This window comes from Ovis canadensis, chromosome 25, assembly GCF_042477335.2.
Source record: "Ovis canadensis isolate MfBH-ARS-UI-01 breed Bighorn chromosome 25, ARS-UI_OviCan_v2, whole genome shotgun sequence".
Taxonomy (NCBI): domain Eukaryota; kingdom Metazoa; phylum Chordata; class Mammalia; order Artiodactyla; family Bovidae; genus Ovis; species Ovis canadensis.
Genome location: NC_091269.1, coordinates 9,135,545 through 9,416,060, shown reverse-complemented (window position 1 = coordinate 9,416,060; position 280,516 = coordinate 9,135,545).

Genomic DNA, 280,516 nt, shown 5'->3' with positions numbered 1-280,516 from the left:
TTTCCCACGAGGCTTTCCCACAGGGCTGTCCCACGTGCACACGTGGTGGGAGTCGATCCTCGGCTTGAACGTCAAAGAAGTGGAGGGAAAAAAGTTTCCTCTGGAATGGACTGACACATCTGGGGGACTCTTGGAATGGTGGCACGACCCTGGAGTTCCTCTCGCCTTTCCTGTGGAGAGCGCCTCCTCTTGAGATGCGACGGGAACGCCGGGAATTCTTTCCCTACGAAACAGGGAAAGGATCCCTCATCTCGAGCTTGGAGGCGGAAACGGGGCTCCCCTGGATGTGTGCGGGACCCCACGTGCTTCCTCTCGAGTGGAGACGGGTATGTCGGGGAACTTCTTGAGTTGCAGCAATGGTGTGAAGGACCCTTTGGAAGTTCCAGTGGTTAGATGTGATTGGCCTCGAGAAGCCTTAGCGGAAATGGGCCTCATCTCGCCTGGAGGGCAAAACCTCCTGGATTTTCTCGAGTTGCGGCAGGTGCTCTCCACTTACGACGGGGACCTCAGGGACCCGCTCTGGTGGCCTCAGGAAAGGCCAGTCCCCATGCGAGTTCCTCGGGGCGTGTCGGGATCCCTCTCCCGTCGATGCCGGGGCCTAAGACCTTGTGTGGAGTCGGGGCCGGAACCTGAGGATTCCTCTCCAGTGCTGACATGGACCTTGGGGTACTTCTGGAGTCTCCCCAGGGGAGTCAGTCCTCGTCTCGAATGCGGGCATGCACTTGCGCTTTCCTCCAGAGCGGTAGCAGCAGTGTCACGCAGTCCGCCGCGTGGATCAAAGGATCTATGGTTTTCCCTCGAGTCTTTCCCACGAGGCTTTCCCACAAGGCTTTCCCACAGGGCTGTCCCACGTGCACACGTGGTGGGAGTCGATCCTCGGCTTGAACGTCAAGGCAGTGCAGGGAAAACAGGTTCCTCTGGAATGGACTGACACATCTGGGGGACTCTTGGAATGGTGGCACAACCCAGGAGTTCCTTTCGCCTTTCCTGTGGAGAGGGCCTCCTTTGAGATGCGACGGGAACGCCGGGAATTCTTTCCCTACGAAACAGGGAAAGGATCCCTCATCTCGAGCTAGGAGGCGGAAACGGGGCTCCCCTGGATATTAGCGTGACCCACGTGCTTCCTCTCGAGTGGAGACGGGTATGTCGGGGAACTTCTTGAGTTGCAGCAAGGGTGTGAAGGACCCTTTGGAAGTTCCAGTGGTTAGACGTGATTAGCCTCGAGAAGCCTCAGCGGAAATGGGCCTCATCTCGCCTGGAGGGCAAAACCTCCTGGATTTCCTCGAGTTGCGGCAGGTGCTCTCGACTTACGACGGGGACCTCAGGGACCCGCTCTGGTGGCCTCAGGAAAGGCCAGTCCCCATGGGAGTTCCTCGGGGGCCTCTCGGGATTCCTCTACCGTCGATGCCGGGGCCTAAGACCTTGTGTGGAGTCGGGGCCGGAACCTGAGGATTCCTCTCCAGTGCTGACATGGATCTTGGGGTACTTCTGGAGTCTCCCCAGGGGAGTCAGTCCTCGTCTCGAATGCGGGCATGCACTTGCGCTTTCCTCCAGAGCGGTAGCAGCAGTGTCACGCAGTCCGCCGCGTGGATCAAAGGATCTATGGTTTTCCCTCGAGTCTTTCCCACGAGGCTATCCCACGAGGCTTTCCCACAGGGCTGTCCCACGTGCACACGTGGTGGGAGTCGATCCTCGGCTTCAACGTCAAGGCAGTGCAGGGAAAACAGGTTCCTCTGGAATGGACTGACACATCTGGGGGACTCTTAGAATGGTGTCTCGACCCAGGAGTTCCTCTCGCCTTTCCTGGAGAGAGGGCCTCCTCTTGAGATGCGACGGGAACGCCGGGAATTCTTTCCCTACGAAACAGGGAAAGGATCCCTCATCTCGAGCTAGGAGGCGGAAACGGGGCTCCCCTGGATGTGTGCGGGACACCACGTGCTTCCTCTCAAGTGGAGACGGGTATGTCGGGGAACTTCTTGAGTTGCAGCAAGGGTGTGAAGGACTCTTTGGAAGTTCCAGTGGTTAGATGTGATTGGCCTCGAGAAGCCTCAGCGGAAATGGGCCTCATCTCGCCTGGAGGGCAAAACCTCCTGGATTTTCTCGAGTTGCGGCAGGTGCTCTCGACTTACGACGGGGACCTCAGGGACCCGCTCTGGTGGCCTCAGGAAAGGCCAGTCCCGATGCGAGTTCCTCGGTGGCCTCTCGGGATTCCTCTCCCGTCGATGCCGCGGCCTAAGACCTTGTGTGGAGTTGGGGCCGGAACCTGAGGATTCCTCTCCAGTGCTGACATGGATCTTGGGGTACTTCTGGAGTCTCCCCAGGGGAGTCAGTCCTCGTCTCGAATGCGGGCATGCACTTGCGCTTTCCTCCAGAGCGGTAGCAGCAGTGTCACACAGTCCGCCGCGTGGACCAAAGGATCTATGGTTTTCCCTCGAGTCTTTCCCACGAGGCTTTCCCACGAGGCTTTCCCACAGGGCTGTCCCACGTGCACACGTGGTGGGAGTCGATCCTCGGCTTGAACGTCAAGGCAGTGCAGGGAAAACAGGTTCCTCTGGAATGGACTGACACATCTGGGGGACTCTTGGAATGGTGTCACGACCCTGGAGTTCCTCTCGCCTTTCCTGTGGAGAGCGCCTCCTCTTGAGATGCGACGGGAACGCCGGGAATTCTTTCCCTACGAAACAGGGAAAGGATCCCTCATCTCGAGCTAGGAGGCGGAAACGGGGCTCCCCTGGATGTGTGCGGGACACCACGTGCTTCCTCTCAAGTGGAGACGGGTATGTCGGGAACGTCTTGAGTTGCAGCAAGGGTGTGAAGGACCCTTTGGAAGTTCCAGTGGTTAGATGTGATTGGCCTCGAGAAGCCTCAGCGGAAATGGGCCTCATCTCGCCTGGAGGGCAAAACCTCCTGGATTTTCTTGAGTTGCGGCAGGTGCTCTCGACGTACGACGGGGACCTCAGGGAACCGCTCTGGTGGCCTCAGGAAAGGCCAGTCCCCATGCGAGTTCCTCGGGGGCCTCTCGGGATTCCTCTCCCGTCGATGCCGGCGCCGAAGACCTTGTGTGGAGTCGGGGCCGGAACCTGAGGATTCCTCTCCAGTGCTGACATAGATCTTGGGGTACTTCTGGAGTCTCCCCAGGGGAGTCAGTCCTCGTCTCGAATGCGGGCATGCACTTGCGCTTTCCTCCAGAGCGGTAGCAGCAGTGTCACGCAGTCCGCCGCGTGGATCAAAGGATCTATGGTTTTCCCTCGAGTCTTTCCCACGAGGCTTTCCCACGAGGCTTTCCCACAGGGCTGTCCCACGTGCACACGTGGTGGGAGTCGATCCTCGGCTTGAACGTCAAGGCAGTGCAGGGAAAACAGGTTCCTCTGGAATGGACTGACACATCTGGGGGACTCTTGGAATGGTGGCACGACCCAGGAGTTCCTCTCGCCTTTCCTGTGGAGAGCGCCTCCTCTTGAGATGCGACGGGAACGCCGGGAATTCTTTCCCTACGAAACAGGGAAAGGATCCCTCATCTCGAGCTAGGAGGCGGAAACGGGGCTCCCCTGGATGTGTGCGGGACCCACGTGCTTCCTCTCGAGTGGAGACGGGTATGTCGGGGAACTTCTTGAGTTGCAGCAAGGGTGTGAAGGACCCTTTGGAAGTTCCAGTGGTTAGATGTGATTGGCCTCGAGAAGCCTCAGCGGAAATGGGCCTCATCTCGCCTGGAGGGCAAAACCTCCTGGATTTTCTCGAGTTGCGGCAGGTGCTCTCGACTTACGACGGGGACCTCAGGGACCCGCTCTGGTGGCCTCAGGAAAGGCCAGTCCCGATGCGAGTTCCTCGGTGGCCTCTCGGGATTCCTCTCCCGTCGATGCCGCGGCCTAAGACCTTGTGTGGAGTTGGGGCCGGAACCTGAGGATTCCTCTCCAGTGCTGACATGGATCTTGGGGTACTTCTGGAGTCTCCCCAGGGGAGTCAGTCCTCGTCTCGAATGCGGGCATGCACTTGCGCTTTCCTCCAGAGCGGTAGCAGCAGTGTCATGCAGTCCGCCGCGTGGATCAAAGGATCTATGGTTTTCCCTCGAGTCTTTCCCACGAGGCTTTCCCACGAGGCTTTCCCACAGGGCTGTCCCACGTGCACACGTGGTGGGAGTCGATCCTCGGCTTGAACGTCAAGGCAGTGAAGGGAAAACAGGTTCCTCTGGAATGGACTGACACATCTGGGGGACTCTTGGAATGGTGTCACGACCCTGGAGTTCCTCTCGCCTTTCCTGTGGAGAGCGCCTCCTCTTGAGATGCGACGGGAACGCCGGGAATTCTTTCCCTACGAAACAGGGAAAGGATCCCTCATCTCGAGCTAGGAGGCGGAAACGGGGCTCCCCTGGATGTGTGCGGGACCCACGTGCTTCCTCTTGAGTGGAGACGGGTATGTCGGGGATCTTCTTGAGTTGCAGCAAGGGTGTGAAGGACCCTTTGGAAGTTCCAGTGGTTAGACGTGATTAGCCTCGAGAAGCCTCAGCGGAAATGGGCCTCATCTCGCCTGGAGGGCAAAACCTCCTGGATTTTCTCGAGTTGCGGCAGGTGCTCTCGACTTACGACGGGGACCTCAGGGACCCGCTCTGGTGGCCTCAGGAAAGGCCTGTCCCCATGCGAGTTCCTCGGGGGCCTCTCGGGATTCCTCTCCCGTCGATGCCGGGGCCTAAGACCTTGTGTGGAGTCGGGGCCGGAACCTGAGGATTCCTCTCCAGTGCTGACATGGATCTTGGGGTACTTCTGGAGTCTCCCCAGGGGAGTCAGTCCTCGTCTCGAATGCGGGCAGGCACTTGCGCTTTCCTCCAGAGCGGTAGCAGCAGTGTCACGCAGTCCGCCGCGTGGATCAAAGGTTCTATGGTTTTCCCTCGAGTCTTTCCCACGAGGCTTTCCCACGAGGCTTTCCCACAGGGCTGTCCCACGTGCACACGTGGTGGGAGTCGATCCTCGGCTTGAACGTCAAGGCAGTGCAGGGAAAACAGGTTCCTCTGGAATGGACTGACACATCTGGGGGACTCTTGGAATGGTGGCACGACCCAGGAGTTCCTCTCGCCTTTCCTGTTGTGAGCGTTTCCTCTTGAGATGCGACGGGAACACCGGGAATTCTTTCCCTACGAAACAGGGAAAGGATCCCTCATCTCGAGCTTGGAGGCGGAAACGGGGCTCCCCTGGATGTGTGCGGGACCCACGTGCTTCCTCTCGAGTGGAGACGGGTATGTCGGGGAACTTCTTGAGTTGCAGCAAGGGTGTGAAGGACCCTTTGGAAGTTCCAGTGTTTAGACGTGATTAGCCTCGAGAAGCCTCAGCGGAAATGGGCCTCATCTCGCCTGGAGGGCAAAACTCCTGGATTTTATCGAGTTGCGGCAGGTGCTCTCGACTTACGACGGGGACCTCAGGGACCCGCTCTGGTGGCCTCAGGAAAGGCCAGTCCCCATGCGAGTTCCTCGGGGGCCTCTCGGGATTCCTCTCCCGTCGATGCCGGGACCTAAGACCTTGTGTGGAGTCGGGGCCGGAACCTGAGGATTCCTCTCCACTGCTGACATGGATCTTGGGGTACTTCTGGAGTCTAACCAGGGGAGTCAGTCCTCGTCTCGAATGCGGGCATGCACTTGCGCTTTTCTCCAGAACGGTAGCAGCAGTGTCACGCAGTCCGCCGCGTGGATCAAAGGATCTATGGTTTTCCCTCGAGTCTTTCCCACGAGGCTTTCCCACGAGGCTTTCCCACAGGGCTGTCCCAAGTGCACACGTGGTGGGAGTCGATCCTCGGCTTGAACGTCAAGGCAGTGCAGGGAAAACAGGTTCCTCTGGAATGGACTGACACATCTGGGGGACTCTTGGAATGGTGGCACGACCCTGGAGTTCCTCTCGCCTGTCCTGTGGAGAGAGCCTCCTCTTGAGATGCAACGGGAACGCCGGGAATTCTTTCCCTACGAAACAGGGAAAGGATCCCTCATCTCGAGCTAGGAGGCGGAAACGGGGCTCCCCTGGATATGTGCGGGACACCACGTGCTTCCTCTCGAGTGGAGACGGGTATGTCGGGGAACTTCTTGAGTTGCAGCAAGGGTGTGAAGGACCCTTTGGAAGTTCCAGTGGTTAGATGTGATTGGCCTCGAGAAGCCTCAGCGGAAATGGGCCTCATCTCGCCTGGAGGGCAAAACCTCCTGGATTTTCTCGAGTTGCGGCAGGTGCTCTCCACTTACGACGGGGACCTCAGGGACCCGCTCTGGTGGCCTCAGGAAAGGCCAGTCCCCATGCGAGTTCCTCGGGGCGTGTCGGGATACCTCTCCCGTCGATGCCGGGGCCTAAGACCTTGTGTGGAGTCGGGGCCGGAACCTGAGGATTCCTCTCCAGTGCTGACATGGATCTTGGGGTACTTCTGGAGTGTCCCCAGGGGAGTCAGTCCTCGTCTCGAATGCGGGCATGCACTTGCGCTTTCCTCCAGAGCGGTAGCAGCAGTGTCACGCAGTCCGCCGCGTGGATCAAAGGATCTATGGTTTTCCCTCGAGTCTTTCCCACGAGGCTTTCCCACAAGGCTTTCCCACAGGGCTGTCCCACGTGCACACGTGGTGGGAGTCGATCCTCGGCTTGAACGTCAAGGCAGTGCAGGGAAAACAGGTTCCTCTGGAATGGACTGACACATCTGGGGGACTCTTGGAATGGTGTCACGACCCTGGAGTTCCTCTCGCCTTTCCTGTGGAGAGCGCCTCCTCTTGAGATGCGACGGGAACGCCGGGAATTCTTTCCCTACGAAACAGGGAAAGGATCCCTCATCTCGAGCTAGGAGGCGGAAACGGGGCTCCCCTGGATGTGTGCGGGACCCACGTGCTTCCTCTCGAGTGGAGACGGGTATGTCGGGGATCTTCTTGAGTTGCAGCAAGGGTGTGAAGGACCCTTTGGAAGTTCCAGTGGTTAGACGTGATTAGCCTCGAGAAGCCTCAGCGGAAATGGGCCTCATCTCGCCTGGAGGGCAAAACCTCCTGGATTTTCTCGAGTTGCGGCAGGTGCTCTCGACTTACAACGGGGACCTCAGGGACCCGCTCTGGTGGCCTCAGGAAAGGCCAGTCCCCATGCGAGTTCCTCGGGGGCCTCTCGGGATTCCTCTCCCGTCGATGCCGGGGCCTAAGACCTTGTGTGGAGTCGGGGCCGGAACCTGAGGATTCCTCTCCAGTGCTGACATGGATCTTGGGGTACTTCTGGAGTCTCCCCAGGGGAGTCAGTCCTCGTCTCGAATGCGGGCAGGCACTTGCGCTTTCCTCCAGAGCGGTAGCAGCAGTGTCACGCAGTCCGCCGCGTGGATCAAAGGATCTATGGTTTTCCCTCGAGTCTTTCCCACGAGGCTTTCCCACGAGGCTTTCCCACAGGGCTGTCCCACGTGCACACGTGGTGGGAGTCGATCCTCGGCTTGAACGTCAAGGAAGTGCAGGGAAAACAGGTTCCTCTGGAATGGACTGACACATCTGGGGGACTCTTGGAATGGTGGCACGACCCTGGAGTTCCTCTCGCCTTTCCTGTGGAGAGCGCCTCCTCTTGAGATGCGACGGGAACGCCGGGAATTCTTTCCCTACGAAACAGGGAAAGGATCCCTTATCTTGAGCTAGGAGGCGGAAACGGGGCTCCCCTGGATGTGTGCGGGACCCCACGTGCTTCCTCTCGAGTGGAGACGGGTATGTCGGGGAACTTCTTGAGTTACAGCAAGGGTGTGAAGGAACCTTTGGAAGTTCCAGTGGTTAGACGTGATTGGCCTCGAGAAGCCTCAGCGGAAATGGGCCTCATCTCGCCTGGAGGGCAAAACCTCCTGGATATTCTCGAGTTGCGGCAGGTGCTCTCGACTTACGACGGGTACCTCAGGGACCCGCTCTGGTGGCCTCAGGAAAGGCCAGTCCCGATGCGAGTTCCTCGGTGGCCTCTCGGGATTCCTCTCCCGTCGATGCCGCGGCCTAAGACCTTGTGTGGAGTAGGGGCCGGAACCTGAGGATTCCTCTCCAGTGCTGACATGGATCTTGGGGTACTTCTGGAGTCTCCCCAGGGGAGTCAGTCCTCGTCTCGAATGCGGGCATGCACTTGCACTTTCCTCCAGAGCGGTAGCAGCAGTGTCACACAGTCCGCCGCGTGGATCAAAGGATCTATGGTTTTCCCTCGAGTCTTTCCCACGAGGCTTTCCCACGAGGCTTTCCCACAGGGCTGTCCCACGTGCACACGTGGTGGGAGTCGATCCTCGGCTTGAACGTCAAGGCAGTGCAGGGAAAACAGGTTCCTCTGGAATGGACTGACACATCTGGGGGACTCTTGGAATGGTGTCACGACCCTGGAGTTCCTCTCGCCTTTCCTGTGGAGAGCGCCTCCTCTTGAGATGCGACGGGAACGCCGGGAATTCTTTCCCTACGAAACAGGGAAAGGATCCCTCATCTCGAGCTAGGAGGCGGAAACGGGGCTACCCTGGATGTGTGCGGGACCCACGTGCTTCCTCTCGAATGGAGACGGGTATGTCGGGGATCTTCTTGAGTTGCAGCAAGGGTGTGAAGGACCCTTTGGAAGTTCCAGTGGTTAGACGTGATTAGCCTCGAGAAGCCTCAGCGGAAATGGGCCTCATCTCGCCTGGAGGGCAAAACCTCCTGGATTTTCTCGAGTTGCGGCAGGTGCTCTCGATTTACGAGGGGGACCTCAGGGACTCGCTCTGGTGGCCTCAGGAAAGGCCAGTCCCCATGCGAGTTCCTCGGGGGCCTCTCGGGATTCCTCTCCCGTCGATGCCGGGGCCTAAGACCTTGTGTGGAATCGGGGCCGGAACCTGAGGATTCCTCTCCAGTGCTGACATGGATCTTGGGGTACTTCTGGAGTCTCCCCAGGGGAGTCAGTCCTCGTCTCGAATGCGGGCAGGCACTTGCGCTTTCCTCCAGAGCGGTAGCAGCAGTGTCACGCAGTCCGCCGCGTGGATCAAAGGATCTATGGTTTTCCCTCGAGTCTTTCCCACGAGGCTTTCCCACGAGGCTTTCCCACAGGGCTGTCCCACGTGCACACGTGGTGGGAGTCGATCCTCGGCTTGAACGTCAAGGAAGTGCAGGGAAAACAGGTTCCTCTGGAATGGACTGACACATCTGGGGGACTCTTGGAATGGTGGCACGACCCTGGAGTTCCTCTCGCCTTTCCTGTGGAGAGCGCCTCCTCTTGAGATGCGACGGGAACGCCGGGAATTCTTTCCCTACGAAACAGGGAAAGGATCCCTTATCTCGAGCTAGGAGGCGGAAACGGGGCTCCCCTGGATGTGTGCGGGACCCCACGTGCTTCCTCTCGAGTGGAGACGGGTATGTCGGGGAACTTCTTGAGTTGCAGCAAGGGTGTGAAGGAACCTTTGGAAGTTCCAGTGGTTAGATGTGATTAGCCTCGAGAAGCCTCAGCGGAAATGGGCCTCATCTCGCCTGGAGGGCAAAACCTCCTGGATATTCTCGAGTTGCGGCAGGTGCTCTCGACTTACGACGGGGACCTCAGGGACCCGCTCTGGTGGCCTCAGGAAAGGCCAGTCCCATGCGAGTTCCTCGGTGGCCTCTCGGGATTCCTCTCCCGTCGATGCCGCGGCCTAAGACCTTGTGTGGAGTAGGGGCCGGAACCTGAGGATTCCTCTCCAGTGCTGACATGGATCTTGGGGTACTTCTGGAGTCTCCCCAGGGGAGTCAGTCCTCGTCTCGAATGCGGGCATGCACTTGCACTTTCCTCCAGAGCGGTAGCAGCAGTGTCACACAGTCCGCCGCGTGGATCAAAGGATCTATGGTTTTCCCTCGAGTCTTTCCCACGAGGCTTTCCCACGAGGCTTTCCCACAGGGCTGTCCCACGTGCACACGTGGTGGGAGTCGATCCTCGGCTTGAACGTCAAGGCAGTGCAGGGAAAACAGGTTCCTCTGGAATGGACTGACACATCTGGGGGACTCTTGGAATGGTGTCACGACCCTGGAGTTCCTCTCGCCTTTCCTGTGGAGAGCGCCTCCTCTTGAGATGCGACGGGAACGCCGGGAATTCTTTCCCTACGAAACAGGGAAAGGATCCCTCATCTCGAGCTAGGAGGCGGAAACGGGGCTACCCTGGATGTGTGCGGGACCCACGTGATTCCTCTCGAATGGAGACGGGTATGTCGGGGATCTTCTTGAGTTGCAGCAAGGGTGTGAAGGACCCTTTGGAAGTTCCAGTGGTTAGACGTGATTAGCCTCGAGAAGCCTCAGCGGAAATGGGCCTCATCTCGCCTGGAGGGCAAAACCTCCTGGATTTTCTCGAGTTGCGGCAGGTGCTCTCGATTTACGAGGGGGACCTCAGGGACTCGCTCTGGTGGCCTCAGGAAAGGCCAGTCCCCATGCGAGTTCCTCGGGGGCCTCTCGGGATTCCTCTCCCGTCGATGCCGGGGCCTAAGACCTTGTGTGGAATCGGGGCCGGAACCTGAGGATTCCTCTCCAGTGCTGACATGGATCTTGGGGTACTTCTGGAGTCTCCCCAGGGGAGTCAGTCCTCGTCTCGAATGCGGGCATGCACTTGCGTTTTCCTCCAGAGCGGTAGCAGCAGTGTCACGCAGTCCGCCGCGTGGATCAAAGGATCTATGGTTTTCCCTCGAGTCTTTCCCACGAGGCTTTCCCACGAGGCTTTCCCACAGGGCTGTCCCACGTGCACACGTGGTGGGAGTCGATCCTCGGCTTGAACGTCAAGGCGGTGCAGGGAAAACAGGTTCCTCTGGAATGGACTGACACATCTGGGGGACTCTTGGAATGGTGTCTCGACCCTGGAGTTCCTCTCGCCTTTCCTGTGGAGAGCGCCTCCTCTTGAGATGCGACGGGAACGCCGGGAATTCTTTCCCTACGAAACAGGGAAAGGATCCCTCATTTCGAGCTAGGAGGCGGAAACGGGGCTCCCCTGGATGTGTGCGGAACCCCACCTGCTTCCTCTCGAGTGGAGACGGGTATGTCGGGGAACTTCTTGAGTTGCAGCAATGGTGTGAAGGATCCTTTGGAAGTTCCAGTGGTTAGATGTGATTGGCCTCGAGAAGCCTCAGCGGAAATGGGCCTCATCTCGCCTGGAGGGCAAAACTTCCTGGATTTTCTCGAGTTGCGGCAGGTGCTCTCGACTTACGACGGGGACCTCAGGGAACGGCTCTGGTGGCCTCAGGAAAGGCCAGTCCCCATGCGAGTTCCTCGGGGGCGTCTCGGGATTCCTCTCCCGTCGATGCCGGGGCCTAAGACCTTGTGTGGAGTCGGGGCCGGAACCTGAGGATTCCTCTCCAGTGCTGACATGGATCTTGGAGTATTTCTGGAGTCTCCCCAGGGGAGTCAGTCCTCGTCTCGAATGCGGGCATGCACTTCCGCTTTCCTCCAGAGCGGTAGCAGCAGTGTCACGCAGTCCGCCGCGTGGATCAAAGGATCTATGGTTTTCCCTCGAGTCTTTCCCACGAGGCTTTCCCACGAGGTTTTCCCACAGGGCTGTCCCACGTGCATACCTGGTGGGAGTCGATCCTCGGCTTGAACGTCAAGGCAGTGCAGGGAAAACAGGTTCCTCTGGAATGGACTGACACATCTGGGGGACTCTTGAAATGGTGGCACGACCCTGGAGTTCCTCTCGCCTTTCCTGTGGAGAGCGCATTCTCTTGAGATGCGACGGGAACGCCGGGAATTCTTTCCCTACGAAACAGGGAAAGGATCCCTCATCTCGAGCTAGGGGGCGGAAACGGAGTTCCCCTGGATGTGTGCGGGACCTCACGTGCTTCGTCTCGAGTGGAGACGGGTATGTCGGCAAACTTCTTGAGTTGCAGCAATGGTGTGAAGGACCCTTTGGAAGTTCCAGTGGTTAGATGTGATTGGCCTCGAGAAGCCTCAGCGGAAATGGGCCTCATCTCGCCTGGAGGGCAAAACCTCCTGGATTTTCTCGAGTTGCGGCAGGTGCTCTCGACTTACGACGGGGACCTCAGGGAACCGCTCTGGTGGCCTCAGGAAAGCCCAGTCCCCATGCGAGTTCCACGGGGGCCTCTCGGGATTCCTCTCCCGTCGATGCCGGGGCCTAAGACCTTGTGTGGAGTCGGGGCCGGAACCTGAGGATTCCTCTCCAGTGCTGATATGGATCTTGGGGTACTTCTGGAGTCTCCCCAGGGGAGTCAGTCCTCGTCTCGAATGCGGGCATGCACTTGCGCTTTCCTCCAGAGCGGTAGCAGCAGTGTCACGCAGTCCGCCGCGTGGATCAAAGGATCTATGGTTTTCCCTCGAGTCTTTCCCACGAGGCTTTCCCACGAGGCTTTCCCACAGGGCTGTCCCACGTGCACACGTGGTGGGAGTCGATCCTCGGCTTGAACGTCAAGGCAGTGCAGGGAATACAGGTTCCTCTGGAATGGACTGACAAATCTGGGGGACTCTTGGAATGGTGTCACGACCCTGGAGTTCCTCTCGGCTTTCCTGTGGAGAGCGCCTCCTCTTGAGATGCGACGGTAACGCCGGGAATTCTTTCCCTACGAAACAGGGAAAGGATCCCTCATCTCGAGCTAGGAGACGGAAACGGTGCTCCCCTGGATGTGTGCGGGACTCACGTGCTTCCTCTCGAGTGGAGACGGGTATGTCGGGGAACTTCTTGATTTGCAGCAAGGGTGTGAAGGACCCTTTGGAAGTTCCAGTGGTTAGACGTGATTATCCACGAGAAGCCTCAGCGGAAATGGGCCTCATCTCGCCTGGAGGGCAAAACCTCCTGGATTTTCTCGAGTTGCGGCAGGTGCTCTCGACTTACGACGGACACCTCAGGGACCCGCTCTGGTGGCCTCAGGAATGGCCAGTCCCCATACGAGTTCCTCGGGGGCCTCTCGGGATTCCTCTCCCGTCGATGCCGGGCCTAAGACCTTGTGTGGAGTCGGGGCCGGAACATGAGGATTCCTCTTCAGTGCTGACATGGATCTTGTGGTACTTCTGGAGTCTCCCCAGGGGAGTCAGTCCTCGTCTCGAATGTGGGCATGCACTTGCGCTTTCCTCCAGAGCGGTAGCAGCAGTGTCACGCAGTCCGCCGCATGGATCAAAGGATCTATGGTTTTCCCTCGAGTCTTTCCCACGAGGCTTTCCCACGAGGCTTTCCCACAGGGCTGTCCCACGTGCACTCGTGGTGGGAGTCGATCCTAGGCTTGAACGTCAAGGCCGTTCAGGGAAAAAAGGTTCCTCTGGAATGGACTGACACATCTGGGGGACTCTTGAAATGGTGTCTCGACCCTGGAGTTCCTCTCGCCTTTCCTGTGGAGAGCGCCTCCTCTTGAGATGCGACGGGAACGCCGGGAATTCTTTCCCTACGAAACAGGGAAAGGATCCCTCATCTCGAGCTAGGAGGCGGAAACGGGGCTCCCCTGGATGTGTGCGGAACCCCACGTGCTTCCTCTCGAGTGGAGACGGGTATGTCGGGGAACTTCTTGAGTTGCAGCAATGGTGTGAAGGATCCTTTGGAAGTTCCAGTGGTTAGATGTGATTGGCCTCGAGAAGCCTCAGCGGAAATGGGCCTCATCTCGCCTGGAGGGCAAAACCTCCTGGATTTTCTCGAGTTGCGGCAGGTGCTCTCGACTTACGACGGGGACCTCAGGGAACGGCTCTGGTGGCCTCAGGAAAGGCCAGTCCCCATGCGAGTTCCTCGGGGGCGTCTCGGGATTCCTCTCCCGTCGATGCCGGGGCCTAAGACCTTGTGTGGAGTCGGGGCCGGAACCTGAGGATTCCTCTCCAGTGCTGACATGGATCTTGGGGTACTTCTGGAGTCTCCCCAGGGGAGTCAGTCCTCGTCTCGAATGCGGGCATGCACTTGCGCTTTCCTCCAGAGCGGTAGCAGCAGTGTCACGCAGTCCGCCGCGTGGATCAAAGGATCTATGGTTTTCCCTCGAGTCTTTCCCACGAGGCTTTCCCACGAGGCTTTCCCACAGGGCTGTCCCACGTGCACACCTTGTGGGAGTCGATCCTCGGCTTGAACGTCAAGGCAGTGCAGGGAAAACAGGTTCCTCTGGAATGGACTGACACATGTGGGGGACTCTTGGAATGGTGGCACGACCCAGGAGTTCCTCTCGCCTTTCCTGTGGAGAGCGCCTCCTCTTGAGATGCGACGGGAACGCCGGGAATTCTTTCCCTACGAAGCAGGGAAAGGATCCCTCATCTCGAGCTAGGAGGCGGAAACGGGGCTCCCCTGGATGTGTGCGGGACCCCACGTGCTTCCTTTCGAGTGGAGTCGGGTATGTCGGGGAACTTCTTGAGTTGCAGCAAGGGTGTGAAGGACCCTTTGGAAGTTCCAGTGGTTAGATGTGATTGGCCTCGAGAAGCCTCAGCGGAAATGGGCCTCATCTCGCCTGGAGGGCAAAACCTCCTGGATTTTCTCGAGTTGCGGCAGGTGCTCTCGACTTACGACGGGGACCTCAGGGACCCGCTCTGGTGGCCTCAGGAAAGGCCAGTCCCCATGCGAGTTCCTCGGGGGCCTCTCGGGATTCCTCTCCCGTCGATGCCGGTGCCTAAGACCTTGTGTGGAGTCGGGGCCGGAACCTGAGGATTCCTCTCCATTGCTGACATGGATCTTGGGGTACTTCTGGAGTCTCCCCAGGGGAGTCAGTCCTCGTATCGAATGCGAGCATGCACTTGCGCTTTCCTCCAGAGCGGTAGCAGCAGTGTCACGCAGTCCGCCGCGTGGATCAAAGGATCTGTGGTTTTCCCTCGAGTCTTTCCCACGAGGCTTTCCCACGAGGCTTTCCCACAGGGCTGTCCCACGTGCACACGTGGTGGGAGTCGATCCTCGGCTTGAACGTCAAGGCAGTGAAGGGAAAACAGGTTCCTCTGGAATGGACTGACACATCTGGGGGACTCTTGGAATGGTGTCACGACCCTGGAGTTCCTCTCGCCTTTCCTGTGGAGAGCGCCTCCTCTTGAGATGCGACGGGAACGCCGGAAATTCTTTCCCTACGAAACAGGAAAAGGATCCCTCATCTCGAGCTAGGAGGCGAAAACGGTTCTCCCCTGGATGTGTGCGGGACCCCACGTCCTTCCTCTCGAGTGGAGACGGGTATGTCGGGGACCTTCTTGAGTTGCAGCAAGGGTGAGAAGGACCCTTTGGAAGTTCCAGTGGTTAGATGTGATTGGCCTCCAGAAGCCTCAGCGGAAATGGGCCTCATCTCGCCTGGAGGGCAAAACCTCCTGGATTTTCTCGAGTTGCGGCAGGTGCTCTCGACTTACGACGAGGACCTCAGGGACCCGCTATGGTGGCCTCAGGAAAGGCCAGTCCCCATGCGAGTTCCTCTGGGGATTCCTCTCCCGTCGATGCCAGGGCCAAAGACCTTGTGTGGAGTCGGGGCCGGAACCTGAGGATTCCTCTCCAGTGCTGACATGGATCTTGGGGTACTTCTGGAGTCTCCCCAGGGGAGTCAGTCCTCGTCTCGAATGCGGGAATGCACTTGCGCTTTCCTCCAGAGCGGTAGCAGCAGTGTCACGCAGTCCGCCGCATGGATCAAAGGATCTATGGTTTTCCCTCGAGTCTTTCCCACGAGGCTTTCCCACGAGGCTTTCCCACAGGGCTGTCCCACGTGCACACGTGGTGGGAGTCGATCCTCGGCTTGAACGTCAAGGAGGTGCAGGGAAAACAGGTTCCTCAGGAATGGACTGACACATGTGGGGGACTCTTGGAATGGTGGCACGACCCAGGAGTTCCTCTCGCCTTTCCTGTGGAGAGCGCCTCCTCTTGAGATGCGACGGGAACGCCGGGAATTCTTTCCCTACGAAGCAGGGAAAGGATCACTCATCTCGAGCTAGGAGGCGGAAACGGGGCTCCCCTGGATGTGTGCGGGACCCCACGTGCTTCCTTTCGAGTGGAGTCGGGTATGTCGGGGAACTTCTTGAGTTGCAGCAAGGGTGTGAAGGACCCTTTGGAAGTTCCAGTGGTTAGATGTGATTGGCCTCGAGAAGCCTCAGCGGAAATGGGACTCATCTCGCCTGGAGGGCAAAACCTCCTGGATTTTCTCGAGTTGTGGCAGGTGCTCTCGACTTACGACGGGGACCTCAGGGACCCGCTCTGGTGGCCTCAGGAAAGGCCAGTCCCCATGCGAGTTCCTCGGGGGCCTCTCGGGATTCCTCTCCCGTCGATGCCGGTGCCTAAGACCTTGTGTGGAGTCGGGGCCGGAACCTGAGGATTCCTCTCCATTGCTGACATGGATCTTGGGGTACTTCTGGAGTCTCCCCAGGGGAGTCAGTCCTCGTATCGAATGCGAGCATGCACTTGCGCTTTCCTCCAGAGCGGTAGCAGCAGTGTCACGCAGTCCGCCGCGTGGATCAAAGGATCTGTGGTTTTCCCTCGAGTCTTTCCCACGAGGCTTTCCCACGAGGCTTTCCCACAGGGCTGTCCCACGTGCACACGTGGTGGGAGTCGATCCTCGGCTTGAACGTCAAGGCAGTGAAGGGAAAACAGGTTCCTCTGGAATGGACTGACACATCTGGGGGACTCTTGGAATGGTGTCACGACCCTGGAGTTCCTCTCGCCTTTCCTGTGGAGAGCGCCTCCTCTTGAGATGCGACGGGAACGCCGGAAATTCTTTCCCTACGAAACAGGAAAAGGATCCCTCATCTCGAGCTAGGAGGCGAAAACGGTTCTCCCCTGGATGTGTGCGGGACCCCACGTCCTTCCTCTCGAGTGGAGACGGGTATGTCGGGGACCTTCTTGAGTTGCAGCAAGGGTGAGAAGGACCCTTTGGAAGTTCCAGTGGTTAGATGTGATTGGCCTCCAGAAGCCTCAGCGGAAATGGGCCTCATCTCGCCTGGAGGGCAAAACCTCCTGGATTTTCTCGAGTTGCGGCAGGTGCTCTCGACTTACGACGAGGACCTCAGGGACCCGCTATGGTGGCCTCAGGAAAGGCCAGTCCCCATGCGAGTTCCTCTGGGGATTCCTCTCCCGTCGATGCCAGGGCCAAAGACCTTGTGTGGAGTCGGGGCCGGAACCTGAGGATTCCTCTCCAGTGCTGACATGGATCTTGGGGTACTTCTGGAGTCTCCCCAGGGGAGTCAGTCCTTGTCTCGAATGCGGGAATGCACTTGCGCTTTCCTCCAGAGCGGTAGCAGCAGTGTCACGCAGTCCGCCGCATGGATCAAAGGATCTATGGTTTTCCCTCGAGTCTTTCCCACGAGGCTTTCCCACGAGGCTTTCCCACAGGGCTGTCCCACGTGCACACGTGGTGGGAGTCGATCCTCGGCTTGAACGTCAAGGAGGTGCAGGGAAAACAGGTTCCTCAGGAATGGACTGACACATGTGGGGGACTCTTGGAATGGTGGCACGACCCAGGAGTTCCTCTCGCCTTTCCTGTGGAGAGCGCCTCCTCTTGAGATGCGACGGGAACGCCGGGAATTCTTTCCCTACGAAGCAGGGAAAGGATCACTCATCTCGAGCTAGGAGGCGGAAACGGGGCTCCCCTGGATGTGTGCGGGACCCCACGTGCTTCCTTTCGAGTGGAGTCGGGTATGTCGGGGAACTTCTTGAGTTGCAGCAAGGGTGTGAAGGACCCTTTGGAAGTTCCAGTGGTTAGATGTGATTGGCCTCGAGAAGCCTCAGCGGAAATGGGACTCATCTCGCCTGGAGGGCAAAACCTCCTGGATTTTCTCGAGTTGTGGCAGGTGCTCTCGACTTACGACGGGGACCTCAGGGACCCGCTCTGGTGGCCTCAGGAAAGGCCAGTCCCCATGCGAGTTCCTCGGGGGCCTCTCGGGATTCCTCTCCCGTCGATGCCGGGCCTAAGACCTTGTGTGGAGTCGGGGCCGGAACATGAGGATTCCTCTTCAGTGCTGACATGGATCTTGTGGTACTTCTGGAGTCTCCCCAGGGGAGTCAGTCCTCGTCTCGAATGTGGGCATGCACTTGCGCTTTCCTCCAGAGCGGTAGCAGCAGTGTCACGCAGTCCGCCGCATGGATCAAAGGATCTATGGTTTTCCCTCGAGTCTTTCCCACGAGGCTTTCCCACGAGGCTTTCCCACAGGGCTGTCCCACGTGCACACGTGGTGGGAGTCGATCCTAGGCTTGAACGTCAAGGCCGTTCAGGGAAAAAAGGTTCCTCTGGAATGGACTGACACATCTGGGGGACTCTTGGAATGGTGTCTCGACCCTGGAGTTCCTCTCGCCTTTCCTGTGGAGAGCGCCTCCTCTTGAGATGCGACGGGAACGCCGGGAATTCTTTCCCTACGAAACAGGGAAAGGATCCCTCATCTCGAGCTAGGAGGCGGAAACGGGGCTCCCCTGGATGTGTGCGGAACCCCACGTGCTTCCTCTCGAGTGGAGACGGGTATGTCGGGGAACTTCTTGAGTTGCAACAAGGGTGTGAAGGACCCTTTGGAAGTTCCAGTGGTTAGATGTGATTGGCCTCGAGAAGCCTCAGCGGAAATGGGCCTCATCTCGCCTGGAGGGCAAAACCTCCTGGATTTTCTCGAGTTGCGGCAGGTGCTCTCGACTTACGACGGACACCTCAGGGACCCGCTCTGGTGGCCTCAGGAAAGGCCAGTCCCCATGCGAGTTCCTCGGGGGCCTCTCGGGATTCCTCTCCCGTCGATGCCGGTGCCTAAGACCTTGTGTGGAGTCGGGGCCGGAACCTGAGGATTCCTCTCCAGTGCTGACATGGATCTTGGGGTACTTCTGGAGTCTCCCCAGGGGAGTCAGTCCTCGTATCGAATGCGAGCATGCACTTGCGCTTTCCTCCAGAGCGGTAGCAGCAGTGTCACGCAGTCCGCCGCGTGGATCAAAGGATCTGTGGTTTTCCCTCGAGTCTTTCCCACGAGGCTTTCCCACGAGGCTTTCCCACAGGGTTCTCCCACGTGCACACGTGGTGGGAGTCGATCCTCGGCTTGAACGTCAAGGCAGTGAAGGGAAAACAGGTTCCTCTGGAATGGACTGACATATCTGGGGGACTCTTGGAATGGTGTCACGACCCTGGAGTTCCTCTCGGCTTTCCTGTGGAGAGCGCCTCCTCTTGAGATGCGACGGTAACGCCGGGAATTCTTTCCCTACGAAACAGGGAAAGGATCCCTCATCTCGAGCTAGGAGACGGAAACGGTGCTCCCCTGGATGTGTGCGGGACTCACGTGCTTCCTCTCGAGTGGAGACGGGTATGTCGGGGAACTTCTTGATTTGCAGCAAGGGTGTGAAGGACCCTTTGGAAGTTCCAGTGGTTAGACGTGATTATCCACGAGAAGCCTCAGCGGAAATGGGCCTCATCTCGCCTGGAGGGCAAAACCTCCTGGATTTTCTCGAGTTGCGGCAGGTGCTCTCGACTTACGACGGACACCTCAGGGACCCGCTCTGGTGGCCTCAGGAATGGCCAGTCCCCATACGAGTTCCTCGGGGGCCTCTCGGGATTCCTCTCCCGTCGATGCCGGGCCTAAGACCTTGTGTGGAGTCGGGGCCGGAACATGAGGATTCCTCTTCAGTGCTGACATGGATCTTGTGGTACTTCTGGAGTCTCCCCAGGGGAGTCAGTCCTCGTCTCGAATGTGGGCATGCACTTGCGCTTTCCTCCAGAGCGGTAGCAGCAGTGTCACGCAGTCCGCCGCATGGATCAAAGGATCTATGGTTTTCCCTCGAGTCTTTCCCACGAGGCTTTCCCACGAGGCTTTCCCACAGGGCTGTCCCACGTGCACTCGTGGTGGGAGTCGATCCTAGGCTTGAACGTCAAGGCCGTTCAGGGAAAAAAGGTTCCTCTGGAATGGACTGACACATCTGGGGGACTCTTGAAATGGTGTCTCGACCCTGGAGTTCCTCTCGCCTTTCCTGTGGAGAGCGCCTCCTCTTGAGATGCGACGGGAACGCCGGGAATTCTTTCCCTACGAAACAGGGAAAGGATCCCTCATCTCGAGCTAGGAGGCGGAAACGGGGCTCCCCTGGATGTGTGCGGAACCCCACGTGCTTCCTCTCGAGTGGAGACGGGTATGTCGGGGAACTTCTTGAGTTGCAGCAATGGTGTGAAGGATCCTTTGGAAGTTCCAGTGGTTAGATGTGATTGGCCTCGAGAAGCCTCAGCGGAAATGGGCCTCATCTCGCCTGGAGGGCAAAACCTCCTGGATTTTCTCGAGTTGCGGCAGGTGCTCTCGACTTACGACGGGGACCTCAGGGAACGGCTCTGGTGGCCTCAGGAAAAGCCAGTCCCCATGCGAGTTCCTCGGGGGCGTCTCGGGATTCCTCTCCCGTCGATGCCGGGGCCTAAGACCTTGTGTGGAGTCGGGGCCGGAACCTGAGGATTCCTCTCCAGTGCTGACATGGATCTTGGGGTACTTCTGGAGTCTCCCCAGGGGAGTCAGTCCTCGTCTCGAATGCGGGCATGCACTTGCGCTTTCCTCCAGAGCGGTAGCAGCAGTGTCACGCAGTCCGCCGCGTGGATCAAAGGATCTATGGTTTTCCCTCGAGTCTTTCCCACGAGGCTTTCCCACGAGGCTTTCCCACAGGGCTGTCCCACGTGCACACCTGGTGGGAGTCGATCCTCGGCTTGAACGTCAAGGCAGTGCAGGGAAAACAGGTTCCTCTGGAATGGACTGACACATGTGGGGGACTCTTGGAATGGTGGCACGACCCAGGAGTTCCTCTCGCCTTTCCTGTGGAGAGCGCCTCCTCTTGAGATGCGACGGGAACGCCGGGAATTCTTTCCCTACGAAGCAGGGAAAGGATCCCTCATCTCGAGCTAGGAGGCGGAAACGGGGCTCCCCTGGATGTGTGCGGGACCCCACGTGCTTCCTTTCGAGTGGAGTCGGGTATGTCGGGGAACTTCTTGAGTTGCAGCAAGGGTGTGAAGGACCCTTTGGAAGTTCCAGTGGTTAGATGTGATTGGCCTCGAGAAGCCTCAGCGGAAATGGGCCTCATCTCGCCTGGAGGGCAAAACCTCCTGGATTTTCTCGAGTTGCGGCAGGTGCTCTCGACTTACGACGGGGACCTCAGGGACCCGCTCTGGTGGCCTCAGGAAAGGCCAGTCCCCATGCGAGTTCCTCGGGGGCCTCTCGGGATTCCTCTCCCGTCGATGCCGGTGCCTAAGACCTTGTGTGGAGTCGGGGCCGGAACCTGAGGATTCCTCTCCATTGCTGACATGGATCTTGGGGTACTTCTGGAGTCTCCCCAGGGGAGTCAGTCCTCGTATCGAATGCGAGCATGCACTTGCGCTTTCCTCCAGAGCGGTAGCAGCAGTGTCACGCAGTCCGCCGCGTGGATCAAAGGATCTGTGGTTTTCCCTCGAGTCTTTCCCACGAGGCTTTCCCACGAGGCTTTCCCACAGGGCTGTCCCACGTGCACACGTGGTGGGAGTCGATCCTCGGCTTGAACGTCAAGGCAGTGAAGGGAAAACAGGTTCCTCTGGAATGGACTGACACATCTGGGGGACTCTTGGAATGGTGTCACGACCCTGGAGTTCCTCTCGCCTTTCCTGTGGAGAGCGCCTCCTCTTGAGATGCGACGGGAACGCCGGAAATTCTTTCCCTACGAAACAGGAAAAGGATCCCTCATCTCGAGCTAGGAGGCGAAAACGGTTCTCCCCTGGATGTGTGCGGGACCCCACGTCCTTCCTCTCAAGTGGAGACGGGTATGTCGGGGACCTTCTTGAGTTGCAGCAAGGGTGAGAAGGACCCTTTGGAAGTTCCAGTGGTTAGATGTGATTGGCCTCCAGAAGCCTCAGCGGAAATGGGCCTCATCTCGCCTGGAGGGCAAAACCTCCTGGATTTTCTCGAGTTGCGGCAGGTGCTCTCGACTTACGACGAGGACCTCAGGGACCCGCTATGGTGGCCTCAGGAAAGGCCAGTCCCCATGCGAGTTCCTCTGGGGATTCCTCTCCCGTCGATGCCAGGGCCAAAGACCTTGTGTGGAGTCGGGGCCGGAACCTGAGGATTCCTCTCCAGTGCTGACATGGATCTTGGGGTACTTCTGGAGTCTCCCCAGGGGAGTCAGTCCTCGTCTCGAATGCGGGAATGCACTTGCGCTTTCCTCCAGAGCGGTAGCAGCAGTGTCACGCAGTCCGCCGCATGGATCAAAGGATCTATGGTTTTCCCTCGAGTCTTTCCCACGAGGCTTTCCCACGAGGCTTTCCCACAGGGCTGTCCCACGTGCACACGTGGTGGGAGTCGATCCTCGGCTTGAACGTCAAGGAGGTGCAGGGAAAACAGGTTCCTCAGGAATGGACTGACACATGTGGGGGACTCTTGGAATGGTGGCACGACCCAGGAGTTCCTCTCGCCTTTCCTGTGGAGAGCGCCTCCTCTTGAGATGCGACGGGAACGCCGGGAATTCTTTCCCTACGAAGCAGGGAAAGGATCACTCATCTCGAGCTAGGAGGCGGAAACGGGGCTCCCCTGGATGTGTGCGGGACCCCACGTGCTTCCTTTCGAGTGGAGTCGGGTATGTCGGGGAACTTCTTGAGTTGCAGCAAGGGTGTGAAGGACCCTTTGGAAGTTCCAGTGGTTAGATGTGATTGGCCTCGAGAAGCCTCAGCGGAAATGGGACTCATCTCGCCTGGAGGGCAAAACCTCCTGGATTTTCTCGAGTTGCGGCAGGTGCTCTCGACTTACGACGGGGACCTCAGGGACCCGCTCTGGTGGCCTCAGGAAAGGCCAGTCCCCATGCGAGTTCCTCGGGGGCCTCTCGGGATTCCTCTCCCTTCGATGCCGGGCCTAAGACCTTGTGTGGAGTCGGGGCCGGAACATGAGGATTCCTCTTCAGTGCTGACATGGATCTTGTGGTACTTCTGGAGTCTCCCCAGGGGAGTCAGTCCTCGTCTCGAATGTGGGCATGCACTTGCGCTTTCCTCCAGAGCGGTAGCAGCAGTGTCACGCAGTCCGCCGCATGGATCAAAGGATCTATGGTTTTCCCTCGAGTCTTTCCCACGAGGCTTTCCCACGAGGCTTTCCCACAGGGCTGTCCCACGTGCACACGTGGTGGGAGTCGATCCTAGGCTTGAACGTCAAGGCCGTTCAGGGAAAAAAGGTTCCTCTGGAATGGACTGACACATCTGGGGGACTCTTGGAATGGTGTCTCGACCCTGGAGTTCCTCTCGCCTTTCCTGTGGAGAGCGCCTCCTCTTGAGATGCGACGGGAACGCCAGGAATTCTTTCCTTACGAAACAGGGAAAGGATCCCTCATCTCGAGCTAGGAGGCGGAAACGGGGCTCCCCTGGATGTGTGCGGAACCCCACGTGCTTCCTCTCGAGTGGAGACGGGTATGTCGGGGAACTTCTTGAGTTGCAACAAGGGTGTGAAGGACCCTTTGGAAGTTCCAGTGGTTAGATGTGATTGGCCTCGAGAAGCCTCAGCGGAAATGGGCCTCATCTCGCCTGGAGGGCAAAACCTCCTGGATTTTCTCGAGTTGCGGCAGGTGCTCTCGACTTACGACGGACACCTCAGGGACCCGCTCTGGTGGCCTCAGGAAAGGCCAGTCCCCATGCGAGTTCCTCGGGGGCCTCTCGGGATTCCTCTCCCGTCGATGCCGGTGCCTAAGACCTTGTGTGGAGTCGGGGCCGGAACCTGAGGATTCCTCTCCAGTGCTGACATGGATCTTGGGGTACTTCTGGAGTCTCCCCAGGGGAGTCAGTCCTCGTATCGAATGCGAGCATGCACTTGCGCTTTCCTCCAGAGCGGTAGCAGCAGTGTCACGCAGTCCGCCGCGTGGATCAAAGGATCTGTGGTTTTCCCTCGAGTCTTTCCCACGAGGCTTTCCCACGAGGCTTTCCCACAGGGTTCTCCCACGTGCACACGTGGTGGGAGTCGATCCTCGGCTTGAACGTCAAGGCAGTGAAGGGAAAACAGGTTCCTCTGGAATGGACTGACATATCTGGGGGACACTTGGAATGGTGTCACGACCCTGGAGTTCCTCTCGCCTTTCCTGTGGAGAGCGCCTCCTCTTGAGATGCGACGGGAACGCCGGAAATTCTTTCCCTACGAAACAGGAAAAGGATCCCTCATCTCGAGGTAGGAGGCGAAAACGGGGCTCCCCTGGATGTGTGCGGGACCCCACGTCCTTCCTCTCGAGTGGAGACGGGTATGTCGGGGACCTTCTTGAGTTGCAGCAAGGGTGAGAAGGACCCTTTGGAAGTTCCAGTGGTTAGATGTGATTGGCCTCGAGAAGCCTCAGCGGAAATGGGCCTCATCTCGCCTGGAGGGCAAAACCTCCTGGATTTTCTCGAGTTGCGGCAGGTGCTCTCGGCTTACGACGAGGATCTCAGGGACCCGCTATGGTGGCCTCAGGAAAGGCCAGTCCCCATGCGAGTTCCTCTGGTGATTCCTCTCCCGTCGATGCCAGGGCCAAAGACCTTGTGTGGAGTCGGGGCCGGAACCTGAGGATTCCTCTCCAGTGCTGACATGGATTTGGGGTACTTCTGGAGTCTCCCCAGGGGAGTCAGTCCTCGTCTCGAATGCGGGCATGCACTTGCGCTTTCCTCCAGAGCGGTAGCAGCAGTGTCACGCAGTCCGCCGCATGGATCAAAGGATCTATGGTTTTCCCTCGAGTCTTTCCCACGAGGCTTTCCCACGAGGCTTTCCCACAGGGCTGTCCCACGTGCACACGTGGTGGGAGTCGATCCTCGGCTTGAACGTCAAGGAGGTGCAGGGAAAACAGGTTCCTCAGGAATGGACTGACACATCTGGGGGACTCTTGGAATGGTGGCACGACCCTGGAGTTCCTCTCGCCTTTCCTGTGGAGAGCGCCTCCTCTTGAGATGCGACGGGAACGCCAGGAATTCTTTCCCTACGAAGCAGGGAAAGGATCCCTCATCTCGAGCTAGGAAGCGGAAACGGGGCTCCCCTGGATGTGTGCGGGATCCACGTGCTTCCTCTCGAGTGGAGACGGGTATGTCGGGGAACTTCTTGGGTTGCAGCAAGGGTGTGAAGGACCCTTTTGAAGTTCCAGTGGTTAGACGTGATTAGCCTCGAGAAGCCTCAGCGGAAATGGGCCTCATCTCGCCTGGAGGGCAAAACCTCCTGGATTTCCTCGAGTTGCGGCAGGTGCTCTCGACTTACGACGGGGACCTCAGGGACCCGCTCTGGTGGCCTCAGGAAAGGCCAGTCCCCATGCGAGTTCCTCGGGGGCCTCTCGGGATTCCTCTCCCGTCGATGCCGGGGCCTCAGACCTTGTGTGGAGTCGGGGTCGGAACCTGAGGATTCCTCTCCACTGCTGACATGGATCTTGGGGTACTTCTGGAGTCTCCCCAGGGGAGTCGGTCCTCGTCTCGAATGCGGGCATGCACTTGCGCTTTACTCCAGAGCGGTAGCAGCAGTGTCACGCAGTCCGCCGCGTGGATCAAAGGATCTATGGTTTTCCCTCGAGTCTTTCCCATGAGGCTTTCCCACGAGGCTTTCCCACAGGGCTGTCCCACGTGCACACGTGGTGGGAGTTGATCCTCGGCTTGAACGTCAAGGCAGTGCAGGGAAAACAGGTTCCTCTGGAATGGACTGACACATCTGGGGGACTCTTGGAATGGTGGCACGACCCTGGAGTTCCTCTCGCCTTTCCTGTGGAGAGCGCCTCCTCTTGAGATGCGACGGGAACGCCGGGAATTCTTTCCCTACGAAACAGGGAAAGGATCCCTCATCTCGAGCAAGGAGGCGGAAACGGGGCTCCCCTGGATGTGTGCGGGACACCACGTGCTTCCTCTCGAGTGGAGACGGGTATGTCGGGGAACTTCTTGAGTTGCAGCAAGGGTGTGAAGGACCCTTTGTAAGTTCCAGTGGTTAGATGTGATTGGCCTCGAGAAGCCACAGTGGAAATGGGCCTCATCTCGCCTGGAGGGCAAAACCTCCTGGATTTTCTCGAGTTGCGGCAGGTGCTCTCGACTTACGACGGGGACCTCAGGGACCCGCTCTGGTGGCCTCAGGAAAGGCCAGTCCCCATGCGAGTTCCTCGGGGGCCTCTAGGGATTCCTCTCCCGTCGATGCCGGGGCCTAAGACCTTGTGTGGAGTCGGGGCCGGAACCTGAGGATTCCTCTCCAGTGCTGACATGGATCTTGGGGTACTTCTGGAGTCTCCCCAGGGGAGTCAGTCCTCGTCTCGAATGCGGGCATGCACTTGCGCTTTCCTCCAGAGCGGTAGCAGCAGTGTCACGCAGTCCGCCGCGTGGATCAAAGGATCTATGGTTTTCCCTCGAGTCTTTCCCACGAGGCTTTCCCACGAGGCTTTCCCACAGGGCTGTCCCACGTGCACACGTGGTGGGAGTCGATCCTCGGCTTGAACGTCAAGGCAGTGCAGGGAAAACAGGTTCCTCTGGAATGGACTGACACATCTGGGGGACTCTTGGAATGGTGTCACGACCCTGGAGTTCCTCTCGCCTTTCCTGTGGAGAGCGCCTCCTCTTGAGATGCGACGGGAACGCCGGGAATTCTTTCCCTACGAAACAGGGAAAGGATCCCTCATCTCGAGCTAGGAGGCGGAAACGGGGCTCCCCTGGATGTGTGCGGGACACCACGTGCTTCCTCTCGAGTGGAGACGGGTATGTCGGGGAACTTCTTGAGTTGCAGCAAGGGTGTGAAGGACCCTTTGGAAGTTCCAGTGGTTAGATGTGATTGGCCTCGAGAAGCCTCAGCGGAAAGGGGCCTCATCTCGCCTGGAGGGCAAAACCTCCTGGATTTTCTCGAGTTGCAGCAGGTGCTCTCGACTTACGACGGGGACCCCAGGGACACGCTCTGGTGGCCTCAGGAAAGGCCAGTCCCCATGCGAGTTCTTCGGGGGCCTCTCGGGATTCCTCTCCCGTCGATGCCGGGCCTAAGACCTTGTGTGGAGTCGGGGCCGGAACATGAGGATTCCTCTTCAGTGCTGACATGGATCTTGTGGTACTTCTGGAGTCTCCCCAGGGGAGTCAGTCCTCGTCTCGAATGTGGGCATGCACTTGCGCTTTCCTCCAGAGCGGTAGCAGCAGTGTCACGCAGTCCGCCGCATGGATCAAAGGATCTATGGTTTTCCCTCGAGTCTTTCCCACGAGGCTTTCCCACGAGGCTTTCCCACAGGGCTGTCCCACGTGCACACGTGGTGGGAGTCGATCCTAGGCTTGAACGTCAAGGCCGTTCAGGGAAAAAAGGTTCCTCTGGAATGGACTGATACATCTGGGGGACTCTTGAAATGGTGTCTCGACCCTGGAGTTCCTCTCGCCTTTCCTGTGGAGAGCGCCTCCTCTTGAGATGCGACGGGAACGCCGGGAATTCTTTCCCTACGAAACAGGGAAAGGATCCCTCATCTCGAGCTAGGAGGCGGAAACGGGGCTCCCCTGGATGTGTGCGGAACCCCACGTGCTTCCTCTCGAGTGGAGACGGGTATGTCGGGGAACTTCTTGAGTTGCAGCAATGGTGTGAAGGATCCTTTGGAAGTTCCAGTGGTTAGATGTGATTGGCCTCGAGAAGCCTCAGCGGAAATGGGCCTCATCTCGCCTGGAGGGCAAAACCTCCTGGATTTTCTCGAGTTGCGGCAGGTGCTCTCGACTTACGACGGGGACCTCAGGGAACGGCTCTGGTGGCCTCAGGAAAGGCCAGTCCCCATGCGAGTTCCTCGGGGGCGTCTCGGGATTCCTCTCCCGTCGATGCCGGGGCCTAAGACCTTGTGTGGAGTCGGGGCCGGAACCTGAGGATTCCTCTCCAGTGCTGACATGGATCTTGTGGTACTTCTGGAGTCTCCCCAGGGGAGTCAGTCCTCGTATCGAATGCGAGCATGCACTTGCGCTTTCCTCCAGAGCGGTAGCAGCAGTGTCACGCAGTCCGCCGCGTGGATCAAAGGATCTGTGGTTTTCCCTCGAGTCTTTCCCACGAGGCTTTCCCACGAGGCTTTCCCACAGGGCTGTCCCACGTGCACACGTGGTGGGAGTCGATCCTCGGCTTGAACGTCAAGGCAGTGAAGGGAAAACAGGTTCCTCTGGAATGGACTGACACATCTGGGGGACTCTTGGAATGGTGTCACGACCCTGGAGTTCCTCTCGCCTTTCCTGTGGAGAGCGCCTCCTCTTGAGATGCGACGGGAACGCCGGAAATTCTTTCCCTACGAAACAGGAAAAGGATCCCTCATCTCGAGCTAGGAGGCGAAAACGGGGCTCCCCTGGATGTGTGCGGGACCCCACGTCCTTCCTCTCGAGTGGAGACGGGTATGTCGGGGACCTTCTTGAGTTGCAGCAAGGGTGAGAAGGACCCTTTGGAAGTTCCAGTGGTTAGATGTGATTGGCCTCGAGAAGCCTCAGCGGAAATGGGCCTCATCTCGCCTGGAGGGCAAAACCTCCTGGATTTTCTCGAGTTGCGGGAGGTGCTCTCGACTTACGACGAGGACCTCAGGGACCCGCTCTGGTGGCCTCAGGAAAGGCCAGTCCCCATGCGAGTTCCTCTGGGGATTCCTCTCCCGTCGATGCCAGGGCCAAAGACCTTGTGTGGAGTCGGGGCCGGAACCTGAGGATTCCTCTCCAGTGCTGACATGGATCTTGGGGTACTTCTGGAGTCTCCCCAGGGGAGTCAGTCCTCGTCTCGAATGCGGGCATGCACTTGCGCTTTCCTCCAGAGCGGTAGCAGCAGTGTCACGCAGTCCGCCGCATGGATCAAAGGATCTATGGTTTTCCCTCGAGTCTTTCCCACGAGGCTTTCCCACGAGGCTTTCCCACAGGGCTGTCCCACGTGCACACGTGGTGGGAGTCGATCCTCGGCTTGAACGTCAAGGAGGTGCAGGGAAAACAGGTTCCTCAGGAATGGACTGACACATCTGGGGGACTCTTGGAATGGTGGCACGACCCTGGAGTTCCTCTCGCCTTTCCTGTGGAGAGCGCCTCCTCTTGAGATGCGACGGGAACGCCAGGAATTCTTTCCCTACGAAGCAGGGAAAGGATCCCTCATCTCGAGCTAGGAAGCGGAAACGGGGCTCCCCTGGATGTGTGCGGGACCCACGTGCTTCCTCTCGAGTGGAGACGGGTATGTCGGGGAACTTCTTGGGTTGCAGCAAGGGTGTGAAGGACCCTTTGGAAGTTCCAGTGGTTAGACGTGATTAGCCTCGAGAAGCCTCAGCGGAAATGGGCCTCATCTCGCCTGGAGGGCAAAACCTCCTGGATTTCCTCGAGTTGCGGCAGGTGCTCTCGACTTACGACGGGGACCTCAGGGACCCGCTCTGGTGGCCTCAGGAAAGGCCAGTTCCCATGCGAGTTCCTCGGGGGCCTCTCGGGATTCCTCTCCCGTCGATGCCGGGGCCTCAGACCTTGTGTGGAGTCGGGGTCGGAACCTGAGGATTCCTCTCCACTGCTGACATGGATCTTGGGGTACTTCTGGAGTCTCCCCAGGGGAGTCAGTCCTCGTCTCGAATGCGGGCATGCACTTGCGCTTTCCTCCAGAGCGGTAGCAGCAGTGTCACGCAGTCCGCCGCGTGGATCAAAGGATCTATGGTTTTCCCTCGAGTCTTTCCCATGAGGCTTTCCCACGAGGCTTTCCCACAGGGCTGTCCCACGTGCACACGTGGTGGGAGTTGATCCTCGGCTTGAACGTCAAGGCAGTGCAGGGAAAACAGGTTCCTCTGGAATGGACTGACACATCTGGGGGACTCTTGGAATGGTGGCACGACCCTGGAGTTCCTCTCGCCTTTCCTGTGGAGAGCGCCTCCTCTTGAGATGCGACGGGAACGCCGGGAATTCTTTCCCTACGAAACAGGGAAAGGATCCCTCATCTCGAGCAAGGAGGCGGAAACGGGGCTCCCCTGGATGTGTGCGGGACACCACGTGCTTCCTCTCGAGTGGAGACGGTTATGTCGGGGAACTTCTTGAGTTGCAGCAAGGGTGTGAAGGACCCTTTGGAAGTTCCAGTGGTTAGATGTGATTGGCCTCGAGAAGCCTCAGTGGAAATGGGCCTCATCTCGCCTGGAGGGCAAAACCTCCTGGATTTTCTCGAGTTGCGGCAGGTGCTCTCGACTTACGACGGGGACCTCAGGGACCCGCTCTGGTGGCCTCAGGAAAGGCCAGTCCCCATGCGAGTTCCTCGGGGGCCTCTCGGGATTCCTCTCCCGTCGATGCCGGGCCTAAGACCTTGTGTGGAGTCGGGGCCGGAACATGAGGATTCCTCTTCAGTGCTGACATGGATCTTGTGGTACTTCTGGAGTCTCCCCAGGGGAGTCAGTCCTCGTCTCGAATGTGGGCATGCACTTGCGCTTTCCTCCAGAGCGGTAGCAGCAGTGTCACGCAGTCCGCCGCATGGATCAAAGGATCTATGGTTTTCCCTCGAGTCTTTCCCACGAGGCTTTCCCACGAGGCTTTCCCACAGGGCTGTCCCACGTGCACACGTGGTGGGAGTCGATCCTAGGCTTGAACGTCAAGGCCGTTCAGGGAAAAAAGGTTCCTCTGGAATGGACTGACACATCTGGGGGACTATTGGAATGGTGTCTCGACCCTGGAGTTCCTCTCGCCTTTCCTGTGGAGAGCGCCTCCTCTTGAGATGCGACGGGAACGCCGGGAATTCTTTCCCTACGAAACAGGGAAAGGATCCCTCATCTCGAGCTAGGAGGCGGAAACGGGGCTCCCCTGGATGTGTGCGGAACCCCACGTGCTTCCTCTCGAGTGGAGACGGGTATGTCGGGGAACTTCTTGAGTTGCAACAAGGGTGTGAAGGACCCTTTGGAAGTTCCAGTGGTTAGATGTGATTGGCCTCGAGAAGCCTCAGCGGAAATGGGCCTCATCTCGCCTGGAGGGCAAAACCTCCTGGATTTTCTCGAGTTGCGGCAGGTGCTCTCGACTTACGACGGACACCTCAGGGACCCGCTCTGGTGGCCTCAGGAAAGGCCAGTCCCCATGCGAGTTCCTCGGGGGCCTCTCGGGATTCCTCTCCCGTCGATGCCGGTGCCTAAGACCTTGTGTGGAGTCGGGGCCGGAACCTGAGGATTCCTCTCCAGTGCTGACATGGATCTTGGGGTACTTCTGGAGTCTCCCCAGGGGAGTCAGTCCTCGTATCGAATGCGAGCATGCACTTGCGCTTTCCTCCAGAGCGGTAGCAGCAGTGTCACGCAGTCCGCCGCGTGGATCAAAGGATCTGTGGTTTTCCCTCGAGTCTTTCCCACGAGGCTTTCCCACGAGGCTTTCCCACAGGGTTCTCCCACGTGCACACGTGGTGGGAGTCGATCCTCGGCTTGAACGTCAAGGCAGTGAAGGGAAAACAGGTTCCTCTGGAATGGACTGACATATCTGGGGGACTCTTGGAATGGTGTCACGACCCTGGAGTTCCTCTCGCCTTTCCTGTGGAGAGCGCCTCCTCTTGAGATGCGACGGGAACGCCGGAAATTCTTTCCCTACGAAACAGGAAAAGGATCCCTCATCTCGAGGTAGGAGGCGAAAACGGGGCTCCCCTGGATGTGTGCGGGACCCCACGTCCTTCCTCTCGAGTGGAGACGGGTATGTCGGGGACCTTCTTGAGTTGCAGCAAGGGTGAGAAGGACCCTTTGGAAGTTCCAGTGGTTAGATGTGATTGGCCTCGAGAAGCCTCAGCGGAAATGGGCCTCATCTCGCCTGGAGGGCAAAACCTCCTGGATTTTCTCGAGTTGCGGCAGGTGCTCTCGACTTACGACGAGGACCTCAGGGACCCGCTATGGTGGCCTCAGGAAAGGCCAGTCCCCATGCGAGTTCCTCTGGTGATTCCTCTCCCGTCGATGCCAGGGCCAAAGACCTTGTGTGGAGTCGGGGCCGGAACCTGAGGATTCCTCTCCAGTGCTGACATGGATTTGGGGTACTTCTGGAGTCTCCCCAGGGGAGTCAGTCCTCGTCTCGAATGCGGGCATGCACTTGCGCTTTCCTCCAGAGCGGTAGCAGCAGTGTCACGCAGTCCGCCGCATGGATCAAAGGATCTATGGTTTTCCCTCGAGTCTTTCCCACGAGGCTTTCCCACGAGGCTTTCCCACAGGGCTGTCCCACGTGCACACGTGGTGGGAGTCGATCCTCGGCTTGAACGTCAAGGAGGTGCAGGGAAAACAGGTTCCTCAGGAATGGACTGACACATCTGGGGGACTCTTGGAATGGTGGCACGACCCTGGAGTTCCTCTCGCCTTTCCTGTGGAGAGCGCCTCCTCTTGAGATGCGACGGGAACGCCAGGAATTCTTTCCCTACGAAGCAGGGAAAGGATCCCTCATCTCGAGCTAGGAAGCGGAAACGGGGCTCCCCTGGATGTGTGCGGGATCCACGTGCTTCCTCTCGAGTGGAGACGGGTATGTCGGGGAACTTCTTGGGTTGCAGCAAGGGTGTGAAGGACCCTTTTGAAGTTCCAGTGGTTAGACGTGATTAGCCTCGAGAAGCCTCAGCGGAAATGGACCTCATCTCGCCTGGAGGGCAAAACCTCCTGGATTTCCTCGAGTTGCGGCAGGTGCTCTCGACTTACGACGGGGACCTCAGGGACCCGCTCTGGTGGCCTCAGGAAAGGCCAGTCCCCATGCGAGTTCCTCGGGGGCCTCTCGGGATTCCTCTCCCGTCGATGCCGGGGCCTCAGACCTTGTGTGGAGTCGGGGTCGGAACCTGAGGATTCCTCTCCACTGCTGACATGGATCTTGGGGTACTTCTGGAGTCTCCCCAGGGGAGTCGGTCCTCGTCTCGAATGCGGGCATGCACTTGCGCTTTCCTCCAGAGCGGTAGCAGCAGTGTCACGCAGTCCGCCGCGTGGATCAAAGGATCTATGGTTTTCCCTCGAGTCTTTCCCATGAGGCTTTCCCACGAAGCTTTCCCACAGGGCTGTCCCACGTGCACACGTGGTGGGAGTTGATCCTCGGCTTGAACGTCAAGGCAGTGCAGGGAAAACAGGTTCCTCTGGAATGGACTGACACATCTGGGGGACTCTTGGAATGGTGGCACGACCCTGGAGTTCCTCTCGCCTTTCCTGTGGAGAGCGCCTCCTCTTGAGATGCGACGGGAACGCCGGGAATTCTTTCCCTACGAAACAGGGAAAGGATCCCTCATCTCGAGCAAGGAGGCGGAAACGGGGCTCCCCTGGATGTGTGCGGGACACCACGTGCTTCCTCTCGAGTGGAGACGGGTATGTCGGGGAACTTCTTGAGTTGCAGCAAGGGTGTGAAGGACCCTTTGTAAGTTCCAGTGGTTAGATGTGATTGGCCTCGAGAAGCCACAGTGGAAATGGGCCTCATCTCGCCTGGAGGGCAAAACCTCCTGGATTTTCTCGAGTTGCGGCAGGTGCTCTCGACTTACGACGGGGACCTCAGGGACCCGCTCTGGTGGCCTCAGGAAAGGCCAGTCCCCATGCGACTTCCTCGGGGGCCTCTCGGGATTCCTCTCCCGTCGATGCCGGGGCCTAAGACCTTGTGTGGAGTCGGAGCCGGAACCTGAGGATTCCTCTCCAGTGCTGACATGGATCTTGGGGTACTTCTGGAGTCTCCCCAGGGGAGTCAGTCCTCGTCTCGAATGCGGGCATGCACTTGCGCTTTCCTCCAGAGTGGTTGCAGCAGTGTCACGCAGTCCGCCGCGTGGATCAAAGGATCTATGTTTTTCCCTCGAGTCTTTCCCACGAGGCTTTCCCACGAGGCTTTCCCACAGGGCTGTCCCACGTGCACACGTGGTGGGAGTCAATCCTCGGCTTGAACGTCAAGGCAGTGCAGGGAAAACAGGTTCCTCTGGAATGGACTGACACATCTGGGGGACTCTTGGAATGGTGGCACGACCCAGGAGTTCCTCTCGCCTTTCCTGCGGAGAGCGCCTCCTCTTGAGATGCGACGGGAACGCCGGGAATTCTTTCCCTACGAAAGAGGGAAAGGATCCCTCATCTCGAGCTAGGGGGCGGAAACGGGGCTCCCCTGGATGTGTGCGGGACCCACGTGCTTCCTCTCGAGTGGAGACGGGTATGTCGGGGAACTTCTTGAGTTGCAGCAAGGGTGTGAAGGACCCTTTGGAAGTTCCAGTGGTTAGATGTGATTGACCTCGAGAAGCCTCAGCGGAAATGGGCCTCATCTCGCCTGGAGGGCAAAACCTCCTGGATTTTCTCGAGTTGCGGCAGGTGCTCTCGACTTACGACGGGGACCTCAGGGACCCGCTCTGGTGGCCTCAGGAAAGGCCAGTCCCCATGCGAGTTCCTCGGGGGCCTCTAGGGATTCCTCTCCCGTCGATGCCGGGGCCTAAGACCTTGTGTGGAGTCGGGGCCGAAACCTGAGGATTCCTCTCCAGTGCTGACATGGATCTTGGGGTACTTCTGGAGTCTTCCCAGGTGAGTCAGTCCTCGTCTCGAATGCGGGCATGCACTTGCGCTTTCCTCCAGAGCGGTAGCAGCAGTGTCACGCAGTCCGCCGCGTGGATCAAAGGATCTATGGTTTTCCCTCGAGTCTTTCCCACGAGGCTTTCCCACGAGGCTTTCCCACAGGGCTGTCCCACGTGCACACGTGGTGGGAGTCGATCCTCGGCTTGAACGTCAAGGCAGTGCAGGGAAAACAGGTTCCTCTGGAATGGACTGACACATCTGGGGGACTCTTGCAATGGTGGCACGACCCAGGAGTTCCTCTCGCCTTTCCTGTGGAGAGCGCCTCCTCTTGAGATGCGACGGGAACGCCGGGAATTCTTTCCCTACGAAACAGGGAAAGGATCCCTCATCTCTAGCTAGGAGGCGGAAACGGGGCTCCCCTGGATGTGTGCGGGACCCACGTGCTTCCTCTCGAGTGGAGACGGGTATGTCGGGGAACTTCTTGAGTTGCAGCAAGGGTGTGAAGGACCCTTTGGAAGTTCCAGTGGTTAGACGTGATTAGCCTCGAGAAGCCTCAGCGGAAATGGGCCTCATCTCGCCTGGAGGGCAAAACCTCCTGGATTTCCTCGAGTTGCGGCAGGTGCTCTCGACTTACGACGGGGACCTCAGGGACCCGCTCTGGTGGCCTCAGGAAAGGCCAGTCCCCATGCGAGTTCCTCGGGGGCCTCTCGGGATTCCTCTCCCGTCGATGCCGGGGCCTAAGACCTTGTGTGGAGTCGGGGCCGGAACCTGAGGATTCCTCTCCAGTGCTGACATGGATCTTGGGGTACTTCTGGAGTCTCCCCAGGGGAGTCAGTCCTCGTCTCGAATGCGGGCATGCACTTGCGCTTTCCTCCAGAGCGGTAGCAGCAGTGTCACGCAGTCCGCCGCGTGGATCAAAGGATCTATGGTTTTCCCTCGAGTCTTTCCCACGAGGCTTTCCCACGAGGCTTTCCCACAGGGCTGTCCCACGTGCACACGTGGTGGGAGTCGTTCCTCGGCTTGAACGTCAAGGCAGTGCAGGGAAAACAGGTTCCTCTGGAATGGACTGACACATCTGGGGGACTCTTGGAATGGTGTCACGACCCTGGAGTTCCTCTCGCCTTTCCTGTGGAGAGCGCCTCCTCTTGAGATGCGACGGGAACGCCGGGAATTCTTTCCCTACGAAACAGGGAAAGGATCCCTCATCTCGAGCTAGGAGGCGGAAACGGGGCTCCCCTGGATGTGTGCGGGACACCACGTGCTTCCTCTCGAGTGGAGACGGGTATGTCGGGGAACTTCTTGAGTTTCAGCAAGGGTGTGAAGGACCCTTTGGAAGTTCCAGTGGTTAGATGTGATTGGCCTCGAGAAGCCTCAGCGGAAAGGGGCCTCATCTCGCCTGGAGGGCAAAACCTCCTGGATTTTCTCGAGTTGCAGCAGGTGCTCTCGACTTACGACGGGGACCCCAGGGACCCGCTCTGGTGGCCTCAGGAAAGGCCAGTCCCCATGCGAGTTCTTCGGGGGCCTCTCGGGATTCCTCTCCCGTCGATGCCGGGCCTAAGACCTTGTGTGGAGTCGGGGCCGGAACATGAGGATTCCTCTTCAGTGCTGACATGGATCTTGTGGTACTTCTGGAGTCTCCCCAGGGGAGTCAGTCCTCGTCTCGAATGTGGGCATGCACTTGCGCTTTCCTCCCGAGCGGTAGCAGGAGTGTCACGCAGTCCGCCGCATGGATCAAAGGATCTATGGTTTTCCCTCGAGTCTTTCCCACGAGGCTTTCCCACGAGGCTTTCCCACAGGGCTGTCCCACGTGCACACGTGGTGGGAGTCGTTCCTAGGCTTGAACGTCAAGGCCGTTCAGGGAAAAAAGGTTCCTCTGGAATGGACTGATACATCTGGGGGACTCTTGAAATGGTGTCTCGACCCTGGAGTTCCTCTCGCCTTTCCTGTGGAGAGCGCCTCCTCTTGAGATGCGACGGGAACGCCGGGAATTCTTTCCCTACGAAACAGGGAAAGGATCCCTCATCTCGAGCTAGGAGGCGGAAACGGGGCTCCCCTGGATGTGTGCGGAACCCCACGTGCTTCCTCTCGAGTGGAGACGGGTATGTCGGGGAACTTCTTGAGTTGCAGCAATGGTGTGAAGGATCCTTTGGAAGTTCCAGTGGTTAGATGTGATTGGCCTCGAGAAGCCTCAGCGGAAATGGGCCTCATCTCGCCTGGAGGGCAAAACCTCCTGGATTTTCTCGAGTTGCGGCAGGTGCTCTCGACTTACGACGGGGACCTCAGGGACCCGCTCTGGTGGCCTCAGGAAAGGCCAGTCCCCATGCGAGTTCCTCGGGGGCCTCTCGGGATTCCTCTCCCGTCGATGCCGGGGCCTAAGACCTTGTGTGGAGTCGGGGCCGGAACCTGAGGATTCCTCTCCAGTGCTGACATGGATCTTGGGGTACTTCTGGAGTCTCCCCAGGGGAGTCAGTCCTCGTATCGAATGCGAGCATGCACTTGCGCTTTCCTCCAGAGCGGTAGCAGCAGTGTCACGCAGTCCGCCGCGTGGATCAAAGGATCTGTGGTTTTCCCTCGAGTCTTTCCCACGAGGCTTTCCCACGAGGCTTTCCCACAGGGCTGTCCCACGTGCACACGTGGTGGGAGTCGATCCTCGGCTTGAACGTCAAGGCAGTGAAGGGAAAACAGGTTCCTCTGGAATGGACTGACACATCTGGGGGACTCTTGGAATGGTGTCACGACCCTGGAGTTCCTCTCGCCTTTCCTGTGGAGAGCGCCTCCTCTTGAGATGCGACGGGAACGCCGGAAATTCTTTCCCTACGAAACAGGAAAAGGATCCCTCATCTCGAGCTAGGAGGCGAAAACGGGGCTCCCCTGGATGTGTGCGGGACCCCACGTCCTTCCTCTCGAGTGGAGACGGGTATGTCGGGGACCTTCTTGAGTTGCAGCAAGGGTGAGAAGGACCCTTTGGAAGTTCCAGTGGTTAGATGTGATTGGCCTCGAGAAGCCTCAGCGGAAATGGGCCTCATCTCGCCTGGAGGGCAAAACCTCCTGGATTTTCTCGAGTTGCGGGAGGTGCTCTCGACTTACGACGAGGACCTCAGGGACCCGCTATGGTGGCCTCAGGAAAGGCCAGTCCCCATGCGAGTTCCTCTGGGGATTCCTCTCCCTTCGATGCCAGGGCCAAAGACCTTGTGTGGAGTCGGGGCCGGAACCTGAGGATTCCTCTCCAGTGCTGACATGGATCTTGGGGTACTTCTGGAGTCTCCCCAGGGGAGTCAGTCCTCGTCTCGAATGCGGGCATGCACTTGCGCTTTCCTCCAGAGCGGTAGCAGCAGTGTCACGCAGTCCGCCGCATGATCAAAGGATCTATGGTTTTCCCTCGAGTCTTTCCCACGAGGCTTTCCCACGAGGCTTTCCCACAGGGCTGTCCCACGTGCACACGTGGTGGGAGTCGATCCTCGGCTTGAACGTCAAGGAGGTGCAGGGAAAACAGGTTCCTCAGGAATGGACTGACACATCTGGGGGACTCTTGGAATGGTGGCACGACCCTGGAGTTCCTCTCGCCTTTCCTGTGGAGAGCGCCTCCTCTTGAGATGCGACGGGAACGCCAGGAATTCTTTCCCTACGAAGCAGGGAAAGGATCCCTCATCTCGAGCTAGGAAGCGGAAACGGGGCTCCCCTGGATGTGTGCGGGACCCACGTGCTTCCTCTCGAGTGGAGATGGGTATGTCGGGGAACTTCTTGGGTTGCAGCAAGGGTGTGAAGGACCCTTTGGAAGTTCCAGTGGTTAGACGTGATTAGCCTCGAGAAGCCTCAGCGGAAATGGGCCTCATCTCGCCTGGAGGGCAAAACCTCCTGGATTTCCTCGAGTTGCGGCAGGTGCTCTCGACTTACGACGGGGACCTCAGGGACCCGCTCTGGTGGCCTCAGGAAAGGCCAGTTCCCATGCGAGTTCCTCGGGGGCCTCTCGGGATTCCTCTCCCGTCGATGCCGGGGCCTCAGACCTTGTGTGGAGTCGGGGTCGGAACCTGAGGATTCCTCTCCACTGCTGACATGGATCTTGGGGTACTTCTGGAGTCTCCCCAGGGGAGTCAGTCCTCGTCTCGAATGCGGGCATGCACTTGCGCTTTCCTCCAGAGCGGTAGCAGCAGCGTCACGCAGTCCGCCGCGTGGATCAAAGGATCTATGGTTTTCCCTCGAGTCTTTCCCATGAGGCTTTCCCACGAGGCTTTCCCACAGGGCTGTCCCACGTGCACACGTGGTGGGAGTTGATCCTCGGCTTGAACGTCAAGGCAGTGCAGGGAAAACAGGTTCCTCTGGAATGGACTGACACATCTGGGGGACTCTTGGAATGGTGGCACGACCCTGGAGTTCCTCTCGCCTTTCCTGTGGAGAGCGCCTCCTCTTGAGATGCGACGGGAACGCCGGGAATTCTTTCCCTACGAAACAGGGAAAGGATCCCTCATCTCGAGCAAGGAGGCGGAAACGGGGCTCCCCTGGATGTGTGCGGGACACCACGTGCTTCCTCTCGAGTGGAGACGGTTATGTCGGGGAACTTCTTGAGTTGCAGCAAGGGTGTGAAGGACCCTTTGGAAGTTCCAGTGGTTAGATGTGATTGGCCTCGAGAAGCCTCAGTGGAAATGGGCCTCATCTCGCCTGGAGGGCAAAACCTCCTGGATTTTCTCGAGTTGCGGCAGGTGCTCTCGACTTACGACGGGGACCTCAGGGACCCGCTCTGGTGGCCTCAGGAAAGGCCAGTCCCCATGCGACTTCCTCGGGGGCCTCTCGGGATTCCTCTCCCGTCGATGCCGGGGCCTAAGACCTTGTGTGGAGTCGGGGCCGGAACCTGAGGATTCCTCTCCAGTGCTGACATGGATCTTGGGGTACTTCTGGAGTCTTCCCAGGTGAGTCAGTCCTCGTCTCGAATGCGGGCATGCACTTGCGCTTTCCTCCAGAGCGGTAGCAGCAGTGTCACGCAGTCCGGCGCGTGGATCAAAGGATCTATGGTTTTCCCTCGAGTCTTTCCCACGAGGCTTTCCCACGAGGCTTTCCCACAGGGCTGTCCCACGTGCACACGTGGTGGGAGTCGATCCTCGGCTTGAACGTCAAGGCAGTGCAGGGAAAACAAGTTCCTCTGGAATGGACTGACACTTCTGGGGGACTCTTGGAATGGTGGCACGACCCTGGAGTTCCTCTCGCCTTTCCTGTGGAGAGTGCCTCCTCTTGAGATGCGACGGGAACGCCGGGAATTCTTTCCCTACGAAACAGGGAAAGGATCCCTCATCTCGAGCGAGGAGGCGGAAACGGGGCTCCCCTGGATGTGTGCGGGACCCACGTGCTTCCTCTCGAGTGGAGACGGGTATGTCGGGGAACTTCTTGAGTTGCAGCAAGGGTGTGAAGGACCCTTTGGAAGTTCCAGTGGTTAGATGTGATTGGCCTCGAGAAGCCTCAGCGGAAATGGGCCTCATCTCGCCTGGAGGGCAAAACCTCCTGGATTTTCTCGAGTTGCGGCAGGTGCTCTCGACTTACGACGGGGACCTCAGGGAACCGCTTTGGTGGCCTCAGGAAAGGCCAGTCCCCATGCGAGTTCCTCGGGGGCCTCTCGGGATTCCTCTCCCGTCGATGCCGAGGCCAAAGACCTTGTGTGGAGTCGGGGCCGGAACCTGAGGATTCCTCTCCAGTGCTGACATGGATCTTGGGGTACTTCTGGAGTCTCCCCAGGGGAGTCAGTCCTCGTCTCGAATGCGGGCATGCACTTGCGCTTTCCTCCAGAGTGGTTGCAGCAGTGTCACGCAGTCCGCCGCGTGGATCAAAGGATCTATGTTTTTCCCTCGAGTCTTTCCCACGAGGCTTTCCCACGAGGCTTTCCCACAGGGCTGTCCCACGTGCACACGTGGTGGGAGTCGATCCTCGGCTTGAACGTCAAGGCAGTGCAGGGAAAACAGGTTCCTCTGGAATGGACTGACACATCTGGGGGACTCTTGGAATGGTGGCACGACCCAGGAGTTCCTCTCGCCTTTCCTGTGGAGAGCGCCTCCTCTTGAGATGCGACGGGAACGCCGGGAATTCTTTCCCTACGAAACAGGGAAAGGATCCCTCGTCTCGAGCTAGGAGGCGGAAACGGGGCTCCCCTGGATGTGTGCGGGACCCACGTGCTTCCTCTCGAGTGGAGACGGGTATGTCGGGGAACTTCTTGAGTTGCAGCAAGGGTGTGAAGGACCCTTTGGAAGTTCCAGTGGTTAGATGTGATTGACCTCGAGAAGCCTCAGCGGAAATGGGCCTCATCTCGCCTGGAGGGCAAAACCTCCTGGATTTTCTCGAGTTGCGGCAGGTGCTCTCGACTTACGACGGGGACCTCAGGGACCCGCTCTGGTGGCCTCAGGAAAGGCCAGTCCCCATGCGAGTTCCTCGGGGGCCTCTAGGGATTCCTCTCCCGTCGATGCCGGGGCCTAAGACCTTGTGTGGAGTCGGGGCCGGAACCTGAGGATTCCTCTCCAGTGCTGACATGGATCTTGGGGTACTTCTGGAGTCTCCCCAGGGGAGTCAGTCCTCGTATCGAATGCGAGCATGCACTTGCGCTTTCCTCCAGAGCGGTAGCAGCAGTGTCACGCAGTCTGCCGCGTGGATCAAAGGATCTGTGGTTTTCCCTCGAGTCTTTCCCACGAGGCTTTCCCACGAGGCTTTCCCACAGGGCTGTCCCACGTGCACACGTGGTGGGAGTCGATCCTCGGCTTGAACGTCAAGGCAGTGAAGGGAAAACAGGTTCCTCTGGAATGGACTGACACATCTGGGGGACTCTTGGAATGGTGTCACGACCCTGGAGTTCCTCTCGCCTTTCCTGTGGAGAGCGCCTCCTCTTGAGATGCGACGGGAACGCCAGGAATTCTTTCCCTACGAAGCAGGGAAAGGATCCCTCATCTCGAGCTAGGAAGCGGAAACGGGGCTCCCCTGGATGTGTGCGGGACCCCACGTGCTTCCTCTCGAGTGGAGACGGGTATGTCGGGGAACTTCTTGGGTTGCAGCAAGGGTGTGAAGGACCCTTTGGAAGTTCCAGTGGTTAGACGTGATTAGCCTCGAGAAGCCTCAGCGGAAATGGGCCTCATCTCGCCTGGAGGGCAAAACCTCCTGGATTTCCTCGAGTTGCGGCAGGTGCTCTCGACTTACGACGGGGACCTCAGGGACCCGCTCTGGTGGCCTCAGGAAAGGCCAGTTCCCATGCGAGTTCCTCGGGGGCCTCTCGGGATTCCTCTCCCGTCGATGCCGGGGCCTCAGACCTTGTGTGGAGTCGGGGTCGGAACCTGAGGATTCCTCTCCACTGCTGACATGGATCTTGGGGTACTTCTGGAGTCTCCCCAGGGGAGTCAGTCCTCGTCTCGAATGCGGGCATGCACTTGCGCTTTCCTCCAGAACGGTAGCAGCAGTGTCACGCAGTCCGCCGTGTGGATCAAAGGATCTATGGTTTTCCCTCGAGTCTTTCCCATGAGGCTTTCCCACGAGGCTTTCCCACAGGGCTGTCCCACGTGCACACGTGGTGGGAGTTGATCCTCGGCTTGAACGTCAAGGCAGTGCAGGGAAAACAGGTTCCTCTGGAATGGACTGACACATCTGGGGGACTCTTGGAATGGTGGCACGACCCTGGAGTTCCTCTCGCCTTTCCTGTGGAGAGCGCCTCCTCGTGAGATGCGACGGGAACGCCGGGAATTCTTTCCCTACGAAACAGGGAAAGGATCCCTCATCTCGAGCAAGGAGGCGGAAACGGGGCTCCCCTGGATGTGTGCGGGACACCACGTGCTTCCTCTCGAGTGGAGACGGGTATGTCGGGGAACTTCTTGAGTTGCAGCAAGGGTGTGAAGGACCCTTTGGAAGTTCCAGTGGTTAGATGTGATTGGCCTCGAGAAGCCTCAGTGGAAATGGGCCTCATCTCGCCTGGAGGGCAAAACCTCCTGGATTTTCTCGAGTTGCGGCAGGTGCTCTCGACTTACGACGGGGACCTCAGGGACCCGCTCTGGTGGCCTCAGGAAAGGCCAGTCCCCATGCGACTTCCTCGGGGGCCTCTCGGGATTCCTCTCCCGTCGATGCCGGGGCCTAAGACCTTGTGTGGAGTCGGGGCCGGAACCTGAGGATTCCTCTCCAGTGCTGACATGGATCTTGGGGTACTTCTGGAGTCTTCCCAGGTGAGTCAGTCCTCGTCTCGAATGCGGGCATGCACTTGCGCTTTCCTCCAGAGCGGTAGCAGCAGTGTCACGCAGTCCGCCGCGTGGATCAAAGGATCTATGGTTTTCCCTCGAGTCTTTCCCACGAGGCTTTCCCACGAGGCTTTCCCACAGGGCTGTCCCACGTGCACACGTGGTGGGAGTCGATCCTCGGCTTGAACGTCAAGGCAGTGCAGGGAAAACAGGTTCCTCTGGAATGGACTGACACATCTGTGGGACTCTTGGAATGGTGGCACGACCCAGGAGTTCCTCTCGCCTTTCCTGTGGAGAGCGCCTCCTCTTGAGATGCGACGGGAACGCCGGGAATTCTTTCCCTACGAAACAGGGAAAGGATCCCTCATCTCGAGCGAGGAGGCGGAAACGGGGCTCCCCTGGATGTGTGCGGGACCCACGTGCTTCCTCTCGCGTGGAGACGGGTATGTCGGGGAACTTCTTGAGTTGCAGCAAGGGTGTGAAGGACCCTTTGGAAGTTCCAGTGGTTAGATGTGATTGGCCTCGAGAAGCCTCAGCGGAAATGGGCCTCATCTCGCCTGGAGGGCAAAACCTCCTGGATTTTCTCGAGTTGCGGCAGGTGCTCTCGACTTACGACGGGAACCTCAGGGAACCGCTTTGGTGGCCTCAGGAAAGGCCAGTCCCCTTGCGAGTTCCTCGGGGGCCTCTCGGGATTCCTCTCCCGTCGATGCCGGGGCCAAAGACCTTGTGTGGAGTCGGGGCCGGAACCTGAGGATTCCTCTCCAGTGCTGACATGGATCTTGGGGTACTTCTGGAGTCTCCCCAGGGGAGTCAGTCCTCGTCTCGAATGCGGGCATGCACTTGCGCTTTCCTCCAGAGTGGTTGCAGCAGTGTCACGCAGTCCGCCGCGTGGATCAAAGGATCTATGTTTTTCCCTCGAGTCTTTCCCACGAGGCTTTCCCACGAGGCTTTCCCACAGGGATGTCCCACGTGCACACGTGGTGGGAGTCGATCCTCGGCTTGAACGTCAAGGTAGTGCAGGGAAAACAGGTTCCTCTGGAATGGACTGACACATCTGGGGGACTCTTGGAATGGTGGCACGACCCAGGAGTTCCTCTCGCCTTTCCTGTGGAGAGCGCCTCCTCTTGAGATGCGACGGGAACGCCGGGTTTTCTTTCCCTATGAAACAGGGAAAGGATCCCTCATCTCGAGCTAGGAGGCGGAAACGGGGCTCCCCTGGATGTGTGCGGGACCCACGTGCTTCCTCTCGAGTGGAGACGGGTATGTCGGGGAACTTCTTGAGTTGCAGCAAGGGTGTGAAGGACCCTTTGGAAGTTCCAGTGGTTAGATGTGATTGACCTCGAGAAGCCTCAGCGGAAATGGGCCTCATCTCGCCTGGAGGGCAAAACCTCCTGGATTTTCTCGAGTTGCGGCAGGTGCTCTCGACTTACGACGGGGACCTCAGGGACCCGCTCTGGTGGCCTCAGGAAAGGCCAGTCCCCATGCGAGTTCCTCGGTGGCCTCTAGGGATTCCTCTCCCGTCGATGCCGGGGCCGAAGACGTTGTGTGGAGTCGTGGCCGGGACCTGAGGATTCCTCTCCAGTGCTGACATGGATCTTGGGGTACTTCTGGAGTCTAACCAGGGGAGTCAGTCCTCGTCTCGAATGCGGGCATTCACTTGCGCTTTCCTCCAGAGCGGTAAGAGCAGTGTCACGCAGTCCGTCGCGTGGATCAAAGGATCTATGGTTTTCCCTCGAGTCTTTCCCACGAGGCTTTCCCACGAGGCTTTCCCACAGGGCTGTCCCATGTGCACACGTGATGGGAGTCGATCCTCGGCTTGAACGTCAAGACAGTGCAGGGAAAACAGGTTCTTCTGGAATGGACTGACATATCTGGGGGACTCTTGGAATGGTGGCATGACCCTGGAGTTCCTCTCGCCTTTCCTGTGGAGAGCGCCTCCTCTTGAGATGCGACGGGAACGCCGGGAATTCTTTCCCTACAAAACAGGGAAAGGATCCCTCATCTCGAGCTAGGAGGCGGAAACGGGGCTCCCCTGGATGTGTGCGGGACCCCACGTGCTTCCTTTCGAGTGGAGACGGGTATGTCGGGGAACTTCTTGAGTTGCAGCAAAGGTGTGAAGGACCCTTTGGAAGTTCCAGTGGTTAGATGTGATTGGCCTCGAGAAGCCTCAGCGGAAATGGGCCTCATCTCGCCTGGAGGGCAAAACCTCCTGGATTTTCTCGAGTTGCGGCAGGTGCTCTCGACTTACGATGGGGACCTCAGGGACCCGCTCTGGTGGCCTCAGGAAAGGCCAGTCCCCATGGGAGTTCCTCGGGGGCCTCTCGGCATTCCTCTCCCGTCGATGCCGGGGCCTAAGACCTTGTGTGGAGTCGGGGCCGGAACCTGAGGATTCCTCTCCAGTGCTGACATGGATCTTGGGGTACTTCTGTAGTCTCCCCAGGGGAGTCAGTCCTCGTCTCGAATGCGGGCATGCACTTGCGCTTTCCTCCAGAGCGGTAGCAGCAGTGTCACGCAGTCCGCCCCGTGGATCAAAGGATCTATGGTTTTCCCTCGAGTCTTTCCCATGAGGCTTTCCCACGAGGCTTTCCCACAGGGCTGTCCCACGTGCACACGTGGTGGGAGTTGATCCTCGGCTTGAACGTCAAGGCAGTGCAGGGAAAACAGTTTCCTCTGGAATGGACTGACACATCTGGGGGACTCTTGGAATGGTGGCACGACCCTGGAGTTCCTCTCGCCTTTCCTGTGGAGAGCGCCTCCTCTTGAGATGCGACGGGAACGCCGGGCATTCTTTCCCTACGAAACAGGGAAAGGATCCCTCATCTCGAGCTTGGAGGCGGAAACGGGGCTCCCCTGGATGTGTGCGGGACCCCACGTGCTTCCTCTCTAGTGGAGACGTGTATGTCGGGGAACTTCTTGAGTTGCAGCAATGGTGTGAAGGACCCTTTGGAAGTTCCAGTGGTTAGATGTGATTGGCCTCGAGAAGCCTTAGCGGAAATGGGCCTCATCTCGCCTGGAGGGCAAAACCTCCTGGATTTTCTCGAGTTGCGGCAGGTGCTCTCGACTTACGACGGGAACCTCAGGGACCCGCTCTGGTGGCCTCAGGAAAGGCCAGTCCCCATGCGAGTTCCTCGGGGCGTCTCGGGATTCCTCTCCCGTCGATGCCGGGGCCTAAGACCTTGTGTGGAGTCGGGGCCGGAACCTGAGGATTCCTCTCCAGTGCTGACATGGATCTTGGGGTACTTCTGGAGTCTCCCCAGGGGAGTCAGTCCTCGTCTCGAATGCGGGCATGCACTTGCGCTTTCCTCCAGAGCGGTAGCAGCAGTGTCACGCAGTCCGCCGCGTGGATCAAAGGATCTATGGTTTTCCCTCGAGTCTTTCCCACGAGGCTTTCCCAAGAGGCTTTCCCACAGGGCTGTCCCACGTGCACACGTGGTGGGAGTCGATCCTCGGCTTGAACGTCAAGGCAGTGCAGGGAAAACAGGTTCCTCTGGAATGGACTGACACATCTGGGGGACTCTTGGAATGGTGGCACGACCCAGGAGTTCCTTTCGCCTTTCCTGTGGAGAGGGCCTCCTTTGAGATGCGACGGGAACGCCGGGAATTCTTTCCCTACGAAAGAGGGAAAGGATCCCTCATCTCGAGCTAGGAGGCGGAAACAGGGCTCCCCTGGATGTTAGCGTGACCCACGTGCTTCCTCACGAGTGGAGACGGGTATGTCGGGGAACTTCTTGAGTTGCAGCAAGGGTGTGAAGGACCCTTTGGAAGTTCCAGTGGTTAGACGTGATTAGCCTCGAGAAGCCTCAGCGGAAATGGGCCTCATCTCGCCTGGAGGGCAAAACCTCCTGGATTTCCTCGAGTTGCGGCAGGTGCTCTCGACTTACGACGGGGACCTCAGGGACCCGCTCTGGTGGCCTCAGGAAAGGCCAGTCCCCATGCGAGTTCCTCGGGGGCCTCTCGGGATTCCTCTCCCGTCGATGCCGGGGCCTAAGACCTTGTGTGGAGTCGGGGCCGGAACCTGAGGATTCCTCTCCAGTGCTGACATGGATCTTGGGGTACTTCTGGAGTCTCCCCAGGGGAGTCAGTCCTCGTCTCGAATGCGGGCAGGCACTTGCGATTTCCTCCAGAGCGGTTGCATCAGTGTCACGCAGTCCGCCGCGTGGATCAAAGGATCTATGGTTTTCCCTCGAGTCTTTCCCACGAGGCTTTCCCACGAGGCTTTCCCACAGGGCTGTCCCACGTGCACACGTGGTGGGAGTCGATCCTCGGCTTGAACGTCAAGGCAGTGCAGGGAAAACAGGTTCCTCTGGAATGGACTGACACATCTGGGGGACTCTTGGAATGGTGGCACGACCCAGGAGTTCCTCTCGCCTTTCCTGTGGAGAGCGCCTCCTCTTGAGATGCGACGGGAACGCCGGGAATTCTTTCCCTACGAAACAGGGAAAGGATCCCTCATCTCTAGCTAGGAGGCGGAAACGGGGCTCCCCTGGATGTGTGCGGGACCCACGTGCTTATTCTCGAGTGGAGACGGGTATGTCGGGGAACTTCTTGAGTTGCAGCAAGGGTGTGAAGGACCCTTTGGAAGTTCCAGTGGTTAGACGTGATTAGCCTCGAGAAGCCTCAGCGGAAATGGGCCTCATCTCGCCTGGTGGGCAAAACCTCCTGGATTTCCTCGAGTTGCGGCAGGTGCTCTCGACTTACGACGGGGACCTCAGGGACCCGCTCTGGTGGCCTCAGGAAAGGCCAGTCCCCATGCGAGTTCCTCGGGGGCCTCTCGGGATTCCTCTCCCGTCGATGCCGGGGCCTAAGACCTTGTGTGGAGTCGTGGCCGGAACCTGAGGATTCCTCTCCAGTGCTGACATGGATCTTGGGGTACTTCTGGAGTCTCCCCAGAGGAGTCAGTCCTCGTCTCGAATGCGGGCATGCACTTGCACTTTCCTCCAGAGCGGTAGCAACAGTGTCACGCAGTCCGCCGCGTGGATCAAAGGATATATGGTTTTCCCTCGAGTCTTTCCCACGAGGCTTTCCCACGAGGCTTTCCCACATGGCTGTCCCACGTGCACACGTGGTGGGAGTGGATCCTCGGCTTGAACGTCAAGGCAGTGCAGGGAAAACAGGTTCCTCTGGAATGGACTGAAACATCTGGGGGACTCTTGGAATGGTGTCACGACCCTGGAGTTCCTCTCGCCTTTCCTGTGGAGAGCGCCTCCTCTTGAGATGCGACGGGAACGCCGGGAATTCTTTCCCTACGAAACAGGGAAAGGATCCCTCATCTCGAGCTAGGAGGCCGAAACGGGGCTCCCCTGGATGTGTGCGGGACACCACGTGCTTCCTCTCGAGTGGAGACGGGTATGTCGGGGAACTTCTTGAGTTGCAGCAAGCGTGTGAAGGACCCTTTGGAAGTTCCAGTGGTTAGATGTGATTGGCCTCGAGAAGCCTCAGCGGAAATGGGCCTCATCTCGCCTGGAGGGCAAAACCTCCTGGATATTCTCGAGTTGCGGCAGGTGCTCTCGACTTACGACGGGGACCTCAGGGAACCGCTCTGGTGGCCTCAGGAAAGGCCAGTCCCCATACGAGTTCCTCGGGGGCCTCTCGGGATTCCTCTCCCGTCGATGCCGGGGCCTAAGACCTTGTGTGGGGTCGGGGCCGGAACCTGAGGATTCCTCTCCAGTGCTGACATGGATCTTGGGGTACTTCTGGAGTCTCCCCAGGGGAGTCAGTCCTCGTCTCGAATGCGGGCATGCACTTGCGCTTTCCTCCAGAGCGGTAGCAGCAGTGTCACGCAGTCCGCCGCGTGGATCAAAGGATCTATGGTTTTCCCTCGAGTCTTTCCCACGAGGCTTTCCCACGAGGCTTTCCCACAGGGCTGTCCCACGTGCACACGTGGTGGGAGTCGATCCTCGGCTTGAACGTCAAGGCAGTGCAGGGAAAACAGGTTCCTCTGGAATGGACTGACACATCTGGGGGACTCTTGGAATGGTGGCACGACCCAGGAGTTCCTCTCGCCTTTCCTGTGGAGAGCGTTTCCTCTTGAGATGCGACGGGAACACCGGGAATTCTTTTCCTACGAAACAGGGAAAGGATCCCTCATCTCGAGCTAGGAGGCGGAAACGGGGCTCCCCTGGATGTGTGCGGGACCCACGTGCTTCCTCTCGAGTGGAGATGGGTATGTCGGGGAACTTCTTGAGTTGCAGCAAGGGTGTGAAGGACCCTTTGGAAGTTTCAGTGTTTAGACGTGATTAGCCTCGAGAAGCCTCAGCGGAAATGGGCCTCATCTCGCCTGGAGGGCAAAACTCCTGGATTTCCTCGAGTTGCGGCAGGTGCTCTCGACTTACGACGGGGACCTCAGGGACCCGCTCTGGTGGCCTCAGGAAAGGCCAGTCCCCATGCAAGTTCCTCGGGGGCCTCTCGGGATTCCTCTCCCGTCGATGCCGGGACCTAAGACCTTGTGTGGATTCCGGGCCAGAACCTGAGGATTCCTCTCCACTGCTGACATGGATCTTGGGGTACTTCTGGAGTCTCCCCAGGGGAGTCAGTCCTCGTCTCGAATGTGGGCATGCACTTGCGTTTTCTCCAGAACGGTAGCAGCAGTGTCACGCAGTCCGCCGCGTGGATCAAAGGATCTATGGTTTTCCCTCGAGTCTTTCCCACGAGGCTTTCCCACGAGGCTTTCCCACAGGGCTGTCCCAAGTGCACACGTGGTGGGAGTCGATCCTCGGCTTGAACGTCAAGGCAGTGCAGGGAAAACAGGTTCCTCTGGAATGGACTGACACATCTGGGGGACTCTTGGAATGGTGGCACGACCCTGGAGTTCCTCTCGCCTTTCCTGTGCAGAGCGCCTCCTCTTGAGATGCAACGGGAACGCCGGGAATTCTTTCCCTACGAAACAGGGAAAGGATCCCTCATCTCGAGCTAGGAGGCGGAAACGGGGCTCCCCTGGATATGTGCGGGACACCACGTGCTTCCTCTCGAGTGGAGACGGGTATGTCGGGGAACTTCTTGAGTTGCAGCAAGGGTGTGAAGGACCCTTTGGAAGTTCCAGTGGTTAAATGTGATTGGCCTCGAGAAGCCTCAGCGGAAATGGGCCTCATCTCGCCTGGAGGGCAAAACCTCCTGGATTTTCTCGAGTTGCGGCAGGTGCTCTCGACTTACGACGGGGACCTCAGGGACCCGCTCTGGTGGCCTCAGGAAAGGCCAGTCCCCATGCGACTTCCTCGGGGCGTCTCGGGATTCCTCTCCCGTCGATGCCGGGGCCTAAGACCTTGTGTGGAGTCGGGGCCGGAACCTGAGGATTCCTCTCCAGTGCTGACATGGATCTTGGGGTACTTCTGGAGTCTCCCCAGAGGAGTCAGTCCTCGTCTCGAATGCGGGCATGCACTTGCGCTTTCCTCCAGAGCGGTAGCAACAGTGTCACGCAGTCCGCCGCGTGGATCAAAGGATCTATGGTTTTCCCTCGAGTCTTTCCCACGAGGCTTTCCCACGAGGCTTTCCCACAGGGCTGTCCCACGTGCACACGTGGTGGGAGTGGATCCTCGGCTTGAACGTCAAGGCAGTGCAGGGAAAACAGGTTCCTCTGGAATGGACTGACACATCTAGGGGACTCTTGGAATGGTGGCACGACCCAGGAGTTCCTCTCGCCTTTCCTGTGGAGAGCGCCTCCTCTTGAGATGCGACGGGAACACCGGGAATTCTTTCCCTACGAAACAGGGAAAGGATCCCTCATCTCGAGCTAGGAGGCGGAAACGGGGCTCCCCTGGATGTGTGCGGGACCCACGTGCTTCCTCTCGAGTGGAGACGGGTATGTCGGGGAACTTCTTGAGTTGCAGCAAGGGTGTGAAGGACCCTTTGGAAGTTCCAGTGTTTAGACGTGATTAGCCTCGAGAAGCCTCAGCGGAAATGGGCCTCATCTCGCCTGGAGGGCAAAACTCCTGGATTTCCTCGAGTTGCGGCAGGTGCTCTCGACTTACGACGGGGACCTCAGGGACCCGCTCTGGTGGCCTCAGGAAAGGCCAGTCCCCATGCAAGTTCCTCGGGGGCCTCTCGGGATTCCTCTCCCGTCGATGCCGGGACCTAAGACCTTGTGTGGAGTCGGGGCCAGAACCTGAGGATTCCTCTCCACTGCTGACATGGATCTTGGGGTACTTCTGGAGTCTCCCCAGGGGAGTCAGTCCTCGTCTCGAATGTGGGCATGCACTTGCGCTTTTCTCCAGAACGGTAGCAGCAGTGTCACGCAGTCCGCCGCGTGGATCAAAGGATCTATGGTTTTCCCTCGAGTCTTTCCCACGAGGCTTTCCCACGAGGCTTTCCCACAGGGCTGTCCCAAGTGCACACGTGGTGGGAGTCGATCCTCGGCTTGAACGTCAAGGCAGTGCAGGGAAAACAGGTTCCTCTGGAATGGACTGACACATCTGGGGGACTCTTGGAATGGTGGCACGACCCTGGAGTTCCTCTCGCCTTTCCTGTGGAGAGCGCCTCCTCTTGAGATGCAACGGGAACGCCGGGAATTCTTTCCCTACGAAACAGGGAAAGGATCCCTCATCTCGAGCTAGGAGGCGGAAACGGGGCTCCCCTGGATATGTGCGGGAAACCACGTGCTTCCTCTCGAGTGGAGACGGGTATGTCGGGGAACTTCTTGAGTTGCAGCAAGGGTGTGAAGGACCCTTTGGAAGTTCCAGTGGTTAGATGTGATTGGCCTCGAGAAGCCTCAGCGGAAATGGGCCTCATCTCGCCTGGAGGGCAAAACCTCCTGGATTTTCTCGAGTTGCGGCAGGTGCTCTCGACTTACGACGGGGACCTCAGGGACCCGCTCTGGTGGCCTCAGGAAAGGCCAGTCCCCATGCGAGTTCCTCGGGGCGTCTCGGGATTCCTCTCCCGTCGATGCCGGGGCCTAAGACCTTGTGTGGAGTCGGGGCCGGAACCTGAGGATTCCTCTCCAGTGCTGACATGGATCTTGGGGTACTTCTGTAGTCTCCCCAGGGGAGTCAGTCCTCGTCTCGAATGCGGGCATGCACTTGCGCTTTCCTCCAGAGCGGTAGCAGCAGTGTCACGCAGTCCGCCGCGTGGATCAAAGGATCTATGGTTTTCCCTCGAGTCTTTCCCACGAGGCTTTCCCACGACGCTTTCCCACAGGGCTGTCCCACGTGCACACGTGGTGGGAGTCGATCCTCGGCTTGAACGTCAAGGCAGTGCAGGGAAAACAGGTTCCTCTGGAATGGACTGACACATCTGGGGGCCTCTTGGAATGGTGGCACGACCCAGGAGTTCCTCTCGCCTTTCCTGTGGAGAGCGCCTCCTCTTGAGATGCGACGGGAACGCCGGGAATTCTTTCCCTACGAAACAGGGAAAGGATCCCTCATCTCGAGCTAGGAGGCGGAAACGGGGCTCCCCTGGATGTGTGCGGGACCCACGTGCTTCCTCTCGAGTGGAGACGGGTATGTCGGGGAACTTCTTGAGTTGCAGCAAGGGTGTGAAGGACCCTTTGGAAGTTCCAGTGGTTAGACGTGATTAGCCTCGAGAAGCCTCAGCGGAAATGGCCCTCATCTCGACTGGAGGGCAAAACCTCCTGGATTTCCTCGAGTTGCGGCAGGTGCTCTCGACTTACGACGGGGACCTCAGGGACCCGCTCTGGTGGCCTCAGGAAAGGCCAGTCCCCATGCGAGTTCCTCGGGGGCCTCTCGGGATTCCTCTCCCGTCGATGCCGGGGCCTAAGACCTTGTGTGGAGTCGGGGCCGGAACCTGAGGATTCCTCTCCATTGCTGACATGGATCTTGGGGTACTTCTGGAGTCTCCCCAGGGGAGTCAGTCCTCGTCTCGAATGCGGGCATGCACTTGCGCTTTCCTCCAGAGCGGTAGCAGCAGTGTCACGCAGTCCGCCGCGAGGATCAAAGGATCTATGGTTTTCCCTCGAGTCTTTCCCACGAGGCTTTCCCACGAGGCTTTCCCACAGGGCTGTCCCACGTGCACACGTGGTGGGAGTCGATCCTCGGCTTGAACGTCAAGGCAGTGCAGGGAAAACAGGTTCCTCTGGAATGGACTGGCACATCTGGGGGACTCTTGGAATGGTGGCACGACCCTGGAGTTCCTCTCGCCTTTCCTGTGGAGAGCGCCTCCTCTTGAGATGCGACGGGAACGCCGGGAATTCTTTCCCTACGAAACAGGGAAAGGATCCCTCATCTCGAGGTAGGAGGCGGAAACGGGGCTCCCCTGGATGTGTGCGGGACACCACGTGCTTCCTCTCGAGTGGAGACGGGTATGTCGGGGAACTTCTTGAGTTGCAGCAAGGGTGTGAAGGACCCTTTGGAAGTTCCAGTGGTTAGATGTGATTGGCCTCGAGAAGCCTCAGCGGAAATGGGCCTCATCTCGCCTGGAGGGCAAAACCTCCTGGATTTCCTCGAGTTGCGGCAGGTGCTCTCGACTTACGACGGGGACCTCAGGGACCCGCTCTGGTGGCCTCAGGAAAGGCCAGTCCCCATGCGGGTTCCTCGGGGGCCTCTCGGGATTCCTCTCCCGTCGATGCCGGGGCCTAAGACCTTGTGTGGAGTCGGGGCCGGAACCTGAGGATTCCTCTCCAGTGCTGACATGGATCTTGGGGTACTTCTGGAGTCTCCCCAGGGGAGTCAGTCCTCGTCTCGAATGCGGGCAGGCACTTGCGATTTCCTCCAGAGCGGTTGCATCAGTGTCACGCAGTCCGGCGCGTGGATCAAAGGATCTATGGTTTTCCCTCGAGTCTTTCCCACGAGGCTTTCCCACGAGGCTTTCCCACAGGGCTGTCCCACGTGCACACGTGGTGGGAGTCGATCCTCGGCTTGAACGTCAAGGCAGTGCAGGGAAAACAGGTTCCTCTGGAATGGACTGACACATCTGGGGGACTCTTGGAATGGTGTCACGACCCAGGAGTTCCTCTCGCCTTTCCTGTGGAGAGCGCCTCCTCTTGAGATGCGACGGGAACGCCGGGAATTCTTTCCCTACGAAACAGGGAAAGGATCCCTCATCTCTAGCTAGGAGGCGGAAACGGGGCTCCCCTGGATGTGTGCGGGACCCTCGTGCTTCCTCTCGAGTGGAGACGGGTATGTCGGGGAACTTCTTGAGTTGCAGCAAGGGTGTGAAGGACCCTTTGGAAGTTCCAGTGGTTAGACGTGATTAGCCTCGAGAAGCCTCAGCGGAAATGGGCCTCATCTCGCCTGGAGGGCAAAACCTCCTGGATTTCCTCGAGTTGCGGCAGGTGCTCTCGACTTACGACGGGGACCTCAGGGACCCGCTCTGGTGGCCTCAGGAAAGGCCAGTCCCCATGCGAGTTCCTCGGGGGCCTCTCGGGATTCCTCTCCCGTCGATGACGGGGCCTAAGACCTTGTGTGGAGTCGTGGCCGGAACCTGAGGATTCCTCTCCAGTGCTGACATGGATCTTGGGGTATTTCTGGAGTCTCCCCAGAGGAGTCAGTCCTCGTCTCGAATGCGGGCATGCACTTGCGCTTTCCTCCAGAGCGGTAGCAGCAGTGTCACGCAGTCCGCCGCGTGGATCAAAGGATCTATGGTTTTCCCTCGAGTCTTTCCCACGAGGCTTTCCCACGAGGCTTTCCCACAGGGCTGTCCCACGTGCACACGTGGTGGGAATGGATCCTCGGCTTGAACGTCAAGGCAGTGCAGGGAAAACAGGTTCCTCTGGAATGGACTGACACATCTGGGGGACTCTTGGAATGGTGTCACGACCCTGGAGTTCCTCTCGCCTTTCCTGTGGAGAGCGCCTCCTCTTGAGATGCGACGGGAACGCCGGGAATTCTTTCCCTACGAAACAGGGAAAGGATCCCTCATCTCGAGCTAGGAGGCGGAAACGGGCCTCCCCTGGATGTGTGCGGGACCCACGTGCTTCCTCTCGAGTGGAGACGGGTATGTCGGGGAACTTCTTGAGTTGCAGCAAGGGTGTGAAGGACCCTTTGGAAGTTCCAGTGGTTAGACGTGATTAGCCTCGAGAAGCCTCAGCGGAAATGGGCCTCATCTCGCCTGGAGGGCAAAACCTCCTGGATTTCCTCGAGTTGCGGCAGGTGCTCTCGACTTACGACGGGGACCTCAGGGACCCGCTCTGGTGGCGTCAGGAAAGGCCAGTCCCCATGCGAGTTCCTCAGGGGCCTCTCGGGATTCCTCTCCCGTCGATGCCGGTGCCTAAGACCTTGTGTGGAGTCGGGGCCGGAACCTGAGGATTCCTCTCCAGTGCTGACATGGATCTTGGGGTACTTCTGGAGTCTCCCCAGGGGAGTCAGTCCTCGTCTCGAATGCGGGCATGCACTTGCGCTTTCCTCCAGAGCGGTAGCAGCAGTGTCACGCAGTCCGCCGCGTGGATCAAAGGATCTATGGTTTTCCCTCGAGTCTTTCCCACGAGGCTTTCCCACGAGGCTTTCCCACAGGGCTGTCCCACGTGCACACGTGGTGGGAGTGGATCCTCGGCTTGAACGTCAAGGCAGTGCAGGGAAAACAGGTTCCTCTGGAATGGACTGACACATCTGGGGGACTCTTGGAAGGGTGGCATGACCCTGGAGTTCCTCTCGCCTTTCCTGTGGAGAGCGCCTCCTCTTGAGATGCGACGGGAACGCCGGGAATTCTTTCCCTACGAAACAGGGAAAGGATCCCTCATCTCAAGCTAGGAGTCGGAAACGGGGCTCCCCTGGATGTGTGCGGGACCCACGTGCTTCCTCTCGAGTGGAGACGGGTATGTCGGGGAACTTCTTCAGTTGCAGCAAGGGTGTGAAGGACCGTTTGGAAGTTCCAGTGGTTAGATGTGATTGACCTCGAGAAGCCTCAGCGGAAATGGGCCTCATCTCGCCTGGAGTTCAAAACCTCCTGGATTTTCTCGAGTTGCGGCAGGTGCTCTCGACTTACGACGGACACCTCAGGGACCCGCTCTGGTGGCCTCAGGAAAGGCCAGTCCCCATGCGAGTTCCTCGGGGGCCTCTCGGCATTCCTCTCCCGTCGATGCCGGGGCCTAAGACCTTGTGTGGAGTCGGGGCCGGGACCTGAGGATTCCTCTCCAGTGCTGACATGGATCTTGGGGTACTTCTGGAGTCTCCCCAGGGGAGTCAGTCCTCGTCTGGAATGCGGGCATGCACTTGCGCTATCCTCCAGAGCGGTAGCAGCAGTGTCAAGCAGTCCGCCGCGTGCATTAAAGGATCTATGGTTTTCCCTCGAGTCTTTCCCACGAGGCTTTCCCACGAGGCTTTCCCACAGGGCTGTCCCACGTGCACACGTGATGGGAGTGGATCCTCGGCTTGAACGTCAAGGCAGTGCAGGGAAAACAGGTTCCTCTGGAATGGACTGACACATCTGGGGGTCTCTTGGAATCGTGGCACGACCTTGGAGTTCCTCTCGAATTTCCTGTGGAGAGCGCCTCCTCTTGAGATGCCACGGGAACGCCGGAATTCTTTTGCTACGAAACAGGGAAAGGATCCCTCATTTCGAGCTTGGAGGCAGAAACGGGGCTCCTCTGGATGTGTGCGGGACCCCACGTGCTTCCTCACGAGTGGAGACGGGTATGTCGGGGAACTTCTGGAGTTGCAGCAAGGGTGTGAAGGACCCTTTGGAAGTTCCAGTGGTTAGACGTGATTAGCCTCGAGAAGCCTCAGCGGAAATGGGCCTCATCTCGCCTGGAGGGCAAAACCTCCTGGATTTCCTCGAGTTGCGGCAGGTGCTCTCGACTTACGACGGGGACCTCAGGGACCCGCTCTGGTGGCCTCAGGAAAGGCCAGTCCCCATGCGAGTTCCTCGGGGGCCTCTCGGGATTCCTCTCCCGTCGATGCCGGGGCCTAAGACCTTGTGTGGAGTCGGGGCCGGAACCTGAGGATTCCTCTCCAGTGCTGACATGGATCTTGGGGTACTTCTGGAGTCTCCCCAGGGGAGTCAGTCCTCGTCTCGAATGCGGGCAGGCACTTGCGATTTCCTCCAGAGCGGTTGCATCAGTGTCACGCAGTCCGCCGCGTGGATCAAAGGATCTATGGTTTTCCCTCGAGTCTTTCCCACGAGGCTTTCCCACGAGGCTTTCCCACAGGGCTGTCCCACGTGCACACGTGGTGGGAGTCGATCCTCGGCTTGAACGTCAAGGCAGTGCAGGGAAAACAGGTTCCTCTGGAATGGACTGACACATCTGGGGGACTCTTGGAATGGTGGCACGACCCAGGAGTTCCTCTCGCCTTTCCTTTGGAGAGCGCCTCCTCTTGAGATGCGACGGGAACGCCGGGAATTCTTTCCCTACGAAACAGGGAAAGGATCCCTCATCTCTAGCTAGGAGGCGGAAACGGGGCTCCCCTGGATGTGTGCGGGACCCACGTGCTTATTCTCGAGTGGAGACGGGTATGTCGGGGAACTTCTTGAGTTGCAGCAAGGGTGTGAAGGACCCTTTGGAAGTTCCAGTGGTTAGACGTGATTAGCCTCGAGAAGCCTCAGCGGAAATGGGCCTCATCTCGCCTGGTGGGCAAAACCTCCTGGATTTCCTCGAGTTGCGGCAGGTGCTCTCGACTTACGACGGGGACCTCAGGGAACCGCTCTGGTGGCCTCAGGAAAGGCCAGTCCCCATACGAGTTCCTCGGGGGCCTCTCGGGATTCCTCTCCCGTCGATGCCGGGGCCTAAGACCTTGTGTGGGGTCGGGGCAGGAACCTGAGGATTCCTCTCCAGTGCTGACATGGATCTTGGGGTACTTCTGGAGTCTCCCCAGGGGAGTCAGTCGTCGTCTCGAATGCGGGCATGCACTTGCGCTTTCCTCCAGAGCGGTAGCAGCAGTGTCACGCAGTCCGCCGCGTGGATCAAAGGATCTATGGTTTTCCCTCGAGTCTTTCCCACGAGGCTTTCCCACGAGGCTTTCCCACAGGGCTGTCCCACGTGCACACGTGGTGGGAGTCGATCCTCGGCTTGAACGTCAAGGCAGTGCAGGGAAAACAGGTTCCTCTGGAATGGACTGACACATCTGGGGGACTCTTGGAATGGTGGCACGACCCAGGAGTTCCTCTCGCCTTTCCTGTGGAGAGCGTTTCCTCTTGAGATGCGACGGGAACACCGGGAATTCTTTTCCTACGAAACAGGGAAAGGATCCCTCATCTCGAGCTAGGAGGCGGAAACGGGGCTCCCCTGGATGTGTGCGGGACCCACGTGCTTCCTCTCGAGTGGAGATGGGTATGTCGGGGAACTTCTTGAGTTGCAGCAAGGGTGTGAAGGACCCTTTGGAAGTTTCAGTGTTTAGACGTGATTAGCCTCGAGAAGCCTCAGCGGAAATGGGCCTCATCTCGCCTGGAGGGCAAAACTCCTGGATTTCCTCGAGTTGCGGCAGGTGCTCTCGACTTACGACGGGGACCTCTGGGACCCGCTCTGGTGGCCTCATGAAAGGCCAGTCCCCATGCAAGTTCCTCGGGGGCCTCTCGGGATTCCTCTCCCGTCGATGCCGGGACCTAAGACCTTGTGTGGATTCCGGGCCAGAACCTGAGGATTCCTCTCCACTGCTGACATGGATCTTGGGGTACTTCTGGAGTCTCCCCAGGGGAATCAGTCCTCGTCTCGAATGCGGGCATGCACTTGCGTTTTCTCCAGAACGGTAGCAGCAGTGTCACGCAGTCCGCCGCGTGGATCAAAGGATCTATGGTTTTCCCTCGAGTCTTTCCCACGAGGCTTTCCCACGAGGCTTTCCCACAGGGCTGTCCCAAGTGCACACGTGGTGGGAGTCGATCCTCGGCTTGAACGTCAAGGCAGTGCAGGGAAAACAGGTTCCTCTGGAATGGACTGACACATCTGGGGGACTCTTGGAATGGTGGCACGACCCTGGAGTTCCTCTCGCCTTTCCTGTGCAGAGCGCCTCCTCTTGAGATGCAACGGGAACGCCGGGAATTCTTTCCCTACGAAACAGGGAAAGGATCCCTCATCTCGAGCTAGGAGGCGGAAACGGGGCTCCCCTGGATATGTGCGGGACACCACGTGCTTCCTCTCGAGTGGAGACGGGTATGTCGGGGAACTTCTTGAGTTGCAGCAAGGGTGTGAAGGACCCTTTGGAAGTTCCAGTGGTTAAATGTGATTGGCCTCGAGAAGCCTCAGCGGAAATGGGCCTCATCTCGCCTGGAGGGCAAAACCTCCTGGATTTTCTCGAGTTGCGGCAGGTGCTCTCGACTTACGACGGGGACCTCAGGGACCCGCTCTGGTGGCCTCAGGAAAGGCCAGTCCCCATGCGACTTCCTCGGGGCGTCTCGGGATTCCTCTCCCGTCGATGCCGGGGCCTAAGACCTTGTGTGGAGTCGGGGCCGGAACCTGAGGATTCCTCTCCAGTGCTGACATGGATCTTGGGGTACTTCTGGAGTCTCCCCAGAGGAGTCAGTCCTCGTCTCGAATGCGGGCATGCACTTGCGCTTTCCTCCAGAGCGGTAGCAACAGTGTCACGCAGTCCGCCGCGTGGATCAAAGGATCTATGGTTTTCCCTCGAGTCTTTCCCACGAGGCTTTCCCACGAGGCTTTCCCACATGGCTGTCCCACGTGCACACGTGGTGGGAGTGGATCCTCGGCTTGAACGTCAAGGCAGTGCAGGGAAAACAGGTTCCTCTGGAATGGACTGACACATCTAGGGGACTCTTGGAATGGTGGCACGACCCAGGAGTTCCTCTCGCCTTTCCTGTGGAGAGCGCCTCCTCTTGAGATGCGACGGGAACACCGGGAATTCTTTCCCTACGAAACAGGGAAAGGATCCCTCATCTCGAGCTAGGAGGCGGAAACGGGGCTCCCCTGGATGTGTGCGGGACCCACGTGCTTCCTCTCGAGTGGAGACGGGTATGTCGGGGAACTTCTTGAGTTGCAGCAAGGGTGTGAAGGACCCTTTGGAAGTTCCAGTGTTTAGACGTGATTAGCCTCGAGAAGCCTCAGCGGAAATGGGCCTCATCTCGCCTGGAGGGCAAAACTCCTGGATTTCCTCGAGTTGCGGCAGGTGCTCTCGACTTACGACGGCGACCTCAGGGACCCGCTCTGGTGGCCTCAGGAAAGGCCAGTCCCCATGCAAGTTCCTCGGGGGCCTCTCGGGATTCCTCTCCCGTCGATGCCGGGACCTAAGACCTTGTGTGGAGTCGGGGCCAGAACCTGAGGATTCCTCTCCACTGCTGACATGGATCTTGGGGTACTTCTGGAGTCTCCCCAGGGGAGTCAGTCCTCGTCTCGAATGTGGGCATGCACTTGCGCTTTTCTCCAGAACGGTAGCAGCAGTGTCACGCAGTCCGCCGCGTGGATCAAAGGATCTATGGTTTTCCCTCGAGTCTTTCCCACGAGGCTTTCCCACGAGGCTTTCCCACAGGGCTGTCCCAAGTGCACACGTGGTGGGAGTCGATCCTCGGCTTGAACGTCAAGGCAGTGCAGGGAAAACAGGTTCCTCTGGAATGGACTGACACATCTGGGGGACTCTTGGAATGGTGGCACGACCCTGGAGTTCCTCTCGCCTTTCCTGTGGAGAGCGCCTCCTCTTGAGATGCAACGGGAACGCCGGGAATTCTTTCCCTACGAAACAGGGAAAGGATCCCTCATCTCGAGCTAGGAGGCGGAAACGGGGCTCCCCTGGATATGTGCGGGAAACCACGTGCTTCCTCTCGAGTGGAGACGGGTATGTCGGGGAACTTCTTGAGTTGCAGCAAGGGTGTGAAGGACCCTTTGGAAGTTCCAGTGGTTAGATGTGATTGGCCTCGAGAAGCCTCAGCGGAAATGGGCCTCATCTCGCCTGGAGGGCAAAACCTCCTGGATTTTCTCGAGTTGCGGCAGGTGCTCTCGACTTACGACGGGGACCTCAGGGACCCGCTCTGGTGGCCTCAGGAAAGGCCAGTCCCCATGCGAGTTCCTCGGGGCGTCTCGGGATTCCTCTCCCGTCGATGCCGGGGCCTAAGACCTTGTGTGGAGTCGGGGCCGGAACCTGAGGATTCCTCTCCAGTGCTGACATGGATCTTGGGGTACTTCTGTAGTCTCCCCAGGGGAGTCAGTCCTCGTCTCGAATGCGGGCATGCACTTGCGCTTTCCTCCAGAGCGGTAGCAGCAGTGTCACGCAGTCCGCCGCGTGGATCAAAGGATCTATGGTTTTCCCTCGAGTCTTTCCCACGAGGCTTTCCCACGACGCTTTCCCACAGGGCTGTCCCACGTGCACACGTGGTGGGAGTCGATCCTCGGCTTGAACGTCAAGGCAGTGCAGGGAAAACAGGTTCCTCTGGAATGGACTGACACATCTGGGGGACTCTTGGAATGGTGGCACGACCCAGGAGTTCCTCTCGCCTTTCCTGTGGAGAGCGCCTCCTCTTGAGATGCGACGGGAACGCCGGGAATTCTTTCCCTACGAAACAGGGAAAGGATCCCTCATCTCGAGCTAGGAGGCGGAAACGGGGCTCCCCTGGATGTGTGCGGGACCCACGTGCTTCCTCTCGAGTGGAGACGGGTATGTCGGGGAACTTCTTGAGTTGCAGCAAGGGTGTGAAGGACCCTTTGGAAGTTCCAGTGGTTAGACGTGATTAGCCTCGAGAAGCCTCAGCGGAAATGGCCCTCATCTCTACTGGAGGGCAAAACCTCCTGGATTTCCTCGAGTTGCGGCAGGTGCTCTCGACTTACGACGGGGACCTCAGGGACCCGCTCTGGTGGCCTCAGGAAAGGCCAGTCCCCATGCGAGTTCCTCGGGGGCATCTCGGGATTCCTCTCCCGTCGATGCCGGGGCCTAAGACCTTGTGTGGAGTCGGGGCCGGAACCTGAGGATTCCTCTCCATTGCTGACATGGATCTTGGGGTACTTCTGGAGTCTCCCCAGGGGAGTCAGTCCTCGTCTCGAATGCGGGCATGCACTTGCGCTTTCCTCCAGAGCGGTAGCAGCAGTGTCACGCAGTCCGCCGCGTGGATCAAAGGATCTATGGTTTTCCCTCGAGTCTTTCCCACGAGGCTTTCCCACGAGGCTTTCCCACAGGGCTGTCCCACGTGCACACGTGGTGGGAGTCGATCCTCGGCTTGAACGTCAAGGCAGTGCAGGGAAAACAGGTTCCTCTGGAATGGACTGACACATCTGGGGGACTCTTGGAATGGTGGCACGACCCAGGAGTTCCTCTCGCCTTTCCTGTGGAGAGCGTTTCCTCTTGAGATGCGACGGGAACACCGGGAATTCTTTTCCTACGAAACAGGGAAAGGATCCCTCATCTCGAGCTAGGAGGCGGAAACGGGGCTCCCCTGGATGTGTGCGGGACCCACGTGCTTCCTCTCGAGTGGAGATGGGTATGTCGGGGAACTTCTTGAGTTGCAGCAAGGGTGTGAAGGACCCTTTGGAAGTTCCAGTGTTTAGACGTGATTAGCCTCGAGACGCCTCAGCGGAAATGGGCCTCATCTCGCCTGGAGGGCAAAACCTCCTGGATTTTCTCGAGTTGCGGCAGGTGCTCTCGACTTACGACGGGGACCTCAGGGACCCGCTCTGGTGGCCTCAGGAAAGGCCAGTCCCCATGCAAGTTCCTCGGGGGCCTCTCGGGATTCCTCTCCCGTCGATGCCGGGACCTAAGACCTTGTGTGGATTCCGGGCCAGAACCTGAGGATTCCTCTCCACTGCTGACATGGATCTTGGGGTACTTCTGGAGTCTCCCCATGGGAGTCAGTCCTCGTCTCGAATGCGGGCATGCACTTGCGTTTTCTCCAGAACGGTAGCAGCAGTGTCACGCAGTCCGCCGCGTGGATCAAAGGATCTATGGTTTTCCCTCGAGTCTTTCCCACGAGGCTTTCCCACGAGGCTTTCCCACAGGGCTGTCCCAAGTGCACACGTGGTGGGAGTCGATCCTCGGCTTGAACGTCAAGGCAGTGCAGGGAAAACAGGTTCCTCTGGAATGGACTGACACATCTGGGGGACTCTTGGAATGGTGGCACGACCCTGGAGTTCCTCTCGCCTTTCCTGTGCAGAGCGCCTCCTCTTGAGATGCGACGGGAACGCCGGGAATTCTTTCCCTACGAAACAGGGAAAGGATCCCTCATCTCGAGCTAGGAGGCGGAAACGGGGCTCCCCTGGATATGTGCGGGACACCACGTGCTTCCTCTCGAGTGGAGACGGGTATGTCGGGGAACTTCTTGAGTTGCAGCAAGGGTGTGAAGGACCCTTTGGAAGTTCCAGTGGTTAAATGTGATTGGCCTCGAGAAGCCTCAGCGGAAATGGGCCTCATCTCGCCTGGAGGGCAAAACCTCCTGGATTTTCTCGAGTTGCGGCAGGTGCTCTCGACTTACGACGGGGACCTCAGGGACCCGCTCTGGTGGCCTCAGGAAAGGCCAGTCCCCATGCGACTTCCTCGGGGCGTCTCGGGATTCCTCTCCCGTCGATGCCGGGGCCTAAGACCTTGTGTGGAGTCGGGGCCGGAACCTGAGGATTCCTCTCCAGTGCTGACATGGATCTTGGGGTACTTCTGGAGTCTCCCCAGAGGAGTCAGTCCTCGTCTCGAATGCGGGCATGCACTTGCGCTTTCCTCCAGAGCGGTAGCAACAGTGTCACGCAGTCCGCCGCGTGGATCAAAGGATCTATGGTTTTCCCTCGAGTCTTTCCCACGAGGCTTTCCCACGAGGCTTTCCCACATGGCTGTCCCACGTGCACACGTGGTGGGAGTCGATCCTCGGCTTGAACGTCAAGGCAGTGCAGGGAAAACAGGTTCCTCTGGAATGGACTGACACATCTAGGGGACTCTTGGAATGGTGTCACGACCCAGGAGTTCCTCTCGCCTTTCCTGTGGAGAGCGCCTCCTCTTGAGATGCGACGGGAACACCGGGAATTCTTTCCCTACGAAACAGGGAAAGGATCCCTCATCTCGAGCTAGGAGGCGGAAACGGGGCTCCCCTGGATGTGTGCGGGACCCACGTGCTTCCTCTCGAGTGGAGACGGGTATGTCGGGGAACTTCTTGAGTTGCAGCAAGGGTGTGAAGGACCCTTTGGAAGTTCCAGTGTTTAGACGTGATTAGCCTCGAGAAGCCTCAGCGGAAATGGGCCTCATCTCGCCTGGAGGGCAAAACTCCTGGATTTCCTCGAGTTGCGGCAGGTGCTCTCGACTTACGACGGGGACCTCAGGGACCCGCTCTGGTGGCCTCAGGAAAGGCCAGTCCCCATGCAAGTTCCTCGGGGGCCTCTCGGGATTCCTCTCCCGTCGATGCCGGGACCTAAGACCTTGTGTGGAGTCGGGGCCAGAACCTGAGGATTCCTCTCCACTGCTGACATGGATCTTGGGGTACTTCTGGAGTCTCCCCAGGGGAGTCAGTCCTCGTCTCGAATGTGGGCATGCACTTGCGCTTTTCTCCAGAACGGTAGCAGCAGTGTCACGCAGTCCGCCGCGTGGATCAAAGGATCTATGGTTTTCCCTCGAGTCTTTCCCACGAGGCTTTCCCACGAGGCTTTCCCACAGGGCTGTCCCAAGTGCACACGTGGTGGGAGTCGATCCTCGGCTTGAACGTCAAGGCAGTGCAGGGAAAACAGGTTCCTCTGGAATGGACTGACACATCTGGGGGACTCTTGGAATGGTGGCACGACCCTGGAGTTCCTCTCGCCTTTCCTGTGGAGAGCGCCTCCTCTTGAGATGCAACGGGAACGCCGGGAATTCTTTCCCTACGAAACAGGGAAAGGATCCCTCATCTCGAGCTAGGAGGCGGAAACGGGGCTCCCCTGGATATGTGCGGGAAACCACGTGCTTCCTCTCGAGTGGAGACGGGTATGTCGGGGAACTTCTTGAGTTGCAGCAAGGGTGTGAAGGACCCTTTGGAAGTTCCAGTGGTTAGATGTGATTGGCCTCGAGAAGCCTCAGCGGAAATGGGCCTCATCTCGCCTGGAGGGCAAAACCTCCTGGATTTTCTCGAGTTGCGGCAGGTGCTCTCGACTTACGACGGGGACCTCAGGGACCCGCTCTGGTGGCCTCATGAAAGGCCAGTTCCCATGCGAGTTCCTCGGGGCGTCTCGGGATTCCTCTCCCGTCGATGCCGGGGCCTAAGACCTTGTGTGGAGTCGGGGCCGGAACCTGAGGATTCCTCTCCAGTGCTGACATGGATCTTGGGGTACTTCTGTAGTCTCCCCAGGGGAGTCAGTCCTCGTCTCGAATGCGGGCATGCACTTGCGCTTTCCTCCAGAGCGGTAGCAGCAGTGTCACGCAGTCCGCCGCGTGGATCAAAGGATCTATGGTTTTCCCTCGAGTCTTTCCCACGAGGCTTTCCCACGACGCTTTCCCACAGGGCTGTCCCACGTGCACACGTGGTGGGAGTCGATCCTCGGCTTGAACGTCAAGGCAGTGCAGGGAAAACAGGTTCCTCTGGAATGGACTGACACATCTGGGGGACTCTTGGAATGGTGGCACGACCCAGGAGTTCCTCTCGCCTTTCCTGTGGAGAGCGCCTCCTCTTGAGATGCGACGGGAACGCCGGGAATTCTTTCCCTACGAAACAGGGAAAGGATCCCTCATCTCGAGCTAGGAGGCGGAAACGGGGCTCCCCTGGATGTGTGCGGGACCCACGTGCTTCCTCTCGAGTGGAGACGGGTATGTCGGGGAACTTCTTGAGTTGCAGCAAGGGTGTGAAGGACCCTTTGGAAGTTCCAGTGGTTAGACGTGATTAGCCTCGAGAAGCCTCAGCGGAAATGGCCCTCATCTCTACTGGAGGGCAAAACCTCCTGGATTTCCTCGAGTTGCGGCAGGTGCTCTCGACTTACGACGGGGACCTCAGGGACCCGCTCTGGTGGCCTCAGGAAAGGCCAGTCCCCATGCGAGTTCCTCGGGGGCATCTCGGGATTCCTCTCCCGTCGATGCCGGGGCCTAAGACCTTGTGTGGAGTCGGGGCCGGAACCTGAGGATTCCTCTCCATTGCTGACATGGATCTTGGGGTACTTCTGGAGTCTCCCCAGGGGAGTCAGTCCTCGTCTCGAATGCGGGCATGCACTTGCGCTTTCCTCCAGAGCGGTAGCAGCAGTGTCACGCAGTCCGCCGCGTGGATCAAAGGATCTATGGTTTTCCCTCGAGTCTTTCCCACGAGGCTTTCCCACGACGCTTTCCCACAGGGCTGTCCCACGTGCACACGTGGTGGGAGTCGATCCTCGGCTTGAACGTCAAGGCAGTGCAGGGAAAACAGGTTCCTCTGGAATGGACTGACACATCTGGGGGACTCTTGGAATGGTGGCACGACCCAGGAGTTCCTCTCGCCTTTCCTGTGGAGAGCGCCTCCTCTTGAGATGCGACGGGAACGCCGGGAATTCTTTCCCTACGAAACAGGGAAAGGATCCCTCATCTCGAGCTAGGAGGCGGAAACGGGGCTCCCCTGGATGTGTGCGGGACCCACGTGCTTCCTCTCGAGTGGAGACGGGTATGTCGGGGAACTTCTTGAGTTGCAGCAAGGGTGTGAAGGACCCTTTGGAAGTTCCAGTGGTTAGACGTGATTAGCCTCGAGAAGCCTCAGCGGAAATGGCCCTCATCTCTACTGGAGGGCAAAACCTCCTGGATTTCCTCGAGTTGCGGCAGGTGCTCTCGACTTACGACGGGGACCTCAGGGACCCGCTCTGGTGGCCTCAGGAAAGGCCAGTCCCCATGCGAGTTCCTCGGGGGCATCTCGGGATTCCTCTCCCGTCGATGCCGGGGCCTAAGACCTTGTGTGGAGTCGGGGCCGGAACCTGAGGATTCCTCTCCATTGCTGACATGGATCTTGGGGTACTTCTGGAGTCTCCCCAGGGGAGTCAGTCCTCGTCTCGAATGCGGGCATGCACTTGCGCTTTCCTCCAGAGCGGTAGCAGCAGTGTCACGCAGTCCGCCGCGAGGATCAAAGGATCTATGGTTTTCCCTCGAGTCTTTCCCACGAGGCTTTCCCACGAGGCTTTCCCACAGGGCTGTCCCACGTGCACACGTGGTGGGAGTCGATCCTCGGCTTGAACGTCAAGGCAGTGCAGGGAAAACAGGTTCCTCTGGAATGGACTGGCACATCTGGGGGACTCTTGGAATGGTGGCACGACCCTGGAGTTCCTCTCGCCTTTCCTGTGGAGAGCGCCTCCTCTTGAGATGCGACGGGAACGCCGGGAATTCTTTCCCTACGAAACAGGGAAAGGATCCCTCATCTCGAGGTAGGAGGCGGAAACGGGGCTCCCCTGGATGTGTGCGGGACACCACGTGCTTCCTCTCGAGTGGAGACGGGTATGTCGGGGAACTTCTTGAGTTGCAGCAAGGGTGTGAAGGACCCTTTGGAAGTTCCAGTGGTTAGATGTGATTGGCCTCGAGAAGCCTCAGCGGAAATGGGCCTCATCTCGCCTGGAGGGCAAAACCTCCTGGATTTCCTCGAGTTGCGGCAGGTGCTCTCGACTTACGACGGGGACCTCAGGGACCCGCTCTGGTGGCCTCAGGAAAGGCCAGTCCCCATGCGAGTTCCTCGGGGGCCTCTCGGGATTCCTCTCCCGTCGATGCCGGGGCCTAAGACCTTGTGTGGAGTCGGGGCCGGAACCTGAGGATTCCTCTCCAGTGCTGACATGGATCTTGGGGTACTTCTGGAGTCTCCCCAGGGGAGTCAGTCCTCGTCTCGAATGCGGGCAGGCACTTGCGATTTCCTCCAGAGCGGTTGCATCAGTGTCACGCAGTCCGGCGCGTGGATCAAAGGATCTATGGTTTTCCCTCGAGTCTTTCCCACGAGGCTTTCCCACGAGGCTTTCCCACAGGGCTGTCCCACGTGCACACGTGGTGGGAGTCGATCCTCGGCTTGAACGTCAAGGCAGTGCAGGGAAAACAGGTTCCTCTGGAATGGACTGACACATCTGGGGGACTCTTGGAATGGTGTCACGACCCAGGAGTTCCTCTCGCCTTTCCTGTGGAGAGCGCCTCCTCTTGAGATGCGACGGGAACGCCGGGAATTCTTTCCCTACGAAACAGGGAAAGGATCCCTCATCTCTAGCTAGGAGGCGGAAACGGGGCTCCCCTGGATGTGTGCGGGACCCTCGTGCTTCCTCTCGAGTGGAGACGGGTATGTCGGGGAACTTCTTGAGTTGCAGCAAGGGTGTGAAGGACCCTTTGGAAGTTCCAGTGGTTAGACGTGATTAGCCTCGAGAAGCCTCAGCGGAAATGGGCCTCATCTCGCCTGGAGGGCAAAACCTCCTGGATTTCCTCGAGTTGCGGCAGGTGCTCTCGACTTACGACGGGGACCTCAGGGACCCGCTCTGGTGGCCTCAGGAAAGGCCAGTCCCCATGCGAGTTCCTCGGGGGCCTCTCGGGATTCCTCTCCCGTCGATGACGGGGCCTAAGACCTTGTGTGGAGTCGTGGCCGGAACCTGAGGATTCCTCTCCAGTGCTGACATGGATCTTGGGGTATTTCTGGAGTCTCCCCAGAGGAGTCAGTCCTCGTCTCGAATGCGGGCATGCACTTGCGCTTTCCTCCAGAGCGGTAGCAGCAGTGTCACGCAGTCCGCCGCGTGGATCAAAGGATCTATGGTTTTCCCTCGAGTCTTTCCCACGAGGCTTTCCCACGAGGCTTTCCCACAGGGCTGTCCCACGTGCACACGTGGTGGGAGTGGATCCTCGGCTTGAACGTCAAGGCAGTGCAGGGAAAACAGGTTCCTCTGGAATGGACTGACACATCTGGGGGACTCTTGGAATGGTGTCACGACCCTGGAGTTCCTCTCGCCTTTCCTGTGGAGAGCGCCTCCTCTTGAGATGCGACGGGAACGCCGGGAATTCTTTCCCTACGAAACAGGGAAAGGATCCCTCATCTCGAGCTAGGAGGCGGAAACGGGCCTCCCCTGGATGTGTGCGGGACACCACGTGCTTCCTCTCGAGTGGAGACGGGTATGTCGGGGAACTTCTTGAGTTGCAGCAAGCGTGTGAAGGACCCTTTGGAAGTTCCAGTGGTTAGATGTGATTGGCCTCGAGAAGCCTCAGGGGAAATGGGCCTCATCTCGCCTGGATGGCAAAACCTCCTGGATATTCTCGAGTTGCGGCAGGTGCTCTCGACTTACGACGGGGACCTCAGGGACCCGCTCTGGTGGCCTCAGGAAAGGCCAGTCCCCATGCGAGTTCCTCGGGGGCCTCTCGGGATTCCTCTCCCGTCGATGCCGGGGCCTAAGACCTTGTGTGGAGTCGGGGCCGGAACCTGAGGATTCCTCTCCAGTGCTGACATGGATCTTGGGATACTTCTGGAGTCTCCCCAGGGGAGTCAGTCCTCGTCTCGAATGCGGGCATGCACTTGCGCTTTCCTCCAGAGCGGTAGCAGCAGTGTCACGCAGTCCGCCGCGTGGATCAAAGGATCTATGGTTTTCCCTCAAAGTCTTTCCCACGAGGCTTTCCCACGAGGCTTTCCCACTGGGCTGTCCCACGTGCACACGTGGTGGGAGTGGATCCTCGGCTTGAACGTCAAGGCAGTGCAGGGAAAACAGGTTCCTCTGGAATGGACTGACACATCTGGGGGACTCTTGGAAGGGTGGCATGACCCTGGAGTTCCTCTCGCCTTTCCTGTGGAGAGCGCCTCCTCTTGAGATGCGACGGGAACGCCGGGAATTCTTTCCCTACGAAACAGGGAAAGGATCCCTCATCTCAAGCTAGGAGTCGGAAACGGGGCTCCCCTGGATGTGTGCGGGACACCACGTGCTTCCTCTCGAGTGGAGACGGGTATGTCGGGGAACTTCTTGAGTTGCAGCAAGGGTGTGAAGGACCGTTTGGAAGTTCCAGTGGTTAGATGTGATTGACCTCGAGAAGCCTCAGCGGAAATGGGCCTCATCTCGCCTGGAGGGCAAAACCTCCTGGATTTTCTCGAGTTGCGGCAGCTGCTCTCGACTTACGACGGGGACCTAAGGGACCCGCTCTGGTGGCCTCAGGAAAGGCCAGTCCCCATGCGAGTTCCTCGGGGGCCTCTCGGGATTCCTCTCCCGTCGATGCCGGGGCCTAAGACCTTGTGTGGAGTCGGGGCCGGGACCTGAGGATTCCTCTCCAGTGCTGACATGGATCTTGGGGTACTTCTGGAGTCTCCCCAGGAGAGTCAGTCCTCGTCTCGAATGCGGGCATTCACTTGCGCTTTCCTCCAGAGCGGTAAGAGCAGTGTCACGCAGTCCGCCGCGTGGATCAAAGGATCTATGGTTTTCCCTCGAGTCTTTCCCACGAGGCTTTCCCACGAGGCTTTCCCACAGGGCTGTCTCACGTGCACACGTGGTGGGAGTCGATCCTCGGCTTGAACGTCAAGGCAGTGCAGGGAAAACAGGTTCCTCTGGAATGGACTGACACATCTGGGGGACTCTTGGAATGGTGGCACGACCCAGGAGTTCCTCTCGCCTTTCCTGTGGAGAGCTCCTCCTCTTGAGATGCGACGGGAACGCCGGGAATTCTTTCCCTACGAAACAGGGAAAGGATCCCTCATCTCTAGCTCGGAGGCGGAAACGGGGCTCCCCTGGATGTGTGCGGGACCCACGTGCTTCCTCTCGAGTGGAGACGGGTATGTCGGGGAACTTCTTGAGTTGCAGCAAGGGTGTGAAGGACCCTTTGGAAGTTCCAGTGGTTAGACGTGATTAGCCTCGAGAAGCCTCAGCGGAAATGGGCCTCATCTCGCCTGGAGGGCAAAACCTCCTGGATTTCCTCGAGTTGCGGCAGGTGCTCTCGACTTACGACGGGGACCTCAGGGACCCGCTCTGGTGGCGTCAGGAAAGGCCAGTCCCCATGCGAGTTCCTCAGGGGCCTCTCGGGATTCCTCTCCCGTCGATGCCGGTGCCTAAGACCTTGTGTGGAGTCGGGGCCGGAACCTGAGGATTCCTCTCCAGTGCTGACATGGATCTTGGGGTACTTCTGGAGTCTCCCCAGGGGAGTCAGTCCTCGTCTCGAATGCGGGCATGCACTTGCGCTTTCCTCCAGAGCGGTAGCAGCAGTGTCACGCAGTCCGCCGCGTGGATCAAAGGATCTATGGTTTTCCCTCGAGTCTTTCCCACGAGGCTTTCCCACGAGGCTTTCCCACAGGGCTGTCCCACGTGCACACGTGGTGGGAGTGGATCCTCGGCTTGAACGTCAAGGCAGTGCAGGGAAAACAGGTTCCTCTGGAATGGACTGACACATCTGGGGGACTCTTGGAAGGGTGGCATGACCCTGGAGTTCCTCTCGCCTTTCCTGTGGAGAGCGCCTCCTCTTGAGATGCGACGGGAACGCCGGGAATTCTTTCCCTACGAAACAGGGAAAGGATCCCTCATCTCAAGCTAGGAGTCGGAAACGGGGCTCCCCTGGATGTGTGCGGGACCCACGTGCTTCCTCTCGAGTGGAGACGGGTATGTCGGGGAACTTCTTCAGTTGCAGCAAGGGTGTGAAGGACCGTTTGGAAGTTCCAGTGGTTAGATGTGATTGACCTCGAGAAGCCTCAGCGGAAATGGGCCTCATCTCGCCTGGAGTTCAAAACCTCCTGGATTTTCTCGAGTTGCGGCAGGTGCTCTCGACTTACGACGGACACCTCAGGGACCCGCTCTGGTGGCCTCAGGAAAGGCCAGTCCCCATGCGAGTTCCTCGGGGGCCTCTCGGCATTCCTCTCCCGTCGATGCCGCGGCCTAAGACCTTGTGTGGAGTCGGGGCCGGGACCTGAGGATTCCTCTCCAGTGCTGACATGGATCTTGGGGTACTTCTGGAGTCTCCCCAGGGGAGTCAGTCCTCGTCTGGAATGCGGGCATGCACTTGCGCTATCCTCCAGAGCGGTAGCAGCAGTGTCAAGCAGTCCGCCGCGTGCATTAAAGGATCTATGGTTTTCCCTCGAGTCTTTCCCACGAGGCTTTCCCACGAGGCTTTCCCACAGGGCTGTCCCACGTGCACACGTGATGGGAGTGGATCCTCGGCTTGAACGTCAAGGCAGTGCAGGGAAAACAGGTTCCTCTGGAATGGACTGACACATCTGGGGGTCTCTTGGAATCGTGGCACGACCTTGGAGTTCCTCTCGAATTTCCTGTGGAGAGCGCCTCCTCTTGAGATGCCACGGGAACGCCGGAATTCTTTTGCTACGAAACAGGGAAAGGATCCCTCATTTCGAGCTTGGAGGCAGAAACGGGGCTCCCCTGGATGTGTGCGGGACCCCACGTGCTTCCTCTCGAGTGGAGACAGGTTTGTCGGGGAACTTCTTGAGTTGCAGCAAGGGTGTGAAGGACCCTTTGTAATTTCCAGTGGTTAGATGTGATTAGCCTCGAGAAGCCTCAGCGGAAATGGGCCTCATCTCGCCTGGAGGGCAAAACCTCCTGGATTTTCTCGAGTTGCGGCAGGTGCTCTCGACTTACGACGGGGACCTCAGGGACCCGCTCTGGTGGCCTCAGGAAAGGCCAGTCCCCATGCGAGTTCCTCGGGGGCCTCTCGGGATTCCTCTCCCGTCGATGCCGGGGCCTAAGACCTTGTGTGGAGTCGGGGCCGGAACCTGAGGATTCCTCTCCAGTGCTGACATGGATCTTGGGGTACTTCTGGAGTCTCCCCAGGGGAGTCAGTCCTCGTCTCGAATGCGGGCATGCACTTGCGCTTTCCTCCAGAGCGGTAGCAGCAGTGTCACGCAGTCCGCCGCGTGGATAAAAGGATCTATGGTTTTCCCTCGAGTCTTTCCCACGAGGCTTTCCCACGAGGCTTTCCCACAGGGCTGTCCCACGAGCACACGTGGTGGGAGTCGATCCTCGGCTTGAACGTCAAGGCAGTGCAGGGAAAACAGGTTCCTCTGGAATGGACTGACACATCTGGGGGACTCTTGGAATGGTGGCATGACCCTGGAGTTCCTCTCGCCTTTCCTGTGGAGAGCGCCTCCTCTTGAGATGCGACGGGAACGCCGGGAATTCTTTCCCTACGAAACAGGGAAAGGATCCCTCATCTCAAGCTAGGAGTCGGAAACGGGGCTCCCCTGGATGTGTGCGGGACACCACGTGCTTCCTCTCGAGTGGAGACGGTATGTCGGGTAACTTCTTGAGTTGCAGCAAGGGTGTGAAGGACCCTTTGGTAGTTCCAGTGGTTAGATGTGATTGGCCTCGAGAAGCCTCAGCGGAAATGGGCCTCATCTCGCCTGGAGGGCAAAACCTCCTGGATTTTCTCGAGTTGCGGCAGGTGCTCTCGACTTACGATGGGGACCTCAGGGACCCGCTCTGGTGGCCTCAGGAAAGGCCAGTCCCCATGCGAGTTCCTCGGGGGCCTCTCGGGATTCCTCTCCCGTCGATGCCGGGGCCTAAGACCTTGTGTGGAGTCGTGGACGGGACCTGAGGATTCCTCTCCAGTGCTGACATGGATCTTGGGGTACTTCTGGAGTCTCCCCAGGGGAGTCAGGCCTCGTCTCGAATGCGGGCATGCACTTGCGCTTTCCTCCAGAGCGGTAAGAGCAGTGTCACGCAGTCCGCCGCGTGGATCAAAGTATCTATGGTTTTCCCTCGAGTCTTTCCCACGAGGCTTTCCCACGAGGCTTTCCCACAGGGCTGTCCCATGTGCACACGTGATGGGAGTCGATCCTCGGCTTGAACGTCAAGGCAGTGCAGGGAAAACAGGTTCCTCTGGAATGGACTGACATATCTGGGGGACTCTTGGAATGGTGGCATGACCCTGGAGTTCCTCTCGCCTTTCCTGTGGAGAGCGCCTCCTCTTGAGATGCGACGGGAACGCCGGGAATTCTTTCCCTACAAAACAGGGAAAGGATCCCTCATCTCGAGCTAGGAGGCGGAAACGGGGCTCCCCTGGATGTGTGCGGGACACCACGTGCTTCCTCTCGAGTGGAGACGGGTATGTCGGGGAACTTCTTGAGTTGCAGCAAAGGTGTGAAGGACCCTTTGGAAGTTCCAGTGGTTAGATGTGTTTCGCCTCGAGAAACCTCAGCGGAAATGGGCCTCATCTCGCCTGGAGGACAAAACCTCCTGGATTTTCTCGAGTTGCGGCAGGTGCTCTCGACTTACGACGGGGACCTCAGGGACCCGCTCTGGTGGCCTCAGGAAAGGCCAGTCCCCATGCGAGTTCCTCGGGTGCCTCTCGGCATTCCTCTCCCGTCGATGCCGGGGCCTAAGACCTTGTGTGGAGTCGGGGCCGGAACCTGAGGATTCCTCTCCAGTGCTGACATGGATCTTGGGGTACTTCTGGAGTCTCCCCAGGGGAGTCAGTCCTCGTCTCGAATGCGGGCATGCACTTGCGCTTTCCTCCAGAGCGGTAGCAGCAGTGTCACGCAGTCCGCCGCTTGGATCAAAGGATCTATGGTTTTCCCTCGAGTCTTTCCCACGAGGCTTTCCCACGAGGCTTTCCCACAGGGCAGTCCCACGTGCACACGTGGTGGGAGTCGATCCTCGGCTTGAACGTCAGGGCAGTGCAGGGAAAACAGGTTCCTCTGGAATGGACTGACACATCTGGGGTCTCTTGGAATGGTGCCACGACCCTGGAGTTCCTCTCGCCTTTCCTGCGGAGAGCGCCTCCTCTTGAGATGAGACGGGAACGCCGGGAATTCTTTCCCTACGAAACAGGGAAAGGATCCCTCATCTCGAGTTAGGTGGCGGAAAGGGGCTCCCCTGGATGTGTGCGGGACACCACGTGCTTCCTCTCGAGTGGAGATGGGTATGTCGGGGAACTTCTTGAGTTGCAGCAAGGGTGTGAAGGACCCTTTGGAAGTTCCAGTTGTTAGACGTGATTTGCCTCGAGAAGCCTCAGCGGAAATGGGCCTCATCTCGCCTGGAGGGCAAAACCTCCTGGATTTTCTCGAGTTGCGGCAGGTGCTCTCGACTTACGACGGGGACCTCAGGGACCCGCTCTGGTGGCCTCAGGAAAGGCCAGTCCCCATGCGAGTTCCTCGGGGGCCTCTCGGGATTCCTCTCCCGTCGATGCCGGGGCCGAAGACGTTGTGTGGAGTCGTGGCCGGGACCTGAGGATTCCTCTCCAGTGCTGACATGGATCTTGGGGTATTCTGGAGTCTCCCCAGGGGAGTCAGTCCTCGTCTCGAATGCGGGCATGCACTTGCGCTTTCCTCCAGAGCGGTAGCAGCAGTGTCACGCAGTCCGCCGCGTGGATCAAAGGATCTATGGTTTTCCCTCGAGTCTTTCCCACGGGGCTTTCCCACAAGGCTTTCCACAGGACTGTCCCACGTGCACACGTGGTGGGAGTCGATCCTCGGCTTGAACGTCAAGGCAGTGCAGGGAAAACAGGTTCCTCTGGAATGGACTGACACATCTGGGGGACTCTTGGAATGGTGGCACGACCCTGGAGTTCCTCTCGCCTTTCCTGTGGAGAGCGCCTCCTCTTGAGATGCGTCGGGAAAGCCGGGAATTCTTTCCCTACGAAACAGGGAAAGGATCCCTCATCTCGAGCTAGAAGGCGGAAACGGGTCTCCCCTGGATGTGTGCGGGACCCCACGTGCTACCTCTCGAGTGCAGACAGGTATGTCGGGGAACTTCTTGAGTCGAAGCAAGTGTGTGAAGGACCCTTTGGAAGTTCCAGTGGTTAGATGTGATTAGCCTCCAGAAGACTCAGCGGAAATGGGCCTCATCTCGCCTGGAGGGCAAAACCTCCTGGATTTTCTCGAGTTGCGGCAGGTGCTCTCGACTTACGATGGGAACCTCAGGGACCCGCTCGGGTGGCCTCAGGAAAGGCCAGTCCCCATGCGAGTTCCTCGGGGGCCTCTGGGGATTCCTCTCCCATCGATGCCGGTGCCGAAGACCTTGTGTGGAGTCATGGCCGGAACCTGAGGATTCCTCTCCAGTGCTGACATGGATCTTGGGGTACTTCTGGAGTCTCCCCAGGGGAGTCAGTCCTCGTCTCGAATCCGGGCATGCACTTGCGCTTTCCTCCAGAGCGGTAGCAGCAGTGTCACGCAGTCCGCCGCGTGGATCAAAGGATCTATGGTTTTCCCTCGAGTCTTTCCCACGAGGCTTTCCCACGAGGCTTTCCCTCAGGGCTTTCCCACGTGCACACGTGATGGGAGTCGATCCTCGGCTTGAATGTCAAGGCAGTGCAGGGAAAACAGGTTTCTCTGGAATGGACTGACACATCTGGGGGACTCTTGGAATGGTGGCACGACCCTGGAGTTCCTCTCGCCTTTCCTGTGGAGAGCGCCTCCTCTTGAGATGCGACGGGAACGCCGGGAATTCTTTCCCTACGAAACAGGGAAAGGATCCCTCATCTCGAGCTAGGAGGCGGAAACAGGGATCCCCTGGATGTGTGCGGGATCCTACGTGCTTCCTCTCGAGTGGAGACGGGTATGTTGGGCAACTTCTTGAGTCGCAGCAAGGGTGTGAAGGACCCGTTGGAAGTTCCAGTATTAAGACGTGATTAGCCTCGAGAAGCCTCAGCGGAAATGGGCCTCATCTCGCCTGGAGGGCAAAACCTCCTGGATTTTCTCGAGTTGCGGCAGGTGCTCTCGACTTACGACGAGGACCTCAGGGACCCGCTCTGGTGGCCTCAGGAAAGGCCAGTCCCCATGCGAGTTCCTCGGGGGCATCTCGGGATTCCTCTCCCGTCGATGCCGGGGCCTAAGACCTTGTGTGGAGTCGGGGCCAGAACCTGAGGATTCCTCTCCAGTGCTGACATGGATCTTGGGGTACTTCTGGAGTCTCCCCAGGGGAGTCAGTCCTCGTCTCGAATGCGGGCATGCACTTGCGCTTTCCTCCAGAGCGGTAGCAGCAGTGTCACGCAGTCCGCCGCGTGGATCAAAGGATCTTTGGTTTTCCCTCGAGTCTTTCCCACGAGGCTTTCCCACGAGGCTTTCCCTCAGGGCTGTCCCACGTGCACACGTGATGGGAGTCGATCCTCGGCTTGAACGTCAAGGCAGTTCCGGGGAAACAGGTTCCTCTGGAATGGACTGACAAATCTGGGGAACTCTTGGAATGGTGGCACGACCCTGGAGTTCCTCTAGCCTTTCCTGTGGAGAGCGCCTCCTCTTGAGATGCGACTGGAACGCCGGGAATTCTTTCCCTACGAAACAGGGAAAGGATCCCTCATCTCGAGCTAGGAGGCGGAAACAGGGCTCCCCTGGATGTGTGCGGGACCCCACGTGCTTCCTCTCGAGTGGAGACGGGTATGTCGGGGAACTTCTTGAGTCGCAGCAAGGGTGTGAAGGACCCGTTGGAAGTTCCAGTATTTAGACGTGATTAGCCTCGAGAAGCCTCAGCGGAAATGGGCCTCATCTCGCCTGGAGGGCAAAACCTCCTGGATTTTCTCGAGTTGCGGCAAGTGCTCTCGACTTACGACGAGGACCTCAGGGACCCGCTCTGGTGGCCTCAGGAAAGGCCAGTCCCCATGCGAGTTCCTCGGGGGCGTCTCGGGATTCCTCTCCCGTCGATGCCGGGGCCTAAGACCTTGTGTGGAGTCGGGGCCGGAACCTGAGGATTCCTCTCCAGTGCTGTCATGGATCTTGGGGTACTTCTGGAGTCTCCCCAGGGGAGTCAGTCCTCGTCTCGAATGCGGGCATGCACTTGCGCTCTCCCCCAGAGCGGTAGCAGCAGTGTCACGCAGTCCGCCGCGTGTATCAAAGGATTATGGTTTTCCCTCGAGTCTTTCCCACGAGGCTTTCCCACGAGGCTTTCCCTAAGGGCTGTCCCACGTGCACACGTGATGGGAGTCGATCCTCGGCTTGAACGTGAAGGCAGTGCAGGGAAAACAGGTTCCTCTGGAATGGACTGACACATCTGGGGGACTCTTGGAATGGTGGCACGACCCTGGAGTTCCTCTCGCCTTTCCTGTGCAGAGCGCCTCCTCTTGAGATGCGACGGGAACGCCGGGAATTCTTTCCCTACGAAACAGGGAAAGGATCCCTCATCTCGAGCTAGGAGGCGGAAACGGGGCTCCCCTGGATGTGGGCGGGACCCACGTGCTTCCTCTCGAGTGGAGACTGGTATGTCGGGGAACTTCTTGAGTTGCAGCAAGGGTGTGAAGGACCCTTTGGAAGTTCCAGTGGTTAGACGTGATTAGCCTCGAGAAGCCTCAGCGGAAATGGGCCTCATCTCGCCTGGAGGGCAAAACCTCCTGGATTTTCTCGAGTTGCGGCAGGTGCTCTCGACTTACGACGGGGACCTCAGGGACCCGCTCTGGTGGCCTCAGGAAAGGCCAGTCCCCATGCGAGTTCCTCGGGGGCCTCTCGGGAGTCCTCTCCCGTCGATGCCGGGGCCTAAGACCTTGTGTGGAGTCGGGGCCGGAACCTGAGGATTCCTCTCCAGTGCTGACATGGATCTTGGGGTACTTCTGGAGTCTCCCCAGGGGAGTCAGGCCTCGTCTCGAATGCGGGCATGCACTTGCGCTTTCCTCCAGAGCGGTAGCAGCAGTGTCACGCAGTCCGCCGCGTGGATCAAAGGATCTATGGTTTTCCCTCGAGTCTTTCCCACGGGGCTTTCCCACAAGGCTTTCCACAGGGCTGTCCCACGTGCACACGTGGTGGGAGTCGATCCTCGGCTTGAACGTCAAGGCAGTGCAGGGAAAACAGGTTCCTCTGGAATGGACTGACACATCTGGGGGACTCTTGGAATGGTGGCACGACCCTGGAGTTCCTCTCGCCTTTCCTGTGGAGAGCGCCTCCTCTTGAGATGCGTCAGGAAAGCCGGGAATTCTTTCCCTACGAAACAGGGAAAGGATCCCTCATCTCGAGCTAGGAGGCGGAAACGGGTCTCCCCTGGATGTGTGCGGGACCCCACGTGCTACCTCTCGAGTGCAGACGGGTATGTCGGGGAACTTCTTGAGTCGAAGCAAGTGTGTGAAGGACCCTTTGGAAGTTCCAGTGGTTAGATGTGATTAGCCTCCAGAAGACTCAGCGGAAATGGGCCTCATCTCGCCTGGAGGGCAAAACCTCCTGGATTTTCTCGAGTTGCGGCAGGTGCTCTCGACTTACGATGGGAACCTCAGGGACACGCTCGGGTGGCCTCAGGAAAGGCCAGTCCCCATGCGAGTTCCTCGGGGGCCTCTGGGGATTCCTCTCCCATCGATGCCGGTGCCGAAGACCTTGTGTGGAGTCATGGCCGGAACCTGAGGATTCCACTCCAGTGCTGACATGGATCTTGGGGTACTTCTGGAGTCTCCCCAGGGGAGTCAGTCCTCGTCTCGAATCCGGGCATGCACTTGCGCTTTCCTCCAGAGCGGTAGCAGCAGTGTCACGCAGTCCGCCGCGTGGATCAAAGGATCTATGGTTTTCCCTCGAGTCTTTCCCACGAGGCTTTCCCACGAGGCTTTCCCTCAGGGCTTTCCCACGTGCACACGTGATGGGAGTCGATCCTCGGCTTGAATGTCAAGGCAGTGCAGGGAAAACAGGTTCCTCTGGAATGGACTGACACATCTGGGGGACTCTTGGAATGGTGGCACGACCCTGGAGTTCCTCTCGCCTTTCCTGTGGAGAGCGCCTCCTCTTGAGATGCGACGGGAACGCCGGGAATTCTTTCCCTACGAAACAGGGAAAGGATCCCTCATCTCGAGCTAGGAGGCGGAAACAGGGATCCCCTGGATGTGTGCGGGACCCCACGTGCTTTCTCTCGAGTGGAGACGGGTATGTTGGGCAACTTCTTGAGTCGCAGCAAGAGTGTGAAGGACGCGTTGGAAGTTCCAGTATTAAGACGTGATTAGCCTCGAGAAGCCTCAGCGGAAATGGGCCTCATCTCGCCTGGAGGGCAAAACCTCCTGGATTTTCTCGAGTTGCGGCAGGTGTTCTCGACTTACGACGGGGACCTCAGGGACCCGCTCGGGTGTCCTCAGGAAAGGCCAGTCCCCATGCGAGTTCCTTGGGGTCCTCTGGGGATTCATCTCCCGTCGATGCCGGGGCCTAAGACCTTGTGTGGAGTCGGGGCCGGAACCTGAGGATTCCTCTCCAGTGCTGTCATGGATCTTGTGGTACTTCTGGAGTCTCCCCAGGGGAGTCAGTCCTCGTCTCGAATGCGGGCATGCACTTGCGCTTTCCTCCAGAGCGGTAGCAGCAGTGTCACGCAGTCCGCCGCGTGGATCAAAGGATTATGGTTTTCCCTCGAGTCTTTCCCATGAGGCTTTCCCACGAGGCTTTCCCTCAGGGCTGTCCCACGTGCACACGTGGTGGGAGTCGATCCTCGGCTTGAACGTCAAGGCAGTGCAGGGAAAACAGGTTCCTCTGGAATGGACTGACACATCTGGGGGACTCTTGGAATGGTGGCACGACCCTGGAGTTCCTCTCGCCTTTCCTGTGCAGAGCGCCACCTCTTGAGATGCGACGGGAACGCCGGGAATTCTTTCCCTACAAAACAGGGAAAGGATCCCTCATCTCGAGCTAGGAGGCGGAAACGGGGCTCCCCTGGATGTGTGCGGGACCCCACGTGCTTCCTCTCGAGTGGAGACTGGTATGTCGGGTAACTTCTTGAGTTGCAGCAAGGGTGTGAAGGACCCTTTGGAAGTTCCAGTGGTTAGACGTGATTAGCCTCGAGAAGCCTCAGCGGAAATGGGCCTCATCTCGCCTGGAGGGCAAAACCTCCTGGATCTTGTCGAGTTGCGGCAGGTGCTCTCGACTTACGACGGGGACCTCAGGGACCCGCTCTGGTGGCCTCAGGAAAGGCCAGTCCCCATGCGAGTTCCTCGGGGGCCTCTCGGGAGTCCTCTCCCGTCGATGCCGGGGCCTAAGACCTTGTGTGGAGTCGGGGCCGGAACCTGAGGATTCCTCTCCAGTGCTGACATGGATCTTGGGGTACTTCTGGAGTCTCCCCAGGGGAGTCAGTCCTCGTCTCGAATGCGGGCATGCACTTGCGCTTTCCTCCAGAGCGGTAGCAGCAGTGTCACGCAGTCCGCCGCGTGGATCAAAGGATCTATGGTTTTCCCTCGAGTCTTTCCCACGAGGCTTTCCCACGAGGCTTTCCCACAGGGCTGTCCCACGTGCACACGTGGTGGGAGTCGATCCTCGGCTTGAACGTCAAGGCAGTGCAGGGAAAACAGGTTCCTCTGGAATGGACTGACAAATCTGGGGAACTCTTGGAATGGTGGCACGACCCTGGAGTTCCTCTAGCCTTTCCTGTGGAGAGCGCCTCCTCTTGAGATGCGACTGGAACGCCGGGAATTCTTTCCCTACGAAACAGGGAAAGGATCCCTCATCTCGAGCTAGGAGGCGGAAACAGGGCTCCCCTGTATGTGTGCGGGACCCCACGTGCTTCCTCTGGAGTGGAGACGGGTATGTCGGGGAACTTCTTGAGTCGCAGCAAGGGTGTGAAGGACCCGTTGGAAGTTCCAGTATTTAGACGTGATTAGCCTCGAGAAGCCTCAGCGGAAATGGGCCTCATCTCGCCTGGAGGGCAAAACCTCCTGGATTTTCTCGAGTTGTGGCAAGTGCTCTCGACTTACGACGAGGACCTCAGGGACCCGCTCTGGTGGCCTCAGGAAAGGCCAGTCCCCATGCGAGTTCCTCGGGGGCGTCTCGGGATTCCTCTCCCGTCGATGCCGGGGCCTAAGACCTTGTGTGGAGTCGGGGCCGGAACCTGAGGATTCCTCTCCAGTGCTGTCATGGATCTTGGGGTACTTCTGGAGTCTCCCCAGGGGAGTCAGTCCTCGTCTCGAATGCGGGCATGCACTTGCGCTCTCCCCCAGAGCGGTAGCAGCAGTGTCACGCAGTCCGCCGCGTGTATCAAAGGATTATGGTTTTCCCTCGAGTCTTTCCCACGAGGCTTTCCCACGAGGCTTTCCCTAAGGGCTGTCCCACGTGCACACGTGATGGGAGTCGATCCTCGGCTTGAACGTGAAGGCAGTGCAGGGAAAACAGGTTCCTCTGGAATGGACTGACACATCTGGGGGACTCTTGGAATGGTGGCACGACCCTGGAGTTCCTCTCGCCTTTCCTGTGCAGAGCGCCTCCTCTTGAGATGCGACGGGAACGCCGGGAATTCTTTCCCTACGAAACAGGGAAAGGATCCCTCATCTCGAGCTAGGAGGCGGAAACGGGGCTCCCCTGGATGTGGGCGGGACCCACGTGCTTCCTCTCGAGTGGAGACTGGTATGTCGGGGAACTTCTTGAGTTGCAGCAAGGGTGTGAAGGACCCTTTGGAAGTTCCAGTGGTTAGACGTGATTAGCCTCGAGAAGCCTCAGCGGAAATGGGCCTCATCTCGCCTGGAGGGCAAAACCTCCTGGATTTTCTCGAGTTGCGGCAGGTGCTCTCGACTTACGACGGGGACCTCAGGGACCCGCTCTGGTGGCCTCAGGAAAGGCCAGTCCCCATGCGAGTTCCTCGGGGGCCTCTCGGGAGTCCTCTCCCGTCGATGCCGGGGCCTAAGACCTTGTGTGGAGTCGGGGCCGGAACCTGAGGATTCCTCTCCAGTGCTGACATGGATCTTGGGGTACTTCTGGAGTCTCCCCAGGGGAGTCAGGCCTCGTCTCGAATGCGGGCATGCACTTGCGCTTTCCTCCAGAGCGGTAGCAGCAGTGTCACGCAGTCCGCCGCGTGGATCAAAGGATCTATGGTTTTCCCTCGAGTCTTTCCCACGGGGCTTTCCCACAAGGCTTTCCACAGGGCTGTCCCACGTGCACACGTGGTGGGAGTCGATCCTCGGCTTGAACGTCAAGGCAGTGCAGGGAAAACAGGTTCCTCTGGAATGGACTGACACATCTGGGGGACTCTTGGAATGGTGGCACGACCCTGGAGTTCCTCTCGCCTTTCCTGTGGAGAGCGCCTCCTCTTGAGATGCGTCAGGAAAGCCGGGAATTCTTTCCCTACGAAACAGGGAAAGGATCCCTCATCTCGAGCTAGGAGGCGGAAACGGGTCTCCCCTGGATGTGTGCGGGACCCCACGTGCTACCTCTCGAGTGCAGACGGGTATGTCGGGGAACTTCTTGAGTCGAAGCAAGTGTGTGAAGGACCCTTTGGAAGTTCCAGTGGTTAGATGTGATTAGCCTCCAGAAGACTCAGCGGAAATGGGCCTCATCTCGCCTGGAGGGCAAAACCTCCTGGATTTTCTCGAGTTGCGGCAGGTGCTCTCGACTTACGATGGGAACCTCAGGGACACGCTCGGGTGGCCTCAGGAAAGGCCAGTCCCCATGCGAGTTCCTCGGGGGCCTCTGGGGATTCCTCTCCCATCGATGCCGGTGCCGAAGACCTTGTGTGGAGTCATGGCCGGAACCTGAGGATTCCACTCCAGTGCTGACATGGATCTTGGGGTACTTCTGGAGTCTCCCCAGGGGAGTCAGTCCTCGTCTCGAATCCGGGCATGCACTTGCGCTTTCCTCCAGAGCGGTAGCAGCAGTGTCACGCAGTCCGCCGCGTGGATCAAAGGATCTATGGTTTTCCCTCGAGTCTTTCCCACGAGGCTTTCCCACGAGGCTTTCCCTCAGGGCTTTCCCACGTGCACACGTGATGGGAGTCGATCCTCGGCTTGAATGTCAAGGCAGTGCAGGGAAAACAGGTTCCTCTGGAATGGACTGACACATCTGGGGGACTCTTGGAATGGTGGCACGACCCTGGAGTTCCTCTCGCCTTTCCTGTGGAGAGCGCCTCCTCTTGAGATGCGACGGGAACGCCGGGAATTCTTTCCCTACGAAACAGGGAAAGGATCCCTCATCTCGAGCTAGGAGGCGGAAACAGGGATCCCCTGGATGTGTGCGGGACCCCACGTGCTTTCTCTCGAGTGGAGACGGGTATGTTGGGCAACTTCTTGAGTCGCAGCAAGAGTGTGAAGGACGCGTTGGAAGTTCCAGTATTAAGACGTGATTAGCCTCGAGAAGCCTCAGCGGAAATGGGCCTCATCTCGCCTGGAGGGCAAAACCTCCTGGATTTTCTCGAGTTGCGGCAGGTGTTCTCGACTTACGACGGGGACCTCAGGGACCCGCTCGGGTGTCCTCAGGAAAGGCCAGTCCCCATGCGAGTTCCTTGGGGTCCTCTGGGGATTCATCTCCCGTCGATGCCGGGGCCTAAGACCTTGTGTGGAGTCGGGGCCGGAACCTGAGGATTCCTCTCCAGTGCTGTCATGGATCTTGTGGTACTTCTGGAGTCTCCCCAGGGGAGTCAGTCCTCGTCTCGAATGCGGGCATGCACTTGCGCTTTCCTCCAGAGCGGTAGCAGCAGTGTCACGCAGTCCGCCGCGTGGATCAAAGGATTATGGTTTTCCCTCGAGTCTTTCCCATGAGGCTTTCCCACGAGGCTTTCCCTCAGGGCTGTCCCACGTGCACACGTGGTGGGAGTCGATCCTCGGCTTGAACGTCAAGGCAGTGCAGGGAAAACAGGTTCCTCTGGAATGGACTGACACATCTGGGGGACTCTTGGAATGGTGGCACGACCCTGGAGTTCCTCTCGCCTTTCCTGTGCAGAGCGCCACCTCTTGAGATGCGACGGGAACGCCGGGAATTCTTTCCCTACAAAACAGGGAAAGGATCCCTCATCTCGAGCTAGGAGGCGGAAACGGGGCTCCCCTGGATGTGTGCGGGACCCCACGTGCTTCCTCTCGAGTGGAGACTGGTATGTCGGGTAACTTCTTGAGTTGCAGCAAGGGTGTGAAGGACCCTTTGGAAGTTCCAGTGGTTAGACGTGATTAGCCTCGAGAAGCCTCAGCGGAAATGGGCCTCATCTCGCCTGGAGGGCAAAACCTCCTGGATCTTGTCGAGTTGCGGCAGGTGCTCTCGACTTACGACGGGGACCTCAGGGACCCGCTCTGGTGGCCTCAGGAAAGGCCAGTCCCCATGCGAGTTCCTCGGGGGCCTCTCGGGAGTCCTCTCCCGTCGATGCCGGGGCCTAAGACCTTGTGTGGAGTCGGGGCCGGAACCTGAGGATTCCTCTCCAGTGCTGACATGGATCTTGGGGTACTTCTGGAGTCTCCCCAGGGGAGTCAGTCCTCGTCTCGAATGCGGGCATGCACTTGCGCTTTCCTCCAGAGCGGTAGCAGCAGTGTCACGCAGTCCGCCGCGTGGATCAAAGGATCTATGGTTTTCCCTCGAGTCTTTCCCACGAGGCTTTCCCACGAGGCTTTCCCACAGGGCTGTCCCACGTGCACACGTGGTGGGAGTCGATCCTCGGCTTGAACGTCAAGGCAGTGCAGGGAAAACAGGTTCCTCTGGAATGGACTGACACATCTGGGGGACTCTTGGAATGGTGGCACGACCCTGGAGTTCCTCTCGCCTTTCCTCTGGAGAGCGCCTCCTCTTGAGATTCGACGGGAAGGCCGGGAATTCTTTCCCTACGAAACAGGGAAAGGATCCCTCATCTCGAGCTAGGAGGCGGAAACGGGGCTCCCCTGGATGTGTGCGGGACCCCACGTGCTTCCTCTCGAGTGGAGACGGGTATGTCGGGGAACTTCTTGAGTCGCAGCAAGGGTGTGAAGGACCCTTTGGAAGTTCCAGTGGTTAGACGTGATTGGCCTCGAGAAGCCTCAGCGGAAATGGGCCTCATCTCGCCTGGAGGGCAAAACCTCCTGGATTTTCTCGAGTTGCGGCAGGTGCCCTCGACTTACGTCGGGGACCTCAGGGACCCGCTCTGGTGGCCTCAGGAAAGGCCAGTCCCCATGCGAGTTCCTCGGAGGCCTCTCGGGATTCCTCTCCCGTCGATGCCGGGGCCTAAGACCTTGTGTGGAGTCGGGGCCGGAACCTGAGGATTCCTCTCCAGTGCTGACATGGATCTTGGGGTACTTCTGGAGTCTCCCCAGGGGAGTCAGGCCTCGTCTCGAATGCGGGCATGCACTTGCGCTTTCCTCCAGAGCGGTAGCAGCAGTGTCACGCAGTCCGCCGCGTGGATCAAAGGATCTATGGTTTTCCCTCGAGTCTTTCCCACGAGGCTTTCCCACGAGGCTTTCCCACAGGGCTGTCCCACGTGCACACGTGGTGGGAGTCGATCCTCGGCTTGAACGTCAAGGCAGTGCAGGGAAAACAGGTTCCTCTGGAATGGACTGACACATCTGGGGGACTCTTGGAATGGTGGCTCGACCCCGGAGTTCCTCTCGACTTTCCTGTGGAGAGCGCCTCCTCTTGAGATGCGACGGGAACGCCGGGAATTCTTTCCCTACGACACAGGGAAAGGATCCCTCATCTCGAGCTAGGAGGCGGAAACGGGGCTCCCCTGGATGTGTGCGGGACCCCACGTGCTTCCTCTCGAGTGGAGACGGGTATGTCGGGGAACTTCTTGAGTTGCAGCAAGGGTGTGAAGGACCCTTTGGAAGTTCCAGTGGTTAGACGTGATTGGCCTCGAGAAGCCTCAGCGGAAATGGGCCTCATCTCGCCTGGAGGGCAAAACCTCCTGGATTTTCTCGAGTTGCGGCAGGTGCTCTCGACTTACGACGGGGACCTCAGGGACCCGCTCTGGTGGCCTCAGGAAAGGCCAGTCCCCATGCGAGTTCCTCGGGGGCCTCTCGGGATTCCTCTCCCGTCGATGCCGGGGCCTAAGACCTTGTGTGGAGTCGGGGCCAGAACCTGAGGATTCCTCTCCAGTGCTGACATGGATCTTGGGGTACTTCTGGAGTCTCCCCAGGGGAGTCAGGCCTCGTCTCGAATGCGGGCATGCACTTGCGCTTTCCTCCAGAGCGGTAGCAGCAGTGTCACGCAGTCCGCCGCGTGGATCAAAGGATCTATGGTTTTCCCTCGAGTCTTTCCCACGAGGCTTTCCCACGAGGCTTTCCCACAGGGCTGTCCCACGTGCACACGTGGTGGGAGTCGATCCTCGGCTTGAACGTCAAGGCAGTGCAGGGAAAACAGGTTCCGCTGGAATGGACTGACACATCTGGGGGACTCTTGGAATGGTGGCACGACCCTGGAGTTCCTCTCGCCTTTCCTGTGGAGAGCGCCTCCTCTTGAGATGCGACGGGAACGCCGGGAATTCTTTCCCTACGAAACAGGGAAAGGATCCCTCATCTCGAGCTAGGAGGCGGAAACGGGGCTCCCCTGGATGTGTGCGGGACCCCACGTGCTTCCTCTCGACTGGAGACGGGTATGTCGGGGAACTTCTTGAGTTGCAGCAAGGGTGTGAAGGACCCTTTGGAAGTTCCAGTGGTTAGACGTGATTGGCCTCGAGAAGCCTCAGCGGAAATGGGCCTCATCTCGCCTGGAGGGCAAAACCTCCTGGATTTTCTCGAGTTGCGGCAGGTGCTCTCGACTTACGACGGGGACCCAGGGACCCGCTCTGGTGGCCTCAGGAAAGGCCAGTCCCCATGCGAGTTCCTCGGGGGCCTCTCGGGATTCCTCTCCCGTCGATGCCGGGGCCTAAGACCTTGTGTGGAGTCGGGGCCGGAACCTGAGGATTCCTCTCCAGTGCTGACATGGATCTTGGGGTACTTCTGGAGTCTCCCCAGGGGAGTCAGTCCTCGTCTCGAATGCGGGCATGCACTTGCGCTTTCCTCCAGAGCGGTAGCAGCAGTGTCACGCAGTCCGCCGCGTGGATCAAAGGATCTATGGTTTTCCCTCGAGTCTTTCCCACGAGGCTTTCCCACGAGGCTTTCCCACAGGGCTGTCCCACGTGCACACGTGGTGGGAGTCGATCCTCGGCTTGAACGTCAAGGCAGTGCAGGGAAAACAGGTTCCTCTGGAATGGACTGACACATCTGGGGGACTCTTGGAATGGTGGCACGACCCTGGAGTTCCTCTCGCCTTTCCTGTGGAGAGCGCCTCCTCTTGAGATGCGACGGGAACGCCGGGAATTCTTTCCCTACGAAACAGGGAAAGGATCCCTCATCTCGAGCTAGGAGGCGGAAACGGGGCTCCCCTGGATGTGTGCGGGACCCCACGTGCTTCCTCTCGAGTGGAGACGGGTATGTCGGGGAACTTCTTGAGTTGCAGCAAGGGTGTGAAGGACCCTTTGGAAGTTCCAGTGGTTAGACGTGATTAGCCTTGAGAAGCCTCAGCGGAAATGGGCCTCATCTCGCCTGGAGGGCAAAACCTCCTGGATTTTCTCGAGTTGCGGCTGGTGCTCTCAACTTAGGACGGGGACCTCAGGGACCCGCTCTGGTGGCCTCAGGAAAGGCCAGTCCCCATGCGAGTTCCTCGGGGGCCTCTCGGGATTCCTCTCCCGTCGATGCCGGGGCCTAAGACCTTGTGTGGAGTCGGGGCCGGAACCTGAGGATTCCTCTCCAGTGCTGACATGGATCTTGGGGTACTTCTGGAGTCTCCCCAGGGGAGTCAGTCCTCGTCTCGAATGCGGGCATGCACTTGCGCTTTCCTCCAGAGCGGTAGCAGCAGTGTCACGCAGTCCGCCGCGTGGATCAAAGGATCTATGGTTTTCCCTCGAGTCTTTCCCACGAGGCTTTCCCACGAGGCTTTCCCACAGGGCTGTCCCACGTGCACACGTGGTGGGAGTCGATCCTCGGCTTGAACGTCAAGGCAGTGCAGGGAAAACAGGTTCCTCTGGAATGGACTGACACATCTGGGGGACTCTTGGAATGGTGGCACGACCCTGGAGTTCCTCTCGCCTTTCCTGTGCAGAGCGCCTCCACTTGAGATGCGACGGGAACGCCGGGAATTCTTTCCCTCCGAAACAGGGAAAGGATCCCTCATCTCGAGCTAGGAGGCGGAAACGGGGCTCCCCTGGATGTGTGCGGGACCCCACGTGCTTCCTCTCGAGTGGAGACGGGTATGTCGCGGAACTGCTTGAGATGCAGCAAGGGTGTGAAGGACCCTTTGGAAGTTCCAGTGGTTAGATGTGATTAGCCTCGAGAAGCCTCAGCGGAAATGGGCCTCATTTCGCCTGGAGCGCAAAACCTCCTGGATTTTCTCGAGTTGCGGCAGGTGCTCTCGACTTACGATGGGGACCTCAGGGACCCGCTCTGGTGGCCTCAGGAAAGGCCAGTCCCCATGCGAGTTCCTCGGGGGCCTCTCGGCATTCCTCTCCCATCGATGCCGGGGCCTAAGACCTTGTGTGGAGTCGGGGCCGGAACCTGAGGATTCCTCTCCAGTGCTGACATGGATCTTGGGGTACTTCTGGAGTCTCCCCAGGGGAGTCAGTCCTCGTCTCGAATGCGGGCATGCACTTGCGCTTTCCTCCAGAGCGGTAGCAGCAGTGTCACGCAGTCCGCCGCGTGGATCAAAGGATCTATGGTTTTCCCTCGAGTCTTTCCCACGAGGCTTTCCCACGAGGCTTTCCCACAGGGCTGTCCCACGTGCACACGTGATGGGAGTCGATCCTCGGCTTGAATGTCAAGGCAGTGCAGGGAAAACAGGTTCCTCTGGAATGGACTGACACATCTGGGGGACTCTTGGAATGGTGGCACAACCCTGGAGTTCCTCTCGCCTTTCCTGTGGAGATCGCCTCCTCTTGAGATGCGACGGGAACGCCGGGAATTCTTTCCCTACGAAACAGGGAAATGATCCCTCATCTCGAGCTAGGAGGCGGAAACGGGGCTCCCCTGGATGTGTGCGGGACCCCACGTGCGTCCTCTCGAGTGGAGACGGGTATGTCGGATAACTTCTTGAGTTGCAGCAAGGGTGTGAAGGACCCTTTGGAAGTTCCAGTGGTTAGACGTGATTAGCCTCGAGAAGCCTCAGCGGAAATGGGCCTCATCTCGCCTGGAGGGCAAAACCTCCTGGATTTTCTCGAGTTGCGGCAGGTGCTCTCGACTTACGACGGGGACCTCAGGGACCCGCTCTGGTGGCCTCAGGAAAGGCCAGTCCCCATGCGAGTTCCTCGGGGGCCTCTCGGCATTCCTCTCCCATCGATGCCGGGGCCTAAGACCTTGTGTGGAGTCGGGGCTGGAACCTGAGGATTCCTCTCCAGTGCTGACATGGATCTTAGGGTACTTCTGGAGTCTCCCCAGGGGAGTCAGTCCTCGTCTCGAATGCGGGCATGCACTTGCGCTTTCCTCCAGAGCGGTAGCAGCAGTGTCACGCAGTCCGCCGCGTGGATCAAAGGATCTATGGTTTTCCCTCGAGTCTTTCCCACGAGGCTTTCCCTCGAGGCTTTCCCACAGGGCTGTCCCACGTGCACACGTGGTGGGAGTGGATCCTCGGCTTGAACGTCAAGGCAGTGCAGGGAAAACAGGTTCCTCTGGAATGGACTGACACATCTGGGGGACTCTTGGAATGGTGGCACGACCCTGGAGTTCCTCTCGCCTTTCCTGTGGAGAGCGCCTCCTCTTGAGGTGCGACGGGAACGCCGGGAATTCTTTCCCTACGAAACAGGGAAAGGATCCCTCATCTCGAGCTGGGAGGCGGAAACGGGGCTCCCCTGGATGTGTGCGGGACCCCACGTGCTTCCTCTCGAGTGGAGACGGGTATGTCGGGGAACTTCTTGAGTTGCAGCAAGGGTGTGAAGGACCCTTTGGAAGTTCCAGTGGTTAGACGTGTTTAGCCTCGAGAAGCCTCAGCGGAAATGGGCCTCATCTCGCCTATAGGGCAAAACCTCCTGGATTTTCTCGAGTTGCGGCAGGTGCTCTCAACTTACGACGGGGACCTCAGGGACCCGCTCTGGTGGCCTCAGGAAAGGCCAGTCCCCATGCGAGTTCCTCGGGGGCCTCTCGGGATTCCTCTCCCGTCGATGCCGGGGCCTAAGACCTTGTGTGGAGTCGGGGCCGGAACCTGAGGATTCCTCTCCAGTGCTGACATGGATCTTGGGGTATTTCTGGAGTCTCCCCAGGGGAGTCAGTCCTCGTCTCGAATGCGGGCATGCACCTGCGCTTTCCTCCAGAGCGGTAGCAGCAGTGTCACGCAGTCCGCCGCGTGGATCAAAGGATCTATGGTTTTCCCTCGAGTCTTTCCCACGAGGCTTTCCCACGAGGTTTTCCCACAGGGCTGTCCCACGTGCACACGTGGTGGGAGTCGATCCTCGGCTTGATCGTCAAGGCAGTGCAGGGAAAACAGGTTCCTCTGGAATGGACTGACACATCTGGGGGACTCTTGGAATGGTGGCACGACCCTGGAGTTCCTCTCGCCTTTCCTGTGGAGAGCGCCTCCTCTTGAGATGCGACGGGAACGCCGGGAATTCTTTCCCTACGAAACAGGGAAAGGATCCCTCATCTCGAGCTAGGAGGCGGAAACGGGGCTCCCCTGGATGTGTGCGGGACCCCACGTGCTTCCTCTCGAGTGGAGACGGGTATGCCGGGGAACTTCTTGAGTTGCAGCAAGGGTGTGAAGGACCCTTTGGAAGTTCCAGTGGTTAGAAGTGATTGGCCTCGAGAAGCCTCAGCGGAAATGGGCCTCATCTCGCCTGGAGGGCAAAACCTCCTGGATTTTCTCGAGTTGAGGCAGGTGCTCTCGACTTACGACGGGGACCTCAGGGACCCGCTCTGTTGGCCTCAGGAAAGGCCAGTCCCCATGCGAGTTCCTCGGGGGCCTCTCGGGATACTTCTCCCGTCGATGCTGGGGCCTAAGACCTTGTGTGGAGTCGGGGCCGGAACCTGAGGATTCCTCTCCAGTGCTGACATGGATCTTGGGGTACTTCTGGAGTCTCCCCAGGGGAGTCAGTCCTCGTCTCGAATGCGGGCATGCACCTGCGCTTTCCTCCAGAGCGGTAGCAGCAGTGTCACGCAGTCCGCCGCGTGGATCAAAGGATCTATGGTTTTCCCTCGAGTCTTTCCCACGAGGCTTTCCCACGAGGCTTTCCCACAGGGCTGTCCCACGTGCACACGTGGTGGGAGTCGATCCTCGGCTTGATCGTCAAGGCAGTGCAGGGAAAACAGGTTCCTCTGGAATGGACTGACACATCTGGGGGACTCTTGAAATGGTGGTACGACCCTGGAGTTCCTCTCGCCTTTCCTGTGGAGAGCGCCTCCTCTTGAGATGCGACGGGAACGCCGGGAATTCTTTCCCTACGAAACAGGGAAAGGATCCCTCATCTCGAGCTTGGAGGCGGAAACGGGGCTCCCCTGGATGTGTGCGGGACCCCACGTGCTTCCTCTCGAGTGGAGACGGGAATGTCGGGGAACTTCTTGAGTTGCAGCAAGGGTGTGAAGGACCCTTTGGAAGTTCCAGTGGTTAGACGTGATTGGCCTCGAGAAGCCTCAGCGGAAATGGGCCTCATCTCGCCTGGAGGGCAAAACCTCCTGGATTTTCTCGAGTTGCGGCAGGTGCTCTCGACTTACGACGGGGACCTCAGGGACCCGCTCTGGTGGCCTCAGGAAAGGCCAGTACCCATGCGAGTTCCTCGGGGGCCTCTCGGGATTCCTCTCCCGTCGATGCCGGGACCTAAGACCTTGTGTGGAGTCGGGGCCGGAACCTGAGGATTCCTCTCCAGTGCTGACATGGATCTTGGGGTACTTCTGGAGTCTCCCCAGGGGAGTCAGTCCTCGTCTCGAATGCGGGCATGCACTTGCGCTTTCCTCCAGAGCGGTAGCAGCAGTGTCACGCAGTCCGCCGCGTGGATCAAAGGATCTATGGTTTTCCCTCGAGTCTTTCCCACGAGGCTTTCCCACGAGGCTTTCCCACAGGGCTGTCCCACGTGCACACGTGGTGGGAGTCGATCCTTGGCTTGAACGTCAAGGCAGTGCAGGGAAAACAGGTTCCTCTGGAATGGACTGACACATCTGGGGGACTCTTGGAATGGTGGCACGACCCTGGAGTTCCTCTCGCCTTTCCTGTGCAGAGCGCCTCCTCTTGAGATGCGACGGGAACGCCGGGAATTCTTTCCCTACGAAACAGGGAAAGGATCCCTCATCTCGAGCTAGGAGGCGGAAACGGGGCTCCCCTGGATGTGTGCGGGACCCCACGTGCTTCCTCTCGAGTGGAGACGGGTATGTCGGGGAACTTCTTGAGTTGCAGCAAGGGTGTGAAGGACCCTTTTGAAGTTCCAGTGGTTAGACGTGATTAGGCTCGAGAAGCCTAAGCGGAAATGGGCCTCATCTCGCCTGGAGGGCAAAACCTCCTGGATTTTCTCGAGTTGGGGCAGGTGCTCTCGACTTACAACGGGGACCTCAGGGACCCGCTCTGGTGGCCTCAGGAAAGGCCAGTCCCCATGCGAGTTCCTCTGGGGCCTCTCGGGATTCCTCTCCCGTCGATGCCGGGGCCTAAGACCTTGTGTGGAGTCGGGGCCGGAACCTGAGGATTCCTCTCCAGTGCTGACATGGATCTTGGGGTACTTCTGGAGTCTCCCCAGGGGAGTCAGTCCTCGTCTCGAATGCGGGCATGCACTTGCGCTTTCCTCCAGAGCGGTAGCAGCAATGTCACGCAGTCCACCGCGTGGATCAAAGGATCTATGGTTTTCCCTCGAGTCTTTCCCACGAGGCTTTCCCACGAGGCTTTCGCACAAGGCTGTCCCACGTGCACACGTGGTGGGAGTGGATCCTCGGCTTGAACGTCAAGGCAGTGCAGGGAAAACAGGTTCCTCTGGAATGGACTGACACATCTGGGGGACTCTTGGAATGGTGGCACGACCCTGGCGTTCCTCTCGCCTTTCCTGTGCAGAGCTCCTCCTCTTGAGATGCGACGGGAACGCCGGGAATTCTTTCCCTACGAAACAGGGAAAGGATCCCTCATCTCGAGCTAGGAGGCGGAAACGGGGCTCCCCTGGATGTGTGCGGGACCCCACGTGCTTCCTCTCGAGTGGAGACGGGTATGTCGGGGAACTTCTTGAGTTGCAGCAAGGGTGTGAAGGACCCTTTGGAAGTTCCAGTGGTTAGACGTGATTAGCCTCGAGAAGCCTCAGCGGAAATGGGCCTCATCTCGCCTGGAGGGCAAAACCTCCTGGATTTTCTCGAGTTGCGGCAGGTGCTCTCGACTTACGACGGGGACCTCAGGGACCCGCTCTGGTGGCCTCAGGAAAGGCCAGTCCCCATGCGAGTTCCTCGGGGGCCTCTCGGGATTCCTCTCCCGTCGATGCCGGGGCCGAAGACCTTGTGTGGAGTCGGGGCCGGAACCTGAGGATTCCTCTCCAGTGCTGACATGGATCTTGGGGTACTTCTGGAGTCTCCCCAGGGGAGTCAGTCCTCGTCTCGAATGCGGGCATGCACTTGCGCTTTCCTCCAGAGCGGTAGCAGCAGTGTCACGCAGTCCACCGCGTGGATCAAAGGATCTATGGTTTTCCCTCGAGTCTTTCCCACGAGGCTTTCCCACGAGGCTTTCCCACAGGGCTGTCCCACGTGCACACGTGGTGGGAGTCGATCCTCGGCTTGAACGTCAAGGCAGTGCAGGGAAAACAGGTTCCTCTGGAATGGACTGACACATCTGGGGGACTCTTGGAATGGTGGCACGACCCTGGAGTTCCTCTCGCCTTTCCTGTGGAGAGCGCCTCCTCTTGAGATTCGACGGGAAGGCCGGGAATTCTTTCCCTACGAAACAGGGAAAGGATCCCTCATCTCGAGCTAGGAGGCGGAAACGGGGCTCCCCTGGATGTGTGCGGGACCCCACGTGCTTCCTCTCGAGTGGAGACGGGTATGTCGGGGAACTTCTTGAGTTGCAGCAAGGGTGTGAAGGACCCTTTGGAAGTTCCAGTGGTTAGACGTGATTGGCCTCGAGAAGCCTCAGCGGAAATGGGCCTCATCTCGCCTGGAGGGCAAAACCTCCTGGATTTTCTCGAGTTGCGGCAGGTGCCCTCGACTTACGACGGGGACCTCAGGGACCCGCTCTGGTGGCCTCAGGAAAGGCCAGTCCCCATGCGAGTTCCTCGGAGGCCTCTCGGGATTCCTCTCCCGTCGATGCCGGGGCCTAAGACCTTGTGTGGAGTCGGGGCCGGAACCTGAGGATTCCTCTCCAGTGCTGACATGGATCTTGGGGTACTTCTGGAGTCTCCCCAGGGGAGTCAGGCCTCGTCTCGAATGCGGGCATGCACTTGCGCTTTCCTCCAGAGCGGTAGCAGCAGTGTCACGCAGTCCGCCGCGTGGATCAAAGGATCTATGGTTTTCCCTCGAGTCTTTCCCACGAGGCTTTCCCACGAGGCTTTCCCACAGGGCTGTCCCACGTGCACACGTGGTGGGAGTCGATCCTCGGCTTGAACATCAAGGCAGTGCAGGGAAAACAGTTTCCTCTGGAATGGACTGACACATCTGGGGGACTCTTGGAATGGTGGCTCGACCCCGGAGTTCCTCTCGACTTTCCTGTGGAGAGCGCCTCCTCTTGAGATGCGACGGGAACGCCGGGAATTCTTTCCCTACGAAACAGGGAAAGGATCCCTCATCTCGAGCTAGGAGGCGGAAACGGGGCTCTCCTGGATGTGTGCGGGACCCCACGTGCTTCCTCTCGACTGGAGACGGGTATGTCGGGGAACTTCTTGAGTTGCAGCAAGGGTGTGAAGGACCCTTTGGAAGTTCCAGTGGTTAGACGTGATTGGCCTCGAGAAGCCTCAGCGGAAATGGGCCTCATCTCGCCTGGAGGGCAAAACCTCCTGGATTTTCTCGAGTTGCGGCAGGTGCTCTCGACTTACGACGGGGACCCAGGGACCCGCTCTGGTGGCCTCAGGAAAGGCCAGTCCCCATGCGAGTTCCTCGGGGGCCTCTCGGGATTCCTCTCCCGTCGATGCCGGGGCCTAAGACCTTGTGTGGAGTCGGGGCCGGAACATGAGGATTCCTCTCCAGTGCTGACATGGATCTTGGGGTACTTCTGGAGTCTCCCCAGGGGAGTCAGTCCTCGTCTCGAATGCGGGCAGGCACTTGCGCTTTCCTCCAGAGCGGTAGCAGCAGTGTCACGCAGTCCGCCGCGTGGATCAAAGGATCTATGGTTTTCCCTCGAGTCTTTCCCACGAGGCTTTCCCACGAGGCTTTCCCACAGGGCTGTCCCACGTGCACACGTAGTGGGAGTCGATCCTCGGCTTGAACGTCAAGGCAGTGCAGGGAAAACAGGTTCCTCTGGAATGGACTGACACATCTGGGGGACTCTTGGAATGGTGGCACGACCCTGGAGTTCCTCTCGCCTTTCCTGTGGAGAGCGCCTCCTCTTGAGATTCGACGGGAAGGCCGGGAATTCTTTCCCTACGAAACAGGGAAAGGATCCCTCATCTCGAGCTAGGAGGCGGAAACGGGGCTCCCCTGGATGTGTGCGGGACCCCACGTGCTTCCTCTCGACTGGAGACGGGTATGTCGGGGAACTTCTTGAGTTGCAGCAAGGGTGTGAAGGACCCTTTGGAAGTTCCAGTGGTTAGACGTGATTGGCCTCGAGAAGCCTCAGCGGAAATGGGCCTCATCTCGCCTGGAGGGCAAAACCTCCTGGATTTTCTCGAGTTGCGGCAGGTGCCCTCGACTTACGACGGGGACCTCAGGGACCCGCTCTGGTGGCCTCAGGAAAGGCCAGTCCCCATGCGAGTTCCTCGGAGGCCTCTCGGGATTCCTCTCCCGTCGATGCCGGGGCCTAAGACCTTGTGTGGAGTCGGGGCCGGAACCTGAGGATTCCTCTCCAGTGCTGACATGGATCTTGGGGTACTTCTGGAGTCTCCCCAGGGGAGTCAGGCCTCGTCTCGAATGCGGGCATGCACTTGCGCTTTCCTCCAGAGCGGTAGCAGCAGTGTCACGCAGTCTGCCGCGTGGATCAAAGGATCTATGGTTTTCCCTCGAGTCTTTCCCACGAGGCTTTCCCACGAGGCTTTCCCACAGGGCTGTCCCACGTGCACACGTGGTGGGAGTCGATCCTCGGCTTGAACGTCAAGGCAGTGCAGGGAAAACAGGTTCCTCTGGAATGGACTGACACATCTGGGGGACTCTTGGAATGGTGGCTCGACCCCGGAGTTCCTCTCGACTTTCCTGTGGAGAGCGCCTCCTCTTGAGATGCGACGGGAACGCCGGGAATTCTTTCCCTACGAAACAGGGAAAGGATCCCTCATCTCGAGCTAGGAGGCGGAAACGGGGCTCCCCTGGATGTGTGCGGGACCCCACGTGCTTCCTCTCGAGTGGAGACGGGTATGTCGGGGAACTTCTTGAGTTGCAGCAAGGGTGTGAAGGACCCTTTGGAAGTTCCAGTGGTTAGACGTAATTGGCCTCGAGAAGCCTCAGCGGAAATGGGCCTCATCTCGCCTGGAGGGCAAAACCTCCTGGATTTTCTCGAGTTGCGGCAGGTGCTCTCGACTTACGACGGGGACCTCAGGGACCCGCTCTGGTGGCCTCAGGAAAGGCCAGTCCCCATGCGAGTTCCTCGGGGGCCTCTCGGGATTCCTCTCCCGTCGATGCCGGGGCCTAAGACCTTGTGTGGAGTCGGGGCCGGAACCTGAGGATTCCTCTCCAGTGCTGACATGGATCTTGGGGTACTTCTGGAGTCTCCCCAGGGGAGTCAGTCCTCGTCTCGAATGCGGGCATGCACTTGCACTTTCCTCCAGAGCGGTAGCAGCAGTGTCACGCAGTCCGCCGCGTGGATCAAAGGATCTATGGTTTTCCCTCGAGTCTTTCCCACGAGGCTTTCCCACGAGGCTTTCCCACAGGGCTGTCCCAGGTGCACACGTGGTGGGAGTCGATCCTCGGCTTGAACGTCAAGGCAGTGCAGGGAAAACAGGTTCTGCTGGAATGGACTGACACATCTGGGGGACTCTTGGAATGGTGGCACGACCCTGGAGTTCCTCTCGCCTTTCCTGTGGAGAGCGCCTCCTCTTGAGATGCGACGGGAACGCCGGGAATTCTTTCCCTACGAAACAGGGAAAGGATCCCTCATCTCGAGCTAGGAGGCGGAAACGGGGCTCCCCTGGATGTGTGCGGGACCCCACGTGCTTCCTCTCGACTGGAGACGGGTATGTCGGGGAACTTCTTGAGTTGCAGCAAGGGTGTGAAGGACCCTTTGGAAGTTCCAGTGGTTAGACGTGATTGGCCTCGAGAAGCCTCAGCGGAAATGGGCCTCATCTCGCCTGGAGGGCAAAACCTCCTGGATTTTCTCGAGTTGCGGCAGGTGCTCTCGACTTACGACGGGGACCCAGGGACCCGCTCTGGTGGCCTCAGGAAAGGCCAGTCCCCATGCGAGTTCCTCGGGGGCCTCTCGGGATTCCTCTCCCGTCGATGCCGGGGCCTAAGACCTTGTGTGGAGTCGGGGCCGGAACCTGAGGATTCCTCTCCAGTGCTGACATGGATCTTGGGGTACTTCTGGAGTCTCCCCAGGGGAGTCAGTCCTCGTCTCGAATGCGGGCATGCACTTGCGCTTTCCTCCAGAGCGGTAGCAGCAGTGTCACGCAGTCCGCCGCGTGGATCAAAGGATCTATGGTTTTCCCTCGAGTCTTTCCCACGAGGCTTTCCCACGAGGCTTTCCCACAGGGCTGTCCCACGTGCACACGTAGTGGGAGTCGATCCTCGGCTTGAACGTCAAGGCAGTGCAGGGAAAACAGGTTCCTCTGGAATGGACTGACACATCTGGGGGACTCTTGGAATGGTGGCACGACCCTGGAGTTCCTCTCGCCTTTCCTGTGGAGAGCGCCTCCTCTTGAGATGCGACGGGAACGCCGGGAATTCTTTCCCTACGAAACAGGGAAAGGATCCCTCATCTCGAGCTAGGAGGCGGAAACGGGGCTCCCCTGGATGTGTGCGGGACCCCACGTGCTTCCTCTCGAGTGGAGACGGGTATGTCGCGGAACTGCTTGAGATGCAGCAAGGGTGTGAAGGACCCTTTGGAAGTTCCAGTGGTTAGATGTGATTAGCCTCGAGAAGCCTCAGCGGAAATGGGCCTCATTTCGCCTGGAGCGCAAAACCTCCTGGATTTTCTCGAGTTGCGGCAGGTGCTCTCGACTTACGATGGGGACCTCAGGGACCCGCTCTGGTGGCCTCAGGAAAGGCCAGTCCCCATGCGAGTTCCTCGGGGGCCTCTCGGCATTCCTCTCCCATCGATGCCGGGGCCTAACACCTTGTGTGGAGTCAGGGCCGGAACCTGAGGATTCCTCTCCAGTGCTGACATGGATCTTGGGGTACTTCTGGAGTCTCCCCAGGGGAGTCAGTCCTCGTCTCGAATGCGGGCATGCACTTGCGCTTTCCTCCAGAGCGGTAGCAGCAGTGTCACGCAGTCCGCCGCGTGGATCAAAGGATCTATGGTTTTCCCTCGAGTCTTTCCCACGAGGCTTTCCCACGAGGCTTTCCCACAGGGCTGTCCCACGTGCACACGTGATGGGAGTCGATCCTCGGCTTGAATGTCAAGGCAGTGCAGGGAAAACAGGTTCCTCTGGAATGGACTGACACATCTGGGGGACTCTTGGAATGGTGGCACGACCCTGGAGTTCCTCTCGCCTTTCCTGTGGAGAGCGCCTCCTCTTGAGGTGCGACGGGAACGCCGGGAATTCTTTCCCTACGAAACAGGGAAAGGATCCCTCATCTCGAGCTAGGAGGCGGAAACGGGGCTCCCCTGGATGTGTGCGGGACCCCACGTGCTTCCTCTCGAGTGGAGACGGGTATGTCGGGGAACTTCTTGAGTTGCAGCAAGGGTGTGAAGGACCCTTTGGAAGTTCCAGTGGTTAGACGTGTTTAGCCTCGAGAAGCCTCAGCGGAAATGGGCCTCATCTCGCCTGGAGGGCAAAACCTCCTGGATTTTCTCGAGTTGCGGCAGGTGCTCTCGACTTACGACGGGGACCTCAGGGACCCGCTCTGGTGGCCTCAGGAAAGGCCAGTCCCCATGCGAGTTCCTCGGGGGCCTCTCGGGATTCCTCTCCCGTCGATGCCGGGGCCTAAGACCTTGTGTGGAGTCGGGGCCGGAACCTGAGGATTCCTCTCCAGTGCTGACATGGATCTTGGGGTACTTCTGGAGTCTCCCCAGGGGAGTCAGTCCTCGTCTCGAATGCGGGCATGCACCTGCGCTTTCCTCCAGAGCGGTAGCAGCAGTGTCACGCAGTCCGCCGCGTGGATCAAAGGATCTATGGTTTTCCCTCGAGTCTTTCCCACGAGGCTTTCCCACGAGGCTTTCCCACAGGGCTGTCCCACGTGCACACGTAGTGGGAGTCGATCCTCGGCTTGAACGTCAAGGCAGTGCAGGGAAAACAGGTTCCTCTGGAATGGACTGACACATCTGGGGGACTCTTGGAATGGTGGCACGACCCTGGAGTTCCTCTCGCCTTTCCTGTGGAGAGCGCCTCCTCTTGAGATGCGACGGGAACGCCGGGAATTCTTTCCCTACGAAACAGGGAAAGGATCCCTCATCTCGAGCTAGGAGGCGGAAACGGGGCTCCCCTGGATGTGTGCGGGACCCCACGTGCTTCCTCTCGAGTGGAGACGGGTATGTCGCGGAACTGCTTGAGATGCAGCAAGGGTGTGAAGGACCCTTTGGAAGTTCCAGTGGTTAGATGTGATTAGCCTCGAGAAGCCTCAGCGGAAATGGGCCTCATTTCGCCTGGAGCGCAAAACCTCCTGGATTTTCTCGAGTTGCGGCAGGTGCTCTCGACTTACGATGGGGACCTCAGGGACCCGCTCTGGTGGCCTCAGGAAAGGCCAGTCCCCATGCGAGTTCCTCGGGGGCCTCTCGGCTTTCCTCTCCCATCGATGCCGGGGCCTAACACCTTGTGTGGAGTCAGGGCCGGAACCTGAGGATTCCTCTCCAGTGCTGACATGGATCTTGGGGTACTTCTGGAGTCTCCCCAGGGGAGTCAGTCCTCGTCTCGAATGCGGGCATGCACTTGCGCTTTCCTCCAGAGCGGTAGCAGCAGTGTCACGCAGTCCGCCGCGTGGATCAAAGGATCTATGGTTTTCCCTCGAGTCTTTCCCACGAGGCTTTCCCACGAGGCTTTCCCACAGGGCTGTCCCACGTGCACACGTGATGGGAGTCGATCCTCGGCTTGAATGTCAAGGCAGTGCAGGGAAAACAGGTTCCTCTGGAATGGACTGACACATCTGGGGGACTCTTGGAATGGTGGCACGACCCTGGAGTTCCTCTCGCCTTTCCTGTGGAGAGCGCCTCCTCTTGAGGTGCGACGGGAACGCCGGGAATTCTTTCCCTACGAAACAGGGAAAGGATCCCTCATCTCGAGCTAGGAGGCGGAAACGGGGCTCCCCTGGATGTGTGCGGGACCCCACGTGCTTCCTCTCGAGTGGAGACGGGTATGTCGGGGAACTTCTTGAGTTGCAGCAAGGGTGTGAAGGACCCTTTGGAAGTTCCAGTGGTTAGACGTGTTTAGCCTCGAGAAGCCTCAGCGGAAATGGGCCTCATCTCGCCTGGAGGGCAAAACCTCCTGGATTTTCTCGAGTTGCGGCAGGTGCTCTCGACTTACGACGGGGACCTCAGGGACCCGCTCTGGTGGCCTCAGGAAAGGCCAGTCCCCATGCGAGTTCCTCGGGGGCCTCTCGGGATTCCTCTCCCGTCGATGCCGGGGCCTAAGACCTTGTGTGGAGTCGGGGCCGGAACCTGAGGATTCCTCTCCAGTGCTGACATGGATCTTGGGGTACTTCTGGAGTCTCCCCAGGGGAGTCAGTCCTCGTCTCGAATGCGGGCATGCACCTGCGCTTTCCTCCAGAGCGGTAGCAGCAGTGTCACGCAGTCCGCCGCGTGGATCAAAGGATCTATGGTTTTCCCTCGAGTCTTTCCCACGAGGCTTTCCCACAGGGCTGTCCCACGTGCAGACGTGGTGGGAGTCGATCCTTGGCTTGAACGTCAAGGCAGTGCAGGGAAAATAGGTTCCTCTAGAATGGACTGACACATCTGGGGGACTCTTGGAATGGTGGCACGACCGTGGAGTTCCTCTCGCCTTTCCTGTGGAGAGCGCCTCCTCTTGAGATGCGACGGGAACGCCGGGAATTCTTTCCCTACGACACAGGGAAAGGATCCCTCATCTCGAGCTAGGAGGGGGAAACGGGGCTCCCCTGGATGTGTGCGGGACCCCACGTGCTTCCTCTCGAGTGGAGACGGGTATGTCGGGGAACTTCTTGAGTTGCAGCAAGGGTGTGAAGGACCCTTTGGAAGTTCCAGTGGTTAGACGTGATTAGGCTCGAGAAGCCTCAGCGGAAATGGGCCTCATCTCGCCTGGAGGGCAAAACCTCCTGGATTTTCTCGAGTTGCGGCAGGTGCTCTCGACTTACGACGGGGACCTCAGGGACCCGCTCTGGTGGCCTCAGGAAAGGCCAGTCCCCATGCGAGTTCCTCGGGGGCCTCTCGGGATTCCTCTCCCGTCGATGCCGGGGCCTAAGACCTTGTGTGGAGTCGGGGCCGGAACCTGAGGATTCCTCTCCAGTGCTGACATGGATCTTGGGGTACTTCTGGAGTCTCCCCAGGGGAGTCAGTCCTCGTCTCGAATGTGGGCATGCACTTGCGCTTTCCTCCAGAGCGGTAGCAGCAGTGTCACGCAGTCCGCCGCGTGGATCAAAGGATCTATGGTTTTCCCTCGAGTCTTTCCCACGAGGCTTTCCCACGAGGCTTTCCCACAGGGCTGTCCCAGGTGCACACGTGGTGGGAGTCGATCCTCGGCTTGAACGTCAAGGCAGTGCAGGGAAAACAGGTTCCTCTGGAATGGACTGACACATCTGGGGGACTCTTGGAATGGTGGCACGACCCTGGAGTTCCTCTCGCCTTTCCTGTGGAGAGCGCCTCCTCTTGAGATGCGACGGGAACGCCGGGAATTCTTTCCCTACGAAACAGGGAAAGGATCCCTCATCTCGAGCTAGGAGGCGGAAACGGGGCTCCCCTGGATGTGTGCGGGACCCCACGTGCTTCCTCTCGAGTGGAGACGGGTATGTCGGGGAACTTCTTGAGTTGCAGCAAGGGTGTGAAGGACCCATTGGAAGTTCCACTGGTTAGACGTGATTAGGCTCGAGAAGCCTCAGCGGAAATGGGCCTCATCTCGCCTGGAGGGCAAAACCTCCTGGATTTTCTCGAGTTGCGGCAGGTGCTCTCGACTTACGACGGGGACCTCAGGGACCCGCTCTGGTGGCCTCAGGAAAGGCCAGTCCCCATGCGAGTTCCTCGGGGGCCTCTCGGGATTCCTCTCCCGTCGATGCCGGGGCCTAAGACCTTGTGTGGAGTCGGGGCCGGAACCTGAGGATTCCTCTCCAGTGCTGACATGGATCTTGGGGTACTTCTGGAGTCTCCCCAGGGGAGTCAGTCCTCGTCTCGAATGCGGGCATGCACTTGCGCTTTCCTCCAGAGCGGTAGCAGCAGTGTCACGCAGTCCGCCGCGTGGATCAAAGGATCTATGGTTTTCCCTCGAGTCTTTCCCACGAGGCTTTCCCACGAGGCTTTCCCACAGGGCTGTCCCACGTGCACACGTGGTGGGAGTCGATCCTCGGCTTGAACGTCAAGGCAGTGCAGGGAAAACAGGTTCCTCTGGAATGGACTGACACATCTGGGGGACTCTTGGAATGGTGGCACGACCCTGGAGTTCCTCTCGACTTTCCTGTGGAGAGCGCCACCCCTTCGGGAACGCCGGGAATTCTTTCCCTACGAAACAGGGAAAGAATCTCTCATCTCGAGATAGGAGGCGGAAACGGGGCTCCCCTGGATGTGTGCGGGACCCCACTTGCTTCCACTCGAGTGGAGACGGGTATGTCGCGGAACTGCTTGAGATAGAGCAAGGGTGTGAAGGACCCTTTGGAAGTTCCAGTGGTTAAATGTGATTAGCCTCGAGAAGCCTCAGCAGAAATGGGCCTCATCTCGCCTGGAGGGAAAAACCTCCTGGATTTTCCCGAGTTGCGGCAGGTGCTCTCGACTTAGGACGGGGACCTCAGGGACCCGCTCTGGTGACCTCAGGAAAGGCCAGTCCCCATGCGAGTTCCTCGGGGGCCTCTCGGGATTCCTCACCCGTCGATGCCGGGGCCGAAGACCTTGTGTTGAGTCGGGGCCCGAACCTGAGGATTCCTCTCCAGTGCGGACATGGATCTTGGGCTACTTCTGTAGTCTCCCCAGGGGAGTCAGTCCTCGTCTCGAATACGGGCATGCACTTGCGCTTTCCTCCAGAGCGGTAGCAGCAGTGTCACGCAGTCGGCCGCGTGGATCAAAGGATCTATGGTTTTCCCTCGAGTCTTTCCCACGAGGCTTTCCCACGAGGCTTTCCCACAGGGCTGTCCCACGTGCACACGTGATGGGAGTGGATCCTCGGCTTGAACGTCAAGGCAGTTCAGGGAAAACAGGTTCCTCTGGAATGGACTGACACATCTGGGGGACTCTTGGAATGGTGGCACGACCCTGGAGTTCCTCTCGCCTTTCCTGTGGAGAGCGCCTCCTCTGGAGATGCGACGGGAACGCCGGGAATTCTTTCCCTACGAAACAGGGAAAGGATCCCTCATCTCGAGCTAGGAGGCGGAAACGGGGCTCCCCTGGATGTGTGCGGGACCCCACGTGCTTCCTCTCGAGTGGAGACGGGTATGTCGGGGAACTTCTTGAGTTGCAGCAAGGGTGTGAAGGACCCTTTGGAAGTTCCAGTGGTTAGACGTGATTAGCCTCGAAAAGCCTCAGCGGAAATGGGCCTCATCTCGCCTGGAGGGCAAAACCTCCTGGATTTTCTCGAGTTGCGGCAGGTGCTCTCGACTTACGACGAGGACCTCAGGGACCCGCTCTGGTGGCCTCAGGAAAGGCCAGTCCCCATGCGAGTTCCTCGGGGGCCTCTCGGGATTCCTCTCCCGTCGATGCCGGGGCCGAAGACCTTGTGTGGAGTCGGGGCCGGAACCTGAGGATTCCTCTCCAGTGCTGACATGGATCTTGGGGTACTTCGGGAGTCTCCCCAGGGGAGTCAGTCCTCGTCTCGAATGCGGGCATGCACTTGCGCTTTCCTCCAGAGCGGTAGCAGCAGTGTCACGCAGTCCGCCGCGTGGATCAAAGGATCTATGGTTTTCTCTCGAGACTTTCCCACGAGGCTTTCCCACGAGGCTTTCCCACAGGGCTGTCCCACGTGCACACGTTGTGGGAGTCGATCCTCAGCTTGAACGACAAGGCAGTGCAGGGAAAACAGGTTCCTCTGGAATGGACTGACACATCTGGGGGACTCTTGGAATGTTGGCACGACCCTGGAGTTCCTCTCGCCTTTCCTGTGGAGAGCGCCTCCTCTTGAGATGCGACGGGAACGCCGGGAATTCTTTCCCTACGAAACAGGGAAAGGATCCCTCATCTCGAGCTAGGAGGCGGAAAAGGGACTTCCCTGGATGTGTGCGGACCCTCGTGCTTCCTCTCGAGTGGAGACGGGTATGTCGGGGAACTTCTTGAGTTGCAGCAAGGGTGTGAAGGACCCTTTGGAAGTTCCAGTGGTTAGATGTGATTAGCCTCGAGAAGCCTCAGCGGAAATGGGCCTCATCTCGCCTGGAGGGCAAAACCTCCTGGATTTTCTCGAGTTGCGGCAGGTGCTCTCGACTTACGACGGGGACCTCAGGGACCCGCTCTGGTGGCCTCAGGAAAGGCCAGTTCCCATGCGAGTTCCTAGGGGGCCCTTAGGGATTCCTCTCCCGTCGATGCCGGGGACTAAGACCTTGTGTGGATTCGGGTTCCGAAAGTGAGGATTCCTCTCCAGTGCTGACATGGATCTTGGGGTACTTCTAGAGTCTCCCCAGGGGAGTCAGTCCTCGTCTCGAATGCGGGCATGCACTTGCGCTTTCCTCCAGAGCTGTAGCAGCAGTGTCACGCAGTCCGCCGCGTGGATCAAAGGATCTATGGTTTTCCCTCGAGTCTTTCCCACGAGGCTTTCCCACGAGGCCTTCCCACAGGGCTGTCCCACGTGCACACGTGGTGGGATTCGATCCTCGGCTTGAACGTCAAGGCAGTGCAGGGAAAACAGGTTCCTCTGGAATGGACTGACATATCTGGGGGACACTTTGGATGGTGGCACGACTCTGGAGTCCTCTCGCCTTTCCTGTGGAGAGCGCCTCCTCTTGAGATGCGACGGGAACGCCGGGAATTCTTTCCCTACGAAACAGGGAAAGGATCCCTCATCTCGAGCTAGGAGGCGGAAACGGGGCTCCCCTGGATTTTTGCGGGACCCCACGTGCTTCCTCTCGAGTGGAGACGGGTATGTCGGGGAATTTCTTGAGTTGCAGCAAGGATGTGAAGGACCCTTTGGAAGTTCCAGTGGTTAGATGTGATTGGCCTCGAGAAGCCTCAGCGGAAATGGGCCTCATCTCGCCTGGAGGGCAAAACCTCCTGGATTTTCTCGAGTTGCGGCAGGTGCTCTCGACTTACGACGGGGACCTCAGGGACCCGCTCTGGTGGCCTCAGGAAAGGCCAGTCCCCATGCGACTTCCTCGGAGGCCTCTCGGGATTCCTCTACCGTCGAGCCGGGGCCGAAGACCTTGTGTGGAGTCGGGGCCGGAACCAGAGGATTCCTCTCCAGTGCTGACATGGATCTTGGGGTACTTCTGGAGTCTCCCCAGGGGAGTCAGTCCTCGTCTCGAATGCGGGCATGCACTTGCGCTTTCCTCCAGAGCGGTAGCAGCAGTGTCACGCAGACCGCCCTGTGGATCAAAGGATCTATGGTTTTCCCTCGAGTCTTTCTCACGAGGCTTTCCCACGAGGCTTTCCCACAGGGCTGTCCCACGAGCACACGTGGTGGGAGTGGATCCTCGGCTTCAACGTCAAGGCAGTGCAGGGAAAACAGTTTCCTCTGTAATGGACTGACACATATGGGGTCTCTTGGAATGGTGGCACGAACCTGGAGTTCCTCTCGCTTTTCCTGTGGGAGCGCCTCTTCTTGAGATGCGACGGGAACGCCGGGAATTCTTTCCCTACGAAACAGGGAAAGGATCCCACATCTCGAGCTAGGAGGTGGAAACGGGGCTCCCCTGGATGTGTGCGGGACCCTCGTGCTTCCTCTCGAGTGGAGACGGGTATGTCGGGGAACTTCTTGAGTTGCAGCAAGGGTGTGAAGGACCCTTTGGAAGTTCCAGTGGTTAGACGTGATTGGCCTCGAGAAGCCTCAGCGGAAATGGGCCTCATCTCGCCTGGAGGGCAAAACCTCCTGGATTTTCTCGAGTTGCGGCAGGTGCTCTCGACTTACGACGGGGACCTCAGGGACCCGCTCTGGTGGCCTCAGGAAAGGCCAGTCCCCATGCGAATTCCTCGGGGGCCTCTCGGGATTACTCTCCCGTCGATTCCGGGGCCTAAGACCTTGTTTGGAGTCGGAGCCGGAACCTGAGGATTCCTCTCCAGTGCTGACATGGATCTTGGGGTACTTCTGGAGTCTCCCCAGGGGAGTCAGTCCTCGTCTCGAATGCGGGCATGCACTTGCGCTTTCCTATAGAGCGGTAGCAGCAGTGTCACGCAGTCCGCCGCGTGCATCAATGGATCTATGGTTTTCCCTCGAGTCTTTTCCACGAGGCTTTCCCACGAGGCTTTCCCACAGGGCTGTCCCACGTGCACACGTGGTGGGAGTCGATCCTCGGCTTGAACGTCAAGGCAGTGCAGGGAAAACAGGTTCCTCTGGAATGGACTGACACATCTGGGCGTCTCTTGGAATGGTGGCACGACCCTGGAGTTCCTCTCGCCTCTCCTGTGGAGAGCGCCTCCTCTTGAGATGCGACGGGAACGCCGGGAATTCTTTCCCTACGAAACAGGGAAAGGATCCCTCATCTCGAGCTAGGAGGCGGAAACGGGGCTCCCCTGGATGTGTGCGGGACCCCACGTGCTTCCTCTCGAGTGGAGACGGGTATGTCGGGGAACTTCTTGAGTTGCAGCAAGGGTGTGAAGGACCCTTTGGAAGTTCCAGTGGTTAGATGTGATTAGCCTCGAGAAGCCTCAGCGGAAATGGGCCTCATCTCGCCTGGAGGGCAAAACCTCCTGGATTTTCTCGAGTTGCGGCATGTGCTCTCGACTTACGACGGGGACGTCAGGGACCCGCTCTGGTGGCCTCAGGAAAGGCGAGTCCCCATGCGAGTTCCTCGGGGGCCTCTCGGGATTCCTCTCCCGTCGATGCCGGGGCATAAGACCTTGTGTGGAGTCGGGGCCAGAACCTGAGGATTCCTCTCCAGTGCTGACATGGATCTTGGGGTACTTCTGGAGTCTCCCCAGGGGAGTCAGTCCTCGTCTCGAATGCGGGCATGCACTTGCGCTTTCCTCCAGAGCGGTAGCAGCAGTGTCACGCAGTCCGCCGCGTGGATCAAAGGATCTATGGTTTTCCCTCGAGTCTTTCCCACGAGGCTTTCCCACGAGGCTTTCCCACAGGGCTTTCCCACGTGCACAAGTGGTGGGAGTCGATCCTCAGCTTGAACGTCAAGGCAGTGCAGGGAAAACAGGTTCCTCTGGAATGGACTGACACATCTGTGGGACTCTTGGAATGGTGGCACGACCCTGGATTTCCTCTCGCCTTTCCTGTGTAGAGCGCCTCCTCTTGAGATGGGACGGGAACGCCGGGAATTCTTTCCCTACGAAACAGGGAAAGGATCCCTCATCTCGAGCTAGGAGGCTGAAACGGGGCTCCCCTGGATGTGTGCGGGACCCACGTGCTTCCTCTCGAGTGGAGACGGCTATGTCGGGGAACTTCTTGAGTTGCAGCAAGGGTGTGAAGGACCCTTTGGAAGTTCCAGTGGTTAGATGTGATTGGCCTCGAGAAGCCTCAGCGGAAATGGGCCTCATCTCGCCTGGAGGGCAAAACCTCCTGGATTTTCTCGAGTTTCGGCAGGTGCTCTCGACTTACGACGGGGACGTCAGGGACCCGCTCTGGTGGCCTCAGGAAAGGCCAGTCCCCATGCGAGTTCCTCGGGGGCCTCTCGGGATTCCGCTCCCGTCGATGCTGGGGCCTAAGACCTTCTGTGGAGTCGGGGCCGGAACCTGAGGATTCCTCTCCAGTGCTGACATGGATCTTGGGGTACTTCTGGAGTCTCCCCAGGGGAGTCAGTCCTCGTCTCGAATGCGAGCATGCACTTGCGCTTTCCTCCAGAGCGGTAGCAGCAGTGTCACGCAGTCCGCCGCGTGGATCAAAGGATCTATGGTTTTCCCTCGAGTCTTTCCCACGAGGCTTTCCCACGAGGCTTTCCCACAGGGCTGTCCCACGTGCACACGTGGTGGGAGTCGATCCTCAGCTTGAACGTCAAGGCTGTGCAGGGAAAACAGGTTCCTCTGGAATGGACTGACACATCTGGGGGACTCTTGGAATGTTGGCACGACCCTGGAGTTCCTCTCGCCTTTCCTGTGGAGAGCGCCTCCTCTTGAGATGCGACGGGAACGCCGGGAATTCTTTCCCTACGAAACAGGGAAAGGATCCCTCATCTCGAGCTAGGAGGCGGAAAAGGGACTTCCCTGGATGTGTGCGGACCCTCGTGCTTCCTCTCGAGTGGAGACGGGTATGTCGGGGAACTTCTTGAGTTGCAGCAAGGGTGTGAAGGACCCTTTGGAAGTTCCAGTGGTTAGATGTGATTCGCCTCGAGAAGCCTCAGCGGAAATGGGCCTCATCTCGCCTGGAGGGCAAAACCTCCTGGATTTTCTCGAGTTGCGGCAGGTGCTCTCGACTTACGACGGGGACCTCAGGGACCCGCTCTGGTGGCCTCAGGAAAGGCCAGTCCCCATGCGAGTTCCTAGGGGGCCCTTAGGGATTCCTCTCCCGTCGATGCCGGGGACTAAGACCTTGTGTGGATTCGGGTTCCGAAAGTGAGGATTCCTCTCCAGTGCTGACATGGATCTTGGGGTACTTCTAGAGTCTCCCCAGGGGAGTCAGTCCTCGTCTCGAATGCGGGCATGCACTTGCGCTTTCCTCCAGAGCTGTAGCAGCAGTGTCACGCAGTCCGCCGCGTGCATCAAAGGATCTATGGTTTTCCCTCGAGTCTTTCCCACGAGGCTTTCCCACGAGGCTTTCCCACAGGGCTGTCCCACGTGCACACGTGGTGGGAGTCGATCCTCGGCTTGAACGTCAAGGCAGTGCAGGGAAAACAGGTTCCTCTGGAATGGACTGACACATCTGGTGGACTCTTGGAATGGTGGCACGACCCTGGAGTTCCTCTCGCCTGTCCTGTGGAGAGCGCCTCCTCTTGAGATGCGACGGGAACACCGGGAATTCTTTCCATACGAAACATGGAAAGGATCCCTCATCTCGAGGTGGGAGGAGGAAACGGGGCTTCCCTGGATGTGTGCGGGACCCTTGTGCTTCCTCTCGAGGGGAGACGGGTATGTCGGGGAACTTCTTGAGTTGCAGCAAGGGTGTGAAGGACCCTTTGGAAGTTCCAGTGGTTAGATGTGATTAGCCTCGAGAAGCTTCAGCGGAAATGGGCCTCATCTCGCCTGGAGGGCAAAACCTCCTGGATTTTCTCGAGTTGCGGCAGGTGCTCTCGACTTACGACGGGGACCTCAGGGACCCGCTCTGGTGGCCTCAGGAAAGGCCAGTCCGCATGCGAGTTCCTCGGAGGCCTCTCGGGATTCCTCTCCCTTTGATGCCGGGGCCTAAGACCTTGTGTGGAGTCGGGGCCGGAACCTGAGGATTCCTCTCCAGTGCTGACATGGATCCTGGGGTACTTCTGGAGTCTCCCCAGGGGAGTCAGTCCTCGTCTCGAATATGGACATGCACTTGCCCTTTCCTCCAGAGCGGTAGCAGCAGTGTCCCGCAGTACGCCGCGTGGATCAAAGGATCTATGGTTTTCCCTCGAGTCTTTACCACGAGGCTTTCCCACGATTCTTTCCCACAGGGCTGTCCCCCGTGCACACGTGGTGGGAGTCGATCCTCGGCTTGAACGTCAAGGCAGTGCAGGGAAAACAGTTTCCTCTGGCATGGACTGACACATCTGGGGGACTCTTGGAATGGTGGCACGACCCTGGAGTTCCTCTCTCCTTTCCTGTGGATAGCGCCTTCTCTTGAGAGGCGACGGGAACGCCGGGAATTCTTTCCCTACGAAACAGGGAAAGGATCCCTCATCTCGAGCTAGGAGGCGGAAACGGGGCTCCCCTGGATGTGTGCGGGACCCTCGTGCTTCCTCTCGGGTGGAGACGGGTATGTCGGGGAACTTCTTGAGTTGCAGCAAGGGTGTGAAGGACCCTTTGGAAGTTCCAGTGGTTAGATGTGATTAGCCTCGAGAAGCCTCAGCGGAAATGGGCCTCATCACGCCTGGAGGGCAAAACCTCCTGGATTTTCTCGAGTTGGAGCAGGTGCTCTCGACTTACGACGGGGACCTCGGGGACCCGCTCTGGTGGCCTCAGGAAAGTCCAGTCCCCATGCGACTTCCTCGGGGGCCTCTCGGGATTCCTCTCCCGTCGATGCCGGGGCCGAAGACCTTGTGTGGAGTCGGGGCCGGAACCTGACGATTCCTCTCCAGTGCTGACATGGATCTTGGGGTACTTCTGGAGTCTCCCCAGGGGACTCAGTCCTCGTCTGGAATGCGGGCATGCACTTGCGCTATCCTCCAGAGCGGTAGCAGCAGTGTCAAGCAGTCCGCCGCGTGGATCAAAGGATCTATGGTTTTCCCTCGAGTCTTTCCCACGAGGCTTTCCCACGAGGCTTTCCCACAGGGCTGTCCCACGTGCACACGTGGTGGGAGTGGATCCTCGGCTTGAACGTCAAGGCAGTGCAGGGAAAACAGGTTCCTCTGGAATGGACTGACACATCTGGGGGACTCTTGGAATGGTGGCACGACCCTGGAGTACCTCTCGCCTTTCCTGTGGAGAGCGCCTCCTCTTGAGATGCGACGGGAACGCCGGGAATTCTTTCCCTACGAAAAAGGGAAAGGATCCCTCATCTCGAGCTAGGAGGTGGAAACGGGGCTCCCCTGGATGTGTGCGGGACACCACGTGCTTCCTCTCGAGTGGAGACGGGTATGTCGGGGAACTTCTTGAGTTGCAGCAAGGGTGTGAAGGACCCTTTGGAAGTTCCAGTGGTTAGACGTGATTAGCCTCGAGAAACCTCAGCGGAAATGGGCCTCATCTCGCCTGGAGGGCAAAACCTCCTGGATTTTCTCGAGTTGCGGCAGGTGCTCTCGACTTACGACGGGCACCTCAGGGACCCGCTCTCGTGGCCTCAGGAAAGGCCAGTCCCCATGCGACTTCCTCGGGGGCCTCTCGGGATGCCTCTCCAGTCGATGCCGGGGCCGAAGGCCTTGTGTGGAGTCGGGGCCGGAACCTGAGGATTCCTCTCCATTGCTGACATGGATCTTGGGGTATTCTGGAGTCTCCCCAGGGGAGTCAGTCCTCGTCTGGATTGCGGGCATGCATTTGCGCTATCCTCCAGAGCGGTAGCAGCAGTGTCACACAGTCCGCCGCGTGCATCAATGGATCTATGGTTTTCCCTCGAGTTTTTCCCACGAGGCTTTCCCACGAGGCCTTCCCACAGGGCTGTCCCACGTGCACACGTGGTGGGATTCGATCCTCGGCTTGAACGTCAAGGCAGTGCAGGGAAAACAGGTTCCTCTGGAATGGACTGACATATCTGGGGGACACTTTGGATGGTGGCACGACGCTGGAGTCCTCTCGCCTTTCCTGTGGAGAGCGCCTCCTCTTGAGATGCGACGGGAACGCCGGGAATTCTTTCCCTACGAAACAGGGAAAGGATCCCTCATCTCGAGCTAGGAGGCGGAAACGGGGCTCCCCTGGATGAGTGCGGGACCCCACGTGCTTCCTCTCGAGTGGAGACGGGTATGTCGGGGAACTTCTTGAGTTGCAGCAAGGATGTGAAGGACCCTTTGGAAGTTCCAGTGGTTAGATGTGATTGGCCTCGAGAAGCCTCAGCGGAAATGGGCCTCATCTCGCCTGGAGGGCAAAACCTCCTGGATTTTCTCGAGTTGCGGCAGGTGCTCTCGACTTACGACGGGGACCTCAGGGACCCGCTCTGGTGGCCTCAGGAAAGGCCAGTCCCCATGCGACTTCCTCGGAGGCCTCTCGGGATTCCTCTACCGTCGAGCCGGGGCCGAAGACCTTGTGTGGAGTCGGGGCCGGAACCAGAGGATTCCTCTCCAGTGCTGACATGGATCTTGGGGTACTTCTGGAGTCTCCCCAGGGGAGTCAGTCCTCCTCTCGAATGCGGGCATGCACTTGCGCTTTCCTCCAGAGCGGTAGCAGCAGTGTCAAGCAGACCGCCCTGTGGATCAAAGGATCTATGGTTTTCCCTCGAGTCTTTCTCACGAGGCTTTCCCACGAGGCTTTCCCACAGGGCTGTCCCACGAGCACACGTGGTGGGAGTGGATCCTCGGCTTGAACGTCAAGGCAGTGCAGGGAAAACAGTTTCCTCTGTAATGGACTGACACATATGGGGTCTCTTGGAATGGTGGCACGAACCTGGAGTTCCTCTCGCTTTTCCTGTGGGAGCGCCTCTTCTTGAGATGCGACGGGAATGCCGGGAATTCTTTCCCTACGAAACAGGGAAAGGATCCCACATCTCGAGCTAGGAGGTGGAAACGGGGCTCCCCTGGATGTGTGCGGGACCCTCGTGCTTCCTCTCGAGTGGAGACGGGTATGTCGGGGAACTTCTTGAGTTGCAGCAAGGGTGTGAAGGACCCTTTGGAAGTTCCAGTGGTTAGACGTGATTGGCCTCTAGAAGCCTCAGCGGAAATGGGCCTCATCTCGCCTGGAGGGCAAAACCTCCTGGATTTTCTCGAGTTGCGGCAGGTGCTCTCGACTTACGACGGGGACCTCAGGGACCCGCTCTGGTGGCCTCAGGAAAGGCCAGTCCCCATGCGAGTTCCTAGGGTGCCCTTAGGGATTCCTCTCCCGTCGATGCCGGGGACTAAGACCTTGTGTGGATTCGGGTTCCGAAAGTGAGGATTCCTCTCCAGTGCTGACATGGATCTTGGGGTACTTCTAGAGTCTCCCCAGGGGAGTCAGTCCTCGTCTCGAATGCGGGCATGCACTTGCGCTTTCCTCCAGAGCGGTAGCAGCAGTGTCACGCAGTCCGCCGCGTGCATCAAAGGATCTATGGTTTTCCCTCGAGTCTTTCCCACGAGGCTTTCCCACGAGGCTTTCCCACAGGGCTGTCTAACGTGCAAACGTGGTGGGAGTCGATCCTCGGCTTCAACGTCAAGGCAGTGCAGGGCAAACAGGTTCCTCTGGAATGGACTGACACATCTGGGGGACTCTTGGAATGGTGGCACGAGCCTGGAGTTCCTCTCGCCTTTCCTGTGGAGAGCGCCTCCTCTTGAGATGCGACGGGAACACCGGGGATTCTTTCCATACGAAACAGGGAAAGGATCCCTCATCTCGAGCTGGGAGGCGGAAACGGGGCTTCCCTGGATGTGTGCGGGACCCTTGTGCTTCCTCTCGAGGGGAGACGGGTATGTCGGGGAACTTCTTGAGTTGCAGCAAGGGTGTGAAGGACCCTTTGGAAGTTCCAGTGGTTAGATGTGATTAGCCTCGAGAAGCTTCAGCGGAAATGGGCCTCATCTCGCCTGGAGGGCAAAACCTCCTGGATTTTCTCGAGTTGCGGCAGGTGCTCTCGACTTACGACGGGGACCTCAGGGACCCGCTCTGGTGGCCTCAGGAAAGGCCAGTCCCCATGCGAGTTCCTCGGGTGCCTCTCGGGATTCCTCTCCCTTTGATGCCGGGGTCTAAGACCTTGTGTGGAGTCGGGGCCGGAACCTGAGGATTCCTCTCCAGTGCTGACATGGATCCTGGGGTACTTCTGGAGTCTCCCCAGGGGAGTCAGTCCTCGTCTCGAATATGGACATGCACTTGCGCTTTCCTCCAGAGCGGTAGCAGCAGTGTCCCGCAGTACGCCGCGTGGATCAAAGGATCTATGGTTTTAACTCGAGTCTTTCCCACGAGGCTTTCCCACGAGGCTTTCCCACAGGGCTGTCCCACGTGCACACGTGGTGGGAATCGATCCTCGGCTTGAACGTCAAGGCAGTGCTGGGAAAACAGGTTCCTCTGGAATGGACTGACACATCTGGGGGACTGTTGGAATGGTGGCACGACCCTGGAGTTCCTCTCGCCTTTCCTGTGGATAGCGCCTTCTCTTGAGAGGCGACGGGAACGCCGGGAATTCTTTCCCTACGAAACAGGGAAAGGATCCCTCATCTCGAGCTAGGAGGCGGAAACGGGGCTCCCCTGGATGTGTGCGGGACCCTCGTGCTTCCTCTCGGGTGGAGACGGGTATGTCGGGGAACTTCTTGAGTTGCAACAAGGGTGTGAAGGACCCTTTGGAAGTTCCAGTGGTTAGATGTGATTAGCCTCGAGAAGCCTCAGCGGAAATGGGCCTCATCACGCCTGGAGGGCAAAACCTCCTGGATTTTCTCGAGTTGGAGCAGGTGCTCTCGACTTACGACGGGGACCTCGGGGACCCGCTCTGGTGGCCTCAGGAAAGGCCAGTCCCCATGCGACTTCCTCGGGGGCCTCTCGGGATTCCTCTCCCGTCGATGCCGGGGCCGAAGACCTTGTGTGGAGTCGGGGCCGGAACCTGAGGATTCCTCTCCAGTGCTGACATGGATCTTGGGGTACTTCTGGAGTCTCCCCAGGGGACTCAGTCCTCGTCTGGAATGCGGGCATGCACTTGCGCTATCCTCCAGAGCGGTAGCAGCAGTGTCAAGCATTCCGCCGCGTGGATCAAAGGATCTATGGTTTTCCCTCGAGTCTTTCCCACGAGGCTTTCCCACGAGGCTTTCCCACAGGGATGTCCCACGTGCACACGTGGTGGGAGTGGATCCTCGGCTTGAACGTCAAGGCAGTGCAGGGAAAACAGGTTCCTCTGGAATGGACTGACACATCTGGGGGACTCTTGGAATGGTGGCACGACCCTGGAGTTCCTCTCGCCTTTCCTGTGGAGAGCGTCTCCTCTTGAGATGCGACGGGAACGCCGGGAATTCTTTCCCTACGAAACAGGGAAAGGATCCCTCATCTCGAGCTAGGAGGCGGAAACGGGGCTCCCCTGGATGTGTGCGGGACCCCACGTGCTTCCTCTCGAGTGGAGACGGGTATGTCGGGGAACTTCTTGAGTTGCAGCAAGGGTGTGAAGGACCCTTTGGAAGTTCCAGTGGTTAGACGTGATTAGCCTCGAGAAGCCTCAGCGGAAATGGGCCTCATCTCGCCTGGAGGGCAAAACCTCCTGGATTTTCTCGAGTTGCGGCAGGTGCTCTCGACTTACGACGGGGACGTCAGGGACCCGCTCTGGTGGCCTCAGGAAAGGGCAGTCCCCATGCGAGTTCCTCGGGGGCCTCTCGGGATTCCTCTCCCGTCGATGCCGGGGCCTAAGACCTTGTGTGGAGTCGGGGCCGGAACCTGAGGATTCCTCTCCAGTGCTGACATGGATTTTGGGGTACTTCTGGAGTCTCCCCAGGGGAGTCAGTCCTCGTCTCGAATGCGGGCATGCACTTGCGCTTTCCTCCAGAGCGGTAGCAGCAGTGTCACGCAGTCCGCCACGTGGATCAAAGGATCTATGGTTTTCCCTCGAGTCTTTCCCACGAGGCTTTCCCACGAGGCTTTCCCACAGGGCTGTCCCACGTGCACACGTGGTGGGAGTCGATCCTCAGCTTGAACGTCAAGGCTGTGCAGGGAAAACAGGTTCCTCTGGAATGGACTGACACATCTGGGGGACTCTTGGAATGTTGGCACGACCCTGGAGTTCCTCTCGCCTTTCCTGTGGAGAGCGCCTCCTCTTGAGATGCGACGGGAACGCCGGGAATTCTTTCCCTACGAAACAGGGAAAGGATCCCTCATCTCGAGCTAGGAGGCGGAAAAGGGACTTCCCTGGATGTGTGCGGACCCTCGTGCTTCCTCTCGAGTGGAGACGGGTATGTCGGGGAACTTCTTGAGTTGCAGCAAGGGTGTGAAGGACCCTTTGGAAGTTCCAGTGGTTAGATGTGATTGGCCTCGAGAAGCCTCAGCGGAAATGGGCCTCATCTCGCCTGGAGGGCAAAACCTCCTGGATTTTCTCGAGTTGCGGCAGGTGCTCTCGACTTACGACGGGGACCTCAGGGACCCGCTCTGGTGGCCTCAGGAAAGGCCAGTCCCCATGCGAGTTCCTAGGGGGCCCTTAGGGATTCCTCTCCCGTCGATGCCGGGGACTAAGACCTTGTGTGGATTCGGGTTCCGAAAGTGAGGATTCCTCTCCAGTGCTGACATGGATCTTTGGGTACTTCTAGAGTCTCCCCAGGGGAGTCAGTCCTCGTCTCGAATGCGGGCATGCACTTGCGCTTTCCTCCAGAGCTGTAGCAGCAGTGTCAAACAGTCCGCCGCGTGCATCAAAGGATCTATGGTTTTCCCTCGAGTCTTTCCCACGAGGCTTTCCCACGAGGCTTTCCCACAGGGCTGTCTAACGTGCAAACGTGGTGGGAGTCGATCCTCGGCTTGAACGTCAAGGCAGTGCAGGGCAAACAGGTTCCTCTGGAATGGACTGACACATCTGGGGGACTCTTGGAATGGTGGCACGACCCTGGAGTTCCTCTCGCCTTTCCTGTGGAGAGCGCCTCCTCTTGAGATGCGACGGGAACACCGGGAATTCTTTCCATACGAAACAGGGAATGGATCCCTCATCTCGAGGTGGGAGGCGGAAACGGGGCTTCCCTGGATGTGTGCGGGACCCTTGTGCTTCCTCTCGAGGGGAGACGGGTATGTCGGGGAACTTCTTGAGTTGCAGCAAGGGTGTGAAGGACCCTTTGGAAGTTCCAGTGGTTAGATGTGATTAGCCTCGAGAAGCTTCAGCGGAAATGGGCCTCATCTCGCCTGGAGGGCAAAACCTCCTGGATTTTCTCGAGTTGCGGCAGGTGCTCTCGACTTACGACGGGGACCTCAGGGACCCGCTCTGGTGGCCTCAGGAAAGGCCAGTCCCCATGCGAGTTCCTCGGAGGCCTCTCGGGATTCCTCTCCCTTTGATGCCGGGGCCTAAGACCTTGTGTGGAGTCGGGGCCGGAACCTGAGGATTCCTCTCCAGTGCTGACATGGATCCTGGGGTATTTCTGGAGTCTCCCCAGGGGAGTCAGTCCTCGTCTCGAATATGGACATGCACTTGCCCTTTCCTCCAGAGCGGTAGCAGCAGTGTCCCGCAGTCCGCCGCGTGGATCAAAGGATCTATGGTTTTCCCTCGAGTCTTTACCACGAGGCTTTCCCACGATTCTTTCCCACAGGGCTGTCCCCCGTGCACACGTGGTGGGAGTCGATCCTCGGCTTGAACGTCAAGGCAGTGCAGGGAAAACAGGTTCCTCTGGCATGGACTGACACATCTGGGGGACTCTTGGAATGGTGGCACGACCCTGGAGTTCCTCTCTCCTTTCCTGTGGATAGCGCCTTCTCTTGAGAGGCGACGGGAACGCCGGGAATTCTTTCCCTACGAAACAGGGAAAGGATCCCTCATCTCGAGCTAGGAGGCGGAAACGGGGCTCCCCTGGATGTGTGCGGGACCCTCGTGCGTCCTCTCGGGTGGAGACGGGTATGTCGGGGAACTTCTTGAGTTGCAGCAAGGGTGTGAAGGACCCTTTGGAAGTTCCAGTGGTTAGATGTGATTAGCCTCGAGAAGCCTCAGCGGAAATGGGCCTCATCACGCCTGGAGGGCAAAACCTCCTGGATTTTCTCGAGTTGGAGCAGGTGCTCTCGACTTACGACGGGGACCTCGGGGACCCGCTCTGGTGGCCTCAGGAAAGGCCAGTCCCCATGCGACTTCCTCGGGGGCCTCTCGGGATTCCTCTCCCGTCGATGCCGGGGCCGAAGACCTTGTGTGGAGTCGGGGCCGGAACCTGAGGATTCCTCTCCAGTGCTGACATGGATCTTGGGGTACTTCTGGAGTCTCCCCAGGGGACTCAGTCCTCGTCTGGAATGCGGGCATGCACTTGCGCTATCCTCCAGAGCGGTAGCAGCAGTGTCAAGCAGTCCGCCGCGTGGATCAAAGGATCTATGGTTTTCCCTCGAGTCTTTCCCACGAGGCTTTCCCACGAGGCTTTCCCACAGGGCTGTCCCACGTGCACACGTGGTGGGAGTGGATCCTCGGCTTGAACGTCAAGGCAGTGCAGGGAAAACAGGTTCCTCTGGAATGGACTGACACATCTGGGGGACTCTTGGAATGGTGGCACGACCCTGGAGTACCTCTCGCCTTTCCTGTGGAGAGCGCCTCCTCTTGAGATGCGACGGGAACGCCGGGAATTCTTTCCCTACGAAACAGGGAAAGGATCCCTCATCTCGAGCTAGGAGGCGGAAACGGGGCTCCCCTGGATGTGTGCGGGACCCCACGTGCTTCCTCTCGAGTGGAGACGGGTATGTCGGGGAACTTCTTGAGTTGCAGCAAGGGTGTGAAGGACCCTTTGAAAGTTCCAGTGGTTAGACGTGATTAGCCTCGAGAAGCCTCAGCGGAAATGGGCCTCATCTCGCCTGGACGGCAAAACCTCCTGGATTTTCTCGAGTTGCGGCAGGTGCTCTCGACTTACGACGGGCACCTCAGGGACCCGCTCTGGTGGCCTCAGGAAAGGGCAGTCCCCATGCGAGTTCCTCGGGGGCCTCTCGGGATTCCTCTCCCGTCGATGCCGGGGCCTAAGACCTTGTGTGGAGTCGGGGCCGGAACCTGAGGATTCCTCTCCAGTGCTGACATGGATTTTGGGGTACTTCTGGAGTCTCCCCAGGGGAGTCAGTCCTCGTCTCGAATGCGGGCATGCACTTGCGCTTTCCTCCAGAGCGGTAGCAGCAGTGTCACGCAGTCCGCCGCGTGGATCAAAGGATCTATTGTTTTCCGTCGTGTCTTTCCCACGAAGGTTTCCCACGAGGCTTTCCCACAGGGCTGTCCCACGTGCACACGTGGTGGGAGTCGATCCTCGGCTTGAACGTCAAGGCAGTGCAGGGAAAACATGTTCCTCTGGAATGGACTGACACATCTGGGGGACTCTTGGAATGGTGGCACGACCCTGGAGTTCCTCTCGCCTTTCCTGTGGAGAGCGCCTCCTCTTGAGATGCGACGGGAACGCCGGGAATTCTTTCCCTACGAAACAGGGAAAGGATCCCTCATCTCGAGCTAGGAGGCGGAAACGGGGCTCCCCTGGATGTGTGCGGAACCCCACGTGCTTCCTCTCGAGTGGAGACGGGTATGTCGGGGAACTTCTTGAGTTGCAGCAAGGGTGTGAAGGACCCTTTGGAAGTTTCAGTGGTTAGACGTGATTGGCCTCGAGAAGCCTCAGCGGAAATGGGCCTCATCTCTCCTGGAGGGTAAAACCTCCTGGATTTTCTCGAGTTGCGGCAGGTGCTCTCGACTTACGACGGGCACCTCAGGGACCCGCTCTGGTGGCCTCAGGAAAGGCCAGTCCCCATGCGACTTCCTCGGGGGCCTCTCGGGATGCCTCTCCCGTCGAGGCCGGGGCCGAAGGCCTTGTGTGGAGTCGGGGCCGGAACCTGAGGATTCCTCTCCATTGCTGACATGGATCTTGGGGTATTCTGGAGTCTCCCCAGGGGAGTCAGTCCTCGTCTGGATTGCGGGCATGCATTTGCGCTATCCTCCAGAGCGGTAGCAGCAGTGTCACACAGTCCGCCGCGTGCATCAATGGATCTATGGTTTTCCCTCGTGTCTTTCCCACGAGGCTTTCCCACGAGGCCTTCCCACAGGGCTGTCCCACGTGCACACGTGGTGGGATTCGATCCTCGGCTTGAACGTCAAGGCAGTGCAGGGAAAACAGGTTCCTCTGGAATGGACTGACATATCTGGGGGACACTTTGGATGGTGGAACGACTCTGGAGTCCTCTCGCCTTTCCTGTGGAGAGCGCCTCCTCTTGAGATGCGACGGGAACGCCGGGAATTCTTTCCCTACGAAACAGGGAAAGGATCCCTCATCTCGAGCTAGGAGGCGGAAACGGGGCTCCCTTGGATTTTTGCGGGACCCCACGTGCTTCCTCTCGAGTGGAGACGGGTATGTCGGGGAACTTCTTGAGTTGCAGCAAGGATGTGAAGGACCCTTTGGAAGTTCCAGTGGTTAGATGTGATTGGCCTCGAGAAGCCTCAGCGGAAATGGGCCTCATCTCGCCTGGAGGGCAAAACCTCCTGGATTTTCTCGAGTTGCGGCAGGTGCTCTCGACTTACGACGGGGACCTCAGGGACCCGCTCTGGTGGCCTCAGGAAAGGCCAGTCCCCATGCGAGTTCCTCGGGGGCCTCTCGGGATTCCGCTCCCGTCGATGCTGGGGCCTAAGACCTTGTGTGGAGTCGGGGCCGGAACCTGAGGATTCCTCTCCAGTGCTGACATGGATCTTGGGGTACTTCTAGAGTCTCCCCAGGGGAGTCAGTCCTCGTCTCGAATGCGGGCATGCACTTGCGCTTTCCTCCAGAGCTGTAGCAGCAGTGTCACGCAGTCCGCCGCGTGCATCAAAGGATCTATGGTTTTCCCTCGAGTCTTTCCCACGAGGCTTTCCCACGAGGCTTTCCCACAGGGCTGTCCCACGTGCACACGTGGTGGGAGTCGATCCTCGGCTTGAACGTCAAGGCAGTGCAGGGCAAACAGGTTCCTCTGGAATGGACTGACACATCTGGGGGACTCTTGGAATGGTGGCACGACCCTGGAGTTCCTCTCGCCTTTCCTGTGGAGAGCGCCTCCTCTTGAGATGCGACGGGAACACCGGGAATTCTTTCCATACGAAACATGGAAAGGATCCCTCATCTCGAGGTGGGAGGAGGAAACGGGGCTTCCCTGGATGTGTGCGGGACCCTTGTGCTTCCTCTCGAGGGGAGACGGGTATGTCGGGGAACTTCTTGAGTTGCAGCAAGGGTGTGAAGGACCCTTTGGAAGTTCCAGTGGTTAGATGTGATTAGCCTCGAGAAGCTTCAGCGGAAATGGGCCTCATCTCGCCTGGAGGGCAAAACCTCCTGGATTTTCTCGAGTTGCGGCAGGTGCTCTCGACTTACGACGGGGACCTCAGGGACCCGCTCTGGTGGCCTCAGGAAAGGCCAGTCCCCATGCGAGTTCCTCGGAGGCCTCTCGGGATTCCTCTCCCTTTGATGCCGGGGCCTAAGACCTTGTGTGGAGTCGGGGCCGGAACCTGAGGATTCCTCTCCAGTGCTGACATGGATCCTGGGGTACTTCTGGAGTCTCCCCAGGGGAGTCAGTCCTCGTCTCGAATATGGACATGCACTTGCCCTTTCCTCCAGAGCGGTAGCAGCAGTGTCCCGCAGTACGCCGCGTGGATCAAAGGATCTATGGTTTTCCCTCGAGTCTTTACCACGAGGCTTTCCCACGATTCTTTCCCACAGGGCTGTCCCCCGTGCACACGTGGTGGGAGTCGATCCTCGGCTTGAACGTCAAGGCAGTGCAGGGAAAACAGGTTCCTCTGGCATGGACTGACACATCTGGGGGACTCTTGGAATGGTGGCACGACCCTGGAGTTCCTCTCTCCTTTCCTGTGGATAGCGCCTTCTCTTGAGAGGCGACGGGAACGCCGGGAATTCTTTCCCTACGAAACAGGGAAAGGATCCCTCATCTCGAGCTAGGAGGCGGAAACGGGGCTCCCCTGGATGTGTGCGGGACCCTCGTGCTTCCTCTCGGGTGGAGACGGGTATGTCGGGGAACTTCTTGAGTTGCAGCAAGGGTGTGAAGGACCCTTTGGAAGTTCCAGTGGTTAGATGTGATTAGCCTCGAGAAGCCTCAGCGGAAATGGGCCTCATCACGCCTGGAGGGCAAAACCTCCTGGATTTTCTCGAGTTGGAGCAGGTGCTCTCGACTTACGACGGGGACCTCGGGGACCCGCTCTGGTGGCCTCAGGAAAGGCCAGTCCCCATGCGACTTCCTCGGGGGCCTCTCGGGATTCCTCTCCCGTCGATGCCGGGGCCGAAGACCTTGTGTGGAGTCGGGGCCGGAACCTGAGGATTCCTCTCCAGTGCTGACATGGATCTTGGGGTACTTCTGGAGTCTCCCCAGGGGACTCAGTCCTCGTCTGGAATGCGGGCATGCACTTGCGCTATCCTCCAGAGCGGTAGCAGCAGTGTCAAGCAGTCCGCCGCGTGGATCAAAGGATCTATGGTTTTCCCTCGAGTCTTTCCCACGAGGCTTTCCCACGAGGCTTTCCCACAGGGCTGTCCCACGAGCACACGTGGTGGTAGTGGATCCTCGGGTTGAACGTCAAGGCAGTGCAGGGAAAACAGGTTCCTCTGTAATGGACTGACACATATGGGGTCTCTTGGAATGGTGGCACGAACCTGGAGTTCCTCTCGCCTTTCCTGTGGGAGCGCCTCTTCTTGAGATGCGACGGGAACGCCGGGAATTCTTTCCCTACGAAACAGGGAAAGGATCCCACATCTCGAGCTAGGAGGTGGAAACGGGGCTCCCCTGGATGTGTGCGGGACCCTCGTGCTTCCTCTCGAGTGGAGACGGGTATGTCGGGGAACTTCTTGAGTTGCAGCAAGGGTGTGAAGGACCCTTTGGAAGTTCCAGTGGTTAGACGTGATTCGCCTCGAGAAGCCTCAGCGGAAATGGGCCTCATCTCGCCTGGAGGGCAAAACCTCCTGGATTTTCTCGAGTTGCGGCAGGTGCTCTCGACTTACGACGGGGACTTCAGGGACCCGCTCTGGTGGCCTCAGGAAAGGCCAGTCCCCATGCGAATTCCTCGGGGGCCTCTCGGGATTACTCTCCCGTCGATGCCGGCGCCTAAGACCTTGTGTGGAGTCGGAGCCGGAACCTGAGGATTCCTCTCCAGTGCTGACATGGATCTTGGGGTACTTCTGGAGTCTCCCCAGGGGAGTCAGTCCTCGTCTCGAATGCGGGCATGCACTTGCGCTTTCCTATAGAGCGGTAGCAGCAGTGTCACGCAGTCCGCCGCGTGCATCAATGGATCTATGGTTTTCCCTCGAGTCTTTTCCACGAGGCTTTCCCACGAGGCTTTCCCACAGGGCTGTCCCACGTGCACACGTGGTGGGAGTCGATCCTCGGCTTGAACGTCAAGGCAGTGCAGGGAAAACACGTTCCTCTGTAATGGACTGACACATCTGGGCGTCTCTTGGAATGGTGGCACGACCCTGGAGTTCCTCTCGCCTCTCCTGTGGAGAGCGCCTCCTCTTGAGATGCGACGGGAACGCCGGGAATTCTTTCCCTACGAAACAGGGAAAGGATCCCTCATCTCGAGCTAGGAGGTGGAAACGGGGCTCCCCTGGATGTGTGCGGGACCCCACGTGCTTCCTCTCGAGTGGAGACGGGTATGTCGGGGAACTTCTTGAGTTGCAGCAAGGGTGTGAAGGACCCTTTGGAAGTTCCAGTGGTTAGATGTGATTGGCCTCGAGAAGCCTCAGCGGAAATGGGCCTCATCTCGCCTGGAGGGCAAAACCTCCTGGATTTTCTCGAGTTGCGGCATGTGCTCTCGACTTACGACGGGGACATCAGGGACCCGCTCTGGTGGCCTCAGGAAAGGCCAGTCCCCATGCGAGTTCCTCGGGGGCCTCTCGGGATTCCTCTCCCGTCGATGCCGGGGCATAAGACCTTGTGTGGAGTCGGGGCCAGAACCTGAGGATTCCTCTCCAGTGCTGACATGGATCTTGGGGTACTTCTGGAGTCTCCCCAGGGGAGTCAGTCCTCGTCTCGAATGCGGGCATGCACTTGCGCTTTCCTCCAGAGCGGTAGCAGCAGTGTCACGCAGTCCGCCGCGTGGATCAAAGGATCTATGGTTTTCCCTCGAGTCTTTCCCACGAGGCTTTCCCACGAGGCTTTCCCACAGGGCTGTCCCACGTGCACACGTAGTGGGAGTGGATCCTCGGCTTGAACGTCAAGGCAGTGCAGGGAAAACAGGTTCCTCTGGAATGGACTGACACATCTGGGGGACTCTTGGAATGGTGGCACGACCCTGGAGTTCCTCTCGCCTTTCCTGTGGAGAGCGCCTCCTCTTGAGATGCGACGGGAACGCCGGAAATTCTTTCCCTACGAAACAGGGAAAGGATCCCTCATCTCGAGCTAGGAGGCGGAAACGGGGCTCCCCTGGATGTGTGCGGGACCCACGTGCTTCCTCTCGATTGGAGACGGGTATGTCGGGGAACTTCTTGAGTTGCAGCAAGGGTGTGAAGGACCCTTTGGAAGTTCCAGTGGTTAGACGTGATTAGCCTCGAGAATCCTCATAGGAAATGGGCCTCATCTCTCCTGGAGGGCAAAACCTCCTGGATTTTCTCGAGTTGCGGCAGGTGCTCTCGACTTACGACGGGCACCTCAGGGACCCGCTCTGGTGGCCTCAGGAAAGGCCAGTCCCCATGCGACTTCCTCGGGGGCCTCTCGGGATGCCTCTCCCGTCGATGCCGGGGCCGAAGGCCTTGTGTGGAGTCGGGGCCGGAACCTGAGGATTCCTCTCCATTGCTGACATGGATCTTGGGGTATTCTGGAGTCTCCCCAGGGGAGTCAGTCCTCGTCTGGATTGCGGGCATGCATTTGCGCTATCCTCCAGAGCGGTAGCAGCAGTGTCACACAGTCCGCCGCGTGCATCAATGGATCTATGGTTTTCCCTCGAGTCTTTCCCACGAGGCTTTCCCACGAGGCCTTCCCACAGGGCTGTCCCACGTGCACACGTGGTGGGATTCGATCCTCGGCTTGAACGTCAAGGCAGTGCAGGGAAAACAGGTTCCTCTGGAATGGACTGACATATCTGGGGGACACTTTGGATGGTGGCACGACTCTGGAGTCCTCTCGCCTTTCCTGTGGAGAGCGCCTCCTCTTGAGATGCGACGGGAACGCCGGGAATTCTTTCCCTACGAAACAGGGAAAGGATCCCTCATCTCGAGCTAGGAGGCGGAAACGGGGCTCCCCTGGATTTTTGCGGGACCCCACGTGCTTCCTCTCGAGTGGAGACGGGTATGTCGGGGAACTTCTTGAGTTGCAGCAAGGATGTGAAGGACCCTTTGGAAGTTCCAGTGGTTAGATGTGATTGGCCTCGAGAAGCCTCAGCGGAAATGGGCCTCATCTCGCCTGGAGGGCAAAACCTCCTGGATTTTCTCGAGTTGCGGCAGGTGCTCTCGACTTACGACGGGGACCTCAGGGACCCGCTCTGGTGGCCTCAGGAAAGGCCAGTCCCCATGCGACTTCCTCGGAGGCCTCTCGGGATTCCTCTACCGTCGAGCCGGGGCCGAAGACCTTGTGTGGAGTCGGGGCCGGAACCAGAGGATTCCTCTCCAGTGCTGACATGGATCTTGGGGTACTTCTGGAGTCTCCCCAGGGGAGTCAGTCCTCCTCTCGAATGCGGGCATGCACTTGCGCTTTCCTCCAGAGCGGTAGCAGCAGTGTCACGCAGACCGCCCTGTGGATCAAAGGATCTATGGTTTTCCCTCGAGTCTTTCTCACGAGGCTTTCCCACGAGGCTTTCCCACAGGGCTGTCCCACGAGCACACGTGGTGGGAGTGGATCCTCGGCTTGAACGTCAAGGCAGTGCAGGGAAAACAGTTTCCTCTGTAATGGACTGACACATATGGGGTCTCTTGGAATGGTGGCACGAACCTGGAGTTCCTCTCGCTTTTCCTGTGGGAGCGCCTCTTCTTGAGATGCGACGGGAACGCCGGGAATTCTTTCCCTACGAAACAGGGAAAGGATCCCACATCTCGAGCTAGGAGGTGGAAACGGGGCTCCCCTGGATGTGTGCGGGACCCTCGTGCTTCCTCTCGAGTGGAGACGGGTATGTCGGGGAACTTCTTGAGTTGCAGCAAGGGTGTGAAGGACCCTTTGGAAGTTCCAGTGGTTAGATGTGATTAGCCTCGAGAAGCCTCAGCGGAAATGGGCCTCATCTCGCCTGGAGGGCAAAACCTCCTGGATTTTCTCGAGTTGCGGCATGTGCTCTCGACTTACGACGGGGACGTCAGGGACCCGCTCTGGTGGCCTCAGGAAAGGCCAGTCCCCATGCGAGTTCCTCGGGGGCCTCTCGGGATTCCTCTCCCGTCGATGCCGGGGCATAAGACCTTGTGTGGAGTCGGGGCCAGAACCTGAGGATTCCTCTCCAGTGCTGACATGGATCTTGGGGTACTTCTGGAGTCTCCCCAGGGGAGTCAGTCCTCGTCTCGAATGCGGGCATGCACTTGCGCTTTCCTCCAGAGCGGTAGCAGCAGTGTCACACAGTCCGCCGCGTGGATCAAAGGATCTATGGTTTTCCCTCGAGTCTTTCCCACGAGGCTTTCCCACGAGGCTTTCCCACAGGGCTGTCCCACGTGCACACGTAGTGGGAGTGGATCCTCGGCTTGAACGTCAAGGCAGTGCAGGGAAAACAGGTTCCTCTGGAATGGACTGACACATCTGGGGGACTCTTGGAATGGTGGCACGACCCTGGAGTTCCTCTCGCCTTTCCTGTGGAGAGCGCCTCCTCTTGAGATGCGACGGGAACGCCGGAAATTCTTTCCCTACGAAACAGGGAAAGGATCCCTCATCTCGAGCTAGGAGGCGGAAACGGGGCTCCCCTGGATGTGTGCGGGACCCACGTGCTTCCTCTCGATTGGAGACGGGTATGTCGGGGAACTTCTTGAGTTGCAGCAAGGGTGTGAAGGACCCTTTGGAAGTTCCAGTGGTTAGACGTGATTAGCCTCGAGAATCCTCATAGGAAATGGGCCTCATCTCTCCTGGAGGGCAAAACCTCCTGGATTTTCTCGAGTTGCGGCAGGTGCTCTCGACTTACGACGGGCACCTCAGGGACCCGCTCTGGTGGCCTCAGGAAAGGCCAGTCCCCATGCGACTTCCTCGGGGGCCTCTCGGGATGCCTCTCCCGTCGATGCCGGGGCCGAAGGCCTTGTGTGGAGTCGGGGCCGGAACCTGAGGATTCCTCTCCATTGCTGACATGGATCTTGGGGTATTCTGGAGTCTCCCCAGGGGAGTCAGTCCTCGTCTGGATTGCGGGCATGCATTTGCGCTATCCTCCAGAGCGGTAGCAGCAGTGTCACACAGTCCGCCGCGTGCATCAATGGATCTATGGTTTTCCCTCGAGTCTTTCCCACGAGGCTTTCCCACGAGGCCTTCCCACAGGGCTGTCCCACGTGCACACGTGGTGGGATTCGATCCTCGGCTTGAACGTCAAGGCAGTGCAGGGAAAACAGGTTCCTCTGGAATGGACTGACATATCTGGGGGACACTTTGGATGGTGGCACGACTCTGGAGTCCTCTCGCCTTTCCTGTGGAGAGCGCCTCCTCTTGAGATGCGACGGGAACGCCGGGAATTCTTTCCCTACGAAACAGGGAAAGGATCCCTCATCTCGAGCTAGGAGGCGGAAACGGGGCTCCCCTGGATTTTTGCGGGACCCCACGTGCTTCCTCTCGAGTGGAGACGGGTATGTCGGGGAACTTCTTGAGTTGCAGCAAGGATGTGAAGGACCCTTTGGAAGTTCCAGTGGTTAGATGTGATTGGCCTCGAGAAGCCTCAGCGGAAATGGGCCTCATCTCGCCTGGAGGGCAAAACCTCCTGGATTTTCTCGAGTTGCGGCAGGTGCTCTCGACTTACGACGGGGACCTCAGGGACCCGCTCTGGTGGCCTCAGGAAAGGCCAGTCCCCATGCGACTTCCTCGGAGGCCTCTCGGGATTCCTCTACCGTCGAGCCGGGGCCGAAGACCTTGTGTGGAGTCGGGGCCGGAACCAGAGGATTCCTCTCCAGTGCTGACATGGATCTTGGGGTACTTCTGGAGTCTCCCCAGGGGAGTCAGTCCTCCTCTCGAATGCGGGCATGCACTTGCGCTTTCCTCCAGAGCGGTAGCAGCAGTGTCACGCAGACCGCCCTGTGGATCAAAGGATCTATGGTTTTCCCTCGAGTCTTTCTCACGAGGCTTTCCCACGAGGCTTTCCCACAGGGCTGTCCCACGAGCACACGTGGTGGGAGTGGATCCTCGGCTTGAACGTCAAGGCAGTGCAGGGAAAACAGTTTCCTCTGTAATGGACTGACACATATGGGGTCTCTTGGAATGGTGGCACGAACCTGGAGTTCCTCTCGCTTTTCCTGTGGGAGCGCCTCTTCTTGAGATGCGACGGGAACGCCGGGAATTCTTTCCCTACGAAACAGGGAAAGGATCCCACATCTCGAGCTAGGAGGTGGAAACGGGGCTCCCCTGGATGTGTGCGGGACCCTCGTGCTTCCTCTCGAGTGGAGACGGGTATGTCGGGGAACTTCTTGAGTTGCAGCAAGGGTGTGAAGGACCCTTTGGAAGTTCCAGTGGTTAGATGTGATTAGCCTCGAGAAGCCTCAGCGGAAATGGGCCTCATCTCGCCTGGAGGGCAAAACCTCCTGGATTTTCTCGAGTTGCGGCATGTGCTCTCGACTTACGACGGGGACGTCAGGGACCCGCTCTGGTGGCCTCAGGAAAGGCCAGTCCCCATGCGAGTTCCTCGGGGGCCTCTCGGGATTCCTCTCCCGTCGATGCCGGGGCATAAGACCTTGTGTGGAGTCGGGGCCAGAACCTGAGGATTCCTCTCCAGTGCTGACATGGATCTTGGGGTACTTCTGGAGTCTCCCCAGGGGAGTCAGTCCTCGTCTCGAATGCGGGCATGCACTTGCGCTTTCCTCCAGAGCGGTAGCAGCAGTGTCACGCAGTCCGCCGCGTGGATCAAAGGATCTATGGTTTTCCCTCGAGTCTTTCCCACGAGGCTTTCCCACGAGGCTTTCCCACAGGGCTGTCCCACGTGCACACGTAGTGGGAGTGGATCCTCGGCTTGAACGTCAAGGCAGTGCAGGGAAAACAGGTTCCTCTGGAATGGACTGACACATCTGGGGGACTCTTGGAATGGTGGCACGACCCTGGAGTTCCTCTCGCCTTTCCTGTGGAGAGCGCCTCCTCTTGAGATGCGACGGGAACGCCGGAAATTCTTTCCCTACGAAACAGGGAAAGGATCCCTCATCTCGAGCTAGGAGGCGGAAACGGGGCTCCCCTGGATGTGTGCGGGACCCACGTGCTTCCTCTCGATTGGAGACGGGTATGTCGGGGAACTTCTTGAGTTGCAGCAAGGGTGTGAAGGACCCTTTGGAAGTTCCAGTGGTTAGACGTGATTAGCCTCGAGAATCCTCATAGGAAATGGGCCTCATCTCTCCTGGAGGGCAAAACCTCCTGGATTTTCTCGAGTTGCGGCAGGTGCTCTCGACTTACGACGGGCACCTCAGGGACCCGCTCTGGTGGCCTCAGGAAAGGCCAGTCCCCATGCGACTTCCTCGGGGGCCTCTCGGGATGCCTCTCCCGTCGATGCCGGGGCCGAAGGCCTTGTGTGGAGTCGGGGCCGGAACCTGAGGATTCCTCTCCATTGCTGACATGGATCTTGGGGTATTCTGGAGTCTCCCCAGGGGAGTCAGTCCTCGTCTGGATTGCGGGCATGCATTTGCGCTATCCTCCAGAGCGGTAGCAGCAGTGTCACACAGTCCGCCGCGTGCATCAATGGATCTATGGTTTTCCCTCGAGTCTTTCCCACGAGGCTTTCCCACGAGGCCTTCCCACAGGGCTGTCCCACGTGCACACGTGGTGGGATTCGATCCTCGGCTTGAACGTCAAGGCAGTGCAGGGAAAACAGGTTCCTCTGGAATGGACTGACATATCTGGGGGACACTTTGGATGGTGGCACGACTCTGGAGTCCTCTCGCCTTTCCTGTGGAGAGCGCCTCCTCTTGAGATGCGACGGGAACGCCGGGAATTCTTTCCCTACGAAACAGGGAAAGGATCCCTCATCTCGAGCTAGGAGGCGGAAACGGGGCTCCCCTGGATTTTTGCGGGACCCCACGTGCTTCCTCTCGAGTGGAGACGGGTATGTCGGGGAACTTCTTGAGTTGCAGCAAGGATGTGAAGGACCCTTTGGAAGTTCCAGTGGTTAGATGTGATTGGCCTCGAGAAGCCTCAGCGGAAATGGGCCTCATCTCGCCTGGAGGGCAAAACCTCCTGGATTTTCTCGAGTTGCGGCAGGTGCTCTCGACTTACGACGGGGACCTCAGGGACCCGCTCTGGTGGCCTCAGGAAAGGCCAGTCCCCATGCGACTTCCTCGGAGGCCTCTCGGGATTCCTCTACCGTCGAGCCGGGGCCGAAGACCTTGTGTGGAGTCGGGGCCGGAACCAGAGGATTCCTCTCCAGTGCTGACATGGATCTTGGGGTACTTCTGGAGTCTCCCCAGGGGAGTCAGTCCTCCTCTCGAATGCGGGCATGCACTTGCGCTTTCCTCCAGAGCGGTAGCAGCAGTGTCACGCAGACCGCCCTGTGGATCAAAGGATCTATGGTTTTCCCTCGAGTCTTTCTCACGAGGCTTTCCCACGAGGCTTTCCCACAGGGCTGTCCCACGAGCACACGTGGTGGGAGTGGATCCTCGGCTTGAACGTCAAGGCAGTGCAGGGAAAACAGTTTCCTCTGTAATGGACTGACACATATGGGGTCTCTTGGAATGGTGGCACGAACCTGGAGTTCCTCTCGCTTTTCCTGTGGGAGCGCCTCTTCTTGAGATGCGACGGGAACCCCGGGAATTCTTTCCCTACGAAACAGGGAAAGGATCCCACATCTCGAGCTAGGAGGTGGAAACGGGGCTCCCCTGGATGTGTGCGGGACCCTCGTGCTTCCTCTCGAGTGGAGACGGGTATGTCGGGGAACTTCTTGAGTTGCAGCAAGGGTGTGAAGGACCCTTTGGAAGTTCCAGTGGTTAGATGTGATTAGCCTCGAGAAGCCTCAGCGGAAATGGGCCTCATCTCGCCTGGAGGGCAAAACCTCCTGGATTTTCTCGAGTTGCGGCATGTGCTCTCGACTTACGACGGGGACGTCAGGGACCCGCTCTGGTGGCCTCAGGAAAGGCCAGTCCCCATGCGAGTTCCTCGGGGGCCTCTCGGGATTCCTCTCCCGTCGATGCCGGGGCATAAGACCTTGTGTGGAGTCGGGGCCAGAACCTGAGGATTCCTCTCCAGTGCTGACATGGATCTTGGGGTACTTCTGGAGTCTCCCCAGGGGAGTCAGTCCTCGTCTCGAATGCGGGCATGCACTTGCGCTTTCCTCCAGAGCGGTAGCAGCAGTGTCACGCAGTCCGCCGCGTGGATCAAAGGATCTATGGTTTTCCCTCGAGTCTTTCCCACGAGGCTTTCCCACGAGGCTTTCCCACAGGGCTTTCCCACGTGCACAAGTGGTGGGAGTCGATCCTCAGCTTGAACGTCAAGGCAGTGCAGGGAAAACAGGTTCCTCTGGAATGGACTGACACATCTGTGGGACTCTTGGAATGGTGGCACGACCCTGGATTTCCTCTCGCCTTTCCTGTGTAGAGCGCCTCCTCTTGAGATGGGACGGGAACGCCGGGAATTCTTTCCATACGAAACATGGAAAGGATCCCTCATCTCGAGGTGGGAGGAGGAAACGGGGCTTCCCTGGATGTGTGCGGGACCCTTGTGCTTCCTCTCGAGGGGAGACGGGTATGTCGGGGAACTTCTTGAGTTGCAGCAAGGGTGTGAAGGACCCTTTGGAAGTTCCAGTGGTTAGATGTGATTAGCCTCGAGAAGCTTCAGCGGAAATGGGCCTCATCTCGCCTGGAGGGCAAAACCTCCTGGATTTTCTCGAGTTGCGGCAGGTGCTCTCGACTTACGACGGGGAACTCAGGGACCCGCTCTGGTGGCCTCAGGAAAGGCCAGTCCCCATGCGAGTTCCTCGGAGGCCTCTCGGGATTCCTCTCCCTTTGATGCCGGGGCCTAAGACCTTGTGTGGAGTCGGGGCCGGAACCTGAGGATTCCTCTCCAGTGCTGACATGGATCCTGGGGTACTTCTGGAGTCTCCCCAGGGGAGTCAGTCCTCGTCTCGAATATGGACATGCACTTGCCCTTTCCTCCAGAGCGGTAGCAGCAGTGTCCCGCAGTACGCCGCGTGGATCAAAGGATCTATGGTTTTCCCTCGAGTCTTTACCACGAGGCTTTCCCACGATTCTTTCCCACAGGGCTGTCCCCCGTGCACACGTGGTGGGAGTCGATCCTCGGCTTGAACGTCAAGGCAGTGCAGGGAAAACAGGTTCCTCTGGCATGGACTGACACATCTGGGGGACTCTTGGAATGGTGGCACGACCCTGGAGTTCCTCTCTCCTTTCCTGTGGATAGCGCCTTCTCTTGAGAGGCGACGGGAACGCCGGGAATTCTTTCCCTACGAAACAGGGAAAGGATCCCTCATCTCGAGCTAGGAGGCGGAAACGGGGCTCCCCTGGATGTGTGCGGGACCCTCGTGCTTCCTCTCGGGTGGAGACGGGTATGTCGGGGAACTTCTTGAGTTGCAGCAAGGGTGTGAAGGACCCTTTGGAAGTTCCAGTGGTTAGATGTGATTAGCCTCGAGAAGCCTCAGCGGAAATGGGCCTCATCACGCCTGGAGGGCAAAACCTCCTGGATTTTCTCGAGTTGGAGCAGGTGCTCTCGACTTACGACGGGGACCTCGGGGACCCGCTCTGGTGGCCTCAGGAAAGGCCAGTCCCCATGCGACTTCCTCGGGGGCCTCTCGGGATTCCTCTCCCGTCGATGCCGGGGCCGAAGACCTTGTGTGGAGTCGGGGCCGGAACCTGAGGATTCCTCTCCAGTGCTGACATGGATCTTGGGGTACTTCTGGAGTCTCCCCAGGGGACTCAGTCCTCGTCTGGAATGCGGGCATGCACTTGCGCTATCCTCCAGAGCGGTAGCAGCGGTGTCAAGCAGTCCGCCGCGTGGATCAAAGGATCTATGGTTTTCCCTCGAGTCTTTCCCACGAGGCTTTCCCACGAGGCTTTCCCACAGGGCTGTCCCACGAGCACACGTGGTGGTAGTGGATCCTCGGGTTGAACGTCAAGGCAGTGCAGGGAAAACAGGTTCCTCTGTAATGGACTGACACATATGGGGTCTCTTGGAATGGTGGCACGAACCTGGAGTTCCTCTCGCCTTTCCTGTGGGAGCTCCTCTTCTTGAGATGCGACGGGAACGCCGGGAATTCTTTCCCTACGAAACAGGGAAAGGATCCCACATCTCGAGCTAGGAGGTGGAAACGGGGCTCCCCTGGATGTGTGCGGGACCCTCGTGCTTCCTCTCGAGTGGAGACGGGTATGTCGGGGAACTTCTTGAGTTGCAGCAAGGGTGTGAAGGACCCTTTGGAAGTTCCAGTGGTTAGACGTGATTCGCCTCGAGAAGCCTCAGCGGAAATGGGCCTCATCTCGCCTGGAGGGCAAAACCTCCTGGATTTTCTCGAGTTGCGGCAGGTGCTCTCGACTTACGACGGGGACTTCAGGGACCCGCTCTGGTGGCCTCAGGAAAGGCCAGTCCCCATGCGAATTCCTCGGGGGCCTCTCGGGATTACTCTCCCGTCGATGCCGGCGCCGAAGACCTTGTGTGGAGTCGGAGCCGGAACCTGAGGATTCCTCTCCAGTGCTGACATGGATCTTGGGGTACTTCTGGAGTCTCCCCAGGGGAGTCAGTCCTCGTCTCGAATGCGGGCATGCACTTGCGCTTTCCTATAGAGCGGTAGCAGCAGTGTCACGCAGTCCGCCGCGTGCATCAATGGATCTATGGTTTTCCCTCGAGTCTTTTCCACGAGGCTTTCCCACGAGGCTTTCCCACAGGGCTGTCCCACGTGCACACGTGGTGGGAGTCGATCCTCGGCTTGAACGTCAAGGCAGTGCAGGGAAAACACGTTCCTCTGTAATGGACTGACACATCTGGGCGTCTCTTGGAATGGTGGCACGACCCTGGAGTTCCTCTCGCCTCTCCTGTGGAGAGCGCCTCCTCTTGAGATGCGACGGGAACGCCGGGAATTCTTTCCCTACGAAACAGGGAAAGGATCCCTCATCTCGAGCTAGGAGGCGGAAACGGGGCTCCCCTGGATGTGTGCGGGACCCCACGTGCTTCCTCTCGAGTGGAGACGGGTATGTCGGGGAACTTCTTGAGTTGCAGCAAGGGTGTGAAGGACCCTTTGGAAGTTCCAGTGGTTAGATGTGATTGGCCTCGAGAAGCCTCAGCGGAAATGGGCCTCATCTCGCCTGGAGGGCAAAACCTCCTGGATTTTCTCGAGTTGCGGCATGTGCTCTCGACTTACGACGGGGACGTCAGGGACCCGCTCTGGTGGCCTCAGGAATGGCCAGTCCCCATGCGAGTTCCTCGGGGGCCTCTCGGGATTCCTCTCCCGTCGATGCCGGGGCATAAGACCTTGTGTGGAGTCGGGGCCAGAACCTGAGGATTCCTCTCCAGTGCTGACATGGATCTTGGGGTACTTCTGGAGTCTCCCCAGGGGAGTCAGTCCTCGTCTCGAATGCGGGCATGCACTTGCGCTTTCCTCCAGAGCGGTAGCAGCAGTGTCACGCAGTCCGCCGCGTGGATCAAAGGATCTATGGTTTTCCCTCGAGTCTTTCCCACGAGGCTTTCCCACGAGGCTTTCCCACAGGGCTGTCCCACGTGCACACGTGGTGGGAGTCGATCCTCGGCTTGAACGTCAAGGCAGTGCAGGGAAAACAGGTTCCTCTGGAATGGACTGACACATCTGGGGGACTCTTGGAATGGTGGCACGACCTTTCAGTTCCTCTCGCCTTTACTGTGGAGAGCGCCTCCTCTTGAGATGCGACGGGAACTCCGGGAATTCTTTCCCTACGAAACAGGGAAAGGATCCCTCATCTCGAGCTAGAAGGCGGAAACGGGGCTCCCCTGGATGTGTGCGGGACCCACGTGCTTCCTCTCGAGTGGAGACGAGTATGTCGGGGAACTTCTTGAGTTGCAGCAAGGGTTTGAAGGACCCTTTGGAAGTTCCAGTGGTTAGACGGGATTAGCCTCGAGAAGCCTCAGCGGAAATGGGCCTCATCTCGCCTGGAGGGCAAAACAGCCTGGATTTTCTTGAGTTGCGGCAGGTGCTCTCGACTTACGACGGGGACCTCAGGGACCCGCTCTGGTGGCCTCAGGAAAGGCCAGTCCCCATGCGAGTTCCTCGGGGGCCTCTCGGGATTCCTCTCCCGTCGATGCCGGGGCCTAAGACCTTGTGTGGAGTCGGGGCCGGAACCTGAGGATTCCTCTCCAGTGCTGACATGGATCTTGGGGTACTTCTGGAGTCTCCCCAGGGGAGTCAGTCCTCGTCTCGAATGCGGGCATGCACTTGCGCTTTCCTCCAGAGCGGTAGCAGCAGTGTCACGCAGTCCGCCGCGTGGATCAAAATATCTATGGTTTTCCCTCGAGTCTTTCCCACGAGTCTTTCCCACGAGGCTTTCCCACAGGGCTGTCCCACGTGCACATGTGGTGGGAGTCGATCCTCGGCTTGAACGTCAAGGCAGTGCAGGGAAAACAGGTTCCTCTGGAATGGACTGACACATCTGGGCGACTCTTGGAATGGTGTCACGACCCTGGAGTTCCTCTCGCCTTTCCTGTGGAGAGCGCCTCCTGAGATGCGACTGGAACGCCGGGAATTCTTTCCCTACGAAAAAGGGAAGGATCCCTCATCTCGAGCTAGGAGGCGGAAACGGGGCTCCCCTGGATGTGTGCGGGACCCCACGTGCTTCCTCTCGAGTGGAGACGGGTATGTCGGGGAACTTCTTGAGTTGCAGCAATGGTGTGATGGACCCTTTGGAAGTTCCAGTGGTTAGATGTGATTGGCCTCGAGAAGCCTCAGCGGAAATGGGCCTCATCTCGCCTTTAGGGCAAAACCTCCTGGATTTTCTCGAGTTGCGGCAGGTGCTCTTGACTTACGACGGGGACCTCAGGGACCCGCTCTGGTGGCCTCAGGAAAGGCCAGTCCCCATGCGAGTTCCTCGGGGGCATCTCGGGATTCCTCTCCCGTCGATGCCGGGGCCTAAGACCTTGTGTGGAGTCGGGGCCGGAACCTGAGGATTCCTCTCCAGTGCTGACATGGATCTTTGGGTACTTCTGGAGTCTCCCCAGGGGAGTCAGTCCTCGTCTCGAATGCGGGCATGCACTTGCGCTTTCCTCCGGAGCGGTAGCAGCAGTGTCACGCAGTCCGCCGCGTGGATCAAAGGATCTATGGTTTTCCCTCGAGTCTTTCCCACGAGGCTTTCCCACGAGGCTTTCCCACAGGGCTGTCCCACGTGCACACGTGGTGGGAGTCGATCCTCGGCTTGAACGTCAAGGCAGTGCAGGGAAAACAGGTTCCTCTGGAATGGACTGACACATCTGGGGGACTCTTGGAATGGTGGCTCGACCTTTCAGTTCCTCTCGCCTTTCCTGTGGAGAGCGCCTCCTCTTGAGATGCGACGGGAACGCCGGGAATTCTTTCCCTACGAAACAGGGAAAGGATCCCTCATCTCGAGCTAGAAGACGGAAACGGGGCTCCCCTGGATGTGTGCGGGACCCACGTGCTTCCTCTCGAGTGGAGACGAGTATGTCGGGGAACTTCTTGAGTTGCAGCAAGGGTGTGAAGGACCCTTTGGAAGTTCCAGTGGTTAGACGGGATTAGCCTCGAGAAGCCTCAGCGGAAATGGGCCTCATCTCGCCTGGAGGGCAAAACCTCCTGGATTTTCTCGAGTTGCGGCAGGTGCTCTCGACTTACGACGGGGACCTCAGGGACCCGCTCTGGTGGCCTCAGGAAAGGCCAGTCCCCATGCGAGTTCCTCGGGGGCCTCTCGGGATTCCTCTCCCGTCGATGCCGGGGCCTAAGACCTTGTGTGGAGTCGGGGCCGGAACCTGAGGATTCCTCTCCAGTGCTGACATGGATCTTGGGGTACTTCTGGAGTCTCCCCAGGGGAGTCAGTCCTCGTCTCGAATGCGGGCATGCACTTGCGCTTTCCTCCAGAGCGGTAGCAGCAGTGTCACGCAGTCCGCCGCGTGGATCAAAGGATCTATGGTTTTCCCTCGAGTCTTTCCCACGAGGCTTTCCCACGAGGCTTTCCCACAGGGCTGTCCCACGTGCACACGTGGTGGGAGTCGATCCTCGGCTTGAACGTCAAGGCAGTGCAGGGAAAACAGGTTCCTCTGGAATGGACTGACACATCTGGGGGACTCTTGGAATGGTGGCATGACCCTGGAGTTCCTCTCGCCTTTCCTGTGGAGAGCGCCTCCTCTTGAGATGCGACGGGAACGCCGGGAATTCTTTCCCTACCAAACAGGGAAAGGATCCCTCCTCTCGAGCTAGGAGGCGGAAATGGGGCTCCCCTGGATGTGTGCGGGACCCCACGTGCTTCCTCTCGAGTGGAGACGGGTATGTCGGGGACCTTCTTGAGTTGCAGCAAGGGTGTGAAGGACCCTTTGGAAGCTCCAGTGGTTAGATGTGATTAGCCTCGAGAAGCCTCAGCGGAAATGGGCCTCATCTCGCCTGGAGGGCAAAACCTCCTGGATTTTCTCGAGTTGCGGCAGGTGCTCTCGACTTATGACGGGAAAGGCCAGTCCCCTGCGAGTTCCTCGGGGGCCTCTGGGGATTCCTCTCCCGTCGATGCCGGGGCCTAAGTCCTTGTGTGGAGTCGGGGCCGGAACCTGAGGATTCCTCTCCAGTGCTGACATGGATCTTGGGGTACTTCTGGAGTCTCCCCAGGGGAGTCAGTCTTCGTCTCGAATGCGGGCATGCACTTGCCCTTTCCTCCAGAGCGGTAGCAGCAGTGTCACGCAGTCCGCCGCGTGGATCAAAGGATCTATGGTTTTCCCTCGAGTCTTTCCCACGAGGCTTTCCCACGAGGCTTTCCCACAGGGCTGTCCCTCGTGCACACGTGGTGGGAGTCGATCCTCGGCTTGAACGTCAATTCAGTGCAGGGAAAACAGGTTCCTCTGGAATGGACTGACACATCTGGGGGACTGTTGGAATGGTGGCACGACCCTGGAGTTCCTCTCGCCTTTCCTGTGGAGAGCGCCTCCTCTTGAGATGCGACGGGAACGCCGGGAATTCTTTCCCTACGAAACAGGGAAAGGATCCCTCATCTCGAGCTAGGAGGCGGAAACGGGGCTCCCCTGGATGTGTGCGGGACCCCACGTGCTTCCTCTCGAGTGGAGACGGGTATGTCGGGACCTTCTTGAGTTGCAGCAAGGGTGTGAAGGACCCTTTGGAAGTTCCAGTGGTTAGATGTGATTGGCCTCGAGAAGCCTCATCGGAAATGGGCCTCATCTCGCCTGGAGGGCAAAACCTCCTGGATTTTCTCGAGTTGTGGCAGGTGCTCTCGACTTACGACGGGGACCTCAGGGACCCGCTCTGGTGGCCTTAGGAAAGGCCAGTCCCCATGCGAGTTCCTCGGGGGCCTCTCGGGATTCCTCTCCCGTCGATGCCTGGGCCTAAGACCTTGTGTGGAGTCGGGGCCGGAACCTGAGGATTCCTCTCCAGTGCTGACATGGATCTTGGGGTACTTCTGGAGTCTCCCCAGGGGAGTCAGTCCTCGTCTCGAATGCGGGCATGCACTTGCGCTTTCCTCCGGAGCGGTAGCAGCAGTGTCACCCAGTCCGCCGCGTGGATCAAAGGATCTATGGTTTTCCCTCGAGTCTTTCCCACGAGTCTTTCCCACGAGGCTTTCCCACAGGGCTGTCCCACGTGCACACGTGGTGGGAGTCGATCCTCGGCTTGAACGTCAAGGCAGTGCAGCGAAAACAGGTTCCTCTGGAATGGACTGACACATCTGGGGGACTCTTGGAATGGTGGCATGACCCTGGAGTTCCTCTCGCCTTTCCTGTGGAGAGCGCCTCGTCTTGAGATGCGACGGGAACGCCGGGAATTCTTTCCCTACGAAACAGGGAAAGGATCCCTCATCTCGAGCTAGGAGGCGGATACGGGGCTCCCCTGGATGTGTGCGGGACACCACGTGCTTCCTCTCGAGTGCAGACGGGTATGTCGGGGAAGTTCTTAAGTTGCAGCAAGGGTGTGAAGGACCCTTTGGAAGTTCCAGTGGTTAGATGTGATTGGCCTCGAGAAGCCTCAGCGGAAATGGGCCTCATCTCGCCTGGAGGGCAAAACCTCCTGGATTTTCTCGAGTTGCGGCAGGTGCTCTCGACTTACGACGGGGACCTCAGGGACCCGCTCTGGTGGCCTCAGGAAAGGCCAGTCCCCATGCGAGTTCCTCGGGGGCCTCTCGGGATTCCTCTCCCGTCGATGCCGGGGCCTAAGACCTTGTGTGGAGTCGGGGCCGGAACCTGAGGATTCCTCTCCAGTGCTGACATGGATCTTGGGGTACTTCTGGAGTCTCCCCAGGGGAGTCAGTCCTCGTCTCGAATGCGGGCATGCACTTGCGCTTTCCTCCAGAGCGGTAGCAGCAGTGTCACGCAGTCCGCCGCGTGGATCAAAGGATCTATGGTTTTCCCTCGAGTCTTTCCCACGAGTCTTTCCCACGAGGCTTTCCCACAGGGCTGTCCCACGTGCACACGTGGTGGGAGTCGATCCTCGGCTTGAACGTCAAGGCAGTGCAGGGAAAACAGGTTCCTCTGGAATGGACTGACACATCTGGGCGACTCTTGGAATGGTGGCACGACCCTGGAGTTCCTCTCGCCTTTCCTGTGGAGAGCGCCTCCTGAGATGCGACTGGAACGCCGGGAATTCTTTCCCTACGAAAAAGGGAAGGATCCCTCATCTCGAGCTAGGAGGCGGAAACGGGGCTCCCCTGGATGTGTGAGGGACCCCACGTGCTTCCTCTCGAGTGGAGACGGGTATGTCGGGGAACTTCTTGAGTTGCAGCAATGGTGTGAAGGACCCTTTGGAAGTTCCAGTGGTTAGATGTGATTGGCCTCGAGAAGCCTCAGCGGAAATGGGCCTCATCTCGCCTTTAGGGCAAAACCTCCTGGATTTTCTCGAGTTGCGGCAGGTGCTCTTGACTTACGACGGGGACCTCAGGGACCCGCTCTGGTGGCCTCAGGAAAGGCCAGTCCCCATGCGAGTTCCTCGGGGGCATCTCGGGATTCCTCTCCCGTCGATGCCGGGGCCTAAGACCTTGTGTGGAGTCGGGGCCGGAACCTGAGGATTCCTCTCCAGTGCTGACATGGATCTTTGGGTACTTCTGGAGTCTCCCGAGGGGAGTCAGTCCTCGTCTCGAATGCGGGCATGCACTTGCGCTTTCCTCCGGAGCGGTAGCAGCAGTGTCACGCAGTCCGCCGCGTGGATCAAAGGATCTATGGTTTTCCCTCGAGTCTTTCCCACGAGGCTTTCCCACGAGGCTTTCCCACAGGGCTGTCCCACGTGCACACGTGGTGGGAGTCGATCCTCGGCTTGAACGTCAAGGCAGTGCAGGGAAAACAGGTTCCTCTGGAATGGACTGACACATCTGGGGGACTCTTGGAATGGTGGCACGACCCTGGAGTTCCTCTCTCCTTTCCTGTGGAGAGCGCCTCCTCTTGAGATGCGACAGGAACGCCGGGAATTCTTTCCCTACGAAACAGGGAAAGGATCCCTCATCTCGAGCTAGGAGGCGGAAACGGGGCTCCCCTGGATGTGTGCGGGACCCACGTGCTTCCTCTCGAGTGGAGACGGGTATGTCGGGGAACTTCTTGAGTTGCAGCAAGGGTGTGAAGGACCCTTTGGAAGTTCCAGTGGTTAGACGTGATTAGCCTCGAGAAGCCTCAGCGGAAATGGGCCTCATCTCGCCTGGAGGGCAAAAATCGCCTGGATTTTCTCGACTTGCGGCAGGTGCTCTCGACTTACGACGGGGACCTCACGGAACCGCTCTGATGGCCTCAGGAAAGGCCAGTCCCCAAGCGAGTTCCTCGGGGGCCTCTCGGGATTCCTCTCCCGTCGATGCCGGGGCCTAAGACCTTGTGTGGAGTCGGGGCCGGAACCTGAGGATTCCTCTCCAGTGCTGACATGGATCTTGGGGTACTTCTGGAGTCTCCCCTGGGGAGTCAGTCCTCGTCTCGAATGCGGGCATGCACTTGCGCTTTCCTCCAGAGCGGTAGCAGCAGTGTCACGCAGTCCGCCGCGTGGATCAAAGGATCTATGGTTTTCCCTCGAGTCTTTCCCACGAGGCTTTCCCACGAGGCTTTCCCACAGGGCTGTCCCACGTGCACACGTAGTGGGAGTCGATCCTCGGCTTGAACGTCAAGGCAGTGCAGGGAAAACAGGTTCCTCTGGAATGGACTGACACATCTGGGGGACTCTTGGAATGGTGGCACGACCCTGGAGTTCCTCTCGCCTTTCCTGTGGAGAGCGCCACCTCTTGAGATGCGACGGGAACCCCGGCAATTCTTTCCCTACGAAACAGAGAAAGGATCCCTCATCTCGAGCTAGGAGGCGGAAACGGGGCTCCCCTGGATGTGTGCGGGACCCCACGTGCTTCCTCTCGAGTGGAGACGGGTATGTCGGGGAACTTCTTGAGTTGCAGCAAGGGTGTGAAGGACCCTTTGGAAGTTCCAGTGGTTAGATGTGATTGGCCTCGAGAAGCCTCAGCAGAAATGGGCCTCATCTCGCCTGGAGGGCAAAACCTCCTGGATTTTCTCGAGTTGCGGCAGGTGCTCTCGACTTACGACGGGGACCTCAGGGACCCGCTCTGGTGGCCTCAGGAAAGGCCAGTCCCCATGCGAGTTCCTCGGGGGCCTCTCGGGATTCCTCTCCCGTCGATGCCGGGGCCTAAGACCTTGTGTGGAGTCGGGGCCGGAACCTGAGGATTCCTCTCCAGTGCTGACATGGATCTTGGGGTACTTCTGGAGTCTCCCCAGGGGAGTCAGTCCTCGTCTCGAATGCGGGCATGCACTTGCGCTTTCCTCCAGAGCGGTAGCAGCAGTGTCACGCAGTCCACCGCGTGGATCAAAGGATCTATGGTATTCCCTCGAGTCTTTCCCAGGATGCTTTCCCACGAGGCTTTCCCACAGGGCTGTCCCACGTGCACACGTGGTGGGAGTCGAACCTCGGCTTGAACGTCAAGGCAGTGCAGGGAAAACAGGTTCCTCTGGAATGGACTGACACATCTGGGGGACTCTTGGAATGGTGGCACGACCCTGGAGTTCCTCTCGCCTTTCCTGTGGAGAGCGCCTCCTCTTGAGATGCGACGGGAACGCCGGGAATTCTTTCCCTACGAAACAGGGAAAGGATCCCTCATCTCGAGCTAGGAGGCGGAAACGGGGCTCCCCTGGATGTGTGCGGGACCCCACGTGCTTCCTCTCGAGTGGAGACGGGTATGTCGGGGAACTTCTTGAGTTGCAGCAAGGGTGTGAAGGACCCTTTGGAAGTTCCAGTGGTTAGATGTGATTGGCCTCGAGAAGCCTCAGCGGAAATGGGCCTCATCTTGCCTGGAGGGCAAAACCTCCTGGATTTTCTCGAGTTGCGGCAGGTGCTCTCGACTTACGACGGGAAAGGCCAGTCCCCATGCGAGTTCCTCGGGGGCCTCTGGGGATTCCTCTCCCGTCGATGCCGGGGCCTAAGTCCTTGTGTGGAGTCGGGGCCGGAACCTGAGGATTCCTCTCCAGTGCTGACATGGATCTTGGGGTACTTCTGGAGTCTGCCCAGGGGAGTCAGTCTTCGTCTCGAATGCGGGCATGCACTTGCGCTTTCCTCCAGAGCGGTAGCAGCAGTGTCACGCAGTCCGCCTCGTGGATCAAAGGTTCTATGGTTTTCCCTCGAGTCTTTCCCACGAGGCTTTCCCACGAGGCTTTGCCACAGGGCTGTCCCACGTGCACACGTGGTGGGAGTCGATCCTCGGCTTGAACGTCAAGGCAGTGCAGGGAAAACAAGTTCCTCTGGAATGGACTGACACGTCTGGGGGACTCTTGGAATGGTGGCAAGACCCTGGAGTTCCTCTCGCCTTTCCTGTGGAGAGCGCCTCCTCTTGAGATGCGACGGGAACGCCGGGAATTCTTTCCCTACGAAAAAGGTAAGGATCCCTCATCTCAAGCTAGGAGGCGGAAACGGGGCTCCACTGGATGTGTGCGGGACCCACGTGCTTCCTCTCAAGTGGAGACGAGTATGTCGGGGAACTTCTTGAGTTGCAGCAAGGGTGTGAAGGACCCTTTGGAAGTTCCAGTGGTTAGACGGGATTAGCCTCGAGAAGCCTCAGCGGAAATGGGCCTCATCTCGCCTGGAGGGCAAAACCGCCTGGATTTTCTCGAGTTGCGGCAGGTGCTCTCGACTTACGACGGGGACCTCAGGGACCCGCTCTGGTGGCCTCAGGAAAGGCCAGTCCCCATGCGAGTTCCTCAGGGGCGTCTCGGGATTCCTCTCCCGTCGATGCCGGGGCCTAAGACCTTGTGTGGAGTCGGGGCCGGAACCTGAGGATTCCTCTCCAGTGCTGACATGGATCTTGGGGTACTTCTGGTGTCTCCCCAGGGGAGTCAGTCCTCGTCTCGAATGCGGGCATGCACTTGCGCTTTCCGCCAGAGCGGTAGCAGCAGTGTCACGCAGTCCGCTGCGTGGATCAAAGGATCTATGGTTTTCCCTCGAGTCTTTCCCACGAGGCTTTCCCACGAGGCTTTACCACAGGGCTGTCCCACGTGCACACGTGGTGGGAGTCGATCCTCGGCTTGAACGTCAAGGCAGTGCAGGGAAAACAGGTTCCTCTGGAATGGACTGACACATCTGGGGGACTCTTGGAATGGTGGCACGACCCTTCAGTTCCTCTCGCCTTTACTGTGGAGAGCGCCTCCTCTTGAGATGCGACGGGAACGCCGGGAATTCTTTCCCGACGAAACAGGGAAAGGATCCCTCATCTCGAGCTAGGAGGCGGAAACGGGGCTCCACTGGATGTGTGCGGGACCCACGTGCTTCCTCTCGTGTGGAGACGAGTATGTCGGGGAACTTCTTGAGTTGCAGTAAGGGTGTGAAGGACCCTTTGGAAGTTCCAGTGGTTAGACGGGATTAGCCTCGAGAAGCCTCAGCGGAAATGGGCCTCATCTCGCCTGGAGGGCAAAACCGCCTGGATTTTCTCGAGTTGCGGCAGGTGCTCTCGACTTACGACGGGGACCTCAGGGACCCGCTCTGGTGGCCTCAGGAAAGGCCAGTCCCCATGCGAGTTCCTCGGGGGCCTCTCGGGATTCCTCTCCCGTCGATGCCGGGGCCTAAGACCTTGTGTGAAGTCGGGGCCGGAACCTGAGGATTCCTCTCCAGTGCTGACATGGATCTTGGGGTACTTCTGGAGTCTCCCCAGGGGAGTCAGTCCTCGTCTCGAATGCGGGCATGCACTTGCGCTTTCTTCCAGAGTGGTAGCAGCAGTGTCACGCAGTCCGCCCAATGGATCAAAGGATCTATGGTTTTCCCTCGAGTCTTTCCCACGAGGCTTTCCCACGAGGATTTCCCTCAGGGCTGTCCCACGTGCACACGTGGTGGGACTCGATCCTCGGCTTGAACGTCAAGGCAGTGCAGGGAAAACAGGTTCCTCTGGAATGGACTGACACATCTGGGGGTCTCTTGGAATGGTGGCACGACCCTGGAGTTCCTCTCCCCTTTACTGTGGAGAGCGCCTCCTCTTGAGATGCGACGGGAACGCCGGGAATTCTTTCCCTACGAAACAGGGAAAGGATCCCTCATCTCGAGCTAGGAGGCGGAAACGGGGCTCCCCTGGATGTGTGCGGGACCCCACGTGCTTCCTCTCGAGTGGAGACGGGTATGTCGGGGAAGTTCTTGAGTTGCAGCAAGGGTGTGAAGGACCCTTTGGAAGTTCCAGTGGTTAGACGTGATTAGCCTCGAGAAGCCTCAGCGGAAATGGGCCTCATCTCGCCTGGAGGGAAAAACCTCCTGGATTTTCTCGAGTTGCGGCAGGTGCTCTCGACTTACGACGGGGACCTCAGGGACCCGCTCTGGTGGCCTCAGGAAAGGCCAGTCCCCATGCGAGTTCCTCGAGGGCCTCTGGGGATTCCTCTCCCGTCGATGCCGGGGCCTAAGTCCTTGTGTGGAGTCGGGGCCGGAACCTGAGGTTTCCTCTCCAGTGCTGACATGGATCTTGGGGTACTTCTGGAGTCTCCCCAGGGGAGTCAGTCCTCGTCTCGAATGCGGGCATGCACTTGCGCTTTCCGCCAGAGCGGTAGCAGCAGTGTCACGCAGTCCGCCGCGTGGATCAAAGGATCTATGGTTTTCCCTCGAGTCTTTCCCACGAGGCTTTCCCACGAGGCTTTCACACAGGGCTGTCCCACGTGCACACGTGGTGGGAGTCGATCCTCGGCTTGAACGTCAAGGCAGTGCAGGGAAAACAGGTTCCACTGGAATGGACTGACACATCTGGGGGACTCTTGGAATGGTGGCACGACCCTTCAGTTCCTCTCGCCTTTACTGTGGAAAGCGCCTCCTCTTGAGATGCGACGGGAACGCCGGGAATTCTTTCCCTACGAAACAGGGAAAGGATCCCTCATCTCGAGCTAGGAGGCGGAAACGGGGCTCCACTGGATGTGTGCGGGACCCACGTGCTTCCTCTCGAGTGGAGACGAGTATGTCGGGGAACTTCTTGAGTTGCAGCAAGGGTGTGAAGGACCCTTTGGAAGTTCCAGTGGATAGACAGGATTAGCCTCGAGAAGCCTCAGCGGAAATGGGCCTCATCTCGCCTGGAGGGCAAAACCGCCTGGATTTTCTCGAGTTGCGGCAGGTGCTCTCAACTTACGACGGGGACCTCAGGGACCCGCTCTGGTGGCCTCAGGAAAGGCCAGTCCCCATGCGAGTTCCTCGGGGGCCTCTCGGGATTCCTCTCCCGTCGATGCCGGGGCCTAAGACCTTGTGTGGAGTCGGGGCCGGAACCTGAGGATTCCTCTCCAGTGCTGACATGGATCTTGGGGTACGTCTGGAGTCTCCCCAGGGGAGTCAGTCCTCGTCTCGAATGCGGGCATGCACTTGCGCTTTCCTCCAGAGCGGTAGCAGCAGTGTCACGCAGTCCGCCTCGTGGATCAAAGGATCTATGGTTTTCCCTCGAGTCTTTCCCACGAGGCTTTCCCACAGGGCTGTCCCACGTGCACACGTGGTGGGAGTCGATCCTCGGCTTGAACGTCAAGGCAGTGCAGGGAAAACAGGTTCCTCTGGAATGGACTGACACATCTGGGGGACTGTTGGAATGGTGACACGACCCTGGAGTTCCTCTCGCCTTTCCTGTGGAGAGCGCCTCCTCTTGAGATGCGACGGGAACGCCGGGAATTCTTTCCCTACGAAACAGGGAAAGGATCCCTCATCTCGAGCTAGGAGGCGGAAACGGGGCTCCCCTGGATGTGTGCGGGACCCCACGTGCTTCCTCTCGAGTGGAGACGGGTATGTCGGGGCAGTTCTTGAGTTGCAGCAAGGGTGTGAAGGACCCTTTGGAAGTTCCAGTGGTTAGACGTGATTAACCTCGAGAAGCCTCAGCGGAAATGGGCCTCATCTCGCCTGGAGGGCAAAACCTCCTGGATTTTCTCGAGTTGCGGCAGGTGCTCTCGACTTACGACGGGGACCTCAGGGACCCGCTCTGGTGGCCTCAGGAAAGGCCAGTCCCCATGCGAGTTCCTCGGGGGCCTCTCGGGATTCCTCTCCCGTCGATGCCGGGGCCTAAGACCTTGTGTGAAGTCGGGGCCGGAACCTGAGGATTCCTCTCCAGTGCTGACATGGATCTTGGGGTACTTCTGGAGTCTCCCCAGGGGAGTCAGTCCTCGTCTCGAATGCGGGCATGCACTTGCGCTTTCCTCCAGAGCGGTAGCAGCAGTGTCACGCAGTCCGCACAATGGATCAAAGGATCTATGTTTTTCCCTCGAGTCTTTCCCACGAGGCTTTCCCACGAGGCTTTCCCACGAGGCTTTCCCACAGGGCTGTCCCACGTGCACACGTGGTGGGAGTCGATCCTCGGCTTGAACGTCAAGGCAGTGCAGGGAAAACAGGTTCCTCTGGAATGGACTGACACATCTGGGGGACTCTTGGAATGGTGGCACGACCCTTCAGTTCCTCTCGCCTTTACTGTGGAGAGCGCCTCCTCTTGAGATGCGACGGGAACGCCGGGAATTCTTTCCCTACGAAACAGGGAAAGGATCCCTCATCTCGAGCTAGGAGGCGGAAACGGGGCTCCACTGGATGTGTGCGGGACCCACGTGCTTCCTCTCGAGTGGAGACGAGTATGTCGGGGAACTTCTTGAGTTGCAGCAAGGGTGTGAAGGACCCTTTGGAAGTTCCAGTGGTTAGACGGGATTAGCCTCGAGAAGCCTCAGCGGAAATGGGCCTCATCTCGCCTGGAGGGCAAAACCGCCTGGATTTTCTCGAGTTGCGGCAGGTGCTCTCGACTTACGACGGGGACCTCAGGGACCCGCTCTGGTGGCCTCAGGAAAGGCCAGTCCCCATGCGAGTTCCTCGGGGGCCTCTCGGGATTCCTCTCCCGTCGATGCCGGGGCCTAAGACCTTGTGTGAAGTCGGGGCCGGAACCTGAGGATTCCTCTCCAGTGCTGACATGGATCTTGGGGTACTTCTGGAGTCTCCCCAGGGGAGTCAGTCCTCGTCTCGAATGCGGGCATGCACTTGCGCTTTCCTTCAGAGTGGTAGCAGCAGTGTCACGCAGTCCGCCCAATGGATCAAAGGATCTATGGTTTTCCCTCGAGTCTTTCCCACGAGGCTTTCCCACGAGGATTTCCCTCAGGGCTGTCCCACGTGCACACGTGTTGGGACTCGATCCTCGGCTTGAACGTCAAGGCAGTGCAGGGAAAACAGGTTCCTCTGGAATGGACTGACACATCTGGGGGTCTCTTGGAATGGTGGCACGACCCTGGAGTTCCTCTCCCCTTTACTGTGGAGAGCGCCTCCTCTTGAGATGCGACGGGAACGCCGGGAATTCTTTCCCTACGAAACAGGGAAAGGATCCCTCATCTCGAGCTAGGAGGCGGAAACGGGGCTCCCCTGGATGTGTGCGGGACCCCACGTGCTTCCTCTCGAGTGGAGACGGGTATGTCGGGGAAGTTCTTGAGTTGCAGCAAGGGTGTGAAGGACCCTTTGGAAGTTCCAGTGGTTAGACGTGATTAGCCTCGAGAAGCCTCAGCGGAAATGGGCCTCATCTCGCCTGGAGGGAAAAACCTCCTGGATTTTCTCGAGTTGCGGCAGGTGCTCTCGACTTACGACGGGGACCTCAGGGACCCGCTCTGGTGGCCTCAGGAAAGGCCAGTCCCCATGCGAGTTCCTCGAGGGCCTCTGGGGATTCCTCTCCGGTCGATGCCGGGGCCTAAGTCCTTGTGTGGAGTCGGGGCCGGAACCTGAGGATTCCTCTCCAGTGCTGACATGGATCTTGGGGTACTTCTGGAGTCTCCCCAGGGGAGTCAGTCCTCGTCTCGAATGCGGGCATGCACTTGCGCTTTCCGCCAGAGCGGTAGCAGCAGTGTCACGCAGTCCGCCGCGTGGATCAAAGGATCTATGGTTTTCCCTCGAGTCTTTCCCACGAGGCTTTCCCACGAGGCTTTCCCACAGGGCTGTCCCACGTGCACACGTGGTGGGAGTCGATCCTCGGCTTGAACGTCAAGGCAGTGCAGGGAAAACAGGTTCCTCTGGAATGGACTGACACATCTGGGGGACTCTTGGAATGGTGGCACGACCCTGGAGTTCCTCTCGCCTTTCCTGTGGATAGCGCCTCCTCTTGAGATGCGACGGGAACGCCGGGAATTCTTTCCCTACGAAACCGGGAAAGGATACCTCATCTCGAGCTAGGAGGCGGAAACGGGGCTCCCCTGGATGTGTGCGGGACACCACATGCTTCCTCTCGAGTGGAGACGGGTATGTCGGGGAACTTCTTGAGTTGCAGCAAGGGTGTGAAGGACCCTTTGGAAGTTCCAGTGGTTAGACGTGATTGGCCTCAAGAAGCCTCAGGGGAAATGGGCCTCATCTCGCCTGGAGGGCAAAATCTCCTGGATTTTCTCGAGTTTCGGCAGGTGCTCTCGACTTACGACGGGGACCTCAGGGACCCTCTCTGGTGGCCTCAGGAAAGGCCAGTCCCCATGCGAGTTCCTCGGGGGCCTCTCGGGATTCCTCTCCCGTCTATGCCGGGGCTTAAGACCTTGTGTGGAGTCGGGGCCGGAACCTGAGGATTCCTCTCCAGTGCTGACATGGATCTTGGGGTACTTCTGGAGTCTCCCCAGGGGAGTCAGTCCTCGTCTCGAATGCGGGCATGCACTTGCGCTTTCCTCCAGAGCGGTAGCAGCAGTGTCACGCAGTCCGCCGCGTGGATCAAAGGATCTATGGTTTTCCCTCGAGTCTTTCCCACGAGGCTTTCCCACGAGGCTTTCCCACAGGGCTGTCCCACGTGCACACGTGGTGGGAGTCGATCCTCGGCTTGAACGTCAAGGCAGTGCAGGGAAAACAGGTTCCTCTGGAATGGACGGACACATCTGGGGGACTCTTGGAATGGTGGCACGACCCTGGAGTTCCTTTCGCCTTTCCTGTGGAGAGCGCCTCCTCTTGAGATGCGACGGGAACGCCGGGAATTCTTTCCCTACGAAACAGTGAAAGGATCCCTCATCTCGAGCTAGGAGGCGGAAACGGGGCTCCCCTGGATGTGTGCGGGACCCACGTTCTTCCTCTCGAGTGGAGACGGGTATGTCGGGGACCTTCTTGAGTTGCTGCAAGGGTGTGAAGGACCCTTTGGAAGTTCCAGTGGTTAGATGTGATCGGCCTCGAGAAGCCTCAGCGGAAATGGGCCTCATCTCGCCTGGAGGGCAAAACCTCCTGGATTTTCTCGAGTTGCGGCAGGTGCTCTCGACTTACGACGGGGACCTCAGGGACCCGCTCTGGTGGCCTCAGGAAAGGCCAGTCCCCATGCGAGTTCCTCGGGGGCGTCTCGGGATTCCTCTCCCGTCGATGCCGGGGCCTAAGGCCTTGTGTGGAGTCGGGGCCGGAACCTGAGGATTCCTCTCCAGTGCTGACATGGATCTTGGGGTACTTCTGGAGTCTCCCCAGGGGAGTCAGTCCTCGTCTCGAATGCGGGCATGGACTTGCGCATTCCTCCAGAGCGGTAGCAGCAGTGTCTCGCAGTTCGCCGCGTGGATCAAAGGATCTATGGTTTTCCCTCGAGTCTTTCCCACGAGGCTTTCCCACGAGGCTTTCCCACAGGGCTGTCCCACGTGCACACGTGGTGGGAGTCGATCCTCGGCTTGAACGTCAAGGCAGTGCAGGGAAAACAGGTTCCTCTGGAATGGACTGACACATCTGGGGGACTCTTGGAATGGTGGCACGACCCTGAGTTCCTCTCGCCTTTCCTGTGGAGAGCGCCTCCTCTTGAGATGCGACGGGAACGCCGGGAATTCTTTCCCTACGAAACAGGGAAAGGATCCCTCATCTCAAGCTAGGAGGCGGAAACGGGGCTCCCCTGGATGTGTGCGGGACACCACGTGCTTCCTCTCGAGTGGAGACGGGTATGTCGGGGAACTTCTTGCGTTGCAGCAAGGGTGTGAAGGACCCTTTGGAAGTTCCAGTGGTTAGATGTGATTGGCCTCAAGAAGCCTCAGCGGAAATGGGCCTCATCTCGCCTCGAGGGCAAAACCTCCTGGATTTTCTCGAGTTGCGGCAGGTGCTCTCGACTTACGACGGGGACCTCAGGGACCCGCTCTGGTGGCCTCAGGAAAGGCCAGTCCCCATGCGAGTTCCTCGGGGGCGTCTCGGGATTCCTCTCCCGTCGATGCCGGGGCCTAAGACCTTGTGTGGAGTCGGGGCCGGAACCTGAGGATTCCTCTCCACTGCTGACATGGATCTTGGGGTACTTCTGGAGTCTCCCCAGGGGAGTCAGTCCTCGTCTCGAATGCGGGCATGCACTTGCGCTTTCCTCCAGAGCGGTAGCAGCAGTGTCACGCAGTCCGCCGCGTGGATCAAAGGATCTATGGTTTTCCCTCGAGTCTTTCCCACGAGGCTTTCCCACAGGGCTGTCCCACGTGCACACCTGGTGGGAGTCGATCCTCGGCTTGAACGTCAAGGCAGTGCAGGGAAAACAGGTTCCTCTGGAATGGACTGACACATCTGGGGGACTCTTGGAATGGTGGCACGACCCTGGAGTTCCTCTCGCCTTTCCTGTGGAGAGCGCCTCCTCTTGAGATGCAACGGGAACGCCGGGAATTCTTTACCTACGAAACAGGGAAAGGATCCCTCATCTCGAGCTAGGAGGCGGAAACGGGGCTCCCCTGGATGTGTGCGGGACACCACGTGCTTCCTCTCGAGTGCAGACGGGTATATCGGGGAACTTCTTGAGTTGCAGCAAGGGTGTGAAGGACCCTTTGGAAGTTCCAGTGGTTAGATGTGATTGGCCTCAAGAAGCCTCAGCGGAAATGGGCCTCATCTCGCCTGGAGGGCAAAACCTCCTGGATTTTCTCGAGTTGCGGCAGGTGCTCTCGACTTACGACGGGGACCTCAGGGACCCGCTCTGGTGGCCTCAGGAAAGGCCAGTCCCCATGCGAGTTCCTCGGGGGCGTCTCGGGATTCCTCTCCCGTCTATGCCGGGGCCTAAGACCTTGTGTGGAGTCGGGGCCGGAACCTGAGGATTCCTCTCCAGTGCTGACATGGATCTTGGGGTACTTCTGGAGTCTCCCCAGGGGAGTCAGTCCTCGTCTCGAATGCGGGCATGCACTTGCGCTTTCCTCCAGAGCGGTAGCAGCAGTGTCACGCAGTCCGCCGCGTGGATCAAAGGATCTATGGTTTTCCCTCGAGTCTTTCCCACGAGGCTTTCCCACGAGGCTTTCCCACAGGGCTGTCCCACGTGCACACGTGGTGGGAGTCGATCCTCGGCTTGAACGTCAAGGCAGTGCAGGGAAAACAGGTTCCTCTGGAATGGACTGACACATCTGGGGGACTCTTGGAATGGTGGCACGACCCTGGAGTTCCTCTCGCCTTTCCTGTGGAGAGCGCTCCTCTTGAGATGAGACGGGAACGTCGGGAATTCTTTCCCTACGAAACAGGGAAAGGATCCCTCATCTCGAGCTGGGAGGCGGAAACGGGGCTCCCCTGGATGTGTGCGGGACCCACGTGCTTCCTCTCGAGTGGAGACGGGTATGTCGGGGAACTTGTTGAGTTGCAGCAATGGTGTGAAGGACCCTTTGGAAGTTCCAGTGGTTAGATGTGATTGGCCTCGAGAAGCCTCAGCGGAAATGGGCCTCATCTCGCCTGGAGGGCAAAACCTCCTGGATTTTCTCGAGTTGTGGCAGGTGCTCTCGACTTACGACGGGGACCTCAGGGACCCGCTCTGGTGGCCTCAGGAAAGGCCAGTCCCCATGCGAGTTCCTCGGGGGCGTCTCGGGATTCCTCTCCCGTCGATGCCGGGGCCTAAGACCTTGTGTGGAGTCGGGGCCGGAACCTGAGGATTCCTCTCCACTGCTGACATGGATCTTGGGGTACTTCTGGATCTCACCAGGGGAGTCAGTCCTCGTCTCGAATGCGGGCATGCACTTGCGCTTTCCTCCAGAGCGGTAGCAGCAGTGTCACGCAGTCCGCCGCGTGGATCAAAGGATCTATGGTTTTCCTCGAGTCTTTCCCACGAGGCTTTCCCACGAGGCTTTCCCACAGGGCTGTCCCACGTGCACACGTGGTGGGAGTCGATCCTCGGCTTGAACGTCAAGGCAGTGCAGGGAAAACAGGTTCCTCTGGAATGGACTGACACATCTGGGGGACTCTTGGAATGGTGGCACGACCCTGGAGTTCCTCTCGCCTTTCCTGTGGAGAGCGCCTCCTCTTGAGATGCGACGGGAACGCCGGGAATTCTTTCCCTACGAAACAGGGAAAGGATCCCTCATCTCGAGCTAGGAGGCGGAAACGGGGCTCCCCTGGATGTGTGCGGGACACCACGTGCTTCCTCTCGAGTGCAGACGGGTATATCGGGGAACTTCTTGAGTTGCAGCAAGGGTGTGAAGGACCCTTTGGAAGTTCCAGTGGTTAGATGTGATTGGCCTCGAGAAGCCTCAGCGGAAATGGGCCTCATCTCGCCTGGAGGGCAAAACCTCCTGGATTTTCTCGAGTTGCGGCAGGTGCTCTCGACTTACGACGGGGACCTCAGGGACCCGCTCTGGTGGCCTCAGGAAAGGCCAGTCCCCATGCGAGTTCCTCGGGGGCGTCTCGGGATTCCTCTCCCGTCGATGCCGGGGCCTAAGACCTTGTGTGGAGTCGGGGCCGGAACCTGAGGATTCCTCTCCAGTGCTGACATTGATCTTGGGGTAATTCTGGAGTCTCCCCAGGGGAGTCAGTCCTCATCTCGAATGCGGGCATGCACTTGCGCTTTCCTCCAGAGCGGTAGCAGCAGTGTCACGCAGTCCGCCGCGTGGATCAAAGGATCTATGGTTTTCCCTCGAGTCTTTCCCTCGAGGCTTTCCCACTGGGCTGTCCCACGTGCACACGTGGTGGGAGTCGATCCTCGGCTTGAACGTCCAGGCAGTGCAGGGAAAACAGGTTCCTCTGGAATGGACTGACACATCTGGGGGACTCTTGGAATGGTGTCACGACCCTGGAGTTTCCCTCGCCTTTCCTGTGGAGAGCGCTCCTCTTGAGATGCGACGGGAACGTCGGGAATTCTTTCCCTACGAAACAGGAAAGGATCCCTCATCTCGAGCTGGGAGGCGGAAACGGGGCTCCCCTGGATGTGTGCGGGACCCCACGTGCTTCCTCTCGAGTGGAGACGGGTATGTCGGGGAACTTCTTGAGTTGCAGCAATGGTGTGAAGGACCCTTTGGAAGTTCCAGTGGTTAGATGTGATTGGCCTCGAGAAGCCTCAGCGGAAATGGGCCTCATCTCGCCTGGAGGGCAAAACCTCCTGGATTTTCTCGAGTTGCGGCAGGTGCTCTCGACTTACGACGGGGACCTCAGGGACCCGCTCTGGTGGCCTCAGGAAAGGCCAGTCCCCATGCGAGTTCCTCGGGGGCCTCTCGGGATTCCTCTCCCGTCTATGCCGGGGCCTAAGACCTTGTGTGGAGTCGGGGCCGGAACCTGAGGATTCCTCTCCAGTGCTGACATGGATCTTGGGGTACTTCAGGAGTCTCCCCAGGGGAGTCAGTCCTCGTCTCGAATGCGGGCATGCACTTGCGCTTTCCTCCAGAGCGGTAGCAGCAGTGTCACGCAGTCCGCCGCGTGGATCAAAGGATCTATGGTTTTCCCTCGAGTCTTTCCCACGAGGCTTTCCCACGAGGCTTTCCCACAGGGCTGTCCCACGTGCACACGTGGTGGGAGTCGATCCTCGGCTTGAACGTCAAGGCAGTGCAGGGAAAACAGGTTCCTCTGGAATGGACTGACACATCTGGGGGACTCTTGGAATGGTGGCACGACCCTGGAGTTCCTCTCGCCTTTCCTGTGGAGAGCGCCTCCTCTTGAGATGCGACGGGAACGCCGGGAATTCTTTCCCTACGAAACAGGGAAAGGATCCCTCATCTCGAGCTAGGAGGCGGAAACGGGGCTCCCCTGGATGTGTGCGGGACACCACGTGCTTCCTCTCGAGTGCAGACGGGTATATCGGGGAACTTCTTGAGTTGCAGCAAGGGTGTGAAGGACCCTTTGGAAGTTCCAGTGGTTAGATGTGATTGGCCTCGAGAAGCCTCAGCGGAAATGGGCCTCATCTCGCCTGGAGGGCAAAACCTCCTGGATTTTCTCGAGTTGCGGCAGGTGCTCTCGACTTACGACGGGGACCTCAGGGACCCGCTCTGGTGGCCTCAGGAAAGGCCAGTCCCCATGCGAGTTCCTCGGGGGCGTCTCGGGATTCCTCTCCCGTCGATGCCGGGGCCTAAGACCTTGTGTGGAGTCGGGGCCGGAACCTGAGGATTCCTCTCCAGTGCTGACATTGATCTTGGGGTAATTCTGGAGTCTCCCCAGGGGAGTCAGTCCTCATCTCGAATGCGGGCATGCACTTGCGCTTTCCTCCAGAGCGGTAGCAGCAGTGTCACGCAGTCCGCCGCGTGGATCAAAGGATCTATGGTTTTCCCTCGAGTCTTTCCCTCGAGGCTTTCCCACTGGGCTGTCCCACGTGCACACGTGGTGGGAGTCGATCCTCGGCTTGAACGTCCAGGCAGTGCAGGGAAAACAGGTTCCTCTGGAATGGACTGACACATCTGGGGGACTCTTGGAATGGTGTCACGACCCTGGAGTTTCCCTCGCCTTTCCTGTGGAGAGCGCTCCTCTTGAGATGCGACGGGAACGTCGGGAATTCTTTCCCTACGAAACAGGAAAGGATCCCTCATCTCGAGCTGGGAGGCGGAAACGGGGCTCCCCTGGATGTGTGCGGGACCCCACGTGCTTCCTCTCGAGTGGAGACGGGTATGTCGGGGAACTTCTTGAGTTGCAGCAATGGTGTGAAGGACCCTTTGGAAGTTCCAGTGGTTAGATGTGATTGGCCTCGAGAAGCCTCAGCGGAAATGGGCCTCATCTCGCCTGGAGGGCAAAACCTCCTGGATTTTCTCGAGTTGTGGCAGGTGCTCTCGACTTACGACGGGGACCTCAGGGACCCGCTCTGGTGGCCTCAGGAAAGGCCAGTCCCCATGCGAGTTCCTCGGGGGCGTCTCGGGATTCCTCTCCCGTCGATGCCGGGGCCTAAGACCTTGTGTGGAGTCGGGGCCGGAACCTGAGGATTCCTCTCCAGTGCTGACATGGATCTTGGGGTACTTCTGGATCTCACCAGGGGAGTCAGTCCTCGTCTCGAATGCGGGCATGCACTTGCTCTTTCCTCCAGAGCGGTAGCAGCAGTGTCACGCAGTCCGCCGCGTGGATCAAAGGATCTATGGTTTTCCTCGAGTCTTTCCCACGAGGCTTTCCCACGAGGCTTTCCCACAGGGCTGTCCCACGTGCACACGTGGTGGGAGTCGATCCTCGGCTTGAACGTCAAGGCAGTGCAGGGAAAACAGGTTCCTCTGGAATGGACTGACACATCTGGGGGACTCTTGGAATGGTGGCACGACCCTGGAGTTCCTCTCGCCTTTCCTGTGGCGAGCGCCTCCTCTTGAGATGCGACGGGAACGCCGGGAATTCTTTACCTACGAAACAGGGAAAGGATCCCTCATCTCGAGCTAGGAGGCGGAAACGGGGCTCCCCTGGATGTGTGCGGGACACCACGTGCTTCCTCTCGAGTGCAGACGGGTATATCGGGGAACTTCTTGAGTTGCAGCAAGGGTGTGAAGGACCCTTTGGAAGTTCCAGTGGTTAGATGTGATTGGCCTCAAGAAGCCTCAGCGGAAATGGGCCTCATCTCGCCTGGAGGGCAAAACCTCCTGGATTTTCTCGAGTTGCAGCAGGTGCTCTCGACTTACGACGGGGACCTCAGGGACCCGCTCTGGTGGCCTCAGGAAAGGCCAGTCCCCATGCGAGTTCCTCGGGGGCGTCTCGGGATTCCTCTCCCGTCGATGCCGGGGCCTAAGACCTTGTGTGGAGTCGGGGCCGGAACCTGAGGATTCCTCTCCAGTGCTGACATGGATCTTGGGGTACTTCTGGAGTCTCCCCAGGGGAGTCAGTCCTCGTCTCGAATGCGGGCATGCACTTGCGCTTTCCTCCAGAGCGGTAGCAGCAGTGTCACGCAGTCCGCCGCGTGGATCAAAGGATCTATGGTTTTCCCTCGAGTCTTTCCCACGAGGCTTTCCCACGAGGCTTTCCCACAGGGCTGTCCCACGTGCACACGTGGTGGGAGTCGATCCTCGGCTTGAACGTCAAGGCAGTGCAGGGAAAACAGGTTCCTCTGGAATGGACTGACACATCTGGGGGACTCTTGGAATGGTGGCACGACCCTGGAGTTCCTCTCGCCTTTCCTGTGGAGAGCGCCTCCTCTTGAAATGCGACGGGAACGCCGGGAATTCTTTCCCTACGAAACAGGGAAAGGATCCCTCATCTCGAGCTAGGAGGCGGAAACGGGGCTCCCCTGGATGTGTGCGGGACCCCACGTGCTTCGTCTCGAGTGGAGAGGGGTATGTCGGGGAACTTCTTGAGTTGCAGCAAGGGTGTGAAGGACCCTTTGGAAGTTCCAGTGGTTAGATATGATTGGCCTCGAGAAGCCTCAGCGGAAATGGGCCTCATCTCGCCTGGAGGGCAAAACCTCCTGGATTTTCTCTAGTTGCGGCAGGTGCTCTCGACTTACGACGGGGACCTCAGGGACCCGCTCTGGTGGCCTAAGGAAAGGCCAGTCCCCAGGCGAGTTCCTCGGGGGCGTCTCGGGATTCCTCTCCCGTCGATGCCGGGGCCTAAGACCTTGTGTGGAGTCGGGGCCGGAACCTGAGGATTCCTCTCCAGTGCTGACATGGATCTTGGGATACTTCTGGAGTCTCCCCAGGGGAGTCAGTCCTCATCTCGAATGCGGGCATGCACTTGCGCTTTCCTCCAGAGCGGTAGCAGCAGTGTCACGCAGTCCGCCGCATGGATCAAAGGATCTATGGTTTTCCCTCGAGTCTTTCCCACGAGGCTTTCCCACGAGGCTTTCCCACAGGGCTGTCCCACGTGCACACGTGGTGGGAGTCGATCCTCGGCTTGAACGTCAAGGCAGTGCAGGGAAAACAGGTTCCTCTGGAATGGACTGACACATCTGGGGGACTCTTGGAATGGTGTCACGACCCTGGAGTTCCTCTCGCCTTTCCTGTGGAGAGCGCCTCCTCTTGAGATGCGACGGGAACGCCGGGAATTCTTTCCCTACGAAACAGGGAAAGGATCCCTCATCTCGAGCTAGGAGGCGGAAACGGGGCTCCCCAGGATGTGTGCGGGACACCACGTGCTTCCTCTCGAGTGCAGACGGGTATGTCGGGGAACTTCTTGAGTTGCAGCAAGGGTGTGAAGGACCCTTTGGAAGTTCCAGTGGTTAGATGTGATTGGCCTCGAGAAGCCTCAGCGGAAATGGGCCTCATCTCGCCTGGAGGGCAAAACCTCCTGGATTTTCTCGAGTTGCGGCAGGTGCTCTCGACTTACGACGGGGACCTCAGGGACCCGCTCTGGTGGCCTCAGGAAAGGCCAGTCCCCATGCGAGTTCCTCGGGAGCGTCTCGGGATTCCTCTCCGGTCGATGCCGGGGCCTAAGACCTTGTGTGGAGTCGGGGCCGGAACCTGAGGATTCCTCTCCACTGCTGACATGGATCTTGGCGTACTTCTGGAGTCTCCCCAGGGGAGTCAGTCCTCGTCTCGAATGCGGGCATGCTCTTGCGCTTTCCTCCAGAGCGGTAGCAGCAGTGTCACGCAGTCCGCCGCGTGGATCAAAGGATCTATGGTTTTCCCTCGAGTCTTTCCCACGAGGCTTTCCCACGAGGCTTTCCCACAGGGCTGTCCCACGTGCACACGTGGTGGGAGTCGATCCTCGGCTTGAACGTCCAGGCAGTGCAGGGAAAACAGGTTCCTCTGGAATGGACTGACACATCTGGGGGACTCTTGGAATGGTGGCACGACCCTGGAGTTCCTCTCGCCTTTCCTGTGGAGAGCGCTCCTCTTGAGATGAGACGGGAACGTCGGGAATTCTTTCCCTACGAAACAGGGAAAGGATCCCTCATCTCGAGCTGGGAGGCGGAAACGGGGCTCCCCTGGATGTGTGCGGGACCCACGTGCTTCCTCTCGAGTGGAGACGGGTATGTCGGGGAACTTGTTGAGTTGCAGCAATGGTGTGAAGGACCCTTTGGAAGTTCCAGTGGTTAGATGTGATTGGCCTCGAGAAGCCTCAGCGGAAATGGGCCTCATCTCGCCTGGAGGGCAAAACCTCCTGGATTTTCTCGAGTTGTGGCAGGTGCTCTCGACTTACGACGGGGACCTCAGGGACCCGCTCTGGTGGCCTCAGGAAAGGCCAGTCCCCATGCGAGTTCCTCGGGGGCGTCTCGGGATTCCTCTCCGGTCGATGCCGGGGCCTAAGACCTTGTGTGGAGTCGGGGCCGGAACCTGAGGATTCCTCTCCAGTGCTGACATGGATCTTGGGGTACTTCTGGATCTCACCAGGGGAGTCAGTCCTCGTCTCGAATGCGGGCATGCACTTGCTCTTTCCTCCAGAGCGGTAGCAGCAGTGTCACGCAGTCCGCCGCGTGGATCAAAGGATCTATGGTTTTCCTCGAGTCTTTCCCACGAGGCTTTCCCACGAGGCTTTCCCACAGGGCTGTCCCACGTGCACACGTGGTGGGAGTCGATCCTCGGCTTGAACGTCAAGGCAGTGCAGGGAAAACAGGTTCCTCTGGAATGGACTGACACATCTGGGGGACTCTTGGAAGGGTGGCACGACCCTGGAGTTCCTCTCGCCTTTCCTGTGGCGAGCGCCTCCTCTTGAGATGCGACGGGAACGCCGGGAATTCTTTACCTACGAAACAGGGAAAGGATCCCTCATCTCGAGCTAGGAGGCGGACACGGGGCTCCCCTGGATGTGTGCGGGACACCACGTGCTTCCTCTCGAGTGCAGACGGGTATATCGGGGAACTTCTTGAGTTGCAGCAAGGGTGTGAAGGACCCTTTGGAAGTTCCAGTGGTTAGATGTGATTGGCCTCAAGAAGCCTCAGCGGAAATGGGCCTCATCTCGCCTGGAGGGCAAAACCTCCTGGATTTTCTCGAGTTGCAGCAGGTGCTCTCGACTTACGACGGGGACCTCAGGGACCCGCTCTGGTGGCCTCAGGAAAGGCCAGTCCCCATGCGAGTTCCTCGGGGGCCTCTCGGGATTCCTCTCCCGTCGATGCCGGGGCCTAAGACCTTGTGTGGAGTCGGGGCCGGAACCTGAGGATTCCTCTCCAGTGCTGACATGGATCTTGGGGTACTTCTGGAGTCTCCCCAGGGGAGTCAGTCCTCGTCTCGAATGCGGGCATGCACTTGCGCTTTCCTCCAGAGCGGTAGCAGCAGTGTCACGCAGTCCGCCGCGTGGATCAAAGGATCTATGGTTTTCCCTCGAGTCTTTCCCACGAGGCTTTCCCACGAGGCTTTCCCACAGGGCTGTCCCACGTGCACACGTGGTGGGAGTCGATCCTCGGCTTGAACGTCAAGGCAGTGCAGGGAAAACAGGTTCCTCTGGAATGGACTGACACATCTGGGGGACTCTTGGAATGGTGGCACGACCCTGGAGTTCCTCTCGCCTTTCCTGTGGAGAGCGCCTCCTCTTGAGATGCGACGGGAACGCCGGGAATTCTTTCCCTACGAAACAGGGAAAGGATCCCTCATCTCGAGCTAGGAGGCGGAAACGGGGCTCCCCTGGATGTGTGCGGGACCCCACGTGCTTCGTCTCGAGTGGAGAGGGGTATGTCGGGGAACTTCTTGAGTTGCAGCAAGGGTGTGAAGGACCCTTTGGAAGTTCCAGTGGTTAGATATGATTGGCCTCGAGAAGCCTCAGCGGAAATGGGCCTCATCTCGCCTGGAGGGCAAAACCTCCTGGATTTTCTCTAGTTGCGGCAGGTGCTCTCGACTTACGACGGGGACCTCAGGGACCCGCTCTGGTGGCCTAAGGAAAGGCCAGTCCCCAGGCGAGTTCCTCGGGGGCGTCTCGGGATTCCTCTCCCGTCGATGCCGGGGCCTAAGACCTTGTGTGGAGTCGGGGCTGGAACCTGAGGATTCCTCTCCAGTGCTGACATGGATCTTGGGATACTTCTGGAGTCTCCCCAGGGGAGTCAGTCCTCATCTCGAATGCGGGCATGCACTTGCGCTTTCCTCCAGAGCGGTAGCAGCAGTGTCACGCAGTCCGCCGCATGGATCAAAGGATCTATGGTTTTCCCTCGAGTCTTTCCCACGAGGCTTTCCCACGAGGCTTTCCCACAGGGCTGTCCCACGTGCACACGTGGTGGGAGTCGATCCTCGGCTTGAACGTCAAGGCAGTGCAGGGAAAACAGGTTCCTCTGGAATGGACTGACACATCTGGGGGACTCTTGGAATGGTGTCACGACCCTGGAGTTCCTCTCGCCTTTCCTGTGGAGAGCGCCTCCTCTTGAGATGCGACGGGAACGCCGGGAATTCTTTCCCTACGAAACAGGGAAAGGATCCCTCATCTCGAGCTAGGAGGCGGAAACGGGGCTCCCCTGGATGTGTGCGGGACCCCACGTGCTTCCTCTCGAGTGGAGACGGGTATGTCGGGGAACTTCTTGAGTTGCAGCAAGGGTGTGAAGGACCCTTTGGAAGTTCCAGTGGTTAGATGTGATTGGCCTCGAGAAGCCTCAGCGGAAATGGGCCTCATCTCGCCTGGAGGGCAAAACCTCCTGTATTTTCTCGAGTTGTGGCAGGTGCTCTCGACTTACGACGGGGATCTCAGGGTACCGCGCTGGTGGCCTCAGGAAAGGCCAGTCCCCATGCGAGTTCCTCGGGGGCGTCTCGGGATTCCTTTCCCGTCGATGCCGGGGCCTAAGACCTTGTGTGGAGTCGGGGCCGGAACATGAGGATTCCTCTCCAGTGCTGACCTGGATCTTGGGGTACTTCTGGAGTCTCCCCAGGGGAGTCAGTCCTTGTCTCGAATGCGGGCATGCACTTGCGCTTTCCTCCAGAGCGGTAGCAGCAGTGTCACGCAGTCCGCCGCGTGGATCAAAGGATCTATGGTTTTCCCTCGAGTCTTTCCCACGAGGCTTTCCCACGAGGCTTTCCCACAGGGCTGTCCCACGTGCACACGTGGTGGGAGTCGATCCTCGGCTTGAACGTCAAGGCAGTGCAGGGAAAACAGGTTCCTCTGGAATGGACTAACACATCTGGGGGACTCTTGGAATGGTGGCACGACCCTGGAGTTCCTCTCGCCTTTCCTGTGGATAGCGCCTCCTCTTGAGATGCGACGGGAACGCCGGGAATTCTTTCCCTACGAAACAGGGAAAGGATCCCTCATCTCGAGCTAGGAGGCGGAAACGGGGCTCCCCTGGATATGTGCGGGACCCCACGTGCTTCCTCTCGAGTGGAGACGGGTATGTCGGGGAACTTCTTGAGTTCCAGCAATGGTGTGAAGGACCCTTTGGAAGTTCGAGTGGTTAGATGTGATTGGCCTCGAGAAGCCTCAGAGGAAATGGGCCTCATCTCGCCTGGAGGGCAAAACCTCCTGGATTTTCTCGAGTTGCGGCAGGTGCTCTCGACTTACGACGGGGACCTCAGGGACCCGCTCTGGTGGCCTCAGTAAAGGCCAGTCCCCATGCGAGTTCCTCGGGGGCCTCTCGGGATTCCTCTCCCGTCTATGCCGGGGCTTAAGACCTTGTGTGGAGTCGGGGCCGGAACCTGAGGATTCCTCTCCAGTGCTGACATGGATCTTGGGGTACTTCTGGAGTCTCCCCAGGGGAGTCAGTCCTCGTCTCGAATGCGGGCATGCACTTGCACTTTCCTCCATAGCGGTAGCAGCAGTGTCACGCAGTCCGCCGCGTGGATCAAAGGATCTATGGTTTTCCCTCGAGTCTTTCCCACGAGGCTTTCCCAAGAGGCTTTCCCACAGGGCTGTCCCACGTGCACACGTGGTGGGAGTCCATCCTCGGCTTGAACGTCAAGGCAGTGCAGGGAAAACAGGTTCCTCTGGAATGGACTGACACATCTGGGGGACTCTTGGAATGGTGGCACGACCCTGGAGTTGCTCTCGCCTTTCCTGTGGAGAGCGTCTCCTCTTGAGATGCGACGGGAACGCCGGGAATTCTTTCCCTACGAAACAGGGAAAGGATCCCTCATCTCGAGCTAGGAGGCGGAAACGGGACTCCCCTTAATGTGTTCGGGACACCACGTGCTTCCTCTCGAGTGGAGACGGGTATGTCGGGGAACTTCTTGAGTTGCAGCAAGGGAGTGAAGGACCCTTTGGAAGTTCCAGTGGTTAGATGTGATTGGCCTCGAGAAGCCTCAGCGGAAATGGGCCTCATCTCGCCTTGAGGGCAAAACCTCCTGGATTTTCTCGAGTTGCGGCAGGTGCTCTCGACTTACGACGGGGACCTCAGGGACCCGCTCTGGTGGCCTCAGGAAAGACCAGTCCCCATGCGAGTTCCTCGGGGGCGTCTCGGGATTCCTCTCCCGTCGATGCCGGGGCCTAAGACCTTGTGTGGAGTCGGGGCCGGAACCTGAGGATTCCTCTCCAGTGCTGACATGGATCTTGGGGTACTTCTGGAGTCTCCCCAGGGGAGTCAGTCCTCGTCTGGAATGCGGGCATGCACTTGCGCTTTCCTCCAGAGCGGTAGCAGCAGTGTCACGCAGTCCGCCGCGTGGATCAAAGGATCTATGGTTTTCCCTCGAGTCTTTCCCACGAGGCTTTCCCACGAGGCTTTCCCACAGGGCTGTCCCACGTGCACACGTGGTGGGAGTCGATCCTCGGCTTGAACGTCAAGGCAGTGCAGGGAAAACAGGTTCCTCTGGAATGGACTGACACATCTGGGGGACTTTTGGAATTGTGGCATGACCCTGGAGTTCCTCTCGCCTTTCCTGTGGAGAGCGCCTCCTTTTGAGATGCGACGGGAACGCCGGGAATTCTTTCCCTACGAAACAGGGAAAGGATCCCTCATCTCGAGCTAGGAGGCGGAATCGGGGCTCCCCTGGATATGTGCGGGACCCCACGTGCTTCCTCTCGAGTGGAGACGGGTATGTCGGGGAACTTCTTGAGTTGCAGCAATGGTGTGAAGGACCCTTTGGAAGTTCGAGTGGTTAGATGTGATTGGCCTCGAGAAGCCTCAGAGGAAATGGGCCTCATCTCGCCTGGAGGGCAAAACCTCCTGGATTTTCTCGAGTTGCGGCAGGTGCTCTCGACTTACGACGGGGACCTCAGGGACCCGCTCTGGTGGCCTCAGGAAAGGCCAGTCCCCATGAGAGTTCCTCGGGGGCGTCTCGGGATTCCTCTCCCGTCGATGCCGGGGCCTAAGACCTTGTGTGGAGTCGGGGCCGGAACCTGAGGATTCCTCTCCAGTGCTGACATGGATCTTGGGGTACTTCTGGAGTCTCCCCAGGGGAGTCAGTCCTCGTCTCGAATGCGGGCATGCACTTGCGCTTTCCTCCAGAGCGGTAGCAGCAGTGTCACGCAGTCCGCCGCGTGGATCAAAGGATCTATGGTTTTCCTCGAGTCTTTCCCACGAGGCTTTCCCACGAGGCTTTCCCACAGGGCTGTCCCACGTGCACACGTGGTGGGAGTCGATCCTCGGCTTGAACGTCAAGGCAGTGCAGGGAAAACAGGTTCCTCTGGAATGGACTGACACATCTGGGGGACTCTTGGAATGGTGGCACGACCCTGGAGTTCCTCTCGCCTTTCCTGTGGCGAGCGCCTCCTCTTGAGATGCGACGGGAACGCCGGGAATTCTTTACCTACGAAACAGGGAAAGGATCCCTCATCTCGAGCTAGGAGGCGGAAACGGGGCTCCCCTGGATGTGTGCGGGACACCACGTGCTTCCTCTCGAGTGCAGACGGGTATATCGGGGAACTTCTTGAGTTGCAGCAAGGGTGTGAAGGACCCTTTGGAAGTTCCAGTGGTTAGATGTGATTGGCCTCAAGAAGCCTCAGCGGAAATGGGCCTCATCTCGCCTGGAGGGCAAAACCTCCTGGATTTTCTCGAGTTGCAGCAGGTGCTCTCGACTTACGACGGGGACCTCAGGGACCCGCTCTGGTGGCCTCAGGAAAGGCCAGTCCCCATGCGAGTTCCTCGGGGGCCTCTCGGGATTCCTCTCCCGTCGATGCCGGGGCCTAAGACCTTGTGTGGAGTCGGGGCCGGAACCTGAGGATTCCTCTCCAGTGCTGACATGGATCTTGGGGTACTTCTGGAGTCTCCCCAGGGGAGTCAGTCCTCGTCTCGAATGCGGGCATGCACTTGCGCTTTCCTCCAGAGCGGTAGCAGCAGTGTCACGCAGTCCGCCGCGTGGATCAAAGGATCTATGGTTTTCCCTCGAGTCTTTCCCACGAGGCTTTCCCACGAGGCTTTCCCACAGGGCTGTCCCACGTGCACACGTGGTGGGAGTCGATCCTCGGCTTGAACGTCAAGGCAGTGCAGGGAAAACAGGTTCCTCTGGAATGGACTGACACATCTGGGGGACTCTTGGAATGGTGGCACGACCCTGGAGTTCCTCTCGCCTTTCCTGTGGAGAGCGCCTCCTCTTGAGATGCGACGGGAACGCCGGGAATTCTTTCCCTACGAAACAGGGAAAGGATCCCTCATCTCGAGCTAGGAGGCGGAAACGGGGCTCCCCTGGATGTGTGCGGGACCCCACGTGCTTCGTCTCGAGTGGAGAGGGGTATGTCGGGGAACTTCTTGAGTTGCAGCAAGGGTGTGAAGGACCCTTTGGAAGTTCCAGTGGTTAGATATGATTGGCCTCGAGAAGCCTCAGCGGAAATGGGCCTCATCTCGCCTGGAGGGCAAAACCTCCTGGATTTTCTCTAGTTGCGGCAGGTGCTCTCGACTTACGACGGGGACCTCAGGGACCCGCTCTGGTGGCCTAAGGAAAGGCCAGTCCCCAGGCGAGTTCCTCGGGGGCGTCTCGGGATTCCTCTCCCGTCGATGCCGGGGCCTAAGACCTTGTGTGGAGTCGGGGCTGGAACCTGAGGATTCCTCTCCAGTGCTGACATGGATCTTGGGATACTTCTGGAGTCTCCCCAGGGGAGTCAGTCCTCATCTCGAATGCGGGCATGCACTTGCGCTTTCCTCCAGAGCGGTAGCAGCAGTGTCACGCAGTCCGCCGCATGGATCAAAGGATCTATGGTTTTCCCTCGAGTCTTTCCCACGAGGCTTTCCCACGAGGCTTTCCCACAGGGCTGTCCCACGTGCACACGTGGTGGGAGTCGATCCTCGGCTTGAACGTCAAGGCAGTGCAGGGAAAACAGGTTCCTCTGGAATGGACTGACACATCTGGGGGACTCTTGGAATGGTGTCACGACCCTGGAGTTCCTCTCGCCTTTCCTGTGGAGAGCGCCTCCTCTTGAGATGCGACGGGAACGCCGGGAATTCTTTCCCTACGAAACAGGGAAAGGATCCCTCATCTCGAGCTAGGAGGCGGAAACGGGGCTCCCCTGGATGTGTGCGGGACCCCACGTGCTTCCTCTCGAGTGGAGACGGGTATGTCGGGGAACTTCTTGAGTTGCAGCAAGGGTGTGAAGGACCCTTTGGAAGTTCCAGTGGTTAGATGTGATTGGCCTCGAGAAGCCTCAGCGGAAATGGGCCTCATCTCGCCTGGAGGGCAAAACCTCCTGTATTTTCTCGAGTTGTGGCAGGTGCTCTCGACTTACGACGGGGATCTCAGGGTACCGCGCTGGTGGCCTCAGGAAAGGCCAGTCCCCATGCGAGTTCCTCGGGGGCGTCTCGGGATTCCTTTCCCGTCGATGCCGGGGCCTAAGACCTTGTGTGGAGTCGGGGCCGGAACCTGAGGATTCCTCTCCAGTGCTGACCTGGATCTTGGGGTACTTCTGGAGTCTCCCCAGGGGAGTCAGTCCTTGTCTCGAATGCGGGCATGCACTTGCGCTTTCCTCCAGAGCGGTAGCAGCAGTGTCACGCAGTCCGCCGCGTGGATCAAAGGATCTATGGTTTTCCCTCGAGTCTTTCCCACGAGGCTTTCCCACGAGGCTTTCCCACAGGGCTGTCCCACGTGCACACGTGGTGGGAGTCGATCCTCGGCTTGAACGTCAAGGCAGTGCAGGGAAAACAGGTTCCTCTGGAATGGACTAACACATCTGGGGGACTCTTGGAATGGTGGCACGACCCTGGAGTTCCTCTCGCCTTTCCTGTGGATAGCGCCTCCTCTTGAGATGCGACGGGAACGCCGGGAATTCTTTCCCTACGAAACAGGGAAAGGATCCCTCATCTCGAGCTAGGAGGCGGAAACGGGGCTCCCCTGGATATGTGCGGGACCCCACGTGCTTCCTCTCGAGTGGAGACGGGTATGTCGGGGAACTTCTTGAGTTCCAGCAATGGTGTGAAGGACCCTTTGGAAGTTCGAGTGGTTAGATGTGATTGGCCTCGAGAAGCCTCAGAGGAAATGGGCCTCATCTCGCCTGGAGGGCAAAACCTCCTGGATTTTCTCGAGTTGCGGCAGGTGCTCTCGACTTACGACGGGGACCTCAGGGACCCGCTCTGGTGGCCTCAGTAAAGGCCAGTCCCCATGCGAGTTCCTCGGGGGCCTCTCGGGATTCCTCTCCCGTCTATGCCGGGGCTTAAGACCTTGTGTGGAGTCGGGGCCGGAACCTGAGGATTCCTCTCCAGTGCTGACATGGAGCTTGGGGTACTTCTGGAGTCTCCCCAGGGGAGTCAGTCCTCGTCTCGAATGCGGGCATGCACTTGCGCTTTCCTCCATAGCGGTAGCAGCAGTGTCACGCAGTCCGCCGCGTGGATCAAAGGATCTATGGTTTTCCCTCGAGTCTTTCCCACGAGGCTTTCCCAAGAGGCTTTCCCACAGGGCTGTCCCACGTGCACACGTGGTGGGAGTCCATCCTCGGCTTGAACGTCAAGGCAGTGCAGGGAAAACAGGTTCCTCTGGAATGGACTGACACATCTGGGGGACTCTTGGAATGGTGGCACGACCCTGGAGTTGCTCTCGCCTTTCCTGTGGAGAGCGTCTCCTCTTGAGATGCGACGGGAACGCCGGGAATTCTTTCCCTACGAAACAGGGAAAGGATCCCTCATCTCGAGGTAGGAGGCGGAAACGGGACTCCCCTTAATGTGTTCGGGACACCACGTGCTTCCTCTCGAGTGGAGACGGGTATGTCGGGGAACTTCTTGAGTTGCAGCAAGGGAGTGAAGGACCCTTTGGAAGTTCCAGTGGTTAGATGTGATTGGCCTCGAGAAGCCTCAGCGGAAATGGGCCTCATCTCGCCTTGAGGGCAAAACCTCCTGGATTTTCTCGAGTTGCGGCAGGTGCTCTCGACTTACGACGGGGACCTCAGGGACCCGCTCTGGTGGCCTCAGGAAAGACCAGTCCCCATGCGAGTTCCTCGGGGGCGTCTCGGGATTCCTCTCCCGTCGATGCCGGGGCCTAAGACCTTGTGTGGAGTCGGGGCCGGAACCTGAGGATTCCTCTCCAGTGCTGACATGGATCTTGGGGTACTTCTGGAGTCTCCCCAGGGGAGTCAGTCCTCGTCTGGAATGCGGGCATGCACTTGCGCTTTCCTCCAGAGCGGTAGCAGCAGTGTCACGCAGTCCGCCGCGTGGATCAAAGGATCTATGGTTTTCCCTCGAGTCTTTCCCACGAGGCTTTCCCACGAGGCTTTCCCACAGGGCTGTCCCACGTGCACACGTGGTGGGAGTCGATCCTCGGCTTGAACGTCAAGGCAGTGCAGGGAAAACAGGTTCCTCTGGAATGGACTGACACATCTGGGGGACTTTTGGAATTGTGGCATGACCCTGGAGTTCCTCTCGCCTTTCCTGTGGAGAGCGCCTCCTTTTGAGATGCGACGGGAACGCCGGGAATTCTTTCCCTACGAAACAGGGAAAGGATCCCTCATCTCGAGCTAGGAGGCGGAAACGGGGCTCCCCTGGATATGTGCGGGACCCCACGTGCTTCCTCTCGAGTGGAGACGGGTATGTCGGGGAACTTCTTGAGTTGCAGCAATGGTGTGAAGGACCCTTTGGAAGTTCGAGTGGTTAGATGTGATTGGCCTCGAGAAGCCTCAGAGGAAATGGGCCTCATCTCGCCTGGAGGGCAAAACCTCCTGGATTTTCTCGAGTTGCGGCAGGTGCTCTCGACTTACGACGGGGACCTCAGGGACCCGCTCTGGTGGCCTCAGGAAAGGCCAGTCCCCATGAGAGTTCCTCGGGGGCGTCTCGGGATTCCTCTCCCGTCGATGCCGGGGCCTAAGACCTTGTGTGGAGTCGGGGCCGGAACCTGAGGATTCCTCTCCAGTGCTGACATGGATCTTGGGGTACTTCTGGAGTCTCCCCAGGGGAGTCAGTCCTCGTCTCGAATGCGGGCATGCACTTGCGCTTTCCTCCAGAGCGGTAGCAGCAGTGTCACGCAGTCCGCCGCGTGGATCAAAGGATCTATGGTTTTCCCTCGAGTCTTTCCCACGAGGCTTTCCCACGAGGCTTTCCCACAGGGCTGTCCCACGTGCACACGTGGTGGGAGTCGATCCTCGGCTTGAACGTCAAGGCAGTGCAGGGAAAACAGGTTCCTCTGGAATGGACTGACACATCTGGGGGACTCTTGGAATGGTGGCACGACCCTGGAGTTCCTCTCGCCTTTCCTGTGGAGAGCGCCTCCTCTTGAGATGCGACGGGAACGCCGGGAATTCTTTCCCTACGAAACAGGGAAAGGATCCCTCATCTCGAGCTAGGAGGCGTAAACGGGGCTCCCCTGGATGTGTGCGGGACACCACGTGCTTCCTCTCGAGTGCAGACGGGTATGTCGGGGAACTTCTTGAGTTGCAGCAAGGGTGTGAAGGACCCTTTGGAAGTTCCAGTGGTTAGATGTGATTGGCCTCGAGAAGCCTCAGCGGAAATGGGCCTCATCTCTCCTGGAGGGCAAAACCTCCTGGATTTTCTCGAGTTGCGGCAGGTGCTCTCGACTTACGACGGGGACCTCAGGGACCCGCTCTGGTGGCCTCAGGAAAGGCCAGTCTCCATGCGAGTTCCTCGGGGGCGTCTCGGGATTCCTCTTCCGTCGATGCCGGGGCCTAAGACCTTGTGTGGAGTCGGGGCCGGAACCTGAGGATTCCTCTCCAGTGCTGACCTGGTTCTTGGGGTACTTCTGGAGTCTCCCCAGGGGAGTCAGTCCTCGTCTCGAATGTGGGCATGCACTTGCGCTATCCTCCAGAGCGGTAGCAGCAGTGTCACGCAGTCCGCCTCGTGGATCAAAGGATCTATGGTTTTCCCTCGAGTCTTTCCCACGAGGCTTTCCCACGAGGCTTTCCCACAGGGCTGTCCCACGTGCACACGTGGTGGGAGTCGATCCTCGGCTTGAACGTCAAGGCAGTGCAAGGAAAACAGGTTCCTCTGGAATGGACTAACACATCTGGCGGACTCTTGGAATGTTGGCACGACCCTGGAGTTCCTCTCGCCTTTCCTGTGGAGAGCGCCTCCTCTTGAGATGCGACGGGAACGCCGGGAATTCTTTCCCTACGAAACAGGGAAAGGATCCCTCATCTCGAGCTAGGAGGCGGAAACGGGGCTCCCCTGGATATGTGCGGGACACCACGTGCTTCCTCTCGAGTGGAGACGGGTATGTCGGGGAACTTCTTGAGTTGCAGCAAGGGTGTGAAGGACCCTTTGGAAGGTCCAGTGGTTAGATGTGATTGGCCTCGAGAAGCCTCAGCGGAAATGGGCCTCATCTCGCCTGGAGGGCAAAACCTCCTGGATTTTCTCGAGATGCGGCAGGTGTTCTCGACTTACGACGGGGACCTCAGGGACCCGCTCTGGGGACCTCAGAGACCCGCTCTGGTGGCCTCAGGAAAGGCCAGTCCCCATGAGAGTTCCTCGGGGGCATCTCGGGATTCCTCTCCCGTCGATGCCGGGGCCTAAGACCTTGTGTGGAGTCAGGGCCGGAACCTGAGGATTCCTCTCCAGTGCTGACATGGATCTTGGGGTACTTCTGGAGTCTCCCCAGGGGAGTCAGTCCTCGTCTCGAATGCGGGCATGCACTTGCGCTTTCCTCCAGAGCGGTAGCAGCAGTGTCACGCAGTCCGCCGCGTGGATCAAAGGATCTATGGTTTTCCCTCGAGTCTTTCCCACGAGGCTTTCCCACGAGGCTTTCCCACAGGGCTGTCCCACGTGCACACGTGGTGGGAGTCGATCCTCGGCTTGAACGTCAAGGCAGTGCAGGGAAAACAGGTTCCTCTGGAATGGACTGACACATCTGGGGGACTCTTGGAATGGTGTCACGACCCTGGAGTTGCTCTCGCCTTTCCTGTGGAGAGCGCCTCCTTTTGAGATGCGACGGGAACGCCGGGAATTCTTTCCCTACGAAACAGGGAAAGGATCCCTCTTCTCGAGCTGGGAGGCGGAAACGGGGCTCCCCTGGATGTGTGCGGGACCCCACGTGCTTCCTCTCGAGTGGAGACGGGTATGTCGGGGAACTTCTTGAGTTGTAGCAATGGTGTGAAGGACCCTTTGGAAGTTCCAGTGGTTAGATGTGATTGGCCTCGAGAAGCCTCAGCGGAAATGGGCCTCATCTCGCCTGGAGGGCAAAACCTCCTGGATTTTCTCGAGTTGCGGCAGGTGCTCTCGACTTACGACGGGGACCTCAGGGACCCGCTCTGGTGGCCTCAGGAAAGGCCAGTCCCCATGAGAGTTCCTCGGGGGCATCTCGGGATTCCTCTCCCGTCGATGCCGGGGCCTAAGACCTTGTGTGGAGTCGGGGTCGGAACCTGAGGATTCCTCTCCAGTGCTGACATGGATCTTGGGGTACTTCTGGAGTCTCCCCAGGGGAGTCAGTCCTCGTCTCGAATGCGGGCATGCACTTGCGCTTTCCTCCAGAGCGGTAGCAGCAGGGTCACGCAGTCCGACGCGTGGATCAAAGGATCTATGGTTTTCCCTCGAGTCTTTCCCACGAGGCTTTCCCACGAGGCTTTCCCACAGGGCTGTCCCACGTGCACACGTGGTGGGAGTCGATCCTCGGCTTGAACGTCAAGGCAGTGCAGGGAAAACAGGTTCCTCTGGAATGGACTGACACATCTGGGGGACTCTTGGAATGGTGGCATGACCCTGGAGTTCCTCTCGCCTTTCCTGTGGAGAGCGCCTCCTCTTGAGATGCGACGGGAACGCCGGGAATTCTTTCCCTACGAAACAGGGAAAGGATCCCTCATCTCGAGCTAGGAGGCGGAAGCGGGGCTCCCCTGGATGTGTGCGGGACCCCACGTGCTTCCTCTCGAGTGTAGACGGGTATGTCGGGGAACTTCTTGAGTTGCAGCAATGGTGTGAAGGACCCTTTGGAAGTTCCAGTGGTTAGATGTGATTGGCCTCGAGAAGCCTCAGCGGGAATGGGCCTCATTTCGCCTGGAGGGCAAAACCTCCTGGATTTTCTCGAGTTGCGGCAGGTGCTCTCGACTTACGACGGGGACCTCAGGGACCCGCTCTGGTGGCCTCAGGAAAGGCCAGTCCCCATGCGAGTTCCTCGGGGGCGTCTCGGGATTCCTCTTCCGTCGATGCCGGGGCCTAAGACCTTGTGTGGAGTCGGGGCCGGAACCTGAGGATTCCTCTCCAGTGCTGACATGGATCTTGGGGTACTTCTGGAGTCTCCCCAGGGGAGTCAGTCCTCGTCTCGAATGTGGGCATGCACTTGCGCTATCCTCCAGAGCGGTAGCAGCAGTGTCACGCAGTCCGCCTCGTGGATCAAAGGATCTATGGTTTTCCCTCGAGTCTTTCCCACGAGGCTTTCCCACGAGGCTTTCCCACAGGGCTGTCCCACGTGCACACGTGGTGGGAGTCGATCCTCGGCTTGAACGTCAAGGCAGTGCAGGGAAAACAGGTTCCTCTGGAATGGACTAACACATCTGGCGGACTCTTGGAATGTTGGCATGACCCTGGAGTTCCTCTCGCCTTTCCTGTGGAGAGCGCCTCCTCTTGAGATGCGACGGGAATGCCGGGAATTCTTTCCCTACGAAACAGGGAAAGGATCCCTCATCTCGAGCTAGGAGGCGGAAACGGGGCTCCCCTGGATATGTGCGGGACACCACGTGCTTCCTCTCGAGTGGAGACGGGTATGTCGGGGAACTTCTTGAGTTGCAGCAAGGGTGTGAAGGACCCTTTGGAAGGTCCAGTGGTTAGATGTGATTGGCCTCGAGAAGCCTCAGCGGAAATGGGCCTCATCTCGCCTGGAGGGCAAAACCTCCTGGATTTTCTCGAGTTGCGGCAGGTGTTCTCGACTTACGACGGGGACCTCAGGGACCCGCTCTGGGGACCTCAGGGACCCGCTCTGGTGGCCTCAGGAAAGGCCAGTCCCCATGAGAGTTCCTCGGGGGCATCTCGGGATTCCTCTCCCGTCGATGCCGGGGCCTAAGACCGTGTGTGGAGTCAGGGCCGGAACCTGAGGATTCCTCTCCAGTGCTGACATGGATCTTGGGGTACTTCTGGAGTCTCCCCAGGGGAGTCAGTCCTCGTCTCGAATGCGGGCATGCACTTGCGCTTTCCTCCAGAGCGGTAGCAGCAGTGTCACGCAGTCCGCCGCGTGGATCAAAGGATCTATGGTTTTCCCTCGAGTCTTTCCCACGAGGCTTTCCCACGAGGCTTTCCCACAGGGCTGTCCCACGTGCACACGTGGTGGGAGTCGATCCTCGGCTTGAACGTCAAGGCAGTGCAGGGAAAACAGGTTCCTCTGGAATGGACTGACACATCTGGGGGACTCTTGGAATGGTGTCACGACCCTGGAGTTGCTCTCGCCTTTCCTGTGGAGAGCGCCTCCTTTTGAGATGCGACGGGAACGCCGGGAATTCTTTCCCTTACGAAACAGGGAAAGGATCCCTCATCTCGAGCTGGGAGGCGGAAACGGGGCTCCCCTGGATGTGTGCGGGACCCCACGTGCTTCCTCTCGAGTGGAGACGGGTATGTCGGGGAACTTCTTGAGTTGTAGCAATGGTGTGAAGGACCCTTTGGAAGTTCCAGTGGTTAGATGTGATTGGCCTCGAGAAGCCTCAGCGGAAATGGGCCTCATCTCGCCTGGAGGGCAAAACCTCCTGGATTTTCTCGAGTTGCGGCAGGTGCTCTCGACTTACGACGGGGACCTCAGGGACCCGCTCTGGGGACTTCAGGGACCCGCTCTGGTGGCCTCAGGAAAGGCCAGTCCCCATGAGAGTTCCTCGGGGGCATCTCGGGATTCCTCTCCCGTCGATGCCGGGGCCTAAGACCTTGTGTGGAGTCAGGGCCGGAACCTGAGTATTCCTCTCCAGTGCTGACATGGATCTTGGGGTACTTCTGGAGTCTCCCCAGGGGAGTCAGTCCTCGTCTCGAATGCGGGCATGCACTTGCGCTTTCCTCCAGAGCGGTAGCAGCAGTGTCACGCAGTCCGCCGCGTGGATCAAAGGATCTATGGTTTTCCCTCGAGTCTTTCCCACGAGGCTTTCCCACGAGGCTTTCCCACAGGGCTGTCCCACGTGCACACGTGGTGGGAGTCGATCCTCGGCTTGAACGTCAAGGCAGTGCAGGGAAAACAGGTTCCTCTGGAATGGACTGACACATCTGGGGGACTCTTGGAATGGTGTCACGACCCTGGAGTTGCTCTCGCCTTTCCTGTGGAGAGCGCCTCCTTTTGAGATGCGACGGGAACGCCGGGAATTCTTTCCCTACGAAACAGGGAAAGGATCCCTCTTCTCGAGCTGGGAGGCAGAAACGGTGCTCCCCTGGATGTGTGCGGGACCCCACGTGCTTCCTCTCGAGTGGAGACGGGTATGTCGGGGAACTTCTTGAGTTGTAGCAATGGTGTGAAGGACCCTTTGGAAGTTCCAGTGGTTAGATGTGATTGGCCTCGAGAAGCCTCAGCGGAAATGGGCCTCATCTCGCCTGGAGGGCAAAACCTCCTGGATTTTCTCGAGTTGCGGCAGGTGCTCTCGACTTACGACGGGGACCTCAGGGACCCGCTCTGGGGACCTCAGGGACCCGCTCTGGTGGCCTCAGGAAAGGCCAGTCCCCATGAGAGTTCCTCGGGGGCATCTCGGGATTCCTCTCCCGTCGATGCCGGGGCCTAAGACCTTGTGTGGAGTCAGGGCCGGAACCTGAGTATTCCTCTCCAGTGCTGACATGGATCTTGGGGTACTTCTGGAGTCTCCCCAGGGGAGTCAGTCCTCGTCTCGAATGCGGGCATGCACTTGCGCTTTCCTCCAGAGCGGTAGCAGCAGTGTCACGCAGTCCGCCGCGTGGATCAAAGGATCTATGGTTTTCCCTCGAGTCTTTCCCACGAGGCTTTCCCACGAGGCTTTCCCACAGGGCTGTCCCACGTGCACACGTGGTGGGAGTCGATCCTCGGCTTGAACGTCAAGGCAGTGCAGGGAAAACAGGTTCCTCTGGAATGGACTGACACATCTGGGGGACTCTTGGAATGGTGTCACGACCCTGGAGTTGCTCTCGCCTTTCCTGTGGAGAGCGCCTCCTTTTGAGATGCGACGGGAACGCCGGGAATTCTTTCCCTACGAAACAGGGAAAGGATCCCTCTTCTCGAGCTGGGAGGCGGAAACGGTGCTCCCCTGGATGTGTGCGGGACCCCACGTGCTTCCTCTCGAGTGGAGACGGGTAAGTCGGGGAACTTCTTGAGTTGTAGCAATGGTGTGAAGGACCCTTTGGAAGTTCCAGTGGTTAGATGTGATTGGCCTCGAGAAGCCTCAGCGGAAATGGGCCTCATCTCGCCTGGAGGGCAAAACCTCCTGGATTTTCTCGAGTTGCGGCAGGTGCTCTCGACTTACGACGGGGACCTCAGGGACCCGCTCTGGTGGCCTCAGGAAAGGCCAGTCCCCATGAGAGTTCCTCGGGGGCATCTCGGGATTCCTCTCCCGTCGATGCCGGGGCCTAAGACCTTGTGTGGAGTCGGGGCCGGAACCTGAGGATTCCTCTCCAGTGCTGACATGGATCTTGGGGTACTTCTGGAGTCTCCCCAGGGGAGTCAGTCCTCGTCTCGAATGCGGGCATGCACTTGCGCTTTCCTCCAGAGCGGTAGCAGCAGGGTCACGCAGTCCGCCGCGTGGATCAAAGGATCTATGGTTTTCCCTCGAGTCTTTCCCACGAGGCTTTCCCACGAGGCTTTCCCACAGGGCTGTCCCACGTGCACACGTGGTGGGAGTCGATCCTCGGCTTGAACGTCAAGGCAGTGCAGGGAAAACAGGTTCCTCTGGAATGGACTGACACATCTGGGGGACTCTTGGAATGGTGGCATGACCCTGGAGTTCCTCTTGCCTTTCCTGTGGAGAGCGCCTCCTCTTGAGATGCGACGGGAACGCCGGGAATTCTTTCCCTACGAAACAGGGAAAGGATCCCTCATCTCGAGCTAGGAGGCGGAAGCGGGGCTCCCCTGGATGTGTGCGGGACCCCACGTGCTTCCTCTCGAGTGTAGACGGGTATGTCGGGGAACTTCTTGAGTTGCAGCAATGGTGTGAAGGACCCTTTGGAAGTTCCAGTGGTTAGATGTGATTGGCCTCGAGAAGCCTCAGCGGGAATGGGCCTCATTTCGCCTGGAGGGCAAAACCTCCTGGATTTTCTCGAGTTGCGGCAGGTGCTCTCGACTTACGACGGGGACCTCAGGGACCCGCTCTGGTGGCCTCAGGAAAGGCCAGTCCCCATGCGAGTTCCTCGGGGGCGTCTCGGGATTCCTCTCCCGTCGATGCCGGGGCCTAAGACCTTGTGTGGAGTCGGGGCCGGAACCTGAGGATTCCTCTCCAGTGCTGACATGGATCTTGGGGTACTTCTGGAGTCTCCCCAGGGGAGTCAGTCCTCGTCTCGAATGCGGGCATGCACTTGCGCTTTCCTCCAGAGCGGTAGCAGCAGTGTCACGCAGTCCGCCGCGTGGATCAAAGGATCTATGGTTTTCCCTCGATTCTTTCCCACGAGGCTTTCCCACGAGGCTTCCCCACAGGGCTGTCCCACGTGCACACGTGGTGGGAGTCGATCCTCGGCTTGAACGTCAAGGCAGTGCAGGGAAAACAGGTTCCTCTGGAATGGACTGACACATCTGGGGGACTCTTGGAATGGTGGCACGACCCTGGAGTTCCTCTCGCCTTTCCTGTGGAGAGTGCCTCCTCTTGAGATGCGACGGGAACGCCGGGAATTCTTTCCCTACGAAACAGGGAAAGGATCCCTCATCTCGAGCTAGGAGGCGGAAACGGGTCTCCCCTGGATGTGTGCAGGACCCCACGTGCTTCGTCTCGAGTGGAGAGGGGTATGTCGGGGAACTTCTTGAGTTGCAGCAAGGGTGTGAAGGACCCTTTGGAAGTTCCAGTGGTTAGATATGATTGGCCTCGAGAATCCTCAGCGGAAATGGGCCTCATCTCGCCTGGAGGGCAAAACCTCCTGGATTTTCTCGAGTTGCGGCAGGTGCTCTCGACTTACGACGGGGACCTCAGGGACCCGCTCTGGTGGCCTCAGGAAAGGCCAGTCCCCATGAGAGTTCCTCGGGGGCGTCTCGGGATTCCTCTCCCGTCGATGCCGGGGCCTAAGACCTTGTGTGGAGTCGGGGCCGGAACCTGAGGATTCCTCTCCAGTGCTGACATGGATCTTGGGGTACTTCTGGAGTCTCCCCAGGGGAGTCAGTCCTCGTCTCGAATGCGGGCATGCACTTGCGCTTTCCTCCAGAGCGGTAGCAGCAGTGTCACGCAGTCCGCCGCGTGGATCAAAGGATCTATGGTTTTCCCTCGAGTCTTTCCCACGAGGCTTTCCCACGAGGCTTTCCCACAGGGCTGTCCCACGTGCACACGTGGTGGGAGTCGATCCTCGGCTTGAACGTCAAGGCAGTGCAGGGAAAACAGGTTCCTCTGGAATGGACTGACACATCTGGGGGACTCTTGGAATGGTGGCACGACCCTGGAGTTCCTCTCGCCTTTCCTGTGGAGAGCGCCTCCTCTTGAGATGCGACGGGAACGCCGGGAATTCTTTCCCTACGAAACAGGGAAAGGATCCCTCATCTCGAGCTAGGAGGCGGAAACGGGGCTCCCCTGGATGTGTGCGGGACACCACGTGCTTCCTCTCGAGTGCAGACGGGTATGTCGGGGAACTTCTTGAGTTGCAGCAAGGGTGTGAAGGACCCTTTGGAAGTTCCAGTGGTTAGATGTGATTGGCCTCGAGAAGCCTCAGGGGAAATGGGCCTCATCTCTCCTGGAGGGCAAAACCTCCTGGATTTTCTCGAGTTGCGGCAGGTGCTCTCGACTTACGACGGGGACCTCAGGGACCCGCTCTGGTGGCCTCAGGAAAGGCCAGTCTCCATGCGAGTTCCTCGGGGGCGTCTCGGGATTCCTCTTCCGTCGATGCCGGGGCCTAAGACCTTGTGTGGAGTCGGGGCCGGAACCTGAGGATTCCTCTCCAGTGCTGACCTGGTTCTTGGGGTACTTCTGGAGTCTCCCCAGGGGAGTCAGTCCTCGTCTCGAATGTGGGCATGCACTTGCGCTTTCCTCCAGAGCGGTAGCAGCAGTGTCACGCAGTCCGCCTCGTGGATCAAAGGATCTATGGTTTTCCCTCGAGTCTTTCCCACGAGGCTTTCCCACGAGGCTTTCCCACAGGGCTGTCCCACGTGCACACGTGGTGGGAGTCGATCCTCGGCTTGAACGTCAAGGCAGTGCAGGGAAAACAGGTTCCTCTGGAATGGACTAACACATCTGGGGGACTCTTGGAATGTTGGCACGACCCTGGAGTTCCTCTCGCCTTTCCTGTGGAGAGCGCCTCCTCTTGAGATGCGACGGGAACGCCGGGAATTCTTTCCCTACGAAACAGGGAAAGGATCCCTCATCTCGAGCTAGGAGGCGGAAACGGGGCTCCCCTGGATATGTGCGGGACACCACGTGCTTCCTCTCGAGTGGAGACGGGTATGTCGGGGAACTTCTTGAGTTGCAGCAAGGGTGTGAAGGACCCTTTGGAAGGTCCAGTGGTTAGATGTGATTGGCCTCGAGAAGCCTCAGCGGAAATGGGCCTCATCTCGCCTGGAGGGCAAAACCTCCTGGATTTTCTCGAGTTGCGGCAGGTGTTCTCGACTTACGACGGGGACCTCAGGGACCCGCTCTGGGGACCTCAGGGACCCGCTCTGGTGGCCTCAGGAAAGGCCAGTCCCCATGAGAGTTCCTCGGGGGCATCTCGGGATTCCTCTCCCGTCGATGCCGGGGCCTAAGACCTTGTGTGGAGTCAGGGCCGGAACCTGAGGATTCCTCTCCAGTGCTGACATGGATCTTGGGGTACTTCTGGAGTCTCCCCAGGGGAGTCAGTCCTCGTCTCGAATGCGGGCATGCACTTGCGCTTTCCTCCAGAGCGGTAGCAGCAGTGTCACGCAGTCCGCCGCGTGGATCAAAGGATCTATGGTTTTCCCTCGAGTCTTTCCCACGAGGCTTTCCCACGAGGCTTTCCCACAGGGCTGTCCCACGTGCACACGTGGTGGGAGTCGATCCTCGGCTTGAACGTCAAGGCAGTGCAGGGAAAACAGGTTCCTCTGGAATGGACTGACACATCTGGGGGACTCTTGGAATGGTGTCACGACCCTGGAGTTGCTCTCGCCTTTCCTGTGGAGAGCGCCTCCTTTTGAGATGCGACGGGAACGCCGGGAATTCTTTCCCTTACGAAACAGGGAAAGGATCCCTCATCTCGAGCTGGGAGGCGGAAACGGGGCTCCCCTGGATGTGTGCGGGACCCCACGTGCTTCCTCTCGAGTGGAGACGGGTATGTCGGGGAACTTCTTGAGTTGTAGCAATGGTGTGAAGGACCCTTTGGAAGTTCCAGTGGTTAGATGTGATTGGCCTCGAGAAGCCTCAGCGGAAATGGGCCTCATCTCACCTGGAGGGCAAAACCTCCTGGATTTTCTCGAGTTGCGGCAGGTGCTCTCGACTTACGACGGGGACCTCAGGGACCCGCTCTGGGGACCTCAGGGACCCGCTCTGGTGGCCTCAGGAAAGGCCAGTCCCCATGAGAGTTCCTCGGGGGCATCTCGGGATTCCTCTCCCGTCGATGCCGGGGCCTAAGACCTTGTGTGGAGTCAGGGCCGGAACCTGAGTATTCCTCTCCAGTGCTGACATGGATCTTGGGGTACTTCTGGAGTCTCCCCAGGGGAGTCAGTCCTCGTCTCGAATGCGGGCATGCACTTGCGCTTTCCTCCAGAGCGGTAGCAGCAGTGTCACGCAGTCCGCCGCGTGGATCAAAGGATCTATGGTTTTCCCTCGAGTCTTTCCCACGAGGCTTTCCCACGAGGCTTTCCCACAGGGCTGTCCCACGTGCACACGTGGTGGGAGTCGATCCTCGGCTTGAACGTCAAGGCAGTGCAGGGAAAACAGGTTCCTCTGGAATGGACTGACACATCTGGGGGACTCTTGGAATGGTGTCACGACCCTGGAGTTGCTCTCGCCTTTCCTGTGGAGAGCGCCTCCTTTTGAGATGCGACGGGAACGCCGGGAATTCTTTCCCTACGAAACAGGGAAAGGATCCCTCATCTCGAGCTGGGAGGCGGAAACGGGGCTCCCCTGGATGTGTGCGGGACCCCACGTGCTTCCTCTCGAGTGGAGACGGGTATGTCGGGGAACTTCTTGAGTTGTAGCAATGGTGTGAAGGACCCTTTGGAAGTTCCAGTGGTTAGATGTGATTGGCCTCGAGAAGCCTCAGCGGAAATGGGCCTCATCTCGCCTGGAGGGCAAAACCTCCTGGATTTTCTCGAGTTGCGGCAGGTGCTCTCGACTTACGACGGGGACCTCAGGGACCCGCTCTGGTGGCCTCAGGAAAGGCCAGTCCCCATGAGAGTTCCTCGGGGGCATCTCGGGATTCCTCTCCCGTCGATGCCGGGGCCTAAGACCTTGTGTGGAGTCGGGGCCGGAACCTGAGGATTCCTCTCCAGTGCTGACATGGATCTTGGGGTACTTCTGGAGTCTCCCCAGGGGAGTCAGTCCTCGTCTCGAATGCGGGCATGCACTTGCGCTTTCCTCCAGAGCGGTAGCAGCAGGGTCACGCAGTCCGCCGCGTGGATCAAAGGATCTATGGTTTTCCCTCGAGTCTTTCCCACGAGGCTTTCCCACGAGGCTTTCCCACAGGGCTGTCCCACGTGCACACGTGGTGGGAGTCGATCCTCGGCTTGAACGTCAAGGCAGTGCAGGGAAAACAGGTTCCTCTGGAATGGACTGACACATCTGGGGGACTCTTGGAATGGTGGCATGACCCTGGAGTTCCTCTCGCCTTTCCTGTGGAGAGCGCCTCCTCTTGAGATGCGACGGGAACGCCGGGAATTCTTTCCCTACGAAACAGGGAAAGGATCACTCATCTCGAGCTAGGAGGCGGAAGCGGGGCTCCCCTGGATGTGTGCGGGACCCCACGTGCTTCCTCTCGAGTGTAGACGGGTATGTCGGGGAACTTCTTGAGTTGCAGCAATGGTGTGAAGGACCCTTTGGAAGTTCCAGTGGTTAGATGTGATTGGCCTCGAGAAGCCTCAGCGGGAATGGGCCTCATTTCGCCTGGAGGGCAAAACCTCCTGGATTTTCTCGAGTTGCGGCAGGTGCTCTCGACTTACGACGGGGACCTCAGGGACCCGCTCTGGTGGCCTCAGGAAAGGCCAGTCCCCATGCGAGTTCCTCGGTGGCCTCTCGGCATTCCTCTCCCGTCGATGCCGGGGCCTAAGACCTTGTGTGGAGTCGGGGCCGGAACCTGAGGATTCCTCTCCAGTGCTGACATGGATCTTGGGGTACTTCTGGAGTCTCCCCAGGGGAGTCAGTCCTCGTCTCGAATGCGGGCATGCACTTGCGCTTTCCTCCAGAGCGGTAGCAGCAGTGTCACGCAATCCGCCGCGTGGATCAAAGGATCTATGGTTTTCCCTCGAGTCTTTCCCACGAGGCTTTCCCACGAGGCTTTCCCACAGGGCTGTCCCACGTGCACACGTGGTGGGAGTCGATCCTCGGCTTGAACGTCAAGGCAGTGCAGGGAAAACAGGTTCCTCTGGAATGGACTGACACATCTGGGGGACTCTTGGAATGGTGGCACGACCCTGGAGTTGCTCTCGCCTTTCCTGTGGAGAGCGCCTCCTCTTGAGATGCGACGGGAACGCCGGGAATTCTTTCCCTACGAAACAGGGAAAGGATACCTCATCTCGAGCTAGGAGGCGGAAACGGGACTCCCCTGGATGTGTGCGGGACACCACATGCTTCCTCTCGAGTGGAGACGGGTATGTCGGGGAACTTCTTGAGTTGCAGCAAGGGTGTGAAGGACCCTTTGGAAGTTCCAGTGGTTAGACGTGATTGGCCTCAAGAAGCCTCAGCGGAAATGGGCCTCATCTCGCCTGGAGGGCAAAACCTCCTGGATTTTCTCGAGTTGCGGCAGGTGCTCTCGACTTACGACGGGGACCTCAGGGACCCTCTCTGGTGGCCTCAGGAAAGGCCAGTCCCCATGCGAGTTCCTCGGGGGCGTCTCGGGATTCCTCTCCCGTCGATGCCGGGGCCTAAGACCTTGTGTGGAGTCGGGGCCGGAACCTGAGGATTCCTCTCCAGTGCTGACATGGATCTTGGGGTACTTATGGAGTCTCCCCAGGGGAGTCAGTCCTCGTCTCGAATGCGGCCATGCACTTGCGCTTTCCTCCAGAGCGGTAGCAGCAGTGTCACGCAGTCCGCCGCGTGGATCAAAGGATCTATGGTTTTCCCTCGAGTCTTTCCCACGAGGCTTTCCCACGAGGCTTTCCCACAGGGCTGTCCCACGTGCACACGTGGTGGGAGTCGATCCTCGGCTTGAACGTCAAGGCAGTGCAGGGAAAACAGGTTCCTATGGAATGGACTGAAACATCTGGGGGACTCTTGGAATGGTGTCACGACCCTGGAGTTCCTCTCGCCTTTCCTGTGGAGAGCGCATCCTCTTGAGATGCGACGGGAACGCCGGGAATTCTTTCCCTACGAAACAGGGAAAGGATCCCTCATCTCGAGCTAGGAGGCGGAAACGGGGCTCCCCTGGATGTGTGCGGGACCCCACGTGCTTCCTCTCGAGTGGAGACGGGTATGTCGGGGAACTTCTTGAGTTGCAGCAAGGGTGTGAAGGACCCTTTGGAAGTTCCAGTGGTTAGATGTGATTGGCCTCGAGAAGCCTCAGCGGAAATGGGCCTCATCTCGCCTGGAGGGCAAAACCTCCTGGATTTTCTCGAGTTGCGGCAGGTGCTCTCGACTTACGACGGGGACCTCAGGGACCCGCTCTGGTGGCCTCAGGAAAGGCCAGTCCCCATGCGAGTTCCTCGGGGGCGTCTCGGGATTCCTCTCCCGTCGATGCCGGGGCCTAAGACCTTGTGTGGAGTCGGGGACGGAACCTGAGGATTCCTCTCCAGTGTTGACATGGATCTTGGGGTACTTCTGGAGTCTCCCCAGGGGAGTCAGTCCTCGTCTCGAATGCGGGCATGCACTTGCGCTTTCCTCCAGAGCGGTAGCAGCAGTGTCACGCAGTCCGCCGCGTGGATCAAAGGATCTATGGTTTTCCCTCGAGTCTTTCCCACGAGGCTTTCCCACGAGGCTTTCCCACAGGGCTGTCCCACGTGCACACGTGGTGGGAGTCGATCCTCGGCTTGAACGTCAAGGCAGTGCAGGGAAAACAGGTTCCTCTGGAATGGACTGACACATCTGGGGGACTCTTGGAATGGTGGCACGACCCTGGAGTTCCTCTCGCCTTTCCTGTGGAGAGTGCCTCCTCTTGAGATGCGACGGGAACGCCGGGAATTCTTTCCCTACGAAACAGGGAAAGGATCCCTCATCTCGAGCTAGGAGGCGGAAACGGGGCTCCCCTGGATGTGTGCAGGACCCCACGTGCGTCGTCTCGAGTGGAGAGGGGTATGTCGGGGAACTTCTTGAGTTGCAGCAAGGGTGTGAAGGACCCTTTGGAAGTTCCAGTGGTTAGATATGATTGGCCTCGAGAAGCCTCAGCGGAAATGGGCCTCATCTCGCCTGGAGGGCAAAACCTCCTGGATTTTCTCGAGTTGCGGCAGGTGCTCTCGACTTACGACGGGGACCTCAGGGACCCTCTCTGGTGGCCTCAGGAAAGGCCAGTCCCCATGCGAGTTCCTCGGGGGCCTCTCGGGATTCCTCTCCCGTCTATGCCGGGGCTTAAGACCTTGTGTGGAGTCGGGGCCGGAACCTGAGGATTCCTCTCCAGTGCTGACATGGATCTTGGGGTACTTCTGGAGTCTCCCCAGGGGAGTCAGTCCTCGTCTCGAATGCGGGCATGCACTTGCGCTTTCCTCCAGAGCGGTAGCAGCAGTGTCACGCAGTCCGCCGCGTGGATCAAAGGATCTATGGTTTTCCCTCGAGTCTTTCCCACGAGGCTTTCCCAAGAGGCTTTCCCACAGGGCTGTCCCACGTGCACACGTGGTGGGAGTCGATCCTCGGCTTGAACGTCAAGGCAGTGCAGGGAAAACAGGTTCCTCTGGAATGGACTGACACATCTGGGGGACTCTTGGAATGGTGGCACGACCCTGGAGTTGCTCTCGCCTTTCCTGTGGAGAGCGCCTCCTCTTGAGATGCGACGGGAACGCCGGGAATTCTTTCCCTACGAAACAGGGAAAGGATCCCTCATCTCGAGCTAGGAGGCGGAAACGGGACTCCCCTTAATGTGTTCGGGACATCACGTGCTTCCTCTCGAGTGGAGACGGGTATGTCGGGGAACTTCTTGAGTTGCAGCAAGGGAGTGAAGGACCCTTTGGAAGTTCCAGTGGTTAGATGTGATTGGCCTCGAGAAGCCTCAGAGGAAATGGGCCTCATCTCGCCTGGAGGGCAAAACCTCCTGGATTTTCTCGAGTTGCGGCAGGTGCTCTCGACTTACGACGGGGACCTCAGGGACCCGCTCTGGTGGCCTCAGGAAAGGCCAGTCCCCATGAGAGTTCCTCGGGGGCGTCTCGGGATTCCTCTCCCGTCGATGCCGGGGCCTAAGACCTTGTGTGGAGTCGGGGCCGGAACCTGAGGATTCCTCTCCAGTGCTGACATGGATCTTGGGGTACTTCTGGAGTCTCCCCAGGGGAGTCAGTCCTCGTCTCGAATGCGGGCATGCACTTGCGCTTTCCTCCAGAGCGGTAGCAGCAGTGTCACGCAGTCCGCCGCGTGGATCAAAGGATCTATGGTTTTCCCTCGAGTCTTTCCCACGAGGCTTTCCCACGAGGCTTTCCCACAGGGCTGTCCCACGTGCACACGTGGTGGGAGTCGATCCTCGGCTTGAACGTCAAGGCAGTGCAGGGAAAACAGGTTCCTCTGGAATGGACTGACACATCTGGGGGACTCTTGGAATGGTGGCACGACCCTGGAGTTCCTCTCGCCTTTCCTGTGGAGAGCGCCTCCTCTTGAGATGCGACGGGAACGCCGGGAATTCTTTCCCTACGAAACAGGGAAAGGATCCCTCATCTCGAGCTAGGAGGCGGAAACGGGGCTCCCCTGGATGTGTGCGGGAAACCAGGTGCTTCCTCTCGAGTGGAGACGGGTATGTCGGGGAACTTCTTGATTTGCAGCAAGGGTGTGAAGGACCCTTTGGAAGTTCCAGTGGTTAGACGTGATTGGCCTCGAGAAGCCTCAGCGGAAATGGGCCTCATCTCGCCTGGAGGGCAAAACCTCCTGGATTTTCTCGAGTTGCGGCAGGTGCTCTCGACTTACGACGGGGACCTCAGGGACCCGCTCTGGTGGCCTCAGGAAAGGCCAGTCCCCTTGCGAGTTCCTCGGGGGCCTCTCGGGGTTCCTCTCCCGTCGATGCCGGGGCCTAAGACCTTGTGTGGAGTCGGGGCCGGAACCTGAGGATGCCTCTCCAGTGCTGACATGGATCTTGGGGTACTTCTGGAGTCTCCCCAGGGGAGTCAGTCCTCGTCTCAAATGCGGGCATGCACTTGCGCTTTCCTCCAGAGCGGTAGCAGCAGTGTCACGCAGTCCGCCGCGTGGATCAAAGGATCTATGGTTTTCCCTCGAGTCTTTCCCAAGAGGCTTTCCCACGAGGCTTTCCCACAGGGCTGTCCCACGTGCACACGTGGTGGGACTCGATCCTCGGCTTGAACGTCAAGGCAGTGCAGGGAAAACAGGTTCCTCTGGAATGGACTGACACATCTGGGGGACTCTTGGAATGGTGGCACGACCCTGGAGTTCCTCTCGCCTTTCCTGTGGAGAGCGCCTCCTCTTGAGATGCGACGGGAACGCCGGGAATTCTTTCCCTACGAAACAGGGAAAGGATCCCTCATCTCGAGCTAGGAGGCAGAAACGGGGCTCCCCTGGATGTGTGCGTGACACCACGTGCTTCCTCTCGAGTGGAGATGGGTATGTCGGGGCACTTCTTGAGTTGCAGCAAGGGTGTGAAGGACCCTTTGGAAGTTCCAGTGGTTAGACGTGATTGGCCTCGAGAAGCCTCAGCGGAAATGGGCCTCATCTCGCCTGGAGGGCAAAACCTCGTGGATTTTCTCGAGTTGCGGCAGGTGCTCTCGACTTACGACGGGGACCTCAGGGACCCGCTCTGGTGGCCTCAGGAAAGGCCAGTCCCCATGCGAGTTCCTCGGGGGCGTCTCGGGATTCCTCTCCCGTCGATGCCGGGGCCTAAGACCTTGTGTGGAGTCGGGGCCGGAACCTGAGGATTCCTCTCCAGTGCTGACCTGGATCTTGGGGGTACTTCTGGAGTCTCCCCAGGGCAGTCAGTCCTCGTCTCGAATGCGGGCATGCACTTGCGCTTTCCTCCAGAGCGGTAGCAGCAGTGTCACGCAGTCCGCCTCGTGGATCAAAGGATCTATGGTTTTCCCTCGAGTCTTTCCCACGAGGCTTTCCCACGAGGCTTTCCCACAGGGCTGTCCCACGTGCACACGTGGTGGGAGTCGATCCTCGGCTTGAACGTCAAGGCAGTGCAGGGAAAACAGGTTCCTCTGGAATGGACTGACACATCTGGGGGACTCTTGGAATGGTGTCACGACCCTGGAGTTGCTCTCGCCTTTCCTGTGGAGAGCGCCTCCTTTTGAGATGCGACGGGAACGCCGGGAATTCTTTCCCTACGAAACAGGGAAAGGATCCCTCTTCTCGAGCTGGGAGGCAGAAACGGTGCTCCCCTGGATGTGTGCGGGACCCCACGTGCTTCCTCTCGAGTGGAGACGGGTATGTCGGGGAACTTCTTGAGTTGTAGCAATGGTGTGAAGGACCCTTTGGAAGTTCCAGTGGTTAGATGTGATTGGCCTCGAGAAGCCTCAGCGGAAATGGGCCTCATCTCGCCTGGAGGGCAAAACCTCCTGGATTTTCTCGAGTTGCGGCAGGTGTTCTCGACTTACGACGGGGACCTCAGGGACCCGCTCTGGGGACCTCAGGGACCCGCTCTGGTGGCCTCAGGAAAGGCCAGTCCCCATGAGAGTTCCTCGGGGGCATCTCGGGATTCCTCTCCCGTCGATGCCGGGGCCTAAGACCTTGTGTGGAGTCAGGGCCGGAACCTGAGTATTCCTCTCCAGTGCTGACATGGATCTTGGGGTACTTCTGGAGTCTCCCCAGGGGAGTCAGTCCTCGTCTCGAATGCGGGCATGCACTTGCGCTTTCCTCCAGAGCGGTAGCAGCAGTGTCACGCAGTCCGCCGCGTGGATCAAAGGATCTATGGTTTTCCCTCGAGTCTTTCCCACGAGGCTTTCCCACGAGGCTTTCCCACAGGGCTGTCCCACGTGCACACGTGGTGGGAGTCGATCCTCGGCTTGAACGTCAAGGCAGTGCAGGGAAAACAGGTTCCTCTGGAATGGACTGACACATCTGGGGGACTCTTGGAATGGTGTCACGACCCTGGAGTTGCTCTCGCCTTTCCTGTGGAGAGCGCCTCCTTTTGAGATGCGACGGGAACGCCGGGAATTCTTTCCCTACGAAACAGGGAAAGGATCCCTCTTCTCGAGCTGGGAGGCGGAAACGGTGCTCCCCTGGATGTGTGCGGGACCCCACGTGCTTCCTCTCGAGTGGAGACGGGTATGTCGGGGAACTTCTTGAGTTGTAGCAATGGTGTGAAGGACCCTTTGGAAGTTCCAGTGGTTAGATGTGATTGGCCTCGAGAAGCCTCAGCGGAAATGGGCCTCATCTCGCCTGGAGGGCAAAACCTCCTGGATTTTCTCGAGTTGCGGCAGGTGCTCTCGACTTACGACGGGGACCTCAGGGACCCGCTCTGGTGGCCTCAGGAAAGGCCAGTCCCCATGAGAGTTCCTCGGGGGCATCTCGGGATTCCTCTCCCGTCGATGCCGGGGCCTAAGACCTTGTGTGGAGTCGGGGCCGGAACCTGAGGATTCCTCTCCAGTGCTGACATGGATCTTGGGGTACTTCTGGAGTCTCCCCAGGGGAGTCAGTCCTCGTCTCGAATGCGGGCATGCACTTGCGCTTTCCTCCAGAGCGGTAGCAGCAGGGTCACGCAGTCCGCCGCGTGGATCAAAGGATCTATGGTTTTCCCTCGAGTCTTTCCCACGAGGCTTTCCCACGAGGCTTTCCCACAGGGCTGTCCCACGTGCACACGTGGTGGGAGTCGATCCTCGGCTTGAACGTCAAGGCAGTGCAGGGAAAACAGGTTCCTCTGGAATGGACTGACACATCTGGGGGACTCTTGGAATGGTGGCATGACCCTGGAGTTCCTCTTGCCTTTCCTGTGGAGAGCGCCTCCTCTTGAGATGCGACGGGAACGCCGGGAATTCTTTCCCTACGAAACAGGGAAAGGATCCCTCATCTCGAGCTAGGAGGCGGAAGCGGGGCTCCCCTGGATGTGTGCGGGACCCCACGTGCTTCCTCTCGAGTGTAGACGGGTATGTCGGGGAACTTCTTGAGTTGCAGCAATGGTGTGAAGGACCCTTTGGAAGTTCCAGTGGTTAGATGTGATTGGCCTCGAGAAGCCTCAGCGGGAATGGGCCTCATTTCGCCTGGAGGGCAAAACCTCCTGGATTTTCTCGAGTTGCGGCAGGTGCTCTCGACTTACGACGGGGACCTCAGGGACCCGCTCTGGTGGCCTCAGGAAAGGCCAGTCCCCATGCGAGTTCCTCGGGGGCGTCTCGGGATTCCTCTCCCGTCGATGCCGGGGCCTAAGACCTTGTGTGGAGTCGGGGCCGGAACCTGAGGATTCCTCTCCAGTGCTGACATGGATCTTGGGGTACTTCTGGAGTCTCCCCAGGGGAGTCAGTCCTCGTCTCGAATGCGGGCATGCACTTGCGCTTTCCTCCAGAGCGGTAGCAGCAGTGTCACGCAGTCCGCCGCGTGGATCAAAGGATCTATGGTTTTCCCTCGATTCTTTCCCACGAGGCTTTCCCACGAGGCTTCCCCACAGGGCTGTCCCACGTGCACACGTGGTGGGAGTCGATCCTCGGCTTGAACGTCAAGGCAGTGCAGGGAAAACAGGTTCCTCTGGAATGGACTGACACATCTGGGGGACTCTTGGAATGGTGGCACGACCCTGGAGTTCCTCTCGCCTTTCCTGTGGAGAGCGCCTCCTCTTGAGATGCGACGGGAACGCCGGGAATTCTTTCCCTACGAAACAGGGAAAGGATCCCTCATCTCGAGCTAGGAGGCGGAAACGGGGCTCCCCTGGATGTGTGCGGGACACCACGTGCTTCCTCTCGAGTGCAGACGGGTATGTCGGGGAACTTCTTGAGTTGCAGCAAGGGTGTGAAGGACCCTTTGGAAGTTCCAGTGGTTAGATGTGATTGGCCTCGAGAAGCCTCAGGGGAAATGGGCCTCATCTCTCCTGGAGGGCAAAACCTCCTGGATTTTCTCGAGTTGCGGCAGGTGCTCTCGACTTACGACGGGGACCTCAGGGACCCGCTCTGGTGGCCTCAGGAAAGGCCAGTCTCCATGCGAGTTCCTCGGGGGCGTCTCGGGATTCCTCTTCCGTCGATGCCGGGGCCTAAGACCTTGTGTGGAGTCGGGGCCGGAACCTGAGGATTCCTCTCCAGTGCTGACCTGGTTCTTGGGGTACTTCTGGAGTCTCCCCAGGGGAGTCAGTCCTCGTCTCGAATGTGGGCATGCACTTGCGCTTTCCTCCAGAGCGGTAGCAGCAGTGTCACGCAGTCCGCCTCGTGGATCAAAGGATCTATGGTTTTCCCTCGAGTCTTTCCCACGAGGCTTTCCCACGAGGCTTTCCCACAGGGCTGTCCCACGTGCACACGTGGTGGGAGTCGATCCTCGGCTTGAACGTCAAGGCAGTGCAGGGAAAACAGGTTCCTCTGGAATGGACTAACACATCTGGGGGACTCTTGGAATGTTGGCACGACCCTGGAGTTCCTCTCGCCTTTCCTGTGGAGAGCGCCTCCTCTTGAGATGCGACGGGAACGCCGGGAATTCTTTCCCTACGAAACAGGGAAAGGATCCCTCATCTCGAGCTAGGAGGCGGAAACGGGGCTCCCCTGGATATGTGCGGGACACCACGTGCTTCCTCTCGAGTGGAGACGGGTATGTCGGGGAACTTCTTGAGTTGCAGCAAGGGTGTGAAGGACCCTTTGGAAGGTCCAGTGGTTAGATGTGATTGGCCTCGAGAAGCCTCAGCGGAAATGGGCCTCATCTCGCCTGGAGGGCAAAACCTCCTGGATTTTCTCGAGTTGCGGCAGGTGTTCTCGACTTACGACGGGGACCTCAGGGACCCGCTCTGGGGACCTCAGGGACCCGCTCTGGTGGCCTCAGGAAAGGCCAGTCCCCATGAGAGTTCCTCGGGGGCATCTCGGGATTCCTCTCCCGTCGATGCCGGGGCCTAAGACCTTGTGTGGAGTCAGGGCCGGAACCTGAGGATTCCTCTCCAGTGCTGACATGGATCTTGGGGTACTTCTGGAGTCTCCCCAGGGGAGTCAGTCCTCGTCTCGAATGCGGGCATGCACTTGCGCTTTCCTCCAGAGCGGTAGCAGCAGTGTCACGCAGTCCGCCGCGTGGATCAAAGGATCTATGGTTTTCCCTCGAGTCTTTCCCACGAGGCTTTCCCACGAGGCTTTCCCACAGGGCTGTCCCACGTGCACACGTGGTGGGAGTCGATCCTCGGCTTGAACGTCAAGGCAGTGCAGGGAAAACAGGTTCCTCTGGAATGGACTGACACATCTGGGGGACTCTTGGAATGGTGTCACGACCCTGGAGTTGCTCTCGCCTTTCCTGTGGAGAGCGCCTCCTTTTGAGATGCGACGGGAACGCCGGGAATTCTTTCCCTTACGAAACAGGGAAAGGATCCCTCATCTCGAGCTGGGAGGCGGAAACGGGGCTCCCCTGGATGTGTGCGGGACCCCACGTGCTTCCTCTCGAGTGGAGACGGGTATGTCGGGGAACTTCTTGAGTTGTAGCAATGGTGTGAAGGACCCTTTGGAAGTTCCAGTGGTTAGATGTGATTGGCCTCGAGAAGCCTCAGCGGAAATGGGCCTCATCTCACCTGGAGGGCAAAACCTCCTGGATTTTCTCGAGTTGCGGCAGGTGCTCTCGACTTACGACGGGGACCTCAGGGACCCGCTCTGGGGACCTCAGGGACCCGCTCTGGTGGCCTCAGGAAAGGCCAGTCCCCATGAGAGTTCCTCGGGGGCATCTCGGGATTCCTCTCCCGTCGATGCCGGGGCCTAAGACCTTGTGTGGAGTCAGGGCCGGAACCTGAGTATTCCTCTCCAGTGCTGACATGGATCTTGGGGTACTTCTGGAGTCTCCCCAGGGGAGTCAGTCCTCGTCTCGAATGCGGGCATGCACTTGCGCTTTCCTCCAGAGCGGTAGCAGCAGTGTCACGCAGTCCGCCGCGTGGATCAAAGGATCTATGGTTTTCCCTCGAGTCTTTCCCACGAGGCTTTCCCACGAGGCTTTCCCACAGGGCTGTCCCACGTGCACACGTGGTGGGAGTCGATCCTCGGCTTGAACGTCAAGGCAGTGCAGGGAAAACAGGTTCCTCTGGAATGGACTGACACATCTGGGGGACTCTTGGAATGGTGTCACGACCCTGGAGTTGCTCTCGCCTTTCCTGTGGAGAGCGCCTCCTTTTGAGATGCGACGGGAACGCCGGGAATTCTTTCCCTACGAAACAGGGAAAGGATCCCTCATCTCGAGCTGGGAGGCGGAAACGGGGCTCCCCTGGATGTGTGCGGGACCCCACGTGCTTCCTCTCGAGTGGAGACGGGTATGTCGGGGAACTTCTTGAGTTGTAGCAATGGTGTGAAGGACCCTTTGGAAGTTCCAGTGGTTAGATGTGATTGGCCTCGAGAAGCCTCAGCGGAAATGGGCCTCATCTCGCCTGGAGGGCAAAACCTCCTGGATTTTCTCGAGTTGCGGCAGGTGCTCTCGACTTACGACGGGGACCTCAGGGACCCGCTCTGGTGGCCTCAGGAAAGGCCAGTCCCCATGAGAGTTCCTCGGGGGCATCTCGGGATTCCTCTCCCGTCGATGCCGGGGCCTAAGACCTTGTGTGGAGTCGGGGCCGGAACCTGAGGATTCCTCTCCAGTGCTGACATGGATCTTGGGGTACTTCTGGAGTCTCCCCAGGGGAGTCAGTCCTCGTCTCGAATGCGGGCATGCACTTGCGCTTTCCTCCAGAGCGGTAGCAGCAGGGTCACGCAGTCCGCCGCGTGGATCAAAGGATCTATGGTTTTCCCTCGAGTCTTTCCCACGAGGCTTTCCCACGAGGCTTTCCCACAGGGCTGTCCCACGTGCACACGTGGTGGGAGTCGATCCTCGGCTTGAACGTCAAGGCAGTGCAGGGAAAACAGGTTCCTCTGGAATGGACTGACACATCTGGGGGACTCTTGGAATGGTGGCATGACCCTGGAGTTCCTCTCGCCTTTCCTGTGGAGAGCGCCTCCTCTTGAGATGCGACGGGAACGCCGGGAATTCTTTCCCTACGAAACAGGGAAAGGATCACTCATCTCGAGCTAGGAGGCGGAAGCGGGGCTCCCCTGGATGTGTGCGGGACCCCACGTGCTTCCTCTCGAGTGTAGACGGGTATGTCGGGGAACTTCTTGAGTTGCAGCAATGGTGTGAAGGACCCTTTGGAAGTTCCAGTGGTTAGATGTGATTGGCCTCGAGAAGCCTCAGCGGGAATGGGCCTCATTTCGCCTGGAGGGCAAAACCTCCTGGATTTTCTCGAGTTGCGGCAGGTGCTCTCGACTTACGACGGGGACCTCAGGGACCCGCTCTGGTGGCCTCAGGAAAGGCCAGTCCCCATGCGAGTTCCTCGGTGGCCTCTCGGCATTCCTCTCCCGTCGATGCCGGGGCCTAAGACCTTGTGTGGAGTCGGGGCCGGAACCTGAGGATTCCTCTCCAGTGCTGACATGGATCTTGGGGTACTTCTGGAGTCTCCCCAGGGGAGTCAGTCCTCGTCTCGAATGCGGGCATGCACTTGCGCTTTCCTCCAGAGCGGTAGCAGCAGTGTCACGCAATCCGCCGCGTGGATCAAAGGATCTATGGTTTTCCCTCGAGTCTTTCCCACGAGGCTTTCCCACGAGGCTTTCCCACAGGGCTGTCCCACGTGCACACGTGGTGGGAGTCGATCCTCGGCTTGAACGTCAAGGCAGTGCAGGGAAAACAGGTTCCTCTGGAATGGACTGACACATCTGGGGGACTCTTGGAATGGTGGCACGACCCTGGAGTTGCTCTCGCCTTTCCTGTGGAGAGCGCCTCCTCTTGAGATGCGACGGGAACGCCGGGAATTCTTTCCCTACGAAACAGGGAAAGGATACCTCATCTCGAGCTAGGAGGCGGAAACGGGACTCCCCTGGATGTGTGCGGGACACCACATGCTTCCTCTCGAGTGGAGACGGGTATGTCGGGGAACTTCTTGAGTTGCAGCAAGGGTGTGAAGGACCCTTTGGAAGTTCCAGTGGTTAGACTTGATTGGCCTCAAGAAGCCTCAGCGGAAATGGGCCTCATCTCGCCTGGAGGGCAAAACCTCCTGGATTTTCTCGAGTTGCGGCAGGTGCTCTCGACTTACGACGGGGACCTCAGGGACCCTCTCTGGTGGCCTCAGGAAAGGCCAGTCCCCATGCGAGTTCCTCGGGGGCGTCTCGGGATTCCTCTCCCGTCGATGCCGGGGCCTAAGACCTTGTGTGGAGTCGGGGCCGGAACCTGAGGATTCCTCTCCAGTGCTGACATGGATCTTGGGGTACTTATGGAGTCTCCCCAGGGGAGTCAGTCCTCGTCTCGAATGCGGCCATGCACTTGCGCTTTCCTCCAGAGCGGTAGCAGCAGTGTCACGCAGTCCGCCGCGTGGATCAAAGGATCTATGGTTTTCCCTCGAGTCTTTCCCACGAGGCTTTCCCACGAGGCTTTCCCACAGGGCTGTCCCACGTGCACACGTGGTGGGAGTCGATCCTCGGCTTGAACGTCAAGGCAGTGCAGGGAAAACAGGTTCCTATGGAATGGACTGAAACATCTGGGGGACTCTTGGAATGGTGTCACGACCCTGGAGTTCCTCTCGCCTTTCCTGTGGAGAGCGCATCCTCTTGAGATGCGACGGGAACGCCGGGAATTCTTTCCCTACGAAACAGGGAAAGGATCCCTCATCTCGAGCTAGGAGGCGGAAACGGGGCTCCCCTGGATGTGTGCGGGACCCCACGTGCTTCCTCTCGAGTGGAGACGGGTATGTCGGGGAACTTCTTGAGTTGCAGCAAGGGTGTGAAGGACCCTTTGGAAGTTCCAGTGGTTAGATGTGATTGGCCTCGAGAAGCCTCAGCGGAAATGGGCCTCATCTCGCCTGGAGGGCAAAACCTCCTGGATTTTCTCGAGTTGCGGCAGGTGCTCTCGACTTACGACGGGGACCTCAGGGACCCGCTCTGGTGGCCTCAGGAAAGGCCAGTCCCCATGCGAGTTCCTCGGGGGCGTCTCGGGATTCCTCTCCCGTCGATGCCGGGGCCTAAGACCTTGTGTGGAGTCGGGGACGGAACCTGAGGATTCCTCTCCAGTGTTGACATGGATCTTGGGGTACTTCTGGAGTCTCCCCAGGGGAGTCAGTCCTCGTCTCGAATGCGGGCATGCACTTGCGCTTTCCTCCAGAGCGGTAGCAGCAGTGTCACGCAGTCCGCCGCGTGGATCAAAGGATCTATGGTTTTCCCTCGAGTCTTTCCCACGAGGCTTTCCCACGAGGCTTTCCCACAGGGCTGTCCCACGTGCACACGTGGTGGGAGTCGATCCTCGGCTTGAACGTCAAGGCAGTGCAGGGAAAACAGGTTCCTCTGGAATGGACTGACACATCTGGGGGACTCTTGGAATGGTGGCACGACCCTGGAGTTCCTCTCGCCTTTCCTGTGGAGAGTGCCTCCTCTTGAGATGCGACGGGAACGCCGGGAATTCTTTCCCTACGAAACAGGGAAAGGATCCCTCATCTCGAGCTAGGAGGCGGAAACGGGGCTCCCCTGGATGTGTGCAGGACCCCACGTGCGTCGTCTCGAGTGGAGAGGGGTATGTCGGGGAACTTCTTGAGTTGCAGCAAGGGTGTGAAGGACCCTTTGGAAGTTCCAGTGGTTAGATATGATTGGCCTCGAGAAGCCTCAGCGGAAATGGGCCTCATCTCGCCTGGAGGGCAAAACCTCCTGGATTTTCTCGAGTTGCGGCAGGTGCTCTCGACTTACGACGGGGACCTCAGGGACCCTCTCTGGTGGCCTCAGGAAAGGCCAGTCCCCATGCGAGTTCCTCGGGGGCCTCTCGGGATTCCTCTCCCGTCTATGCCGGGGCTTAAGACCTTGTGTGGAGTCGGGGCCGGAACCTGAGGATTCCTCTCCAGTGCTGACATGGATCTTGGGGTACTTCTGGAGTCTCCCCAGGGGAGTCAGTCCTCGTCTCGAATGCGGGCATGCACTTGCGCTTTCCTCCAGAGCGGTAGCAGCAGTGTCACGCAGTCCGCCGCGTGGATCAAAGGATCTATGGTTTTCCCTCGAGTCTTTCCCACGAGGCTTTCCCAAGAGGCTTTCCCACAGGGCTGTCCCACGTGCACACGTGGTGGGAGTCGATCCTCGGCTTGAACGTCAAGGCAGTGCAGGGAAAACAGGTTCCTCTTGAATGGACTGACACATCTGGGGGACTCTTGGAATGGTGGCACGACCCTGGAGTTGCTCTCGCCTTTCCTGTGGAGAGCGCCTCCTCTTGAGATGCGACGGGAACGCCGGGAATTCTTTCCCTACGAAACAGGGAAAGGATCCCTCATCTCGAGCTAGGAGGCGGAAACGGGACTCCCCTTAATGTGTTCGGGACATCACGTGCTTCCTCTCGAGTGGAGACGGGTATGTCGGGGAACTTCTTGAGTTGCAGCAAGGGAGTGAAGGACCCTTTGGAAGTTCCAGTGGTTAGATGTGATTGGCCTCGAGAAGCCTCAGAGGAAATGGGCCTCATCTCGCCTGGAGGGCAAAACCTCCTGGATTTTCTCGAGTTGCGGCAGGTGCTCTCGACTTACGACGGGGACCTCAGGGACCCGCTCTGGTGGCCTCAGGAAAGGCCAGTCCCCATGAGAGTTCCTCGGGGGCGTCTCGGGATTCCTCTCCCGTCGATGCCGGGGCCTAAGACCTTGTGTGGAGTCGGGGCCGGAACCTGAGGATTCCTCTCCAGTGCTGACATGGATCTTGGGGTACTTCTGGAGTCTCCCCAGGGGAGTCAGTCCTCGTCTCGAATGCGGGCATGCACTTGCGCTTTCCTCCAGAGCGGTAGCAGCAGTGTCACGCAGTCCGCCGCGTGGATCAAAGGATCTATGGTTTTCCCTCGAGTCTTTCCCACGAGGCTTTCCCACGAGGCTTTCCCACAGGGCTGTCCCACGTGCACACGTGGTGGGAGTCGATCCTCGGCTTGAACGTCAAGGCAGTGCAGGGAAAACAGGTTCCTCTGGAATGGACTGACACATCTGGGGGACTCTTGGAATGGTGGCACGACCCTGGAGTTCCTCTCGCCTTTCCTGTGGAGAGCGCCTCCTCTTGAGATGCGACGGGAACGCCGGGAATTCTTTCCCTACGAAACAGGGAAAGGATCCCTCATCTCGAGCTAGGAGGCGGAAACGGGGCTCCCCTGGATGTGTGCGGGAAACCAGGTGCTTCCTCTCGAGTGGAGACGGGTATGTCGGGGAACTTCTTGATTTGCAGCAAGGGTGTGAAGGACCCTTTGGAAGTTCCAGTGGTTAGACGTGATTGGCCTCGAGAAGCCTCAGCGGAAATGGGCCTCATCTCGCCTGGAGGGCAAAACCTCCTGGATTTTCTCGAGTTGCGGCAGGTGCTCTCGACTTACGACGGGGACCTCAGGGACCCGCTCTGGTGGCCTCAGGAAAGGCCAGTCCCCTTGCGAGTTCCTCGGGGGCCTCTCGGGGTTCCTCTCCCGTCGATGCCGGGGCCTAAGACCTTGTGTGGAGTCGGGGCCGGAACCTGAGGATGCCTCTCCAGTGCTGACATGGATCTTGGGGTACTTCTGGAGTCTCCCCAGGGGAGTCAGTCCTCGTCTCAAATGCGGGCATGCACTTGCGCTTTCCTCCAGAGCGGTAGCAGCAGTGTCACGCAGTCCGCCGCGTGGATCAAAGGATCTATGGTTTTCCCTCGAGTCTTTCCCAAGAGGCTTTCCCACGAGGCTTTCCCACAGGGCTGTCCCACGTGCACACGTGGTGGGACTCGATCCTCGGCTTGAACGTCAAGGCAGTGCAGGGAAAACAGGTTCCTCTGGAATGGACTGACACATCTGGGGGACTCTTGGAATGGTGGCACGACCCTGGAGTTCCTCTCGCCTTTCCTGTGGAGAGCGCCTCCTCTTGAGATGCGACGGGAACGCCGGGAATTCTTTCCCTACGAAACAGGGAAAGGATCCCTCATCTCGAGCTAGGAGGCAGAAACGGGGCTCCCCTGGATGTGTGCGTGACACCACGTGCTTCCTCTCGAGTGGAGATGGGTATGTCGGGGAACTTCTTGAGTTGCAGCAAGGGTGTGAAGGACCCTTTGGAAGTTCCAGTGGTTAGACGTGATTGGCCTCGAGAAGCCTCAGCGGAAATGGGCCTCATCTCGCCTGGAGGGCAAAACCTCGTGGATTTTCTCGAGTTGCGGCAGGTGCTCTCGACTTACGACGGGGACCTCAGGGACCCGCTCTGGTGGCCTCAGGAAAGGCCAGTCCCCATGCGAGTTCCTCGGGGGCGTCTCGGGATTCCTCTCCCGTCGATGCCGGGGCCTAAGACCTTGTGTGGAGTCGGGGCCGGAACCTGAGGATTCCTCTCCAGTGCTGACCTGGATCTTGGGGGTACTTCTGGAGTCTCCCCAGGGCAGTCAGTCCTCGTCTCGAATGCGGGCATGCACTTGCGCTTTCCTCCAGAGCGGTAGCAGCAGTGTCACGCAGTCCGCCGCGTGGATCAAAGGATCTATGGTTTTCCCTCGAGTCTTTCCCACGAGGCTTTCCCACGAGGCTTTCCCACAGGGCTGTCCCACGTGCACACGTGGTGGGAGTCGATCCTCGGCTTGAACGTCAAGGCAGTGCAGGGAAAACAGGTTTCTCCGGAATGGACTGACACATCTGGGGGACTCTTGGAATGTTGGCACGACCCTGAAGTTCCTCTCGCCTTTCCTGTGGAGAGCGCCTCCTCTTGAGATGCGACGGGAACGCCGGGAATTCTTTCCCTACGAAACAGGGAAAGGATCCCTCATCTCGAGCTAGGAGGCGGAAACGGGGCTCCCCTGGATGTGTGCGGGACATCACGTGCTTCCTCTCGAGTGGAGACGGGTATGTCGGGGAACTTCTTGAGTTGCAGCAAGGGTGTGAAGGACCCTTTGGAAGTTCCAGTGGTTAGATGCGATTGGCCTCGAGAAGCCTCAGCGGAAATGGGCCTCATCTCGCCTGGAGGGCAAAACCTCGTGGATTTTCTCGAGTTGCGGCAGGTGCTCTCGACTTACGACGGGGACCTCAGGGACCCGCTCTGGTGGCCTCAGGAAAGGCCAGTCCCCATGCGAGTTCCTCGGGGGCCTCTCGGGATTCCTCTCCCGTCGATGCCGGTGCCTAAGACCTTGTGTGCAGTCGGGGCCGGAACCTGAGGATTCCTCTCCAGTGCTGACATGGATCTTGGGGTACTTCTGGAGTCTCCCCAGGGGAGTCAGTCCTCGTCTCGAATGCGGGCATGCACTTGCGCTTTCCTCCAGAGCGGTAGCAGCAGTGTCACGCAGTCCGCCGCGTGGATCAAAGGATCTATGGTTTTCCCTCGAGTCTTTCCCACGAGGCTTTCCCACGAGGCTTTCCCACAGGGCTGTCCCACGTGCACACGTGGTGGGAGTCGATCCTCGGCTTGAACGTCAAGGCAGTGCAGGGAAAACAGGTTCCTCTGGAATGGACTGACACATCTGGGGGACTCTTGGAATGGTGTCACGACCCTGGAGTTGCTCTCGCCTTTCCTGTGGAGAGCGCCTCCTCTTGAGATGCGACGGGAACGCCGGGAATTCTTTCCCTACGAAACAGGGAAAGGATCCCTCATCTCGAGCTAGGAGGCAGAAACGGGGCTCCCCTGGATGTGTGCGTGACACCACGTGCTTCCTCTCGAGTGGAGATGGGTATGTCGGGGAACTTCTTGAGTTGCAGCAAGGGTGTGAAGGACCCTTTGGAAGTTCCAGTGGTTAGACGTGATTGGCCTCGAGAAGCCTCAGCGGAAATGGGCCTCATCTCGCCTGGAGGGCAAAACCTCGTGGATTTTCTCGAGTTGCGGCAGGTGCTCTCGACTTACGACGGGGACCTCAGGGACCCGCTCTGGTGGCCTCAGGAAAGGCCAGTCCCCATGCGAGTTCCTCGGGGGCGTCTCGGGATTCCTCTCCCGTCGATGCCGGGGCCTAAGACCTTGTGTGGAGTCGGGGCCGGAACCTGAGGATTCCTCTCCAGTGCTGACATGGATCTTGGGGTACTTCTGGAGTCTCCCCAGGGGAGTCAGTCCTCGTCTCGAATGCGGGCATGCACTTGCGCTTTCCTCCAGAGCGGTAGCAGCAGTGTCACACAGTCCGCCGCGTGGATCAAAGGATCTATGGTTTCCCTCGAGGCTTTCCCACGAGGCCTTCCCACGAGGCTTTCCCACAGGGCTGTCCCACGTGCACACATGGTGGGAGTCGATCCTCGGCTTGAACGTCAAGGCAGTGCAGGGAAAACAGGTTCCTCTGGAATGGACTGACACATCTGGGGGACTCGTGGAATGGTGGCACGACCCTGGAGTTCCTCTCGCCTTTCCTGTGGAGAGCGCCTCCTCTTGAGATGCGACGGGAACGCCGGGAATTCTTTCCCTACGAAACAGGGAAAGGATCCCTCATCTCGAGCTAGGAGGCGGAAACGGGGCTCCCCTGGATGTGTGCGGGACACCACATGCTTCCTCTCGAGTGGAGACGGGTATGTCGGGGAACTTCTTGAGTTGCAGCAAGGGTGTGAAGGACCCTTTGGAAGTTCCAGTGGTTAGACGTGATTGGCCTCGAGAAGCCTCAGCGGAAATGGGCCTCATCTCGCCTGGAGGGCAAAACATCCTGGATTTTCTCGAGTTGCGGCAGGTGCTCTCGACTTACGACGGGGACCTCAGGGACCCGCTCTGGTGGCCTCAGGAAAGGCCAGTCCCCATGCGAGTTCCTCGGGGGCCTCTCGGGATTCCTCTCCCGTCTATGCCGGGGCCTAAGACCTTGTGTGGAGTCGGGGCCGGAACCTGAGGATTCCTCTCCAGTGCTGACATGGATCTTGGGGTACTTCTGGAGTCTCCCCAGGGGTGTAAGTCCTCGTCTCGAATGCGGGCATGCACTTGCGCTTTCCTCCAGAGCGGTAGCAGCAGTGTCACGCAGTCCGCCGCGTGGATCAAAGGATCTATGGTTTTCCCTCGAGTCTTTCCCACGAGGCTTTCCCACGAGGCTTTCCCACAGGGCTGTCCCACGTGCACACGTGGTGGGAGTCGATCCTCGGCTTGAACGTCAAGGCAGTGCAGGGAAAACAGGTTCCTCTGGAATGGACTGACACATCTGGGGGACTCTTGGAATGGTGGCATGACACTGGAGTTCCTCTCGCCTTTCCTGTGGAGAGCGCCTCCTCTTGAGATGCGACGGGAACGCCGGGAATTCTTTCCCTACGAAACAGGGAAAGGATCCCTCATCTCGAGCTAGCAGGCGGAAACGGGGCTCCCCTGGATGTGTGCGGGACACCACGTGCTTCCTCTCGAGTGCAGACGGTTATGTCGGGGAACTTCTTGAGTTGCAGCAAGGGTGTGAAGGACCCTTTGGAAGTTCCAGTGGTTAGACGTGATTAGCCTCGAGAAGCCTCAGTGGAAATGGGCCTCATCTCGCCTGGAGGGCAAAACCTCCTGGATTTTCTCGAGTTGCGGCAGGTGCTCTCGACTTACGACGGGGACCTCAGGGACCCGCTCTGGTGGCCTCAGGACAGGCCAGTCCCCATGCGAGTTCCTCGGGGGCCTCTCGGGATTCCTCTCCCGTCGATGCCGGGGCCTTAGACCTTGTGTGGAGTCGGGGCCGGAACCTGAGGATTCCTCTCCAGTGCTGACATGGATCCTGGGGTACTTCTGGAGTCTCCCCAGGGGAGTCAGTCCTCGTCTCGAATGCGGGCATGCACTTGCGCTTTCCTCCAGAACGGTAGCAGCAGTGTCACGCAGTCCGCCGCGTGGATCAAAGGATCTATGGTTTTCCCTCGAGTCTTTCACACGAGGCTTTCCCATGAGGCTTTCCCACAGGTCTGTCCCACGTGCACACGTGGTGGGAGTCGATCCTCGGCTTGAACGTCAAGGCAGTGCAGGGAAAACAGGTTCCTCTGGAATGGACTGACACATCTGGGGGACTCTTGGAATGGTGGCACGACCCTGGAGTTCCTCTCGCCTTTCCTGTGGAGAGCGCCTCCTCTTGAGATGCGACGGGAACGCCGGGAATTCTTTCCCTACGAAACAGGGAAAGGATCCCTCATCTCGATCTAGGAGGCGGAAACGGGGCTCCCCTGGATGTGTGAGGGACCCCACGTGCTTCCTCTCGAGTGGAGACGGGTATGTCGGGAAACTTCTTGAGTTGCAGCAATGGTGTGAAGGACCCTTTGGAAGTTCCAGTGGTTAGATGTGATTGGCCTCGAGAAGCCTCAGCGGAAATGGGCCTCATCTCCCCTGGAGGGCAAAACCTCCTGGATTTTCTCGAGTTGCGGCAGGTGCTCTCGACTTACGACGGGGACCTCAGGGACCCGCTCTGGTGGCCTCAGGAAAGGCCAGTCCCCATGCGAGTTCCTCGGGGGCCTCTCGGGGTTCCTCTCCCGTCGATGCCGGGGCCTAAGACCTTGTGTGGAGTCGGGGCCGGAACCTGAGGATTCCTCTCCAGTGCTGACATGGATCTTGGGGTACTTCTGGAGTCTCCCCAGTGGAGTCAGTCCTCGTCTCGAATGCGGGCATGCACTTGCGCTTTCCTCCAGAGCGGTTGCAGCAGTGTCACGCAGTCCGCCGCGTGGATCAAAGGATCTACGGTTTTCCCTCGAGTCTTTCCCACGAGGCTTTCCCACGAGGCTTTCCCACAGGGCTGTCCCACGTGCACACGTGGTGGGAGTGGATCCTCGGCTTGAACGTCAAGGCAGTGCAGGGAAAACAGGTTCCTCTGGAATGGACTGACACATCTGGGGGACTCTTGGAATGGTGGCACGACCCTGGAGTTCCTCTCGCCTTTCCTGTGGAGAGCGCCTCCTCTTGAGATGCGACGGGAACGCCGGGAATTCTTTCCCTACGAAACAGGGAAGGGATACCTCATCTCGAGCTAGGAGGCGGAAACGGGGCTCCCCTGGATGTGTGCGGGACACCACGTGCTTCCTCTCGAGTGGAGACGGGAATGTCGGGGAACTTCTTGAGTTGCAGCAAGGGTGTGAAGGACCCTTTGGAAGTTCCAGTGGTTAGACGTGATTGGCCTCGAGAAGCCTCAGTGGAAATGGGCCTCATCTCGCCTGGAGGGCAAAACCTCCTGGATTTTCTCGAGTTGCGGCAGGTAATCTCGACTTATGACGGGGACCTCAGGGACCCGCTCTGGTGGCCTCAGGAAAGGCCAGTCCCCATGCGAGTTCCTCGTGGTCCTCTCGGGATTCCTCTCCCGTCGATGCCGGGGCCTAAGACCTTGTGTGGAGTCGGGGCCGGAACCTGAGGATTCCTCTCCAGTGCTGACATGGATCTTGGGGTATTTCTGGAGTCTCCCCAGGGGAGTCAGTCCTCGTCTCAAATGCGGGCATGCACTTGCGCTTTCCTCCAGAGCGGTAGCAGCAGTGTCAAGCAGTCCGCCGCGTGGATCTAAGGATCTATGGTTTTCCCTCGAGTCTTTCCCACGAGGCTTTCCCACGAGGCTTTCCCACAGGGCTGTCCCACGTGCACACGTGGAGGGACTCGATCCTCGGCTTGAACGTCAAGGCAGTGCAGGGAAAACAGGTTCCTCTGGAATGGACTGACACATCTGGGGGACTCTTGGAATGGTGGCACGACCCTGGAGTTGCTCTCGCCTTTCCTGTGGAGAGCGCCTCCTCTTGAGATGCGACGGGAACGCCGGGAATTCTTTCCCTACGAAACAGGGAAAGGATCCCTCATCTCGAGCTAGGAGGCGGAAACGGGGCTCCCCTGGATGTGTGCGGGACACCACGTGCTTCCTCTCGAGTGCAGACGGGAATGTCGGGGAAATTCTTGAGTTGCAGCAAGGGTGTGAAGGACCCTTTGGAAGTTTCAGTGGTTAGACGTGATTGGCCTCGAGAAGCCTCAGCGGAAATGGACCTCATCTCGCCTGGAGGGCAAAACCTCCTGGATTTTCTCGAGTTGCGGCAGGTGCTCTCGACTTACGACGGGGAACTCAGGAACCCGCTCTGGTGGCCTCAGGAAAGGCCAGTCCCCATGCGAGTTCCTCGGGGGCCTCTCGGGATTCCTCTCCCGTCGATGCCGGGGCCTAAGACCTTGTGTGGAGTCGGGGCCGGAACCTGAGGATTCCTCTCCAGTGCTGACATGGATCTTGGGGTACTTCTGGAGTCTCCCCAGGGGAGTCAGTCCTCGTGTCGAATGCGGGCATGCACTTGCGCTTTCCTCCAGAGCGGTAGCAGCAGTGTCACGCAGTCCGCCGCGTGGATCAAAGGATCTATGGTTTTCCCTCGAGTCTTTCCCACGAGGCTTTCCCACGAGGCTTTACTACAGGGCTGTCCCACGTGCACACGTGGTGGGAGTCGATCCTCGGCTTGAACGTCAAGGCAGTGCAGGGAAAACAGGTTCCTCTGGAATGGACTGACACATCTGGGGGACTCGTGGAATGGTGGCACGACCCTGGAGTTCCTCTCGCCTTTCCTGTGGAGAGCGCCTCCTCTTGAGATGCGACGGGAACGCCGGGAATTCTTTCCCTACGAAACAGGGAAAGGATCCCTCATCTCGAGCTAGGAGGCGGAAACGGGGCTCCCCTGGATGTGTGCGGGACACCACATGCTTCCTCTCGAGTGGAGACGGTTATGTCGGGGAACTTCTTGAGTTGCAGCAAGGGTGTGAAGGACCCTTTGGAAGTTCCAGTGGTTAGACGTGATTGGCCTCGAGAAGCCTCAGCGGAAATGGGCCTCATCTCGCCTGGAGGGCAAAACCTCCTGGATTTTCTCGAGTTGCGGCAGGTGCTCTCGACTTACGACGGGGACCTCAGGGACCCGCTCTGGTGGCCTCAGGAAAGGCCAGTCCCCATGCGAGTTCCTCGGGGGCCTCTCGGGATTCCTCTCCCGTCTATGCCGGGGCCTAAGACCTTGTGTGGAGTCGGGGCCGGAACCTGAGGATTCCTCTCCAGTGCTGACATGGATCTTGGGGTACTTCTGGAGTCTCCCCAGGGGTGTAAGTCCTCGTCTCGAATGCGGGCATGCACTTGCGCTTTCCTCCAGAGCGGTAGCAGCAGTGTCACGCAGTCCGCCGCGTGGATCAAAGGATCTATGGTTTTCCCTCGAGTCTTTCCCACGAGGCTTTCCCACGAGGCTTTCCCACAGGGCTGTCCCACGTGCACACGTGGTGGGAGTCGATCCTCGGCTTGAACGTCAAGGCAGTGCAGGGAAAACAGGTTCCTCTGGAATGGACTGACACATCTGGGGGACTCTTGGAATGGTGGCACGACCCTGGAGTTCCTCTCGCCTTTCCTGTGGAGAGCGCCTCCTCTTGAGATGCGACGGGAACGCCGGGAATTCTTTCCCTACGAAACAGGGAAAGGATCCCTCATCTCGAGCTAGGAGGCGGAAACGGGGCTCCCCTGGATGTGTGCGGGACACCACGTGCTTCCTCTCGAGTGCAGACGGTTATGTCGGGGAACTTCTTGAGTTGCAGCAAGGGTGTGAAGGACCCTTTGGAAGTTTCAGTGTTTAGACGTGATTGGCCTCGAGAAGCCTCAGCGGAAATGGGCCTCATCTCGCCTGGAGGGCAAAACCTCCTGGATTTTCTCGAGTTGCGGCAGGTGCTCTCGACTTACGACGGGGAACTCAGGAACCCGCTCTGGTGGCCTCAGGAACGGCCAGTCCCCATGCGAGTTCCTCGGGGGCCTCTCGGGATTCCTCTCCCGTCGATGCCGGGGCCTAAGACCTTGTGTGGAGTCGGGGCCGGAACCTGAGGATTCCTCTCCAGTGCTGACATGGATCTTGGGGTACTTCTGGAGTCTCCCCAGGGGAGTCAGTCCTCGTTCGAATGCGGGCATGCACATGCGCTTTCCTCCAGAGCGGTAGCAGCAGTGTCACGCAGTCCACCGCGTGGATCAAAGGATCTATGGTTTTCCCTCGAGTCTTTCCCACGAGGCTTTCCCACGAGGCTTTCCCACAGGGCTGTCCCACGTGCACACGTGGTGGGAGTCGATCCTCGGCTTGAACGTCAAGGCAGTGCAGGGAAAACAGGTTCCTCTGGAATGGACTGACACATCTGGGGGACTCTTGGAATGGTGGCACGACCCTGGAGTTCCTCTCGCCTTTCCTGTGGAGAGCGCCTCCTCTTGAGATGCGACGGGAACGCCGGGAATTCTTTCCCTACGAAACAGGGAAGGATCCCTCATCTCGAGCTAGCAGGCGGAAACGGAGCTCCCCTGGATGTGGGCGGGACACCACGTGCTTCCTCTCGAGTGGAGACGGGTATGTCGAGGAACTTCTTGAGTTGCAGCAAGGGTGTGAAGGACCCTTTGGAAGTTCCAGTGGTTAGAAGTGATTAGCCTCGAGAAGCCTCAGCGGAAATGGGCCTCATCTCGCCTGGAGGGCAAAACCTCCTGGATTTTCTCGAGTTGCGGCAGGTGCTCTCGACTTACGACGGGGACCTCAGGGACCCGCTCTGGTGGCCTCAGGAAAGGCCAGTCCCCATGCGAGTTCCTTGGGGGCCTCTCGATATTCCTCTCCCGTCGATGCCGGGGCCTAAGACCTTGTGTGGAGTCGGGGCCGGAAACTGAGGATTTCTCTCCAGTGCTGACATGGATCTTGTGGTACTTCTGGAGTCTCCCCAGGGGAGTCAGTCCTCGTGTCGAATGCGGGCATGCACTTGCGCTTTCCTCCAGAGCGGTAGCAGCAGTGTCACGCAGTCCGCCGCGTGGATCAAAGGATCTATGGTTTTCCCTCGAGTCTTTCCCACGAGGCTTTCCCACGAGGCTTTCCCACAGGGCTGTCCCACGTGCACACGTGGTGGGAGTCGATCCTCGGCTTGAACGTCAAGGCAGTGCAGGGAAAACAGGTTCCTCTGGAATGGACTGACATATCTGGGGGACTCTTGGAATGGTGGCACGACCCTGGAGTTCCTCTCGCCTTTCCTGTGGAGAGCGCCTCCTCTTGAGATGCGACGGGAACGCCGGGAATTCTTTCCCTACGAAACAGGGAAAGGATCCCTCATCTCGAGCTAGGAGGCGGAAACGGGGCTCCCCTGGATGTGTGCGGGACCCCATGTGCTTCCTCTCGAGTGGAGACGGGTATGTCGGGGAACTTCTTGAGTTGCAGCAAGGGTGTGAAGGACCCTTTGGAAGTTCCAGTGGTTAGATGTGATTGGCCTCGAGAAGCCTCAGCGGAAATGGGCCTCATCTCGCCTGGAGGGCAAAACCTCCTGGATTTTCTCGAGTTGCGGCAGGTGCTCTCGACTTACGACGGGGACCTCAGAGACCCGCTCTGGTGGCCTCAGGAAAGGCCATTCCCGATGCGAGTTCCTCGGGGGCCTCTCGGGATTCCTCTCCCGTCGATGGCGGGGCCTAAAACCTTGTGTGGAGTCGGGGCCGGAACCTTAGGATTCCTCTCCAGTGCTGACATGGATCTTGGGGTACTTCTGGAGTCTCCCCAGGGGAGTCAGTCCTCGTCTCGAATGCGGGCATGCACTTGCGCTTTCCTCCAGAGCGGTAGCAGCAGTGTCACGCAGTCCGCCGTGTGGATCAAAGGATCTATGGTTTTCCCTCGAGTCTTTCCCACGAGGCTTTCCCACGGGGCTTTCCAACAGGGCTGTCCCACGTGCACACGTGGTGGGAGTCGATCCTCGGCTTGAACGTCAAGGCAGTGCAGGGAAAACAGGTTCCTCTGGAATGGACTGACACATCTGGGGGACTCTTGGAATGGTGTCTCGACCCTGGAGTTCCTCTCGCCTTTCCTGTGGAGAGCGCCTCCTCTTGAGATGCGACGGGAACGCCGTGAATTCTTTCCCTAAGAAACAGGGAAAGGATCCCTCATCTCGATCTAGGAGGCGGAAACGGGGCTCCCCTGGATGTGTGCGGGACACCACGTGCTTCCTCTCGAGTGCAGACGGGTATCTCGGGGAACTTCTTGAGTTGCAGCAAGGGTGTGAAGGACCCCATGGAAGTTCCAGTGGTTAGATGTGATTGACCTCGAGAAGCCTCAGCGAAAATGGGCCTCATCTCGCCTGGAGGGCAAAACCTCCTGGATTTTCTCGAGTTGCGGCAGGTGCTCTCGACTTACGACGGGGACCTCAGGGACCCGCTCTGGTGGCCTCAGGAAAGGCCAGTCCCGATGCGAGTTCCTCGCGGGCCTCTCGGGATTCCTCTCCCGTCGATGGCGGGGCCTAAGACCTTGTGTGGAGTCGGGGCCGGAACCTTAGGATTCCTCTCCAGTGCTGACATGGATCTTGGGGTACTTCTGGAGTCTCCCCAGGGGAGTCAGTCCTCGTCTCGAATGCGGGCATGCACTTGCGCTTTCCTCCAGAGCGGTAGCAGCAGTGTCACGCAGTCCGCCGCGTGGATCAAAGGATCTATGGTTTTCCCTCAAGTCTTTCCCACGAGGCTTTCCCACGAGGCTTTCCCACAGGGCTGTCCCACATGCACACGTGGTGGGAGTCGATCCTCGGCTTGAACGTCAAGGCAGTGCAGGGAAAACAGGTTCCTCTGGAATGGACTGACACATCTGGGGGACTCTTGGAATGGTGTCACGACCCTGGAGTTCCTCTCGTCTTTCCTGTGGAGAGCGCCTCCTCTTAAGATGCGAGTGAAACGCCGGGAATTCTTTCCCTACGAAACAGGGAAGGATCCCTCATCTCGAGCTAGGAGGCGGAAACGGGGCTCCCCTGGATGTGTGAGGGACCCCACGTGCTTCCTCTCGAGTGGTGACGGGTATGTCGGGGAACTTCTTGAGTTGCAGCAAGGGTGTGAAGGACCCTTTGGAAGTTCCAGTGGTTAGACGTGATTAGCGTCGAGAAGCCTCAGCGGAAATGGGCCTGATTTCGCCTGGAGGGCAAAACCTCCTGGATTTTTTCGAGTTGCGGCAGGTGCTCTCGACTTACGACGGGGACCTCAGGGAACCGCTCTGGTGGCCTCAGGAAAGGCCAGTCCCCATGCGAGTTCCTCGGGGGCGTCTCGGGATTCCTCTCCCGTCGATGCCGGGGCCTAAGACCTTGTGTGGAGTCGGGGCCGGAACCTGAGGATTCCTCTCCAGGGCTGACATGGATCTTGGGGTACTTCTGGAGTCTCCCCAGGGGAGTCAGTCCTCGTCTCGAATGCGGGCATGCACTTGCGCTTTCCTCCAGAGCGGTAGCAGCAGTGACACGCAGTCTGCCGCGTGGATCAAAGGATCTATGGTTTTCCCTCGAGTCTTTCCCACGAGGCTTTCCCACGAGGCTTTCCCACAGGGCTGTCCCACGTGCACACGTGATGGGAGTCGATCCTCGGCTTGAACGTCAAGGCAGTGCAGGGAAAACAGGTTCCTCTGGAATGGGCTGACACATCTGGGGGACTCTTGGAATGGTGGCACGACCCTGGAGTTCCTCTCGCCTTTCCTGTGGAGAGCGCCGCCTCTTGAGATGCGACGGGAACGCCGGGAATTCTTTCCCTACGAAACAGGGAAAGGATCCCTCATCTCGAGCTAGGAGGCGGAAACGGGGCTCCCCTGGATTTGTGCGGGACACCACGTGCTTCCTCTCAAGTGGAGACGGGTATGTCGGGGAACTTCTTGAGTTGCAGCAAGGGTGTGAAGGACCCTTTGGAAGTTCCAGTGGTTAGATGTGATGGGCCTCGAGAAGCCTCAGCGGAAATGGGCCTCATCTCGCCTGGAGGGCAAAACCTCCTGGATTTTCTCAAGTTGCGGCAGGTGCTCTCGACTTACGACGGGGACCTCAGGGACCCGCTCTGGTGGCCTCAGGAAAGGCCAGTCCCCTTGCGAGTTCCTCGGGGGCCTCTCGGGATTCCTCTCCCGTCGATGCCGGGGCCTAAGACCTTGTGTGGAGTCGGGGCCGGAACCTGAGGATTCCTCTCCAGTGCTGACATGGATCTTGGGGTACTTCTGGAGTCTCCCCAGGGGAGTCAGTCCTCGTCTCGAATGCGGGCATGCACTTGCGCTTTCCTCCAGAGCGGTAGCAGCAGTGTCACGCAGTCCGCCGCGTGGATCAAAGGATCTATGATTTTCCCTCGAGTCTTTCCCACGAGGCTTTCCCACGAGGCTTTCCCACAGGGCTGTCCCACGTGCACACGTGGTGGGAGTCGATCTTCGGCTTGAACGTCAAGGCAGTGCAGGGAAAACAGGTTCCTCTGGAATGGACTGACACATCTGGGGGACTCTTGGAATGGTGTCGCGACCCTGGAGTTCCTCTCGCCTTTCCTGTGGAGAGCGCCTCCTCTTGAGATGCGACGGGAACGCCGGGAATTCTTTCCCTACGAAACAGGGAAAGGATCCCTCCTCTCGAGCTAGGAGGCGGAAACGGGGAACCCCTGGATGTGTGCGGGACCCCACGTGCTTCCTCTCGAGTGGAGACGGGTATGTCGGGGAACTTCTTGAGTTGCAGCAAGGGTGTGAAGGACCCTTTGGAAATTCCAGTGGTTAGATGTGATTGGCCTCGAGAAGCCTCAGCGGAAATGGGCCTCATCTCGCCTGGAGGGCAAAACCTCCTGGATTTTCTCGAGTTGCGGCAGGTGCTCTCGACTTACGACGGGGACCTCAGGGACCCGCTCTGGTGGCCTCAGGAAAGGCCAGTCCCCATGCGAGTTCCTCGGGGGCGTCTCGGGATTCCTCTCCCGTCGATGCCGGGGCCTAAGACCTTGTGTGGAGTCGGGGCCGGAACCTGAGGATTCCTCTCCAGTGATGACATGGATCCTGGGGTACTTCTGGAGTCTCCCCAGGGGAGTCAGTCCTCGTCTCGAATGCGGGCATGCACTTGCGCTTTCCTCCAGAGCGGTAGCAGCAGTGTCACGCAGTCCGCCGCGAGGATCAAAGGATCTATGGTTTCCCCTCGAGTCTTTCCCTCGAGGCTTTCCCACGAGGCTTTCCCACAGGTCTCTCCCACGTGCACACGTGGTGGGAGTCGATCCTCGGCTTGAACGTCAAGGCAGTGCAGGGAAAACAGGTTCCTCTGGAATGGACTGACACATCTGGGGGACTCTTGGAATGGTGGCACGACCCTGGAGTTTCGCTTGCCTTTCCTGTGGAGAGCGCCTCCTCTTGAGATGCGACGAGAACCCCGGGAATTCTTCCCTACGAAACAGGGAAAGGATTCCTCATCTCGAGCTAGGAGGCGGAAACGGGGCTCCCCTGGATATGTGCGGGACCCACGTGCTTCCTCTCGAGTGGAGACGGGTATGTGGGGGAACTTCTTGAGTTGCAGCAAGGGTGTGAAGGACCCTTTGGAAGTTCCAGTGGTTAGACGTGATTAGCCTCGAGAAGCCTCAGTGGAAATGGGCCTCATCTCGCCTGGAGGGCAAAACCTCCTGGATTTTCTCGAGTTGCGGCAGGTGCTTTAGACTTACGAAGGGGACCTCAGGTACCCGCTCCGGTGGCCTCAGGAAAGGCCAGTCCCCATGCGAGTTCCTCGGGGGCGTCTCGGGATTCCTCTCCCGTCGATGCCGGGGCCTAAGACCTTGTGTGGAGTCGGGGCCGGAACCTGAGGATTCCTCTCCAGGGCTGACATGGATCTTGGGGTACTTCTGGAGTCTCCCCAGGGGAGTCAGTCCTCGCCTCGAATGCGGGCATGCACTTGCGCTTTCCTCCAGAGCGGTAGCAGCAGTGTCACGCAGTCCGCCGCGTGGATCAAAGGATCTATGGTTTTCCCTCGAGTCTTTCCCACGAGGCTTTCCCACGAGGCTTTCCCACAGGGCTGTCCCACGTGCACACGTGTTGGGAGTCGATCCTCGGCTTGAACGTCAAGGCAGTGCAGGGAAAACAGGTTCCTCTGGAATGGACTGACACATCTGGGGGACTCTTGGAATGGTGGCATGACCCTGGAGTTCCTCTCGCCTTTCCTGTGGAGAGCGCCTCCTCTTGAGATGCGACGGGAACGCCGGGAATTCTTTCCCTACGAAACAGGGAAAGGAACCCTCATCTCGAGCTAGGAGGCGGAAACGGGGCTCACCTGGATGTGTGCGGGACCCCACGTGCTTCCTCTCGAGTGGAGACGGGTATGTCGGGTAACTTCTTGAGTTGCAGCAATGGTGTGAAGGACCCTTTGGAAGTTCCAGTGGTTAGATGTGATTGGCATCGAGAAGCCTCAGCGGAAATGGGCCTCATCTCGCCTGGAGGGCAAAACCGCCTGGATTTTCTCGAGTTGCGGCAGGTGCTCTCGACTTACGAAGGGGACCTCAGGGACCCGCTCTGGTGGCCTCAGGAAAGGCCAGTCCCCATGCGAGTTCCTCGGGGGCCTCTCGGGATTCCTCTCCCGTCGATGCCGGGGCCTAAGACCTCGTGTGGAGTCGGGGCCGGAACCTGAGGATTCCTCTCCAGTGCTGACATGGAACTTGGGGTACTTCTGGAGTCTCCCCAGGGGAGTCAGTCCTCGTCTCGAATGCGGGCATGCACTTGCGCTTTCCTCCAGAGCGGTAGCAGCAGTGTCACGCAGTCCGCCGCGTGGATCAAAGGATCTATGGTTTTCCCTCGAGTCTTTCCCACGAGGCTTTCCCACAGGGCTGTCCCACGTGCACACGTGGTGGGAGTCGATCCTCGGCTTGAACGTCAAGGCAGTGCAGGGAAAAAAGGTTCCTCTGGAATGGACTGACACATCTGGGGGACTCTTGGAATGGTGTCACGACCCTGGAGTTCCTCTCGCCTTTCCTGTGGAGAGCGCCTCCTCTTGAGATGCGACTGGAACGCCGGGAATTCTTTCCCTACGAAACAGGGAAGGATCCCTCATCTCGAGCTAGGAGGCGGAAACGGGGCTCCCCTGGATGTGTGCGGGACACCACGTGCTTCCTCTCGAGTGCAGACGGTTATGTCGGGGAACTTCTTGAGTTGCAGCAAGGGTGTGAAGGACCCTTTGGAAGTTCCAGTGGTTAGACGTGATTAGCCTCGAGAAGCCTCAGTGGAAATGGGCCTCATCTCTCCTGGAGGGCAAAACCTCCTGGATTTTCTCGAGTTGCGGCAGGTGCTCTCGACTTACGACGGGGACCTCAGGGACCAGCTCTGGTGGCCTCAGGACAGGCCAGTCCCCATGCGAGTTCCTCGGGGGCCTCTCGGGATTCCTCTCCCGTCGATGCCGGGGCCTTAGACCTTGTGTGGAGTCGGGGCCGGAACCTGAGGATTCCTCTCCAGTGCTGACATGGATCTTGGGGTACTTCTGGAGTCTCCCCAGGGGAGTCATTCCTCGTCTCGAATGCGGGCATGCACTTGCGCTTTCCTCCAGAACGGTAGCAGCAGTGTCACGCAGTCCGCCGCGTGGATCAAAGTATCTATGGTTTTCCCTCGAGTCTTTCACACGAGGCTTTCCCACGAGGCTTTCCCACAGGGCTGTCCCACGTGCACACGTGGTGGGAGTCGATCCTCGGCTTGAACGTCAAGGCAGTGAAGGGAAAACAGGTTCCTCTGGAATGGACTGACACATCTGGGGGACTCTTGGAATGGTGGCACGACCCTGGAGTTCCTCTCGCCTTTCCTGTGGAGAGCGCCTCCTCTTGAGATGCGACGGGAACGCCGGGAATTCTTTCCCTACGAAACAGGGAAAGGATCCCTCATCTCGATCTAGGAGGCGGAAACGGGGCTCCCCTGGATGTGTGAGGGACCCCACGTGCTTCCTCTCGAGTGGAGACGGGTATGTCGGGAAACTTCTTGAGTTGCAGCAATGGTGTGAAGGACCCTTTGGAAGTTCCAGTGGTTAGATGTGATTGGCCTCGAGAAGCCTCAGCGGAAATGGGCCTCATCTCGCCTGGAGGGCAAAACCTCCTGGATTTTCTCGAGTTGCGGCAGGTGCTCTCGACTTACGACGGGGACCTCAGGGACCCGCTCTGGTGGCCTCAGGAAAGGCCAGTCCCCATGCGAGTTCCTCGGGGGCCTCTCGGGGTTCCTCTCCCGTCGATGCCGGGGCCTAAGACCTTGTGTGGAGTCGGGGCCGGAACCTGAGGATTCCTCTCCAGTGCTGACATGGATCTTGGGGTACTTCTGGAGTCTCCCCAGGGGAGTCAGTCCTCGTCTCGAATGCGGGCATGCACTTGCGCTTTCCTCCAGAGCGGTAGCAGCAGTGTCACGCAGTCCGCCGCGTGGATCAAAGGATCTACGGTTTTCCCTCGAGTCTTTCCCACGAGGCTTTCCCACGAGGCTTTCCCACAGGGCTGTCCCACGTGCACACGTGGTGGGAGTCGATCCTCGGCTTGAACGTCAAGGCAGTGCAGGGAAAACAGGTTCCTCTGGAATGGACTGACACATCTGGGGGACTCTTGGAATGGTGGCACGACCCTGGAGTTCCTCTCGCCTTTCCTGTGGAGAGCGCCTCCTCTTGAGATGCGACGGGAACGCCGGGAATTCTTTCCCTACGAAACAGGGAAGGGATCCCTCATCTCGAGCTAGGAGGCGGAAACGGGGCTCCCCTGGATGTGTGCGGGACACCACGTGCTTCCTCTCGAGTGGAGACGGGAATGTCGGGGAACTTCTGGAGTTGCAGCAAGGGTGTGAAGGACCCTTTGGAAGTTCCAGTGGTTAGACGTGATTGGCCTCGAGAAGCCTCAGCGGAAATGGGCCTCATCTCGCCTGGAGGGCAAAACCTCCTGGATTTTCTCGAGTTGCGGCAGGTGCTCTCGACTTACGACGGGGACCACAGGGACCCGCTCTGGTGGCCTCAGGAAAGGCCAGTCCCCATGCGAGTTCCTCGGGGGCGTCTCGGGATTCCTCTCCCGTCGATGCCGGGGCCTAAGACCTTGTGTGGAGTCGGGGCCGGAACCTGAGGATTCCTCTCCAGTGCTGACATGGATCTTGGGGTACTTCTGGAGTCTCCCCAGGGGAGTCAGTCCTCGTCTCGAATGCGGGCATGCACTTGCGCTTTCCTCCAGAGCGGTAGCAGCAGTATCACGCAGTCCGCCGCGTGGATCAAAGGATCTATGGTTTTCCCTCGAGTCTTTCCCACGAGGCTTTCCCACGAGGCTTTCCCACAGGGCTGTCCCACGTGCACACGTGGTGGGAGTCGATCCTCGGCTTGAACGTCAAGGCAGTGCAGGGAAAACAGGTTCCTCTGGAATGGACTGACACATCTGGGGGACTCTTGGAATGGTGTCACGACCCTGGAGTTCCTCTCGCCTTTCCTGTGTAGAGCGCCTCCTCTTGAGATGCGACGGGAACGCCGGGAATTCTTTCCCTTCGAAACAGGGAAAGGATCCCTCATCTCGAGCTAGGAGGCGGAAACGGGGCTCCCCTGGATGTGTGAGGGACCCCACGTGCTTCCTCTCGAGTGGAGACGGGTATGTCGGGGAACTTCTTGAGTTGCAGCAATGGTGTGAAGGACCCTTTGGAAGTTCCAGTGGTTAGATGTGATTGGCCTCGAGAAGCCTCAGCGGAAATGGGCCTCATCTCGCCTGGAGGGCAAAACCTCCTGGATTTTCTCGAGTTGCGGCAGGTGCTCTAGACTTACGACGGGGACCTCAGGGAACCGCTCTGGTGGCCTCAGGAGAGGCCAGTCCCCATGCGAGTTCCACGGGGGTTTCTCGGGATTCCTCTCCCGTCGATGCCGGGGCCTAAGACCTTGTGTGGAGTCGGGGCCGGAACCTGAGGATTCCTCTCCAGTGCTGACATGGATCTTGGGGTACTTCTGGAGTCTCCCCAGGGGAGTCAGTCCTCGTGTCGAATGCGGGCATGAACTTGCGCTTTCCTCCAGAGCGGTAGCAGCAGTGTCACGCAGTCCTCCGCGTGGATCAAAGGATCTATGGTTTTCCCTCGAGTCTTTCCCACGAGGCTTTCCCACGAGGCTTTCCCACAGGGCTGTCCCACGTGCACCCGTGGTGGGAGTCGATCCTCGGCTTGAACGTCAAGGCAGTGCAGGGAAAACAGGTTCCTCTGGAATGGACTGACACATCTGGGGGACTCTTGGAATGGTGGCACGACGCTGGAGTTCCTTTCACCTTTCCTGTGGAGAGCGCCTCCTCTTGAGATGCGACGGGAACGCCGGGAATTCTTTCCCTACGAAACAGGGAAAGGATCCCTCATCTCGAGCTAGGAGGCGGAAACGGGGCTCCCCTGGATGTGTGCGGGACCCCACGTGCTTCCTCTCGAGTGAAGACAGGTATGTCGGGGAACTTCTTGAGTTGCAGCAAGGGTGTGAAGGACCCTTTGGAAGTTCCAGTGGTTAGATGTGATTGACCTCGAGAAGCCTCAGCGGAAATGGGCCTCATCTCGCCTGGAGGGCAAAACCTCCTGGATTATCTCGAGTTGCGGCAGGTGCTCTCGACTTACGACGGGGACCTCAGGGACCCGCTCTGGTGGCCTCAGGAAAGGCCAGTCCCCATGCGAGTTCCTCGGGGGCCTCTCGGGATTCCTCTCCCTTCTTTGCCGGGGCCTAAGACCTTGTGTGGAGTCGGGGCCGGAAACTGAGGATTCCTCTCCAGTGCTGACATGGATCTTAGGGTACTTCTGGAGTCTCCCCAGGGTAGTCAGTCCTCGTCTCGAATGCGGGCATGCACTTGCGCTTTCCTCCAGAGCGGTAGCAGCAGTGTCACGCAGTCCGCCGCGTGGATCAAAGGATCTATGGTTTTCCCTCGAGTCTTTCCCACGAGGCTTTCCCACGAGGCTTTCTCACAGGGCTGTCCCACGTGCACACGTGGTGGCAGTCGATCCTCGGCTTGAACGTCAAGGCAGTGCAGGGAAAACAGGTTCCTCTGGAATGGACTGACACATCTGGGGGACTCTTGGAATGGTGTCACGACCATGCAGTTCCTCTCGCATTTCCTGTGGAGAGCGCCTCCTCTTGAGATGCGACTGGAACGCCGGGAATTCTTTCCCTATGAAACAGGGAAAGGATCCCTCATCTCGAGCTTGGAAGCGGAAACGGGGCTCCCCTGGATGTGTGCGGGACCCTATGTGCTTCCTCTCGAGTGGAGACGGGTATGTCGGGGAACTTCTTGAGTGGCAGCAATGGTGTGAAGGACCCTTTGGAAGTTCCAGTGGTTAGATGTGATTGGCCTCGAGAAGCCTCAGCGGAAATGAGCCTCATCTCGCCTGGAGGGCAAAACCTCCTGGATTTTCTCGAGTTGCGGCAGGTGCTCTCGACTTACAACGGGGACCTCAGGGAACCGCTCTGGTGGCCTCAGGAAAGGCCAGTCCCCATGCGAGTTCCTCGGGGGCCTCTCGAGATTCCTCTCCCGTCGATGCCGGGGCCTAAGACCTTGTGTGGAGTCGGGGCCGGAACCTGAGGATTCCTCTCCAGTGCTGACAAGGATCTTGGGGTACTTCTGGAGTCTCCCCAGGGGAGTCAGTCCTCGTCTCGAATGCGGGCATGCACTTGCGCTTTCCTCCAGAGCGGTAGCAGCAGTGTCACGCAGTCCGCCGCGTGGATTAAAGGATCTATGGTTTTCCCTCGAGTCTTTCCCACGAGGCTTTCCCACGCGGCTTTCCCACAGGGCTGTCCCACGTGCACACGTGGTGGGAGTCGATCCTCGGCTTGAACGTCAAGGCAGTGCAGGGAAAACAGGTTCCTCTGGAATGGACTGACACATCTGGGGGACTCTTGAAATGGTGTCACGACCCTGGAGTTCCTCTCGCCTTTCCTATGGAGAGCGCCTCGTCTTGAGATGCGACGGGAACGCCGGGAATTCTTTCCCTACGAAACAGGGAAAGGATCCCTCATCTCGAGCTAGGAGGCGGAAACGGGGCTTCCCTGGATGTGTGCGGGACCCCACGTGCTTCCTCTCGAGTGGAGACGGGTATGTCTGGGAAGTTCTTGAGTTGCAGCAATGGTGTGAAGGACCCTTTGGAAGTTCCAGTGGTTAGACGTGATTGGCCTCGAGAAGCCTCAGCGGAAATGGGCCTCATCTCGCCTGGAGGGCAAAACCTCCTGGATTTTCTCGAGTTGCGGCAGGTGCTCTCGACTTACGACGGGGACCTCAGGGACCCGCTCTGGTGGCCTCAGGAAAGGCCAGTCCCCATGCGAGTTCCTCGGGGGCGTCTCGGGATTCCTCTCCCGTCGATGCCGGGGCCTAAGACCTTGTGTGGAGTCGGGGCCGGAACCTGAGGATTCCTCTCCAGTGCTGACATGGATCTTGGGGTACTTCTGGAGTCTCCCCAGGGGAGTCAGTCCTCGTCTCGAATGCGGGCATGCACTTGCGCTTTCCTCCAGAGCGGTAGCAGCAGTGTCACGCAGTGCGCCGTGTGGATAAAAGGATCTATGGTTTTCCCTCGAGTCTTTCCCACGAGGCTTTCCCACGAGGCTTTCCCACAGGGCTGTCCCACGTGCACACGTGTTGGGAGTCGATCCTCGGCTTGAACGTCAAGGCAGTGCAGGGAAAACAGGTTCCTCTGGAATGGACTGACACATCTGGGGGACTCTTGGAATGGTGGCATGACCCTGGAGTTCCTCTCGCCTTTCCTGTGGAGAGCGCCTCCTCTTGAGATGCGACGGGAACGCCGGGAATTCTTTCCTATGAAACAGGGAAAGGATCCCTCATCTCGAGCTAGGAGGCGGAAACGGGGCTCCCCTGGATGTGTGCGGGACACCACTTGCTTCCTCTCGAGTGCAGACGGGTATGTCGGGGAACTTCTTGAGTTGCAGCAAGGGTGTGAAGGACCCTTTGGACGTTCCAGTGGTTAGATGTGATTGGCCTCGAGAAGCCTCAGCGGAAATGGGCCTCATCTCGCCTGGAGGGCAAAACCTCCTGGATTTTCTCGAGTTGCTGCAGGAGCTCTCGACTTACGACGGGGACCTCAGGGACCCGCTCTGGTGGCCTCAGGAAAGGCCAGTCCCCATGCGAGTTCCTCGGGGGCCTCTCGGGATTCCTCTCCCGTCGATGCCGGGGCCTAAGACCTTGTGTGGAGTCGGGGCCGGAACCTGAGGATTCCTCTCCAGTGCTGACATGGATCTTGGGGTATTCTGGAGTCTCCCCAGGGGAGTCAGTCCTCGTCTCGAATGCGGGCATGCACTTGCGCTTTCCTCCAGAGCGGTAGCAGCAGTGTCACGCAGTCCGCCGCGTGGATCAAAGGATCTATGGTTTTCCCTCGAGTCTTTCCCACGAGGCTTTCCCACGAGGCTTTCCCACAGGGCTGTCCCACGTGCACAGGTGGTGGGAGTCGATCCTCGGCTTGAACGTTAAGGCAGTGCAGGGAAAACAGGTTCCTCTGGAATGGACTGACACATCTGGGGGACTCTTGGAATGGTGGCACGACCCTGGAGTTCCTCTCGCCTTTCCTGTGGAGAGCGCCTCCTCTTGAGATGCGACGGGAACGCTGGGAATTCTTTCCCTACGAAACAGGGAAAGGATCCCTCATCTCGAGCTAGTAGGCGGAAACGGGGCTCCCCTGGATGTGTGCGGGACCCCACGTGCTTCCTCTCGAGTGGAGAGGCTATGTCGGGGAACTTCTTGAGTTGCAGCAATGGTGTGAAGGACCCTTTGGAAGTTCCAGTGGTTAGATGTGATTGGCCTCGAGAAGCCTCAGCGGAAATGGGCCTCATCTCGCCTGGAGGGCAAAACCTCCTGGATTTTCTCGAGTTGCTGCAGGTGCTCTCGACTTACGACGGGGACCTCAGGGACCCGCTCTGGTGGCCTCAGGAAAGGCCAGTCCCCATCGAGTTCCTCGTGGGCCTCTCGGGATTCCTCTCCCGTCGATGCCGGGGCCTAAGACCTTGTGTGGAGTCGGGGCCGGAACCTGAGGATTCCTCTCCAGTGCTGACATGGATCTTGGGGTACTTCTGGAGTCTCCCCAGGGGAGTCAGTCCTCGTCTCGAATGCGGGCATGCACTTGCGCTTTCCTCCAGAGCGGTAGCAGCAGTGTCACGCAGTCCGCCGCGTGGATCAAAGGATCTATGGTTTTCCCTCGAGTCTTTCCCACGAGGCTTTCCCACGAGGCTTTCCCACAGGGCTGTCCCACGTGCACACGTGGTGGGATTCGATCCTCGGCTTGAACGTCAAGGCAGTGCAGGGAAAACAGGTTCCTCTGGAATGGACTGACACATCTGGGGGACTCTTGTAATGGTGGCACGACCCTGGAGTTCCTCTCGCCTTTCCTGTGGAGAGCGCCTCCTCTTGAGATGCGACGGGAACGCCCGGAATTCTTTCCCTACGAAACAGGGAAAGGATCCCTCATCTCGAGCTAGGAGGCGGAAACGGGGCTCCCCTGGATATGTGCGGGACACCACGTGCTTCCTCTCGAGTGGAGACGGGTATGTCGGGGAACTTCTTGAGTTGCAGCAAGGGTGTGAAGGACCCTTTGGAAGTTCCAGTGGTTAGACGTGATTGGCCTCGAGAAGCCTCAGCGGAAATGGGCCTCATCTCGCCTGGAGGGCAAAACCTCCTGGATTTTCTCGAGTTGCGGCAGGTGCTCTCGACTTACGACGGGGACCTCAGGGACCCGCTCTGGTGGCCTCAGGAAAGGCCAGTCCCCATGCGAGTTCCTCGGGGGCCTCTCGGGATTCCTCTCCCGTCGATGCCGGGGCCTAAGACCTTGTGTGGAGTCGGGGCCGGAACCTGAGGATTCCTCTCCAGTGCTGACATGGATCTTGGGGTACTTCTGGAGTCTCCCCAGGGGAGTCAGTCCTCGTCTCGAATGCGGGCATGCACTTGCGCTTTCCTCCAGAGCGGTAGCAGCAGTGTCATGCAGTCCGCCACGTGGATCAAAGGATCTATGGTTTTCCCTCGAGTCTTTCCCACGAGGCTTTCCCACGAGGCTTTCCCACAGGGCTGTCCCACGTGCACACGTGGTGGGAGTCGATCCTCGGCTTGAACGTCAAGGCAGTGCAGGGAAAACAGGCTCCTCTGGAATGGACTGACACATCTGGGGGACTCTTGGAATGGTGGCACGACCCTGGAGTTCCTCTCGCCTTTCCTGTGGAGAGCGCCTCCTCTTGAGATGCGACGGGAACGCCGGGAATTCTTTCCCTACGAAACATGGAAAGGATCCCTCATCTCGAGCTAGGAGGCGGAAACGGGGCTACCCTGGATGTGTGTGGGACCCCACGTGCTTCCTCTCGAGTGGAGACGGGTATGTCGGGGAACTTCTTGAGTTGCAGCAATGGTGTGAAGGACCCTTTGGAAGTTCCAGTGGTTAGATGTGATTGGCCTCGAGAAGCCTCAGCGGAAATGGGCCTCATCTCGCCTGGAGGGCAAAACCTCCTGGATTTTCTCGAGTTGCTGCAGGTGCTCTCGACTTACGACGGGGACCTCAGGGACCCGCTCTGGTGGCCTCAGGAAAGGCCAGTCCCCATGAGAGTTCCTCGTGGGCCTCTCGGGATTCCTCTCCCGTCGATGGCGGGGCCTAAGACCTTGTGTGGAGTCGGGGCCGGAACCTGAGGATTCCTCTCCAGTGCTGACATGGATCTTGGGGTACTTCTGGAGACTCCCCAGTGGAGTCAGTCCTCGTCTCGAATGCGGGCATGCACTTGCGCTTTCCTCCAGAGCGGTAGCAGCAGTGTCACGCAGTCCGCCGCGTGGATCAAAGGATCTATGGTTTTCCCTCGAGTCTTTCCCACGAGGCTTTCCCACGAGGCTTTCCCACAGGGCTGTCCCACGTGCACACGTGGTGGGAGTCGATCCTCGGCTTGAACGTCAAGGCAGTGCAGGGAAAACAGGTTCCTCTGGAATGGACTGACACATCTGGTGGACTCTTGTAATGGTGGCACGACCCTGGAGTTCCTCTCGCCTTTCCTGTGGAGAGCGCCTCCTCTTGAGATGCGACGGGAACGCCGGGAATTCTTTCCCTACGAAACAGGGAAAGGATCCCTCGTCTCGAGCTAGGAGGCGGAAACGGGGCTCCCTTGGATGTGTGCGGGACACCACGTGCTTCCTCTCGAGTGGAGACGGGTATGTCGGGGAACTTCTTGAGTTGCAGCAAGGGTGTGAAGGACCCTTTGGAAGTTCCAGTCGTTAGACGTGATTGGCCTCGAGAAGCCTCAGCGGAAATGGGCCTCATCTCGCCTGGAGGGCAAAATCTCCTGGATTTTCTCGAGTTGCGGCAGGTGCTCTCAACTTACGATGGGGACCTCAGGGACCCGCTCTGGTGGCCTCAGGAAAGGCCAGTCCCCATGCAAGTTCCTCGGGGGCCTCTCGGGATTCCTCTCCCGTCGATGCCGGGGCCTAAGACCTTGTGTGGAGTCGGGGCCAGAACCTGAGGATTCCTCTCCAGTGCTGACATGGATCTTGGGGTAATTCTGGAGTCTCCCCAGGGGAGTCAGTCCTCGTCTCGAATGCGGGCATGCACTTGCGCTTTCCTCCAGAGCGGTAGCAGCAGTGTCACGCAGTCCGCCGCGTGGATCAAAGGATCCTGCTTTTCCCTCGAGTCTTTCCCACGAGGCTTTCCCACGAGGCTTTCCCACAGGGCTGTCCCACGTGCACACGTGGTTGGAGTCGATCCTCGGCTTGAACGTCAAGGCAGTGCAGGGAAAACAGGTTCCTCTGGAATGGACTGAAACATCTGGGGGACTCTTGGAATGGTGGCATGACCCTGGAGTTCCTCTCGCCTTTCCTGTGGAAAGCGCCTCCTCTTGAAATGCGACGGGAACGCCGGGAATTCTTTCCCTACGAAACAGGGAAAGGATCCCTCATCTCGAGCTAGGAGGCGGAAACTGGGCTCCCCTGGATGTGTGCGGGACCCCACGTGCTTCCTCTCGAGTGGAGACGGGTATGTCGGGGAACTTCTTGAGTTGCAGCAAGGGTGTGAAGGACCCTTTGGAAGTTCCAGTGTTAGATGTGATTGGCCTCGAGAAGCCTCAGCGGAAATGGGCCTCATCTCGCCTGGAGGGCAAAACCTCCTGGATTTTCCCGAGTTGCGGCAGGTGATCTCGACTTACGACGGGGACCTCAGGGACCCGCTCTGGTGGCCTCAGGAAAGGCCAGTCCCCATGCGAGTTCCTCGGGGGCCTCTCGGGATTCCTCTCCCGTCGATGCCGGGGCCTAAGACCTTGTGTGGAGTCGGGGCCGGAACCTGAGGATTCCTCTCCAGTGCTGACATGGATCTGGGGTACTTCTGGAGTCTCCCCAGGGGAGTCAGTCCTCGTCTCGAATGCGGGCATGCACTTGCGCTTTCCTCCAGAGCGAGAGCAGCAGTGTCACGCAGTCCGCCGCGTGGATCAAAGGATCTATGGTTTTCCCTCGAGTCTTTCCCACGAGGCTTTCCCACGAGGCTTTCCCACAGGGCTGTCCCACGAGCACACGTGGTGGGAGTCGATCCTCGGCTTGAACGTCAAGGCAGTGCAGGGAAAACAGTTTCCTCTGGAATGGACTGACACATCTGGGGGACTCTTGGAATCTTGGCACGACCCTGGAGTTCCTCTCGCCTTTCCTGTGGAGAGCGCCTCCTCTTGAGATGCGACGGGAACGCCGGGAATTCTTTCCCTACGAAACAGGGAAATGATCCCTCATCTCGAGCTAGGAGGCGGAAACGGGGCTCCCCTGGATGTGTGCGGGACCCACGTGCTTCCTCTCGAGTGGAGACGGGTATGTCGGGGAACTTCTTGAGTTGCAGCAAGGGTGTGAAGGACCCTTTGGAAGTTCCAGTGGTTAGACGTGATTAGCCTCGAGAAGCCTCAGCTGAAATGGGCCTCATCTCGCCTGGAGGGCAAAACCTCCTCAATTTTCTCGAGTTGCGGCAGGTGCTCTCGACTTACGACGGGGACCTCAGGGACCCGCTCTGGTGGCCTCAGGAAAGGCCAGTCCCCATGCGAGTTCCTCGGGGGCCTCTCGGGATTCCTCTCCCGTCGATGCCGGGGCCTAAGACCTTGTGTGGAGTCGGGGCCGGAACCTGAGGATTCCTCTCCAGTGCTGACATGGATCTTGGGGTACTTCTGGAGTCTCCCCAGGGGAGTCAGTCCTCGTCTCGAATGCGGGCATGCACTTGCGCTTTCCTCCAGAGCGGTAGCAGCAGTGTCACGCAGTCCGCCGCGTGGATCAAAGGATCTATGGTTTTCCCTCGAGTCTTTCCCACGAGGCTTTCCACGAGGCTTTCCCACAGGGCTGTCCCACGTGCACACGTGGTGGGAGTCGATCCTCGGCTTGAACGTCAAGGCAGTGCAGGGAAAACAGGTTCCTCTGGAATGGACTGACACATCTGGGGGACTCTTCGAATGGTGGCACGACCCTGGAGTTCCTCTCGCCTTTCCTGTGGAGAGCACCTCCTCTTGAGATGCGACGGGAACGCCGGGAATTCTTTCCCTACGAAACAGGGAAAGGATCCCTCATCTCGAGCTAGGAGGCGGAAACGGGGCTCTCCGGGATGTGTGCGGGACCCACGTGCTTCCTCTCGAGTGCAGACGGGTATGTCGGGGAACTTCTTGAGTTGCAGCAAGGGTGTGAAGTACCCTTTGGAAGTTCCAGTGGTTAGACGTGATTAGCCTCGAGAAGCCTCAGCGGAAATGGGCCTCATCTCGCCTGGAGGGCAAAACCTCCTGGATTTTCTCGAGTTGCGGCAGGTGCTCTCGACTTACGACGGGGACCACAGGGACCCGCTCTGGTGGCCTCAGGAAAGGCCAGTCCCCATGCGAGTTAATCGTGGGCCTCTCGGGATTCCTCTCCCGTCGATGCCGGGGCCTAAGACCTTGTGTGGAGTCGGGGCCGGAACCTGAGGATTCCTCTCCAGTGCTGACATTGATCTTGGGGTATTTCTGGAGTCTCCCCAGGGGAGTCAGTCCTCGTCTCGAATGCGGGCATGCACTTGCGCTTTCCTCCAGAGCGGTAGCAGCAGTGTCACGCAGTCCGCCGCGTGGATCAAAGGATCTATGTTTTTCCCTCGAGTCTTTCCCACGAGGCTTTCCCACGAGGCTTTCCCACAGGGCTGTCCCACGTGCACACGTGGTGGGAGTCGATCCTCGGCTTGAACGTCAAGGCAGTGCAGGGAAAACAGGTTCCTCTGGAATGGACTGACACATCTGGGGGACTCTTGGAATGGTGTCACGACATTGGAGTTCCTCTCGCCTTTCCTGTGGAGAGCGCCTCCTCTTGAGATGCGACGGGAACGCCGGGAATTCTTTCCCTACGAAACAGGGAAAGGATCCCTCATCTCGAGCTAGGAGGCGGAAACGGGGCTCCCCTGGATGTGTGCGGAACAACACGTGTTTCCTCTCGAGTGCAGACGGGTATGTCGGGGAACTTCTTGAGTTGCAGCAAGAGTGTGAAGGACCCTTTGGAATTTCCAGTGGTTAGATGTGATTGGCCTCGAGAAGCCTCAGCGGAAATGGGCCTCATCTCGCCTGGAGGGACAAACCTCCTGGATTTTCTCGAGTTGCGGCAGGTGCTCTCGACTTACGACGGGGACCTCAGGGACCCGCTCTGGTGGCCTCAGGAAAGGCCAGTCCCCATGCGAGTTCCTCGGGGGCCTCTCGGGATTCCTCTTCCGTCGATGCCGGGGCCTAAGACCTTGTGTGGAGTCGGGGCCGGAACCTGAGGATTCCTCTCCAGTGCTGACATGGATCTTGGGGTACTTCTGGAGTCTCCCCAGGGGAGTCAGTCCTCGTCTCGAATGCGGGCATGCACTTGCGCTTTCCTCCAGAGTGGTAGCAGCAGTGTCACGCAGTCCGCCACGTGGATCAAAGGATCTATGGTTTTCCCTCGAGTCTTTCCCACGAGGCTTTCCCACGAGGCTTTCCCACAGGGCTGTCCCACGTGCACACGTGGTGGGAGTCGATCCTCGGCTTGAACGTCAAGGCAGTGCAGGGAAAACAGGTTCCTCTGGAATGGACTGACACATCTGGGGGACTCTTGGAATGGTGTCACGACCCTGGAGTTCCTCTCGCCTTTCCTGTGGAGAGCGCCTCCTCTTGAGATGCGACGGGAACGCCGGGAATTCTTTCCCTACGAAACAGGGAAAGGATCCCTCATCTCGAGCTAGGAGGCGGAAACGGGGCTCCCCTGGATGTGTGCGGGACACCACGTGCTTCCTCTCGTGTGGAGACGGGTATGTCGGGGAACTTCTTGAGTTGCAGCAAGGGTGTGAAGGACCCTTTGGAAGTTCCAGTGGTTAGATGTGATTGGCCTCGAGAAGCCTCAGCGGAAATGGGCCTCATCTCGCCTGGAGGGCAAAACCTCCTGGATTTTCTCGAGTTGCGGCAGGTGCTCTCGACTTACGACGGGGACCTCAGGGACCCGCTCTGGTGGCCTCAGGAAAGGCCAGTCCCCATGCGAGTTCCTCGGGGGCCTCTCGGGATTCCTCTCCCGTCGATGCCGGGGCCTTAGACCTGGTGTGGAGTCGGGGCCGGAACCTGAAGATTCCTCTCCAGTGCTGACATGGATCTTGGGGTACTTCTGGAGTCTCCCCAGGGGAGTCAGTCCTCGTCTCGAATGCGGGCATGCACTTGCGCTTTCCTCCAGAGCGGTAGCAGCAGTGTCACGCAGTCCGCCGCGTGGATCAAAGGATCTATGTTTTTCCCTCCAGTCTTTCCCACGAGGCTTTCCCACGAGGCTTTCCCACAGGGCTGTCCCACGTGCACACGTGGTGGGAGTCGATCCTCTGCTTGAACGTCAAGGCAGTGCAGGGAAAACAGGTTCCTCTGGAATGGACTGACACATCTGGGGGACTCTTGGAATGGTGGCACGACCCTGGAGTTCCTCTCGCCTTTCCTGTGGAGAGCGCCTCCTCTTGAGATGCGACGGGAACGCCGGGAATTCTTTCCCTACGAAACAGGGAAAGGATCCCTCATCTCGAGCTAGGAGGCGGAAACAGGGCTCCCCTGGATGTGTGCGGAACAACACGTGCTTCCTCTCGAGTGCAGACGGGTATGTCGGGGAACTTCTTGAGTTGCAGCAAGGGTGTGAAGGACCCTTTGGAAGTTCCAGTGGTTAGATGTGATTGGCCTCGAGAAGCCTCAGCGGAAATGGGCCTCATCTCGCCTGGAGGGCAAAACCTCCTGGATTTTCTCGAGTTGCGGCAGGTGCTCTCGACTTACGACGGGGACCTCAGGGACCCGCTCTGGTGGCCTCAGGAAAGGCCAGTGCCCATGCGAGTTCCTCGGGGGCCTCTCGGGATTCCTCTCCCGTGGATGCCGGGGCCTAAGACCTTGTGTGGAGTCGGGACCGGAACCTGAGGATTCCTCTCCAGTGCTGACATGGATCTTGGGGTACTTCTGGAGTCTCCCCAGGGGAGTCAGTCCTCGTCTCGAATGCGGGCATGCACTTGCGCTTTCCTCCAGAGCGGTAGCAGCAGTGTCACGCAGTCCGCCGCGTGGATCAAAGGATCTATGGTTTTACCTCGAGTCTTTCCCACGAGGCTTTCCCACGAGGCTTTCCCACAGGGCTGTCCCACGTGCACACGTGGTGGGAGTCGATCCTCGGCTTGAACGTCAAGGCAGTGCAGGGAAAACTGTTTCCTCTGGAATGGACTGACACATCTGGGGGACTCTTGGAATGGTGTCACGACCCTGGAGTTCCTCTCGCCTTTCCTGTGGAGAGCGCCTCCTCTTGACATGCGACGGGAACGCCGGGAATTCTTTCCCTACGAAACAGGGAAAGGATCCCTCATCTCGAGCTAGGAGGCGGAAACAGGGCTCATCTGGATGTGTGCGGGACCCACGTGCTTCCTCTCGTGTGCAGACGGGTATGTTGGGGAACTTCTTGAGTTGCAGCAATGGTGTTAAGGACCCTTTGGAAGTTCCAGTGGTTAGATGTGATTGGCCTCGAGAAGCCTCAGCGGAAATGGGCCTCGTCTCGCCTGGAGGGCAAAACCTCCTGGATTTTCTCGAGTTGCGGCAGGTGCTCTCGACTTACGACGGGGACCTCAGGGACCCGCTCTGGTGGCCCCAGGAAAGGCCAGTCCCCATGCGAGTTCCTCGGGGGCGTCTCGGGATTCCTCTCCCGTCGATGCCGGGCCTAAGACCTTGTGTGGAGTCGGGGCCGGAACCTGAGGATTCCTCTCCAGTGCTGACATGGATCTTGGGGTACTTCTGGAGTCTCCCCAGGGGAGTCAGTCCTCGTCTCGAATGCGGGCATGCACTTGCGCTTTCCTCCAGAGCGGTAGCAGCAGTGTCACGCAGTCCGCCGCGTGGATCAAAGGATCTATGGTTTTCCCTCGAGTCTTTCCCACGAGGCTTTCCCACATTGCTGTCCCACGTGCACACGTGGTGGGAGTCGATCCTTGGCTTGAACGTCAAGGCAGTGCAGGGAAAACAGGTTCCTCTGGAATGGACTGACACATCTGGGGGACTCTTGGAATGGTTTCACGACCCTGGAGTTCCTCTCGCCTTTCCTGTGGAGAGCGCCTCCTCTTGAGATGCGACGGGAACGCCGGGAATTCTTTCCCTACGAAACAGGGAAAGGATCCCTCACCTCGAGCTAGCGGGCGGAAACGGGGCTCCCCTGGATGTGTGCGGGACCCCACGTGCTTCCTCTCGAGTGAAGACGGGTATGTCGGGGAACTTCTTGAGTTGCAGCAATGGTGTGAAGGACCCTTTGGAAGTTCCAGTGGTTAGATGTGATTGGCCTCGAGAAGCCTCAGCGGAAATGGGCCTCATCTCGCCTGGTTGGCAAAACCTCCTGGATTTTCTCGAGTTGCGGCAGGTGATCTCGACTTACGACGGGGACCTCAGGGACCCGCTCTGGTGGCCTCAGGAAAGGCCAGTCCCCATGCGAGTTCCTCAGGGGCCTCTCGGGATTCCTCTCCCGTCGATGCCGGGGCCTAAGACCTTGTGTGGATTCGGAGCCGGAACCTGAGGATTCCTCCCCAGTGCTGACATGGATCTTGGGGTACTTCTGGAGTCTCCCCAGGGGAGTCAGTCCTCGTCTCGAATGCGGGCATGCGCTTGCGCTTTCCTCCAGAGCGGTAGCAGCAGTGTCACGCAGTCCGCCGCGTGGATCAAAGGATCTATGGTTTTCCCTCGAGTCTTTCCCACGAGGCTTTCCCACGAGGCTTTCCCACAGGGCTGTCCCACGTGCACACGTGGTGGGAGTCGATCCTCGGCTTGAACGTCAAGGCAGTGCAGGGAAAACAGGTTCCTCTGGAATGGACTGACACATCTGGGGGACTCTTGGAATGGTGTCACGACCCTGGAGTTCCTCTCGCCTTTCCTGTGGAGAGCGCCTCCTCTTGAGATGCGACGGGAACGCCGGGAATTCTTTCCCTACGAAACAGGGAAAGGATCCCTCATCTCGAGCTAGGAGGCGGAAACGGGGCTCCCCTGGATGTGTGCGGGACACCACGTGCTTCCTCTCGAGTGCAGACGGGTATGTCGGGGAATTTCATGAGTTGCAGCAAGGGTGTGAAGGACCCTTTGGAAGTTCCAGTGGTTAGATGCGATTGGCCTCGAGAAGCCTCAGCGGAAATGGGCCTCATCTCGCCTGGAGGGCAAAACCTCCTGGATTTTCTCGAGTTGGGGTAGGTGCTCTCGACTTACGACGGGGAACTCAGGGACCCGCTCTGGTGGCCTCAGGAAAGGCCAGTCCCCATGCGAGTTCCTCGGGGTCCTCTCGGGATTCCTCTCCCGTCGATGCCGGGGCCTAAGACCTTGTGTGGAGTCGGGGTCGGAACCTGAGGATTCCTCTCCAGTGCTGACATGGATCTTGGGGGTACTTCTGGAGTCTCCCCAGGGGAGTCAGTCCTCGTCTCGAATGCGGGCATGCACTTGCGCTTTCCTCCAGAGCGGTAGCAGCAGTGTCACGCAGTCCGCCGCGTGGATCAAAGGATCTATGGTTTTCCCTCGAGTCTTTCCCACGAGGCTTTCCCACGAGGCTTTCCCACAGGGCTGTCCCACGTGCACACGTGGTGGGAGTCGATCCTCGGCTTGAACGTCAAGGCAGTGCAGGGAAAACAGGTTCCTCTGGAATGGACTGACACATCTGGGGGACTCTTGGAATGGTGGCACGACCCTGGAGTTCCTCTCGCCTTTCCTGTGGAGAGCGCCTCCTCTTGAGATGCGACGGGAACGCCGGGAATTCTTTCCCTACGAAACAGGGAAAGGATCCCTCATCTCGAGCTAGGAGGCGGAAACGGGGCTCCCCTGGATGTGTGCGGGACACCACGTGCTTCCTCTCGAGTGCAGATGGGTATGTCGGGGAACTTCTTGAGTTGCAGCAAGGGTGTGAAGGACCCTTTGGAAGTTCCAGTGGTTAGATGTGATTCGCCTCGAGAAGCCTCAGCGGAAATGGGCCTCATCTCGCCTGGAGGTGAAAACCTCCTGGATTTACTCGAGTTGCGGCAGGTGCTCTCGACTTACGACGGGGACCTCAGGGACCCGCTCTGGTGGCCTCAGGAAAGGCCAGTCCCCATGCGAGTTCCTCGGGGGCCTCTCGGGATTCCTCTCCCGTCGATGCCGGGGCCTAAGACCTTGTGTGGAGTCGGGGCCGGAACCTGAGGATTCCTCTCCAGTGGTGACATGGATCTTGGGGTACTTCTGGAGTCTCCCCAGGGGAGTCAGTCCTCGTCTCGAATGCGGGCATGCACTTGCGCTTTCCTCCAGAGCGGTAGCAGCAGTGTCACGCAGTCCGCCGCGTGGATCAAAGGATCTATGGTTTTCCCTCGAGTCTTTCCCACGAGGCTTTCCCACGAGGCTTTCCCACAGGGCTGTCCCACGTGCACACGTGGTGGGAGTCGATCCTCGGCTTGAACGTCAAGGCAGTGCAGGGAAAACAGGTTCCTCTGGAATGGACTGACACATCTGGGGGACTCTTGGAATGGTGGCACGACCCTGGAGTTCCTCTCGCCTTTCCTGTGGAGAGCGCCTCCTCTTGAGATGCGACGGGAACGCCGGGAATTCTTTCCCTAAGAAACAGGGAAAGGATCCCTCATCTCGAGCTAGGAGGCGGAAACGGGGCTCCCCTGGATGTGTGCGGGACCCCACGTCCTTCCTCTCGAGTGGAGACGGGTATGTCGGGGAACTTCTTGAGTTGCAGCAAGGGTGTGAAGGACCCTTTGGAAGTTCCAGTGGTTAGATGTGATTGGCCTCGAGAAGCCTCAGCGGAAATGGGCCTCATCTCGCCTGGAGGGCAAAACCTCCTGGATTTTCTTGAGTTGCGGCAGGTGCTCTCGACTTACGACGGGGACCTCAGGGACCCGCTCTGGTGGCCTCAGGAAAGGCCAGTCCCCATGCGAGTTCCTCGGGGGCGTCTTGGGATTCCTCTCCCGTCGATGCCGGGGCCTAAGACCTTGTGTGGAGTCGGGGCCGGAACCTGAGGATTCCTCTCCAGTGCTGACATGGATCTTGGGGTACTTCTGGAGTCTCCCCAGGGGAGTCAGTCCTCGTCTCGAATGCGGGCATGCACTTGCGCTTTCCTCCAGAGCGGTAGCAGCAGTGTCACGCAGTCCGCCGCGTGGATCAAAGGATCTATGGTTTTCCCTCGAGTCTTTCCCACGAGGCTTTCCCACGAGTCGTTCCCACAGGGCTGTCCCACGTGCACACGTGGTGGGAGTCGATCCTCGGCTTGAACGTCAAGGCAGTGCAGGGAAAACAGGTTCCTCAGGAATGGACTGACACATCTGGGGGACTCTTGGAATGGTGGCACGACCCTGGAGTTCCTCTCGCCTTTCCTGTGGAGAGCGCCTCCTCTTGAGATGCGACGGGAACGCCGGGAATTCTTTCCCTAAGAAACAGGGAAAGGATCCCTCATCTCGAGCTAGGAGGCGGAAACGGGGCTCCCCTGGATGTGTGCGGGACCCCACGTCCTTCCTCTCGAGTGGAGACGGGTATGTCGGGGAACTTCTTGAGTTGCAGCAAGGGTGTGAAGGACCCTTTGGAAGTTCCAGTGGTTAGATGTGATTGGCCTCGAGAAGCCTCAGCGGAAATGGGCCTCATCTCGCTTGGAGGGCAAAACCTCCTGGATTTTCTCGAGTTGCGGCAGGTGCTCTCGACTTACGACGGGGACCTCAGGGACCCGCTCTGGTGGCCTCAGGAAAGGCCAGTCCCCATGCGAGTTCCTCGGGGGCCTCTCGGGATTCCTCTCCCGTCGATGCCGGGGCCTAAGACCTTGTGTGGAGTCGGGGCCGGAAACTGAGGATTCCTCTCCAGTGCTGACATGGATCTTGGGGTACTTCTGGAGTCTCCCCAGGGGAGTCAGTCCTCGTCTCGAATGCGGGCATGCACTTGCGCTTTAATCCAGAGCGGTAGCAGCAGTGTCACGCAGTCCGCCACGTGGATCAAAGGATCTATGGTTTTCCCTCGAGTCTTTCCCACGAGGCTTTCCCACGAGGCTTTCCCACAGGGCTGTCCCACGTGCACACGTGGTGGGAGTCGATCCTCGGCTTGAACGTCAAGGCAGTGCAGGGAAAACAGGTTCCTCTGGAATGGACTGACACATCTGGGGGACTCTTGGAATGGTGTCACGACCCTGGAGTTCCTCTCGCCTTTCCTGTGGAGAGCGCCTCCTCTTGAGATGCGACGGGAACGCCGGGAATTCTTTCCCTACGAAACAGGGAAAGGATCCCTCATCTCGAGCTAGGAGGCGGAAACGGGGCTCACCTGGATGTGTGCGGGACACCACGTGCTTCCTCTCGAGTGCAGACGGGTGTGTCGGGGAACTTCTTGAGTTGCAGCAAGGGTGTGAAGGACCCTTTGGAAGTTCCAGTGGTTAGATGTGATTGGCCTCGAGAAGCCTCAGCGGAAATGGGCCTCATCTCGCCTGGAGGGCAAAACCTCCTGGATTTTCTCGAGTTGCGGCAGGTGCTCTCGACTTACGACGGGGACCTCAGGGACCCGCTCTGGTGGCCTCAGGAAAGGCCAGTCCCCATACGAGTTCCTCGGGGGCCTCTCGGGATTCCTCTCCCGTCGATGCCGGGGCCTAAGACCTTGTGTGGAGTCGGGGCCGGAACCTGAGGATTCCTCTCCAGTGCTGACATGGATCTTGGGGTACTTCTGGAGTCTCCCCAGGGGAGTTAGTCCTCGTCTCGAATGCGGGCATACACTTGCGCTTTCCTCCAGAGCGGTAGCAGCAGTGTCACGCAGTCCGCCACGTGGATCAAAGGATCTATGGTTTTCCCTCGAGTCTTTCCCACGAGGCTTTCCCACAAGGCTTTCCCACAGGGCTGTCCCACGGGCACACGTGGTGGGAGTCGATCCTCGGCTTGAACGTCAAGGCAGTGCAGGGAAAACAGGTTCCTCTGGAATGGACTGACACATCTGGGGGACTCTTGGAATGGTGTCACGACATTGGAGTTCCTCTCGCCTTTCCTGTGGAGAGCGCCTCCTCTTGAGATGCGACGGGAACGCCGGGAATTCTTTCCCTACGAAACAGGGAAAGGATCCCTCATCTCGAGCTAGGAGGCGGAAACGGGGCTCCCCTGGATGTGTGCGGAACAACACGTGCTTCCTCTCGAGTGCAGACGGGTATGTCGGGGAACTTCTTGAGTTGCAGCAAGGGTGTGAAGGACCCTTTGGAAGTTCCAGTGGTTAGATGTGATTGGCCTCGAGAAGCCTCAGCGGAAATGGGCCTCATCTCGCCTGGAGGGCAAAACCTCCTGGATTTTCTCGAGTTGAGGCAGGTGCTCTCGACTTACGACGGGGACCTCAGGGACCCGCTCTGGTGGCCTCAGGAAAGGCCAGTCCCCATGCGAGTTCCTCGGGGGCCTCTCGGGATTCCTCTCCCGTCGATGCCGGGGCCTAAGACCTTGTGTGGAGTCGGGGCCGGAACCTGAGGATTCCTCTCCAGTGCTGACATGGATCTTGGGGTACTTCTGGAGTCTCCCCAGGGGAGTCAGTCCTCGTCTCGAATGCGGGCATGCACTTGCGCTTTCCTCCAGAGCGGTAGCAGCAGTGTCACGCAGTCCGCCGCGTGGATCAAAGGATCTATGGTTTTCCCTCGAGTCTTTCCCACGAGGCTTTCCCACGAGGCTTTCCCACAGGGCTGTCCCACGTGCACACGTGGTGGGAGTCGATCCTCGGCTTGAACGTCAAGGCAGTGCAGGGAAAACAGGTTCCTCTGGAATGGACTGACACATCTGGGGGACTCTTGGAATGGTGGCACGACCCTGGAGTTCCTCTCGCCTTTCCTGTGGAGAGCGCCTCCTCTTGAGATGCGACGGGAACGCCGGGAATTCTTTCCCTAAGAAACAGGGAAAGGATCCCTCATCTCGAGCTAGGAGGCGGAAACGGGGCTCCCCTGGATGTGTGCGGGACCCCACGTCCTTCCTCTCGAGTGGAGACGGGTATGTCGGGGAACTTCTTGAGTTGCAGCAAGGGTGTGAAGGACCCTTTGGAAGTTCCAGTGGTTAGATGTGATTGGCCTCGAGAAGCCTCAGCGGAAATGGGCCTCATCTCGCCTGGAGGGCAAAACCTCCTGGATTTTCTTGAGTTGCGGCAGGTGCTCTCGACTTACGACGGGGACCTCAGGGACCCGCTCTGGTGGCCTCAGGAAAGGCCAGTCCCCATGCGAGTTCCTCGGGGGCGTCTTGGGATTCCTCTCCCGTCGATGCCGGGGCCTAAGACCTTGTGTGGAGTCGGGGCCGGAACCTGAGGATTCCTCTCCAGTGCTGACATGGATCTTGGGGTACTTCTGGAGTCTCCCCAGGGGAGTCAGTCCTCGTCTCGAATGCGGGCATGCACTTGCGCTTTCCTCCAGAGCGGTAGCAGCAGTGTCACGCAGTCCGCCGCGTGGATCAAAGGATCTATGGTTTTCCCTCGAGTCTTTCCCACGAGGCTTTCCCACGAGTCGTTCCCACAGGGCTGTCCCACGTGCACACGTGGTGGGAGTCGATCCTCGGCTTGAACGTCAAGGCAGTGCAGGGAAAACAGGTTCCTCAGGAATGGACTGACACATCTGGGGGACTCTTGGAATGGTGGCACGACCCTGGAGTTCCTCTCGCCTTTCCTGTGGAGAGCGCCTCCTCTTGAGATGCGACGGGAACGCCGGGAATTCTTTCCCTAAGAAACAGGGAAAGGATCCCTCATCTCGAGCTAGGAGGCGGAAACGGGGCTCCCCTGGATGTGTGCGGGACCCCACGTCCTTCCTCTCGAGTGGAGACGGGTATGTCGGGGAACTTCTTGAGTTGCAGCAAGGGTGTGAAGGACCCTTTGGAAGTTCCAGTGGTTAGATGTGATTGGCCTCGAGAAGCCTCAGCGGAAATGGGCCTCATCTCGCTTGGAGGGCAAAACCTCCTGGATTTTCTCGAGTTGCGGCAGGTGCTCTCGACTTACGACGGGGACCTCAGGGACCCGCTCTGGTGGCCTCAGGAAAGGCCAGTCCCCATGCGAGTTCCTCGGGGGCCTCTCGGGATTCCTCTCCCGTCGATGCCGGGGCCTAAGACCTTGTGTGGAGTCGGGGCCGGAAACTGAGGATTCCTCTCCAGTGCTGACATGGATCTTGGGGTACTTCTGGAGTCTCCCCAGGGGAGTCAGTCCTCGTCTCGAATGCGGGCATGCACTTGCGCTTTAATCCAGAGCGGTAGCAGCAGTGTCACGCAGTCCGCCACGTGGATCAAAGGATCTATGGTTTTCCCTCGAGTCTTTCCCACGAGGCTTTCCCACGAGGCTTTCCCACAGGGCTGTCCCACGTGCACACGTGGTGGGAGTCGATCCTCGGCTTGAACGTCAAGGCAGTGCAGGGAAAACAGGTTCCTCTGGAATGGACTGACACATCTGGGGGACTCTTGGAATGGTGTCACGACCCTGGAGTTCCTCTCGCCTTTCCTGTGGAGAGCGCCTCCTCTTGAGATGCGACGGGAACGCCGGGAATTCTTTCCCTACGAAACAGGGAAAGGATCCCTCATCTCGAGCTAGGAGGCGGAAACGGGGCTCACCTGGATGTGTGCGGGACACCACGTGCTTCCTCTCGAGTGCAGACGGGTGTGTCGGGGAACTTCTTGAGTTGCAGCAAGGGTGTGAAGGACCCTTTGGAAGTTCCAGTGGTTAGATGTGATTGGCCTCGAGAAGCCTCAGCGGAAATGGGCCTCATCTCGCCTGGAGGGCAAAACCTCCTGGATTTTCTCGAGTTGCGGCAGGTGCTCTCGACTTACGACGGGGACCTCAGGGACCCGCTCTGGTGGCCTCAGGAAAGGCCAGTCCCCATACGAGTTCCTCGGGGGCCTCTCGGGATTCCTCTCCCGTCGATGCCGGGGCCTAAGACCTTGTGTGGAGTCGGGGCCGGAACCTGAGGATTCCTCTCCAGTGCTGACATGGATCTTGGGGTACTTCTGGAGTCTCCCCAGGGGAGTTAGTCCTCGTCTCGAATGCGGGCATACACTTGCGCTTTCCTCCAGAGCGGTAGCAGCAGTGTCACGCAGTCCGCCACGTGGATCAAAGGATCTATGGTTTTCCCTCGAGTCTTTCCCACGAGGCTTTCCCACAAGGCTTTCCCACAGGGCTGTCCCACGGGCACACGTGGTGGGAGTCGATCCTCGGCTTGAACGTCAAGGCAGTGCAGGGAAAACAGGTTCCTCTGGAATGGACTGACACATCTGGGGGACTCTTGGAATGGTGTCACGACATTGGAGTTCCTCTCGCCTTTCCTGTGGAGAGCGCCTCCTCTTGAGATGCGACGGGAACGCCGGGAATTCTTTCCCTACGAAACAGGGAAAGGATCCCTCATCTCGAGCTAGGAGGCGGAAACGGGGCTCCCCTGGATGTGTGCGGAACAACACGTGCTTCCTCTCGAGTGCAGACGGGTATGTCGGGGAACTTCTTGAGTTGCAGCAAGGGTGTGAAGGACCCTTTGGAAGTTCCAGTGGTTAGATGTGATTGGCCTCGAGAAGCCTCAGCGGAAATGGGCCTCATCTCGCCTGGAGGGCAAAACCTCCTGGATTTTCTCGAGTTGAGGCAGGTGCTCTCGACTTACGACGGGGACCTCAGGGACCCGCTCTGGTGGCCTCAGGAAAGGCCAGTCCCCATGCGAGTTCCTCGGGGGCCTCTCGGGATTCCTCTCCCGTCGATGCCGGGGCCTAAGACCTTGTGTGGAGTCGGGGCCGGAACCTGAGGATTCCTCTCCAGTGCTGACATGGATCTTGGGGTACTTCTGGAGTCTCCCCAGGGGAGTCAGTCCTCGTCTCGAATGCGGGCATGCACTTGCGCTTTCCTCCAGAGCGGTAGCAGCAGTGTCACCCAGTCCGGCGCGTGGATCAAAGGATCTATGGTTTTCCCTCGAGTCTTTCCCACTAGGCTTTCCCACGAGGCTTTCCCACAGGGCTGTCCCACGTGCACACGTGGTGGGAGTCGATCCTCGGCTTGAACGTCAAGGCAGCGCAGGGAAAACAGGTTCCTCTGGAATGGACTGACACATCTGGGGGACTCTTGGAATGGTGGCACGACCCTGGAGTTCCTCTCGCCTTTCCTGTGGAGAGCGCCTCCTCTTGAGATGCGACGGGAACGCCGGGAATTCTTTCCCTACGAAACAGGGAAAGGATCCCTCATCTCGAGCTAGGAGGCGGAAACGGGGCTCCCCTGGATGTGTGCGGGACCCCACGTGCTTCCTCTCGAGTGGAGACGGGTATGTCGGGGAACTTCTTGAGTTGCAGCAAGGGTGTGAAGGACCCTTTGGAAGTTCCAGTGGTTAGATGTGATTAACCTCGAGAAGCCTCAGCGGAAATGGGCCTAATCTCGCCTGGAGGGCAAAACCTCCTGGATTTTCTCGAGTTGCGGCAGGTGCTCTCGACTTACGACGGGGACCTCAGGGACCCGCTCTGGTGGCCTCAGGAAAGGCCAGTCCCCATGCGAGTTCCTCGGGGGCCTCTCGGGATTCCTCTCCCGTCGATGCCGGGGCCTAAGACCTTGTGTGGAGTCGGGGCCGGAACCTGAGGATTCCTCTCCAGTGCTGACATGGATCTTGGGGTACTTCTGGAGTCTCCCCAGGGGAGTCAGTCCTCGTCTCGAATGCGGGCATGCACTTGCGCTTTCCTCCAGAGCGGTAGCAGCAGTGTCACGCAGTCCGCCGCGTGGATCAAAGGATCTATGGTTTTCCCTCGAGTCTTTCCCACGAGGCTTTCCCACGAGGCTTTCCCACAGGGCTGTCCCACGTGCACACGTGGTGGGAGTCGATCCTCGGCTTGAACGTCAAGGCAGTGCAGGGAAAACAGGTTCCTCTGGAATGGACTGACACATCTGGGGGACTCTTGGAATGGTGGCACGACCCTGGAGTTCCTCTCGCCTTTCCTGCGGAGAGCGCCTCCTCTTGAGATGCGACGGGAATGCCGGGAATTCTTTCCCTACGAAACAGGGAAAGGATCCCTCATCTCGAGGTAGGAGGCGGAAACGGGGCTCCCCTGGATGTGTGCGGGACACCACGTGCTTCCTCTCGAGTGGAGACGGGTATGTCGGGGAACTTCTTGAGTTGCAGTAAGGGTGTGAAGGACCCTTTGGAAGTTCAATTGGTTAGATGTGATTGGCCTCGAGAAGCCTCAGCGGAAATGGGCCTCATCTCGCCTGGAGGGCAAAACCTCCTGGATTTTCTTGAGTTGCGGCAGGTGCTCTCGACTTACGACGGGGACCTCAGGGACCCGCTCTGGTGGCCTCAGGAAAGGCCAGTCCCCATGCGAGTTCCTCGGGGGCGTCTTGGGATTCCTCTCCCGTCGATGCCGGGGCCTAAGACCTTGTGTGGAGTCGGGGCCGGAACCTGAGGATTCCTCTCCAGTGCTGACATGGATCTTGGGGTACTTCTGGAGTCTCCCTAGGGGAGTCAGTCCTCGTCTCGAATGCGGGCATGCACTTGCGCTTTCCTCCAGAGCGGTAGCAGCAGTGTCACGCAGTCCGCCGCGTGGATCAAAGGATCTATGGTTTTCCCTCGAGTCTTTCCCACGAGGCTTTCCCACGAGTCGTTCCCACAGGGCTGTCCCACGTGCACACGTGGTGGGAGTCGATCCTCGGCTTGAACGTCAAGGCAGTGCAGGGAAAACAGGTTCCTCAGGAATGGACTGACACATCTGGGGGACTCTTGGAATGGTGGCACGACCCTGGAGTTCCTCTCGCCTTTCCTGTGGAGAGCGCCTCCTCTTGAGATGCGACGGGAACGCCGGGAATTCTTTCCCTAAGAAACAGGGAAAGGATCCCTCATCTCGAGCTAGGAGGCGGAAACGGGGCTCCCCTGGATGTGTGCGGGACCCCACGTCCTTCCTCTCGAGTGGAGACGGGTATGTCGGGGAACTTCTTGAGTTGCAGCAAGGGTGTGAAGGACCCTTTGGAAGTTCCAGTGGTTAGATGTGATTGGCCTCGAGAAGCCTCAGCGGAAATGGGCCTCATCTCGCTTGGAGGGCAAAACCTCCTGGATTTTCTCGAGTTGCGGCAGGTGCTCTCGACTTACGACGGGGACCTCAGGGACCCGCTCTGGTGGCCTCAGGAAAGGCCAGTCCCCATGCGAGTTCCTCGGGGGCCTCTCGGGATTCCTCTCCCGTCGATGCCGGGGCCTAAGACCTTGTGTGGAGTCGGGGCCGGAAACTGAGGATTCCTCTCCAGTGCTGACATGGATCTTGGGGTACTTCTGGAGTCTCCCCAGGGGAGTCAGTCCTCGTCTCGAATGCGGGCATGCACTTGCGCTTTAATCCAGAGCGGTAGCAGCAGTGTCACGCAGTCCGCCACGTGGATCAAAGGATCTATGGTTTTCCCTCGAGTCTTTCCCACGAGGCTTTCCCACGAGGCTTTCCCACAGGGCTGTCCCACGTGCACACGTGGTGGGAGTCGATCCTCGGCTTGAACGTCAAGGCAGTGCAGGGAAAACAGGTTCCTCTGGAATGGACTGACACATCTGGGGGACTCTTGGAATGGTGTCACGACCCTGGAGTTCCTCTCGCCTTTCCTGTGGAGAGCGCCTCCTCTTGAAATGCGACGGGAACGCCGGGAATTCTTTCCCTACGAAACAGGGAAAGGATCCCTCACCTCGAGCTAGGGGGCGGAAACGGAGCTCCCCTGGATGTGTGCGGGACCCCACGTGCTTCCTCTCGAGTGCAGACGGGTATGTCGGGGAACTTCTTGAGTTGCAGCAATGGTGTGAAGGACCCTTTGGAAGTTCCAGTGGTTAGATGTGATTGCACTCGAGAAGCCTCAGCGGAAATGGGCCTCCTCTCGGCTGGAGGGCAAAACCTCCTGGATTTTCTCGAGTTGAGGCAGGTGCTCTCGACTTACGACAGGGACCTCAGGGAACCGCTCTGGTGGCCTCAGGAAAGGCCACTCCCCATGCGAGTTCCACGGGGGCCTCTCGGGATTCCTCTCCCGTCGTTGCCGGGGCCTAAGACCTTGTGTGGAGTCGGTGCCGGAACCTGAGGATTCCTCTCCAGTGCTGACATGGATCTTGGGGTACTTCTGGAGTCTCCCCAGGGGAGTCAGTCCTCGTCTCGAATGCGGGCATGCACTTGCGCTTTCCTCCAGAGCGGTAGCAGCAGTGTCACGCAGTCCGCCGCGTGGATCAAAGGATCTATGGTTTTCCCTCGAGTCTTTCCCACGAGGCTTTCCCACGAGGCTTTCCCACAGGGCTGTCCCACGTGCACACGTGGTGGGAGTCGATCCTCGGCTTGAACGTCAAGGCAGTGCAGGGAAAACAGGTTCCTCTGGAATGGACTGACACATCTGGGGGACTCTTGGAATGGTGGCACGACCCTGGAGTTCCTCTCGCCTTTCCTGTGGAGAGCGCCTCCTCTTGAGATGCGACGGGAACGCCGGGAATTCTTTCCCTACGAAACAGGGAAAGGATCCCTCATCTCGAGCTAGGAGGCGGAAACGGGGCTCCCCTGGATGTGTGCGGGACACCACGTGCTTCCTCTCGAGTGCAGATGGGTATGTCGGGGAACTTCTTGAGTTGCAGCAAGGGTGTGAAGGACCCTTTGGAAGTTCCAGTGGTTAGATGTGATTCGCCTCGAGAAGCCTCAGCGGAAATGGGCCTCATCTCGCCTGGAGGTGAAAACCTCCTGGATTTACTCGAGTTGCGGCAGGTGCTCTCGACTTACGACGGGGACCTCAGGGACCCGCTCTGGTGGCCTCAGGAAAGGCCAGTCCCCATGCGAGTTCCTCGGGGGCCTCTCGGGATTCCTCTCCCGTCGATGCCGGGGCCTAAGACCTTGTGTGGAGTCGGGGCCGGAACCTGAGGATTCCTCTCCAGTGGTGACATGGATCTTGGGGTACTTCTGGAGTCTCCCCAGGGGAGTCAGTCCTCGTCTCGAATGCGGGCATGCACTTGCGCTTTCCTCCAGAGCGGTAGCAGCAGTGTCACGCAGTCCGCCGCGTGGATCAAAGGATCTATGGTTTTCCCTCGAGTCTTTCCCACGAGGCTTTCCCACGAGGCTTTCCCACAGGGCTGTCCCACGTGCACACGTGGTGGGAGTCGATCCTCGGCTTGAACGTCAAGGCAGTGCAGGGAAAACAGGTTCCTCTGGAATGGACTGACACATCTGGGGGACTCTTGGAATGGTGGCACGACCCTGGAGTTCCTCTCGCCTTTCCTGTGGAGAGCGCCTCCTCTTGAGATGCGACGGGAACGCCGGGAATTCTTTCCCTAAGAAACAGGGAAAGGATCCCTCATCTCGAGCTAGGAGGCGGAAACGGGGCTCCCCTGGATGTGTGCGGGACCCCACGTCCTTCCTCTCGAGTGGAGACGGGTATGTCGGGGAACTTCTTGAGTTGCAGCAAGGGTGTGAAGGACCCTTTGGAAGTTCCAGTGGTTAGATGTGATTGGCCTCGAGAAGCCTCAGCGGAAATGGGCCTCATCTCGCCTGGAGGGCAAAACCTCCTGGATTTTCTTGAGTTGCGGCAGGTGCTCTCGACTTACGACGGGGACCTCAGGGACCCGCTCTGGTGGCCTCAGGAAAGGCCAGTCCCCATGCGAGTTCCTCGGGGGCGTCTTGGGATTCCTCTCCCGTCGATGCCGGGGCCTAAGACCTTGTGTGGAGTCGGGGCCGGAACCTGAGGATTCCTCTCCAGTGCTGACATGGATCTTGGGGTACTTCTGGAGTCTCCCCAGGGGAGTCAGTCCTCGTCTCGAATGCGGGCATGCACTTGCGCTTTCCTCCAGAGCGGTAGCAGCAGTGTCACGCAGTCCGCCGCGTGGATCAAAGGATCTATGGTTTTCCCTCGAGTCTTTCCCACGAGGCTTTCCCACGAGTCGTTCCCACAGGGCTGTCCCACGTGCACACGTGGTGGGAGTCGATCCTCGGCTTGAACGTCAAGGCAGTGCAGGGAAAACAGGTTCCTCAGGAATGGACTGACACATCTGGGGGACTCTTGGAATGGTGGCACGACCCTGGAGTTCCTCTCGCCTTTCCTGTGGAGAGCGCCTCCTCTTGAGATGCGACGGGAACGCCGGGAATTCTTTCCCTAAGAAACAGGGAAAGGATCCCTCATCTCGAGCTAGGAGGCGGAAACGGGGCTCCCCTGGATGTGTGCGGGACCCCACGTCCTTCCTCTCGAGTGGAGACGGGTATGTCGGGGAACTTCTTGAGTTGCAGCAAGGGTGTGAAGGACCCTTTGGAAGTTCCAGTGGTTAGATGTGATTGGCCTCGAGAAGCCTCAGCGGAAATGGGCCTCATCTCGCTTGGAGGGCAAAACCTCCTGGATTTTCTCGAGTTGCGGCAGGTGCTCTCGACTTACGACGGGGACCTCAGGGACCCGCTCTGGTGGCCTCATGAAAGGCCAGTCCCCATGCGAGTTCCTCGGGGGCCTCTCGGGATTCCTCTCCCGTCGATGCCGGGGCCTAAGACCTTGTGTGGAGTCGGGGCCGGAACCTGAGGATTCCTCTCCAGTGCTGACATGGATCTTGGGGTACTTCTGGAGTCTCCCCAGGGGAGTCAGTCCTCGTCTCGAATGCGGGCATGCACTTGCGCTTTAATCCAGAGCGGTAGCAGCAGTGTCACGCAGTCCGCCACGTGGATCAAAGGATCTATGGTTTTCCCTCGAGTCTTTCCCACGAGGCTTTCCCACGAGGCTTTCCCACAGGGCTGTCCCACGTGCACACGTGGTGGGAGGCGATCCTCGGCTTGAACGTCAAGGCAGTGCAGGGAAAACAGGTTCCTCTGGAATGGACTGACACATCTGGGGGACTCTTGGAATGGTGTCACGACCCTGGAGTTCCTCTCGCCTTTCCTGTGGAGAGCGCCTCCTCTTGAGATGCGACGGGAACGCCGGGAATTCTTTCCCTACGAAACAGGGAAAGGATCAATCATCTCGAGCTAGGAGGCGGAAACGGGGCTCCCCTGGATGTGTGCGGGACCCCACGTGCTTCCTCTCGAGTGGAGACGGGTATGTCGGGGAACTTCTTGAGTTGCAGCAACGGTGTGCAGGACCCTTTGGAAGTTCCAGTGTTTAGATGTGATTGGCCTCGAGAAGCCTCAGTGGAAATGGGCCTCATCTCGCCTGGAGGGCAAAATCTCCTGGATTTTCTCGAGTTGCGGCAGGTGCTCTCGACCTACGACGGTGACCTCAGGGAACCGCTCTGGTGGCCTCAGGAAAGGCCAGTCCCCATGCGAGTTCTTCGGGGGCCTCTCGGGATTCCTCTCCCGTCGATGCCGGGGCCTAAGACCTTGTGTGGAGTCGGGGCCGGAACCTGAGGATTCCTCTCCAGTGCTGACATGGATCTTGGGGTACTTCTGGAGTCTCCCCAGGGGAGTCAGTCCTCGTCTCGAATGCGGGCATGCACTTGCGCTTTCCTCCAGAGCGGTAGCAGCAGTGTCACGCAGTCCGCCGCGTGGATCAAAGGATCTATGTTTTTCCTTCGAGTCTTTCCCACGAGGCTTTCCCACGAGGCTTTCCCACAGGGCTGTCCCACGTGCACACGTGGTGGGAGTCGATCCTCGGCTTGAACGTCAAGGCAGTGCAGGGAAAACAGGTTCCTCTGGAATGGACTGACACATCTGGGGAACTCTTGGAATGGTGGCACGACCCTGGAGTTCCTCTCGCCTTTCCTGTGGAGAGCGCCTCTTCTTGACATGCGACGGGAACGCCGGGAATTCTTTCCCTACGAAACAGGGAAAGGATCCCTCGTCTCGAGCTAGGAGGCGGAAACGGGGCTCCCCTGGATGTGTGCGGGACACCACGTGCTTCCTCTCGAGTGGAGACGGGTATGTCGGGGAACTTCTTGAGTTGCAGCAAGGGTGTGAAGGACCCTTTGGAAGTTCCAGTGGTTAGATGTGATTGGCCTCGAGAAGCCTCAGCGGAAATGGGCCTCTTCTTGCCTGGAGGGCAAAATCTCCTGGATTTTCTCGAGTTGCGGCAGGTGCTCTCAACTTACGACGGGGACCTCAGGGACCCGCTCTGGTGGCCTCAGGAAAGGCCAGTCCCCATGCAAGTTCCTCGGGGGCCTCTCGGGATTCCTCTCCCGTCGATGCCGGGGCCTAAGACCTTGTGTGGAGTCGGGGCCAGAACCTGAGTATTCCTCTCAAGTGCTGACATGGATCTTGGGGTACTTCTGGAGTCTCCCCAGGGGAGTCAGTCCTCGTCTCGAATGCGGGCATGCACTTGCGCTTTCCTCCAGAGCGGTAGCAGCAGTGTCACGCAGTCCGCCGCGTGGATCAAAGGATCTATGGTTTTCCCTCGAGTCTTTCCCACGAGGCTTTCCCACGAGGCTTTCCCACAGGGCTGTCCCACGTGCACACGTGGTGGGAGTCGATCCTCGGCTTGAACGTCAAGGCAGTGCAGGGAAAACAGTTTCCTCTGGAATGGACTGACACATCTCGGGGACTCTTGGAATGGTGGCATGACCCTGGAGTTCCTCTCGCCTTTCCTGTGGAGAGCGCCTCCTCTTGAAATGCGACGGGAACGCCGGGAATTCTTTCCCTACGAAACAGGGAAAGGATCCCTCATCTCGAGCTAGGAGGCGGAAACGGGGCTCCCCTGGATGTGTGCGGGACCCCACGTGCTTCCTCTCGAGTGGAGACGGGTATGTCGGGGAACTTCTTGAGTTGCAGCAAGGGTGTGAAGGACCCTTTGGAAGTTCCAGTGGTTAGATGTGATTGGCCTCGAGAAGCCTCAGCGGAAATGGGCCTCATCTCGCCTGGAGGGCAAAACCTCCTGGATTTTCTCGAGTTGCGGCAGGTGCTCTCGACTTACGACGGGGACCTCAGGGACCCGCTCTGGTGGCCTCAGGAAAGGCCAGTCCCCATGCGAGTTCCTCGGGGGCCTCTCGGGATTCCTCTCCCGTCGATGCCGGGGCCTAAGACCTTGTGTGGAGTCGGGGCCGGAACCTGAGGATTCCTCTCCAGTGCTGACATGGATCTTGGGGTACTTCTGGAGTCTCCCAGGGGAGTCAGTCCTCGTCTCGAATGCGGGCATGCACTTGCGCTTTCCTCCAGAGCGGTAGCAGCAGTGTCACGCAGTCCGCCACGTGGATCAAAGGATCTATGGTTTTCCCTCGAGTCTTTCCCACGAGGCTTTCCCACGAGGCTTTCCCACAGGGCTGTCCCACGGGCACACGTGGTGGGAGTCGATCCTCGGCTTGAACGTCAAGGCAGTGCAGGGAAAACAGGTTCCTCTGGAATGGACTGACACATCTGGGGGACTCTTGGAATGGTAGCATGACCCTGGAGTTCCTCTCGCCTTTCCTGTGGAGAGCGCCTCCTCTTGAGATGCGACGGGAACGCCGGGAATTCTTTCCCTACGAAACGGAAAGGATCCCTCATTTCGAGCTAGGAGGCGGAAACGGGGCTCCCCTGGATGTGTGCGGGACACCACGAGCTTCCTCTCGAGTGCAGACGGGTGTGTCGGGGAACTTCTTGAGTTGCAGCAAGGGTGTGAAGGACCCTTTGGAAGTTCCATTGGTTAGATGTGATTGGCCTCGAGAAGCCTCAGCGGAAATGGGCCTCATCTCGCCTGGAGGGCAAAACCTCCTGGATTTTCTCGAGTTGCGGCAGGTGCTCTCGACTTACGACGGGTACCACAGGGACCCGCTCTGGTGGCCTCAGGAAAGGCCAGTCCCCATGCGAGTTCCTCGGGGGCGTCTCGGGATTCCTCTCCCGTCGATGCCGGGGCCTAAGACCTTGTGTGAAGTCGGGGCAGGAACCTGAGGATTCCTCTCCAGTGCTGACACGGATCTTGGGGTACTTCTGGAGTCTCCCCAGGGGAGTCAGTCCTCGTCTCGAATGCGGGCATGCACTTGCGCTTTCCTCCAGAGCGGTAGCAGCAGTGTCACGCAGTCCGCCGCGTGGATCAAAGGATCTATGTTTTTCCCTCCAGTCTTTCCCACGAGGCTTTCCCACGAGGCTTTCCCACAGGGCTGTCCCACGTGCACACGTGGTGGGAGTCGATCCTCGGCTTGAACGTCAAGGCAGTGCAGGGAAAACAGGTTCCTCTGGAATGGACTGACACATCTGGGGGACTCTTGGAATGGTGTCACGACATTGGAGTTCCTCTCGCCTTTCCTGTGGAGAGCGCCTCCTCTTGAGATGCGACGGGAACGCCGGGAATTCTTTCCCTACGAAACAGGGAAAGGATCCCTCATCTCGAGCTAGGAGGCGGAAACGGGGCTCCCCTGGATGTGTGCGGAACAACACGTGCTTCCTCTCGAGTGCAGACGGGTATGTCGGGGAACTTCTTGAGTTGCAGCAAGGGTGTGAAGGACCCTTTGGAAGTTCCAGTGGTTAGATGTGATTGGCCTCGAGAAGCCTCAGCGGAAATGGGCCTCATCTCGCCTGGAGGGCAAAACCTCCTGGATTTTCTCGAGTTGAGGCAGGTGCTCTCGACTTACGACGGGGACCTCAGGGACCCGCTCTGGTGGCCTCAGGAAAGGCCAGTCCCCATGCGAGTTCCTCGGGGGCCTCTCGGGATTCCTCTCCCGTCGATGCCGGGGCCTAAGACCTTGTGTGGAGTCGGGGCCGGAACCTGAGGATTCCTCTCCAGTGCTGACATGGATCTTGGGGTACTTCTGGAGTCTACCCAGGGGAGTCAGTCCTCGTCTCGAATGCGGGCATGCACTTGCGCTTTCCTCCAGAGCGGTAGCAGCAGTGTCACGCAGTCCGCCGCGTGGATCAAAGGATCAATGTTTTTCCCTCGAGTCTTTCCCACGAGGCTTTCCCACAAGGCTTTCCCACAGGGCTGTCCCACGGGCACACGTGGTGGGAGTCGATCCTCGGCTTGAACGTCAAGGCAGTGCAGGGAAAACAGGTTCCTCTGGAATGGACTGACACATCTGGGGGACTCTTGGAATGGTGGCACGACCCTGGAGTTCCTCTCGCCTTTCCTGTGGAGAGCGCCTCCTCTTGAGATGCGACGGGAACGCCGGGAATTCTTTCCCTACGAAAAAGGGAAAGGATCCCTCATCTCGAGCTAGGAGGCGGAAACGGGGCTCCCCTGGATGTGTGCGGGACCCCACGTTCTTCCTCTCGAGTGAAGACGGGTATGTCGGGGAACTTCTTGAGTTGCAGCAATGGTGTGAAGGACCCTTTGGAAGTTCCAGTGGTTAGATGTGATTGGCCTCGAGAAGCCTCAGCGGAAATGGGCCTCATCTCGCCTGGAGGGCAAAACCTCCTGGATTTTCTCGAGTTGCGGCAGGTGCTCTCGACTTACGACGGGGACCTCAGGGACCCGCTCTGGTGGCCTCAGGAAAGGCCAGTCCCCATGCGAGTTCCTCGGGGGCCTCTCGGGATTCCTCTCCCGTGGATGCCGGGGCCTAAGACCTTGTGTGGAGTCGGGACCGGAACCTGAGGATTCCTCTCCAGTGCTGACATGGATCATGGGGTACTTCTGGAGTCTCCCCAGGGGAGTCAGTCCTCGTCTCGAATGCGGGCATGCACTTGCGCTTTCCTCCAGAGCGGTAGCAGCAGTGTCACGCACTCCGCCGCGTGGATCAAAGGATCTATGGTTTTACCTCGAGTCTTTCCCACGAGGCTTTCCCACGAGGCTTTCCCACAGGGCTGTCCCACGTGCACACGTGGTGGGAGTCGATCCTCGGCTTGAACGTCAAGGCAGTGCAGGGAAAACAGGTTCCTCTGGAATGGACTGACACATCTGGGGGACTCTTGGAATGGTGTCACGACCCTGGAGTTCCTCTCGCCTTTCCTGTGGAGAGCGCCTCCTCTTGAGATGCGACGGGAACGCCGGGAATTCTTTCCCTACGAAACAGGGAAAGGATCCCTCATCTCGAGCTAGGAGGCGGAAACAGGGCTCATCTGGATGTGTGCGGGACCCACGTGCTTCCTCTCGAGTGCAGACGGGTGTGTCGGGGAACTTCTTGAGTTGCAGCAAGGGTGTGAAGGACCCTTTGGAAGTTCCAGTGGTTAGATGTGATTGGCCTCGAGAAGCCTCAGCGGAAATGGGCCTCATCTCGCCTGGAGGGCAAAACCTCCTGGATTTTCTCGAGTTGTGGCAGGTGCTCTCGACTTACGACGGGGACCTCAGGGAACCGCTCTGGTGGCCTCAGGAAAGGCCAGTCCCCATGCGAGTTCCTTGGGGGCCTCTCGGGATTCCTCTCCCGTCGATGCCGGGGCCTAAGACCTTGTGTGGAGTCGGGGCCGGAACCTGAGGATTCCTCTCCAGTGCTGACATGGATCTTGGGGTACTTCTGGAGTCTCCCCAGGGGAGTCAGTCCTCGTCTCGAATGCGGGCATGCACTTGCGCTTTCCTCCAGAGCGGTAGCAGCAGTGTCACGCAGTCCGCTGCCTGGATCAAAGGATCTATGGTTTTCCCTCGTGTCTTTCCCACGAGGCTTTCCCACGAGGCTTTCCCACAGGGCTGTCCCACGTGCACACGTGGTGGGAGTCGATCCTCGGCTTGAACGTCAAGGCAGTGCAGGGAAAACAGGTTCCTCTGGAATGGACTGACACATCTGGGGGACTCTTGGAATGGTGTCACGACCCTGGAGTTCCTCTCGCCTTTCCTGTGGAGAGCGCCTCCTCTTGAGATGCGACGGGAACGCCGGGAATTCTTTCCCTACGAAACAGGGAAAGGATCCCTCATCTCGAGCTAGGAGGCGGAAACGGAGCTCCCCTGGATGTGTGCGGGACCCCACGTGCTTCCTCTCGAGTGGAGACGGGTATGTCGGGGAACTTCTTGAGTTGCAGCAATGGTGTGAAGGACCCTTTGGAAGTTCCAGTGGTTAGATATGATTGGCCTCGAGAAGCCTCAGCGGAAATGGGCCTCATCTCGCCTGGAGGGCAAAACCTCCTGGATTTTCTCGAGTTGCGGCAGGTGCTCTCGACTTACGACGGGGACCTCAGGGACCCGCTCTGGTGGCCCCAGGAAAGGCCAGTCCCCATGCGAGTTCCTCGGGGGCGTCTCGGGATTCCTCTCCCGTCGATGCCGGGGCCTAAGACCTTGTGTGGAGTCGGGGCCGGAACCTGAGGATTCCTCTCCAGTGCTGACATGTATCTTGGGGTACTTCTGGAGTCTCCCCAGGGGAGTCAGTCCTCGTCTCGAATGCGGGCATGCACTTGCGCTTTCCTCCAGAGCGGTAGCAGCAGTGTCACGCAGTCCGCCGCGTGGATCAAAGGATCTATGGTTTTCCCTCGAGTCTTTCCCACGAGGCTTTCCCACGAGGCTTTCCCACAGGGCTGTCCCACGTGCACACGTGGTGGGAGTCGATCCTCGGCTTGAACGTCAAGGCAGTGCAGGGAAAACAGGTTCCCCTGGAATGGACTGACACATCTGGGGGACTCTTGGAATGGTGGCACGACCCTGGAGTTCCTCTCGCCTTTCCTGTGGAGAGCGCCTCCTCTTGAGATGCGACGGGAACGCCGGGAATTCTTTCCCTACGAAACAGGGAAAGGATCCCTCATCTCGAGCTAGGAGGCGGAAACGGGGCTCCCCTGGATGTGTGCGGGACCCCACGTGCTTCCTCTCGAGTGGAGACGGGTATGTCGGGGAACTTCTTGAGTTGCAGCAAGGGTGTGAAGGACCCTTTGGAAGTTCCAGTGGTTAGATGTGATTGGCCTCGAGAAGCCTCAGCGGAAATGGGCCTCATCTCGCCTGGAGGGCAAAACCTCCTGGATTTTCTCGAGTTGCGGCAGGTGCTCTCGACTTACGACGGGGACCTCAGGGACCCGCTCTGGTGGCCTCAGGAAAGGCCAGTCCCCATGCGAGTTCCTCGGGGGCCTCTCGGGATTCCTCTCCCGTGGATGCCGGGGCCTAAGACCTTGTGTGGAGTCGGGACCGGAACCTGAGGATTCCTCTCCAGTGCTGACATGGATCATGGGGTACTTCTGGAGTCTCCCCAGGGGAGTCAGTCCTCGTCTCGAATGCGGGCATGCACTTGCGCTTTCCTCCAGAGCGGTAGCAGCAGTGTCACGCAGTCCGCCGCGTGGATCAAAGGATCTATGGTTTTACCTCGAGTCTTTCCCACGAGGCTTTCCCACGAGGCTTTCCCACAGGGCTGTCCCACGTGCACACGTGGTGGGCGTCGATCCTCGGCTTGAACGTCAAGGCAGTGCAGGGAAAACAGGTTCCTCTGGAATGGACTGACACATCTGGGGGACTCTTGGAATGGTGGCATGACCCTGGAGTTCCTCTCGCCTTTCCTGTGGAGAGCGCCTCCTCTTGAGATGCGACGGGAACGCCGGGAATTCTTTCCCTACGAAACAGGGAAAGGATCCCTGATCTCGAGCTAGGAGGCGGAAACGGGGCTCCCCTGGATGTGTGCGGGACACCACGTGCTTCCTCTCGAGTGCAGACGGGTGTGTCGGGGAACTTCTTGAGTTGCAGCAAGGGTGTGAAGGACCCTTTGGAAGTTCCAGTGGTTAGATGTGATTGGCCTCGAGAAGCCTCAGCGGAAATGGGCCTCATCTCGCCTGCAGGGCAAAACCTCCTGGATTTTCTCGAGTTGCGGCAGGTGCTCTCGACTTACGACGGGGACCTCAGGGACCCGCTCTGGTGGCCTCAGGAAAGGCCAGTCCCCATACGAGTTCCTCGGGGGCCTCTCGGGATTCCTCTCCCGTCGATGCCGGGGCCTAAGACCTTGTGTGGAGTCGGGGCCGGAACCTGAGGATTCCTCTCCAGTGCTGACATGGATCTTGGGGTACTTCTGGAGTCTACCCAGGGGAGTTAGTCCTCGTCTCGAATGCGGGCATACACTTGCGCTTTCCTCCAGAGCGGTAGCAGCAGTGTCACGCAGTCCGCCACGTGGATCAAAGGATCTATGGTTTTCCCTCGAGTCTTTCCCACGAGGCTTTCCCACAAGGCTTTCCCACAGGGCTGTCCCACGGGCACACGTGGTGGGAGTCGATCCTCGGCTTGAACGTCAAAGCAGTGCAGGGAAAACAGGTTCCTCTGGAATGGACTGACACATCTGGGGTCTCTTGGAATGGTGGCACGACCCTGGAGTTCCTCTCGCCTTTCCTGTGGAGAGCGCCTCCTCTTGAGATGCGACGGGAACGCCGGGAATTCTTTCCCTACGAAACAGGGAAAGGATCCCTCATCTCGAGCTAGGAGGCGGAAACGGGGCTCCCCTGGATGTGTGCGGGACCCCACGTGCTTCCTCTCGAGTGAAGACGGGTATGTCGGGGAACTTCTTGAGTTGCCGCAATGGTGTGAAGGACCCTTTGGAAGTTCAGTGGTTAGATGTGATTGGCCTCGAGAAGCCTCAGCGGAAATGGGCCTCATCTCGCCTGGAGGGCAAAACCTCCTGGATTTTCTCGAGTTGCGGCAGGTGCTCTCGACTTACGACGGGGACCTCAGGGACCCGCTCTGGTGGCCTCAGGAAAGGCCAGACCCCATGCGAGTTCCTCGGGAGCCTCTCGGGATTCCTCTCCCGTCGATGCCGGGGCCTAAGACCTTGTGTGGAGTCGGGGCCGGAACCTGAGGATTCCTCTCCAGTGCTGACATGGATCTTGGGGTACTTCTGGAGTCTCCCCAGGGGAGTCAGTCCTCGTCTCGAATGCGGGCATGCACTTGCGCTTTCCTCCAGAGCGGTAGCAGCAGTGTCACGCAGTCCGCCACGTGGATCAAAGGATCTATGGTTTTCCCTCGAGTCTTTCCCACGAGGCTTTCCCACGAGGCTTTCCCACAGGGCTGTCCCACGGGCACACGTGGTGGGAGTCGATCCTCGGCTTGAACGTCAAGGCAGTGCAGGGAAAACAGGTTCCTCTGGAATGGACTGACACATCTGGGGGACTCTTGGAATGGTGGCATGACCCTGGAGTTCCTCTCGCCTTTCCTGTGGAGAGCGCCTCCTCTTGAGATGCGACGGGAACGCCGGGAATTCTTTCCCTACGAAACGGAAAGGATCCCTCATTTCGAGCTAGGAGGCGGAAACGGGGCTCCCCTGGATGTGTGCGGGACACCACGAGCTTCCTCTCGAGTGCAGACGGGTGTGTCGGGGAACTTCTTGAGTTGCAGCAAGGGTGTGAAGGACCCTTTGGAAGTTCCATTGGTTAGATGTGATTGGCCTCGAGAAGCCTCAGCGGAAATGGGCCTCATCTCGCCTGGAGGGCAAAACCTCCTGGATTTTCTCGAGTTGCGGCAGGTGCTCTCGACTTACGACGGGTACCACAGGGACCCGCTCTGGTGGCCTCAGGAAAGGCCAGTCCCCATGCGAGTTCCTCATGGGCCTCTCGGGATTCCTCTCCCGTCGATGCCGGGGCCTAAGACCTTGTGTGGAGTCGGGGCAGGAACCTGAGGATTCCTCTCCAGTGCTGACACGGATCTTGGGGTACTTCTGGAGTCTCCCCAGGGGAGTCAGTCCTCGTCTCGAATGCGGGCATGCACTTGCGCTTTCCTCCAGAGCGGTAGCAGCAGTGTCACGCAGTCCGCCGCGTGGATCAAAGGATCTATGTTTTTCCCTCCAGTCTTTTCCACGAGGCTTTCCCACGAGGCTTTCCCACAGGGCTGTCCCACGTGCACACGTGGTGGGAGTCGATCCTCGGCTTGAACGTCAAGGCAGTGCAGGGAAAACAGGTTCCTCTGGAATGGACTGACACATCTGGGGGACTCTTGGAATGGTGTCACGACATTGGAGTTCCTCTCGCCTTTCCTGTGGAGAGCGCCTCCTCTTGAGATGCGACGGGAACGCCGGGAATTCTTTCCCTACGAAACAGGGAAAGGATCCCTCATCTCGAGCTAGGAGGCGGAAACGGGGCTCCCCTGGATGTGTGCGGAACAACACGTGCTTCCTCTCGAGTGGAGACGGGTATGTCGGGGAACTTCTTGATATGCAGCAAGGGTGTGAAGGACCCTTTGGAATTTCCAGTGGTTAGATGTGATTGGCCTCGAGAAGCCTCAGCGGAAATGGGCCTCATCTCGCCTGGAGGGCAAAACCTCCTGGATTTTCTCGAGTTGAGGCAGGTGCTCTCGACTTACGACGGGGACCTCAGGGACCCGCTCTGGTGGCCTCAGGAAAGGCCAGTCCCCATGCGAGTTCCTCGGGGGCCTCTCGGGATTCCTCTCCCGTCGATGCCGGGGCCTAAGACCTTGTGTGGAGTCGGGGCCGGAACCTGAGGATTCCTCTCCAGTGCTGACATGGATCTTGGGGTACTTCTGGAGTCTCCCCAGGGGAGTCAGTCCTCGTCTCGAATGCGGGCATGCACTTGCGCTTTCCTCCAGAGCGGTAGCAGCAGTGTCACGCAGTCCGGCGCGTGGATCAAAGGATCTATGGTTTTCCCTCGAGTCTTTCCCACGAGGCTTTCCCACGAGGCTTTCCCACGAGGCTTTCCCACAGGGCTGTCCCACGTGCACACGTGGTGGGAGTCGATCCTCGGCTTGAACGTCAAGGCAGTGCAGGGAAAACAGGTTCCTCTGGAATGGACTGACACATCTGGGGGACTCTTGGAATGGTGGCACGACCCTGGAGTTCCTCTCGCCTTTCCTGTGGAGAGCGCCTCCTCTTGAGATGCGACGGGAACGCCGGGAATTCTTTCCCTACGAAACAGGGAAAGGATCCCTCATCTGGAGCTAGGAGGCGGAAACGGGGCTCCCCTGGATGTGTGCGGGACCCCACGTGCTTCCTCTCGAGTGGAGACGGGTATGTCGGGGAACTTCTTGAGTTGCAGCAAGGGTGTGAAGGACCCTTTGGAAGTTCCAGTGGTTAGATGTGATTGGCCTCGAGAAGCCTCAGCGGAAATGGGCCTCATCTCGCCTGGAGGGCAAAACCTCCTGGATTTTCTGGAGTTGCGGCAGGTGCTCTCGACTTACGACGAGGAACTCAGGGAACCGCTCTGGTGGCCTCAGGAAAGGCCAGTCCCCATGCGAGTTCCTCTGGGGATTCCTCTCCCGTCGATGCCGGGGCCTAAGACCTTGTGTGGAGTCGGGGCCGGAACCTGAGGATTCCTCTCCAGTGCTGACATGTATCTTGGGGTACTTCTGGAGTCTCCCCAGGGGAGTCAGTCCTCGTCTCGAATGCGGGCATGCACTTGCGCTTTCCTCCAGAGCGGTAGCAGCAGTGTCACGCAGTCCGCCACGTGGATCAAAGGATCTATGGTTTTCCCTCGAGTCTTTCCCATGAGGCTTTCCCACAAGGCTTTCCCACAGGGCTGTCCCACGGGCACACGTGGTGGGAGTCGATCCTCGGCTTGAACGTCACGGCAGTGAAGGGAAAACAGGTTCCTCTGGAATGGACTGACACATCTGGGGTCTCTTGGAATGGTGGCACGACCCTGGAGTTCCTCTCGCCTTTCCTGTGGAGAGCGCCTCCTCTTGAGATGCGACGGGAACGCCGGGAATTCTTTCCCTACGAAACAGGGAAAGGATCCCTCATCTCGAGCTAGGAGGCGGAAACGGGGCTCCCCTGGATGTGTGCGGGACCCCACGTGCTTCCTCTCGAGTGAAGACGGGTATGTCGGGGAACTTCTTGAGTTGCCGCAATGGTGTGAAGGACCCTTTGGAAGTTCAGTGGTTAGATGTGATTGGCCTCGAGAAGCCTCAGCGGAAATGGGCCTCATCTCGCCTGGAGGGCAAAACCTCCTGGATTTTCTCGAGTTGCGGCAGGTGCTCTCGACTTACGACGGGGACCTCAGGGACCCGCTCTGGTGGCCTCAGGAAAGGCCAGACCCCATGCGAGTTCCTCGGGAGCCTCTCGGGATTCCTCTCCCGTCGATGCCGGGGCCTAAGACCTTGTGTGGAGTCGGGGCCGGAACCTGAGGATTCCTCTCCAGTGCTGACATGGATCTTGGGGTACTTCTGGAGTCTCCCCAGGGGAGTCAGTCCTCGTCTCGAATGCGGGCATGCACTTGCGCTTTCCTCCAGAGCGGTAGCAGCAGTGTCACGCAGTCAGCCACGTGGATCAAAGGATCTATGGTTTTCCCTCGAGTCTTTCCCACGAGGCTTTCCCACGAGGCTTTCCCACAGGGCTGTCCCACGGGCACACGTGGTGGGAGTCGATCCTCGGCTTGAACGTCAAGGCAGTGCAGGGAAAACAGGTTCCTCTGGAATGGACTGACACATCTGGGGGACTCTTGGAATGGTGGCATGACCCTGGAGTTCCTCTCGCCTTTCCTGTGGAGAGCGCCTCCTCTTGAGATGCGACGGGAACGCCGGGAATTCTTTCCCTACGAAACGGAAAGGATCCCTCATTTCGAGCTAGGAGGCGGAAACGGGGCTCCCCTGGATGTGTGCGGGACACCACGAGCTTCCTCTCGAGTGCAGACGGGTGTGTCGGGGAACTTCTTGAGTTGCAGCAAGGGTGTGAAGGACCCTTTGGAAGTTCCATTGGTTAGATGTGATTGGCCTCGAGAAGCCTCAGCGGAAATGGGCCTCATCTCGCCTGGAGGGCAAAAACCTCCTGGATTTTCTCGAGTTGCGGCAGGTGCTCTCGACTTACGACGGGTACCACAGGGACCCGCTCTGGTGGCCTCAGGAAAGGCCAGTCCCCATGCGAGTTCCTCGTGGGCCTCTCGGGATTCCTCTCCCGTCGATGCCGGGGCCTAAGACCTTGTGTGGAGTCGGGGCAGGAACCTGAGGATTCCTCTCCAGTGCTGACACGGATCTTGGGGTACTTCTGGAGTCTCCCCAGGGGAGTCAGTCCTCGTCTCGAATGCGGGCATGCACTTGCGCTTTCCTCCAGAGCGGTAGCAGCAGTGTCACTCAGTCCGCCGCGTGGATCAAAGGATCTATGTTTTTCCCTCCAGTCTTTCCCACGAGGCTTTCCCACGAGGCTTTCCCACAGGGCTGTCCCACGTGCACACGTGGTGGGAGTCGATCCTCGGCTTGAACGTCAAGGCAGTGCAGGGAAAACAGGTTCCTCTGGAATGGACTGACACATCTGGGGGACTCTTGGAATGGTGTCACGACATTGGAGTTCCTCTCGCCTTTCCTGTGGAGAGCGCCTCCTCTTGAGATGCGACGGGAACGCCGGGAATTCTTTCCCTACGAAACAGGGAAAGGATCCCTCATCTCGAGCTAGGAGGCGGAAACGGGGCTCCCCTGGATGTGTGCGGAACAACACGTGCTTCCTCTCGAGTGGAGACGGGTATGTCGGGGAACTTCTTGAGTTGCAGCAAGGGTGTGAAGGACCCTTTGGAATTTCCAGTGGTTAGATGTGATTGGCCTCGAGAAGCCTCAGCGGAAATGGGCCTCATCTCGCCTGGAGGGCAAAACCTCCTGGATTTTCTCGAGTTGAGGCAGGTGCTCTCGACTTACGACGGGGACCTCAGGGACCCGCTCTGGTGGCCTCAGGAAAGGCCAGTCCCCATGCGAGTTCCTCGGGGGCCTCTCGGGATTCCTCTCCCGTCGATGCCGGGGCCTAAGACCTTGTGTGGAGTCGGGGCCGGAACCTGAGGATTCCTCTCCAGTGCTGACATGGATCTTGGGGTACTTCTGGAGTCTCCCCAGGGGAGTCAGTCCTCGTCTCGAATGCGGGCATGCACTTGCGCTTTCCTCCAGAGCGGTAGCAGCAGTGTCACGCAGTCCGGCGCGTGGATCAAAGGATCTATGGTTTTCCCTCGAGTCTTTCCCACGAGGCTTTCCCACGAGGCTTTCCCACAGGGCTGTCCCACGGGCACACGTGGTGGGAGTCGATCCTCGGCTTGAACGTCAAGGCAGTGCAGGGAAAACAGGTTCCTCTGGAATGGACTGACACATCTGGGGGACTCTTGGAATGGTGGCATGACCCTGGAGTTCCTCTCGCCTTTCCTGTGGAGAGCGCCTCCTCTTGAGATGCGACGGGAAGGCCGGGAATTCTTTCCCTACGAAACGGAAAGGATCCCTCATTTCGAGCTAGGAGGCGGAAACGGGGCTCCCCTGGATGTGTGCGGGACACCACGAGCTTCCTCTCGAGTGCAGACGGGTGTGTCGGGGAACTTCTTGAGTTGCAGCAAGGGTGTGAAGGACCCTTTGGAAGTTCCATTGGTTAGATGTGATTGGCCTCGAGAAGCCTCAGCGGAAATGGGCCTCATCTCGCCTGGAGGGCAAAACCTCCTGGATTTTCTCGAGTTGCGGCAGGTGCTCTCGACTTACGACGGGTACCACAGGGACCCGCTCTGGTGGCCTCAGGAAAGGCCAGTCCCCATGCGAGTTCCTCGTGGGCCTCTCGGGATTCCTCTCCCGTCGATGCCGGGGCCTAAGACCTTGTGTGGAGTCGGGGCAGGAACCTGAGGATTCCTCTCCAGTGCTGACACGGATCTTGGGGTACTTCTGGAGTCTCCCCAGGGGAGTCAGTCCTCGTCTCGAATGCGGGCATGCACTTGCGCTTTCCTCCAGAGCGGTAGCAGCAGTGTCACGCAGTCCGCCGCGTGGATCAAAGGATCTATGTTTTTCCCTCCAGTCTTTCCCACGAGGCTTTCCCACGAGGCTTTCCCACAGGGCTGTCCCACGTGCACACGTGGTGGGAGTCGATCCTCGGCTTGAACGTCAAGGCAGTGCAGGGAAAACAGGTTCCTCTGGAATGGACTGACACATCTGGGGGACTCTTGGAATGGTGTCACGACATTGGAGTTCCTCTCGCCTTTCCTGTGGAGAGCGCCTCCTCTTGAGATGCGACGGGAACGCCGGGAATTCTTTCCCTACGAAACAGGGAAAGGATCCCTCATCTCGAGCTAGGAGGCGGAAACGGGGCTCCCCTGGATGTGTGCGGAACAACACGTGCTTCCTCTCGAGTGGAGACGGGTATGTCGGGGAACTTCTTGAGTTGCAGCAAGGGTGTGAAGGACCCTTTGGAATTTCCAGTGGTTAGATGTGATTGGCCTCGAGAAGCCTCAGCGGAAATGGGCCTCATCTCGCCTGGAGGGCAAAACCTCCTGGATTTTCTCGAGTTGAGGCAGGTGCTCTCGACTTACGACGGGGACCTCAGGGACCCGCTCTGGTGGCCTCAGGAAAGGCCAGTCCCCATGCGAGTTCCTCGGGGGCCTCTCGGGATTCCTCTCCCGTCGATGCCGGGGCCTAAGACCTTGTGTGGAGTCGGGGCCGGAACCTGAGGATTCCTCTCCAGTGCTGACATGGATCTTGGGGTACTTCTGGAGTCTCCCCAGGGGAGTCAGTCCTCGTCTCGAATGCGGGCATGCACTTGCGCTTTCCTCCAGAGCGGTAGCAGCAGTGTCACGCAGTCCGGCGCGTGGATCAAAGGATCTATGGTTTTCCCTCGAGTCTTTCCCACGAGGCTTTCCCACGAGGCTTTCCCACAGGGCTGTCCCACGTGCACACGTGGTGGGAGTCGATCCTCGGCTTGAACGTCAAGGCAGTGCAGGGAAAACAGGTTCCTCTGGAATGGACTGACACATCTGGGGGACTCTTGGAATGGTGGCACGACCCTGGAGTTCCTCTCGCCTTTCCTGTGGAGAGCGCCTCCTCTTGAGATGCGACGGGAACGCCGGGAATTCTTTCCCTACGAAACAGGGAAAGGATCCCTCATCTCGAGCTAGGAGGCGGAAACGGGGCTCCCCTGGATGTGTGCGGGACCCCACGTGCTTCCTCTCGAGTGGAGACGGGTATGTCGGGGAACTTCTTGAGTTGCAGCAAGGGTGTGAAGGACCCTTTGGAAGTTCCAGTGGTTAGATGTGATTGGCCTCGAGAAGCCTCAGCGGAAATGGGCCTCATCTCGCCTGGAGGGCAAAACCTCCTGGATTTTCTCGAGTTGCGGCAGGTGCTCTCGACTTACGACGGGGACCTCAGGGACCCGCTCTGATGGCCTCAGGAAAGGCCAGTCCCCATGCGAGTTCCTCGGGGGCCTCTCGGGATTCCTCTCCCGTGGATGCCGGGGCCTAAGACCTTGTGTGGAGTCGGGACCGGAACCTGAGGATTCCTCTCCAGTGCTGACATGGATCATGGGGTACTTCTGGAGTCTCCCCAGGGGAATCAGTCCTCGTCTCGAATGCGGGCATGCACTTGCGCTTTCCTCCAGAGCGGTAGCAGCAGTGTCACGCAGTCCGCCGCGTGGATCAAAGGATCTATGGTTTTCCCTCGAGTCTTTCCCACGAGGCTTTCCCACGAGGCTTTCCCACAGGGCTGTCCCACGTGCACACGTGGTGGGAGTCGATCCTCGGCTTGAACGTCAAGGCAGTGCAGGGAAAACAGGTTCCTCTGGAATGGACTGACACATCTGGGGGACTCTTGGAATGGTGGCACGACCCTGGAGTTCCTCTCGCCTTTCCTGTGGAGAGCGCCTCCTCTTGACATGCGACGGGAACGCCGGGAATTCTTTCCCTACGAAACAGGGAAAGGATCCCTCATCTCGAGCTAGGAGGCGGAAACAGGGCTCATCTGGATGTGTGCGGGACCCACGTGCTTCCTCTCGAGTGCAGACGGGTGTGTCGGGGAACTTCTTGAGTTGCAGCAAGGGTGTGAAGGACCCTTTGGAAGTTCCAGTGGTTAGATGTGATTGGCCTCGAGAAGCCTCAGCGGAAATGGGCCTCATCTCGCCTGGAGGGCAAAACCTCCTGGATTTTCTCGAGTTGCGGCAGGTGCTCTCGACTTACGACGGGGACCTCAGGGACCCGCTCTGGTGGCCCCAGGAAAGGCCAGTCCCCATGCGAGTTCCTCGGGGGCGTCTCGGGATTCCTCTCCCGTCGATGCCGGGGCCTAAGACCTTGTGTGGAGTCGGGGCCGGAACCTGAGGATTCCTCTCCAGTGCTGACATGGATCTTGGGGTACTTCTGGAGTCTCCCCAGGGGAGTCAGTCCTCGTCTCGAATGCGGGCATGCACTTGCGCTTTCCTCCAGAGCGGTAGCAGCAGTGTCACGCAGTCCGCCGCGTGGATCAAAGGATCTATGGTTTTCCTTCGAGTCTTTCCCACGAGGCTTTCCCACGAGGCTTTCCCACAGGGCTGTCCCACGTGCACACGTGGTGGGAGTCGATCCTCGGCTTGAACGTCAAGGCAGTGCAGGGAAAACAGGTTCCTCTGGAATGGACTGACACATCTGGGGGACTCTTGGAAAGGTGTCACGACCCTGGAGTTCCTCTCGCCTTTCCTGTGGAGAGCGCCTCCTCTTGAGATGCGACGGGAACGCCGGGAATTCTTTCCCTACGAAACAGGGAAAGGATCCCTCACCTCGAGCTAGGGGGCGGAAACGGAGCTCCCCTGGATGTGTGCGGGACCCCACGTGCTTCCTCTCGAGTGGAGACGGGTATGTCGGGGAACTTCTTGAGTTGCAGCAATGGTGTGAAGGACCCTTTGGAAGTTCCAGTGGTTAGATGTGATTGGCCTCGAGAAGCCTCAGCGGAAATGGGCCTCATCTCGCCTGGAGGCAAAACCTCCTGGATTTTCTCGAGTTGCGGCAGGTGCTCTCGACTTACGACGGGGACCTCAGGGACCCGCTCTGGTTGCCTCAGGAAAGGCCAGTCCCCATGCGAGTTCCTCGGGGGCCTCTCGGGATTCCTCTCCCGTCGATGCCGGGGCCTAAGACCTTGTGTGGAGTCGGGGCCGGAACCTGAGGATTCCTCTCCAGTGCTGACATGGATCTTGGGGTACTTCTGGAGTCTCCCCAGGGGAGTCAGTCCTCGTCTCGAATGCGGGCATGCACTTGCGCTTTCCTCCAGAGCGGTAGCAGCAGTGTCACGCAGTCCGCCGCGTGGATCAAAGGATCTATGGTTTTCCTTCGAGTCTTTCCCACGAGGCTTTCCCACGAGGCTTTCCCACAGGGCTGTCCCACGTGCACACGTGGTGGGAGTCGATCCTCGGCTTGAACGTCAAGGCAGTGCAGGGAAAACAGGTTCCTCTGGAATGGACTGACACATCTGGGGGACTCTTGGAAAGGTGTCACGACCCTGGAGTTCCTCTCGCCTTTCCTGTGGAGAGCGCCTCCTCTTGAGATGCGACGGGAACGCCGGGAATTCTTTCCCTACGAAACAGGGAAAGGATCCCTCACCTCGAGCTAGGGGGCGGAAACGGAGCTCCCCTGGATGTGTGCGGGACCCCACGTGCTTCCTCTCGAGTGGAGACGGGTATGTCGGGGAAATTCTTGAGTTGCAACAAGGGTGTGAAAGACCCTTTGGAAGTTCCAGTGGTTAGATGTGATTGGCCTCGAGAAGCCTCAGCGGAAATGGGCCTCATCTCGCCTGGAGGGCAAAACCTCCTGGATTTTCTCGAGTTGCGGCAGGTGCTCTCGACTTACGACGGGGACCTCAGGGACCCGCTCTGGTTGCCTCAGGAAAGGCCAGTCCCCATGCGAGTTCCTCGGGGGCCTCTCGGGATTCCTCTCCCGTCGATGCCGGGGCCTAAGACCTTGTGTGGAGTCGGGGCCGGAACCTGAGGATTCCTCTCCAGTGCTGACATGGATCTTGGGGTACTTCTGGAGTCTCCCCAGGGGAGTCAGTCCTCGTCTCGAATGCGGGCATGCACTTGCGCTTTCCTCCAGAGCGGTAGCAGCAGTGTCACGCACTCCGCCGCGTGGATCAAAGGATCTATGGTTTTCCTTCGAGTCTTTCCCACGAGGCTTTCCCACGAGGCTTTCCCACAGGGCTGTCCCACGTGCACACGTGGTGGGAGTCGATCCTCGGCTTGAACGTCAAGGCAGTGCAGGGAAAACAGGTTCCTCTGGAATGGACTGACACATCTGGGGGACTCTTGGAAAGGTGTCACGACCCTGGAGTTCCTCTCGTCTTTCCTGTGGAGAGCGCCTCCTCTTGAGATGCGACGGGAACGCCGGGAATTCTTTCCCTACGAAACAGGGAAAGGATCCCTCACCTCGAGCTAGGGGGCGGAAACGGATCTCCCCTGGATGTGTGCGGGACCCCACGTGCTTCCTCTCGAGTGGAGACGGGTATGTCGGGGAACTTCTTGAGTTGCAGCAACGGTGTGAAGGACCCTTTGGAAGTTCCAGTGGTTAGATGTGATTGGCCTCGAGAAGCCTCAGCGGAAATGGGCCTCATCTCGCCTGGAGGGCAAAATCTCCTGGATTTTCTCGAGTTGCGGCAGGTGCTCTCGACTTACGACGGTGACCTCAGGGAATCGCTCTGGTGGCCTCAGAAAAGGCCAGTCCCCATGCGAGTTCCTCGGGGGCCTCTCGGGATTCCTCTCCCGTCGATGCCGGGGCCTAAGACCTTGTGTGGAGTCGGGGCCGGAACCTGAGGATTCCTCTCCAGTGCTGACATGGATCTTGGGGTACTTCTGGAGTCTCCCCAGGGGAGTCAGTCCTCGTCTCGAATGCGGGCATGCACTTGCGCTTTCCTCCAGAGCGGTAGCAGCAGTGTCACGCACTCCGCCGCGTGGATCAAAGGATCTATGGTTTTCCGTCGAGTCTTTCCCACGAGGCTTTCCCACGAGGCTTTCCCACAGGGCTGTCCCACGTGCACACGTGGTGGGAGTCGATCCTCGGCTTGAACGTCAAGGCAGTGCAGGGAAAACAGGTTCCTCTGGAATGGACTGACACATCTGGGGGACTCTTGGAAAGGTGTCACGACCCTGGAGTTCCTCTCGCCTTTCCTGTGGAGAGCGCCTCCTCTTGAGATGCGACGGGAACGCCGGGAATTCTTTCCCTACGAAACAGGGAAAGGATCCCTCACCTCGAGCTAGGGGGCGGAAACGGAGCTCCCCTGGATGTGTGCGGGACCCAACGTGCTTCCTCTCGAGTGGAGACGGGTATGTCGGGGAACTTCTTGAGTTGCAGCAATGGTGTGAAGGACCCTTTGGAAGTTCCAGTGGTTAGATGTGATTGGCCTCGAGAAGCCTCAGCGGAAATGGGCCTCATCTCGCCTGGAGGGCAAAATCTCCTGGATTTTCTCGAGTTGCGGCAGGTGCTCTCGACTTACGACGGTGACCTCAGGGAACCGCTCTGGTGGCCTCAGGAAAGGCCAGTCCCCATGCGAGTTCCTCGGGGGCCTCTCGGGATTCCTCTCCCGTCGATGCCGGGGCCTAAGACCTTGTGTGGAGTCGGGGCCGGAACCTGAGGATTCCTCTCCAGTGCTGACATGGATCTTGGGGTACTTCTGGAGTCTCCCCAGGGGAGTCAGTCCTCGTCTCGAATGCGGGCATGCACTTGCGCTTTCCTCCAGAGCGGTAGCAGCAGTGTCACGCAGTCCGCCGCGTGGATCAAAGGATCTATGGTTTTCCTTCGAGTCTTTCCCACGAGGCTTTCCCACGAGGCTTTCCCACAGGGCTGTCCCACGTGCACACGTGGTGGGAGTCGATCCTCGGCTTGAACGTCAAGGCAGTGCAGGGAAAACAGGTTCCTCTGGAATGGACTGACACATCTGGGGGACTCTTGGAAAGGTGTCACGACCCTGGAGTTCCTCTCGCCTTTCCTGTGGAGAGCGCCTCCTCTTGAGATGCGACGGGAACGCCGGGAATTCTTTCCCTACGAAACAGGGAAAGGATCCCTCACCTCGAGCTAGGGGGCGGAAACGGAGCTCCCCTGGATGTGTGCGGGACCCCACGTGCTTCCTCTCGAGTGCAGACGGGTATGTCGGGGAACTTCTTGAGTTGCAGCAATGGTGTGAAGGACCCTTTGGAAGTTCCAGTGGTTAGATGTGATTGGCCTCGAGAAGCCTCAGCGGAAATGGGCCTCCTCTCGCCTGCAGGGCAAAACCTCCTGGATTTTCTCGAGTTGCGGCAGGTGCTCTCGACTTACGACGGGGACCTCAGGGAACCGCTCTGGTGGCCTCAGGAAAGGCCAGTCCCCATGCGAGTTCCACGGGGGCCTCTCGGGATTCCTCTCCCGTCGATGCCGGGGCCTAAGACCTTGTGTGGAGTCGGGGCCGGAACCTGAGGATTCCTCTCCAGTGCTGACATGGATCTTGGGGTACTTCTGGAGTCTCCACAGGGGAGTCAGTCCTCGTCTCGAATGCGGGCATGCACTTGCGCTTTCCTCCACAGCGGTAGCAGCAGTGTCATGCAGTCCGCCGCGTGGATCAAAGGATCTATGGTTTTCCCTCGAGTCTTTCCCACGAGGCTTTCCCACGAGGCTTTCCCACAGGGCTGTCCCACGTGCACACGTGGTGGGAGTCGATCCTCGGCTTGAACGTCAAGGCAGTGCAGGGAAAACAGGTTCCTCTGGAATGGACTGACACTTCTGGGGGACTCTTGGAATGGTGTCACGACCCTGGAGTTCCTCTCGCCTTTCCTGTGGAGAGCGCCTCCTCTTGAGATGCGACGGGAACGCCGGGAATTCTTTCCCTAAGAAACAGGGAAAGGATCCCTCATCTCGAGCAGGAGGCGGAAACAGGGCTCCCCTGGATGTGTGCGGGACACCACGTGCTTCCTCTAGAGTGCAGACGGGTATGTTGGGGAACTTCTTGAGTTGCAACAAGGGTGTGAAGGACCCTTTGGAATGACCAGTGGTTAGATGTGATTGGCCTCGAGAAGCCTCAGCGGAAATGGGCCTCATCTCGCCTGGAGGGCAAAACCTCCTGGATTTTCTCGAGTTGCGGCAGGTGCTCTCGACTTACGACGGGGACCTCAGGGACCCGCTCTGGTTGCCTCAGGAAAGGCCAGTCCCCATGCGAGTTCCTCGGGGGCCTCTCGGGATTCCTCTCCCGTCGATGCCGGGGCCTAAGACCTTGTGTGGAGTCGGGGCCGGAACCTGAGGATTCCTCTCCAGTGCTGACATGGATCTTGGGGTACTTCTGGAGTCTCCCCAGGGGAGTCAGTCCTCGTCTCGAATGCGGGCATGCACTTGCGCTTTCCTCCAGAGCGGTAGCAGCAGTGTCACGCAGTCCGCCGCGTGGATCAAAGGATCTATGGTTTTCCTTCGAGTCTTTCCCACGAGGCTTTCCCACGAGGCTTTCCCACAGGGCTGTCCCACGTGCACACGTGGTGGGAGTCGATCCTCGGCTTGAACGTCAAGGCAGTGCAGGGAAAACAGGTTCCTCTGGAATGGACTGACACATCTGGGGGACTCTTGGAAAGGTGTCACGACCCTGGAGTTCCTCTCGCCTTTCCTGTGGAGAGCGCCTCCTCTTGAGATGCGACGGGAACGCCGGGAATTCTTTCCCTACGAAACAGGGATAGGATCCCTCACCTCGAGCTAGGGGGCGGAAACGGAGCTCCCCTGGATGTGTGCGGGACCCCACGTGCTTCCTCTCGAGTGGAGACGGGTATGTCGGGGAACTTCTTGAGTTGCAGCAATGGTGTGAAGGACCCTTTGGAAGTTCCAGTGGTTAGATGTGATTGGCCTCGAGAAGCCTCAGCGGAAATTGGCCTCCTCTCGCCTGCAGGGCAAAACCTCCTGGATTTTCTCGAGTTGCGGCAGGTGCTCTCGACTTACGACGGGGACCTCAGGGAACCGCTCTGGTGGCCTCAGGAAAGGCCAGTCCCCATGCGAGTTCCTCGGGGGCCTCTCGGGATTCCTCTCCCGTCGATGCCGGGGCCTAAGACCTTGTGTGGAGTCGGGGCCGGAACCTGAGGATTCCTCTCCAGTGCTGACATGGATCTTGGGGTACTTCTGGAGTCTCCCCAGGGGAGTCAGTCCTCGTCTCGAATGCGGGCATGCACTTGCGCTTTCCTCCAGAGCGGTAGCAGCAGTGTCACGCACTCCGCCGCGTGGATCAAAGGATCTATGGTTTTCCGTCGAGTCTTTCCCACGAGGCTTTCCCACGAGGCTTTCCCACAGGGCTGTCCCACGTGCACACGTGGTGGGAGTCGATCCTCGGCTTGAACGTCAAGGCAGTGCAGGGAAAACAGGTTCCTCTGGAATGGACTGACACATCTGGGGGACTCTTGGAAAGGTGTCACGACCCTGGAGTTCCTCTCGCCTTTCCTGTGGAGAGCGCCTCCTCTTGAGATGCGACGGGAACGCCGGGAATTCTTTCCCTACGAAACAGGGAAAGGATCCCTCACCTCGAGCTAGGGGGCGGAAACGGAGCTCCCCTGGATGTGTGCGGGACCCCACGTGCTTCCTCTCGAGTGGAGACGGGTATGTCGGGGAACTTCTTGAGTTGCAGCAATGGTGTGAAGGACCCTTTGGAAGTTCCAGTGGTTAGATGTGATTGACCTCGAGAAGCCTCAGCGGAAATGGGCCTCATCTCGCCTGGAGGGCAAAATCTCCTGGATTTTCTCGAGTTGCGGCAGGTGCTCTCGACTTACGACGGTGACCTCAGGGAACCGCTCTGGTGGCCTCAGGAAAGGCCAGTCCCCATGCGAGTTCCTCGGGGGCCTCTCGGGATTCCTCTCCCGTCGATGCCGGGGCCTAAGACCTTGTGTGGAGTCGGGGCCGGAACCTGAGGATTCCTCTCCAGTGCTGACATGGATCTTGGGGTACTTCTGGAGTCTCCCCAGGGGAGTCAGTCCTCGTCTCGAATGCGGGCATGCACTTGCGCTTTCCTCCAGAGCGGTAGCAGCAGTGTCACGCAGTCCGCCGCGTGGATCAAAGGATCTATGGTTTTCCTTCGAGTCTTTCCCACGAGGCTTTCCCACGAGGCTTTCCCACAGGGCTGTCCCACGTGCACACGTGGTGGGAGTCGATCCTCGGCTTGAACGTCAAGGCAGTGCAGGGAAAACAGGTTCCTCTGGAATGGACTGACACATCTGGGGGACTTTGGAAAGGTGTCACGACCCTGGAGTTCCTCTCGCCTTTCCTGTGTAGAGCGCCTCCTCTTGAGATGCGACGGGAACGCCGGGAATTCTTTCCCTACGAAACAGGGAAAGGATCCCTCACCTCGAGCTAGGGGGCGGAAACGGAGCTCCCCTGGATGTGTGCGGGACCCCACGTGCTTCCTCTCGAGTGCAGACGGGTATGTCGGGGAACTTCTTGAGTTGCAGCAATGGTGTGAAGGACCCTTTGGAAGTTCCAGTGGTTAGATGTGATTGGCCTCGAGAAGCCTCAGCGGAAATGGGCCTCCTCTCGCCTGCAGGGCAAAACCTCCTGGATTTTCTCGAGTTGCGGCAGGTGCTCTCGACTTACGACGGGGACCTCAGGGAACCGCTCTGGTGGCCTCAGGAAAGGCCAGTCCCCATGCGAGTTCCACGGGGGCCTCTCGGGATTCCTCTCCCGTCGATGCCGGGGCCTAAGACCTTGTGTGGAGTCGGGGCCGGAACCTGAGGATTCCTCTCCAGTGCTGACATGGATCTTGGGGTACTTCTGGAGTCTCCACAGGGGAGTCAGTCCTCATCTCGAATGCGGGCATGCACTTGCGCTTTCCTCCACAGCGGTAGCAGCAGTGTCATGCAGTCCGCCGCGTGGATCAAAGGATCTATGGTTTTCCCTCGAGTCTTTCCCACGAGGCTTTCCCACGAGGCTTTCCCACAGGGCTGTCCCACGTGCACACGTGGTGGGAGTCGATCCTCGGCTTGAACGTCAAGGCAGTGCAGGGAAAACAGGTTCCTCTGGAATGGACTGACACTTCTGGGGGACTCTTGGAATGGTGTCACGACCCTGGAGTTCCTCTCGCCTTTCCTGTGGAGAGCGCCTCCTCTTGAGATGCGACGGGAACGCCGGGAATTCTTTCCCTAAGAAACAGGGAAAGGATCCCTCATCTCGAGCAGGAGGCGGAAACAGGGCTCCCCTGGATGTGTGCGGGACACCACATGCTTCCTCTAGAGTGCAGACGGGTATGTCGGGGAACTTCTTGAGTTGCAACAAGGGTGTGAAGGACCCTTTGGAATGACCAGTGGTTAGATGTGATTGGCCTCGAGAAGCCTCAGCGGAAATGGGCCTCATCTCGCCTGGAGGGCAAAACCTCCTGGATTTTCTCGAGTTGCGGCAGGTGCTCTCGACTTACGACGGGGACCTCAGGGACCCGCTCTGGTTGCCTCAGGAAAGGCCAGTCCCCATGCGAGTTCCTCGGGGGCCTCTCGGGATTCCTCTCCCGTCGATGCCGGGGCCTAAGACCTTGTGTGGAGTCGGGGCCGGAACCTGAGGATTCCTCTCCAGTGCTGACATGGATCTTGGGGTACTTCTGGAGTCTCCCCAGGGGAGTCAGTCCTCGTCTCGAATGCGGGCATGCACTTGCGCTTTCCTCCAGAGCGGTAGCAGCAGTGTCACGCAGTCCGCCGCGTGGATCAAAGGATCTATGGTTTTCCTTCGAGTCTTTCCCACGAGGCTTTCCCACGAGGCTTTCCCACAGGGCTGTCCCACGTGCACACGTGGTGGGAGTCGATCCTCGGCTTGAACGTCAAGGCAGTGCAGGGAAAACAGGTTCCTCTGGAATGGACTGACACATCTGGGGGACTCTTGGAAAGGTGTCACGACCCTGGAATTCCTCTCGACTTTCCTGTGGAGAGCGCCTCCTCTTGAGATGCGACGGGAACGCCGGGAATTCTTTCCCTACGAAACAGGGAAAGGATCCCTCACCTCGAGCTAGGGGGCGGAAACGGAGCTCCCCTGGATGTGTGCGGGACCCCACGTGCTTCCTCTCGAGTGGAGACGGGTATGTCGGGGAACTTCTTGAGTTGCAGCAATGGTGTGAAGGACCCTTTGGAAGTTCCAGTGGTTAGATGTGATTGGCCTCGAGAAGCCTCAGCGGAAATGGGCCTCCTCTCGCCTGCAGGGCAAAACCTCCTGGATTTTCTCGAGTTGCGGCAGGTGCTCTCGACTTACGACGGGGACCTCAGGGAACCGCTCTGGTGGCCTCAGGAAAGGCCAGTCCCCATGCGAGTTCCACGGGGGCCTCTCGGGATTCCTCTCCCGTCGATGCCGGGGCCTAAGACCTTGTGTGGAGTCGGGGCCGGAACCTGAGGATTCCTCTCCAGTGCTGACATGGATCTTGGGCTACTTCTGGAGTCTCCACAGGGGAGTCAGTCCTCGTCTCGAATGCGGGCATGCACTTGCGCTTTCCTCCACAGCGGTAGCAGCAGTGTCATGCAGTCCGCCGCGTGGATCAAAGGATCTATGGTTTTCCCTCGTGTCTTTCCCACGAGGCTTTCCCACGAGGCTTTCCCACAGGGCTGTCCCACGTGCACACGTGGTGGGAGTCGATCCTCGGCTTGAACGTCAAGGCAGTGCAGGGAAAACAGGTTCCTCTGGAATGGACTGACACTTCTGGGGGACTCTTGGAATGGTGTCACGACCCTGGAGTTCCTCTCGCCTTTCCTGTGGAGAGCGCCTCCTCTTGAGATGCGACGGGAACGCCGGGAATTCTTTCCCTAAGAAACAGGGAATGGATCCCTCATCTCGAGCAGGAGGCGGAAACAGGGCTCCCCTGGATGTGTGCGGGACACCACGTGCTTCCTCTCGAGTGCAGACGGGTATGTCGGGGAACTTCTTGAGTTGCAACAAGGGTGTGAAGGACCCTTTGGAATGACCAGTGGTTAGATGTGATTCGCCTCGAGAAGCCTCAGCGGAAATGGGCCTCATCTCGCCTGGAGGGCAAAACCTCCTGGATTTTCTCGAGTTGCAGCAGGTGCTCTCGACTTACGACGGGGACCTCAGGGACCCGCTCTGGTTGCCTCAGGAAAGGCCAGTCCCCATGCGAGTTCCTCGGGGGCCTCTCGGGATTCCTCTCCCGTCGATGCCGGGGCCTAAGACCTTGTGTGGAGTCGGGGCCGGAACCTGAGGATTCCTCTCCAGTGCTGACATGGATCTTGGGGTACTTCTGGAGTCTCCCCAGGGGAGTCAGTCCTCGTCTCGAATGCGGGCATGCACTTGCGCTTTCCTCCAGAGCGGTAGCAGCAGTGTCACGCAGTCCGCCGCGTGGATCAAAGGATCTATGGTTTTCCTTCGAGTCTTTCCCACGAGGCTTTCCCACGAGGCTTTCCCACAGGGCTGTCCCACGTGCACACGTGGTGGGAGTCGATCCTCGGCTTGAACGTCAAGGCAGTGCAGGGAAAACAGGTTCCTCTGGAATGGACTGACACATCTTGGGGACTCTTGGAAAGGTGTCACGACCCTGGAGTTCCTCTCGCCTTTCCTGTGGAGAGCGCCTCCTCTTGAGATGCGATGGGAACGCCGGGAATTCTTTCCCTACGAAACAGGGAAAGGATCCCTCACCTCGAGCTAGGGGGCGGAAACGGAGCTCCCCTGGATGTGTGCGGGACCCCACGTGCTTCCTCTCGAGTGGAGACGGGTATGTCGGGGAACTTCTTGAGTTGCAGCAATGGTGTGAAGGACCCTTTGGAAGTTCCAGTGGTTAGATGTGATTGGCCTCGAGAAGCCTCAGCGGAAATTGGCCTCCTCTCGCCTGCAGGGCAAAACCTCCTGGATTTTCTCGAGTTGCGGCAGGTGCTCTCGACTTACGACGGGGACCTCAGGGAACCGCTCTGGTGGCCTCAGGAAAGGCCAGTCCCCATGCGAGTTCCTCGGGGGCCTCTCGGGATTCCTCTCCCGTCGATGCCGGGGCCTAAGACCTTGTGTGGAGTCGGGGCCGGAACCTGAGGATTCCTCTCCAGTGCTGACATGGATCTTGGGGTACTTCTGGAGTCTCCCCAGGGGAGTCAGTCCTCGTCTCGAATGCGGGCATGAACTTGCGCTTTCCTCCAGAGCGGTAGCAGCAGTGTCACGCAGTCCGCCGCGTGGATCAAAGGGTCTATGGTTTTCCCTCGAGTCTTTCCCACGAGGCTTTCCCACGAGGCTTTCCCACAGGGCTGTCCCACGTGCACACTTGGTGGGAGTTGATCCTCGGCTTGAACGTCACGGCAGTGAAGGGAAAACAGGTTCCTCTGAATGGACTGACACTTCTGGGGGACTCTTGGAATGGTGGCATGACCCTGGAGGTCCTCTCGCCTTTCCTGTGGAGAGCGCCTCCTCTTGAGATGCGACGGGAACGCCGGGAATTCTTTCCCTACGAATCAGGGAAAGGATCCCTCATCTCGAGCTAGGAGGCGGAAACGGGGCTCCCCTGGATGTGTGCGGGACACCACGTGCTTCCTCTCGAGTGGAGACGGGTATGTCGGGGAACTTCTTGAGTTGCAGCAAGGGTGTGAAGGACCCTTTGTAAGTTCCAGTGGTTAGATGTGATTGGCCTCGAGAAGCCTCAGCGGAAATGGGCCTCATCTCGCCTGGAGGGCAAAACCTCCTGGATTTTCTCGAGTTGCGGCAGGTGCTCTCGACTTACGACGGGGACCTCAGGGACCCGCTCTGGTGGCCTCAGGAAAGGCCAGTCCCCATGCGAGTTCCTCGGGGGCGTCTCGGGATTCCTCTCCCGTCGATGCCGGGGCCTAAGACCTTGTGTGGAGTCGGAGCCGGAACCTGAGGATTTCTCTGCAGTGCTGACATGGATCTTGGGGTACTTCTGGAGTCTCCCCAGGGGAGTCAGTCCTCGTCTCGAATGCGGGCATGCACTTGCGCTTTCCTCCAGAGCGGTAGCAGCAGTGTCACGCAGTCCGCCGCGTGGATCAAAGGATCTATGGTTTTCCCTCGAGTCTTTCCCACGAGGCTTTCCCACGAGGCTTTCCCACAGGGCTGTCCCACGTGCACACGTGGTGGGAGTTGATCCTCGGCTTGAACGTCACGGCAGTGCAGGGAAAACAGGTTCCTCTGGAATGGACTGACACTTCTGGGGGACTCTTGGAATGGTGGCATGACCCTGGAGTTCCTCTCGCCTTTCCTGTGGAGAGCGCCTCCTCTTGAGATGCGACGGGAACGCCGGGAATTCTTTGCCTACAGACCATTGAAAGGATCCCTCATCTCGAGCTAGGAGGCGGAAACGGGGCTCCCCTGGATGTGTGCGGGACACCACGTGCTTCCTCTCGAGTGGAGACGGGTATGTCGGGGAACTTCTTGAGTTGCAGCAACGGTGTGAAGGACCCTTTGGAAGTTCCAGTGGTTAGATGTGATTGGCCTCGAGAAGCCTCAGCGGAAATGGGCCTCATCTCGCCTGGAGGGCAAAACCTCCTGGATTTTCTCGAGTTGCGGCAGGTGCTCTCGACTTACGACGGGGACCTCAGGGACCCGCTCTGGTGGCCTCAGGAAAGGCCAGTCCCCATGCGAGTTCCTCGGGGGCCTCTCGAGATTCCTCTCCCGTCGATGCCAGGGCCTAAGACCTTGTGTGGAGTCGGGGCCGGAACCTGAGGATTCCTCTCCAGTGCTGACATGGATCTTGGGGTACTTCTGGAGTCTCCCCAGGGGAGTCAGTCCTCGTCTCGAATGCGAGCATGCACTTGCGCTTTCCTCCAGAGCGGTAGCAGCAGTGTCACGCAGTCCGCCGCGTGGATCAAAGGATCTATGGTTTTCCCTCGAGTCTTTCCCACGAGGCTTTCCCACGAGGCTTTCCCACAGGGCTGTCCCACGTGCACACGTGATGGGAGTAGATCCTCGGCTTGAACGTCAAGGCAGTGCAGGGAAAACAGGTTCCACTGGAATGGACTGACACATCTGGGGGACTCTTTGAATGGTGGCACGACCCTGGAGTTCCTCTCGCCTTTCCTGTGGAGAGCGCCTCCTCTTGAGATGCGACGGGAACGCCGGGAATTCTTTCCCTACGAAACAGGGAAAGGATCCCTCATCTCGAGCTAGGAGGCGGAAAAGGGTTCCCCTGGATGTGTGCGGGACCACACGTGCTTCCTCTCGAGTGGAGACGGGTATGTCGGGGAACTTCTTGAGTTGCAGTAAGGGTGTGAAGGACCCTTTGGAAGTTCCAGTGGTTAGATGTGATTGGCCTCGAGAAGCCTCAGCGGAAATGGGCCTCATCTCTCCTGGAGGGCAAAACCTCCTGGATTTTCTCGAGTTGCGGCAGGTGCTCTCGACTTACGACGGGGACCTCAGGGACCCGCTCTGGTGGCCTCAGGAAAGGCCAGTCCCCATGCGAGTTCCTCGGGGGCCTCTCGGGATTCCTCTCCCGTCGATGCCGGGGCCTAAGACCTTGTGTGGAGTCGGGGCCGGAACCTGAGGATTCCTCTCCAGTGCTGACATGGATCTTGGGGTACTTCTGGAGTCTCCCCAGGGGAGTCAGTCCTCGTCTCGAATGCGGACATGCACTTGCGCTTTCCTCCAGAGCGGTAGCAGCAGTGTCACGCAGTCCGCCGCGTGGATCAAAGGATGTTTGCTTTTCCCTCGAGTCTTTCCCACGAGGCTTTCCCACGAGGCTTTCCCACAGGGCTGTCCCACGTGCACACGTGGTGGGAGTCGATCCTCGGCTTGAACGTCAAGGCAGTGCAGGGAAAACAGGTTCCTCTGGAATGGACTGACACATCTGGGGGACTCTTGAAATGGTGGCATGACCCTGGAGTTCCTCTCGCCTTTCCTGTGGAGAGCGCCTCCTCTTGAAATGCGACGGGAACGCCGGGAATTCTTTCCTTACGAAACAGGGAAATGATCCCTCATCTCGAGCTAGGAGGCGGAAAAGGGTTCCCCTGGATGTGTGGGGGCCCCACGTGCTTCCTCTCGAGTGGAGACGGGTATGTCGGGGAACTTCTTGAGTTGCAGCAAGGGTGTGAAGGACCCTTTGGAAGTTCCAGTGGTTAGACGTGACTAGCCTCGAGAAGCCTCAGCGGAAATGGGCCTCATCTCGCCTGGAGGGCAAAACCTCCTGGATTTTCTCGAGTTGCGGCAGGTGCTCTCGACTTACGACGGGGACCTCAGGGACCCGCTCTGGTGGCCTCAGGAAAGGCCAGTCCCCATGCGAGTTCCACGGGGGCCTCTCAGGATTCCTCTCCCGTCGATGCCGGGGCCTAAGACCTTGTGTGGAATCGGGACCGGAACCTGAGGATTCCTCTCCTGTGCTGACATGGATCTTGGGGTACTTCTGGAGTCTCCCCAGGGGAGTCAGTCCTCGTCTCGAATGCGGGCATGCACTTGCGCTTTCCTCCAGAGCGGTAGCAGCAGTGTCACGCAGTCCGCCGCGTGGATCAAAGGATCTATGGTTTTCCCTCGAGTCTTTCCCACGAGGCTTTCCCACGAGGCTTTCCCACAGGGCTGTCCCACGTGCACGCGTGGTGGGAGTCGATCCTCGGCTTGAACGTCAAGGCAGTGCAGGGAAAACAGGTTCCTCTGGAATGGACTGACACATCTGGGGGACTCTTGGAATGTTGGCATGACCCTGGAGTTCCTCTCGCCTTTCCTGTGGCGAGCGCCTCCTCTTGAGATGCGACGGGAACGCCGGGAATTCTTTCCCTACGAAACAGGGAAAGGATCCCTCATCTCGAGCTAGGAGGCGGAAACGGGGCTCCCCTGGATGTGTGTGGGACACCACGTGCTTCCTCTCGAGTGCAGACGGGTATGTCGGGGAACTTCTTGAGTTGCAGCAAGGGTTAGAAGGACCCTTTGGAAGTTCCAGTGGTTAGATGTGATTGGCCTCGAGAAGCCTCAGCGGAAATGGGCCTCATCTCGCCTGGAGGGCAAAACCTCCTGGATTTTCTCGAGTTGCGGCAGGTGCTCTCGACTTACGACGGGGACCTCAGGGACCCGCTCTGGTGGCCTCAGGAAAGGCCAGTCCCCATGCGAGTTCCTCGGGGGCCTGTCGGGATTCCTCTCCCGTCGATGCCGGGGCCTAAGACCTTGTGTGGAGTCGGGGCCGGAACCTGAGGATTCCTCTCCAGTGCTGACATGGATCTTGGGGTACTTCTGGAGTCTCCCCAGGGGAGTCAGTCCTCGTCTCGAATGCGGGCATGCACTTGCGCTTTCCTCCAGAGCGGTAGCAGCAGTGTCACGCAGTCCGCCGCGTGGATCAAAGGATCTATGGTTTTCCCTCGAGTCTTTCCCACGAGGCTTTCCCACGAGGCTTTCCCACAGGGCTGTCCCACGTGCACACGTGGTGGGAGTCGATCCTAGGCTTGAACGTCTAGGCAGTGCAGGGAAAACAGGTTCCTCTGGAATGGACTGACACATCTGGGGGACTCTTGGAATGGTGGCACGACCGTGGAGTTCCTCTCGCCTTTCCTGTGGAGAGCGCCTCCTCTTGAGATGCGACGGGAACGCCGGGAATTCTTTCCCTACGAAACAGGGAAAGGATCCCTCATCTCGAGCTAGGAGGCGGAAACGGGGCTCCCCTGGATGTGTGCGGGACCCCACGTGCTTCCTCTCGAGTGGAGACGGGTATGTCGGGGAACTTCTTGAGTTGCAGCAAGGGTTAGAAGGACCCTTTGGAAGTTCCAGTGGTTAGATGTGATTGGCCTCGAGAAGCCTCAACGGAAATGGGCCTCATCTCGCCTGGATGGCAAAACCTCCTGGATTTTCTCGAGTTGCGGCAGGTGCTCTCGACTTACGAAGGGGACCTAAGGGACCCGCTCTGGTGGCCTCAGGAAAGGCCAGTCCCCATGCGAGTTCCTCGGGGGCCTCTCGGGATTCCTCTCCCGTCGATGCCGGGGCCTAAGACCTTGTGTGGAATCGGGGCCGGAACCTGAGGATTCCTCTCCTGTGCTGACATGGATCTTGGGGTACTTCTGGAGTCTCCCCAGGGGAGTCAGTCCTCGTCTCGAATGCGGGCATGCACTTGCGCTTTCCTCCAGAGCGGTAGCAGCAGTGTCACGCAGTCCGCCGCGTGGATCAAAGGATCTATGGTTTTCCCTCGAGTCTTTCCCACGAGGCTTTCCCACGAGGCTTTCCCACAGGGCTGTCCCACGTGCACGCGTGGTGGGAGTCGATCCTCGGCTTGAACGTCAAGGCAGTGCAGGGAAAACAGGTTCCTCTGGAATGGACTGACACATCTGGGGGACTCTTGGAATGGTGGCACGACCCTGGAGTTCCTCTCGCCTTTCCTGTGGAGAGCGCCTCCTCTTGAGATGCGACGGGAACGCCGGGAATTCTTTCCCTACGAAACAGGGAAAGGATCCCTCATCTCGAGCTAGGAGGCGGAAAAGGGTTCCCCTGGATGTGTGCGGTACCACACGTGCTTCCTCTCGAGTGGAGACGGGTATGTCGGGGAACTTCTTGAGTTGCAGTAAGGGTGTGAAGGACCCTTTGGAAGTTCCAGTGGTTAGATGTGATTGGCCTCGAGAAGCCTCAGCGGAAATGGGCCTCATCTCTCCTGGAGGGCAAAACCTCCTGGATTTTCTCGAGTTGCGGCAGGTGCTCTCGACTTACGACGGGGACCTCAGGGACCCGCTCTGGTGGCCTCAGGAAAGGCCAGTCCCCATGCGAGTTCCTCGGGGGCCTCTCGGGATTCCTCTCCCGTCGATGCCGGGGCCTAAGACCTTGTGTGGAGTCGGGGCCGGAACCTGAGGATTCCTCTCCAGTGCTGACATGGATCTTGGGGTACTTCTGGAGTCTCCCCAGGGGAGTCAGTCCTCGTCTCGAATGCGGACATGCACTTGCGCTTTCCTCCAGAGCGGTAGCAGCAGTGTCACGCAGTCCGCCGCGTGGATCAAAGGATGTTTGCTTTTCCCTCGAGTCTTTCCCACGAGGCTTTCCCACGAGGCTTTCCCACAGGGCTGTCCCACGTGCACACGTGGTGGGAGTCGATCCTCGGCTTGAACGTCAAGGCAGTGCAGGGAAAACAGGTTCCTCTGGAATGGACTGACACATCTGGGGGACTCTTGAAATGGTGGCATGACCCTGGAGTTCCTCTCGCCTTTCCTGTGGAGAGCGCCTCCTCTTGAGATGCGACGGGAACGCCGGGAATTCTTTCCTTACGAAACAGGGAAATGATCCCTCATCTCGAGCTAGGAGGCGGAAAAGGGTTCCCCTGGATGTGTGGGGGCCCCACGTGCTTCCTCTCGAGTGGAGACGGGTATGTCGGGGAACTTCTTGAGTTGCAGCAAGGGTGTGAAGGACCCTTTGGAAGTTCCAGTGGTTAGACGTGACTAGCCTCGAGAAGCCTCAGCGGAAATGGGCCTCATCTCGCCTGGAGGGCAAAACCTCCTGGATTTTCTCGAGTTGCGGCAGGTGCTCTCGACTTACGACGGGGACCTCAGGGACCCGCTCTGGTGGCCTCAGGAAAGGCCAGTCCCCATGCGAGTTCCACGGGGGCCTCTCAGGATTCCTCTCCCGTCGATGCCGGGGCCTAAGACCTTGTGTGGAATCGGGGCCGGAACCTGAGGATTCCTCTCCTGTGCTGACATGGATCTTGGGGTACTTCTGGAGTCTCCCCAGGGGAGTCAGTCCTCGTCTCGAATGCGGGCATGCACTTGCGCTTTCCTCCAGAGCGGTAGCAGCAGTGTCACGCAGTCCGCCGCGTGGATCAAAGGATCTATGGTTTTCCCTCGAGTCTTTCCCACGAGGCTTTCCCACGAGGCTTTCCCACAGGGCTGTCCCACGTGCACGCGTGGTGGGAGTCGATCCTCGGCTTGAACGTCAAGGCAGTGCAGGGAAAACAGGTTCCTCTGGAATGGACTGACACATCTGGGGGACTCTTGGAATGTTGGCATGACCCTGGAGTTCCTCTCGCCTTTCCTGTGGAGAGCGCCTCCTCTTGAGATGCGACGGGAACGCCGGGAATTCTTTCCCTACGAAACAGGGAAAGGATCCCTCATCTCGAGCTAGGAGGCGGAAACGGGGCTCCCCTGGATGTGTGTGGGACACCACGTGCTTCCTCTCGAGTGGAGACGGGTATGTCGGGGAACTTCTTGAGTTGCAGCAAGGGTTAGAAGGACCCTTTGGAAGTTCCAGTGGTTAGATGTGATTGGCCTCGAGAAGCCTCAGCGGAAATGGGCCTCATCTCGCCTGGAGGGCAAAACCTCCTGGATTTTCTCGAGTTGCGGCAGGTGCTCTCGACTTACGACGGGGACCTCAGGGACCCGCTCTGGTGGCCTCAGGAAAGGCCAGTCCCCATGCGAGTTCCTCGGGGGCCTCTCGGGATTCCTCTCCCGTCGATGCCGGGGCCTAAGACCTTGTGTGGAGTCGGGGCCGGAACCTGAGGATTCCTCTCCAGTGCTGACATGGATCTTGGGGTACTTCTGGAGTCTCCCCAGGGGAGTCAGTCCTCGTCTCGAATGCGGGCATGCACTTGCGCTTTCCTCCAGAGCGGTAGCAGCAGTGTCACGCAGTCCGCCGCGTGGATCAAAGGATCTATGGTTTTCCCTCGAGTCTTTCCCACGAGGCTTTCCCACGAGGCTTTCCCACAGGGCTGTCCCACGTGCACACGTGGTGGGAGTCGATCCTAGGCTTGAACGTCAAGGCAGTGCAGGGAAAACAGGTTCCTCTGGAATGGACTGACACATCTGGGGGACTCTTGGAATGGTGGCACGACCGTGGAGTTCCTCTCGCCTTTCCTGTGGAGAGCGCCTCCTCTTGAGATGCGACGGGAACGCCGGGAATTCTTTCCCTACGAAACAGGGAAAGGATCCCTCATCTCGAGCTAGGAGGCGGAAACGGGGCTCCCCTGGATGTGTGCGGGACCCCACGTGCTTCCTCTCGAGTGGAGACGGGTATGTCGGGGAACTTCTTGAGTTGCAGCAAGGGTGTGAAGGACCCTTTGGAAGTTCCAGTGGTTAGATGTGATTGGCCTCGAGAAGCCTCAACGGAAATGGGCCTCATCTCGCCTGGAGGGCAAAACCTCCTGGATTTTCTCGAGTTGCGGCAGGTGCTCTCGACTTACGAAGGGGACCTAAGGGACCCGCTCTGGTGGCCTCAGGAAAGGCCAGTCCCCATGCGAGTTCCTCGGGGGCCTCTCGGGATTCCTCTCCCGTCGATGCCGGGGCCTAAGACCTTGTGTGGAATCGGGGCCGGAACCTGAGGATTCCTCTCCTGTGCTGACATGGATCTTGGGGTACTTCTGGAGTCTCCCCAGGGGAGTCAGTCCTCGTCTCGAATGCGGGCATGCACTTGCGCTTTCCTCCAGAGCGGTAGCAGCAGTGTCACGCAGTCCGCCGCGTGGATCAAAGGATCTATGGTTTTCCCTCGAGTCTTTCCCACGAGGCTTTCCCACGAGGCTTTCCCACAGGGCTGTCCCACGTGCACGCGTGGTGGGAGTCGATCCTCGGCTTGAACGTCAAGGCAGTGCAGGGAAAACAGGTTCCTCTGGAATGGACTGACACATCTGGGGGACTCTTGGAATGTTGGCATGACCCTGGAGTTCCTCTCGCCTTTCCTGTGGAGAGCGCCTCCTCTTGAGATGCGACGGGAACGCCGGGAATTCTTTCCCTACGAAACAGGGAAAGGATCCCTCATCTCGAGCTAGGAGGCGGAAACGGGGCTCCCCTGGATGTGTGTGGGACACCACGTGCTTCCTCTCGAGTGCAGACGGGTATGTCGGGGAACTTCTTGAGTTGCAGCAAGGGTTAGAAGGACCCTTTGGAAGTTCCAGTGGTTAGATGTGATTGGCCTCGAGAAGCCTCAGCGGAAATGGGCCTCATCTCGCCTGGAGGGCAAAACCTCCTGGATTTTCTCGAGTTGCGGCAGGTGCTCTCGACTTACGACGGGGACCTCAGGGACCCGCTCTGGTGGCCTCAGGAAAGGCCAGTCCCCATGCGAGTTCCTCGGGGGCCTCTCGGGATTCCTCTCCCGTCGATGCCGGGGCCTAAGACCTTGTGTGGAGTCGGGGCCGGAACCTGAGGATTCCTCTCCAGTGCTGACATGGATCTTGGGGTACTTCTGGAGTCTCCCCAGGGGAGTCAGTCCTCGTCTCGAATGCGGGCATGCACTTGCGCTTTCCTCCAGAGCGGTAGCAGCAGTGTCACGCAGTCCGCCGCGTGGATCAAAGGATCTATGGTTTTCCCTCGAGTCTTTCCCACGAGGCTTTCCCACGAGGCTTTCCCACAGGGCTGTCCCACGTGCACACGTGGTGGGAGTCGATCCTCGGCTTGAACGTCAAGGCAGTGCAGGGAAAACAGGTTCCTCTGGAATGGACTGACACATCTGGGGGACTCTTGCAATGGTGGCACGACCCTGGAGTTCCTCTCGCCTTTCCTGTGGAGAGTGCCTCCTCTTGAGATGGGACGGGAACGCCGGGAATTCTTTCCCTACGAAACAGGGAAAGGATCCCTCATCTCGAGCTAGGAGGCGGAAACGGGGCTTCCCTGGATGTGTGCGGGACCCACGTGCTTCCTCTCGAGTGGAGACGGGTATGTCGGGGAACTTCTTGAGTTGCAGCAAGGGTGTGAAGGACCCTTTGGAAGTTCCAGTGGCTAGAGGTGATTGGCCTCGAGAAGCCTCAGCGGAAATGGGCCTCATCTCGCCTGGAGAGCAAAACCTCCTGGATTTTCTCGAGTTGCGGCAGGTGCTCACGACTTACGACGGGGACCTCAGGGACCCGCTCTGGTGGCCTCAGGAAAGGCCAGTCCCCATGCGAGTTCCTCGGGGGCCTCTCGGGATTCCTCTCCCGTCGATGCCCGGGCCTAAGACCTTGTGTGGAGTCGGGGCCGGAACCTGAGGATTCCTCTCCAGTGCTGACATGGATCTAGGGGTACTTCTGGAGTCTCCCCAGGGGAGTCAGTCCTCGTCTCGAATGCGGGCATGCACTTGCGCTTTCCTCCAGAGCGGTAGCAGCAGTGTCACGCAGTCCGCCGCGTGTATCAAAGGATCTATGGTTTTCCCTCGAGTCTTTCCCACGAGGCTTTCCCACAGGGCTGTGCCACGTGCACACGTGGTGGGAGTCGATCCTCGGCTTGAACGTCAAGGCAGTGCAGGGAAAACAGGTTCCTCTGGAATGGACTGACACATCTGGGGGACTCTTGGAATAGTGGCATGACCCTGGAGTTCCTCTCGCCTTTCCTGTGGAGAGCGCCTCCTCTTGAGATGCGACGGGAACGCCGGGAATTCTTTCCCTACGAAACAGGGAAAGGATCCTTCATCTCGAGCTAGGAGGCGGAAACGGGGCTCCCCTGGATGTTTGCGGGACACCACGTGCTTCCTCTCGAGTGCAGACGGGTATGTCGGGGAACTTCTTGAGTTGCAGCAAGGGTGTGAAGGACCCTTTGGAAGTTCCAGTGGTTAGATGTGATTGACCTCGAGAAGCCTCAGCGGAAATGGGCCTCATCTCGCCTGGAGGGCAAAACCTCCTGGATTTTCTCGAGTTGCGGCAGGTGCTCTCGACTTACGACGGGGACCTCAGGGACCCGCTCTGGTTGCCTCAGGAAAGGCCAGTCCCCATGCGAGTTCCTCGGGGGCCTCTCGGGATTCCTCTCCCGTCGATGCCGGGGCCTAAGACCTTGTGTGGAGTCGGGGCCGGAACCTGAGGATTCCTCTCCAGTGCTGACATGGATCTTGGGGTACTTCTGGAGTCTCCCCAGGGGAGTCAGTCCTCGTCTCGAATGCGGGCATGCACTTGCGCTTTCCTCCAGAGCGGTAGCAGCAGTGTCACGCAGTCCGCCGCGTGGATCAAAGGATCTATGGTTTTCCTTCGAGTCTTTCCCACGAGGCTTTCCCACGAGGCTTTCCCACAGGGCTGTCCCACGTGCACACGTGGTGGGAGTCGATCCTCGGCTTGAACGTCAAGGCAGTGCAGGGAAAACAGGTTCCTCTGGAATGGACTGACACATCTGGGGGACTCTTGGAAAGGTGTCACGACCCTGGAGTTCCTCTCGCCTTTCCTGTGGAGAGCGCCTCCTCTTGAGATGCGACGGGAACGCCGGGAATTCTTTCCCTACGAAACAGGGAAAGGATCCCTCACCTCGAGCTAGGGGGCGGAAACGGAGCTCCCCTGGATGTGTGCGGGACCCCACGTGCTTCCTCTCGAGTGCAGACGGGTATGTCGGGGAACTTCTTGAGTTGCAGCAATGGTGTGAAGGACCCTTTGGAATTTCCAGTGGTTAGATGTGATTGGCCTCGAGAAGCCTCAGCGGAAATGGGCCTCCTCTCGCCTGCAGGGCAAAACCTCCTGGATTTTCTCGAGTTGCGGCAGGTGCTCTCGACTTACGACGGGGACCTCAGGGAACCGCTCTGGTGGCCTCAGGAAAGGCCAGTCCCCATGCGAGTTCCACGGGGGCCTCTCGGGATTCCTCTCCCGTCGATGCCGGGGCCTAAGACCTTGTGTGGAGTCGGGGCCAGAACCTGAGGATTCCTCTCCAGTGCTGACATGGATCTTGGGGTACTTCTGGAGTCTCCACAGGGGAGTCAGTCCTCGTCTCGAATGCGGGCATGCACTTGCGCTTTCCTCCACAGCGGTAGCAGCAGTGTCATGCAGTCCGCCGCGTGGATCAAAGGATCTATGGTTTTCCCTCGAGTCTTTCCCACGAGGCTTTCCCACGAGGCTTTCCCACAGGGCTGTCCCACGTGCACACGTGGTGGGAGTCGATCCTCGGCTTGAACGTCAAGGCAGTGCAGGGAAAACAGGTTCCTCTGGAATGGACTGACACTTCTGGGGGACTCTTGGAATGGTGTCACGACCCTGGAGTTCCTCTCGCCTTTCCTGTGGAGAGCGC